Source organism: Ambystoma mexicanum, chromosome 10 (assembly GCF_040938575.1).
Source record: "Ambystoma mexicanum isolate Mex_15411 chromosome 10, UKY_AmexF1_1, whole genome shotgun sequence".
In the NCBI taxonomy this organism is placed as follows: Eukaryota; Metazoa; Chordata; class Amphibia; order Caudata; family Ambystomatidae; genus Ambystoma; species Ambystoma mexicanum.
The window spans coordinates 71392349-71634296 of NC_090932.1; the positions used below are offsets into that span (position 1 = coordinate 71392349).

The 241948-nt window shown below is 47.5% G+C and overlaps 1 protein-coding gene across 1 annotated transcript; it reads right to left on the reverse strand.

The window, feature by feature from the left end:
• Window positions 1-22934: 22934 nt before the first annotated feature.
• Window positions 22935-152807, reverse strand: LOC138491166 (acetylcholine receptor subunit delta-like). Its single transcript, XM_069617541.1, has 12 exons — window positions 152641-152807; window positions 118354-118499; window positions 100523-100567; window positions 98701-98810; window positions 93777-93932; window positions 78795-78910; window positions 72864-73064; window positions 70918-71029; window positions 68310-68424; window positions 57154-57364; window positions 40964-41082; window positions 22935-23234 (listed from the first exon to the last, which is right to left on the reverse strand). Exons 1-12 carry the CDS (start codon window positions 152690-152692, stop codon window positions 23052-23054), a joined length of 1566 nt encoding a protein of 521 aa, XP_069473642.1. The 5' UTR covers window positions 152693-152807; the 3' UTR covers window positions 22935-23051.
• Window positions 152808-241948: the final 89141 nt, after the last annotated feature.

The following is a 241948-nucleotide window of genomic DNA, read 5'->3' on the forward strand; positions in this document are numbered from 1 at the left end:
TGCCGAAAATGGCCATTCCACGATGTCTTTTATTCTGTCCTTTGGCCATTTTGTCCCTTTGCCTTCCCCCAGTTCAAGCAGCAGATGCGGATATTCCTTATTTGGGCATGCAGCCTCCTGCGAAAAGCGCAACTTTCGCAGGCTCCTGCATATCACGTGCTAGTGCCCAGGAAGAGGGTTGGGACTGTGCGGTCACAATCCACACTGCTAGTGCCATTATATTTGGGATGACTGAATGACTGGAACCACTGTGGGCCGTGATTGGCCCACACCTGGCGTGCATGCAAGAGAGCAGATCCTCCATTGCTTATCCCAGATTTGAGCACAAAACAAATCTTGGATAAGAGAAGGGTCTCCGCATCCATTCCAGGTCAATCAACTGAAGTTCTCTCTGACTACAGAAGGAGCCAAGTATCCTGATACACTAAAGCAGACCTGTGGATCCGGCAGAGACATGCTGGAAGGTTGGGCACCCTGTGCCTGCTGTTGTCCCTTCAGACGCCTGCTTTTGTGCTTTTGTATCGATCACAGAAGGCCTGCAAGGGAGCTTCGACCATTTGGAGTAGTGGGAACAACTACTCCCGGCACCTCCTGATTACCCTCCAAAAGAGCCTCATCGGAAGTGTTTCCGGGCCTTCCATTGAACTCACCTGCTCGAACCCGGGGTATCACATAGGAGCATCACCATCCCGAGTTCACACTTGAGACTTGGGGAATCGCTAGCTTGTGGTCCTGAGCCCTCTCCTGCCAAAGTCCTAGCTCCTCTACGTTGCCATTTAGCAGAGTGTGCCACGCCGTGAGCATTTGCGGTCTCTGTGTCACCCTGCCTGCTGTGCCCTGAAACATGCTGCACTGGAACTGTCCTCTTTTCTTCATCATGATCTGAGAAAAGGCTACTGTCTGTCACGGACGATCGTCCTGTCCTGCAGCCACTGAGAGCAGGAACAATGTGCAACTGCAGTGGTTGAACCTACAAGTGGCTGGACTAGACTGACAAAGTTTGGCTCAAACGCTGTCGAGGGTTGGTGAGTACTTGCATCACTGACCAGTGGCCCCCTGGCACAGCCATTGTTCTTTACATACGAGAAGTCCTAAAAAGATACTCACCTTAGCCGGCCTAGCCTGCGCTCCCTAGCTATTCCTGAAAATCGAAAGTCACTCTGCCTGCAAGGGTAGACTCTTCTCGAATAGTGGGAAACTGTTCTTCATCACCTCAAGCCCCTTGCTGGACTGCTACAGCTCCCTGAAGAGGACCCGTTTTAGCTGCCTACGCACGGCCATGCATTTTTAAGGCACTGCTGTACTTTTGAGCAAAAGGCTCCCCAATTCATAGGACTGGACTGCTCAAGTTAGGGATCGATTCTGAGGAAATACCTAATGCTATATTTGGGTTAAGAAACCCTTCTGTTCCATCTGTCCAGGTTGTGGTTGTGTTTTCCCCTTTGCCGCATTAGGCGAAACTTAACTGTATATATGTTAAATAGTGAAAGATGTGTGTGGTAACTGTTTTATATCACTGTGGTTTATTCATGTTTAATTATAAGGCCTATATTAAATGTACATGTATTTTTCATATACATTTGTCTAAGAGTATTCTGTGGAGTTGTACTGTGGGCCTCATTACGAGTTGGGCAGTATCCCAGCTGGTATACTGCCCAACTTTATTTGCATTAGCGCCCACCCGTCAGGCGGTATTACTGCCGGATCATGGGTTGGGTGTTACCTGTTATTCCCCAATTGGGAATTTTCAACTCAATTACCGCGCAGTAATGCGAGCGGCGGTAATTGTGCCAGAAATTGGGATTTTTCCAGCTTGTTTACCCCCAGCTCTGAGCTGGGGATAAACATGCCAAACTCGAGATTGGGTGGACTCTTAAATAATCTGGCAATAACACAGTTACTGCTGCATTTAAGGGCTACTGCCCAACTCGTAATGAGGCCCTGTGTGTGTTCATTGTGGGCTTCTGAACACTCTCACCCCTCCTGAGACTTAGGGCCTGATCACGAGTTGGGGAGTATCCCGGCTAGGATACCGCCCAAATATATCAGGGCATCATCATGAGTTGGGCGGTATCCCGGCTGTAATACTGCCCAATTGTAATAGCGTTAGTGCCAACCAGTCTGTTGTTATTACCGCCAGATCACAGTTTGGGCATTAACAGTAAATCCCCATTCCCCAATGGGTCCACTGGAACCATTGGGGCATTTTCAGTGCAATACTGAGCGCTAATACAGCTGGCGGTAATAGCACCGCAACCAGGGTGCTAAATGGGATTTTCACCTCCAGAAAGAAACTGGAAGTAAAACAGCCAATTTAGCACCCAACTCATGATCAAGCCAGCCCTTAAATGTGGTGGTAATACCATTACCGCGCATTCAAGGGCTACCATTCAACTTGTGATGAGACCCTTCCTGTTAGCTTCCAACCGGTCCAACGGTATTACCGCCGGATCACGGGTTGGGCACTAACTGTGAATCCACATTAAGTCTATTGGACCCAATGGGGAATTTCCAGCACAATTACTGTGCGGTAATACCACCGGCGGTAATTGCAATGCAAATTGGCATTTCTCTGGTGAATTTAACACCAGCTAAAAGCTGGGGGTAAATAAGCCAGACTTGCGATAAGGCCAGCCCTTAAATGAGGCAGTAATACTACTACCACCACATTTAAGGGCTACCACCCAACTTGAGATGAGACCACCTGCTAAACTCCTGTGATTGGTCTTGCTTGTCCTGAAGGTTCCCCTGTTCCACTAAACTGGATTGGCTTCCTAAACTTCTGCCCACCAGGTCAGAGTTTAGAAATCCATCTTAACAATTTGGCATACAGTGGTGGGATAAGATCAGAGGTACCCAGTGTTGCGCACTGGTTAAATACCCAGGTTACATTAACACAAGAAACACAGTGGGCCTCATTACGAGGTTGGAGGTAGCCTTGCCGGTTTTACCAACAAGGCTACCCCCAAACTCGCATCCAGCTCCGGCACCTGTGAAAGGGGAATCACCGGGCTATTCCGACCTCGGCGGACCTGGAAATTTCCCTTGTGCGGGTGCCGGAGCCGGTACTTCCCCATTCCCATTTGAGCCCCCATAGGGCTCAATGGGAATGGGGGGGATGGTAGCAGCGGTACCGTTGCTACCATCATGTTCTGCTCGCGGGTGCTGATACGGCCACCTGGTCAGACCAGGAGGCTGCAAGAGCATTTGCGAGCAGAAGTCCTAGTATGGCGGTATTCCTAGCTAACTGGAGCCATCCCATTGCAAGCCATCTCACCTAATTTCCAACTTCTTGCAGCCATCCCACTACAAGCCAACACACCTCATTCTCAACTCATTGCACCCATTTTATAGCAGGTCAACTCACCCCATTCTCATCCCATTACAGCCATCTAATTGCAAGCCCACTCACCTCATTCCTAGCACATTACCGCCATCACATTGCAAGCCAACAAACCTCCTTTCCAACTCATTGCAGATATCTTATTGCAAGCCATCTCACCTAAAACCACACTCATTGCACCTATCTCATTGCAAGCCGACAACCTCATTCCCAGCTCACTGGAGCCATCTGATTGTATGCCAGCACACCCCATTCCCAATTAATTGAAGCCCTACAATTGCAAGCCAACTCACCTCATTCTCAAATCGTTGGAGCCCTAGCCCTGCAAGGCAATTTGCCTCATTCTCAACTCATTGCAGTCAACTCATTGCACGCCAACTCACTTTACCCTAAACCCATTTCAGCCATCTCATTGAAGGCCAACTCACCTCATTCCCAGCCCTTTACAGCCATGTCATTGCAAGCCAACACATCATATTATCAACCTGTTACAGCCATCTCATTGCATGCTAACTCAGCCCCTTCCCAACTCATTACGGAAACCATCTTGCAAGCAAACAAATCTCATTCCCAACTCACTGCAGCCATCTCATTGCAAGCCAACGTACCCCACACCCAACCATTGTAGCCATGTCATTGCAAGACACCACGCCCCCCCCCGCCCCCTGGACTCACTGCAGCCATCTCATTGCAGGCCAAAGTACCCCACACCCAAACATTGTAGCCATGTCATTGCAAGACACCACGCCCACCCCTCTGACTCATTGGAGCAATCTCATTGAAAGGCAACGTACCCCACGCCCAACTAATTTTAGCCATCTCATTACAACCATTGCAAGCTATCTCACTTCAAACCCAACTAATTGCAGCCATCTCAAAGCAAGCAAACACACCTAATTCCCAATTCATTGCAGTCATCTTATTGCAAGCCAACTCATCTCATTCCCAACTCATTGACGCCTTATCATTGCAAGCCAACTCACCTCATTCCCAACTCATTGACGCCTTATCATTACAAGCCAACTCACCTCATTCCCAACTCATTGACGCCTTATCATTGCAAGCCAACTCACCTCATTCCCAACTAATTGAAGCCTTACCATTGCAAGCCAACTCACCTCATTCCCAACTCATTGACGCCTTATCATTGCAAGCCAACTCACCTCATTCCCAACTCATTGACGCTTTAACATTGCAAGCCAACTCACCTCATTCCCAACTCATTGACGCCTTATCATTGCAAGCCAACTCACTTAATTCCCAACTCATTGACGCCTTATCATTGCAGGCCAACTCACCTCATTCCCAACTCATTGAAGCCTTAGGATTGCAAGTCAGCCCACCCCATTCCCAACTCATTGACGCCTTATCATTGAAAGCTAATTTGCCTAGTTCTCAACTCATTGCAGCCATTTTCTTTCATGCCAATTCACCTAACTCTAAATCCATTAGATACATCCCATTGTAAGCCAACTCACTTTATCCCCAACTGTTTACAACCATTACATTGCAAGTCACCTCGACCTCATGCACAACTCATTCGAACCATCTCATTGCAAGCCATTTGCCTCATTCTCATCTCACTGCAGCCATATCATTGAAAACCAGCTCACCTAACTGTAAACCCATTACATACATCTCATTGTAAGCCAATTCGCCTTATTCTCAACTCATTGCAGCCTTGTCATTGCAAGCCAATTTGACTCATTCTCATCTCATTGCAGCCATCTCATTGCACGGCAACTCACCTCACTCTAAACCCATTACATACATCTCATTGTAAGCCAATTCGCCTTATTCCAAACCGTTTACAGCCATCTCATTGCAAGCCAACTCGCCCATTGCCAACTTATTGCAGCCATCTCATTGCAAGATAAGTCATTGAAAAAGGTTGTTTGCCAATTTCAGTCTTTTCTTTGTCATTTTGTAGTTAGTCTTTTTTTCCTTTTTCTCAGTTTGCACCGGCCCATCTTTTTTTAATTTCAATATGCTGGGAGACCCCTCTTTTCCCCTTGTGGGCATGGGAACTTCTCCTTTTCCTTTGCTTCTATTGTGTTCCTCGCTTTTTCTTTAATTTCTCCCTCCCTTTATGTTCCTTTCCCACTTACTGTTTATCGTTTACTTTTTAAAAAATGTTTACACTATTTTCATGTTTCTTTTCTCCTTTTTTTCTCCATATGTCGGTGTGTTTGCCATTGTAACTAATGAGTGCGTTTTCCGTGCGTCAACCTTGCATTAAGTTGGGTTTTCTTTGAGATGAGGGCCCATCTGTTCCCTTAAGTGAGTCATCTGATGTGACAGGCTTTCCCCTCTTCCTTCTTCCTTTCTGCACTTGCACTTTCTTAATACTCACAAGGCATAGTAGATTTGTCCCTCTCCCCCCTCTGCTCTTAATTATTGTGTTCTAATGTATGTCCCACCCTTGCTGCCTTCCTGCTCTGTGGGTGCTTTGAAACAGTATATTCTTATTGTATAAGCGCCTAACAAGCAAACAATAAATAAATAAATAAATAAATAAATAAATAAACAAACAGGGGTTGTGCCCGAGAGGCTAATCCTGACAACTGAAATGAAGGAAGGGGAAGTGGTGTGCGCGTCAGATTCGGTACCGTGTGTAGTACATTTGCAGGACCAACTGCACAGTTGTACTGGGAATTAGGAACAGTAATTCGGTGCATTGGCTGGCTCACTGCACCCTAGGAACCCACTGTAGTTGTGTCTACTTCTGTGTTACCTTAGAACAAGCCAAGTAATGATACAGAAAAACACAATCACCAGGAATTCTCGGGGTGTCTAGCACGCGCCCCGATGCGCAGGAACGGCTAGAAGAGGGCACTCAAATGTTAGTGATATGAAGAGAAACCGAACTTTCAATTCAAAATGTATATTTTCTATGTGTTTCTCGTTTTGTTCAAAACATGTTGCACACCTCCTCTTTCCAATGGACCAATCAATCTATTTATCCGCCCCCGGCCCCCATCTCCTGTTCATGGCAGACTTGCAAGTATGTAGAAACAGGTTAAACCCTGTACAACGCTAGAACTCAGAAACGTTCTGTGAAAATTGACGTGCATTTCCTGCACGCAAAAGCAAGAGCCTCCTCAAATTACTAGTATGCATTTGGACTAGTTGTGAGGTCAGTGTTTGCACCTTTTGCTGCATTATTTGCTGATATTGCAATAGATTACGGTCTGATGACCCAGGGCTGGGGCACAATGCAATTTCTCAGGCAAGGTACTGGTGCTGTAAAACCGCTACGAATGTGATTGACATAGTATAACAGCTTTATAACAAAACATAGCATATGCATGTGGCCAGGAAATTAGACACACTCGCCCTCATTACGAGTTAGGCGGTAAGTGGTAAAATTGGCGATAACTAAGGTACCACCAATTTTACCACTACACTACATTATGAGTTTTGGTTTTCAGTGAAGGATTTACCTCCAGCAAAACCCTGCAGGTAAATCTTGCCATTAAATGCCGAAAAATTTGCAGAATTGGTGGAATTACTGTGGTGGTAAAAAAAAAACATTGGGCTCAATGGACCCAAAATAAATGGGGAATTACACCCCCACCACCACTTGTAATTAGGTGGAAATTCCACCTGACCAAGAGGCTTTAACGATTCCTCAGGGCTTTTTTTGGGAGGATTTAGCTCAGAATGTAAACCTTACTTGGAACGAGGCCCACTATGTTTTTTAACTCACCCTATCAGGGCTCGCTGGTAAATAGCTACTCTTTTCATGATGTTCAAAGTGGTATAATTTGCATCCTTCTCATGACACATTTCATAGTTAATGAATCACAGCCTTGCATGTTTACAGTGAACATACTTCATATAAAGTACAGAATGAAAACAGTTAATTAGATTAGGATCACCATAAGAATGTGTAGACTTGAGCTCCGCTGGTGCAGGAAGGAAAGAACCAGGAAACAGGCCTTCTATGTCTATGATCCCAGACTCTGGAACCTCCTCCCATCAAAAACTGGCTCAGACCCTCGCTTCTATATTTCAGGATGGGGCTCAAGACGCTCCTCTTCAAGGAATGGCCCCTCCCCAACACCTAGCCTTTAGACCCTCCACTCCCCATCTAACCTGAGACTGGGTGATCTGCTGCCCTTTGCTTCTTCCATGAGTTGCTTGTAAATCTCTTGCTGCCAAATTGCCGGGCCACCCCCTTTACAAGCTCTGTGCTCCCTTTCATCTCTGCTTCCCTCACTGTGTACTTCCCCCTAAAACCTGTAAAGCACTCTGTTGCTTCCGAAGCTATGTTTGCACTCAAAGAATACCTTATTAATAGTGGCAATAATAATAACAGATATGGGGGTCGATTCATGGAGCAAACGTGCGCAGAAAATCCCAGCGCAAGCAGGCGCAAGGTAGCGCAAGCGTGAGAAACGCCGCGCACGCGCACGTGTGCGATTCAAGGAAGACGCTGCGCGTGTTTCCCATTGTCCCTGCGCCCAATCCTGCCATGGCGCACGCAGGCACACACGGCGTGCGCTACGCGCACAGCAAAAGTGCACATAGCGCGGCGCCCACAACCAAAGTGGGCGGAACAGTGGGCGTAACACGCGGAATGGGGAATAACGCATGAAAAAGAAGGCGTAACTGGGGAAGTACTGCAGGTAACTACACGGAACGCCCACACGCACGCCAACAACCCGTATTCATGGATTCGAATACGGGAAACCCGCGCACGGCAAAAGACGCGCACAGGCGTCAACGCGTCCGCCACACGAAGGCAGGCGGAAGCATCCCCACGCACAGTATAAAAGTGCACGCAAACAACAAACACGTATATACAGCTACGATGAATGCCCCATTTGTCGCAGCACTGATCGTGGGACACAGCAGGAGGAGGAGAATAGCCAGGGCACGCATTTTCGCACCACGGACAAGCCTTTTTGGGATGCCTGACGACCAGGTCTACGGCAGGTATAGGTTTCCACCTCGTATCATCCTAGACCTGGTCAGGGAGTGGGAAGATGACCTTACATCCCCCACCCTTTGCCCCCAAGCATTGAGCCCCTTGGAGAAGGTGCTCAATGTCCTGCATTTTTTGGCCACTGTGTCATTTCAGCGGACTACTGCCATAGTGGGGGGGGGGTCTCACAGGCCACGCAGTCACGCTGCCTACACCAGGTACTGGCAATCATGACAGCACGCCCCTCAGTCCGCAGGCACATATACGTGCCCAGAACACCCGCAGAAAGGCAGGCCGTTGTCCTGGATTTTTTCAGGGTGGCACACTTCCCCAAAGTGCTCGGTGCCATAGATTGCACCCATGTGGCCCTACGTCCGTCTAGGGCCTCTGAGCACATCTACCGAAACCGCAAGCACTGGCATTCCATCAATGTACAGGTGGTATGCGATGCAAAGGGAATCATCACCTCTGTATATGCAAACTACCCTGGCTCCACCCATGACAGTTTCATATACAGAATGTCCGCCCTGAGTCGGGCCCTGGAAGCTGGGCAGCATGGCGACACATGGCTCCTAGGTGAGTACAAATGCCCTTGCACATGCATGCATGTCACACACACACACAAATACACAAACCCCAATAATCACAACCATTTACACCTCCCCAGGGGACAGTGCCTACCCTCTGAGCAACCACATGATGACGCCAATCCGGAACCCCACCACACCACCCCAGGTAAGATACAACGCCGCCCATATTGCAACCAGGGCCATAGTGGAGCGCACATTCGGAGTGCTCAAGTCACGTTTCCGCTCCCTTGACCGCTCTGGCGGGCAGCTACTCTATGCACCCGAAGTAGTGTGCAGGATCATTGTGGCAGCATGTGTCCTGCACAATGTTGCAACACGGCAGGGCATACTGGTGGACATTGTGGTGCCCCCACATCCCCAACCACAGGCACAGGCGCTGCCCATGGGAGGGGACAGGGCACGTGGCGAGGAAGCCCGGACCCAGCTTGTGGCCACATTTTTCACCTAAACTCCCACCCCTGCGGAGTGCACACAGGCCTGGTACATACCAGGTGACAATCGATGATGACAAAGAGACAGTCAACTGTCACAACCCTACCACCCTGAGATAGTTGCCATGGAAGTGCCACATTGTCTGCATCCCTAGCTACTTAAACACAAGCTATCCTGTGTGACCAAAAGGCACACATATGACATGACATGATATGGCCTATACACAAGTAGTTCAAGGTGCGATGAGGCAGGGAGGGGGGAACAAGGGAAGACAGACAATGATACTACTAGGCCAGATGTCATTTAGATTGTGCAAGTGCAGGGGTAGGGGGAAGGGAAAAGTGCAATGGGAGGGGGGGAGTGCAGTACAGGGTAAGTAGACTAAAAAACAAATACATAGGCAGCTGGTGGCAACTGCAAAGGTAAGTGCAGACAAGTGCTGGGAAGGGGGGGCTGTAGGGATAGAGAGACAGTCCCGCAGTGCAGGGGTTGCCAGGGAGGCAGTGCAAGTGGAGAGTGGCTGGGCCAGGGACCGAGGTCGGTGAGAGTGGCCCAGTTGCAGATCCAGTGCAGTTCCAGTGAAGAATTTTGCAAGGGAGAGGCAGAGAGAAAGCAAAAGCAAAGAGGAAGGTCTTGAGGTGCTTCCCGAACCGGAGATGGTTCTCCTCAAGTTCCAGTGAGGCAGGAAGGCTGTTCCAGAGGGAGGCCCCTGCTGCGGAGAGAGATCTACCCCCAGCTAGTTGCTTTGAGAAGCGGATGACCCTGACATGCAAGGTGTGAATCACACACACCTGCAAAACAGGCCATGGCCATCACTGTTATGTCACTCAAACCCTCCCAAACCACAACATGACATGGCAAGCAATACCCATACACCAACACAGTAACAATAAGGGACACATTGCCATGTCAAAAATGTACAGTGGCATCAGACAATGATGCCTGACATGGAATCAGATGAAATGACTGACCAACAACCTCCCACCCAAATTAAGTCATTTCCAAATGCATTACAAGAGTTAAAGACGTAACATAACAATGAATGCCTGTCTACATGCACATTGTGCATTGCAAAATCAACACTGCAGCTTCTGTGTGCTGTGTCCAACTCCTGCAACACACTGCTCAGCGCACAGCACAGTGAACAGCCATTGTGTGTGATGCACACCCTGAGCATCACATCTAAGCGACAGACCACATCAAAAAGCAAATTAGGCATGTACAGGATCCATAATTGGTCACAGAACATGTGCTGCAGGGACACAGTGGGCACCAGAAGGCAAACAGTGTACACGTGGATATGCAAGGGTGCTTGTACATGTAGTGCATCAGAGTGCAAGTGTGTGGTTCAGTAAGGACATGCACTCAACATATGCATGTGCAATCAAGTGACCATCAGTGTCCTCTACACATCACATGTGAACATTCACCATGTGTACACCCCAGCATGTCAAACCACAACTATCCCCTCGCACCTGAAAGGTAAACACAACACATGAACAGGCATTGATCAGCAGAACACAACATGTACATAGGATACCACCATTACAATGTCAGGGTTCCCATCACACTGCAGGGCAAGGCAACTATCAACAACCACCCCCCCACCCTCCCTCACAAATGACCATGACCCACTGAACAACAGCACCTGGGTCATGGAGCCTTCAACCCTCAATTCCACCTGGCCACAGGATCACCTTTCCCCTTCGTCACCAGCTCCCACCTTGTGTGTAAAAAGGTGCCTGCACCCTCAGAGTCCACACTCATTTACAAAATCACAAAATCCAAGCCAGAAAAACGAACCAGAACACCCTCCAGTAGATGACTTGACGTAGCAGTACCTCACAAAGGCCAAGTACTACCACAATGATGTAACAACCAAGGTAGCACAGTAAAACAATGTCACAACAGGATGTGAACCATGTGTGTTACATAACATAGAATGATGCACCATGAACAGATGTGTACTGTCACAGGTCCCGTGTACAGGCGCGGGAGTGTCACGAAACAACCACCCCCACCGTGTCCCGGGTGCCTGCAAGGTCAAACTCACACAGGCCCCTGAGACCCTGGCGGGGAAGGAGGGTCAGGTATATGCAGTCGGGACAGGTGTTGGCATACTGGATAACTGGAATAAGTGGCAGGAGAGGGGAGGAGGAATGACACATGAAAGTAGGGAATGCACAGAAAATGTACTACCTGCATGAACACATACACAATCCAAACAAACTTGGACATCATTGTCATGGCCTTCTGTAGTCCAGGCTTAGGAGTGGCACGAACCAACCACCCTCTCTAGGGTTTTGGCGCCTGCAAGTTTGGGGCTTACACAGGCATCCACAACCCCAGCAGGGAAAGAGGGTTAGGGAACGTTGCTTGGATAGGTACGGGAAGCAGGAACACCGGGTAGAGGGTACAGGGTTCAAAATTGGATAGGATTCCGGGTGATTAGGGGAATAAAAAACATACCAAATTGAATTACACATTCATCCATGCATTAGTGCACCCCCCAGCAAGCCTATGCAGAGCAGTTTGAAAGAAAAACAACAAGACACTTAGCTCTGGTTTTGAGTGCTGGCCTCCTGCCTGCGCATTCTCAGGTCCGGTTACAGGAGCACTGCAATACTGCAAAGAGAGCCACAGTCAACAACCTGTACGTGCCAATTACACAAAAACACACCACCAAACATGCCCCATAGCAACAAACTACTCTACAAACAGACAATCTGGTGTAGATGCTTTGTACCCATATATAACATTACCCCTGTGATGGGTCATACACAGTCAATGCAGTAAGTCAGCCGCCGGTGGGTGCGTGGCAAATGGTACACCAATGAGTCACAATTCACACAACATGCAATGTTCCCTGGGTAAGCAGACAGACCCATATAGCAAGGCATGACTTCAGAGCAAGTAGTGTACCACCATGACCGAAACAAAGTTGGCAGTGCATTTATCAAAATGTACATGGAAATGAAATGCACTGCACCCGAGTATGTCCCTTGCTGTATATCCCTGTGAGCTGCCCCTTTCCATGTCTCGGAAGGCTACATGGTTGATACAAGTGCCTCAATGGACCTTGGTGTACCGGAGGGTATGTGCCACTGCCCCTGCAGGTGTCCCAGACAACCTTACAGTCAACAGCCATCAGTCCACCAACACATCTGAGCTGCATTGTGTGCTTCAACACCAATATTCGTCCAAGCTCACCCTCAGTGCTGTGACTAAGCCTGCATGTGCAACTCGCCTGGTGCAAGCTTTGCTGTGTTGTGGCCCCCCTGTGCTGCTCACCTTGCCTGGATTTCCTTGGAAAACGTCAGCAGTTCTAGGATGTAGGTCTGCAATCCCTGTGCCTCTGCTTGTGCACACATGTGCATGTGGGCACCAACAAACGTGTCCAGAATTCCGACGTCCAAGGGTCCATGTCTGCTGGCAAAGGTGCTCTGGAGGCTCATCCCCCTGCAGAAAGGGCATGAAACACATGATTAATGCTTTAAAGTCATCTGTGTGTGTCTCTTCAGGCATCTCATTACTTGACCATGTCAGAGAGTTACATCAGAAATCACACCATCAGTCCGTCTTTCACATCCAAAGTGTGGAACACTATCTACGGCATGAATTGCAACAAGCACGTGTACAGTAAAGATAAGAAACATACTACACAATGCATAGCAATGAATGTACACATTAATCATGAAACACCCCATCTAGCAAAAGCTGAACAGTGGACAATAACACCAAAATCATCCCCACTAGGGGTGTCAACACAAGTCACACAGCACCAGACATGCCACAGATATGACAGTCCAAAGCCCTTGTGTAATAGGTTGTGACACCGAACCATCCTTACAAGCCCATGGATAAGGGAGGCAGGAGTGGCATATGTGAGTCAAGGACCCCAAGCAGCAAACACATACACAAGACAAGCCTGAAGGGCCCAGCTGGAACAGACAGTGGATGCCTTCAAAAGCCACAAAGCACCGAACCGTCACATGAAAGCACAATAGACAAGCAATTTTAAACTATATTAACTAATTACACTAACTATGGAAAACCTACATTACCTAATTAAACTAACTATCAAACAGAAACTTAACTAACTAAACTAAAAGAAAAATCAAAAATGGCCACATACGACCCGGGGCGGAGGGGAGGCACCCAGGAGGGGGGAGGTACAGGGTGCTGCTCAACACCCACATGCGATGATGCTGAGCCAAAAAAAAACCTCCATGGGCTCAACGCCTGCACAGCCCGACCTATGTGGGAGATAGATGGTCGTCCGAGTCTGGCTCATCCTGGAAAGGAGGACGTGGCACAGTAGCCTGGCCACGCCTAGCCGCAGCTTGCCCCTCGTCGGCAGCAAGTCTGCCGGACGGGTGAGCCTGGTTTTGTGTGGCGATGTGACGTAGGTCTGCATGCAGAACCTCACATGATGCACGTGCTTCCTCTTGCAAGGTAGCACGTGTAACACGGAGTTCCTCCTGCAAGGCCTGGCGAGACAACCGCTGCACCTCCCGGCAAGCCTGTAGCTCAGCCGAGATGGTACGGTCAAGCTGTGCAAACCTCTCCTCTGCCCGCTGCCTCTGGGACATCATAAGGACACCCAGAGTGGATTTGAGGGAAGCATACTCCTCCCTCAGGGCATCCATGTGCGCCTCTGTGTGAGCAGCAATTGCTTGACGCAGAGACAACATTTCAGCCTGGCGTGCCCTGTCTGAGGCCGCCATGCCCAGCCTGAGCGAGCGGGCCGTGGACCGTGCCGCCTGCTGCTGGAGAAGCACCTGCCTAGCAGGGGGGAGCACAGATCGGGCCACACGCTCCATGCTCTCAGCGATGTTCTCCATTGCTGCCCCCTGCCGTTCGGAATTGGCAGTCATGTCTTGCTCCCACTCAGTATATTGCGGTTGCGCGCGATGACCGCGTTGCCGGGCTTGACCCCTGCGGGACCCAAGGACCGGGGGTCCTCGCTGTGTTGGCACCGCCCGCGGCTGCACGACTACATGCCCCCGTCGACGTGACGTCCCAGGCACATCAGTGACTGGTGTGGAGGGTGACCCTGCGTCCCGATCCACCACGGGCGGAGGAACCAAGACTGTCTGATCCCTCAGTTCAGGTGTCGCAGACAGAGGAGTGTCCACACCAGAATCACTCACCCCTGACACATGGACTTGATGCTCATCCAACTCAACATGGACGTCAGAGTCGTCATCAAGGCTGGACTCATAGGCAGCCAGAGACAAGATGGACTGTAGCACTTGGGGGTTTTCATGGCCTACCACCCCACGACCCCCACTAGCGCCGGGTTGATGTAGTGGTAACAACCCTGTGTCTGGCATGACAACACCATCCTCCGCCTCCATTGCGTCATCAACTGAAAAATAGAGAGAAAAAAGGTCACTACACATGTCAGAAGCACACAACACACACACACACCGACAGAAAACGCATCAGGCAGACATGTGACACACAACATATAACCTGGCATGCATGCTGGGTCAACTTTGAATTGCTTCTGTGATCAGACCTGTTGAAAGGTGGCAGTTTCCATGGAAGTGGGTCTATGCAGTGCAGAAAATGTGCACGCCACTCACTACCTACATGTACAAGGACTCCATGGTGTGTGCCAGGAAATGTGAAGGCAGTGCAAGGTCAAATTCAGGCATCACGTGCATTGTGCATTCAATGAGTACCATATCTAGAAGCCAAGCACCCCTCCACCCCAGTACCAAAGCAGGGATGCCTAGCATGGTATCAAAAGGCTGACCATACACCTGTGTATTGACAGGCAGTGTTGACTGGCATCAACAGCTTAATGTGATTCAAGTGACAACACTGCAAATGATGATGGGACAGTAAGCAGGACACATGATGAAAACTCTGGATGCCGCACATGTGTGAAGAAGACACAACAACACTTGGACAGAGTCATTGGCCATTGAACAGGCTGAGGCCTGTGAGCCACACAGATTGTCAGACCCTAAGCATGTGTGCAACGCAGTACTGAGCCACAGTTGACATCGGAAGGCTGATGAGATGCCATGCAATGTATGTAACCAAGGACTTGTATTACAGTGATCATCCAGTCAAGGACACATAGGGGCATGCGTGCAATGCACATGGAGCATGAATGGGCACTCATGTCCCTGCGGGACATCTGACCTATGCACAGTACAAGTGAGATACCCTGCATCAAGTACTAAGGCTGTACCACACGGCATATTTCTGGCAGATTCTGCGCTGGAAGTTAGCATCTACACAGGACGCATGAACAAGAAAGTACACATTGTCAAGATTGAAGCAGACCAGTGCAAAGGTGGAACTGGGGTGCAGAGTGGCGGAGGAGGGGCAAGGGAGCATGCCTACATGGAGTCCCCGCATGCAGGCAGAGGAGACATGCATCACGGAAGCATTGCATTACTTACACATCAGAACCATGTACACGTCACATGTAGTGGCAACCATGCACAACACATCCCACAAGTGAAACACACACGTCCTCAACAAACACGCATCAACACTCACTGGACTGGGCATGAAAGTCCAGCATCTCTCCCACTCCTTCGACCAATTCAGGTGGTATGAACTCCGCAACGAGTGCCTCATGCGGAGTGAGCTCTTCCTCCTCTGGTGCAGGCCCACCGCCAGTCACCAGAGTCAAGTTGTAATTAGAGGCACGCTTAGCCTTAGTGCTGCGTTTGATGTCATTCCAACGCTTTTTGCACTCTTGCGCCGTGCGCACCTCATGGCCGAATGAACTGACATGTTCCGCAACATGCTCCCAGTGGGTGTCACGTTGGGCAGCCGTAGTCTGACTATTGGCACCCACTAGCATGTCACGGCTGTGGCCCCGCACGTAGTCCACGAGGAAGTCCAGTTCCTGCTTGCAGAAAGGCTTCTTCCTCGACGTGCAGGAGGTCGTGGCTGTGTGTGGGGTCCCAGCCTGTGCTGCAGGGGCAACCTTCCTCCTCTTGGACTGTTGCGCAGACCCTGGCTGGCTAATGCCGCCCTGACCAGTATGGCCAGTGGGTTCGGTGGATTGAGCCGAGGGAGTGGCAGGTGGAGGGACGACCAAAAGCCTGACTTGTGTCAGTGGCAGCTGGGTGCCCTCTAATGGACCCTGCACAGCAACATCAGCTGTGGCAGGGTCATTGACCGCAACGTTCCTGGTTGGCAGACTCACAACCGGGGTGTTGTTGGGTGCATCTGCCCCTGCACTTGCCAACACCCGGCTGTTCGGGGCAGCAGATGACATGACTGCCCCAGGGACACGTGTCTTGGTCTGAGCAGCCCGGCCTGCCCCTATGGTTTCCCTCCTGGCCTGTTGGAGATCTACCAAGGGCTCCTCAAATGCCAACGCAGCCTGCGCTGGCGGACCCTGAGCCTGGGTGGCGGTGTCCACAGCTGCACCTGCAGCTACCACTACCCTTGGGCCCGTGGCAGTCGATGGAACGGACTGCCGGGTCACACGGGCGCCAGTGCCAGATGCAGAAGCTGCATCCCACGGAACCACAGGGGGTGGTGGCATGACTACACCGACACATGGCACAACATTGTGCTCAAGTGGCGCACCCCTGCCTCTTCCCCCTCTGTGGCCGCCATGGACACCCTGGAGTCCCCCTACTCCCTGGTCACCACGGCCACGTCCCCGACCACGCCCGCCTGGAGGAGTACGCCCAGCTGAGGCTCCCCTCACCTTTGGTGGCCTCCCAACCATGGCACAGATGTAGTAGTGCCGGCACAGATGGAGTGGTGCCAATGGGAGGTGTACACAACAATTGAGCTGGGCAATTGGGGTGAAGGGGGTGGGAAGCAAGATGTTAACAGCCCCCCTGCATCTGCAAGGCTGTATGTGACCCCGGTGATGTAGTGACGGGTCACGCAATGCTCAGGCACCCCAAAACTGCATTAAAACCGTGCACGCCACCCTGGAGCCTACGTGCGTGGATTCAACCTCCCGCAGTACGCGGTGGCATCCAGTAACACGAATAACGCGTACGCGTGGGACACGCAGGCTACTATGACATCGAAAATGGGTGCGATACACAGGGGCACTCGCAGTGGGAATAAGAGCGTGTGCGACTCACCGTCTGACTAGCGCGATGCAGAAAAACACGCGTAGCCAATACCCCCGCCAAAAGAAGAGATACGTCCTTGATAGCTGTGAAGTTGTGATGGTGCGGGAAACAACAGGAAGCAGCAACACACGTCGGTCTCCACGAAAGGCACGTACAGCGAACTGCTGGCCCCGCTCACCTTTAACCCGTGCTGAGGGAAACGCCCGCGCACGTCACGTCACTTACGCGCATGGGCCCTTTCCTCGGATTACACGCGGACGTGCATTTTTTCACGCGCACTGAAATGCCCATGCACGCCTGCGCGCGTCACGTCGCAGGGGCGCTTGCGCTTGAGGGGCCTTCTGTCCAATGAAATTGCGTATGCGTGCAGACGCGCTTACGCGCTAAGGGCCTTTCCTCGAATTACACGCTGACGTGCAGAATTTTCACGTGCCAAATCATTCCGTATCAAGCTGGCCACGCGTAAGCACACAGAAGACCACGCTCCTGCTCAGAAGGCCGAATTACTGCCCCCCAGAGCCCCGAGCATGCTCCCACCTGCCATCTGCTGCTGCCTGACTGCCTGCTGCCCACGTGCCCTGCCATTTGCTGCCTGAACATCAGCCAGGGGTGCTGTTGCTGTGACCACCCCTGCTGGAACCGAAGACTCCCGACTGGGATTCCATCGCTCCACAGCCCAGCCCCACGACCCAGTTGCCCACCCACTCCTGCCTCTGAGGTTGTCATGTCGGGCACTGCAACATCTGGCACCACTGACAACCCCCGGCCAGAGAGGCAGAGGGGCACCAGCTTCAGTGCCAGGGAAGTTGGTGTCCTGGTGGAGCAAGTCCTGGGCCAGTATGATGCCCTCTTCGGAAGTTCCCGCGCCGACAAGGAAGGACGGACTCGGATCTGGACGGACATCGTGACTGCCATAAACGCGGAGGCGGTGGCAGTCCGTGACTTCCAACATGTCAAGAAGCGCTGGGAGGACTTCAGGTCCAGGACCCTGAACAAGGCCCGGCGCCTCTTGAAGGCAGCGGATGCTAAGGGGCGCCGGGGCCACTTGTCGGAAGATCAGATGAGGGTCCTGGAAAGCATATCCCCAGCGCTCCACGTCCAGGTCCTTGAGAGGCAGACCCATCTGGAGTCGAGCGGTAAGTGTACATGCATCCTGATTGTGAGCTGTGCGTGTGGTGATGTTTCAGTAGTGTGCAGGTTGCACATTTGTTTGCATGGGGTCGAGTATGGGTGGGGGTGTACAGGGCCGTGAGGCTAACACATGCGAGGGCTGTAATATGTGAGACATGGATGGTGCTTGTGTGTGTAGGCTTGCATGCCAAATGCAGTTGTGTGGGCACACATGTTTGGATGAATGTGTATGTAAGTAGACATGTTTGTGATGTCACGCATGTATGTTGTTTTCAGCTGCATGTATCAGCACTGTGTACATGTGCATGTGTGTGTATTTGACAAGGGTGCAACAGTGATGCAACATGGATGCATGTGACAGCGGGATGTGGAAGCCTGATTGGCAGATGTGACATGGATGCCCATCTGAACACTGCAACACTTGGCAGAGGTGTACACATGCATGCAAGTGTGGTGGTGTGTGTACATGTGTAGTGCACTCCCTGTGTTGCATGTGATGTCTGGCTCACCATTGCCTGCTCATGCTGTTGTATGTGTATGGATGGTGCTGGCAGTTGCGATATGGCTGTGGTATGGCTCATGTGTGCAAGTTGAAATGACATGTGTGTTGGGGATTGTGATGGCATGTCTGAGGTTTGCCAATGCCACTCATGTACAACTGTCATGTGTGTATGTGTCCATTGTACAGTGCCCTGATGCCTGTGTTTTCTTTCTCCCTGTCTGCAGCGTCAATTGATGAAGAGGGCAGAGAAGGTGCTGTGGAGCACAGCGGCGGGGATCCCACCGCCAGCCGGAGACGCAAGGCCCGGCTTCCCTCCCAGGTTGTGATCTCGTCGGGGAGTGAGGAGTCCGGTGCCGCATCCCAGGCCGCAGCTGCCGGGGGGAGGTCCAAGAGGCGGAGGTTGGAGTTGGACTCCTCGGCAGCAGAAGGGGCAGCTGGGACCCCACAGGGCCCAACGGGGGAAGATGGCACGGAGTCATCCAGGTTGGTGGGGGGTTTGGTGGAGGAGGAGGCCATGCAAGCAACAGAGACGGGGTCTGGAGGTGGGGATTCCACTGGTGCTAGTGGTGCAGTGCAGGACCAGGGACAGGAGGCAGCACAGGCCGCCGCGGAGGTGCCTGTGTGCAATCCTGTCCCTGATCTTGTCCCTGCATCATCTTGCACCAGCAGGGATGCCTACGTCCAGACCCGTTTTCAGGCAGGGGATGAGCTCACGACAACTGGCCTTCCTCTGCCTGCGGACGTGGCTATCCGGGTCCGGGTTGAGCCTGTCCTGACTGGTGTGGCGTTGCGTCAACGGGCCATGCGAGGTGACCTGCAGTCTTTTCATGAGGAGACTGCACGTCATCTCGAATGGCTCGTTGACCGCGTCGGCCTACTGGGACAGGTCACCCAGGCCGGATTCCTCCGTTTGATGGGGCTTGCTACAACCCCCTTCTCAACTTAACCCCCTATGCGCCAGTCATCCTCCGTGCCATCTTCCCATCCATCAGTCACCTGGGTGCCCTGTGGAGCTGCCTCTGACGGTGCGGCCAGGCTGGTGGAGGAGGCATCCCTGCCACAGTCGGGAGTCGGATGTCCAGCAGGGGTGGCCACATCAACGACTGCACCCCAGCCAGCGAAGGATGTGCAGGCAGCAGGAGGCAGTGCACGGGCAGAGGCACAGCAGCAGCAGCAACGTGGTGGGAGCCATGATGGCTCGTGGCCTTCGACATCGGAGGGGCAGGCATCGGCCGGAGGGCAGGAGGACCCAGGACAGAAAGTGTCTTCCGTGTGGCAGCGGTTGGGCCACGCCATAGATGCGGAGCGGCAGCGGGCAGAAGAGGCACGGCTCACAATGGTCAGGGCGGAGAACTCTATGCGGAGGGCCCTGAGGTGGGCCGAGTGCCTCGAGACAATCCGCAGGGGGTTGGAGGTGGACACGTCGACGGCCCTGCGGACCCTCTAGGCCATGGAGGAGGACTGCCTCCGGGACATTGAGCAGGAGTTTGATGATGCCCTGGGCCGGGACATCCAAAAGTGAGCCGTCGGACTAGCCCGCTGCCCTTGTAAATAGTTCTGTCGTTAGTGTTAGGTTTCCTTTGGTTTTGCATTTTCTTTGGACCTTTTAGACAATGGGCCACATTTTTGTATATAGTTTTTTTTTATTAGGTAGTGTTAGTGTTTCATTTCTTCTGTTGGGATCATGGACCCTGGCTTGTTCATCTGTATATAGTTGACTGTTGGATTTCCTTTTTTTTTACAATTTACCCATGGAGCAATGGCTTTCAATTATAATTTTCCATTGGATTTTCTTTTGTGGACTGTGACTTTGGACACCATTCCTTTGGATTATGATTTTTGGTTTTGCATTATTTCATGGACATGCTGTTTTTTATTTTTTTGAATTCCCATTTCTGTTTGTTTATTTTTGATTCAATTTATGTTTCCTTTAATACATATGTTTTGTTCAAACTTCAATGTGTAGTATCATCTCATTGGTTTCATGCATATCATGATATGGGTTTTGAGATTCAATGACACCCATTGGGTGTATGTGAGGGACATATGTTCATTTCCAAACTTGCAATTGGGGTTCTGTCATGTTGTTGCCATTTCTAAGTGGGTGGATGCAATACTTGGGTGGGTGTTTGGCATTAGGAGGCTGACCATAGGGACCTTGGATCTAGATTGTGATGACATGTTGGCTGGGGAACATGAGTTGGGGCCTGGTGGAGGGTGCCCCACAGTGCTGGGGGTGCAGGGGGACATGAGTTGGGGGCCTGCTGGCAGGTGCCCCACAGTGCTGGGGGGTGGGGGTGCAGGGGAACATGAGTTGGGGGCCTGCTGGCAGGTGCCCCACAGTGCTGGGGGGTGGGGGTGCAGGGGAACATGAGTTGTGGGCCTGCTGGCAGGTGCCCCACAGTGCTGGGGGGTGGGGGTGCAGGGGAACATGAGTTGGGGGCCTGGTGGAGGGTGCCACACAGTGCTGGGCGGTGGGGGTGCTGGGGTACATGAGGGGGGGTGCAGGCTAGTCCCCCGTGGTGTGGGCTGCCTGCAGGGGCCGTGGAGGTTGTGGAGCGAACACCTGGGAGGACCCACACGGCCAATTCACGTGTAGTACTCCACGGAACCCCTGAAAAACACGTACCCTGCTGATATCGCGTGTGAAACTTCCCGCGCACCCCAAGATACACGTACCCAGGACATTCGCGTGTGAAACTTCCCGCGCACCCCAGTAATACAGGTACCCTGCTGAATTCACGTGTGTATGTTTCCGCGCACCCCAAAATACATGTGCCCAGGACATTCACGTGTGGAACTTCCAGCGCACCCCTGATATACACGTACCCTGATAGAATCGCGTGTGAAACTTCTCGCGCACCCCTGAAATACACGTACAACGCTCGCACAGGGCCAATCGAGTGTGAAACTTCCCGCGCACCCCAGTAATACAGGTACCCTGCTGAATTCACGTGTGTACGTTTCCGCGCACCCCGAAATACACGTACCTAGGATATTCGCGTGTGGAACTTCCAGCGCACTCCTGATATACACGTACCCTGCTGAATTCACGTGTGTAAGTTTCCGCGCACCCCGAAATACACTTGCCCAGGACATTCGCGTGTGAAACTTCCCGCGCACCCCTGAAATACACGTACCACGCTCGCACAGGGCCAATCGTGTGTGAAACTTCCCGCGCACCCCAGTAATACAGGTACCCTGCTGAATTCACATGTGTAAGTTTCTGCGCACCCCGAAATACACGTACCCAGGACATTCGCGTGTGGAACTTCCCGTGCACCCCTGAAATACACGTACCCTGATGGAATCGCGTGTGAAACTTCCCGCGCACCCCTGATATACACGTAACCTGCTGAATTCATGTGTGAAACTTCCCGCGCACCCCTGATGTACACGTACCCTGATGGAATCGCGTGTGGAACTTCCCGCGCACCCCTGAAATACACGTACACAGCTGAAATAACGTGAAGAACTTCACGCGCACCCCAGTGATACACGTACCCCGCTTGCCGTGCTGGTACAGGGTTAGCGCAGCCCTTTGCGCTGGATTGGGGATTTTGATGGCTTTTCCCTGCGCAAGGGGCGTTCTTGGGGGCGTAACTGGCGCTGCTGCAGGGTCGCTGCGCCACTGTGCACCACGGCTGGTTTTGGTGGCTGGAATCCATGAATACGCTGTGCGCGGAAATGTATTTTGGCGCACGCGGCTGGCGCAGGGATTCGCACGCGCACACTGTGCGCCAGCCGCGTGCGCCACTTGTGCGCTGAATTCTATGAATTACCCCCATGGTGTCATGTAAAGGTAACAACTTAAATGTGTATCATTGTTTCCCTGATTAAAAGGGAATTCACAGTTTAGTTACTTGGTTATTTGAAAAAGAAATGTGATTATAAATAAGAGAAACACAATGGAAATCACATAATACATTACTCAGGTGGGTATTTTTATTTTCTGGACTAAACAGATTATAAAAAAGAAAACTTATTTTGCTCCCTGCGCACATAAATTCCTCCTCTTGGAAACACTCAAACTCAGGCAAGAGACACGCTACAGGTATCTCTTGTTGGACTCTCTGTAGTCGTACGGGTCTCCGGCAAAGGGCAGGGATGGAGGGTAGTTGTGGGTGCCGTCCATGAAGATCCACAAGGTCCCCAATATCATTACTGGGGTCACCAAGAAGAGGCAGAGGCGATCGACGGTCCGTGCCATCCGGTTCCAGTTATCTTTCTCCTGAAAGAAATGTGGAGGTGAGAAAATATGTAGGAGCGAACAGGCTGAAATCTTTGGCTCTAAAGTGGCAAAGAGAAGTTGCAAAATTGGGATATTTACTAATAAGCACATGCCTGGCAGTGAAAAGTACATTATGTTGGTCCACTCATTGCATCACAATCACATAGCTAGTTCTGATGGTCCTCCCATATTTCAAGCAGAAGGCCAGCTCAGACATGGCTCTACCTGGCTTTAACCCTACAATTTGTATGGTGGACTCTTTTGTCGTGGCAATTGCAACTTTGCCATACAATCATTGTATTCTTTCTTATAATGCACACCCCATGCTTCCTTTGCCCCTCTCTTCTCCTTTCCCCCATTGTCACCCCCTTCTTTATATATTATGTTGATCCAAATGTCATGACCAAACAGTCCACTATAAAATTGTAGAGGTGATACCAGTGCAGAGCTTCATGGAAATCCACACAGTTCCCAAAGACTCAGATAATCTTTGCATATGTATTTAAACAGCTGCTTTGCCAGTTCAGCAGAGACACTGCCATTTAAAAAACTATTTGTGTTCATGTCTTGAACATGCATTTTTATACAGAGTATCTCCATATAGTATCTTCTGCCCTGGTGTGAATAGAAGGCAAAACACCGAAAGGTATGATGGCTAAACTAAAAGATGTGTACACTCAAAGGGGTCCTTTGCTTTGCAAAATTATACCGTTCTGTAAAGCAAGGATCCAGTACATAAAGCAGTTGCTGTGAAATCTGTTGAGTGTTTTTATCTGGCAACTGAAAGGTATGTTGCATATCCAGTGACATAATAATTCACATCCAGTACATCACCATAAATGGAACCCAAAGCTGTTCTTCTAAACCAAACCGATGCAGAGAAAGGAATACGCTTATTTCAAATGTGGGGCAGAAGGTTAATTGTGGGGAGAACAAGGGACATGGTGACTGTCTCAAGTTTAAGTGAGAGAGGTTCAAGAAAAACCTGTCATTTATTCATGATTTCTGCCTTTCACTAAATGCCACGAGAAAGGTGCACTTATGGGATACCAATAATGATCTTCTCCCTTAAGAAATAGCACCTCACAAACTGCATGTAGTTGCACACTAATACCAGGAACTTCCATGTGAGCTGATCACAAAGAGTGGGCTTTAAGTGGTTAAAGATCAACAGCAGGACCGACTAAAAGTTAATTCCTTGCCGGTTGTGGAACCGCATATTAGAAATGTGAAAAGGCTCCAATTCAGGTACCAAATATGATTAAACCAGCAAAAGAGCAGAGCCAGTGCTACAAAGACTTTTGTTTCAAAATGACAACACAGACTCATGTCATAGGATGCTGACATCTATTTTGAATGCTGCGCCTATGCAGTTTACCTTCTAAACATCAAGGCAAGCTAAAAGAGAAGATTGCTGTATTCAAAGATTTCTCTAGCATTTTTTTTCCTTCTCTAACCCTTGTCAAATCATTCTACAAATATATAATAATATGATGGAGTTTAAATATCTACAATGCAAATGAGGGGAAATGGCAATGTTTTTCCTTTGTATTGTTTTGAATAGCATTTCTTTTTTATTTCAACTCTATTTTGTGTTGATTTCAAATTGACCAGAGTTTCAAACCAGAGCAAACTAGCTCCCACTTTTGGGAACAAAACACCAAATTCGTGAGATGTGCAGTATTAATGAAGATTAACATCTACTGACTGAAGCATGTCAGTTGTATTGCAGCGCTGCAAATGCAATTTCTTCCATTAATACAGCACCTTTGAACTCCGCCTTACAATTAAGCCAGACATCTGCTGGGACTAGTGAAAGCAGAACAAAAGGGCCTGTCACAAGTGCCCTGATCAATCATTGACTAATGGCTTTGCAGAGAGGCCACTGAAGAGTGCTATCACATAATTAATTGTGCTGAAGCACAAGATCTTGTTTATAGTTTAAATTCATCCATTATTTGCAAATACCTATTACATATAGAAACAAGGTATGCTCGTGACCTTGTAACCCTATGACTTAGAACCATGGGACTGATGCGTTGCTAACATGAGGATCGCCTCTATTTAATCATCATACATTTGTATACATAAATCGAAAATTATTAAAATGATAAAGAGCCATAACTTTATGAGTGAATATGCAAAATAGTTATGCTGTATGTCTAGATCAAAGCATCATCGTATTCCAGGTTTTGTTGGTTTAGAAGGTTGCTACTATTCATTATAGAATTAAAACAATTTAGCCTTTCAGAATATTGAGCCTATTCAGCCCCCACCTTGTTATTTTCAAACACGTAGAAATATGTACGTAAAATAAAGATTAGGGGGTTATATTTTATGGGAGTGTCTGACTTTTGTGCAAGCCAATGGAAAGACCTAACCAATTAAGATGTGCAGCATCATAGATGACTAAGTGTGAGAATATTTTTGACAATAAAAGGGAAAGCATAGAGAGATATTATTATTATATACGTATTCAATGAGACACACCAAGGGCTGCAGAAGGGAGGGTTCCTGGTCTGGCAGTTTGAGTCCTTTTCCCAACGGAACCTGCACAGAAGGAAACCTGCGGCAGTTCTAACTACATTGAAGCAGATCAGCAGGGGCCTTACTGAATGAGAGATTTCCAGTTTGAGATGGCCCAGGCTGATCCCAAAAACGAAAGGCATAATTTCAAAGTGAGTATGATAATTCTCCACAATAAATGATAGCTGCTTTCTATAATCATCTTTCAGATTCATTCCTGAAGGGGGTTGATCTGGAAAGGGTGATACCAAAAATATATTGATTTTGTAAGGGTAAATGAATAGTAAATTATCACTGTATTTAAAATCAAGCGAGATGACATTTAAATGTAAACCAACAGTACATTTCTAAGCTGCGTGTGAAGTGTGATATGAATGACATTTGTATGCAGCTTGCATGCAGTCTTTTGTAAATTATAATCTCATCCCAAAGTTCTGTGCATTCTGAATTAATAATACAACTTCCATACCCCCAAAACCTGTAGAATTCTGATGCAAGTAATTGAAAGCATACTTTAAACTGCACGCACATGCTAGCACCCCACAGCCCCATGTTTACATGGGAAGTAGGAAACATAAAACAGTTCTCCAATAACAGCATTTGTTGCTAATAATGGGGAAAGCAAAGCTCTCTACATCAGTTGAAAACATAACTTTACATGTCACCTGGAAACATTTTGATTCAAAGGAAGTGTTTTTAACTGATAAGCAGTAGACGTGAATTTAGAAGGCCTATTGTTATTGAAAACTTAATATATATAATTGACTTTATAAATGGATGCATGTCTGCGAGAAATAGTGAGGCATGTTCTTTCCATTTTTTGTAGACAAGATGCCTGTGATTGTGTAACATATTTGTGACTTCCCCTGTATAATAGTTGGGAACCAACTTTGCATTGAGTTTATTTCAATAAAATAAAATATTGATTCTTGGATTAGCCTGTTTCTTGCCCCCAGAATTGTATGGTGGAACTGTAGATCAGGTGGTGTTGAATCTGGGATGACCACTTAAGGAAAAGGATCACTATATATCAAAAGTCTCCTGCAACAATATTCAGGGATTGGAGAGCTTGGCCACTCAATGATAAAACCACCACATTAGCCCTCCTCAGCCCTGGAAATCAAACCTATTTGCAAACAAATCAGTAAAAGACCAAATCATCAAGTTGGGCGAGAAGTCAGATAGAAAAAGCATCCCTTTAGGGAAGCAGCATTTTAGTCAAGACTCTTTATGGCAAAGAGCAGTCCTAGTGGATGATAATATGCAATTGTGAAGGTAGTATCCATATAGAGTTATTTAATTGGTTTTAACAATTACAATAAACTTGATTGTGGTATGAATTTTAGTAAGCCACTGCCCGTTTTACAATAATTGTTATTTTGACCTAGGCCACAACATAAATATGTCAGATGATCCAATTTTCTGTCATGTAAGATATAATGGCTGTCTGAACATTTATACATCTGTTGACTCGGCTTGGAGCGATGTTTGATTTCATGGTGGTGCCAAGATTCTGTAAATAATGTATTGATATAGGTTGGAGTGGCAAACTGGATATTAAATTATGCCTCCTATTGTAAACGATTGTATGTATATTGGCCTACGCCAAGTTGCTTAAAACTGTACGCGAATAACTCTCTACGGCAAGGTCTTGACCTTAGAAATTGATGTAGGCCGCCATCTTGAATCAAACCGCCATTTTAGGTTCTCTTGCTGTGTAAAAGTTACTCTGTACATCAAAATGATGGACGATGCCATTCCGAACAGAATCTGGTCGACATAACCTCCGTACAGCTTATGTATAACTTGCCTACAGGCCACTTGTTAGGGTCGTGAACTCAGACCTTGTCCTTCCGTTGACCTGTGTGTAAATGTATTACCTGTATCGACGGAACTGATCTATGCGCATACTGATGTATATATTGGAAGATTGACCTGGCAGAGACCCTAGACCAGTAATACATTCATGGAATGGTTAACCCGCGAAGGGGTTGGACAACAGGCTGGAGAAATGTATAAAAGCCTGAATGTCCCAATGTACAGTCTCTCACTGAATACATCGAACCCCGTTGAAGTTTGTTGTGTTGTACTGAGGGCCGATAGCTATCTGATTTGTCATTTGACTTTGTCATTGCTTGACCTTAAAATAAAGTACTTTGTATGTTCCTTTGTAACCAGTTTTTGGTGTGTTTCCTTTGGGTTTCCCGGCCTCATATTATTTTTTCTCTTTTCACAGTTGGTGCCCGAATAGGGACCCTCAAGATTGATGCCAGACCATTTAAGGTTGACGCATGCTATCTGACCGGGATCGGACGGTGTGATACTACGGGCCCGACTGAACAAGACGCGACACCTCTACAGCGCAGCACGATCCGATCCTTGGACGATAGCCGTGCGGTCTGAGACGGCATCTTGACGAGGGTCCACTTTTGAGGCGGGCAGATTTGCCGAAATCACCAAACACAAGGTAAAATTAGTTAGGTAAGTTCTTTGATAAACCATACGGTCCTCCTTAGGTTTGGTCAGGTGAGTCGTGACCCGACTCTTAATTTAACCCTGACAATTTGAATTTGACGCATTGTATCTGCAGACACAATTATTGACCAGGTAACACCAAGTTTTTGAGAAATGCCTGGGAAATTGTCTAGCTGCTTTAGGGCATTATTCCGCAGCGATCGTCAATCTTTGGAATTTAGCCGCCCTGCACCACAGTAGGGGTCGACGGCGTTTACTATGTATTGTAAACATGGCATTGGAAGTGTAGTATTTAATATTTGGCACAGACAAACCAGACATGCCTCTGAACTTCAGTGGCCAATCAATGGTAGTTTTGAGATCCCTCGTATTGAATACTTAGAGTAGGTCTTATTAAAGAAAAAGGCCAGACCCGCAGCATTTGATGTTCTACAGAATTGGAAAAAAGAAGCGTTGAAGCAGCTTAAGACTAGGGAAAAACATGCATGCCGTCATAAAACGAACGCTGAAAAGGCGTTGTTATATGATCAGGACAAACAGTCTGAGTCAGTTAGGAATATGGATAGGGCTTTCTCACTCGGTATTCAGAAAATCTATCCTTCTAAAGACTTTCATGTTTCTGACGAGTTTCTTGACAAATTGTTAAACGAGCGAAGGCCTGGTGCCTCTGCACCACCTCCGTATGATCCTCTTCCTGTTGCTTTGCCTCTTCCTGCTGTTATTCCTGCTCTCCCTGCTCAACCTGTTGTTCCTATTCTTCTGGCTGTTGTTCCTCCGCCTGCTCTACTACCTCTTCCCATTGCACCAGTAATAACACCTCCATTGAATCTGCCTGCACCTCCACTCCCGAGTGGTTCTGTACCGACTATAGTTGATCGGGGTGCAGGGTCAAAGGTTGTTACTCGTAATACTGTCCCTACAGATAAAAAGCGGGATTTGTTTGCATGGGCTAAGCATTGTATGGAGAGAGATGATCGAGCTAATGTTTTTGCCACACTGTCTAATATGGATAATTTTCCTGAGAAAAATGTTTTTATTGAGGGTTTAGGGATTCATTTATGCGTAATGTTGGGTAAATTAAATAATGTGGATCTCCCACAAGGGCTGAGGGATCTGAATACTTTAGCACTATCAAGAGATACTGTGGAGAAAGTACATGAGCATGTCGAGAGGTTGTTTGAGTATAGGAGAGATTTGGAGAAGTTACGGAATGAGGATGATGAAGAAGAGAGTATGTATGTACAGAAACGATTTCTTCTGTGTCGTAAATGGGCATATGAGGAAGCACAAATTTGTACAAGAAATGCGATTAGATGGATTTCGGATTTATCGATAACTCCGGTTGAGGTATATGACACATACAGTCAATATACGCTAGAAATACAGAAGAAGGTGATTCAGGTAATGGTAGAGTACCTGCAGGATGAATGTGTGAGGAAGAAGGTTAGTTGTCCCACAGGGTTACTGGGTATTTATAAGAGAGCTTTTTCACTTGACACTTCTTCGACTACATTAGCGGTCGACTTAACTCTGTTGCTTAGTAAGCGTTCGGAGTTGCCTATATCTCAGTTGCCTATGAGAGGGGTACCTCCGACATTTGTCCCAAAAGTTGAGATTGCCGCTAATGCTGGAGCAGGCATGGATGCTGTGGACATTCCTGCACATTATGTATTACAGTTTGTTCACGTCCCGTTTTCATGACAGGAAGTGAACATTATTAGGCAATCTATTCCGACATTAAGAAAAATCCAACAGGATTCTATAAAGAGATAGAGACGGTCTTGCAGTCCTCAGTGTTCACCCTAGGCGATATTGACTTGTTATTCCCTGTACTCCTGCCCATAGATTTGTGGAAGCAGGTTAGAACAATAGATGATGCACCTGGGTTGGGAGATACGTGGCCTAATATAACTAGGCTTGACAGGGAAAGGTCAGCTGGTGAGAGACCGACTCAGGTGATACTCACTTTGCCTGATAGAATTATTGCGAAATTAAAAACTATAATTCCCGAAAAAAGAATTATTTGGGACAAGCTTACGGCCTGTGTCCAAGGCAAATCTGAGGGTGCCACCGAGTTCTTTAATCGGTTCGAACAAGTATTCTCGGACTTCAGTGGACAGGATTTAGGCACAGAATCTGGGAAAAGGTTCTTTGTAGACAAATTCGTGCGTGGATTGCTGCCTGACATCCAGTCACAGATTATGTCTTCCAAGAGCGCTTGGCAGGTGAAATCCCAATCAGAAGTACTGCACATGGCTCAGTACTACGAGAACCATGTCAATAATGAAAAATATAGAGTAGAAAAGAGAAAAGGAGACTTAAAGACTAAAGTATTGTTACAACAAATTGTTAGAGGCCCCAGAGGGGGTAGTTCGCAGATTAGAGGTCAGTATGTTCCACAAGGGAATGTGCCCTTGGGTCCTATGAACATTAACCAGTGTGCCTATTGTCGTCAGGGGGGTCATTGGCGTGCACAATGCCCCGTCCTTCGACAGAGGTCAAATAACACATTTGGGAGTGTATGGGTAGACGACCCAGAGGTCACCCCGGGGTAGGGAGCCCTGGTAGAGGTCAGTTTTCGCAGGATCCTCAGCAACCTTTTTCACAGGACAATCAGACTTCGAGTGTGGATACTAGAAACATATTCGATCACCCTTCTGCTGCTTACCTCTCTGAGGAGCTTCCTTCTGATGATATTCTGTTTCGTTAGGATTGCCCGGAGCAGGGTTTGGAACCTACACCTATTCCCGTTAGTCAGAAATGTCCCTACGTTGAAATGGTAGTGGGAAATAGGAAACATCAGTTCTTGATAGACACTGGAGCACAGAAGTGCTCCATTGATCATTCTCGGGTTCCAAACATTCCACTGTCAGGGCAAACCAATGTCTCCGTAGGGTTTTCTGGCACACCAGTCATTTGTCCGGTTTCTTCGCCGGTACCTATTTCTTTGGGTCCCTTTACGGACCATTGTCCATTTCTTTTAACTTCGAATTGTGGAGAGAATTTGTTGGGGTTGAATCTGTTGAAGGAATTAAATGCTGTAATTCATTGTTCATCTGATGGAGTGCGTTTGACGATTTCACCACAGCAGTTTTCTGTTTCACAATTTTTGACTAGACCTTTGCCATCAGAATTCAGTAATGTCCCAGAGTGTTTGTGGGCGGCTGACGACATTGATGTCGGTGTTCTACAGATTGAGCCTGTTAGAATAGTCTTGAAACATGGTATTAAGTTGCCACGTATCCCGCAGTATAAGATCTCGGTTGAAGGTGAGCGAGCTTTGAAGAGCATTGTTTCCGATGTTGTGCATCGTGGGGTGATTGAGGAGATTACAGGAAGTTTGTGCAATAGTCCGATCCTACCCGTGTACAAAAAAGGCGATAATGCTATTCCGTTTTGTTTTATAATTGATTTGCGTGCCATCAATAGAGTTGTCGCTCCACAATTTCCAATTGTGCCTAATGTGATGACGATATTAACTATGATTCCAGCTACGGCTACTTACTTTAGTGTTGTGGACCTGAAGAATGCTTTCTTCAGTATTCCTATTCACAAGGACAGTAGATATTTGTTCGCGTTCACCTTAGGGGGACGCTCGTTCAGATTTACTTGTGCACCTCAAGGTTACACCGAGAGTCCTAGCATTTATAGTAGGGCCTTGAAAGAACAGCTTGATACTCTTGAATTACCCCCTACTTGTACGCTTCTTCAGTACGTTGACGACTTGCTTTTAGCAGCAGATTCTGAGAGCTCTTGCAAAGAGGGCACTGTAAAGAGGGCACTGTATTGTTGCTCATCCATATAGCTAAGCATGGTCACAAAGCTTTGCTTAAAAAGTATCAATATTGTTGACAGAAGATTGACACCTGAAAGAATAAAACACATTTCTGGCATGTCTGTCCTAAGTACACAGAAGGAAGTCAGAGCCTTAATAGGTATGGCTTCTTACTGTAGGTTATGGATCCCAAACTTTTCACTAGTGATAAAACCGATGTTGGCTTTGACAAAAAGGGCATTTCTTCGCCATTGCCATGGAAATCGGAACATCAACAATCATTTGAGCTTCTCAAGACTGCATTATGCTCTGCACCGGTTATGGGTACACCAAATTACAACAAGGCCTTTGTGTTGTTTGTGCATGAATGGGATGGATGTGCTTTGGCTGTATTAACGCAGGAACATGGAGGGAAGAATAGGCCGTGCGGTTACTACTCTTCCGCCCTTGATCCTGTCGCATGCGCTTTGCCAAGATGTGTGCGAGCTGTCGCTGCCCCGTCTGTAAAACAAAGTGAGGGAATGGTCCTAGGCCATACTCTAACCCTGATGGTGCCTCACTCTGTAGATGTTCTATTGAACAAACGCCAAACGCAACACCTCACTTCCGCACGATTGACAAGATATGAATTAATTTTGTTTGCTCCCCACATACAAATTAGGAGGTGTTGTGTTCTTAATCCGTCTGAACTCCTACCTTTCCCGCAAAATACTGTTTGCGGTGATGATGAGTCACATGACTGCCTGTATACTACTGAACAAGAAACGAAGGGCAGAATTGATTTTAAGGACACTCCTTTGGATAATGCGCAAGGGGAGCTATTTTGTGATGGCTTCTGTTTCAAACTTCCGGATGGTACATCCACAGCTGCTTATGTAGTCACTACATTAAGTACGGTTGTAGAGACCAAGCCAATTACACATACCTCCGCGCAGGCCGCAGAGATTATAGCATTAACCCGAGCTTGTGAGCTTTCCGAAGGGCTAACAGTGAATATATATACTGACAGTCAGTATGCTTTTGGGGTGGCTCACAACTTTGGGAGATTTTGGTCAGAGAGAGGGTTTCTAACTTCACATGGGACCAAGATTCAGCATGGCCCCCTGATAGTACAATTGCTCTCGGCGCTCACGCTCCCTAGTCAGTTAGCGATCATGAAATGCGCAGCGCATCGCAAGATCACAGACGATGTAGGAAAAGGGAATGCTTTCGCTGATCAGATAGCCAGACAAACTGCCACAGATCTTTGCACAGAAATGTATGCTCTAAGAGAAATTAGGGATGTCTATGGAATGGACGAGGATATTGGGTCTGTGCGGGATATCCAAGCTGATGCTGCAATGGAAGAATCTAAGAAATGGGCTGAAGTCTTGGGGAAATTAGATGATGACGGGTGTTGGGTGGGCACAGCTGAAGGGAAATGGTTACTTCCTAATGCCTACATAGTCTTGATGGTCACTATGGCACACGGTCCCACAAATGTGTGTGCTCAACAGATTACGAAAATGTTAGAGAAAGTCTGGGTAAATGATAAGATTTCGAAAATTGCTCAGCATTATGTCCAAAATTGCATGATTTGCCTACAGCACAATGTGGGGAAGGGGACGGTAACTCCAAGGGGTAGCTTTGGGCCTCCTTCTGTCCCATTTGAAGTGATTCATTTTGATTTTATTGAGATGAAGCGGTGCAATAGTTTAAAATATGTTCTTGTGGTCATTTGTGCCTTTAGTAAATGGGTTGAGGCTTTCCCTGTCAAAGATGCTACAGCCATGACCACTGCGAAAATTATGATAAAGGAGTACTTCCCGCGGTTTGGGTTGCCAGGAGTCATTTGGTTGGACAATGGTCCACGTTTTGTTGCTGCTGGAATTTTACAGATATGTACGGCACTACATATTGATAAGCGATTTCATTCAGCTAGACATCCTCAAAGTGCCGAGCTGGTAGAGAGACATAACGGTATCCTAAAGAACAAACTCGCTAAGACGTGTGCTGGTACCAAACTAAAATGGCCGGACGCCTTACCGATCGTGTTACTAGCCATGCGCACTACCCCTCAAACTAAGACTGGGCTCTCTCCATTTGAGGTGGTGATGGGGAGGCCTGCCCATATTTGGGGTCTTCCGAAACCTAAAGCACTGAGAAATGTTGAGAATGTATTGCTTTCAGACTACTGTAAACAGTTGACTAAAAATCTGTATTTCATTTTCATCAGGTACGATCAGCTTTACCTGTACGTTACGAGGGCCCAGGACACAACATCCGGCCTGGAAGCTGGGTCCTGGTGAGAGGATACGAGCGGTCCTCTTGCCTCGCGCCTCGCTGGCGGGGACCATTCCAATTCTTGTTGGTCACCCAAACGGCAGTGCGGGTGGCTGGAAAGAAGAACTGGATACATGCGACGCATGTCAAGAAACTTCCTCACCCAACGCCGCACGTTACAGAAGAAACAGAACCCCTCACTAACGCTGCAATCGATGATCCTGAAGCAGCAAATAGCACTGTGAGTGAGTCGGAGAATCTCTCTGAGCCCGTGGGGTTTGGGGAACCGTCCATTTTGTCTCCACACTCTTTGGAAAAGTCATTTCCAGAAACCATTGCTTTGAATTCTGCATCTTCCGTTGCCTCTGATACGTTGCTTCCCTCAGGGAGTGACGTTACCTTATTTCCGGATCAAACAGTACCGGGAACCACCAGATATAATCTTCGGCAGAGAAAATAGACCTACGGCACGGTTCGACTGTGCATTCAAAAGAAGGAAAGAATCATCAAGGGCTTGCTTTTGCCCAAATTTGAGAAAGAGAGTTCTGTCGGCTAGGGTTGGGGAAGGACTAAGAAGCCGGGCGACCGGGGGGTCGCCAGCAACGAACATTGGGGTTTCCATCCGAAGACTACGATGCCTGCCACCGCTACTGCCCGTATTGGACTTGTAAATAAGGGGGTGACCAACTTGAACAATGAACAATGTGCCTGGGCCCCGAAAAAGTATTGCTCTGTTTTGATGATAATAATTGGGGTTTTTATAGTAACTGCTTTAGGATTCTGGTACGTCGAGGAGATTTATCCTCTAGAGCCTCTTTTGCCAACTGAAATTGTACCTATTGTTTTTACTCCTTTTGTACATTTGCATACTCTGTCACCCAGGGACTCTCAGCATAGACAGAAGTATCACAATAATACTATGATGCTGATTATGAATTCGACACATGCCATTTTTAACAAAACCAATTTTTGGGTCTGTTCACATTTACTGCAACATGGGGATAAGGGGCTAGGTTGGTATATTCATCCCTTACCTTTGAAGACTGCTTGCTATGCTTCTCTTAGAGCACTGTTCTTTGGCCGATGGAATGATAGCATCTCGGGGAATTTTGATGGAACTAATTTGAACAATTTTGAAAAACGTGTTCCGACTCCCCTGGGATGCTTGCTTTTCGCAAATAGGAGCAAACTCAACGTTGCTTCAATTAGGCCTTCTGATAGACTATCTCGTCCTTTCCAATCTTTGGTTTCCTTTAAAATGGCTCCGATAGGCAATTAGGATGCCGTGCCTCCTTCTTACTCTGTTAACCATAGCCCCGATTCAGTTTCTTTCTGCATACAGAGGAATGGGACCCGGTCAGTGGGAGATTTTAAAGGCTTTGCCAATGTTGCAAATTTGACTGGGGAAGACAGACCTTTGTATATGGGTGAACCTGTCTATTTCGTTTGCGGTAATGTAGCATTTCCATGGTTGGCCAGGGATTGGCAGGGAACCTGTTATTTAGGGATCCTGTTACCTGGGGTATTCATAGCAAGCACTTTGGAAGTTTCAAAGGCTCGTCCACGGCGGGACGAGAATGGTGATACCCCCCGCACAAGTGATGGGAGATATAGCGAAATCAGTTGTGCCATTTTGGGGGCAGATAGCAAATTCCGAAGACATCAGGAGACTAGCGAGAGTACTGGAGAGAACCATCAACCGGACCACAGATATACTCTATAACATGACATTAGAGCAGAAAGCGATAAGATTAGTAGCACTCCAGAACCGTATGGCATTAGATGTCATTCTGGCTGAACGTGGTGGAGTATATAAATGAGTGGGGTCCGTTTGCTGTGTTTTCATACCAGACTCCTCCCCAACCATTTTTAAAGCAATTCAGAATCTGCACGTCCTTAGCTCAGAAGTGCATGTTCCCGAGGGGAACTGGAATCTTAGTGCTTGGTTTTGGGATTTCTTGCGATCTTGGGGTTGGAAGGTACTTTTGGTTTTGTGGATCATTTTGGGAGTTCTGCTATTCCTTTGTTGTTGTATCCAATGTCTGCCTAGTATATGTTCGATGCTAGGGGGATGTTGTGCTCAGGCGATAGGTACGATAGGACAAAAAGTATATGCCCTGGATAAAACTTCCAAGGAGTATGTGTTAAAAGAGATCTTAGTGAACGACCTGATGGCCATAGATATCTCTGACAGCGATTCAGGATGTATGGACGATGACATATGGAGTTACTTGCAAGGAGATCAGAAGTAGTCTTAGCACTTGGCATAGGCCAAAAGGAGGGTTTGTCAAACTGCATATTAAATTATGCCTCCTATTGTAAACGATTGCATGTATATTGGCCTATGCCAAGTTGCTTAAAACTGTTCGTGAATAACTCTCTACGGCAAGGTCTTGACCTTAGAAATTGATGTAGGCCACCATCTTGAATCAAACCACCATTTTAGGTTCTCTTGCTGTGTAAAAGTCACCCTGTACATCAAAATGGTGGACGATGCCATTCCGATCAGAATCTGGTCAACATGACCTCCATACAGCTAATGTATAACTTGCCTACAGGCAACTTGTTAGGGTCGTGAACTGAGACCTTGTCCTTCCGTTGACCTGTGTGTAAATATATTACCTGTATCAACGGAACTGATCTATGCGCATACTGATGTATATATTGGAAGATTGACCTGGCAGAGACCCTAGACCAGTAATACATTCATGGAATGGTTAACCCGCAAAGGGGTTGGACAACAGGCTGGAGAAATGTATAAAAGCCTGAATGTCCCAATGTACAGTCTCTCACTGAATACATCGAACCCCGTTGAAGTTTGTTGTGTTGTACTGAGGGCTGATAGCTATCCGATATGTCATTGACTTTGTCATTGCTTGACCTTAAAATAAAGTACTTTGTATGTTCCTTTGTAACTGGTGTTTGGTGTGTTTCGTTTGGGTTTCCCGGCCTCATATTATTTTTTCTCTTTTCACAGGAGCTATGTTTGGTCCCATGGTGGTACCAAGATTTTGTAAATAATCTATTGGCATATCTTGGAGTAATGTTTGAGCCCATGGTGGTGCCAAGATTCTGTAAATAATCTATTGTCATAGACTGGAGCTATGTTTGATCCCATGGTGGTGCCAAGATTCTGTAAATAATCTATTGGCATAGCTTGGAGTTATGTTTGATCCCATTGTGGGGGCCAAGATTCTGGAAATAATCTATTGGCATAGCTTGGAGCTATGTTTGATCCCATTGTGGGGGCCAAGATTCTGGAAATAATCTATTTAGCTTGGAGCTATGTTTGATCCCATGGTGGTGCCAAGTTTCTGTAAATAATCTATTGGCATAGCTTTGAGCTATGTTTGAACTGATGGCGGTGCCAAGATTCTGTAAATAATCTATTGGCATAGCTTGGAGCTATGTTTGATCACATGGTGGTGCCAAGATTCTGTAAAAATTCTATTGGCAAAACGTGGACCTATGTTTGGTCGCATGGTGGTGCCAAGATTCCGTAAGTAATCTATTGGCATAGCTTGGAGCTATGTTTGATCCCATGGTGGTGTCAAGATTCTGAAAATAATCTATTGGCATAGTTTGGAGCTATGTTTGATCCCATGGTGGTGCCAGGTTTCTGTAAATAATCTATTGCCATAGCTTGGAGCTATGTTTGATCTGATGGTGGTACCAAGATTCTGTAAATAATCTATTGGCATAGCTTGGAGCTACGTTTGATCCCATGGTGGGGGCCAAGATTCTGGAAATAATCTATTGCCATAGCTTGGAGCTATGTTTGATACCATCGTGGTGCCAAGTTTCTGTAAATAATATATTGGCATAGCTTAGAGCTATGTTTGATCTGATGGTGGTGCCAAGATTCTGTAAATGATCTATTGCCATAGCTTGGTGCTATGTTTGATCACATGGTGGTGCGAAGAGTCTGTAAATAATTTATTGGCATAGCTTGGAGCTAAGTTTAATCCGATGGTGGTGCTAAGATTCTGTAAATAATCTATTGGCATAGCTTGGAGCTATGTTTGATATGATGGCGGTGCCAAGATTCTGTAAATAATCTATTGGCATAGCTTGGAGCTATTTTTATCCCATGGCGGTGCCAAGTTTCTGTAAATAATCTATTGGCATAGCCTGGAGCTATGTTTGATCCCATGGTGGTGCCAAGATTGTTTAAATAATCTATTGGCATAGCTTGGAGCTTTGTTCGATCCGATCGTGGTGCCAGGATTCTGTAAATAATCTATTGGCATAGCTTGGAATTATGTTTCTTGGCAGAGCCAAGATTCTGTAAATAATCTATTAGCATAGCTTGGAGCTATGTTTGATCCCATGGTGGTGCTAGGATTCTGTAAATAATCTATTGGCATAGCTTGGAGCTATGTTTGATCCCGTGGTGGGGGGCAAGATTCTGTAAATAATCTATTTGCATAGCTTGGGGCTAAATTTGATCCCATGTTGGGGGGCAAGATTCTATAAATAATCTATTGGCATAGCTTGGAGTTTTGATTGATCCCATGGTGGTGCAAAGATTCTGTAAATAATCTATTGGCATAGCTTGGTGCTATGTTTGATCCCATGGTGGGGGCCAAGATTCTGGAAATAATCTATTGGCATAGCCCTCAGCTATGTTTGATCCCATGGTGGGAGCCATGTTTCTGGAAATAATCTATTGGCATAGTTTGGAGCTATGTTTGATCCCATGGTGGGGTCCAAGATTCTGGAAATAATCTATTGGCATAGCCCTGTGCTATGTTTGATCCCATGGTGGGGGCCATGTTTCTGGAAATAATCTATTGGCATAGTTTGGAGCTATGTTTGATCTCATGGATTCTGGAAATTGCATTTATATTTGAATCTATAATTCTTTGGAGAAACATACATAACAGCATAATCCGAAAATGGAGATTTACATAATGAATGTTTAGTGCAATCATATTTTACTGATTCTATGTTCTTAGGCAGCCATGTATAGAATAACAATTCACATTTTAAGCAAAATCCAATGTTGTGATGATCGTTTCTGTCACTCTGTCTTATTTGTCCATTTTAATATGAAATATCCATACAGGCGAATGGACACTATTGCAGGGGAACTGGAAAACAGTATTTCATGTTCTGCTTTAGTGTTGTGTGGCATTTTCTGAAACCATTAAATGCAATATACTACAGAAATCATCAGAATTCTGTGTAATATTTGGCAGAATGTCAGGAAGGGGGCATCTCAATGAATGCAGTAATGCTGCCCATGCGCTTAACCACCGTAGTATAGTTATGTGCTATACAGGCCAAAAAGGAGGAGGCTTACCACAATTTACAAGGACATTGAATGTTCTAGAAACATACCATTTCTGTGGAAACTGCACAACTTCTGTTATGTTATGTTAACAACATTTATTGAGCGCACGTACGCTCTTAGGCATCTTGGCGCTAATAGCGTGAACAGCCGATTTTGATGATAACACTGAATTCTAGAATAATGTTGGTTTCAGTAGCCGGCGTAAGACAGGATGGTCAGCAGTCGCCTGTAGAGAAGGGGAAGATCATTCCAGGCTTTAGCGACTGCCACCGAAAAGGTGCAGCCTCCTGTTCGAGCTAGTCTAAACGGAGGGAACGCAGAGAACGGTTGGGTACATAGCGCAGAAATTTTGCTTGCAAATATTCTGCACCAAAACCATAGAAGACCCGGTGCACCATGCACATGGACTTTAAAAGAAATCCAATCTGCGAGGGGTAGCCAGTGCAGTTGCTTAAACAGAGTACTTCTCTCAACTGGAGTGTAATCAAGCAAGGTGCTCTTTTGGTTCTATTAAATGCACCCAGGGGCTGTAAACTAATGCATTAATTAATCTTTTATACAGGGACGTCATTTCGACAAAATGCCTGGGGTAGCGGAAGTCACATCGCACGACCCTTGACCTCTGATGACATCACAGAAAGTGATGTCATTTGACCTAACCCGAAAGTGACATCACAGGAAGCGATGGAACACAACCTTTCAGCCCTTCACAAAACAGAAAGTGGCATCACATAGCATTGTTCCTAAGTACACGACGAAAAATATGGTTACAATATCACTGTAATGTGATATACATTTCATACAAGAATGAATCACCATTGATATCGTTAATATTAGTGTGTATAGGCCCATATTACCAAATGATTGTGAATGCAAACAAGCGTCCAAGGCCAAATGATAATGATGTGTTATTAAATAACACTTTATATAGAACTTGTATGTAACTTTATATAGCACTTACACTTAAGCGCTTTATATTTGTTTACATAGAACAAATATGCATTCAATATCACCCACTCCAGAAAAAAAAGAGCCACAGAAACAAAGAGCCACATGGTGCTGGCCACAGCCCATGAGCTTACATTTAAAAACTAAGAAGATATATCTTTTTTTAGGTGTAGCAAGGGAGACCCCAGCGGTAGCAAGGGGTATCTCAGCGGTTGCAGCTGTGACCCCTGGCGACCCCAGATGACGTCCCTGTTTTTATAACTTGCTGAATACTGGAGACCAGTAGTGCGGGATCAGGATTTGAACCTGGGTCTCTTTGCGTTGTCTTGCACCTGGGCTATCCTCCCAGACTCGCAAGTGTTGCTCCACTAAACGGTTGTGTGTATAATATGTAACTCCCAATCCCTGTCCTTCCATATTCGCACTCTACCTGCGCAACACACACACCTCATTGTAGTCATTTTTGTCTTTCATGTGCTTCACTATAAAATTGGCCCCCTCGATGGCGGGTTTCATCTCCGTGTAGAGCTGGTCCTGGACTTCACCATCAAAGAAGGGATTCAATCCTGCATGAAAAAGGGAAACGAGAGAAAGAACAATAATAATTAGATATGTATGTAGTGCTTTGATCCAAAGAGCTTTACATACATTATCACTATTACCCAATCGAAATTACCACTCATTTTATAGACCTCGGAAGGATTAATGGCTGAGTCAACCTTGTAGGGATTTGAACCTGCGACCTTCAGATCAAGCACAGATCACAGTGACTAGTATTTGACCCACTAAGCCCTCTTAAAGGGTAAGGTTAATTTGTTTAGAGCTTAAGACTAAATTACTTGTCAGAACATTTTTACAGAGCAGGTTGTAAAAGAAATTGCCTCTCATGCTCTGTAAAATTGCTAGTGTAAAAATGTAAGGATAGTGTAGTTGTTTGCAAGGCTGTGTTGACTTAATGCAATGATGGCGTATACATTCACTGGTAGAGGAATGTGACATCAAGTGAGCGCAGAAAATATGACTTAAGTTTCGCAGGCTCTGTTATCCCACTGATGGCTTCAGCTGCCTCCAGCCTTGTTCCCACGACACAGCCAATGCCTAGGGTGATGTGACATCCCTGTTTTGCCAGGACTATCCCGGTATTTGGTGCTCTGTCCCTAGGCCTAGGGTGACCAGATTTAAAAAAAGAAGAAAAAAAACGGGACAGGCCATGGACATAGAAGTAGGACTAAAATAAAACAGTAGTCCTACTTCTATATCCCTGGCCTGTTGCGGAGGGGTGGGAGCGGGATGTGCTCACAGGCACACTCCTCTCATTGGAAGAGAGCGCCGGGGAGCGGAAGGGGGAGGAAATGGGAGCGTGAAAAGCATTCACGCCCCCATTCATGCACAGGAATTTCGAAATCGGGTTCCGGCAAAAACCGGGACTGTAGCCACTCACCCTTATGATACCGGGGTGGAGTTTTTAAAATGAAAAAACTCCCAGGACCCCGAGACAGAGGGCGACTTCTCAGGACTGTCCCGGGAAAACCGGGAGGTCTGGTCACCCTATCTGTCCCCCTTTCTCAAGATTATGTTCCCATTGGAAACTGCAGTGGTCCCGTTTTTTTGTGGTAGGTCTTCATGGCTGGCAGGCAGGAATGCACAATATCGCTCAGAATAAATGCTGCATTTTACAACTTAAGATAGTGTTAGTTTGTGATAAATTAATTATAATATGTGTTCATTTGAACAGTAACACTTACACCTCCTGTTAGGAAAGATTTCGTAATTGTAGGTAACTTTCCTTCCATGTGGCAACCCCTAAACTTTTTGCTGTTGTTTTCACCTTGTTCTTGACTTTGCCAGAGAAGTGCAGCCTTCTGCCGCACTCCTCTGGGCTTTCGCTCCTTTCTTACGGGGAAACTGACATGCCCTTAAGACAGTCAGTACCGGGGAACGCTGTTTCCCGTAGTTTCTTTTATCGTGTTGCGGCTTTAGTGCAACATGACACAAGAGGGCAATGTAAGCTAAGTTACAGCTCTCTTGGGTCTCTAGCCTTCTACAGGCCCTAGATACTCTTTTAGGATGGTATTTGATCGGTGCAAGTCATTCAGGGACTCGAATGGTGGCAGCGATCGTTTTGTTTATTTTGAGCTCCTTTTGGGGTTCTGAGCACGTTTTTCGCACTGAACCCAAAATGGTGGCCTGGCTCCCAAAATGGCCAGACCACGAGGCTCCTTTGTCTTGTCCACTGACCGTCTTGCTCCCTTCACCTTCCCCAGGTCGGGCGACCCGGGGCCTTCCTTATTTGGGCATGTACTTTCCCGCGAAACGTGGTTGCTTTCGCGGGCTTCTACATGTCGTTTGTGTGCCTCCAGGGTGTGGGCTGGGATGTCTGGTCCCAATACACATCCTGGGTGCCAGAGAGTCTAGGGTGGTGTGAATGCCTGGGACCACCGTGGTCCGTGATTGGTCCACGTATGGTGTGTGTGTTGATGAGCGGATCTCCCATTGGCTCCCCTCCGTTTTGGCGCGAAGGGAACCGTGGATAAGAGGGAGCTGGAAACACCACTACCATGTCGATCTCCTGAGTTCTCCCGAACGAAGGAATACAGGAGCCAAGTATCCTGCAACCCAGAGGCTGGACCGAGGAATCGCTGGTGACCCGCTGAAGGAATCCTCCTTTGCACTGCTGTCGTCCTGTGAAACCCTTTCCTCCTTGGATCGAACCAGAAGGCCTGTACTGGTGCTTCGACCTTTGGAATAGCAGGAACAGCTATTCCCGGCGACTTCATCATCTCCTGCCAAGTAAGCCTTCGGAAGTGTCTCTGGGCCATCCAGTTGACTGACCAGCTTACAAGGGAGTCCTGCTCTGTAACTGCCGCCAGGTTGTGTTGTATTTCGAGTCCTTGTCACTCTCCCACGCTTCGTACACTTGGCGTTCCCAAGTCTGAAGGGAGGAGTGTACATTTGGCTTGAATACACACGGCCGCTCCGTTGTCCTGCTGCGGCAACAAAACTGTGCTGGTTTCGTCGATTGGGACGTCTTTTTGCTCTACACGACTACGAGGCGTTCCCTGCACTTCTGAACCTGTCAGCTGCTGAAACTAACGTGGAGAAGCCTGGGTCTGCTTGCTTCGGGGACCGGTGAGTAGTTTAGCTAGGATCTGGTCGCCCTCCTGCAGTATCCCATTGCTTTTCCCTGCTGTGTAAAAACAGCACCCTTTTGGCCGTACTCGCGCTCTGCTTCTGCTCGCTGTGGAGGCTGCGCTTGAGTTGCGGAACCTGTTCTCCTTCTGCTGTGCACTAACCCGAACTGCCTGACTTCCTCCGAAGAGCTTCCCCTTTTGCCCGTTGGCACCGGCGTGGCAGGTACTTTGAGCACAAGGCTCCACTCTTCGCAGGGCTCGGACTTCCATCTAGTTAGGTGCCTCTGAAGGCGAACTGAGTCTAAAGCGTTATCGCACTGCCTGTTTTCCTTTCCTTTCAGGTGGACTACATATTTCGTGCTTTAAACGCTTGCGACTGTGTATTTGTATATATATTGTGTTGATATGGTATGTGTTGGTTTAATATTGTGATATTGTGATTTTCTCGCTACGGTCGTTGTTTTAAAGGCCTTAAAATAAATGTGTTTATATTTTTGATATAACACCTGTTTGGAGTAGTTTGTAAGCGCTCTTGCTTTGTGTGCTCATTGCGGGCTTTCAGTCACCCTCACCCCTCTTGAGACCTAGTCTTGACCGCCGCGATCGCTACCTTGATTGGTCTGGCTTGTCCAGAGGTTACCCTGTTCCAAGTAATTAGGTTGGCCTTCTGAACTTCTGCGCCACCAGGACAGAGTTCGGAAATCCGTCTTAACAAATTGGTGTACAGCGGTGGGATACGACTGAAGGTATCCAGTGTTGCGCTCGAACTAAGGCATTTCAGGTTATTCCAAACAGTACACGTAGTGAATTGTTATAGTATAACTTTAAAAAGGCCATAGTCCTATCAAACAGTATGGAAACAAGTACGTTGTTAACTTTAAATGCTTCCAAATCAGAAACGCTGAAAAAGATGTGTGCGGAGAGAGGTGTTTCCTCTCAAGGCACGAAATTGGAAATTATCCAAAGAATCGTGGCGTGGCAAGAAGCGCAGCTTGACGCTATAACTTCCGAGGACAGTGCAGAAGGTGGTGGGGCTGCTCTCACTGGCAGAACCGACGGTTCTGCCGCCGCACTGTTCCACCGCGACCACGAGGACAGGGAGGACGAGCTGTCTAATGTTTCCTCTGCCAGTGCTGATGGGGAGGCTATGCTTGAATTCAAGAAGCAAGAGCTGCGGTTTAGGCAGCAGGAGCTTGAATTCAGCATAGCCAAACTAAAAATCGAACAGGCAGAAAAACAAAAAGACAGGGATCACCAGTTGGAACTGGCCAAGCTTCAGGTTGCAAATGGATCCAAGGGTCCTGGACATGGGTCTGGGGCCTCCTCTCATCCACGGTTTCCAAAAGATCTGCTCAGTGTGTATGAAGAGAGGAATGACATTATGGACTGGCTGAATGCGTTTGAGTATGCATGCGAGGTCCAGGAAGTTGACAATGCTGATAAGATTGCGTGGTTGCTCAGTAGACTGCCCCATTCTGGCTGTAGTGCCATTATGGAAATGTCGAAGGCTGAGCGGGCTGATTTCGCAATGTTAAAGCAGACTCTCATTTTAAAGTTTGGGAAGACTCCGGCCCAATATTTAAAGCGTTTTCGAGAGTATAAGAAAAAGGAAGGTGGTACTTGGGTATCTTATGTCGCTGAATCCTTGAAAAACTTAACTGGCTGGGTCGAAGGTTATAAGGTTTCTACCTTCGAAGGCATGATAAATCTTGTCATGCTGGAACACATTTTTGCTTCTTCTTCCCCGGAGCTTAAGAAGCTGGCCATTGCAGCAGACTTATGGGTGTCACATCGAGTGTCCCATAAGGACAAAACTCATCCTGGTAAGCAGGAGGAAGGGAAAAAGTCCAAAGATATGGAGGGTGGGGAATCTGCTAAATCTTCTTCCCATAAGGGCCACAAAAAGAAAAACAAGGGTAAGACACAAGAGAACTCACAGGGTAGTGGAGGTTCGCCTCCGAAACAGAACTCTGGTTACAATAAGCCTCCCTACATAAACAGACCCACTGGGGCTTGTTTTTCTTGTGGAGCAACTGACCATGTGAAGGGGGATCCCCGGTGTAAGGTTAGACCTTTGGGGGTCCACTCCGCTAATCTGGCCTTCTCCTCCTACGAGGAAGAAGAGATTACAGGAGCATCCTTCTCCTCAGACTCGTTTCCCAGCGGGATAGAGGCTGAGGTAGTTTTAGTGTCCCTGGGTTCCTGGGAGCCTAAAGTCGCAGAGGCTTATGCTAGGATTCCGGATAATACCAAGCACTACTTTAAAGACAGTGTGCTGATCAATGGAGTGGATACTCCAGCTCTTAGTGATAGTGGGTGCAGTCGAACTGTAGTGGATTCTACCTTGGTAGACTCAGAGGAAGTTGCCAGAGCTACTCTGATGCCCACTAAGTTGGCTGACGGCCCCCTCCGTATGTTTCCCGTGATCCCTGTAAATCTTACTTTAAATGGTACAGCAGTCAGGATTCCAGTGAGCATTCAGAGAAACGTCCCGGGAAAGGTCTTGTTAGGCAATGATCTCAGAGCTTTAGGGCTCGTAGGAGACACTGCCGAAAGACCCTACACACGGTCTCAAGCACGGGCAGCATTGGCCAAGCCCAATACGCCGCCCCAGCCAAAGGGGAAACCCAAGGCGAAAGGAGTCTACAAGTCAAGACGAGGGAAAGAGAATATTCCCCCGAGCTCGCCTACCACTGCGGTGGAGGAAGTTGGTCAATCGCCCGGGCCTGACGAGGAGGTGGCGATGCCTGAAGTATTCGACCCCAACGATCATCCTGAACTAAAAGACTTGTTAGTTGAAGGTGGTCCTGATAGGGACGAATTCAGTAAAGGCCAACGTGAGTGCCCATCTCTGGAAGGCCTAAGGAGACAGGCCTGCTCCCAGCTTGAGGGTGAACCTCCTGGGATGCATAGGATTTACCAGGAAGGTGGACTCCTGTATAGTGAGCCCACAGAGTCTACAGAAGGAGACCATAGGAGGTTGGTGGTTCCCCTTGCTGTTAGGCCCTTCCTCCTGCAGTTGGCGCATGTCGTTCTCCTTGCTGGTCACCTTGGTATGAGGAGGACCAAGCAAAGGTTATCCATGCACTTCTACTGGCCCAAGATGGGGGAGCAAGTAGAAAGTCACTGCAGGAGTTGTGCCGCCTGCCAGTTGTCTGGTAAGGTTGGCGCGACAATCCAAGCTCCGTTGGTACCGCTCCCAGTTGTGGGGGTACCATTTGAAAGGGTAGGGATCGACATGGTTGGTCCCCTTGACCCGCAAACATCCTCAGGCAATAGGTTTATCCTGGTGCTGGTCGACCATGCAACCCGGTATCCTGAGGCCGTCCCATTTACAACTGTAACTGCCAAGCCAGTTGCAGAAGCTTTACTCGGCATGTTTACTAGGGTTGGCTTCCCTAAAGAAGTTGTGCCGGATCATGGCAGCAACTTTATGTCGAAGTATAGGCAGGCTATGTGGAAAGAATGTGGGGTCACCTACGGGTTCTCTTCTGCATACCACCCCCAGACCAATGGTCTGGGGGGGCGTTTCAACAGGACGTTAAAGAGCGTGATTGGGGCTCTGGAGGAGCCTCAGAGAAGAAAATGGGATCTTCTTGTTTCATGCTTACTGTTTGCCTACCGAGAGGTACCACAGGAGGGTGTTGGCTTCAGCCCCTTCGAACTTCTGTTCGGTCATCCCGTACGGGGACCCTTAGCCATCGTCAAAGAGGGATGGGAGATGCCCACTCCCCCTGTTACTACCAACGTAGTTGATTATGTGCTAGGGCTCAGAAAACGGATGGTACTTCTGATGGGCTTGGCTAGTGATAAATTGAAGGCAGGGCAAGCGCTGGTGAAACATTGGTACGACCAGAAAGCTTCCCTCATCAACTTTACACTTGGTCAGCAAGTCCTGATCATGAATCTCATAAGGCCTCGAGCTTTACAGGACAAATGGTCAGGCCCTTGCCCAGTGGTGGAGCCCCTGGGTGAGGTTAACTATTCAGTGGACCTTGGAAGGCCTGGACAGGCTCCAAAAGTGTTTCACGTGAATAGGCTGAAGGCTTTCGTCCCAAGCGGCGAAATCGCAGCACTGCTATTGGCTTCAGACGTTGAGGAAGAGGAGTCTGAACCTCTCCCTGACCTGTTCCCAGGCAGTCCTTCAGATAGCTCTTTTGAGGGTGTCCGAGTGGCCCCTCACCAAAATGGACAAGGCTCAGTGGTTTACCTTGGACATGAAGTAGGTGGAGGGAGGAGACAGCCTCTACTCAGTCAGGTACAAGCAGTACAAGACTGGCCTACCCCCACTACGCAAACCCAAGTGAGAGCCTTTTTAGGACTCACGGGGTATTACCGCAATTTTGTGGCAGACTATGGCACCATAGCTGCTCCTCTGACTGCCCTCACAACTCCGAAGAAACCCAAGAAGGTAACTTGGACCGACGAGTGTGAGAAGGCCTTCAATGGCTTAAAAGACTCCTTGTGCCAGGCCCCTGTGCTTAGGGCCCCTGATTATCAAAGACCTTTTATCGTGCAGACGGATGCCTCTGACACTGGGATAGGAGCTGTACTATCACAAGTAGATGAGAAGGGTAAGGAACACCCTATCGGTTTTATTAGTCGCCAGCTTAAGGACAGAGAGCTCAGATGGTCCACGGTAGAGAAAGAATGTTTCTCTGTTGTGTGGGCCCTAAGGAAGCTGAGGCCCTACCTCTATGGGACCCACTTCACTGTGCAGACTGACCATAAGCCGTTAAAGTGGCTAATGAACATGAAGGGGGAGAATCCAAAGTTGCTTAGGTGGTCCATAAGTCTACAAGGCTTCGACTTCACTATTGAGCATAGGCCAGGTGTCCAACATAGCAATGCTGATGGGTTGTCCAGAATGTTTTACCGACCTGAACAAGAGACTCATCCAGGGGTGGATTAGTTCCCCCTGTCCATAGTCTGGGAGGGGCGAGTGTTAGGAAAGATTTCGTAATTGTAGGTAACTTTCCTTCCATGTGGCAACCCCTAAACTTTTTGCTGTTGTTTTCACCTTGTTCTTGACTTTGCCAGAGAAGTGCAGCCTTCTGCCGCACTCCTCTGGGCTTTCGCTCCTTTCTTACGGGGAAACTGACATGCCCTTAAGACAGTCAGTACCGGGGAACGCTGTTTCCCGTAGTTTCTTTTATCGTGTTGCGGCTTTAGTGCAACATGACACAAGAGGGCACTGTAAGCTAAGTTACAGCTCTCTTGGGTCTCTAGCCTTCTACAGGCCCTAGATACTCTTTTAGGATGGTATTTGATCGGTGCAAGTCATTCAGGGACTCGAATGGTGGCAGCGATCGTTTTGTTTATTTTGAGCTCCTTTTGGCGTTCTGAGCACGTTTTTCGCACTGAACCCAAAATGGTGGCCTGGCTCCCAAAATGGCCAGACCACGAGGCTCCTTTGTCTTGTCCACTGACCGTCTTGCTCCCTTCACCTTCCCCAGGTCGGGCGACCCGGGGCCTTCCTTATTTGGGCATGTACTTTCCCGCGAAACGTGGTTGCTTTCGCGGGCTTCTACATGTCGTTTGTGTGCCTCCAGGGTGTGGGCTGGGATGTCTGGTCCCAATACACATCCTGGGTGCCAGAGAGTCTAGGGTGGTGTGAATGCCTGGGACCACCGTGGTCCGTGATTGGTCCACGTATGGTGTGTGTGTTGATGAGCGGATCTCCCATTGGCTCCCCTCCGTTTTGGCGCGAAGGGAACCGTGGATAAGAGGGAGCTGGAAACACCACTACCATGTCGATCTCCTGAGTTCTCCCGAACGAAGGAATACAGGAGCCAAGTATCCTGCAACCCAGAGGCTGGACCGAGGAATCGCTGGTGACCCGCTGAAGGAATCCTCCTTTGCACTGCTGTCGTCCTGTGAAACCCTTTCCTCCTTGGATCGAACCAGAAGGCCTGTACTGGTGCTTCGACCTTTGGAATAGCAGGAACAGCTATTCCCGGCGACTTCATCATCTCCTGCCAAGTAAGCCTTCGGAAGTGTCTCTGGGCCATCCAGTTGACTGACCAGCTTACAAGGGAGTCCTGCTCTGTAACTGCCGCCAGGTTGTGTTGTATTTCGAGTCCTTGTCACTCTCCCACGCTTCGTACACTTGGCGTTCCCAAGTCTGAAGGGAGGAGTGTACATTTGGCTTGAATACACACGGCCGCTCCGTTGTCCTGCTGCGGCAACAAAACTGTGCTGGTTTCGTCGATTGGGACGTCTTTTTGCTCTACACGACTACGAGGCGTTCCCTGCACTTCTGAACCTGTCAGCTGCTGAAACTAACGTGGAGAAGCCTGGGTCTGCTTGCTTCGGGGACCGGTGAGTAGTTTAGCTAGGATCTGGTCGCCCTCCTGCAGTATCCCATTGCTTTTCCCTGCTGTGTAAAAACAGCACCCTTTTGGCCGTACTCGCGCTCTGCTTCTGCTCGCTGTGGAGGCTGCGCTTGAGTTGCGGAACCTGTTCTCCTTCTGCTGTGCACTAACCCGAACTGCCTGACTTCCTCCGAAGAGCTTCCCCTTTTGCCCGTTGGCACCGGCGTGGCAGGTACTTTGAGCACAAGGCTCCACTCTTCGCAGGGCTCGGACTTCCATCTAGTTAGGTGCCTCTGAAGGCGAACTGAGTCTAAAGCGTTATCGCACTGCCTGTTTTCCTTTCCTTTCAGGTGGACTACATATTTCGTGCTTTAAACGCTTGCGACTGTGTATTTGTATATATAATGTGTTGATATGGTATGTGTTGGTTTAATATTGTGATATTGTGATTTTCTCGCTACGGTCGTTGTTTTAAAGGCCTTAAAATAAATGTGTTTATATTTTTGATATAACACCTGTTTGGAGTAGTTTGTAAGCGCTCTTGCTTTGTGTGCTCATTGCGGGCTTTCAGTCACCCTCACCCCTCTTGAGACCTAGTCTTGACCGCGCGATCGCTACCTTGATTGGTCTGGCTTGTCCAGAGGTTACCCTGTTCCAAGTAATTAGGTTGGCCTTCTGAACTTCTGCGCCACCAGGACAGAGTTCGGAAATCCGTCTTAACACCTCCTTCTTCTCCAAACGCTAGTGAAGTCTAGTGCCTTGACAGACCCTTTTGAAGAGTTAGTCCTACTTTTATGTTGGTTGCTTTGTCCCGGTTTTTTACTTTATAAATCGGGTCACCCTACCAATGCCCCACGCTCAAGCTGCTAGCTTTGTGTGGCGGTAGCCAAAATGTATGTCACGAAGGCCTATTTTCCATCGATTTCATTTTTGACAAGACAGTTTTGGCCTGTTTGTTTTAAATTATTGTGTGACTCAAGAGAGTATACACGTGAAAATGGCGGCGTGTTACTTTCATTTTCTGAATATCCCCCGAGGACAGTCTTTGCTTCTCTTTTGGCAAGATTTTCAGTGTGACTTCTCATCTGGCCCCAAGGATCCCCGTTTTTACAGCTCTCTCTGGCCATCAATGGTAAAGTCTAGGTGCCAGACCCAAGTATTGAAGTCCATGGCAACATTTAGGATTTCCTGTTTTACTGGTGCCAGGACACTGAATAACCAGTACGGTTCCATTCACACCACTTGCGATTGTGTGCATCACAATTATGGGACAACGGTGTAAGAACAAGGATAGCTTGGGACTAAACTACACATTGTAATGTGTATGGCAAGAAGAACCAATGGCTTTCCTGTGTGTGGAGGGGCCTCGACAGCGCAGACCTGGCAAGTGTCACGCACCAGGCGTGACACTAACGCAATAGAACAGTTAGTTTTCATTCCCTCACAATGTTAGATTTGTCACGAGTCGTTATAGTTGTTCACAGCCCAGGATGTAGTGCTCACAGTCTGCAATGCGACAGACAGTCTGCTCAGCGGCCTGCTCTGCAGGGAAGCAAGATGAGTGATGGCCAAGCTTTAAGCCCTGGTAGCTAGGCCAGGGGCAGAACACGATTCATTCTCAGGCCACAAAAGAGGTGTAGGAAGAATTCTGCGATAAGGTGAGGTGACACTGCGGCGCAACACCATTGGGCTCCAGCCCCCCCAAACCCCTGAAATTCGGGCCATTCGTACGGGGCCGTCATGAGCCAGGACAAAAAGCAGGCGAGTGCCTGTCTGCAGAATTACTTTCCTTGTCTTCTGAGATGCTGTCCTTAGGCGTGAGTTCTCAGCCAGCAGGCACTGCAATGGGCATTCCCAAATGAAAGCCCCCCCCCTCCGAGCCCCCCCTACAGATCCAATTAACTAGCAATTCCGTGTCTACTTCCAAGACAAATTAAGCGCCTGGTTAACAAAGGCGCTTTTCAATGGGAATAACTCTTCCTAAATCGGGCCCAAAGATGAGTTTATAGCTATGATGTTCACTAGGCTGACATGCAAAAAAAGGGGGGGGGGTTATGTGTATATCAAATGTTCGGAACATCAGGTATCACAGCTAGCTGGACGCCCACGTCTTAAACCCGGGGACCAGAGTGGGCGCATGCGTACTATGACGAAGTATGAACATAATGTGTAAAATGTGTACGTGGAAGTTTTATGCGTGCTTTTTGTCTGTGCCATATCTTCATTTATTTGTATGTGCATCGGAATCAAAATGGCCTTTTCCGCAATCAACACTCTCTGTCATACAAAGGCGCAGGCATTCACGTCAGCGTGATATTTTTATGCCAGCCCACATGCTTTGCCGGGCGAACGCGCCGTCAGGACGGCAAATGGCGGGTGCCGGTCTTAGTGGGGAGACCCACCCAGCCCAACCAGGGGGATGGAGAGGAAGGAGGAATGGACTACATGGCCCCCACCCACGGGGGGCGGAAGCACATCACAGAGGGGTGACATTGGGGAAGCAGGGCCAGAGAGGGGGGCTATATAAGCCCCTGGGTGCGCCCTCATGGTCCAGCTCCCCCCAGCTCAGAGGCTATGGATAGAGATGGAATGACTAGGGAGGGAGGGGTTTACTCAGCAGGGTCCACTGGACACAGACGGAGGCGGGGAGGTGCTTAAGAAGCCACACCCGGCATAGAATAACCCTGAGGTGTGGTGGAGAAATGGATCACCTTTAAGATAACTCCTGGCTTGATGATTCAATAAAGCTTGCGGCAGCATTTCTGACTTCCACCTTTGAAAACTGGCCCAGCCAGTGGGGCTGGGGAGCGCAGTCCCTTTTGAGGTTTTATTTCAAGCTGGAGCAAAAGTTGCTCATCGATACCATGAACCCGCCAGTGGGATCTTCACAGTGTGGGACTAAGCGCATCCTGCACACACAATGCAAAGGAATCTGTTGCTAGGGAAACAAGGTGGCAGGAGATGCTAACGGCATTGGTTATCACTTGTGTGCTCGCCGAAGCATCCCTGGATGGCACTGAAGACCCTACACGGGTACGCAAGCCTTTTTTCAGATGATTAATTAATCTGTCATAGGGTAGGAGAGCTGGAAGAAGAGGTGGCATTTTAGGTTCAATTCAACCAGGTGCATCGTCATGCATTCAGGGCACAGGCATTCTAGGGTGCAGTCCAGGCTGGGAGCTGAGGTCTCATAGTCACAAGACAGGCTCATGTTTCCGTGGCTAGATTGGATGGCCTCAAAGTGGTGAAAGCAAGTGACAAGATGATGCGGAAGGCAAGAGGCATTCTGGGGGAGCAGAGAAGTGTACACCCAGCAGAACTGTCAGGTTGGCTACTACTAGTCACATGACTACCAAGGCCTCTCCCGGCGTAGTGTGTCTAGTTATTCAGGCCACCAGCAGTGAGTTGAGTCCAGTTCTGGATGGCAGGTGGTCACCAGAAGATACAGGCAGATGGAGACAATCTTGAGATGGGCTATGGAAATGCTACATGGCAATCACCCAACGATAGTTAGTCAAGTACAACAAACAGCTGCCAGGTGACAATGGCACGAGCTCTCAAGAGGTAACCAATCAAATGAGACTACCCTTGTGTCAACATTATAAGGTAGAACATGAAATTGAAACCCTGTATCGTCCGATTATCTCTTGCCCAGCATTAAACAATTTGAGCAGTGCCAGGTTCGTGATGTTTGCACACTCGTCTGATTGGCTTACTAAGGAATGTTTTGGTATCGATTATTATCAGGACGTGAACTACCTTTAATGATTCCATTGATAACGTGTTTAATCCATATTAATTTAGTAAAGTTGAAACAGAATGATTGTGTTTTATCATATTGTGCTAATTTGAAAATTATACAATATAAGTACTGTTAATTTTAGCAGGAATTACTGAAATTATATGAATTGACGTGACTTTTCAAGAATTATGATTACCCCATGCCGCCCTGCAACATGGGTTAGGCCCCATGTATTTGCCCAATGCTGGCCTTTCACATCTGTGTGCTGCTGCCGCCCTGCAACATGGGGCGGGCACCATGTATCTGCTCTTCCCTGGACTTTTGCATCTGTGTGCTGCTGCCGCCATGCAACATGGGGTAGGCACCATGTATTTGCCTATTGCTGGACTTTCGCATCTGTGTGCTGCTGCTGCCCCGCAACATGGGGTGGGCACCATGTATTTGCCAAATGATGGACTTTTGCATCTGTGTGCTGCTGCCACTCTGCAACATGGGGTAGGCACCATGCATCTGCCCTTCCCTGGACTTTCACATCTGTGTGCTGCTGCCGCTCTACAACATGGGGTAGGCACCATGTATTTTCCCAATGCTGGCCTTTCACATCTGTGTGCTGCTGCCGCCCTGCAACCTGGGTAGGCACCATGTATTTGCCCAATGCTGGCCTTTTACATCTGTGTGCTGCTGCCGCCCTGCAACTGGGGTAGGCACCATGTATTTGCCCAATGCTGGCCTTTCACATCTGTGTGCTGGTGCCGCCCTGCAACTTGGGTAGGCACCATGTATTTGGCCAATGGTGGCCTTTCACATCTGTGTGCTGCTGCCGCCCTGCAACTGGGGTAGGCACCATGTATTTGCCCAATGCTGGCATTTCACATCTGTGTGCTGCTGCCGGCCTGCAACTGGGGTAGGCACCATGTATTTGCCTATTGCTGGAATTTCGCATCTGTGTGCTGCTGCCGCCCTGCAACATGGGTTAGGCACCATGTATTGCAAAATGCTGGACTTTCGCGTCTGTGTGCTGCTGCCACCCTGCAACTGGGGTAGGCACCATGTATTTGCCCAATGCTGTACATTCACATCTGTGTGCTGCTGCAGCCCTGCAACATGGGATAGGTACCATGTATTTGCCCAATGCTGGACATTTGCATCTGTGTGCTGCTGCCACTCTGCAACATGGGGTAGGCACCATGTATCTGCCCTTCCCTGGACTTTCATATCTGTGTGCTGCTGCCGCCCTGCAACATGGGGTAGGCACCATGTATTTGCCTATTGCTGGACTTTCGCATCTGTGTGCTGCTGCCGCCCTGCAACATGGGTTAGGCACCATGTATTGCAAAATGCTGGACTTTTGCATCTGTGTGCTGCTGCCGCCCTGCAACATGGGGTAGGCACCATGCATTTGCCCAATGCTGGACATTCACATCTGTGTGCTGCTGCCGCCCTGCAACTGGGGTAGGCACCATGTATTTGCCCAATGCTAGACATTCACATCTGTGTGCTGCTGCAGCCCTGCAACATGGGTTAGGCACCATGTATTGCAAAATGCTGGACTTTTGCATCTGTGTGCTGCTGCCGCCATGCAACATGGGGTAGGCACCATGTATTTGCCTATTGCTGGACTTTCGCATCTGTGTGCTGCTGCAGCCCTGCAACATGGGTTAGGCACCATGTATTGCAAAATGCTGGACTTTTGCATCTGTGTGCTGCTGCCGCCCTGCAACATGGGGTAGGCACCATAAATTTGCCCAATGCTGGACATTTGCATCTGTGTGCTGCTGCCGCCCTGCAACATGGGTTAGGCACCATGTATTGCAAAATGCTGGACTTTCGCATCTGTGTGCTGCTGCCACTCTGCAACATGGGGTAGGCACCATGTATCTGCCCTTCCCTGGACTTTCACATCTGTGTGCTGCTGCCGCTCTGCAACATGGGGTAGGTACCATGTATTTTCCCAATGCTGGACATTTGCATCTGTGTGCTGCTGCCGCCCTGCAACAAGGGGTAAGCACCATGTATTTTGCCTAATGCTGGACTTTTGCATCTGTGTGCTGCTGCTGCCTTGCAACAGGGCGTACGCACCATGTATTTGTCTATTGTTTGACTTTCGCATCTTCTGCTGCTGTCGCTCTGTAACTTGGGGTGGGCACCATGTATTTGCCCACTGATTTGACTTTTGCATCTGTGTGCTGCTGCCGCCATGCAACATGGGGTAGGCACCATGTATTTGCCTATTGCTGGACTTTCGCATCTGTGTGCTGCTGCAGCCCTGCAACATGGGTTAGGCACCATGTATTGCAAAATGCTGGACTTTTGCATCTGTGTGCTGCTGCCGCCCTGCAACATGGGGTAGGCACCATGAATTTGCCCAATGCTGGACATTTGCATCTGTGTGCTGCTGCCACCCTGCAACCATGTATTGCAAAATGCTGGACCTTCGCATCTGTGTGATGCTGCCACTCTGCAACATGGGGTAGGCACCATGTATCTGCCCTTCCCTGGACTTTCACATCTGTGTGTTGCTGCCGCTCTGCAACATGGGGTAGGTACCATGTATTTTCCCAATGCTGGACATTTGCATCTGTGTGCTGCTGCCGCCCTGCAACATGGGGTAGGCACCATGAATTTGCCCAATGCTGGACATTCACATCTGTGTGCTGCTGCAGCCCTGCAACAAGGGGTAAGCACCATGTATTTTGCCTAATGCTGGACTTTTGCATCTGTGTGCTGCTGCTGCCTTGCAACAGGGCGTAGGCACCATGTATTTGTCTATTGTTTGACTTTCGCATCTTCTGCTGCTGTCGCCCTGTAACTTGGGGTGGGCACCATGTATTTGCCCACTGTTTTGACTTTCGCATCTGTGTGCTGCTGCAGCTCTGCAAAATGGGGTCAGGCTCAATGGATGTCATCACCATGGACTTCTGTTTTGCACTTTGCATATGATTTATTACCTCTGCACGTTCCACGATGTTGTAATTCACCTCTTACGCTTCCTTTTCTGTAACTTGAAGCACTGAAACTAATCTCTTACATTTAAGCGCCTAGATACCTCAGGGTTTTGCGCGCTATATAAATAAACAAACAGACAAACAAACATAAACCTCATGCTCTAAAAGGATTTCTAAATCAACACTAGTATGCGTAGGAAGGATTATTTTAAAGATTAAACTATATTGTATCTCAAAATGTTTATTTTTGTTTTATGAAGTTTTAATTTGTAACTTTGCATTTTACAATTTCTTTTGTTTATATATTAGTGTGAAAAGTTTCTCTGTAAACTGTAACACACTTAAAGGAAAAATGTGGCTTGTGGTCTCTGTTACTCTGTGCAAGTATCAAATCTGTGACCAAGGGGTGGAATTCTCCATAGCACCATGCCAAGGTGTTTACATCATATAGTCTAGGCGACAAGGCGGAATTGGAAATTAAATATGTTATAAATTGTGTACTTACTCGCTGGAGTGGCCCTGCTTGCTAGGCCGTGTCGCTCCGACTGCTTCTCAAACATCAGCTCGCTGCGGGATTTCACATTGAAATACTCCTCCGCCTTCGCCATGTAGCCAACAGAACTACTGCGTCTCATCATGGCCCCGCTCCAGGGCTCCATCGTGCTCTCAGCTGGCTGGGACATGTGAAGGATTCGGGGAAGCTTGTACAAGAAGAGCTGGGACCACATGGAGAAAAGGAGGGAGGTTCTCATGAGCTGGTGTGGAACATGCATTCTACTCATCAAACAAGCCTGGAGAAGTGCCTTGAAATGCCAAACAGTAGGTATGGTACCAGTACTAAGAAATTAAAAAATACCATTCTCAACCATGTGTCTTTAAACTTGGTATACCATTGGTCAATGTTGTATGGAAATATGTCTTTGATTTTTCAGCGTGTTAGATATCGGTCGAGATTTCCATTGGAGTTGACAAGTACTGTAAACTCTAGTCACCCTGTGATGCTAGACCAAGGAGCATGGCTGACACCACTGAAAATGAGGTTCTCACTTTTCATCCTAGCTACACCAATGCCTGTCTCAGATGCTCCCTTTCTCTTCAACTGGTTCCCCGCCTCCATGGAAGGGTGTCTCCCAAAGAGCATGTACATGAAATCGCATAGCACAATCGCCAATATCGATTAAGTCACAGTGACTTGTATTAGGCTTATCCTATCACATATCTTCATCTTGATGTGTCATTTCATGGGCCAAAATACTCCTGGTGCACAGCTTAACCACAGAACCCCTCCCCGACACATACCTGCAGTACACTCTGATTACTCAAATAAAACCCAAGCGAGATAGAATCCAGCTTCATTAGTACAAAGCCATATCCACATCTTAAACGCGTGTAAAGCGTAAGGGGGGAAGTCAACTTGACTGTTATCAACATGTAGAACATATGGTCAAATGTGATGCATTCACCTTTGAGAGGTACTAGAACAGGGCCTCTGGGACCCTGGGAGCTACTGCCTGTTCCTTGATAGCATCCCCCATTCATGGGGTGTCCTAAAAGCCCTCTGCTGTAGCTTGGTTCTGGGTGTATCCTGCATGTGTGGGGAGGTGAGTGGAATGCTGTGATGTCATTATGGAAAGTGGTGTGTGTGACCATGTTCTGAAAGTGTCAATTACATCTTGGAGCTGGAAGGTGTGGATGTGCCAGCGTCACTGACCAGGAACCTACTTGGATGTCGCTTATCTGATGTGCACCTAGGGACAACAAACTCAAGATAAGAAGCATGGGTTCAGTATCTTCTTGGCAGAGGAACCCACAACCCCCTGTAACACATCACAGGAAGCGGCCATAGACCCTCGGGTCTCTAGACTATCGCGTGCAATGAGAAAGATGGAATGGGGGGCTGAAGGTGAAAGCCACTCGCGAGCCCAGGTATCGGAGGCTACATAAGCTACGTGGAAATTCTGCAGTGGATAGTGGAAGACCAAAGCGAAAGGTGAGCTCAAGGGAGCGACTGCTATTTTGGAATATTCTAACAGATGAGAGTATTTTTCTGACATCTGAGATGGAGTGATACGATACCTCACTCTTGGTCTTACGTCGAAATGCTCTTTCAGTTCCAAAACATCACAAGGACCAGGACTACAGCGTAGTCTTCAGTCTTGTCACATAAGTCCTCTCTACTTCAATACTACCTCATCTTTGTAGGTCTACTGGCAGTTTGTCTTATAAAGTATGTTTTATTGACATTTGTAATATCTCCGGACAAACAATGTGCCCTTTGCTGTAGTTCCGGCTGCGAATCGCTCGCATTGCAATTACTTATTTGTTGACATGCTGCTCTGCCAAAAAACCAGAAGGAAAAACAGCCCGTAGACCAGTGGCAGCAATCCTGAAATGTACAATGTCCTCCATTGTTCTGAAAAGAGTATGTCAAAGTATTTACAATATCTATTAATTCCTCGTCTGATTCATGACTAGTCTTAAATTGTGTGGTGTTGGAGTCTTATTTTTTTAAGCAGGTCCTGATTCTTTAAGTAGCTGCATTGTGCAAAAAATATGTTTGAAAGCTCTGTGGCAAGATAGGATGGATAGCTCAGGGGTGACGTGCTTGCCTTGGAAGCAAGAAGACACAGAGCAACACCGGTTCAATCCCCGGGTCCGCGCTAAGAAACTTTTGGGTATTAACTGCGTTATAAATAACATCTCATATGGTACACATCTTGCTTGTTAACACCTGACTGCACTCTGCCTGCATTCACAAAAGGTTGTTTTACTTTGGGCAGAGCAATGCAGGATGGTTGTTCAGATATTCAGGACACTGGCTTGTTTTATGATTCCTTTGTGCTTGGGATTTGGATAGCGGCCATCTTTGTGAAGGGCACTGCAAATCTGCGATCTAACACACTCTGAGGGGATGGCAAGAGTACCTTCCACATAGTCCCCGATGACAACACGTGGCAATGTAACACCGCTATTTGTGAACTGTTGGATATTATAAGAAAATTAAAGACATCACGCACCGTAGGTCTGGACTGCACAAGCCACATCTTACTGAATCCAGTGCTATGGGCAAGAGCTCTGTAGAAAGTGTTAATGGTTATTGGCAGAACTGGACGTATGCATTCTTTATGTGAAAGTAGTATAATTTAGCCGGTGCATAAGAAAGGCCTATGGAAGGATCCTGGTAACTACCGACTACTCGCTATATTAGGAATCCCATCTAAGATATGTGCGTGATTTTTGCTTTGTGAGTTGACTCGAGGAGCGATAGTATTTCAGCCATTCCATTCAATCAAGCAGCTTTCCCTAAGGGCTCAAGCACAATAGAGAACCTACTGACGTTGGTTTCTGTGATTGAATACTCTTGGTACGGAAGGATATCTTTACCTGTCTACGTCGCTTTCATAGACTCCTCGGCAGCTTTTGATACCGTGCAAAGAGGTAGGCTATGGCAAAGGTGAATGCGGAAAAAACATACCGAAGGGATTTCAACATATGCTGATTCAGTTGTATGAAGATACGGGTGTTAGAGTACGGCAGGATGGGCAGGACGGGGCTTCTAATTGGATTATGACAAACAAGGGTGCATCCTGGCACCTTGTTTGTTTAACTTGTACCTTGCTGATTTACAAGAAGTTATAGACTCAACTGGAACTTTTTCCGGAGAATTTGGCAGCATGGCTATATACGGGTTGGGCTATGCCAACGATCTTCTACTGCTAGACTACACACCCCAAGGAATACAGAGGACATTAAAGACATTAGATGAATTTTCATAGATACATGGTCTTAAAATCAATATATCAAAATTGAAAATAACAGTCTTTAATCCATTTAAGAAGAGTGAAGGGCTGTAAATGGGCCATTAATGATCAGGAATTTGAGGAGGTAAGAGAGTCTAGATATTCGAGTGTGGTGAATGACAATAGGTTAAAGTGGAAGTACACTGGGGGCTGATCACTAGAAAGGCAACTCAGATTGTTGGCGCTATTAACGCATTTGTCGGGAAACAGGGTGGTCGCTCTGTAAAGTCTGTTGAGAAAGTATGTAAAGTGAAGGTCTTATCCATCATGGTCTTCGGAAGTGAACTATGGGGTTGGAACGATATGAAAAAATGAAATGTATTAGAAGCTAAAATCTTACGAGATCTGTTGAAATTGAAATAGTCCTTGCCAATCGAATACCCCAAACTAGAATTGGCCCCTTATAGCTGGTCTACCATGGTGATGCCAACACAACCTTTATTAGGGAAGAAGCTTCATGGGGCCGAGCAAGGCACAGGGCTGCAACGCATGTGGCCGGCATTTACAGACCAGCAAATGCAGGTCAGTAAGAGTTGTCTGGGTCGAATGAACATCACCATTGGTCGCTGGGAACCTGAGTTGTTATCACACTCCAATGCTAGATTTCAGTCGGTGGATTAACCCCTTAACTGCCAGGCTATTATGCAAGTCTATGCAAAAAGGACGAGCATACTCGTCCTTGGTGGGCTCTGGAAAGTGATGAGAAAGAGCAAAATATAGTTGATTTGGCGGCAAAATCCAACAGTGGCATGTTTCCTGGCTCTTATCTAGAGCGTAGTGGGAGACCAGCTTACATTAATATGCGTACCCACATAGTCATACTATTAAAAGCTATAGGGAAATTCAATGTATCATGATCCAAACATTTGAGATTATTGGTGGGCCATGGAATGCCGAGGCAAGAGAGATTGTGCAGACTTTGTGGCGAGATGACTGTAGATGCAATTCAACATCTTATGATGGAATGTCCGAGTCTCTCTAAATTGAGACATTTCTTAGTAAAGTACGAACGCTATTGGAAATCTTAATGTATGGTTTTTATGGGATTCAAGAAGAGGTGAGCAAAAGTTTGTCCTCTTTTTTTGTTACGGGGGCTGTGGTGGATGAGGAGGTACCTATATAGCAAAAGCAAAACGTCCCACCACTAGCTACCCTGTTTCCAAACTCACAGGTTGCGGTTGGGCAACACCCCACGTTGTTACACAAGGCTATTTATACACCATGGGCCTCATTACGACCCTGGCGGTAAGTAGCCGACATTACCGCCATGGCGTAATGAACGTTTACGCCGTGGACCGATGGCGGAAAGAGCGCCACATTCCGACCCATCGCGCACGAGCATTACGCCATGGTGGTAATGTAAATAACGCCATGGCGGAAAGGGCCCCTACCGGCATCGTAGGCCGCGCAAGGTGCACTACCGCCACCCATCTCAGCGGCCACCGTAATTAGCGGCCACCGTAATCAGCAGTGGCCGCAATTAGCGGTCACCGTAAAAAGCGGAACCGGAAATAGCATCATCGCGGCGGAACGGGAAACAGCACGGCGGCCATCTTTAAAAACACAATCCATTGCCATCCTTCCCAACAACACCAGATCCAACCCTGACACTTGTCCCAACCCATCACCCACCCACTTAACCACCCAAAAATGGCCAAAGTTGTCAAGAAGGCATGCGACCGCCAGCGCCAGGACAGATTCTCCCGGGAGGACCTGAGCATGCTTACGGAGACTCTACAAGACAATGCAGCCGTTGTTTTTTCGCCACAAATGACCAGGCCGGCGATAGCCAAAAAGAAGGCCATATGGGCCCTGGTGGCAGAGCGTGTCAGCGCGGTGGGGACCGTACCCCGCACCCCACAGCAGTGCAGGAAGCGGTGGGATGACCTTAGGCTACGTGTAAGAAGCATCATCTCTGCCAACCGCAACCTTGCCCTGGCTACCGGTGGAGGTTCTGAATCCCCACTGAAACTCCAACCGTGGGAGGAAATATGTGCCAGCACGATAGGCATGGAAGGCATTGAAGGCGTCGGAGGGATGGAAAGAGGAGTACCGACATCAGGCGATGAAGGTAGGTGCCTCAAATCAAGACATGCCATAGTCACTGAAGTCCATTCATGTGTAGCACAATGTTGCCCTAGAGTGTAAATGCAACACATTAGCTGGACACTGCCCACAGCCACATGCGAGCTCCACCCTGTATACATGTAGCATGCACACCCTAACTGCCGGCACCCACATACCTCCATCATCATTCCACACAAAAAGGAGACAACCTGCATGCCCCTGCCTCAAATGTGCGTCATCTACTGACCAAAATCATGTCAATCATTGTCATTCCAATGTCCGCAGACCCATCAATAACGCTCTCCCTCCTTTGCTCCACCACAGGCTCAGAATCACACCCCGAGGACGAGGACACCCCTGTGACAAAAAGAGCCAAGAAGGCCAAGACAACCATTCACGCACCCTCAACTTCAGCTGCAGTGACCCAGACCCCACAGCAAGCACAATCCACTGCCAGCAAACAGGACGGCCCACTGGCAAGCACCCCAGTAGGCAGCAGGCCACCAGCAGCAGCACCACCTGTTCCAACATTGCCTGCCACAGAAGGCACCGGTTCTGCGGCCAGCAGCACCATTGGAGAATCAGCTGCCATTGCAGCATGCTCAGACTCCGACATTGAGGAGCACGACGTCAGACGCCCCACTGACCTTCCATATTCCCCCTGTTTGTCCCATGCCAGCCCCCATGAGGATCCCACAACAGGGGCACACAGAGGAAGAGGAGTGGCCATCTACCCCATGCCCAGTTCTAAGTCCACAGGAGGGGAGCAGCCCCTCCATCACACCACCAGCAATGGGCATGGCCCAGCAGGGGCAACAGTCCCTTGAGGACATCATTCAACGGCAGCAACAGCTGTCCACGCTACTCACCGAGCATGCTGCGGAATGTGTGGGGGCTAGGGCAGCCATCGAACAGGCTACGGAGACCCTAAGGGCCGAAATTGCGCAGAGCACTAACACCCTGAGGGATGCAATGCAGTCCATGTCAAGGGACATTTGTGGCGAACTTGCCGGGGTGCGCCGTGTGCTCTCTGAGCTCTCCCACACCCTACAGGACATGCATGCACGGGTGCAGGCAGGGACATCCTGCGCTGCCAGTTCTGCCCAGAGCAGCCCCGTCCGACGTTCAGGATGGAACCTGCGCTCCACAGGCAGGGGTGCCCCGGGGGCTGGGAGAGGGGGCTTGTAATAGCCTGTGCCCACTGTTACAGGCATCTGTAGACACTCACAGGGGGTGTGTTGGGGTGTGCAGGGGGGAGGGGATGTGTTGGGGTGTGCAGGGGGAGGGGGGAGGGGGTGTTTTGGGGTGTGCAGGGGGGAAGGGGGGGTGTTGGGGTGTGCAGGGGGAGGGGGGAGAGGGGAGGGTGTGTGTCACGACAATTTATGATTAAAATACACTTTTTCCTTTTTCCGAAATGAAATGTGTGGACATTTTCATTGCATATGTGTGCTTTATTGGTGTACAGTCCACAGTGTGCATGTCCCAGAGACACACAGTGCCCCAAGTGCCGTCTCCATGTGATACACACCAGCCGTGTGTGCTAGAAGCATTGGTCGATGATATTTTGACACATTTCACGCCCCTCCTATGCATCGCCTCCTCCATGAGGTGCGGCCCCATCTGCACCCTCCTCATCCTCATCGTCAGGTGGTTGCAGTTCTGCGTCAGGGGGCAGGGGCACATTTCGTCTGACGCACATATTGTGTAGCATGACACATGCCATGACCATCTTTGCCACCTTCTCATGGCGGTACAGGAGTGCCCCACCAGACCTGCTGAGGCATCGGAACCGTGCCTTCAATAGGCCGAATGTCTGCTCAATGACCACATGGGTACGTGTATGTGCACGGTTGAAGTCCTCCTCGTGCTGGTTCTGCGGGTTCCGGACTGGTGTAAGGAGCCACCTCTTCAGGGGATAGCCTGCATCACCTGTATGTAGGCGAGAATGTATGTGTCAGTCATGACGTCTGATCAAGAACATGATGTGCCACCATGGCTTGCATCCAACTGTTACTTTGGACCACTTCTAAATGCACTAATTGATTCACACAATGCAACCAGTATATGCTCATGGCTCTCATGGCCTGTTTTGCATGCCATCAGCCAATGTATGCAGAAGGGTGGAGTGCATTGTGAGTGCCCATCCACTGTGTCCGTTCATGCCGTTTGTTTTGTTGGCCTGGCACGTGTCCTGTGATGTCAATGCGCACATCATTGCAACATTGCTGTGGGCCTCATCATGACCCCAGTGAGCAATGCTGATGTTGATGTTGATAGGGACATGTTGGGGGCCCTGCTGTCTGTGTAATGGTGTGTTGATGTTTCTGTCCGTCATGTGCCTCCTTCGTGGGCATGCATCTTTCAGCCAGGTGGAGTATGCATTGGTACGTCGTTCACCTACCCACTTCACATTTCCATGGTCATGACATTAGACTCACCGAGTAGCCAGGATCTTGGGCCTGCATGTCGCTCCATGTAGCGTGGTATTGTGGAGTTCCTCAGGACCATTGAATCATGGGTTGATCCGGGGAATCTGGCACAACAATGTGTGATGATCTTGTTGGAGTCACAGACCATTTGCACGTTGATTGAGTGGAATTGTTTCTGGTTGCGGTACGGTACCTCCATGGCACGTGGAACCACCAATTCCACATGGGTGCAGTTGATGGCACCAATGCAACGAGGTATGCCGGCTAGTGCATGGAAACCCACTTTGCTGTTTGCAATCTCCTGGGCAGTCCATGGTAATGAGATGTGGTCGTCTGTGTGCTTGAGGAGGGCATCGAGCACTTGGATAAGTGTACGTGAGAATTATGGTTGTGAAATGCCATGCAAGTGCCCCACTGTGTGCTGGTAGGTGCCTGTGGCCAGGAAGTGGAGTACAGACACTACCTTCAGTAGGGGTGGGATGGCGGTTGGACTTTCTATCATGCTGACGATGTTGTTGTGTGTCATGTCTACGATGGCGTTGATGGTGTCCCCGTCCAAACGGTACAGGGTGTGGATCTGCTCAGCAGTGAGGTTGAATGGACTGGCTCTGATGCGTGGGATTGGGGGCTGCCTGCGTGGTGGCACTGGCTGTGCTGGTGGGGCTTGCTGGCCCTGCCTTGCCCTCCTTCTCCTCCTGCGTCTCCTCTGTGCTGCCTGTTGTTGTTGTTGTTGTTGTAGTAGCACTTGCATTGGTATCAGGTCCTCCAGCCCCAACATTGCAAGTCGTATTGGTATCAATGTGGAGTGTAACTGGGTGTGGGAAGGGGTGGGGTGTGCTCTTTTTGTACTTCCTGAGTCTGTATTGCCTCCACCTGTGCTGTTTCTGTGCACCTGTGGCAGCTGGATTCACTTTACATGGCCATTTACGGTTGGTTCGCGATGACGTACTTAGCGCCATGGCGGTAAGGTACTTAACGGGCTGGGTGATGGCGTTAGGTGCATGTCCGCTTGGGTCGGCATTCGCGTACCTTTCCGCCATGGCGCTAAGTACGGTGTGGGAGGTTGCGTGCGCGCGTCCTTGGCGCAGATAGCGGCAGCGTTGACTACGATGCCGCTAATGGCATCGTAGTTAACGGTCAAGGGTCATAATCGGATCTAGCGGAAAATGATGGCGGTAATCATTTACCGCCATTGTTTTTCGCTTACCGCCAGGGTCGTAATGAGGCCCCATATGTATTAGCCAAATGCCAGAAACCATGAAAAAACATATTTTAATTCATATATAACACTATATCACACAATGCTTTTTTAAAAACATATAATAAAATGAAAAAAACATATTCAAAATTAGTTCTCGGTTGCGTTTAAAGAAAAAAGGGCATTGACGCGCCATCTTAAAAATCATTCTATACATGGTTTAAATGAGTCACCTTTGTTTCTAACATCACATTGGTTCCAATGATTGGTTGCATTCCTGTCTAAATCATCAGATGGGGTAATGCCTAGTGTTTCTCTTTTCTTTAAACGCAACCGCGAACTAATTTTGAATATGGTTTTTATTTTATTATATGTTTTTAAAAAAGCATTGCGTGATATAGTGTTATATATGAATTAAAATATGTTTTTTCATGGTTTCTGGATTTTGGCTGATATATGGTGTATAAATAGCCTCGTGTAACAACGTGGGGTGTTGCCCAACCGCAACCTGTGAGTTGGGAAACAGGGTAGCCAGTGGTGGGACGTTTTGCTTTTGCTATATGGTGTTTATGGGAGAAGTTTCTCGAGTGGAGCGATTTCCATTTAATTTACTATATGGTGAAATTGTGTGATTTTATCGTTGAGGTTTTTAATGAACTAATATGAGGAATGGAGGAACACTAGATATGTTGCATTTTAGACACATTTTTTGTCTTCTTATTGCTTGTTTTTCTTTTGATTGTTTGATGTTATGTTTGTATAAAATATTTTATAAGATTACATGTATATGATAATTTTTTTTTAAAAGTCTGCGATTCAATTCCCGGTAAATGTTTATCATTTTAATTGAGTTTCTTATCACTGGAATTGCTCATCGAGAAAAGCATTTACAGCGAGAAGAAAGAGCAACTGCTCCAAATGCTACTCTTATGTGTAGTATGTATTAGCCTTACAACAGGGCCAGGGGCCGTCTGCCCTCCCTGGGATGGTGCCTGGTCCAAATCTGCCCATCAGCCGAACCCTCAGAGAAAAACAGAAATGCAATGCCGCACTTGTCCCTCCAAGCTGATGATAAGAAGGTAACCCTCAGAGAAAAACAGAAATGCAATGCCGCACTGGCATCTCCCAGTTTATGATAAGAAGGTAGCCCTCAGAGAAACAGAAATGCAATGACGCATTGGCCTCTTCCAGCTGATGATAAGAAGGCAACCCTCAGAGAAAAACAGAAATGCAATGCCGCACTGGCCTCTCCCAGCTTATGATAAGAAGGTAGCCCTCAGAGAAACAGAAATGCAATGCCGCATTGGCCTCTTCCAGCTGATGATAAGAAGGCAACCCTCAGAGAAAAACAGAAATGCAATGCCGCACTGGCCTCTCCCAGCTTATGATAAGAAGGTAGCCCTCAGAGAAACAGAAATGCAATGCCGCATTGGCCTCTTCCAGCTGATGATAAGAAGGCAACCCTCAGAGAAAAACAGAAATGCAATGTCGCACTGGCCTCTCCCAGCTTATGATAAGAAGGTAACCCTCAGAGAAACAGAAATGCAATGCCGCATTGGCCTCTTCCAGCTGATGATAAGAAGGTAACCCTTAGAGAAAAACAGAAATGCAATGCTGCACTGGTCCCTCCAAGCTGATGATAAGAAGGTAACCCTCAGAGAAAAACAGAAATGCAATGCCGCACTTGTCTCTCCAAGCTGATGATAAGAAGGTAACCCTCAGAGAAAAACAGAAATGCAATACCGCACTGGCCTCTCCCAGCTTATGATAAGAAGGTAACCCTCAGAGAAACAGAAATGCAATGCCACATTGGCCTCTTCCAGCTGATGATAAGAAGGTAACCCTCAGAGAAAAACAGAAATGAAATGCCGCACTGGCCTCTCCCAGGTTATGATAAGAAGGTAACCCTCAGAGAAAAACAGAAATGCAACGCCACACTGGCATCTCCCAGCTGATGATAAGAAGGTAACTTTCAGAGAAAAACAGAAATGCAATGCCGCACTGGTCTCTCCCAGCTAATGATAAGAAGGTAACCCTCAGAGAAAAACAGAAATGCAATGCCGCACTGGTCTCTCCCAGCTGATGATAAGAAGGGCGGCTGACAAAGAAAGAGTGCGTTTTGGCCTCCATGTCAGGGCTCCTTACCTCTCCTTGATGTCAATCTTACCTCTTTCACCCAGGCTGGCATGGTGTGGGTGCTGGGGGTCCGGAAGTGGAGATTCAACACAATCACACAGCTCACCACAACCACAGTGACCAGGACCATGATGAACAACAAGTACCTGCAATGTCAAGAAGAACTTGTTAGGCCATAGCCAAGACATCCAATATCATATCCACCTTCTGGCGGGATCGAAGAACCGTGCAGAAAAAGGGTGGGCCTGCCGTTCGTGCCTCAGAGATGATTTCTAAGCCTAATAAAAATAAGAGCTACCCCAAAAGAGGCACACTAAAGAAGATGTGCCACAAATCAAACTTACAATACCACCACAGATGAAAAAGACAACTTTCTCCAAGATCGTCCCTAGCTGCAGTGGTTGGTTGGGAGTCAAAGTCCAATGCTTTGATGTTTGAGACTAGACCCTCAAGAAACCAACATTGCCACTACTTAAACAGGGATCTCAAAATAAAAAGTGTATTCTAAGCAAGCTCCAGCAACCAGAGTTTCACTGAAATCCCTTTAAATTATTTATTTTCATTTCATGTTCTACATTTAATGAGCACAAAGCTATCTCCCGGGAGACACAGAACGTGGTACACCAGGACAGGTTACGGGCATTCATTAGCTACAGGGGGTTCAGTCGGCCAAGCAGTTATTACCAGCGTGCCAGGTGGGGTAGCAGGGGAAATGTAACATCTACAGTTCACTGCTGAGAGGTGCAGGGATGATAGAAGGGGAAGGCTGTAAAGGGTGGTCATCCTGAGGAAGACTGGACAGGGTGGGTTCAGTGAGTGAATAAGATGCTCCCCGAAGATGAGGGCCTTGTTTTCGTGTCTGAGTTACATGAGGCTGGGAGCGAGCCTGAAGTTGTCTGATAGGTTGGAAATGCCACAATGTTGGCAGAGAGGCTCACAATGATTGTGCTCTGCTAGCTCTTTCATTTGTTTGCATTTCTTCTGCTTTAGGCAGGTCCTTGCTTCTGGTGATGCTCTTCCCACTAGAGTTGGTGGCTTTTTCCAACACGATCAAGAGATGCTTTTAAAAGATTGGATCATTTTAGAAAACGGTCCATCTAAATCACGAAAACCAGTGTTTGCGTACAAATGGAGTCAAAATCTTACAGACCGTTTGGTACACACAAATCTTACAATATGCACAATAATAATAGCCTCTACTATAACACAGTACTGCTAATTCTCGGGAGGATAGCTCAGGGGCAACATGCTCACCTTGGAAGCAAGACGACACGGAGCATCAGAGGTTCGATCCCCGGTCCGTGCTTAGAAACCTCTGGGTATTAAGCGCCTTATAAATAACCCATCTTATCATATCATATCATTGAAGGGGTCAGTGTGAGGTAGGTGATGGACAGTCAGCTCTGGCATAGGCGGCATTTGGTCTCACGTCTGAAAGAAAAGCTACTGCCCCTACAGACAGATTAGATTGTAACTGTGTGATAAAGAGGATTTTTGAAGTGAAATCCGTGAATTCCTCCTCCTCTTCCCTAAACTTCATTTCAGAGGACTTCACCGTTCAATGCTGGTTACAGAGATATCGCCAAACCGGACAGTACACCAGTGTAAGGGACGTCCTGCATAACTCATGCGCCGTGGGCGTGGATGTCCTGATGTAAGCTGCCACTTTTCACTGCATAACCAAGTGGACTATACCGAAGGGGAGTATTCTATAATTTGTAAGTGATACGCTCTGCCCAAGACAATTGTTTTAACTCATGGTTTTAAAACATAATCCTCAGTTCCTAAAGTTTATAAAAAGGTGGCCTGGCTGTATCAAGTTTGAAATGAGCACATCCCAGTCAACCAACTGGGTTTTTCTATTCTTGCTAGCATTGTCATGGTAAAGACCTATCACCCGATATAGTGAATACTCCCTTTAACAAGTTATTCCCAAGGACTGAACCGCTCAGGGCACCAAATGGTAGTGGATTTTCCCACCAACAGGGTGTCTTAGGTACCTAGGGACATTGGTTACCCCATTTCTAATATTGCTTTGGAGTTGGTTACAGGTATTATTCCGCTCTCCCCTCTTACCCTGCCCCCCTTCCCTCGCTCCTTCCCCCTTTCCCCTATGACCTGAAAGCCATTTTGCTTCACTCCCCCCCCCGATTCCCCTTCCCTTCCCTCTCCCCTCTAACCCTGCCCACCCTTCCTCTCCCTTCTTCCCCCTTCCCCCCCTATGACCTCCACTGATCACTGAAACCACGTAGGGCACTGTTGGTTACTTTATAACTCCCCCTTCCCTCCCACTCCCCTGACCTCAATACAGACTTGGTTACCCCCATTATCTACCCCCTATCCCCTCCCCTACCCCCACTCTCCCCCTCCTTTTAGTAAATTGTTCTACAGATTGTTCTAATGACTTGTTTCATGTTGTAAATATGCTTCTCTCACTATTGTACCTGTTGTTATATTGTAAAGCGCTTTGGCTTAAAGCGCTATATAAACTCAATAAATATAAACATAAACATATTAAGCTGTGACAAACAATGTTAGCAACAGGACCACGGGACTTCTTTGACACCACCAGTGTGAGCATCCGCGCCTGTGCCCCATTTCTGGAGTACATAACCTGCAGACAAGCGTCCGAGACTCACTTGCCGATGAGGGGGATGGCGAGAGAGGTCTCCGGAAGACGCTGGGAGATCAGCAGCAGGAAGACGGCCTGGGCCAGCAGCACCGAGATGGACAGGGTCATCTTCTCCCCACCTGGCGGGATGAAAAGGAAACATTCAACAAAAGGACGCTGGTCTGCTAGTCCCTGAGGTCGGTCTTTATCATTCAATAGACGACTGAGCCACCCCCACCCCTGTATGCCAGTGATGGTGACGCATTGTTATCAGGAGTGAACAAAATGGCTGCCATGTGCACAGACTGGGAACCCATTCCTTAGGCATGAGGCTCAATAGGAGGCGAGGAACAGCTAAAGGTGGGCAAACACTTTAATCCGTGGTATACTCGTGCCTTGCCTCATCACCAGACATACGGCTCGACCCACTCCTGCCTTTGCCACCCTGGAAGGCTCTGGCTAGTTTGAAATGCCCAGTGGGCCAGGATGCCTTTCAGACAGAGTCGGGGCATATAAGAAACAGTATTTCTTATTGCATAAGCGCCAAACAAGCAATCAATAAAATAAATAAAGGAAACGGAATCCCACAGACCTTTACACACGTTTTACCACGCTGGGGAATTGTGCAGTGTTTTTTGCACGTGGAGCTGGGGCAAGGAGCGAAAGCCCCACCCACCTTACCTGGGGAAAAAGATACCATTCACGCCAGCATCTGATTTTGATGCTGACATTAATTAATAGGATTCCTAAGGAATCTGCCAGCTTTTAGCACCTGCTAACAGCTGTCAGATTCCATACACATCCATGCTAATTGCCTCTCGCCTTGTATAAGTGATTCTTTTAAATCAGCAAAATCTGGAAAGAATTTAGATGACACCTGGAATGTGCTACTGGTACATGGTAGTGGTGTATGGGTATATGGGTGTATGGGTATATGGGTGTATGAGTGTATGGGTGCCCGCCCCACCCCACCAAACACATCAGAATGAAGCATCAAGCCTACAGACACTTTATGAACCAATATGGCTGTTCTCATGAAGGTGTCAATCTGCACCTCTGTGAACCAAAAACTAAAATGGGAACCGATATCATACTTTCCCAGCGGCACGTGAAATGGCATTGATACATGTATTCAGTTATGGAACAGAAAAATACACTCCTGAGCACAGAAAGAACTAAACAATCTCCAGAACTATATTTTTAAAGCAACTATCCCCTCACAATGCAAAGAAACAATTTGTGATCTCAGTGGGCCTTCGTGAACATCACAGTGAGGGGATAGAAATTTGTTTTTAAAAAGTGCTGTATTCCGTAATGTCTGCTATTCCTCGCATTGTTGCACCTGACTGCTCTGCGCACAGAGTCACCTGGTCACACTTTGAACTCGGACCCAGGCTCCTGCATGTCCAGTAGCCCTTGCACTGCATCCGGGCTCCCCAGCACTTAAGGGTCTGTATCTGCAACCCTACAGTCCCTTCACTCTGCATGTATGAGCCACCCACTGGCTGCACTTGTAAGTTAACTGCACTCCCCACTTCCCCTCACCCCTGGCACTTCTCCCGTTCCTTCTTCCCTGCAGTTGCACAATCTGAATGACACAGGCCTAGTAAGATCGTTTTTTTGTCTTCCCTTTTGTTTTCCCCTGCTTGTTTTGTTGCGCCCAGAAACACTGATGTACAGGTGTGTTATAAATGCTACATCATATCATATCAAAGCATGTGTCATGAAACCAATTATCGCAATTCGAGAATCCTGATTGGTCCAATGAGGCTTTACATCTTTCCACTAGCACCTATAGCATTCCTCCCTTGAGCAGAAGGGGCGGACACAAGCGAAGGAAAGGCTCTAGTCAGGCCCCAAACCTCTTGCACGCGTCACACGCCTGGTTGGAAGGGCTACCTCCCGTCCAACAGGCCAGCGGTGCGCCATACAGCTGACCCATCCCCTAGTACACATCGCAACCCCATCACTCACTGTCGGCGGGCAGGTAGAAGACGAAGTTGGCCAGGAAAGCGATGAGGACGCAGGGGGTGATGATGTTGATGATGTAGAAGAGGGGCTTGCGTCTGATGATCAAGTAGAAGGTGATGTCCTGGTACTTGTAGCTACTGGGGCTCACACTTCGGTCGATGTTCTTTTTAGCTGGAATATGAGTAATCTCCCACTCTCCATTTTCTGTGGAAAAAGAATGTGAAAAGGGATCATTCTGTGTTTGCGTACTCTGCTCCTAAATGCAGGCTTATTCTGATTGGCCCCGCCCCATCCCGCCAACAGCAGCGACATCACTGGGGAAGGATCCATGGACCCCATCTGATCTGCTACCAGCTAGGGCCCTTACCAATCTCCTTGGTACCCCTGGCACCAGAGGTGTTGCTATCTCTGAAAAAGACTTGGGGCTACGCTAATGTCGGGAGTGTCCAGACTCAGGGCTAGCTAGCCTTTTGGCTGTAGACCTTGAGCTTCCACCTGGGGCTACAACCAAAAGACCTGGGGCTATAGCCCCATGAGCACTACTCCCCTAGCAACGCCTCTGCCTGGCACTGTCTTTGTGACTCCTGGCCTTCTGGTCTTCACACTCAGATGCAAAAGACTCATTTACTGCTTTGTAAAAAACACTGTTGACCTGAAATAAATCACTTTGTTTTCTGCACTCTAAGGGCCTAATTCATGGAACGTTTAGCGTGGTGTAAAGTGACTTTACACTGTCAACAAACACTTGAACCGGGTCTAATTCACAGAGTGGTGCCAAGTGTATTTTTGCAGAGCGAAGTCACTTTGCACTGCAAAAGTACTCTTTGCACCGCACTGAACGGGCCTAATTCACACATTATTTAGGCACATTTGGCGCGATGCAAAGAGTACTTTTGCAGTGCAGGGTGACTTTGCTCTGCAAAAATATACTTTGCACTGCTCTTCGTGAATTAGGCGTGTTTGTTAATATAGCAGACTGGCTTCAAGCAGATCAGCAAAGGGTTTGTTTTGGGAAGGCCGGCGTGGTTACAGTGCACTGATTTCAGACAAGAGGTGTCATGTCGACGTGTTTGTTGGCAGAGCAGAGTCACCTTGCACCGTGCTAAGCGTTCCATGAATTAGGCCCTACGTGTGTTTAGTCTATGCCATCTTTGTGACTGCTTGTACAGCGCGAGTCACTGCTACAGGCAATTCCCGAGGAAGTGTACGCACTGTCCATTTGCAAAAGGAAACTAAACATTTTCCACAATTGCACTTGCCATGGCACCTTCAGAATAATGATTGTGGGTGTGGCTGCAGTTCTTTGTATTCGTTTCCTGTGCATGTGTGTGTGTCCCCGTGAGCCATCTTTTTTTGTGCAGTCTGCTTAAGTGTGATGTTTTGTGTCTTAAGTGTGACACTTCATTATAAACCATGCAAAGCAGTTATTTCTTTGTACATTTGTATATTCAGGAAATTAACTTTTTTGCACCGTATGTGGCAATTACCATGGATGGCTCAGTGAATGAAGTACTTATCGCTAGTCGTCGTGTTCCTCCTGCATCCCATGACAGTAAATCATACTTGTTTTACCGAACAGGTTTCGATAAAGATTTCTTTTATATTTTCAAAAATCTAGGGCAGAATTATTAGTTCATCGGGATGAGGATCTCTGTGGGGCAACGTAGAGCGTGAGTGTGGTTTGTGCCTCACCTGGCTGCTGTATTAAACACAAACAGCTGTGTCTACTCATGAAAGCACACGATGCAATGAACCTTGGTATATTCGTGCAACATTCACAATGGCATGTTAGGAGATGTGATCTACTGGGTTACTTGGAGACAGCTCAATAGGAAGAAGTTCTGGTTTCTCCACTTGACCAATATGTGTGATCCTGGGAAAAATCTCTTTACCTCGCAGGGCCTGATTTTCCCCAACTTCTCAAGCTGAGATCACCAAATTAAGTTTGCACTAAACAAAACCAAAGAAGCTGACTCGTTTATCTAGCATTTCAGGCTTTATCTGGCATGCAAGGACCGCACTTCAGCTTGTGACACAGTAGCATCCATACAATGGCTGTACATGGCGTGTGAGGCCTATCCTGGGATAGGATGCCACTCTAGGGTGCATGAGGTTGAACGTGTATAGCAGTGCCTGGCATGGGAGGCAGTGTTTAGCAGATTATGAAAATATATGTGGCATGGAGGACAGCTAGCTACATGAAGCAGTCCTGGAATAAGAAAGCAGGGCTCCTGGCCTCTGGTGGGTCTGCTGGGTGTGCACACGGCACATCTGGACTGCACCTATTCCCTTTCGGGACAACACCATAGTTAATCTAAGATTGAGAAATACAAGTCTTTTGTTTGTTATTGTACTATTTGTGATTTTAGTAATTCTTGTTTCTTCTGTTGTGATGTCACTTTCTGCGATGTCCCCAGTTCAGGAGGTCATATGGCATCACGTCCTGTGATTTTGTCTGGCTCAAAGGCCATGTGATGCCACTGTTCGTGTTGTCAGTGGGTAGGTGATGTCGCTTCTGCTACCGCTGGCGTTTCGGTGAATTAAAGTCCCCGGAAAGGTTAAGAGCAGAGAGAAGGCAGTGGGAAGTTGGAAGGCTGTGTCACACGTCATGCCAATTTCAGCAAGTGGAGGATGCCATGGCAGACTTTTCCCCCTAAGCGCTGTACCTGTGAGTGTGACACTTGTCTACAGGCACTGACCAGGGGGGGGGGGGTTCTTTCCTTCAAAGTAGTCATTTCATGAAACTCTGTGCTTGGAGGAGTCCTCTAAAAGACACAAGTAAGCATTCAATCCCACTCGCTCCTAGACACCCCTGTGCCACCAAACAAACTCAAACTCACAAGCCTTGCTAGCCTCTTTGAACAGGCCACTGAATCGCCTATGTCATGCATATCCACACGCAGCTTGATAATGACGTCACAGGATGCCCCCATGCAGGGTCCTTGCTCAGGGACTAGTACACTCAATACTAGGCTTCGCAAATGTTGTAAAATAACTCTTAGAAAACCAGTTTTATGCAGTTTCGGGGGTGCTCACTTTGATATGATGTGCGTATGATGGGACCTGAGAGGGCGTGACAGGGAGAATAGCACCCCACATGAACACGGCCCCAATAACCTATGTAGTGAGAAGCTGTGGTGATCTGCTTGGACTGGTGCAGGGGTAATCAACCATTGGCTTTCCAGAGGACTTGGTCTCCAACTCCCATCAACCCCAGTCACTATAGTCAATGGTGAGGGATCATGGGAGCAGTAGTCCAGAACATCTGGAGAGCTGCACGCTGCCTACTCCTGTCGAGAATCGGGTAGTGTGCCTGCAGTGATCACTATGCAGGATGCACAGGAGAGTTCCCTCCCGTCATTTCATCATTGAAGAGCCCTATTCATGGAGATGGGATAATGCTCCATAGATGTGTAGTGGCAAGGGCGTTTCAGGGTTTTTCGAGAAAATCAAAGGAAATCTTGAACAATTGGGCACACGATTTACACATTTCCAAGCTATGAACACTGAAAGTAATCCAGGGTTTGAAAAAAAACAAAAAAAACATCCCAAATCACTTGTCTAAGGTGTGATCAAACAATAGCAAGATTTTCAAAATTCCTAAACAACTTGTACAACTTAATAAGAAGTCGCACTTGATCTTTATAAAGTTTTTTATGTTTAATAATTATTGTGGAAACAGTGGCAATAGGTACTTTTTAAAACCCTCAAATAGTAGGTTGTGGAGACTGCATGGGGCAAATACACACGTTGACACTGGGTCAAAATAAGGTGGGGAACCGGGCAAGGCAAAGTTCCCTGAGATACAAATAGCATTAAACGCCTTACTCGCTAGTCTGCTAATGGCACTCTGTGACATATACTGACTGGCTGTCCTTTGCACGCCTTACTTGCTGGTCTGCTAATCGCACTCTGTGGCATATACTAGCTGGCTGTCCTTTGCACGCCTTCCTTGCTAGTCTGCTAATGGCACTCTGGGGCATATACTGGCTGGCTGTCCTTTACACGCCTTACTTGCTAATCTGCTAAGGGCACTCTGGGGCATACACTAGCTGGCTGTCCTTTGCACACCTTACTTGCTAATCTGCTAATGGCACTCTGGGACATATACTGGCTAGCTATCCTTTGCACGCCTTACTTGTTAGTCTGCTAATGGCACTCAGGGGCATATACTGGCTGGCTGTCCTTTGCGCGCCTTACTTGCTAATCTACTAAAGGCACTCTGGGGCATACAATAGCTGGCTGTCCTTTGCGCGCCTTACTTGCTAGTCTGTTAAGGGCACTCTGGGGAATACACTAGCTGGCTGTCCTTTGCACACCTTACTTGCTAATCTGCTAATGGCACTCTGGGACATATACTGGCTAGCTGTCCTTTGCACGCCTTACTTGCTAGTCTGCTAATGGCACTCAGGGGCATATACTGGCTGGCTGTCCTTTGCGCGCCTTACTTGCTAATCTACTAAAGGCACTCTGGGGCATACAATAGCTGGCTGTCCTTTGCGCGCCTTACTTGCTAGTCTGTTAAGGGCACTCTGGGGAATACATTAGCTGGTTGTCCTTTGCACGCCTTACTTGCTAGTCTGCTAATGGCACTCAGGGGCATATACTGGCTGGCTGTCCTTTGCACGCCTTACTTGCTAGGCTGCTAATGGCACTCTGTGGCATATTCTGGGTGGCTGTCCTTTGCGCGCCTTACTTGCTAGTCTGCTAATGGCACTCTGGGGCATATACTGGCTGGCTGTCCTTTGCACGCCTTACTTGCTAGTCTGCTAATGGCACTCTGGGGCATATACTGGCTGGCTGTCCTTTGCACGCCTTACTTGCTAATCTACTAAAGGCACTCTGGGGCATACACTAGCTGGCTGTCCTTTGCGCGCCTTACTTGCTAGTCTGCTAAGGGCACTCTGGGGAATACATTAGCTGGTTGTCCTTTGCACGCCTTACTTGCTAGTCTGCTAATGGCACTCAGGGGCATATACTGGCTGGCTGTCCTTTGCACGCCTTACTTGCTAGTCTGCTAATGGCACTCAGGGGCATATACTGGCTGGCTGTCCTTTGCGTGCCTTACTTGCTAGTCTGCTAATGGCACTCTGGGGCATATACTGGCTGGCTGTCCTTTGCACGCCTTACTTGCTAGTCTGCTAATGGCACTCTAGGGCATATACTGGCTGGCTGTCCTTTGCACGCCTTACTTGCTAGTCTGCTAATGGCACTCTGGGGCATATACTGGCTGGTTGTCCTTTGCACGCCTTACTTGCTAGTCTGCTAATGGCACTCTGGGGCATATACTGGTTGGCTGTCCTTTGCACGCCTTACTTGCTAGTCTGCTAATGGCACTCTGGGGCATATACTAGCTCGCTGCCCTTTGCATAGAACATGCAAACCTACTTTATCTTCTGTGCACACCTTTTTGTGTAAGTAAATCACAAGTGAAAATTTTTGGTATGCCTTCTAAGTAATTACGTGATATTAAAAAAATGTTCATTAAATTCATCCCATCAGTTGTCTCGGGAGGATACGACACGGAGCAACACAGGTTTGATCCCCGGGTCCGCGCTTAGAAACCTCTGGGTATTAAGCGCGTTATAAATAACCAATTACAGTAATTGATGTTGATATTAAATCTTGAAACATTTGCTATTTAACCATATTATGGAGATAATAAGTTATTTATATAGAACTTTACTTAGAACATATTTACATACAATATCGCCCAATTGAAGTTGGTTCTCATTTTTCGACCTCGGAAGAATGAAAGGCTGAGCTGGCCTTGCTGAGTTTCGAACCTGCAACCTGTAGATCACACACAGATCACAACAGTGAGCGCTCAACTCGCTGAGCCATCTTATCGCAGATTGAGTCATTTATAACGTTGCAACACATTAAATTAAAATGGAGAATGTAAAATATGAAGGGAAGTGACTGTTGTGTTACCAGTGAAGGCCGCGGGATCGATGACTATCCACTCAACCGGATACTCTTTGCCATTTTCCGCATCGACATCTCTCTTCAGCTCCATCGTGATCTCTCTCGCGCTGTACGTTAGTGAACTGCATCAAAACAAGCATGAGACATCCAGGGTACATTTTAGAAGAGAGAAGTATTGGCCACTCTCACATGTTGGTTCCAATTCTATGTCCCCTCGCGCCAGTTGACATCCTTGGACTGATACCGGTTTCTCTAAACTCAACCTTTCTTTGTGTATTAATATCACCAGAGAAATTCATCAGGTCCCATGCCACACAGAACAGTCATAGCTTTGGTGCTAAGAGAATTTGTGTGTAGCTTTCACTCCCGACACGGGGGAGCAGTGGACGTAGTGTGAGCAGGAAACAGGGGACCTAGGTGTATGGACAGAATATGGTGGACCTTGGGGAAGATGGCGAGGATGGCACAGAACGCGGGCTGTCTCTGACAGTTCCTGTCCATCTTCCGTGTATCCTGATTGGACTCCCCCTTTAGCACCCATTGCAGTCAGTGGAACGGGTGAATATTGCTATTAGCTCCCTGCGTTGCCAATCCGGTAAACCGGGCTGCTAAAACCAATGTATTTTTTTTCAATGAACGGACACCTCGCGGCAACCCGTTCATTGAAAGAAAATACTTACACAAGATGGCCGCCATGGAGCTGGAAGACGGTGCTCCAAGGAGAGCCCCACTTCCATTTCCAAAGCGGCCCACCAGGGAGACAGAGCGAAGTGGAGCTGGCAGGTGCCACAGCCGTAGTAACCAGGTAAGTGGGCCAGTGGGTTAGAAGGACAGGATGGGAAGCGAGGGTGGTGCGGGATGGGGAAAGCAGCCGTTAGGTGGCTTGGGACAAGGGCTTGGATCAGGGAATTCAGCCCACGATCCAACTAATCTGATTGGTTGCCTTCCCCTCCACCGGGTGCTAATAGACTTAAGCACTTCTGGAGCATAATTCTATTGCGGTGTGTCTCTCTCTGGTGAGTGATACATTTTTACCCTATCTTCTAATATTCAAAAGTCCAAAAAGTCTGTCCCGTAGAAGCAAAAGACGCAGTTTCATAGTTAGAAGAGAAATGCCCCCCACTAACAGAAAACAGCAAAAGTCCCATAAGAGTCGAGCAAGAAATTGAGAAAAGGGCAAGAAATTAAGTTAATTATCAAGTAACAATAGACTGATTTCCAAAACGAAAAGGTCAAGAAGTTCCCATCCCAGTGGTCCCGGTGCTCTTGCTTCTCTACAGAAGTTCAGCGGCAGAAAAGGTATTTTCATACATCAGGCAAAATATTCTGGCAATCCTACGATACAAACAAGCAGTGGCAAACGCCAGCAGTTTGGGCTTTTATGGAGGCGTGGGAAGGCAGTTGCCAGTCACTGCTATAATGGTACTACCTAGTCATAAAATGGCAACAGCTGGCAGATGGCGTGATTATCTGGCATTATATAGCAGTGCCCAGCAAATGGCTATCTAATAACCAAATGCAAGCGAAAACTGTTGGCTTTGTCAATGCTTGTTCTTAACAGGACTTCAGTTCAAGAACAGATCTACATCAAGTAGCTTAAACCACATATACGTCAGAAAACGTTGTCACATGAATAGTAGATTTAGAGATTAACTCTCAGAAGACCACTTGGAAATAACAATGTCCTTCTAGTGAGATGTTACTGTACCCTGATGACTTGCACTGGCCGGGTGACTTGTGCACACTGCTTTCCCCCAGGACAGGGCTGGACAGCCCTGGAACCACTCACCAGACCAGCTAGATAGAAAGGGGAGGCGAGCAACCAGAAACACCAACATGTTATGCAATCCAACCGAAGCCAGGCTATGCCCTGAGTTCCAAGATAAGAATACTGCAGTACTTGGGAGGGTGGCTGCGTAGCCCTTCTGGGCGATTATAGAACAGGCCAACATATCCTCGCCCACCAACCTTCTATACTGCCCCCACTCTGTTGGCCCCTGTATCAATAAAGTAGAGCTACAGCCCCCTCAGTGCAACCCCCTTCACCTGGCAGACCTGAGCAGGAGCCAATGCACACCTTTCCAGGACTTCCCACAACTCCCTAGTTAACATTTCCTTTACCCGGCAACACACACTTTTTTAAATCTAATATTTGCCACGGCAGTCTGCTCGACTAATTGTTTCAAGTTCTTAAGGGTAACAGACATGATCTATCTAAATACTGCTCATAGCACAGTACCTCTTTGCCTTTAGTTGTGGCATCCTGCCATCACGCCTTAATTGGCCCCAAACCTTGCTCTGCCACAGATGGCTGCCCAGGCTTCCTTTCATGACCCATGTTAGGTAGGGACTGAGTCCTCTAGTGACCTTCTGTTATTTCTCCAAGCGGTGAGGCTGTTGATTTGCAGGGAAAGGTAAGCCTTCTCCTCATTGGTGGTGCATTGGTCAATTACAGGGCCCATGTGGCGCCCATACCGGTTTCCTTGAAGGTGGTGATGGATTATTTCCTCTGTGGCAGTCATGGACGGTGTCTCTTTTGTTAAGTGAGGCCCACCCTGCATGGGTGAGTCCCAGTAAGCGAGTCCCTCGCGAGTCCTCGTCCAGGGTCCAGCGACCTGAGTGGGGACAGAGATGGGCTCCAGCGCACTCTCCCAGCGCTCCTTGGGCGCGCCGGACGCAGAAGCCAGGGACTCTGCATGCCTCTGGAGCCCGGGGTGGGCCGCATGAACCTTAGGGTGAACCTTAGGGTGCTTTGCTGTTCCTGTGCCTCCATGCATACGTGGCCAACGTCTGGATCTTCTGGGCACACCTGGCCTGGCCCATGGATCAGCTGACATGTCCTCTGGTCATGTGGTGGCCAGGTTGCACCAGGCACACAGCTCATGCCGGGCCACTCCTGCCATGCATGGCCCGCTCTTCAAGTTCGTTCAGCCCTCAGGGGATGGAGGGTGCTTGAGGCCGTGCCCACCCCCACCAGAGAGCACCGACGATGACTCCCATTCCTCTCTTCTTTCTCCAGCCATCCTCTCCAACTGTTGTTTTCCAGCATTCTCAAGTTCCTGGAATAAAAATGGCAGGCAAGTCCATACTCTCTGGCAGGGGGGGATCTACCCATTGTCTTCAATCTGAAGACTCCAGACGTTCCCCCACAGTGAGAACACTGTGGTACAGTCTGGTGAGTCCAATGAAAGCACATACCCACTCAACAAAGCAACTTTAACAAATCTTTCATTGTTCCTAGGTGGTTATTTCTAGGACTAGCCTCCTTATTTATTTATTTACTGCTCATTTATAACACACTTAATAGCAGCACGTGGTTTGTAATCGAGGGATCGGGATACAAACCTGTGTTGCACTGCGTACCCTTGCTTCCAAGACCAACACATTTCCCCTGAGCTATCATTCCCCCCTTGATACCGTTAATACAATGATACCTGGAACTATAAGTAACTCCATACCTGACTGGGCCCCATTTGGGCAAGGGGTTAGATTATTTGTTTATAGAGAGCGCTCAAACGGACACCAGGAGGATGAATATTGGTCATGGAGGTCAGGGTGTGGGTGGGTAAATAATTGCGTAATAGCCACAAGCTGTGTGTTCCTCCTCACATGGCATCTCCCTCCCATCTGTACCATGATACCATAGTTTCAGCTGACTGCACCGCCTGGAAGATGCCGGCGAGAAACAACTCACAGAAAGGAATGCATGGATGAAAATAGTGCCCTCTTCCCACACCCGGGCAGAGGTTACCCCAGGATAAGTAGAACTGTAGAGCAGACAGATGTGACAAGGAAAAAGTTACCCATGTACGTGGCCTTCCTGGATTCCCCCCATGTCTTAAAGTGGGGTGAACAGACTAAGGCTATGGAAAGAGGTGAGCGAAGGCAGAACAGTTCTTAATTCCTTGGATCTACTGCAGGAGGTCAACAGCAACTCCACCTACACTGCGTATCTCATTTAAACACTTCAGGTCATTGGAGAAGATGTGGCACAAATCACCAGACCTACAAACGCACTACTAATGTGTGTAGTCCACTCCACCTTGCTGACCAGGAATGAAATTCAATGCAGCACCTTTTTCAAGATCTGCAGTTAGGTTTCAGGGACCAAAAGAGCAAGAGATGAAAGGAGTACCACGAGATTAGCAAATTATTTAAGTGGGTTGTGTAACATGAACGTACAGTATTTTTGTAATATGGACACTCAAACATGTAAATAAAAAATAATAACAGGAAATACATTTGTTCTTTTAATACTCACGAATGCATTAGGAATTGCTGTGCTATGCTGGGGAGGCTAACGGCTTTACATAATGCATTTCGTGAAACACTGTAGAAATCAGTGTGTCTCGTTGCTAAAAACCCGAGCTTAGAGAATGGCTTAGAAGAAAGGGTGAGGTTGTAACAAAATGAGAAATGCAGGATCAAACGTGGAGTGAGCAGGTCCAGTATCGAAATGCGTGAGCTGGGATGCAGAGGAAGTGTTGCTTCTACGTGGACCAGGCCAAGAAGAGAATGTGTGCAGCATGTTGCTGTGGAAAAGCATTTTTGGATTTGGCGAGATATGTTTTAATTTGAAGCAAGGGTTTTTGTCCTTGAATGCTTGAAAGGAAGAGCCCAGCCGACAATATTAGGTGTTAAGCGAGGTCGCAGGATGGGTAAAAAAAAGCCATGCTGGTCCGGTGAACATATGACCTCATTACGAGTATGGCGGTGCAGGAATAAACGGATATGTCCTCATTACGAGTATGGCGGTGCAGGAATAAACGGATATGGTCTCATTACGAGTATGGCGGTGCAGGAATAAACGGATATGGTCTCATTACGAGTATGGCGGTGCAGGAATAAACAGATATGGTCTCATTACGAGTATGGCGGTGCAGGAATTAACAGATATTGTCTCATTACGAGTATGGCGGTGCAGGAATAAACGGATATGTCCTCATTACGAGTATGGCGGTGCAGGAATAAACGGATATGGTCTCATTACGAGTATGGCGGTGCTGGTATTGCAGTGGTTACTCTGTTACCCTTGCATTACAGCCACATTACTGTACCGTCGTGCTACAACTTGTGTGGCAAAGTGGAGGATTTTCCTCCTGCAAAATGCTAGAGGTAAATCCTCCACCTTACCACCAGAAAAACCCAAAATCAACAGAATTACCACGTGTGGTAGTTCCACCCAAAATTCCTATGAAATCATGTGGACTGAAAAAAGGGGGGATTTACACGACCAAACAACACTTGTGATCCTGCGGTAAATCCACAGTACCCAGTGGTGGTAACGATAATTCTATTTGGTGGTATTTCTGCGGATCTACCACTGACATGCGCCAAACTTGTAATGGGGCCCATCCTTATGGAAAGGGTAGCACCGCCTAAGTTACTGTAATAGGGGCCTGCATGCTAACCAAAAAAATGCAAAGAGAAAAAAGGTTACTGTTGACCTTCTGCGTTGCAGCTGTTGCAGCTGTTTCAGATGCATTTTGGACTGGAAAATACTTTTTTTGTGAATGAAAAAAGGGGCCTGCATTTGCGCACAACGAATCGAAGAGGATTTGGCCTATAATCATTTTACCAAATAAAAGGGATAGCTGTGGCATCCCGAGAGAGATCTCACGAACACGGCTTACCTTCACAGACCTGGGAAAGGGGATCATGGGAGTCTCGGGTCTAAAGATTAGGCACGTATTCCTGGCACTCAGGCGTATGGTTGCTGGCGATATTGCGATCCCGCCCGGACGGCCCAAACCAATTCAGAACAGTTCCTAGTTATGTCGCACCTAGAAACACTTGTGCACAGGCGCGTAAAAAATGACCTATCATATCAGGTGTTAGGACCAAATGCTCCACGTGGTGAGAAGAGGAAGTAAAATGAATGCCCTTCTGGGCATTAGGGAACAGCAAGTGGTGAGGATAAACTGGCACAGGTGATCCTGCTTTATTTCTCGCCTGCATCGTATAATATTGACCCCATTATTCTCATGAATCATCGTGCACATCAGTTGGGATTGGCTGGCCCATCCTCGAGCTGGATTCGGTGCTTCCTGATGGATATTGTACAACAGGAACAGGTTCCTGGTTATCAAATGTCCACCAATGACAATACATTTCTTCACAACCATGATTCGATCTCTGGGTCAAGAATGTGGTCAGAGTTTGTTTGGCTCCACTCAAGGCTTCGGTGGTGGGCAACTGCCTTTGTCGTAATGCAGGCGAACCAGAGGTCCGCCTCACAGACTGTGTAGCGTCCCCAGGATCCTGCACTTTCCCTGGCATATGGGCTTGGACCTGCCACCAAACCTGTCGGGGTGGATGCATTTCAGGTGCACTATTCGATCTTTCGATAACACAGTCATGAAAAACACATGTTGAAGTTGAGCCTGAAGGCCAACATCTGCCTCCGAACTCAGCCCTGCTCCTCAGGCCATTCTCATCCTGACTCAGACCCGGTGGCAATACTCAAAGTGCAAAATCCCCTTCCCAGCGTAAATTGCGGGCTAAGAAGTAATGGTAGAAAACCCAGAAAGTAGATCATCTGGGACCTAAGAAGAAGTGATCTCCTACATCTTGGAGACCCGAACAGGATTGGCTACTCTTATGCCTACAGATCAAACTGAAAGCTCTTCCCATCATGTGGAGGTTGTATGGCCTGACCTCCCCGTATCAGTACCATTTCTTCCAACTCAGGCCTCTTTTCTTTGATCACTGTTGAAATATATTTAATGTTATCGTTCATAGCCTGAATCTAGCTAGAGAGCAGCGAGGTGCATCACAGCGTGCGGAGGCCAGTGCTGGGTATGGTGTCTAGTGACAGTAATGGATTACTCTTAGTGCAAGGATGGAAAAATGAGGATTTGGTTTTGTGTGAGATATTGACGGGGTAGACGAGTTTCTAATGTTTTGCAGAACTGGAGGATGGTGAGAGCATTCAGAACCTGCAGCGGGATAAGTTTCCAGAGGGGCGGGGCGTAGCAGGAGAAGGAAGGTTTGCAAATCTTCGCTTTGCGGCTAGTTTTGACTCCAACTTTTCGATGGATTTGCCTTGGCTGGCAGAGGTGTGGAGTTTAGCAACCAGGCATGTTGGTGTTTCGTTCACAGCGAGATCATACAATTACTGCGACAATTTTACTGCGCCAGCCAATCATGTCGATTTCTTTTTTATTTTCGACCCCCTTTTCACTGCATATATATGTGGTGGAATGGGTACAGTAAATAATTAATATGTGAGTCAGTAGGGGTCTGGAAGGGGCCTCCACCCGCATATATACAAAGATACGTTCACAACTACTTTGAAGATGATGCAAGCAGTTTTGCGTGCAGTGAGGAGGGGGGATATGGTTCAATTTGCTGGCACCAGTAATTAGGCAGGCTGCAGCCTTGAGGGGGCCCAGAATTTGATGACATTTCGGTTTTTTTTTTCTGATTAAGTTTTGTTTGTTGTAATTATTATGAAGATTATGTTTCCTTGTTGTTTTATCGAATGGACTTTGAATCTGTTAGTTGGTTAAAGCGTACGCAATAAACAAAGATTATATGTGTGCTCTGAGGCCTGTGGGCATGTGGCGTGTAATAAATATTAAAATAAATAAATATATACTAACTAAATATTAAGAGTGTGGTCAGCCCGCAAGGGAGGGTGTTCGCTCTCGCTTAAGCAAACAGCATTCTTTGTTCAAGTAGAGGCATTTCATATTTCAGTAGAGACTAGAATAGGGTACCGCATATTACAGTAGAGTACACCATATATTTTTGTAGTGAGTCTTTTTTTTAAATAATTGATTTCTTTCTTTCACTATATAGTTTTCTGTATTTTGGAAGCATTCGTTCTGTGGTTTCCAACACTTTATTAAAGAGAATGCCTTTTTCCTGTTAGACATATTTTATTTTTGCCACTTTGTGTTTATTGCAAATTTTTCAATAACAACCAAAACATCCAAGAAAAAGTAAACAACCCCAACTGAGAAACCACCACCCCCCCACCCAGCCCTCCCGCACACCCGCCCCCTCCCCCAACCAATGAGCTACCCAGGAATCAACAAGACATACAATACCAAGAGTGCATAGAAAGAAGAGCCTCAGCACAAGTCCAAATTAGACTTATCCTCCACCGTTTCCCTTCGGTGACGACCCTCCTAATTCCAAGAGGCAGGCCAAGCACGTCCGGATTAACCCCCCCCTCCCTCCGGACAATGCCCACCGACTCAAATCCAACCAAACTTAGAGCATGAATGCTTTACAGTCCTCATGTAGCAGCGAAATTGTCCAATCCTGCAAAAACGAAGACTTATTATCATTGGCAATAGCAGTTAGTTTCTCGTATGTGAAAATATTCAAAAGCTTATTGAACCATTCAGCTTTTGTGGGGGCCTGGGGATTCTTCCATTTCTGAGCTAAAGCCATCCTCCCGGCCCTCAACATCGCCCCAGTCACCCTGGAGCAAGGCATTACTCTCTGGTACGGGAATACCCAGCAAGATCTCCAAAGGGTGTAGGGACGGGCACATTCCCAGTATGTCCTTAATCCAATTTAGGAGCTCCGCCCAATAGACTTGAATCACAGGGCACTCCCACCTCATGTGGAACCTGTTAGACATATTTTGTCTTTTAGTAGTGCTTTGTATTTAATTTGTAATTTTAATTGTTAATTTATAATGCGCTTAATACCTAGAGGTTTTTAGGACCCGGAATCGAACCTCTGCTGCTTCACTCGTCTGGTTTCCAAGGCGAGCACGCTGCCCTTGAGCTATTCTCCCAAGATTAGTCATATCAATCATGGGTGTACCAAATGTTACATGTTCAAGAAGGAGGCAGGTTTTGCCCCAACTTATATGACATAGAGATCTTACCACTGGGGCAGAAATGAAGCAGTCTGATAATTTTGCTGCATGACTTCTTGGAAACAGATTTTGCCTCCAAAAAAGTCCCATCTTTCAAAGCTGCAACACTGAGCATGTTTCTATGCTCCTTGTTTAATAAACAGCAACAAGGGAACATCAGTCTTTGCGCTGCGTTCCTGTCTTGTTTTTATAACAAATTCATTTGTTTCGGGAGGATAGCTCAGTGGCAACGCGCTCGCTTTGGAAGCAAGACGGCACAGAGTAACACAGGTTCAATCCCCGGGTCGGCGCTTAGAAATCTCTGGTATAAAATAAAGCACGTTATCAATCACCAATCATAATCATAGTGAAATGTGGAGAAATGCTAGGCGACACCAATTGCAGCAAAAATGTGTGTTTTCCACACGTATTCTACAAGAAACAACAAAAATGTTGCTAAGTGCACTGGTGCATTTATCTCAGCGCCGGTGCAAACCTGAGCTGATCTGGCCTCAAAAGTAGAAATGCCCGAATCTTGTGGCGTTTCCATACCTACCAACATGGCCAATTCCCTATGTTAGTCCAATTTCAACTGCGGGCAAGGCACACACAAAATGCCATTTTACAGATGTCAATGTCACTGCGGTGGTCCCAACTACTTCAGCTTCAGGTCCTTCTTGTTAGACAATCCTGGCGACGCCTCTGAGTCCCTCAAGTCCCAGAATGCAATGTAAAAACAGGACTGGGGTAGCATCTCCGGGGCATGGTTAGGTGTGAACGCGTGATGTTGGGCTTGTAATTCACTGGCCGTGGCCTACGGTGTGGTTGACAAAGGATTGCGAGGCCCTGGCTGGACTGGAAACCTGTCAGCCAGCCTGTCCAGAGTATGTAAGAAGACCTGGAAAGGATCCAGGAAGGGTGAACTGGAACCGTGTGGCAAAACTAGGTACCTTTGAAGGGCTGCAAGGAGAAACGAGCCAGACCCAAGAAGAGGATGTTGCAATGGTGGCAATTTGGAATATTGATGTTGCAGTCATGAAACCAATATCTCTGATTTAACCCCTTAAGTGCCAAGGGCGAGTATGCTCGTCCTTTTTGCATAGACTTGCATAATAGCCTGCCGTTGCATTGCTGTTTGAATTACTGCAATTGCACTGACCAGGGTTCACTGCAACAAGTTGTTGGAACATAACCACAGAACAGGTGCGAATACCGTGCTGTCCAACAAAACAGTGGAGGTTTTATTTTTAAAGCAAAAAATATAATGCGACCTAGCAGAAATTATACCTTATACCAATTTCTATTGGTCTAAATAATTGTGCGAACTTTTCAAACAAAACTATTTTTTGTTTTGTTTACATCTAGCAAAGATACCAATGTAAAGTTAGTACATAAAATTCATTATTGAGAATATTTGGCTGCCTCTGGAGGCAGGACATGGCTATAATATTAGACAATAGAATTCATGTGTTCTTAATTATTGTTGTAAAGTTTTACTAAAATATTGAAAAGTTGATTTATTCAGCTGAACCAATAAAAAATACAAAAATTATACCTTTATTGGGCTAAATCTTTATTTTTGTCTGCTTGCTCTTAAGACCACATGCGTGTCTTTAAGTGGTAACCCTTGGTGGCAAAGTAGCTGATCCGTGCAATCAAAGGGACGCGGACGAATAGGGGGGTGAAGCGGTCAGGCAGGAAAGGGAGGAGCAGGGCTGGCAATCAGCTGGTAGTCGGGTGAGTGGAATATGTTCATAAAATGGCCAGGTGGGGAACTTGAGGAGCATAAGGGACAAGGACGGGTCAAGGAGAGGGAAAAGCGAGATTGCAGAGTATGTAGACAGGAGGGTCTTCGGGGGCAGGGGCGTTTAGGTGTGGCTCTAGACTGAGCTGGGACTGGAACAAAAGAGGCACATCAAAACTGATTATGGCAGACTTGCCAACCCTACAGATTATGGCAGTACAGGGCATACTACTTTTACGGTCTTCACAAGGCCTGCTCAGTAGTAGTTACAACCGTTGTAATTCAACCTCTTCCTTGAGTGGTCTTTTGAGTGGGTTTAAGATACTGAGCCACAGGAAGAGAACATAAGTCGATACAGGAGTGCATATTACCGGATCCATTCTTGACAGTGGTATCTTTCCTCCTCCTTTGCCTACTTTGATCATTGCAGGGCATGTCCATCTTCTTCCCAGTTCTAGTACATGGTTCTTGTTTCGGTATCCTGTATTATCAAGAAGTTTGCAAATGTGAAAATATATTTCCTGATTGGGAGGTGAGATACAGAGGGGAATTGATGGACCTTTTTGGCGGCTGACTGATTTGCTTCTGGTCAGAAATGTCCTGCCGGAAACTTCTGCATCGGAAGCATCTTCTCTGATCCAAATGTCATGTCATTTCGTCAAAAGTCACATGATGTCCTTCCCTGTGATGTCATCATTATGCTAATTGCTTTTTCTGAAGTTTGAAAAATGCTACCACTTCTTGGTCCAAGATGGAAGGAGACAAGAGAGTCCCACACGGGCCTCTGTGCCTGCAAACACTTGGGTGGACTTGCTCGATAGGCTCCCTGCTGAGAAATTCCTCATTAATAACCCACGACAGATGAATTATTGCAGCAGTCCGGCTGCTGAGGACTAACGTGTTAGGCACCTAGCATACTGGCAGGCGAGGTGGGGCCGGTTACTAAATGAACTGTTGGGGCAAGGGGGATGTTCAAGGTAAAGAAGGCGAATATCATACAGGTGGGCTAGCTGGAGATCCCACTTCTGGGATTTTAGGGATATTATGGCACAATAATGTGGTTAAATAGGGTTGTATTAATACTCTCTGCAGGGCTATTACAAGTGTCTTCCAGCCAGGGGCCCAAAAGGAACGTTATGGAGTTGCCAGCATGGGAACCCCAAGGGTGCGCCACTGATCAGAATTGAGGCAACTCGGAAGTGTACGGAGGTGTCAATACAGGGATTTAAATCGGTATGGGGCGGGGGGGTAGAGGCTCTTCCTACCTTTGGAGGAATTTGACATTGTGTTACTAGGAAATGCATAGGGATAGGCAAGTGACATTGCAGACCCTTTCACCCCTCATGACACTACAGGAAGTGACGTCACAAAGCGACCTTTGACTATGGCTCCTTCACAGAAAGCAAAAATCAAGAACATTTGACCCAGATGAAATCGGAGTAAGTGATATAACAATAACAGTGAAACTAACAAGTACCTTCAAAATCGTACAGAAGCAGATACAAGGACAAAAGTAGATGAATCGAGGGTGCGCAGTAGCAGCTATTTGTGGCCTCCAAATAATGCCACTGCCTTTGGGTAATGTTCCAACAATGACTCTCTGGTTCTTGCTGGATGGTGCCTGGGGAGGCACAAAACCGCGGCCCTGTACCTCTCATTCCATTGGTGCGATCCACTTAGGAGGCAGCTCAGCTGAAAGCTTGGGATCTCATGGCAGAGTTGCAATGATAAGGTTGACAACTCAGACCTGTGACCACCCCTAAAGATGCCCCGTCGGATGTTAAATGTTAAAGGTATTTGTACCGCGCACCGTCACCAACAGAATTGGTCCCCAGGCGCAGTTATATCTAGGTGTGGCCATGCTAACATTCATAATGTTATCTAGGAGTGGCGCAGGCTGGTGTTCACAGTTCTAAGTGTGGCACATGCTAACATTCGGGTTTCATCTAGGTGCGGGTATGCTATCCTTCAATGAAAACCTATCTAGATGCGACGCAGGCTAATGTTCCCATTCTACCCAAGTGTGGACATGCCGACATTCACAATTCTATCCAAGTGTGGACATGCCAGCATTCACAACTCTATCCAGACGCGACGCAGTCCAATGTTCACCACTCCATCCAAGCGTGGACATGCCAGCATTCACAACTCTATCCAGACGTGACGCAGTCCAATGTTCACCATTCCATCCAAGTGTGGACATGCTAATATTTACGATACTATCCAAGTGTGGACATGCTAGCATTCACAACTCTATCCAGACGCAATGTCAACACATATGACCAGCCCTTCTCTGAGCACAAGGCTTCAGTATACATGGGGGCCCTGGGAGTATTGGCAACCAATGAGCCTGGTTTCCAAAACCACCCAATGATTGCAGGGCCTGGTGGCGGGGTTGGCACCAGTGTGAGGGAAACGGTCAGTAAACAGCAGGGCATGAATTCTCCCCTATTGCTGCCATGGAGCAGAGGCTAACTGCGTCCTTCCTGGCAGCTCCGACTGGCCTGCCCAGGGCCGCATGTTATTTTGGGAGTGCAAACTACCCAACCAGGTGGCAGGAGAGCTGCCACTAGCCCTTATTGATCCGCCGAATGATAGAGTGTCACATTTTCAGGGTATTGACTGTCGATATGTATGAGAGAAATGTGCATGCAGTGTCTTTCAGATACACCCGGTATTTACAAAGTACCATTCATGCCATGTGCATGACGTCGGCATGATTGGGCCTGATTCACGTATGCTTATAATGGGGCAAATCAGGAGATGCTTCGTGCACCTCAGATTTGTACCAGCGCCCTCATACCTGGTTCACAAGGGTAGCCTGGGACACCCCTTTCAACCTCACATGTAAGCAAATGGCGTGTCAGCACAATCGACCCTAATAACCACAAAGAGTCAGGAGAATGGGCCTCATTACGAGGTTGGAGGTAGTCATGGCGCTATTAGCACCATGACTACCTCCAATACTGGTACCGTGTCCGGTCCCGTTCAATGGGGACTTACCAGTCTATTCCGACCTTTGCGGGACCGGTAAGTCCCCATTGAAAAAGCCATTCCCCATTCCCATTTCAGCCCCCATAGGGCTCAATGGGAAGGTGCTAATAACGGTACCACAAATTGCGGTACCGTTATTAGCTCTGAAGTCCCTTAACGGTTCCCTTCCATAATGCCTGGTAGAACCAGGCATTAAGGAAGGGACCCGCTAAGGGACCTCGTAGTAGGGCGTTAGGGGATTACCGGCACCGGTGCCCTTACCGGTGCCGGTAATCCCTTACCGCCCACCTCATAATGAGGCCCAATGTCTGGCCCTGAGTGATCTCAATGGGGACACAAGCCACCAAGTGGCCATTGACATAAGGGCATCTAAATATAGCACAGACTATGCACTTTTCTCAGATGCCGGGTGCAGCGGGGGTGTGGGGTGGTTTCGTGAGGGGGGGGCTGTTGAACTGCAGCCCCCTTGCATACCTCTGTCCCGGCACTAATGTATGACAGGCTTCCAACATTCACAGTGGTGGTGTGAGTGCCTTTGACAATGACAAATGCTGAAATAGATAACAGCATGTCTCTCCCTGTTTGAGGGACAGACATGTAAATGGGACCTCAATGGCACGTGCCACTTTTGTCCCACTTTAAAAACAATGCATTACAGGGTCAGAAATGCCCCTGTCATGAATTCTGCATCCCTCTGTCCCTGTTCCAACAGGCACAGAGGAATGGAATTGCTTTCTGAACAGTTTAATGTGCTTCCCATTTGAGAACTTGGAGTGCACCTTAAAATGCGAAGGAGCACACTCTGATTTCCACCATTGCACCGAGGGGTAAAAATGGGCGTTTGAATGTGTGCCTCTAAGGTGCCCTCTTTGAATTATGCCCACCATATACTGGTGCAAGTACAGGGGATGCGCGCGTGCATCCCATCAGATGTGCCCAAACACGTTTTGAGACTCTGACCCTTGGCCTCTAGTAACTGACCTTCCCATCAGCCAATCAGCACAATCCTTCATTCCACATTGCACCCAGCAAACATACACAGCAGCCACGCGAACTGTCTCCTAGCACACACCCACTCAGCACTCTGCACTTGGCAAACCACCCCTCGCCCTGCAACCCCCAGCCGCCATGCTCGCAGTGTGAAAATATTAATGCACGACACAGAATAACAACAGCTGGAATACCCTATAATAGCTTCAGTATCCCTTGGGTGCAGTTTGAAATTTAAAAAAAACTTTTATAAGTAAATTATTTTTAAAAAATTATCGGAGATCCTCTTTTTGGCCTCGATTACCAAAATAACTCTGTGGTCTTCATGGCTCAAATCGTGAGTATGTTTCTCCGTCCAATACCACCTATCCTGCACTATAGTGCTTAGTGGTGCATTTGCTGAACTATAACCCCTGTTTCACCACGAGCCACAGCGCCTCACCTGAACTTCAGTGAGCAGTTCTGCCAATCGAAAGGGAAGTAGTTGACATTGATGGGGCACGTGCTGCGGAAGATGGCGGGCGGGAGCCAGTAGACGTAGCCGGATTCGTAGACCAGCACGTTGCAGTAGTACGCCACCTCAAAGAGACCATCGTTGCTGGGTAACAAAAGAGAACAGTCTTTCCTTGTGAACATATTCCCCGTTTTTAAACACAACTGGTGACATTTCCCAATGTATACTTTTAGATTAGTTGTACTTGTTGTACTTAATACTGCGGTTGGCCTGTGTTTGAGCAACACGAGCTTTGGCATGTGCAGTACAGGAAGTGCGCTAGATTGCTCTGGTCACACAATTTTGGAAAACCAACAAAGTTTAGATCAGAACCCAGGTTTACTAGTTCCGCAGTTGTTAACCATTCAGCCGCATTCATCGTTAATAACCGGGGAGGGACAATGAGCTTGCAGCAAGCAAGCTCATTGGCCCTCGCTGGTTGGTATCAACTGACAGCGCCTTTCTCAGGCCGGTCGCAGACGTGTCCTGGCCTCCATTGAAAGGGAGAAGAGACTATATGTAGTCCCTTCTCCCCATTCCCTGGTGGCCATCTTGTTTGTTTACTTTTTTCTTGTTTTTTGAATGGCCACCATGGAAAAGGAGAAGGGACTATGTGTAGCCTGAGGCCCATAGTTACAGGCCTGAGCAAAGTGAGGGTCTTAATACAGACACTCGGGCATTATCTGAAGCCCCCACCCCGTGAGGGGGTTATTGCTATTAGACCGGGACAATAATATTGTGTTTTTTAAGTTGTGAGTTGTGTTAGGTTTTCACTGGCCGCCATGGAAAGTGTGACGGTACTACGTATAGATCACGAACTTATAGAATTTTTGGAAACAAATTGTATCATTGGCCCAGAAGATGGACTGTTGTAAAGTCCGAAACACTTTGGCAATACACTGAAATCCCCTGATGCTACTTTGGATTGGTGACTTTGAACCAAAGAACTTTATTATATTATGTTATTTTGTTATTAACGCATACAAGAAAAATGGACTTTGCAAATTTATGGGTGAAACAAAAGTCTTACAATTGAGAGTGTACTAAAACAAATCCTTTGAGACAAACCAACTATGTTTTGGACCTTGGTTATGTTTATCAAGAATGTACACCTTGGTTGATTAAAATAACCCGTTTAGGGTCTTCTGATTTTTCAAATGTTGTAAATCATTGTATGAATGAATTGATTGTTACATCTTGTGAACTGAATTAAGTGCATGACACACAACTGGTTGTCATACTAACAATTAACTAGATGTTATACACCTATCTCAAATTCCATTGAACATTTGCACTTCGAAATCCTAATATAAAACCTTATAACAATATGCAAAACTTTGAACAGCAAGCAGTGGGACCGGCATTAGACCCTGCATGCCTGCAACATTAATGATTTTGGGATTGAACTCCACCTGGAGTGCACTAAGGGTTGGCACGTAGCAATACATGCCCTCTTTCCTAGGTACTACGTATAGACCCTTCTCCCCGTTCCATGGTGCGGCCATTCCTTTTGTCTACTTTTTTCTTCATTTTTCAATGGCCACCATGGAAAGGGAGAAGGCATTACATATAGGCCCTTCTCTCTGTTTCATGGCGGCCATTTTCTTTTATTTTTTCAGTTGCTCCTAAAAAAGACAATATTAGTACCACGGTTTTAGGGGCTGCATACTAATACCAATAAGCCCCTCGGTGGGGGGGCATTACCGCTTCAGGTAATGCCTCGAGGCCTGCATTAAGGCCCTTGCCTCAGTCAAGCCTGTAACTATGGGGTCGGGGCATTATCTGAATCAGTAATGTCCACCCCATCTTATTGCTTAATTAATGCTCTTCATATTTTGAAGGTAAAATGAGGGTAACACAGATTCAGGTAATGCAACAGTGAGTGAATTAACTGCAATATTGGTGGCGTAAGGTCTGATTTGTACAGGAATACACTATGGAGAAAGCAAAAGAATGCATGTATGTAGGCATGGTGCATCAAGAAGGAAAACTTAGACGGAACCGAGTGGTGTTTAAAGATGTAAGGCAGGCGCTCTGTTGCCAGTCATTAGCCTCTCCTCCAAATGCACGTTTTCATGACTCCATCAATCTTAAGGGAGGCTGAGTTTCTTTGTTTTTTCAGGCGTGTCTTCATTTCTTTTTCAGGTGTGGCAAGTTAATTAGCTCTGAGGATTCTGGTACTTGTATTTTTCTCACGTGCGTTTGGAGGAGAAGCTAATGACTGGCAACAGAGCGCCTGCATTACCAATTTTAAGCATTGTTCCACGAGTCCCGGGCTCAAAGGCAGCAGCAGCAGGGCCATCATGCCTTACAGTGTAGAGCCACAAACATGCCTTTCCCCACCCCCCATCAAGGGGAAAATTTGTGCTATGGAGGGAGTTGTTTCCAGTCACCTGCCAGTAAAATCAAGTGCGAAAAATACAAGTGCCAGAATCCTCCGAGTCAATTAACTAGCCACACCTGAAAAAGAAATTAAGACAGGCCTGAAACAGCAAAGAAACTCAGCCTCCCTGAAGATTTATGGAGTCATGAAAATGTGCGTTTGGAGGAGAAGCTAATGACTGGTAACAGAGCGCCTGCCTTACCAATTTTTAAACATGGAACCGAGTGGTGTACATGATAAGAGGGATTTGAGCGTGGGCAAGTTGGACCCTGTGGATGATGATGGCTAGTGTTCTAGTTTGGTGGCTGGTGCTCTAGTGTTTCAAGTGCTAGATGAAGAACTTTCTGAACAGTAGCAGTGTTTGACGCCTTATGAATGTCTGGTTGGATGCTGTCTGACAATATAGACCCACCCCAGGAGGAGGCCTGTTTCTCTGGGTTTCTCCTTCCGGCATGTGTTGGTTTGCAGTCACACGATAGTGCGGTTTCTGGTATTGTGTTGACAGCCTGGAAATGGCTAGCTTTCTAGCTAGGTGCTTGACTGCAATGCAGGCTGTCTTTGAGATGATCCAGACGGGTATCCTTAGCGGTGTAGCCGCCTTAGACTGGGAGAAAGATGATCAAACTATTCTTCACCTGCAATTTGGCTTGCAGTAGTATGCTGCATGGCTCTGAGTAAAGCAAGGGTTGAAGTAGATAGGCTTGAGAGGAGTGTGCGCGTCCTGTCCAGGTGCAGCAGTACTAGGGATTGGAAGGCAGTTGTGCAGTAAGGTGGTGATAGGAGGGCTATTTTTTGCATGGGTGATGTGAGTATGTGCGGCCTGACTGCCTTGATAATACCTTCTCCCATCTTCCCTGCACTTCATTTGAGGGATGGTAAAGAATAGGAAATGATCCAAAAACGACACTGCACGCCCACTGGAACCAACTCTGAGGGGCACTTTCAGGAACTAGGCAAAGTTATCAATGGGCCATTAAAGCAATAGAACCTGAGGAGGGGGGCATTACTGGTTAGGTAATGCCCCTCCAAGGATTCTATTGCTATTAGTACTCCGACATGTCATACCAGGGTAATAATAGCAATTTTTCTCAAGTTGTGAAATGGCGTGGAAACCATTTTGAAACTCGAAAAAAAAATCTAATAAAATGGCCGCCATGGATTGAAGAGAAGGGACTACACGTTGCCCTTTCTCTCTGTCCATGGTGGCCATTAAAAAGAGTGAAAAAAAGTAAAGAAAGAAAATGGCCACCATGGAATGTGGCAGATGGACTACATGTAGTCTCTTCTCCCATTTCATCTCGGCCGGGGAAGAAAGGAAACAAACTCTGCGGGACTGAGCACTCCGAATGGAGCACTTCAGGTGAGTCTTTCCCGGCCAGGTAACGACCCAGCGAGGGCCAATCAGATAATTTGTAACAATCGGATTGTCCTTCGTCGGGTACTAATAACTCTTAAAGCCTGGTGGGTTGGAAAGAGCACAACACATGCGACCACTCACAGCTGTTTGCCTTCCCATCAGGGACTTTGGTTGCCTGCTGGACCTAATTCTCACCATCCTACCTAGCAGTTGCCAATTGGATCTTGGTGTAGACTGGATGCGTTGGTTGAGTATGTCAACAAATGCGGCCTTAGTTTTAAATTCTAGGCTCGTCCCCTCCACTCCAAGCGTTGACTCCATCCTGGTTTCAATAAAGAATGTCCTTTCTGCTTCATAAGGACCTGAATATTGACTTGAACATGCAGGGTGTTCTCAGCATTGTCATTTCATGTGATCTTCAGTGTCACCTGGAAAGGAAGTCTCTGACTCGCTGATAATTCTTCAAAATGTAGGAATAGTCCTGGGATGATACTTTCCTGACAGCAGTGTGGGTTGATCTCACTGGGGTGAAATTGAGGGCACTCTCTTTATCTTTCCCCTGCCCTAGATTTGGCTGAACATCTCATATCACACTTGAGTGTGCTTACTGCAGTAGGATGGATTCTTGATGTGCAGGGGGTGCACGCATGTGTGTAGATAAAGGGGTGGATCAGACAGGTGGTGCGGCAAGGTGCAACATGTCATACCCATGAATTCTGAATGAAGGATTAGAGTTCAATTTGCGTCCTCTGCTTTTAGACGCTGTCACAAAATTGGAAGATCAACAGTCAACTGCTACAGTCACCATTTAAGCATGTGCTGTAGACACCTTCCTACTCACTATTCACTCAAACAATCACTCATAATCAAAAGCCACTTGCTGCTGCTCTTCAACATACTCACACACTCACTCACAAGCATTCATCCACTTACCCTCATGCACTCACTCACACACTCAACTCATTTGTGTGAAATCATTCACTTGCCCTCATGCACTCACTTACTCAAACTAACAATCACTCGCTCACTTACTCAACCAACTCTCTGAAACACTCAACTCACGTGTAACCATTCACTTGCACTCACTCATGCACTTACACACTCAGACTCTCGGGGTCGTCCTTTCCTCTTACTTGTTCTCCAGGATGATCTTGGGCTGCCAAACCATGTCGGCGGGGAGACGGATTATATCAATGTTGTAAAACTCGGTCTTGTTCCAGGACAGCCTTGTGTCATACCAGCCCTGGGTGAGACAAAGAGAAACACTTTATCCACATGCTCTCACCAGCCCTGGGAGAGACAAAGACAAAGACTTCACCCACATGTTCTCACCAGCCCTGGGAGAGACAAAGACAAACACTTCATCCATATGCTCTCACCAGAACTTAAGTCAAAGTGGATTTGAGCATGAGCGATATATAATCCAGTATTTGATAGCAGAGAGACAGAAATGTTTGACCGTAGCTTGTCAGACAAGGAGGGAAAGGAGAAGAAGATCTGAGTATCATCAGCAAAGAGATGATAGGATAAGCCGTAGCAGGAGAGTGGGGAGGTAAGGCTGTTCTAAGACACCTGGAAGTGTCTGGTGGTGAGATATGAAGCAAACCAAGCGAGGGCATTATCCCTGATGCCTAGGAAAGATGGTGTTGAGAGAAGGTCAGAATGGTTGATGGTAATGTTTGATGGTATTGAATGAGAGGTCGAGAAGAATAAGGATAGATACATGGTTAGCATAACAAGCAGAAGAGATCTAGTTGCTGACATTGAGTTGAACTAACTCAGTAGAGTGCAAAGGTTGAAAGCCAGACTGAAGAGGATCCAAAAGATTGTGTGTGTCAAGGAACTCAGTGAGTCGGTTTAAAACTACACTAGCTAGGATTTTGCAATAGTGAGGTAGAAGAGGGACAGGACAATGGCTGGTGGGACAGTTGGGATCTAGGCCAGGTTTCTTAAGGATAGGGATGACAGTAGCCGACTAGTAGGATGACGGAAAAGTGGCCCTGTCAAGAGAGGAAATGAAGAGGGATGTAAGATATGGAACATTGGGAGCAATGAGTATCACTATGTCTGAGGATAGAGGGTTGATGGGAGTACATGAAGGGTTAGCCTTGAGGAGAGGCTCAAGAATTTCATCCACGTTAGTGGGGGCAAAGGAAGACAATGTCAGAGAAGAGGAGGTTAAAAGTGGTGGAGAAAAGTGAGCGGATGGGGGATAGAAAGTAATTTACGAGGGTATTTTTAATGTTGGAAATGTTTGAAGCAAAGTAGAGAGCTAGACCGTTTGCAAAAAGAGTAGAGGAGACGGAGGAGGGTTTAGGAGGAGAGAGAATTGAGTTGAGAGATTTTCAGAGGTGCCTAGATTGAGAGGATTGAGATAAAATGAGAAAGAAGGAGATAGAAGTCACGTTTGGCAGACGGAGGAGGGTTTAGGAGGAGAGAGAATTGAGTTGAGAGATTTTCAGAGGTGCCTAGATTGAGAGGATTGAGATAAAATGAGAAAGAAGGAGATAGAAGTCACGTTTGGCGGACGGAGGAGGGTTTAGGAGGAGAGAGAATTGAGTTGAGAGATTTTCAGAGGTGCCTAGATTGAGAGGATTGAGATAAAATGAGAGAGAAGGAGATAGAAGTCACGTTTGGCAGAGTCGAGAGCAGAGGAGGAAACTGTGGCTTCCGGTTTAAATGCTTGGAAAAATTGTCAATAATAGAAAATAGCAATAGCAATGAAATGGGGATGCTGAAATCCTTTTCTGTATAGCTACATGCTCAGGCTTGACCATGAAACCCAGGTGACCGATGACCTCTGCTTCACTCAGTACCATGGACATGCATTGATGTATGTACCATTTGGAATTCGCCAAGAAAAAAAATAAATGTTCCATTGCCCATGAGTGAGTGCCCTTGACAACAACCGACAACCATCTTCTATAGAAATCTAGAATCCCTGCATCAACTTACGTGTTCAATCCACAAGTTGGTCGTGAGGGTCTCATCAGCCTCTTTCTGCAAGGATAAGACACAAAGACATGATATCATCACCACCAACTCTGGAGGTCAGCACACCGTAAGAAGACTTAACACAGCCTTGCATGTATACAAGAAAAGCAAGAAAGAAAAAAACACGACAACCAGTCATCACCTGGTATGCACCAAGAGTACATTTTTTAAGTAATCAAGAAATTGGTGATCCAGAAAAAGAAAAAAATATTTGTTTTGTTGGATTTCACAATACATTGATGTTGGATGGAGTTTCATGGACCCTTCATGTAGGGTTCAGGAAAGTTCCGCCTCATAGGTGTATGGCCTGACTCTGCGTGGGGTACGCTGGGATGAGCAGGCAAGATTCTACTCTCAAAAGTGGAGCAGGTTGGAAAATGGGAACAGGGTATAATGTAGCTGCACGTAATAAGAGAATACATACACTGCACATATATTAAAATATATTCTTTTAATAGCTTTAGAATGAATGAGAATGCATTATGTTACAAGGGAGTAGCTTTTTAGGGTAGAGTTTTTGAGGGCAGTGACTTCTGTAGAAGTCACACAGAGTTCAGCAAAGTACTTCACAGTTCTGCCTATAGTGTTTTGTTTTTTTAACTTTGTTTTGAAACAATGGCAGGTAACAACAGTGTCACTTTCAAATTCACAGGCAGGCCTAGCATCATCATACAGTGGTTTGACATATACAGCGGCACAAAGACTTTTAGTCGCAGGCCCTCCCTCTTTGCACTCTGACCCTATGAGAGAACCCCAATAAGAACACCTCTTGCCATCCTCATCCAGGTACACCGTCTTTGCCAAATACGTCTGGAATTAGCCCAGATATCCTTGGGCCTACAGATTGGAGTCACCAGAGTGATAGAAGTCTCCTCCCTCTCACTAACTTATACCAACTCTCTTAAGCAATGTGAGCAAGTTGGGGAAAACTTAGACTTCCAGGATCCGAGTATACATTTTTTAGCTATTAAACAGACCACATTAAAAGATCATTGGATTACTATAGAGAACCTCCCAATATGAGCTTGGAGATATTTAATCAGGGACATGGTTGGCGGGCTCTCAGTGATATCTACTATAACCCAGCTACCTGGTGCCAAAACTGTGCCATAGAGGGGCCTTCTCAGAACATATGAATGACATTTGTGGTCGAAGTCCTGTATTTCGGACAGGCATCACTACACCAGGGGAGAACTGTGAAATCTTGGCTGGCATATGGTTCAAACGATTGAGGATCTTAATCTGAATCAGCCTGTGTCTAACATTCATTGACACCTCCTTTGTGAACAGAGCGCACCTCCTCCATTGCACATCAGATATGTCAAGTCCCAGGTCGTGCTCCCACTTGGAGTGCACACCCACTGTAGATGGCTGATTCATCTGCATAATGTTGTAAAGTCTAGAAGTCATATGCCTGGTGTCCCGCCCGCCTGCCACTATTGCTTCCATGCAAGAGTGTTACTCTGGCTCTTGTGGAAAGGAAGGCCACTTTTTCTAAATGGCTGCTCTCAAGCAGTAATAGTGCAATATCCTTGTAGGATTGTTCCCCAATTTGGTTGTAAAGTCACGCAGTGATATAAAACTACCCTCTGGAAATAAGTCTCCCAATGACAGTTGTTCTCTCTCATCTCACGAACGCCGCACGTCCTCATCGAAGGTTGGGGCAAAACTGGTAAGGATTTCAATCAGGCGACACACACCTTGGTCTCAGCCTAGGATGTAGCGCTCAATTGATATGCCTTTCTCTTTATTTTATGTGGATTCAGTTTGAGATGGTACACAACTCATATAACACAGCCTCTTTCAAATACCCCAGGTCACAATGGACCAGGAACCAGGCCGGTTGGTGAAAATACAATATTTTATTTATTTTTAAAATTCAAAGAAATCATACAATTTTAATATGGGGCAGCAATCACCAATGGGGTGATAATTACAATAAAAATGAAATCAATGCGCTTGGTTAACCTTCTCCTAGAACATATACAAAGCACACGTGAATAGGAGCGCTTTTGGGATTAGGATAGATAGCACCCAAGTTAAGGTTTCCCTCTGCAATGTTCCCTCAACCCACAAATAATCAAATTCTGAGTGGATAGAAAGAAAGAGTAGGCAGTCAGGGATAAGAGGCAGAATTCAAAATCCGACCTCCCTGCGCAGAATAAGAGGCAAGAACCAACTTTAAATCTTTAGCAAAGGCCTAAAATAACACTTGAATTTTACAAATAATTAATTAATGTGTGGTTAAATTATAATATACATATGTTTTATCACAATAGCATGTATGTTATATCACTGGCAATCACAAGGCAATGGATCAGCAAAAGGCATACAATTCGAAAATGAGTGGAACTTTTAGAGCATGCTGCAGCCAAATGCCACGTTGGAAAACTTGAAATTTTCTCAATTCCCACTTTAAATTACCCAAACTGTTTTTAACAAAAATGGGTGAAATACTCTGATTTGGGCTGGGGGAAAGATATATATCACACGGACAATATAGAGGTGAAAATAGGTCTCTAGCTGGTGAATTGAGAGAGATTTGGCCGGTAGAGTGAGGTTTGTTTTTAGGAAAATAGAGCAGTTAAAAGTGAGAAAATCGGTTTTGAAAGAAAGGAAAATGTTACTTACACTAAATTATCTAGGCTATATTGTTAAGGAGGAGCACAGTAAGCTCCAAGTTTGATTCGCGAGGTGAACCTTGTCACCCCAGGGCTCAACCCCAACAATAAAATACATGAAAATTAGTTTGATCACTCCAAATATAACTAAGGGCTTATAATTTACACCAGACAAAATTCAAAAGAGATGGCGCTAGCACTTTAACATTAAGGGCAGGATACGAGGATAATTCTAACAGTTTCAACGAGTTACCAGGGTATAAATATGACTATTTAGAGAGTGGGATAAGGACAAAGGCAAGACAAGATAGGCTAGGTGTTTCTGTGGGGTGGGCATTATACTCACAGTCCACTTTTTCGTTTTGGGATTTTTGGACAGTCAACAGGGTCTGGTCACCACACGGCGGTGCACCTGGCAAAAGTCAGCTGGGCAAGGTCTGGTCACCGGGTAGTGAACAGCTGGGCAATTCGGGTCACTGGATGGCAGAGGTACTGCTGGATGCAGTTAGTGGGCAAGCAGTAAGTGGGCTGCAAGCCGGTCTGATTTCAGGATGCAAAAGGTACCACAGCTTTCCCCTTTTTAATGAGAGATTAGTGGGTTGATTCCGGATCAATTGCCTTGCTGGGAATAGGATCAGCAATGCTTTGGCCTTGCAGTAGGGTCTGCAATCTGACAGGATGAATGCAGAAATCAGAAACGGAGCAGCAGGAAATTCAGGAACAGTGTGTTTCTAGAGTCCTGTCATGGACTCTTATTTATAATGCATAGTGATATCATAGAAGTATATGGCTGGGCAGGCTTAGCTAAACACACCTCTAAACCACGGAATTAGTCATGGGTGCTAGTCCCCGCCTCGCTCTCAGCTGGTTGGATTTCAAGGGCAGGATGTCAGATTTATGATGTGAGTTTTACAATGTTCAAAACCTCCCTAGTTACTTTAGCTAAATTCCGATTTTGCCACAAATGGTACATTTATACAGTTGAAGTCTCTTAGCAAATTACATAAACAGGTTACATATTCTATGCAGACCATTGCAGTCCAACTCTGCAATCTGTGAGACACTATTTTGTACGTTTAATAATCTTTGGTCATTTTCAGTGTGAAATGTTCAGCCTAACATTCTGGGACTTTACACGTGCGTACATACTATCTTGGGTCCCATTTCTGTTAATTGTTAACATTCCATCATGTGTCCTTTCCCCTTGATTCACATTCTTCTGGTGTTCATGTCCCATACATGCTTTTGACAGCCAAGAGCTCTTATTTGAAAGCCACAAAAATCACAGTTAAACTACTACATTTTTACATTTTTGCAGTCCTGTTGTAAAGATAACAGTCTTCAAAGTTTCTTAATAAAATAGTCTTTTGAAACAAATGGGTATCCTTTGTCCTACACTGGCCCATTTTTTTCTTTTCAGCTACCACCAACTGTCACTTCCTCCAGAGGGAAGATGGGGTTTTTCCAGCTTCATTGAAGGTTTATTGCCCCTTCTCCACTTCGCACATCCGTGTCCTGGAAATTCCATTGTAGAGGGCTCAGCCCAGACTAGATTCTGTCCAACATAGTAATTATCACTGGGGTAGTAGTATCTACTGAGAGGGCCCGTTTTGTTTGTCGTCCTCTCTGCAGAAACCTGTATTGGGCTGATTCCTCCCCCCATGCAGCCACTGAAGTTTGATTTAATTCTATTCATTTTTGCCTTGAATTGGAAGAAACCTGCAGAATAAAACCATCTCATCCATGTATTTTCACAGCACAATCCCCTTTCACATTGTTAGGCAAGAAGAAGTTTTTGTTCAATATAGTACTCTCAAACAAACATTTTTCTTCTTTAGTTTGCAAAGCCCATTTCTACACATGTGGTGCAAGCTGCTCGCACTTTGCTTTCAAGTTCGGTTTTTGACTTTCCATCTGGATTCCCACACTGTTTTGCAGCCATAGTTATTTTATTGTGGGTAGTAGTTTATTTGAACCACCTATGCATTGAAATTGACATAGCCTAGAGCCGGAGCTTCTTTGAATTACTGATCATTGACACTTTGTAACTTGAAAGTGAAGCTTTTTCCGTGCGGCGGGAAATGAAGTGTGTTGTATATGTCTTGCCTGGGTGAGCAGGAATGTTGTGATGTCATGTGGAGTGTTGATGTCTGAGTGCTGGGATGTGTGAGTGAAGGTTCCAGCCCTGGTCAGTTGGTGAACCTCCTGCCTGGGTGATGGGCTGCCAGTGTTTATGTCCTTATGTAACTTTACTAAGAACTGTATAACTGCTTGTGAAGGTATCCTGTGTTGTTCCAATAAACCTAACAAACATACCCTAAGAAGATTGTATGCTGCTTCTTAACAATGGCGACGAGGGTGGGATCTTCCAAAGAATCTGCGCAAGGAAAGCTGGTGAACCTGCTGCGGGGGGTGCAGGAGGACTGAGAAGGACAACACTGCCCCACACCAAGTAAGGCCCATAACCCAGGGCGGGGAAATGGGGATAGAGCGAGCCCCTAAGTGGAAGGATGGCGTGTCCCCAATAAGAAGTCGAGAGCCCCACCATTATAAGGGAAATCTGTCCCGCAACCTGCGCCCATAGACTGTGCAAGAGTTACTTACCCATAATCAGAAGTATGAAGATATGCCATAGAGCCGCGGGCGAGTTGAGCACAGGAGGATGCATTTGAGTGCGCCTATGAATCGAGCGTTGGTTTGGACAATAAGGGTGCTGTCGGAGGACAAGTGAAGTCATGGACTGGAATTGTTGGATGGTGCGTGAGGAGTGTCTGGTTCCTGGTATCTGACGTGGGACAGACATGACAACTACGGTGAAGGAGGAAGGAATACATATTGTCAGTCCCTGCAATGGTGAAGAGGAGACCAGTATACAGCGTTGGACAGATCGGAGTCGGGTGGAGCTTGGCAAGACAGTGATTTTTGTATTCAGGAAAATTAATATGTATCCTTTACCATTTCATTTTCTATTTGTATTGGTAAAATGTGGGTATTATATTTTACAGGAGTCTAGTTCATGAGTTTGGGTTAATGTGCTGCAGTAACTACAAAATGTTTATTCATATTGTGAGGCATTACGGCAATATATCTAAGTTTGTTATTTATCGTGTGCAGTGAATGCTTTGTTGCTTTTACAATAACCCATTTGAGGATTTTGGAGTATGGATGGTTTGGGTAGGATGTGGCTATAGTGTAAAGTCCTTAGCTCCTAATCCTTAGTTTCTAACATTCTTTTGAGGATTTTCAGCTTACGCCCACATGAGTTGGCATGGACTTTTAGTATTTTTAAACATAAGTACCAACAATAGCTGGTTGATGTTGGGTGAGCTAGGGCATGTGAGGAATCTAGTGCTAACTGGTTGAGGACTTGCAGCTTTTAGGTCCTCCAGACGTGACATGGACTTTTTAGTTTAGGTTTTGGAATGGATTTATTGCATCTAATGTTTTTGGAAGTTATATTGTTTAATCTTCATGAAAGGATATATGGTGTTTGAGAAATATGTCAATGCAAATGTGAAGAACAATGCAATGTAATCTGCATTTTGTGTTATATGATGTATGGTTGGGTATGGATGGGAGTGGTGTGAGTGCCTTCTATCCTGGTTGTGGATGGTGTTTTTATACATGTTAGGAGCATAGTTTGGCTGATGGTGAATGTGCCTAGCCGACATGTTTGTTCTACCATATGCTGAGGTGGGTTGTGCATTATTTTAAGTATGGTATGGGTGCGTCTGTGGTAGGGGCATACATGGGTTAACGGTAATGGTTGGATTGTGGTGGTAGCGCCACCACTTCTGTGTGGAAGTGTATGCAATAATTGAGATGCATGGTGAGGCCACGTATATTTGTGCATGGTGGTAGCGCCACCATTACAATGAGGGCGTGACTGTGTTTATATAGTCATGCAGGGTTAATAGCTATTCTGAGTGGTAGTAACTCCATCCAGACAAGGTGCGACTGTGAGTACAGTCCTGCTTGAGTTATAGCTATTATGTTGGGCGGTAGTGCCCCCAGTTCGTTGGGGTGTGACCGTTATTATAGTCACACATGGGTTAAGAGGTACGTGTGCGGGTGGTAGCGCCCCCGGTGTTTGTTGGAGCATGTCTGTTGCTGATGGGCATGAAAGGTCACACATGTACTTCTATCTTGTGGTTGTGTGCCACCAATGTTTTTCTTTTATTGCGCGCAGGCTGTTGTTCCTGGCTGCACTGCTTGCCTATTGAAGACTCGCTCCATCTTTCAGGGTCCAGAGTGTGCCTGTATTTAGTTGTTGGTCTTGGTGTGCCTGGCCAGTGCACTGGGATAAGATGAGAGTCAGAATGTTTGAGCACATGCAGTGTGCCTGCCCTGGTCATACGAGTCTGTGTGGATGGGGTATGTTGGTATGAGTGGAGGTGTGTCCCGTGGTGTTTTGCATGTTGTGGATAAGTGCAAGGAGGGGAGATGTGTTGTGTGTAGTGCTTAGTGTGTGTAGTGTGTTGATGTAAAGGGGGGGAGATGTGTTGTATATTTCTTGCCTGGGTGAGCAGGAATGTTGTGATGTCATGTGGAGTGTTGATGTCTGAGTTTGGAATGTGTGAGTGAAGGTTCCAGCCCTGGTCAGTTGGTGAACCTCTTGCCTGGGTGATGGGCTGCCAGTGTTTTTGTCCTTATGTAACTTTACTAAGAACTGTATAACTGCTTGTGAAGGTATCCTGTGTTGTTCCAATAAACCTAACAAGCTTACCCTAAGAAGATTGTATGCTGCTTCTTAACAAAGTTTCTTTGCTGATTTTTCTCAGATTTGGTTTGACAGAGCCTGTCTTTCAGGGGTCATGCTTGGTTTAGCTGAAGCACAATGGGGATATGAACGGGCATGGCATGGCAGGGCCTTATTACTAACAGTAGTTTGAGGAAGAACATATAAAAATAGCATCAGAACAGCATCATTTTAAGGTAAAATACCCCCTTTTCAATGGGGACTTTCGGCTGGCAGCAAAGCAGCGCTGCTTTTTCACTCCATTTCTTTTGTATATGTAAGAACACACTGGTAAGCTCCCTCAGTGTATGCAGTTTTGAGGCCATGGTGTTCACAGGAGCCAGCGCAGCCATTTTGCTGGTGAATGCAGATGCGCAGCTTGGTGATGTGGGGAAGTACTGCTGAGTGAGTCAAAGTAGCCCACAATACCGGCGATAGATGAATCCGATGAATCCTTCTCTCATACAATATTGTTAGACCCGCCCTATGGAAGACTGTAGACCAGGAGTTCACTGTGGTGCGCACTGGGTCATAGGTACAGGAGTCCACGTATCAGTCACAGAAAATAACTGACTTCAAATTAATAATTGCCGCCCCGTAGTGCTCCAGTGGTAAATGTACCACTGTTGTGGAAGAGGAATACCAATAACTGGCAAATTGTGCTTGAGCAACGAGGTAGTACAGTTCAAAATCAGGTGCAGTTATTCCCCCCTTCTCGTATGGGTCCGTCAGTTTCACCCAACTGATCCAAGCCCCACTCGTTCCCCAGAGAAGGACCATTGCCACAGATCTCAGTGTTTTGAAAAATCCCCTTCCATGCCACAAAACTCTCATTTTTAAGAGTGAAAGGCGATCATACATCGACAAGGGGATGCCAGACCACACCCTCAGTTTCTGTCATAGGTGGAGTACGTGTTCAGCATAATTGTCAACATAGAGTGATTGCAGCATTCTAGCGACCTTAATTCCTAGATATTTAAATTGAGTAGGCACCCAGTTGAACCCTTTAAGTCTGGCATTGGTCTAGTGGCTTCAGTAAGGGGAAACAGCTCCCATTTGGTCCTGTTGATTTCATATCCAGAATATTTAGTGAAATTGTGCACATCTTGCATAATGGGCCCGATATTGAACTTAGGATTTCTAACATACAGTAATGTCTCATCTGCATACAACGAGATCACCTGCGGTGGTCCCACTATGTGAATATTCCTATGGCCATGTTTCACCTCTTTCAAGGCTGATAGTGGCTCTATCACAAGCACAAATAGCAACAGGCAAAGTAGGCAAGCTGCCTCATCCCCCTCCTCAACTGTTTATGCCAAGATATCGTATTATTGGTGTGGACCCTTGCTCTGGGGTGAGTATACAGGAGACGTACAGAGTTGAGAAAATAATGAGTGAAGCTAAAATGGCTTAGGACCGCAAATAGATATTTCCAGTATACCGAATCGAATGCCTTTTCGGCATCGAGTAGGGCTGCCACTGCTTTAGCCCATAGGTTTATTTGCAATATAATACAAAAGAGCCGCCTCAAATGTAATGCGGTAGATTGGGTCAAAATGAATCCCGATTGGTGAGAATGCCCTAGTTTTGTCATGTAGGGCAGGGGTCTGGTTGGGCAGGATTTTGGCAAAGATTTTTTCATCAACATTTATCAAGGATAATGGCCGATATCAGGACACACCATTAGCCGGTGTGTTCAGTTTTAATAGCACAATAATGATAGCTTCCTTCAGTGATGGTGGCAGCTCACCGTCTCCAATGATTCTTCACATAAATGGAGTATCTGCAGCACCAGGGTTTGTTTGTGCCCCTTATAGAATTCAACTCCTAAGCCATCCAATACCAGTTCATTATCAGATGCTAGTGCCGCTATGGCAGCAATAACCTCCTCTGTGTTCTGGGGTAGGTCAAGAGCCAAGCGTACCTCTTCTGGGAGTCGCGGGTGGTCAATGCCATCAAAGTATGTCGTCAAGTTCTCATCTGAGCAAGCATTGGTGTTAATGTATAATAATGATAATGATAATGATGTGTTATTAGCTCTTGAATGTCAGATTAATGTCCTTGTCAGTGGTGAGGACCTCTCCAGCAGATCCCATAAGTCTGGTTATCGCACCTATAGTGTTTTTAGATGAAGTTCTGGGAACACGATCATAAGCCAGTGTTAGCCAATGGAATAAACCTCCCTGAAAAGCTTGCAGATGTAGTTAAAAGGAGTTGTCAGACTTAAGCCAGAGTCAGCACAAGTCAAGGTTGTGCTCAACTTGTGCACAATGCTCTTTTATTGGTTCGATAATATTTTACTGCGGCAAAGCCCAGTGGCATATCTCCAGCTTGCAGTCTAGCTGTGAATAATCTGGCCGTGCAGGCAGCACCACTAAGTCAAGGAGGATGGCACAATGATGGCTTCACTCAACTGAAGGAGGACTGTGGCGCAGGGGGTTGCTGGAGCTACTCTTGCAGCCTTAGTGAAAAAAACAGTGCAGGGGGTTGCCCGGCAGCTATAATGCAGGTAAGACGATGCTTTAACAGTTGAAGGCTGTGGCCATTTTGCTAGGGACCTGCGGGAAACAATACCTTGTTCCCTGACCATAAAATGGCAGCCTTCTAAAAACACAATGGAGCAGCCACCAGCCACTGAGGACAGTCAAGGAACCGAACAGGGCAACCTGCTTGGGGAAGCAGAGCAGTCAGGGAGTACACACAAGTAGCCGAGCAGGGCGACCAGACCAGGGATGCAGACCAGCCAGTGAATACAGGCAAGGAGGCGAGCAGGGCAACCTGCTTGGGGAAGCAGACCAGCTAGTGAACACAGGCAAGGAGCCCAGCAGGGCGACCTGCTTGGGGATGCAGACGAGCCAGTGAATACAGGCAAGGAGGCCAGCAGGGCAAGCAGACCAGCTATTGAATACAGGCAAGGAGCCCAGCAGGGCGACCTGCTTGGGGAAGAAGAGCAGCCAGTGAATACAGGCAAGGAGCCCAGCAGGGTGACCTGCTTGGGGAAGCAGACCATCCAGTGAATACAGGCAAGGAGCCGAGCAGGTCGACGTGCTTGGGGAAGCAGACCAACCAGTCCTTACAGGCAAGGAGCCGAACAGGGTGACCTGTTCGAGGAAACAGACCAGCCAGTGAATACATGCAAGGAATCAAAACGGGTAACCTGTTTGAGGAGCAGATCAGCCAGTGAATGCACACGTCGAGCAGGGTGACCTGCTTGGGGAAGTGGACCAGCCAGTGCATACAGGCAAGGAGCCGAGCAGGGCGACTTGCTTAGGGAAACAGACCAGCCAGTGCTTACAGGCAATGAGCTGAGCAGGGCGACCTGCTTGGTGAAGCAGGCCAGCCAGTGAATACATACAAGCAGCCAAGCTGACCGACCAGCTTGGGGAAGAGGCCAGCAAGAAATTACAGGCAAGGAACCGAGCAGGGCGACCTGCTTGGGGAAGCATACCAGCCTATGAATACATGCAAGGAGCCGAGCAGGGCAAGCTGCTTAGGGAAGCAGACCAGCCAGAGCTTACAGGCAATGAGCCGAACAGAGCGACCTGCTTGGGAAAGCAGACCAGCCAATGAGTATATGCAAAGAGCTGAGCAGGGCGACCTGCTTAGGGAAGCAGACCAGCCAGTGCTTACAGGCAAGCAGCCGAGCAGGGCGACCTGCTTAGGGAAGCAGACCAGCCAGAGCTTACAGGCAAGGAGCTGAACAGTGCGACCTGTTTGGGAAAGCAGACCAGCCAGTGAATATATGCAAAGAGCTGAGCAGGGCGACCTGCTTAGGGAAGCAGACCAGTCAGTGCTTACAGGCAATGAGCCGACCAGGGCGACCTGCTTGGTGAAGCAGGCCAGCCAGTGAATACAGGCAATGAGCCGAGCAGGGCAACCTGCTTGGTGAAGCAGGCCAGCTAGTGAATACATACAAGCAGCCAAGCTGGGCGGCCAGCTTGGGGAAGAGGCCAGCAAGTAAATACAGGCAAGGAACCGAGCAGGGCGACCTGCTTGGGGAAGCAGACCAGCAAGGGAGTACAGGCAAGGAGCTGCACAGGGTGACCTGCTTGGGGAAGCAGACCAGCCAGTGAATACAGACAAGGAGCCGTGCAGGGCAACCTGCTTAGGGAAGCAGACCAGCCAGTGCTTACAGGCAAGGAGCCGAGCAGGGCGACCAGCTTGGGGAAGCAGACCAGCCAGCGAATACAGGCAAGGAACTGAGCAGTATGACCTGCTTGGGGAAGCAGACCAGCCAGTGAATACAGGCAAGGAGCCACGCAGGGTGACATGCTTGGGGAAGCAGACCAGCCAGTGAATAAAGGAGAGGAGCCGAACAGGGTAACCTGTTTGAAAAAAGCAGACCAGCCAGTGAATTCATTCAAGGAGCCGAACAGGGTAACCTGTTTGAGGAAGCAGATCAGCCAGTGAATACAGGAGAGGAGCCGAGCAGGCGACCTGCTTGGGGAAGCAGACCAGCCAGTGCTTACAGGCAAGGAGCCAAACAGGCCGACTTGTTTGAGGAAGCAGACCAGCCAGTGAATACATGCAAGGAGCCGAACAGGGTAACCTGTTTGAAAAAAGCAGACCAGCCAGTGAATTCATTCAAGGAGCCGAACAGGGTAACCTGTTTGAGGAAGCAGATCAGCCAGTGAGCGCACACTTCGAGCAGGGTGACCTGCTTGGGGAAGCAGATCAGCCAGTGAATACAGGAGAGGAGCCGAGCAGGCAACCTGCTTGGGGAAGCAGACCAGCCAGTGCTTACAGGCAAGGAGCCAAACAGGCCGACTTGTTTGAGGAAGCAGACCAGCCAGTGAATACATGCAAGGAGCCGAACAGGGTAACCTGTTTGAGAAAAGCAGACCAGCCAGTGAATTCATTCAAGGAGCCACACATGGTAACCTGCTTGGGGAAGCAGATCAGCCAGTGAATACAGGAGAGGAGCCCAGCAGGCGACCTGCTTGGGGAAGTAGACCAGCCAGTGCTTACAGGCAAGGAGCCAAACAGGCCGACCTGTTTGAGGAAACAGACCAGCAAGTGAATACATGCAAGGAGCCGAACAGGGTAAACTGTTTGAGAAAAGCAGACCAGCCAGTGAATTCATTCAAGGAGCCGAACAGGGTAACCTGTTTGAGGAAGCAGATCAGCCAGTGAGTGCACAGTTTGAACAGGGCGACCTGCTTGGGGAAGCAGATCAGCCAGTGAGTGCACACATCAAGCAGGGTGACCTGCTTGGTGAAGCAGACCAGCCAGTGAATACATGCAAGGAGCCGAGCAGGATGCCCTGCTTGGGGAAGTGGACCAGCCAGTGCTTACAGGCAAGGAGCCGAGCAGGGGGGCCTGCTTGGGGAAATGGACCAGCCAGTGCTTACAGGCAAGGAGCCGAGCAGGGCGACCTGCTTGGGGAAGCAGACCAGCCAGTGCTTACAGGCAAGGAGCCGAGCAGGGCGACCTGCTTGGTGAAGCAGGCAAGCCAGTGAATACATACAAGCAGCCAAGCTGGGCGACCAGCTTGGTGGTGAGGCCAGCAAGAAAATACAGGCAAGGAACCGAGCAGGGAGACCTGCTTGGGGAAGCAGACCAGCCAGTGAATACATGCAAGGAGCCGCGCAGGGCCTCCTGCTTGAGGAAGCAGACCAGCCAGTGAATACATGCAAGGAGCCGAGCAGGGCAAGCTGCTTAGGGAAGCAGACCAGCCAGAGCTTACAGGTAATGAGCCGAACAGAGCGACCTGCTTGGGAAAGCAGACCAGCCAGTGAGTATATGCAAAGAGCTGAGCAGGGCGACCTGTTTAGGGAAGCAGACCAGCCAGTGCTTACACGAATGAGCCGAGCAGGGCGACCTGCTTGGTGAAGCAGGCCAGCCAGTGAATACAGGCAAGGAGCCAAGCAGGGCAACCTGCTTGGTGAAGCAGGCCAGCTAGTGAATAGATACAAGCAGCCAAGCTGGGCGGCCAGCTTGGGGAAGAGGCCAGCAAGTAAATACAGGCAAGGAACCGAGCAGGGCGACCTGCTTGGGGAAGCAGACCAGCAAGGGAGTACACGCAAGTAGCAGAGCAGGGCAACCTGCTTGGGGAAGCAGACCAGCCAGTGAATACAGGCAAGGAGCCGCGCAGGGTGACCTGCTTGGGGAAGCAGACCAGCCAGTGAAAACAGGCAAGGAGCCGTGCAGGGCAACCTGCTTAGGGAATCAAACCAGCCAGTGAATACAAACAAGGAGCCGAGCATGGCGGCCTGCTTGGGGAAGCAGGCCAGCCAATGAATACAGGCAAGGAGCCGAGCAGGGCGACTTGCTTGGTGAAGCAGACCAGCCAGTTAATACATGCAAGGAGCCGAACAGGGCCTCCGGCTTGAAGAAGCAGACCAGCCAGTGAATACATGCAAGGAACCGAGCAGGGCCTCCTGCTTGAGGAAGCAGACCAGCCAGTGAATACATGCAAGGAGCCGAGCAGGGCGACCTGCTTGGGGAAGCATACCAGCCTATGAATACATGCAAGGAGCCGAGCAGGGCAAGCTGCTTAGGGAAGCAGACCAGCCAGAGCTTACAGGCAATGAGCCGAACAGAGCGACCTGCTTGGGAAAGCAGACCAGCCAATGAGTATATGCAAAGAGCTGAGCAGGGCGACCTGCTTAGGGAAGCAGACCAGCCAGTGCTTACAGGCAAGCAGCCGAGCAGGGCGACCTGCTTAGGGAAGCAGACCAGCCAGAGCTTACAGGCAAGGAGCTGAACAGTGCGACCTGTTTGGGAAAGCAGACCAGCCAGTGAATATATGCAAAGAGCTGAGCAGGGCGACCTGCTTAGGGAAGCAGACCAGTCAGTGCTTACAGGCAATGAGCCGACCAGGGCGACCTGCTTGGTGAAGCAGGCCAGCCAGTGAATACAGGCAATGAGCCGAGCAGGGCAACCTGCTTGGTGAAGCAGGCCAGCTAGTGAATACATACAAGCAGCCAAGCTGGGCGGCCAGCTTGGGGAAGAGGCCAGCAAGTAAATACAGGCAAGGAACCGAGCAGGGCGACCTGCTTGGGGAAGCAGACCAGCAAGGGAGTACAGGCAAGGAGCTGCACAGGGTGACCTGCTTGGGGAAGCAGACCAGCCAGTGAATACAGACAAGGAGCCGTGCAGGGCAACCTGCTTAGGGAAGCAGACCAGCCAGTGCTTACAGGCAAGGAGCCGAGCAGGGCGACCAGCTTGGGGAAGCAGACCAGCCAGCGAATACAGGCAAGGAACTGAGCAGTATGACCTGCTTGGGGAAGCAGACCAGCCAGTGAATACAGGCAAGGAGCCACGCAGGGTGACATGCTTGGGGAAGCAGACCAGCCAGTGAATAAAGGAGAGGAGCCGAACAGGGTAACCTGTTTGAAAAAAGCAGACCAGCCAGTGAATTCATTCAAGGAGCCGAACAGGGTAACCTGTTTGAGGAAGCAGATCAGCCAGTGAATACAGGAGAGGAGCCGAGCAGGCGACCTGCTTGGGGAAGCAGACCAGCCAGTGCTTACAGGCAAGGAGCCAAACAGGCCGACTTGTTTGAGGAAGCAGACCAGCCAGTGAATACATGCAAGGAGCCGAACAGGGTAACCTGTTTGAAAAAAGCAGACCAGCCAGTGAATTCATTCAAGGAGCCGAACAGGGTAACCTGTTTGAGGAAGCAGATCAGCCAGTGAGCGCACACTTCGAGCAGGGTGACCTGCTTGGGGAAGCAGATCAGCCAGTGAATACAGGAGAGGAGCCGAGCAGGCAACCTGCTTGGGGAAGCAGACCAGCCAGTGCTTACAGGCAAGGAGCCAAACAGGCCGACTTGTTTGAGGAAGCAGACCAGCCAGTGAATACATGCAAGGAGCCGAACAGGGTAACCTGTTTGAGAAAAGCAGACCAGCCAGTGAATTCATTCAAGGAGCCACACATGGTAACCTGCTTGGGGAAGCAGATCAGCCAGTGAATACAGGAGAGGAGCCCAGCAGGCGACCTGCTTGGGGAAGTAGACCAGCCAGTGCTTACAGGCAAGGAGCCAAACAGGCCGACCTGTTTGAGGAAACAGACCAGCAAGTGAATACATGCAAGGAGCCGAACAGGGTAAACTGTTTGAGAAAAGCAGACCAGCCAGTGAATTCATTCAAGGAGCCGAACAGGGTAACCTGTTTGAGGAAGCAGATCAGCCAGTGAGTGCACAGTTTGAACAGGGCGACCTGCTTGGGGAAGCAGATCAGCCAGTGAGTGCACACATCAAGCAGGGTGACCTGCTTGGTGAAGCAGACCAGCCAGTGAATACATGCAAGGAGCCGAGCAGGATGCCCTGCTTGGGGAAGTGGACCAGCCAGTGCTTACAGGCAAGGAGCCGAGCAGGGGGGCCTGCTTGGGGAAATGGACCAGCCAGTGCTTACAGGCAAGGAGCCGAGCAGGGCGACCTGCTTGGGGAAGCAGACCAGCCAGTGCTTACAGGCAAGGAGCCGAGCAGGGCGACCTGCTTGGTGAAGCAGGCAAGCCAGTGAATACATACAAGCAGCCAAGCTGGGCGACCAGCTTGGTGGTGAGGCCAGCAAGAAAATACAGGCAAGGAACCGAGCAGGGAGACCTGCTTGGGGAAGCAGACCAGCCAGTGAATACATGCAAGGAGCCGCGCAGGGCCTCCTGCTTGAGGAAGCAGACCAGCCAGTGAATACATGCAAGGAGCCGAGCAGGGCAAGCTGCTTAGGGAAGCAGACCAGCCAGAGCTTACAGGTAATGAGCCGAACAGAGCGACCTGCTTGGGAAAGCAGACCAGCCAGTGAGTATATGCAAAGAGCTGAGCAGGGCGACCTGTTTAGGGAAGCAGACCAGCCAGTGCTTACACGAATGAGCCGAGCAGGGCGACCTGCTTGGTGAAGCAGGCCAGCCAGTGAATACAGGCAAGGAGCCAAGCAGGGCAACCTGCTTGGTGAAGCAGGCCAGCTAGTGAATAGATACAAGCAGCCAAGCTGGGCGGCCAGCTTGGGGAAGAGGCCAGCAAGTAAATACAGGCAAGGAACCGAGCAGGGCGACCTGCTTGGGGAAGCAGACCAGCAAGGGAGTACACGCAAGTAGCAGAGCAGGGCAACCTGCTTGGGGAAGCAGACCAGCCAGTGAATACAGGCAAGGAGCCGCGCAGGGTGACCTGCTTGGGGAAGCAGACCAGCCAGTGAAAACAGGCAAGGAGCCGTGCAGGGCAACCTGCTTAGGGAATCAAACCAGCCAGTGAATACAAACAAGGAGCCGAGCATGGCGGCCTGCTTGGGGAAGCAGGCCAGCCAATGAATACAGGCAAGGAGCCGAGCAGGGCGACTTGCTTGGTGAAGCAGACCAGCCAGTTAATACATGCAAGGAGCCGAACAGGGCCTCCGGCTTGAAGAAGCAGACCAGCCAGTGAATACATGCAAGGAACCGAGCAGGGCCTCCTGCTTGAGGAAGCAGACCAGCCAGTGAATACATGCAAGGAGCCGAGCAGGGCGACCTGCTTGGGGAAGCAGAACAGCCAGTGAGTATATGCAAAGGAGCTGAGCAGGGTGACCTGCTTAGCGAAGCAGACCAGCCAGTGTTTCCAGGCAAGGAGCCAAGCAGGGCGACCTGCTTGGAGAAGCAGACCAGCCAGTGAATACAGACAAGGAGCCGAGCAGAGCGACTTGCTTGGTAAAGCAGACCAGCCAGTGCTTACAGACAAGGAGCCGAGCAGGGCAACCTGCTTAGGGAAGCAAACCAGCCAGTGAATACAAGCAAAGAGCCAAGCAGGGCAGCCTGCTTGGGGAAGCAGACCAGCCAGTGAATACAGGCAAGGAGCGGAGCAGGGTGACTTGCTTGGTAAAGCAGACCAGCCAGTTAATACATGCAAGGAGCAGAGCAGGATAACCTGCTTGGGTATGCAGACCAGCCAGTGAATAAATCCAAGGAGCCGAGCAAGGCGACCTGCTTAGGGTAGTAGACCAGCCAGTGCTTACAGGCAAGGAGCCGAGCAGGGTGACCTGCTTGGGGAAGCAGACAAGCCAGTGAATACAAGCAAGGAGCCGAGCAGGGCGACCTGCTTGGCTAAGCAGACCAGCCAGTGCTTACAGGCCAGTGCTTACAGGCAAAGAGTTGAACAGGGCGAGCTGCTTGGGGAAGCAGACCAGCCAGTGAGTATATGCAAGGAACCGAGCAGGGCTGCCTGCTTGCGGAAGCACACCAGAGGGTACCTTTGTAGCACCCTGGCACGTGAGTCTTAAATACTGCCATGGACACTTATCTTGAGTTACATCACATGTGAGGTCCTAGATGGGACATCACAAGGAAAAAGGTGTCGGTGAACCGTGAGGAAAGAAGCGAAAATGAAAGCAGACTCATTGTGAGCCAAATGTTTGCACCTGTTGGCGCTGCCAGAGAGATTGCACTGCTGACTTCAGAATAGGTTGATCAGAGTGAGATTGAGACAGTGATTGTACCTAAGGAGTTCGACAGGAAGCGCTTACCAGAGAGATAAGGTTGGAAAGAGTCAGCGCCAGGTAGACCACGACCGTCTCATCCTTGCTCTTCACGGGCCGGACATCCTTATTGTAGCCTTTCTCCTTGAAGAGATGGTTGATCAGGTCCTCCTCCTGACTCCGGCAGAGAATACCTGGGAAGGAGAAGATCAGCCATGATGAGATGACATGCATGTAACGCACAAGACACGGGAGGCAGAGCATTGCTGCCTCTGCCACAGAGGTGCATTAAGACTTATGGGGCCTGATTCATGGAAGCATTTCATAATGGTGCAATCCCATAGGAAAACGCTCTGTCAATCAGGCTGATGGACTCTCCAGGGTCACGTGACCGCCTCAGAGGGACACCGAGAAAGCTGGACTTTTACCGCAGAGGGACACTCCAAACGCTTGACTATTCTAAGGCAGAATGGCTGCCTGGTAATGACACTGAAAACATTGGACTACTATCACATGCCGGTGTGACTAGCTTGGGTTCCCTGCCTGGAGCTTTGTCTGGTGACCACGTAACTGGCAACTCGGGGAGCCGAGTACCTAGCCAAATCATTTAGAGAAGAATACATTTCTCATAATACCCCTCAGAAACCAAAACAAAACACAGACTGAGAAACAGAATTAGTGATTGGGGAAAGGGAAAACCTGGCAAAATATCTGGTAATGTCACTTAAGTCGGGGAAGACATCAGGAAATCTCATGGCCCAAATATCAAATTTGTATAGGCAAACCACCCTCACATGGACAACATCTCCGACAATGCCTTTTTCGCACAACCGGAAAACCAGGAATGGATCAGGGAAATTAAATTATCCCTTCAAGGAGAGGGAGACCATCGGAAAACCCTTCTAGGACAGGAAGACCCTGGTGAAAACCTAACCATTCCCAGAGCCCCCCACCATCACAACCCACTTGCCTTCCCAATAACAGAGCAGGAGGATATCCTCCACATAAACCGCTGGTTAAGCCTCTCCATGCACACAGAGTTTCATAATGGCCAATGGGGATCGTATGGGTTTAGACCAGCCCCTTTGACCTCATTGTGACCATCAGAAAGTGGTCATTGGGGCCCTGATAAAGCTTGACCTGAGTACTGCAGGTTGGTAGGACCTCCTCAGTGGGACCCTGAGAAAGCTTTACCCGAGTACTGCAGGTTGATGAGACCTCCACAGTGGGACCCTGAGAAAGCTTGTCCTGAGTACTGCAGGTTAATGGGACTTCCTCAGTGGGACCCTGAGAAAGCTTGACCTAAGTACTACAGGTTGATGGAACTTCCTCAGTGGGACCCTGAGAAAGCTTGTCCTGAGTACTGCAGGTTGATGCAACCTCCACAGTGGGACCCTGAGAAAGCTTGTCCTGAGTACTTCAGGTTGATGGGACTTCCTCAGTGGGACCCTGAGAAAGCTTGTCCTGAGTACTGCAGGTTAATGGAACTTCCTCAGTGGGACCCTGAGAAAGGTTGACCTGCGTACTTCAGGTTGATGGGACTTCCTCAATGGGACCCTGAGAAAGCTTGTCCTGAGTACTGCAGGTTGGTGTGACTTCCTCAGTGGGACAGTGAGAAAGATGGAACACTGCAGGGGGACATAGCTACCTGAGACACAGTGACATCCGGACCTATGAAAAAAAACAGAGTCTTAGTAAGGTATGGAGAAAGCTGAAACACTGCGAGGTGAGTGAGGGGATCAATGAGACCCTAACCGAGAAAGCTGGACTTCTGCAGTGCCATCTGACTACCTCAGAGGGGCACAGAGAAGGCTGGAATACTGCGAGGTGATACGACTGCCCCAGTGGGACACTGAGAAAGCTAGACCACTGCGGTGCCATCTGACTACCTCCGAGGGGCACAGAAGAGGCTGGAATACTGCAAGCTGATCCGACTGCGCCAGTGGGACACTGAGAAAGCCAGACCACTGCAGTGCCATCTGAGTACCTCCGAGGGGCATAGAGAAGGCTTGACCACTGCAAGGTAACCTTCCTATTTTTTGAAAAGGACAATTGCAATCAATCAATTTCTACACAGTTTCAACCCATAACAAATGGCTCTGATAATTGATCCGCCGGGAGAATGTATTGATGCTGGTACTGAGCAGTTGTAAGGACAGAGTGGGGGGCTGGCGGGGCAGGGGGAATGTGACAAGGGAAATCAAGTGCACAGCAAAAGGTCCAAAGTAGGGTTAAATAGAAGGAAAAAAATGGGACCCCCTCTCTGTCCCACCTTCCCCCTAAGTAGAGAACAACAGCAAAACATCCCTTTGCCACTGCAGGAGTTGAAAAACGTGCTGATGCACAGTTACAGGGGTGGGGGGCGGATTTGTGCAGTGGGCCACAGAGTAGTATGGAGGGGGTAAACTAGGTGAGGGGGAGTCAGAGGATAACATAGCCCCACTTAAAAGACAGGGCAATTAAAAAAAGATTGAAAAACCAACAGAAGCAAAGTCATTTTAATTCACTAATTTCATCACAACGCTGGAGGAGTAGGAGCCCCTCTCAACACTACGGAAGCAGTGCAATGCCTAGGGGTGAAGCTGGAGCTTCCTCCTACAATGCGGTAGGCCAGTTGGCTTATCCGATCACTTCAGGAAACTGCCTATTAATTGCCGCATAAAGCACTGTTAAATGCCCTCCGTCTCCGCATTGTCGAGGAATTTCAGCTGCCTGCAGCCACAGTTACACGCTTTACAGCGTTCATTCCGTTTGTCTCACAGATCCCATATTGTGGATCTCGTGGACGCCCTCTCCAAGATGGCCGCCCAGCATTTGTAGGCCCTCAGCATCACTTGTCTGGCCCACCCAGGTTGCGGGCTCTCTCCATTGGCCACTCATTTGGGCCAACCACCAACCGGCAGGCGTGAGCCGGCCCACCGCACCAAGGCCCGAACTAAGGCTGCTTTCCTGTCCCAGCCTGTCCAAGCCTTCCCAGCCGTCTGCCAGAACCCCTGCCTGACCGCTGTACCCCTTCAGCCGAGGACTATACATAAGGTACTATGTTCGCCTCCCTTCGTGGGAGCCCTCAGACCCGCTCCGTCCGTTCAAGCAGCCACAGTTAAATTTCATGCACACCTCGCCAATGATTTCCGGTGCACCCAGAAATCCTTGTCTGGTACTTAACCGGTCTGGCGGTCGGTTTGTAACTTTTGCGATTATTACATATGTTCCATCTGCCACTATCATGTACCTACATTATGCCTAGCAAAACCTCGCATCCGCGCCACATGTTGATCGCTCTACCACCTTGTCACGCTGGTCTGTCTAATCTTAGTTCATTTAATTTGTCATATGTTATAATCACGTGCCGCCTATGCTTACCCACCCTGTATAAATAGATATACTGTTGACCTTACATGCATTGTTCATACGTGCCAATCCTCACCCTGCTATCACATGGACCTTTCTTGCATTGAAAAACAATTGGAATCTCTCTCACTAGGCTCTCTGCTGACTGCTTTTACCAGATAGCTAGCTCTACCATAGCGTCTGTCTTACCGGCCCGCCCTCAGTATATATTTGATGCTACTAGGTTTATAGTTGATGTGCACATCTGGGATTAGATTGACTACCTAGTGATGCCAACCCTTTATTAAGCTAACTTGATATCCTGCAAGTAAACTTGGTCACCTCACATATCTGTAGGTTGCGTATAAACTGCTTACTTACTTAATTAATACCCTGTTTAGTCTGGTAAAATGCTGACTGATAAGTGAACCAGCCTATTGCGTGATTTTCCTTTCATTGCATTCATGTTTAGCGTGCCCTTGGATAGAAAGTGATCTAGCCTTCTTGTATTTTGCTCTAGTGACTAGGGTAGACCTGTATCACCCACAACTGCAAACAGCTTTTCCCTCCAGTGACCGGAGCACACCCCCTTCACCCACCTATAAGCCTAGTCTAGCTCTACCTTTGGCCACTACTTAGAAGGTGCATCTAACACGCACAATCTACATCCTTAGCAGTATCACATCATGAGCACCATAGCCTGCAGCCTCTGGACCCTATATATCTACTGCTCACCACCCACCAAACATCGGACACTAGCAGGGTCGTACTGGGGCTATTGTATGTTCGGCCACTGGCCGAACAACCTCGAGGACCTGGGGGCCGCTTTTTCATCAGCCAATCCTGGCCCGGTTTTGTTCAGGTGTTTTTGAAATTATTTTTCATTGTAATGGCTGGCTCAGCTGGCAGCTCGCCTGGCGTGTGCATGCAGTGCCGTGATGGAATACTGGTGGCACTGGCACCCTCACTCAGGTAGCCAGGGACTGGGCTGGCCCTGGGCAGCGTGGCGCCAGCATTCATCAAAGCAAGGAAACAACGTGTGTGTGTGTGTTGCACACATTTAATTTTGCAAATTGCATGCATGCAGCAGCAGCCATCACAGGGGGGGCCACTGCCCGCTGTGCATTGCTCGCCTCTGCCTGCCGCAGGTGGCAGCCTGCAGCCATGTGGCCTGGGGAACCTTGGGGCCGGCCGCATGGCTGGTGCCAGTCAGCCAGGCTGCCATGCTTGGAAGCAGCAGAGAGAGACTCGACCCGAGTCGAGTGCAATAATTAACCCCGGCGCCGGGGCAGACTGCCTGCTGGGCTGGGCTGAGGCCCCGAGGGCTGGCTGGGCTGCCTGCAGCCGCCTGCCCTGCAGGGCTGGCTGTGCTCTGGGCTGGCTGGGCCACCCCCATCATGACCGCACACACCCGAGGTACACAAGTGAACTTCACAGTACTTCACACTCCAGTTGCTTTCAACTTTGCAGGAAGTAACAACAAATTTGTTGCACTTGCACGCAAAGTTGAAAGCAACTTGTGCCTGGGGCTGAGGGCCACAGGGGAAGGGAACCAATAAAAATGCAGCACCCTGCACACAGACATACTCGGCGCCGACAGCCGAGAGGAGGAGTGGTCAATTCCGTGATGTGACAAACATTGAGTCGACATGAGAGGATAATATGGGCCTTGGGTTGGGGCCGGGCATGATTTTCCATAGACAGAAGTCACCCCAGGACAGCCGCACACATGGCGAGGCAGCAGCAGCAGCAGCAGGCAGGTAGTCTTTGTTTGTGCACCGTGCACTGTCTGTGCAGACAGGTATCATGCAGCAGCAGACGAGAGACCGCACTAATAGCGGTAGTGCCCAGCCCGCCGGCCCCCACCACGCCATGTTCTTGCTTCTTGGGCAGCACCGCCGCACTGCAGTCAGCAGCAGCACCACACCTGTCAGCCACCTATGAGCAGCGGCAGCACCTGCTGCTGTGATCTTAATCCAGACTGGACCGGCACCAACAAGCAAGTTTCACCAGTGTGGTTGGTTTTGCATCCCTTGGGGTAAGAGTCAGATGTGAGACGCATGGAGGGATCCATCAAAGTGCTGCCGGGCCCTGGGCCCCCATCTCCAGACTCCAGGTCAACAGAGGTCTCCCCCTCTTGCAAGCTTTCAAGATAGAGGGAATAGTCCCTCCAGGTAGCGGGAGCTCAGGGGTGTAAAGGTACAGGACAACCCTGTATGCCATGTAGTCTGTGGAGTCCCCAAGATTAATTGATCTCACAGGTTGGACCAAGGGCTGTGTATGGGGGACAGGGATGTGGGGGGCGTGGAGAACAAGTGGGAGGGGGGCTGAGCTGCGTAGCAGGAATATCAGGAGTCCCGTCTCGCATTTTCCTTGAAACGCCTCCAGCCCGTCTTTTGATATTGCGCTGCTGATGCTGGCCCGGCCAATTAACTTTTGAAGCGGTGCGTGCCTCCATTAAACTGAATGTGATACAAGGAATATTATTCAGTGGTCCTGTTGACTATTTTCAGGAACAATGACGGACATCAGGCAGTGCCGCAGCCATCAGTGTACTATTGCAGCTGCTGCCTGAATCTGAGTCCTGTGCTTTTCAGAAGGTAACTAAGGCCACTCAGTCCCTTCACATGTCCTTATACAGTGCATACTTACACCATGCCTTCCAATATTCCCTCGTGCCACTGCCTCAGCTGTGCAGATGCTAATGCGCACCAATTGGCTCTTCATCTGCTGTGACTGGTGTTAGGAAAGATTTCACATGTGTGTGTAATTTTCCCTCCATGTGTCAACCCCCAAACATTTTGCTGCTGTTTAGACACCACTGACTGACTTTGCCAGAGAAGCACAGCCTTCAGCTGCACTCCTCTGGGCGTTCGCTCACTTTTATGGGGAAACTGACATGCTCTTAAGACAGTCAGGACTGGGAGACTTTGTTTCCCTTAGTCCTTTTCTCATGTTGCAACGTTTGTGCAACATGTAACAAGTGTGCAATGTATTTTACCATACAGCACACTTGGGTCTATAGTCATTTCCAAAGGCCCTAGATACTCTTGCTGGACTTTTTATGAACTGTGCAGATGTGTCATGGACAGGACTCGTGGCAGCTATTGTTACGCATTATTTTTAACCCTTTCCTGCCATGTTAACTGCGTTAACCGTGTTTGGCACAAATAGGTGGCCTGACTCTAAAATGGCCCTGCCACGAGGTTCTTTGTCCTGTCCTTTGGCCATCTTGCCCCTTCACCTTCCCCAGGTCAAGTCGACCTGGGCCAGTCCTTATTTGGTCATGCATTTTCCCGCGAATCCCAATGCTTTCGCGGGCTTCTGCATGCCTTGTGTGTGCGCCTCCAGGATGTGGGCTGGGATGTCTGGTCCCAATCTACATCCTGTGTGCCATAGAGTCTGGAGTGTCCTGAATGCCTGAGACCACCGTGGTCTGTGATTGGTTCACATATGGTGTGTGTGTTTGTGAGCAGATCTCCCATTGGGTCCTCTCCGTTTTGGCGCAAAGGGAACTTTGGATAAGAGGAGGCTGGAAACACCACTACCAGGTCGATCTCCTGAGTTCTCACTGAACAAAGGATAGGATCCAAGTATCCTGCAATTTACGAAGCTGAGTCGAGGAACCGCTGGTGACCCGCTGGAAGGTTTGGCACCCTGAGCCCGCTGTCGCCCCGTGGGACCTCTCAGGATCTGGTCGTCCTAGAAGGTCTGCGAAGATGCTTCGACCCATTGGAATAGTGGTACCAACTATTCTCGGCACCTTCACCAAAATCTGCAAGCAAGCTTTCTCGGAAGTGTCCCTGGGCCAACCATTGGGCTGACCAGCTTACATGGGTCCTTTGCTCTGTTTCTGCTGTTGTTTTGAGGAGGCCCTCAAAACTTGGTATACTGCTAGCTCTGTGTCCACGGCACCCTCACACTGAATTTCGTACACTTGGTATTCCCAGGTCTGAAGTGAGACGAGTGCGCCCGGACTGGAGTAAACGTGGTTACCGTGTTGCCCTGCTGTGCCAACGTCCTTTGCAAGTCCACTTCATTTGTGACCCTCTTGCCCCTGAAGCCTGCTGCAGTAAAACGGGGGCAATTCATCCACCTGGAGCGGAGAAATCGCCACTGTCCCATTTGGGAATCCACGCTGGATCTCAGGAACTAAAAGGTGCTGAGACATCCTTTTTGCCACATTCGAACCTGCAACCAAATTGGACTAACCTTCTGAAGTTTGGGTGTCCGGGCCTCAGGGACTGGTGAGTAATCTTTACTCCAAACAGTGGCCGCTAGCGCCCATCTTTACACAGAAGTGGCCCCTGGGGGCCCCTCTCCTGTCCACTGTTATTGTGAAATAGCGACTCCATCCCGAACTCTCGAACTGCCTGTGCCTTCAAGTGGCGGGCCTTCTTGAATAGTGGGAACTTATTCTTCATCACCTTATCCAACTTCCTGAGCTGCTGAAGATACCCTGTTTTGACCATTGGAACAACCGCATGCGTTTGCATTACATGTACTATTGAGCACAAGGCTCCCCTCCTCTTAGGGCTTGGACTGCCTCTTAGTTAGGTGAATAACTGATGTTGATTGGGCCTAAAGACTAACTGCACTGCCTGTTTCCTTCCCCTCTAGGTTGTCAACATATGTCGTGCAGTCATCCCTTTAGACCCCCTTGGGCTTGTATATAGATTGTATTGAGTGTGATGTATTGGTTTACTTAGTGTTACTGTGATTCTTTGCTATGGTCTATGTTACAAAGGCAGTAATAAATGTGTCTATATTTTTAATATAACACCTTTCTGGAGTAATTTGTAAGTGTCCTTGCTCTGTGTGCTCATTGAGGTCCTTCAGTCACCCTCACCCTCCTGAGACTTAGTCTTGACCGCCTGCCATAGCTACCCTGATTGGTCTGGCTTGTCCAGAGGTTACCCTGTTCCAAGAAACTAGGTTGGCCCTCTGAACCTCTGCCCCTCCAGGTCAGAGTTCAGAAATCCTTCTTAACAAACTGGTGTACAGCGGTGGGATAGGACTGAAGGTATCCAGTGTTGCACACTAGTGAAGGCATTTCAAGTTATTCCTACCAGGACACATAGTGAATTGTTGTAGTATAACTGAAAAAGGAACTAGTCCTATCAAACAGTATGGCAACAAGTACCTTGTTAACTTTAAATGCTTCTAAATCTTAAACATTGAGAAGGATGTGTGCTGAGAGCGGTGTCTCTGCTCAAGGCACAACAATGGAAATGATCCAAAGAATCATGGACTGGCAAGAAGCTCAGCTTAGTGCCATAGCTCCTGTGGGCAGTACAGAAGGAGGTGGGGCTCCCCCCACTGGCAGAACGGCAGTTCTGTCGCTGCACTTGGTCATGGGACCCATGAGGACTTGGAGGATGTAATGTCTAGTGCTTACTCTGCCAGTAGTGAAGGTGAGGCCAGGCTTGAATTCAAGAAGCAAGAACTGCTGTTTAGACAGAAGGAGCTTGAATTTAACATGACCAAACTGAATATAGACCGGGAAGAAAAACAGAAAGACAGGGATCACCAGTTGGAACTGGCCAAGCTTCAGGTTAACAATGGATCCAAGGGTCCTGGACATGTTTCTGGGGCCTCCTCTCCTCCAAAATTTCCCTTAGGATCTGCTCAGTGTGTATGAGGAAAAGAATGACATTATGGACTGGCTGAATGCATTTCAGTATGCCTGTGAAGTTCAACAAGTTGACAATGCTGATAAAATTGCCTGGTTACTTAGCAGACTGCACCATTCTGGCTATAGTGCCATTATGAAAATGTCAAAAGCTGAGAGAGCAGATTGTGCAATGTTGAAGCAAACTCTCATCTTAAAGTTTGGAAAGAGTCCTGTACAAGATTCAGAGAGTACAAAAAGAAAACAAGTGGTACTTGGGTATTTTATGTAACTGAATCCTTAAAAAACTTGACTAGCTGGGTTGAAGGTTATAAGGTTTCTACCTTTGAAGGTATGATAAGTCTTGTCATGCTTGAGCACATTTTTGCCTCTTCTTCCCCTGAACTTAAGTAGCATTTGGCAGATTCAAAGGTGATAGATCCTAAGAAACTTGCCATAGCAGCAGACATGTGGGTGTCACATAGAGTGTCCCATAAGGACACGACTCATCCTGGTAAGCAGGAGGAGGGGAAAAAGTCCAAAGATAAGGAGGGTGGAGAAACGGATAAAACTTCCTCCCATAAGGGCCACACAAGAATACAGTTTGGGGGTTGACACATGGAGGGAAAATTACATACACATGTGAAATCTTTCCTAACAACTAACAAGTTGTTTTTCCTCGTCCCTATAATGGCCACATTCATTGTGAACGGCCAAGTTGAAATGTCTATCATTATATACAAGTGCACTTCATCAAAAGCCGCAGCGTGTGCCAAATGTCTGTGACAAGGGTTGTAGATCAGGTGTTCAACATTGACAAATGCACACGAGAAGGTTTCTTCTAAGCGGCTGCACAATTGATTCGCAGCTTCACAATACATATGCAACCCATTGCACAATATGGCCTCTCAGCCCTGAATGTTCCATAATGCTTACGTTTTTCACAAAGAGAAGTGCTGTTAAAATAACCTCATAGAAATAAGTGCAAAAATTACCAGCAGGTAAGGACCTGCCACAGCACGGGACCTATTTCGGGGAATGTGTTTTTCTGAGAAGTTTTTTAAGAGCATAGCGTGAGGTAAAAGTCTGTAATGATATTGTTGTCTTTTTTTATTCGTTTCAATATGTATGTGCACAATCCACCGGCTTCCAGTTGGCATGTTGCAGAATCCATCCCCTGCTTCTGTGTGCAGCAACAGGGATTTCTTTTCACCACAAGTCTTATCTGAAGAATATGTCTGACTGCTTAGGCAGAGGGGACACGGTTTCTGGTCTTAACACGTCATCACTCCTGCACCTCAAAGCTGTAGACCCTGTCAAAGAACTGCATGCAAAGTTATGTTATTTTATGAGTTGTGTTGTAGTGTAACAGACACATGAACACTCCATAAGTAGTATTTTCTGTAAAGTCGTGAATTGACGCGATTCACGGATGATGGTTTGAGGGCCAGTTTTTTGAGGCGAGGGGTGGGCCACTTTTTTTGGGTGCCCGGGCCTATTTCTTGTCCCAGTCCGACCCTGGACACTAACCTCCCCACAACCAAGAAGAGAGCTTTACATCACTTAACCTTCATACCTCTAGTTACCCCCACCACTATGGATAGCCCTGACTCTAACCCATCAAGCGGGCTTCCAAGCATCCTGTGCAGTCTACCCGCCAGAAACTCTAGACTCCGAGCGAGACTCACGAGACTCCACGAGCCTCTGACGAGATCCCTACCCGCCATTAACAAAAGAACCAATAGCCAGAAAGTGAACATTACCAACCTTAATATCCGGAGACCTCAAACTGCTCTTACCAAAATTAATTAAACCAACCAAACCCACTGTAGTGGGCCACCCTCTTAAAGGTGGATTAATAAACGCCAGATCCTTGACTGTGCATGCCACGGATATCTGTGATCTGATATTGGGCGATAAGTTGGACTTCCTTGCCATCACAGAGTCCTGGCTGCACGATGCAGCAGGGCCCCTACTGTCACTAGCAATCCCGGATGGTTATACCATACTGAGACAAGACAGAAGTAACATGCGAGGCGGCGGCATTGCCATTATCTCCAAAACTAGCCTAGGTATGAGAACCACACCCGCCTTAGTCTCCAATTCCTGTGACGTGCTCTCAATCAAACTCCCACTTCACAATTCCCAGACACTGACTATTTACCTCATGTACAGACTTGCTGGCCCTATGGGATCATTTGAGGAAGATATTAATAGTCTACTGTCCAATAATCTTAAAATATCTACACAACTTCTCATCTTAGGGGATTTTAATTTGGGTTACAATGACCCACTAGACAAATATGCCATCCCTATGGCCAACACCCTCACTGAACTGGGTCTAACTCAAAAAATTCTAGAACCCACCCACATTAGGGAGAATTCTTGATTGGCGGATTACAACTGCACCGCCAACATCACATCCATCTCCCTGCAACTGTGGACTGACCATTTCCTCGTGTCCTTCGAACTCTCCACTTCTAGACCACTCCCTCCAGTCTCTATCTTGGCCCCGCCATGTCCAACCAGGAATAAAAAGAGTATCACAAAGGATAAAGTTATCCCCGTTATCATACCCACTCTTAACCAACTAGCGGAAAACACCTAGACCTGGAAACGCTTGTTGAAGAGTACAACAAAATCATGTTAACGACACTTGACAACATTGCCCCTTTAAAACTCAGACCGAGTAAACCCAAAACCCATCTCAATAAATGGTTCACCCCTGAATTAAAGGATTTACGACAACTTAAGAGGAGCTGTGAATCCACATGGAGGTTGACCCCCTCAGAAGATCATAAAAAAAACTAATGGAAATCTCCTCCCATTACAAAAAGGAAATCCACCTGGCCAAGCGAAACTCATATAACAAGCGAATATCTAATGCTAATTCGAGCATGAGGGAACTGTTCACCATCCTTAAGGAACTAGAGTCACCTATTCCCATTCCAGACACATGTTCTAAAGATAAAACGTGGTGCACAGATATACAACAAGCACAATCAAACAAAGTAGCCATGCTCCAAAAGAAAATAGCCATAAAGAAAGCCTCACTCAATCAACCACCTCAGGCCAACACCAACCCGCATCCAAAGAAACACGACTCAGCTCTTCAATTCAGGTTGGCCAAAAACTCCATCCTGGAGGTAGAAAAGACATCCTTTCCCTCAAGCCATCCAACTGTCACCGTGACCTTTGCCCAGCCCAACTTATAAAAGACGCTGCTAGAGAGCTCTCCCCTTTTGTATCCAAACTCATGAATGACTAATTCGTATTGGGTACTGTGCCGACCAGAAACAATCCTGGGTACTGGCCCTGCTTAAAAAGCAAACCCTAGACCCATTCATACCTACCAATTACCGCCCCATAACGACAGTCCCATTCCTGCTAAAACATCTTGGACAAGATTGCCTACAACCAAATTCAGAAATTCCTGGCATGACATAAGCTTTTAGGAGCACATCAATCAGGTTTCCGACCCCAACATGGCACCGAGACTGCCCTCATCGATTTGAAGGCACAAATAGATGATCTACGATATAGAGGTAAAACAGCCCTCCTCCTACTACTGGATCTTTCGGCTGCATCAACTTTGTTGACCACAAGTTCCTTTGTAGCCACCTTGACTCAGCTGCACACTTCTCCAAAGAAGCTATAACCTGGATCAAATCTTTCCTCAGTGATAGGACCATGAGGGTGTTCTCCCGGTCAGCAGCGGCAGACCCAATACCCATTCTGTGCGGTGTTCCCCAGGGCTCCTGCATATCCCCTACCCTATACAACATATTTAATAAGCCCTTTTTTGATGATCTGGACCTTCTTGGTATCACCTACACTAATTATGCAGATGATACCCAGATTCTCCTCCCACTTTCAGGGGACTAGAACAAGGATTTGGCCTTGGTAAATAGGGTGTATCTCATCATCCATGGATGGATGGCAATCCACGGTCTATGCCTGAATGATGATAAAACAGAGCTAATCATCCTGGGTACCCACTCCAATCTCAAAACACGAGACCAAGACTACACCTCTTTTGAGATTGATGGCAATATTATCAAGGTAGCCAAGGAGGTGAAGACACGTGGCTTTTATCTGGATGCCACCCTCTCCTTCGATAAACAGGTGAATTCCTTGGCATCAGCTACAGCTTACATATGTAAGCTCATTAGAGCAGGTAAACACTTTCTCCCAGTTGACAATTGCATTATCTTAGCTAGAGCCCTTATTTTGTCTAGGCTCGACTATTGCAATACCTTATAGATCGGTTCTAACAAATCTATCACACACAGAATTCTAATCCTACAAAATAATACCATGAGAGAAGCTCTCGGCATACCTAAAAAATCACATATATCTAAGATAAGGCACCAAAGCAACTGGCTGTCTACCCAAAATAAAATCCTTTTAAAAGTCGCATCCCTCACTTATAAAGCTCTGAATAATGCTGCACCCTCTTATTTTACGGATATATTCCTAAAGAGAAGTTCCTCCAGACCATCAAGAGTCCCTAATGTCAACAGCCTCATCATACCAAGATTCAAGCTGGCCAAGGCCGGGGGCGCCAGCTTCCCTGTCCGAGCGGCACAAGTATGGAACTCACTGCCATATCCTTTACGCATTGAGCAATCTTATCTCAAATTTAGATCCAGCTATATCAATCTGCTGAAGTCTTCCAACAACTAGCTGCTCACTAGCTCATACCAGTTCTTCATACCACCTTGCTTGTACTTACTCCCCATCCTCATTTGTACATTACCCCTCCTGTCTATTTGTGTAACTGCTATTGACTGTATATTATTATCTGTAACCATGTAACTTGAAGCTTCGTATATTCTGCACTGCTGCGCCTGGTTACCTTCGTGTTTGGTGTGCATTATAAGTGAATAAAACAAACAAACAAGCAAACAAACATATAAACTGTTATTGTACCACCCTAAAGCAAAATGAACGATGCTGGATATTTAGACTCTAGAAACAAGATGTAGGCATGGAACCCTTATACAAAACTATGCCTTCCAAGCCTGGAAGAAGTCTTCGACTCTGAATCGTGGCCCATTTTCAGGCCCGCAGCCATCTACTTATACCAACAGGCCCACTCTAAACCATGTGGTCCTGACAGACACCATGGACAACTTGCTTGCACGTATACTTATTGCAACCTTGGATTCTGGGCATTGTGGAGTGCAATGGTACCAAACATGCATGTCAATAAATGAACCCTGTGCTGTCCAATGCATGCACATCATGCAGTGTGTAAATAGGTGTCTTTTGATTTCTTACATTTTTCTGGTTTGACTGCACCATCAAACTAGCATTGGCAAAGCTAACAGTTTTGGATTTTGTGTAGACTTGGGAAAGGCATTTAGCAGTCCCTGCCACAATGATAATCCTGGCTATCACATGATGGCATCAACTGTAAAATGGTGTGAGTACTTGGGCACATGATTGCAGTGTCTGGCAAATGACTATCGAGTACCTAAACACAAGCCAAACGTGGTTACTTTGCCAGTGTTTGATTTTGACAGAATTTTGTCAGGAACAAGTGTGAGGATACACATATTCCTTATAAATCAAGTGTCTGAAGGCACACTTAATAAAGACATTTTCATTATAGCAGGAGTGCATTTATAGCTGCAAATGAGGGTGTGTTTTTGGCCCATGGGTTTCAGAATCCATAATCAGGTGTAGCTGCAAAAGAGGTGGCATTCATAACCAAGGCACATTACCATTACCACCACACATGCAATTGTCACAATCCTACCCAGCCGCCACCCAGCACCGCTACATGCGCGCAGCTTGGAATGCACTTATTTGTCTCTGACCTTGGCTATGAGCTCGGTCTTCCCGTTTCATGCAGCCTCAGCCTGCCTCCCTTGTCTGGTGTCCTGTAGCTTGAGTACTTCTGTGATTTTCCTTAGACCTATAATGTGATGCTATTTTTCCTATAAGTTAGTCGTACGTGGTCCATATATACTCCTGTAGTTCCAGAGGGTTAATTGCCATAAGCATCTGCAAGCATGCTCAGGATCTCTCGTTGCCTTGTGTATAGCGTTACTGCATTTGGCTCATGAAATAAATAATAAAAGCTTTGACATTACGTATATGTATCTGTCCTCTATCTACAGAACTGTGTAACAATGTTCTTTGTGTATGCGAGTGAGTGTTTGTATAAGCTGTGCATGGCTGCAAGTGTTCTTCGTGGCTGACACAGCCACGTCATGGTGTCACTAGTGACGTCAGCACAGTGGCTTCTTGGCACCTAATCCACGCAGTCCATTATGGTGTTTGGATCCATGATCACTGTCGAGTCACCTGTATCTGTGAGGACATGCACTGGATAGGGTTGGAATGGCTGTCAGAGGAAATACCTCTCTGCACATGTGCCAGTCAGTGGTGCACTTGGGGGTTGTCTGTAAAATGAGTGACTTCGGGCATCCTTAACTCTTCGGGCTGTCGTGTTCATGGGGGTGAGGAGGGGCATTCCTGGGACCCTCTCTTCAGTATTACCGCCACTTTCATCAGCACTTTTACTGCACCGGCAAAACTGTAATGAGGCCCTATTTCTTTCAATCCAACAATGCTCTTGGTGTAAAGACACCGTACCCCAGGACTGCCTTCGCTCTCTGTTGCTGCCGACGGCACCGTCTTTTTAAATGAATACACATGAAAGTCTTTACATCATGTTCATCTGCAGATTCAGTCTTAATGTAATTAAGGTTCAAGGTCATGTACACAATCAAAATAACTCACTTTGTGCTCAGTTGATCTACAATGGCAAATATATACAGTTCTAAGTGGTACCATAATTATTATCAGATTTCATTAAAGTGCATCAACTGTTCTCTGGTCAAATGTCACACAAATCAATTATTAAAGGTAACCAACAATAGACATAGGAGGAAAAGCAGTTGGTTGGAACAATTGGCAGAATACTGGCCCTGTTACCTAGAAACAGTTCTGTGTGGAGATCCCCCCACCTGGGCAACCTGTAAAATAAAGATATACTACAAGCCCAGTCTATATATTGTTCAATTCATCTTATTTCCTTCTAAAATGTTTCTATCACCCCAATGTACCTGGAATAGCAGAGTTCCTCGAGGAGGCGTCGATGGATCCTTCTTGAGTGACTCCCTTTAAAGCAGGAGCCACGGATTGTCAATGGGCTTCGAAGAAGGTGAACTTGGCGTCGATGATCCTCGATGAAAAGTTCAATGGCATCAAGGCAGCAGCTTCAGTCCTTGTAGTGCTCGTCAACGACGAGTCGAAGATGTCGATAGTTCGGGACTGCAAAGAGTCTATGAAGAACTTTGGCCCAGCAAGGGCGTCGAGTCGTCCTACGTCTATGCGGTCTTTGGGTGGCGGGAAAGCAACCAGCAAATTCTCCTTGGCGCGTCAACAGCCTCGACTTTCTCAGGCGGGACAAAACGGTTGACGGTGCGGTCGAGAGATTCTTTTGATTCGAATGTCTTAATCAATGGAGCGTTGCGGCTCCATTGACGACGGCACGGTGTCAAGCGGTCCCCGCTTCTGGGCAACGCGGCTTCGATGGGCCTCCAGAGATTATAGCAAACCTGCGACGACGGTGGATGGAATGTCCGGTGCTTCTCTTCATTCTCCTCAGCGATCCCCATCCCCGGTCCGCAGCCTTTTGAGTGTCTGACTTCCAGGGAGCTTCGGCGAAGGTTAGCTGTGTATGATGGTCCCTCGTAGCTCGGGAAGAGGTCTCCTAACCAGGTTCTCTCCGAGATCACTCTCGACGCTACGGCGGCCTTCAGATTGAAGTGAAGGTAACAGCAGTCTACCTTCTTCTTCGGGCTCGGCTTCGAGATCAGGCGTCAGTTGCAACTTCAGCTTCTTAATGAATTCTAGCAGTGAGAGGCCCCACGATATACTAGTGGAGCTCCCATTCGTTCTGCTGGGTAACACTCAGGCAACGAATCACTCAGAAGGGCATTCAGGCAGTCAGGAAGCCAATCAGGCATACAGTACATTCAGGCCATACTCCTCCCTCTCAGACACTCACAACAAGGAATGTGTATTCGGACAGGTACCCAGCCATTCAGCACTACACACTGCATTCATACGAGTTTTGGGGAGGGCTGTCTCAGTCATTGTGTGTCATACCAGAAACCAGACATCTGCAACAAGAAGTGCATATTGGTCACACACGCCATTCACCCAGGTCCCACCCACAGGGTGTACCCACAACATACAGTCACTGAGAAGCCTCCAGCCAGTCTGGTCTGGACTTCCCCATATTACCATATATGGAACTTCCACCCAACAGCCAGTCAGGGGGAAGGGACAGAGTCAGGGCTTCCCAGGTCTTTGGAAAAACAAGGTAACAGGCAATAGAAAGCAAGAGGCCACAGGGGACATCTTGTTTCCTATCAGGAATCAACTGATTCCAATGGCAGGGCCTGGGTATCCCAAAATGGAGGATACCCAGAGCACCTGTCAAATTGAGCATGGAGCTGCCACCAGCCCATACCCTGCTCTGTGGGCCACACACAGGCGCCCAAAAACATACACTAGGGGTACAGGGTTGTACCCTAACACATGGGTGCCAGAAGGGTATCCCATGGGTCTGTACACGAAACCAAAAATAGGAAGGGCTGCACTAGAGTCCCACATGGACTCCTGGGCAGAAAACAATACAGAAATGATATGATATGATATGGTATTTGTAACGCGCCTATACACAGGTGTTTCAAGGCGCGACGAGGCAGGGAGGGAGGGAAACAAGGGGAAGACAGACAAACGATCCTACTAGGCCAGGTGTCATTCAGATCGCGCAAGTGCAGAGGTAAGGGGAAAAGGAGAAAGTGCAGGGGGAGGAGGTGGGGGGAAAGTGCAGTACAAGGTAAGTAGCGTAATAAAAAATAAATAATAAATGATAAATAAAAAGGGCCAGCTGGTGGCAAGTGCGAGGTAAGTGCAGAGCAAGTGCTGGGAAGTGCTGGGAAGGGGGCTGTAGGGATACAGTGACAGTCCCACAGTGCAGGGGGAGCCAGGGAGGCAGTGCAAGTGGAGAGTGGCTGGGCCCTGGACCGAGGTCGCTGAGAGTGGCCCAGATGCAGGTTTAGTGCAGAATTCAGTGGGGAGTTAAGAAGGTTTAGCAGGGGAGAGGGAGAGAGAAGGCAGAAGCGAAGAGGAAGGTTTTGAGGTGCTTCCGGAACCGGAGATGGTTCTCCTCAAGTTTCAGGGAGGCAGGAAGGCTGTTCCAGAGGGAGGCCCCTGCTGCGGAGAGAGATCTACCCCCAGCTCGTTGCTTAGAGAAGCGGCTGACCATGAGGGAGTTTTAGACGGATGAGCGAAGGGCTCGTGAAGGAAGATATTTAGGAAGAGAGAGTTGAAGGTATTTAGGCCCCAGGCCCCAGAAGGCCTTGTGGACAATGCAGAGGGTTTTGAACTTAATCCTCGCAGCCACTGGGAGCCAGTGAAGAGATTTCAGTCCTGGAGAGATACGGTCCCTGGGCTTGAGGCCAAGGACAAGTCTCGCAGTTCTGTTCTGGATAAGTTGCAGAGGGCGGAGAGTGGAGGCAGGCAGATTAAGATAGAGGCTGTTGCAGTAGTCCAACCAGGGCTCGGGAGACAGTGAGCTTCTGGGGGAAGGAGAGGAAGGGAAGAATACCTCTGAGGAGGTGCAGCTGGTAGTGTGACTTCTTAGAGACGTCAGATATATGAGGAGAGAAGGAGAGTGTGGAGTCGAAGATGACCCCGAGGTTTTTAGCCTTGCAGGTAGGGGCCGGAAGGGGGCCAAGGGAGGCCGGCCAGAGAGCTGCAGGGAAGGAGGGAGTGGGTGCGCCGATGAGTAGAATCTCAGTCTTACTGGCGTTAAGGCAGAGGTCATTGGCGGCACACCATTCCTGGATAGCAGACAGACAGTCAGAGATGAGGGAAGGAGAGGAGGAGGCCGAGGGTAGCCTGAAAATGAGCTGGGTATCGTCCGCATAGCACTGGAAGTGGGGGCAGAGAGCGGCGATGCGGTGGGCAAGGAGTGCCAGATACTGGTTGAAAAGCCAGGGAGAGAGGTTGGATCCCTGGGGGACACCACAGGTGGAGAAAAAGATGTCAGAGAGGAAGGAGCCCATTTGGACCTGGGAGGGTCGACCGGAAAGGAAAGAGGTCAGCCATGCCAGAGCCTGACCAGTGATACCCAGGTTATCACGGAGACGGTTGAGCAGGATGGCATGGTTGACAGTGTCAAAGGCAGAGGAGAGATCGAGCAGAATGAGAACACAGGGAGTGTTGGAATCGAGGTTCAGGAGCAGGTCCTCACGGATGTTCAGGAGAGCAGTTTCCGTGCTTCTGGCCGCTCTGAAGCCGGATTGATGGTCATGAAGATTACCAACAGATTCAGCATGGAGGTTAAGCTGGGAGATGGCCAGTTTCTCCAGGAGCTTGCCCAGGAAGGGAGTAATGGAGATTGGGCGATAGTTGGCCGGGCAGGAGGGGTCGGAAGAGGGTTTCTTGAGGAGGGGGTGCACAAGGGAGTGCTTGAGGGGGGATGGGAAGACTCCAGAGGCGAATGAGTGTTTGCAAAAGTCAGCCAGGGCAGGAGCCAGGGAGTCGATGTGGTCCTTGATGGTTTTGGAGGAACAGGGGTGAACCTGTTTGGACGAGGCTTTCATAGATCGGACTTGTCTGGAAACCTCATCAGCAGAAAAAGGTGGAAAAGCAGAGAAGGAGGGCGGAGGGGCGGCTGCAAGAGAGCAAGAGGAAGAGCCGGGAAGAGAGGGAGGGAGGAGAGAGGAGGAGAGCGAGGACAGGATGTCCTGAGTTTTTGAGATGAAGTGCGAGGCCAGTGCAGTGCAGAGGGCCTGGGAGGGGACAGGAGAGGTAGAGACTGCAGCAGGGTTGGCCAGCTCCTTGCAGATTTTAAAGAGTTCGGCCGAGTTGTTAGATGCCTCAGAGATGCGGGCTTGGATAAGGGCTCTCTTCTTGGTGAGAACGGAGAGCCGGTATTGCCTTTGTAGCAGGCGGCAGGCCAGTTTGTCAGAGGATGAACATGAAGCACGCCATTTCCTCTCTGCCACCCTGCACTTGCGTTTTAGGGTGACGAGATCCGAGTCATACCAGGAGTTACATTTGGCTTTGGGCTTCAGGCGGATTCTCATGACGGGGGCAAGGATATCGAGAGTATCAGATATAGAGGAATAGAGCATGGAGAGGGCTGTGTCAGGGTGGGAGTCAGCCGAGGGGGGAGGAGGGGGCGAGAAGGTAGCAGCGAAAGCCTCAACTGACACGCGCTTCATGGGTCGGATGACCGAGAAGGTGGGTGGCAGTGAAGAGGGTGGCTTTGCCTGTGGGGTAGGGAGGGAGAGGTGGGAGGATAGGAGAAAGTGATCGCTCCAGGAGAGAGGAGTGGAGAGAGGGAGGGAGAGGGGAAGGTCAGAAGAGATCAGAGCATCAAGAGTGTGCCCTGCAGAGTGAGTAGGCCCAGACGGGAGAATAGAGAGTGAGAGAGAGTTGTAGAGTTCGCGAAAGAGACCAGTGAGGGGACAGGAGGCATCGAGGTGGATGTTGAAGTCACCGAGAAAGAGGAGTTGGGTGGTTGAGGACAGGAGTGAGGAGGAGAGGTCAGCCCACTCAGAACACAAATGAAAAAGGACTACAGGACAAGGACAGGGAGGCCCTGTCACTCCAATGCATTTCCAGCATCACAACTCTCATAAGCATTCTGCACTCCTTTAACTGTGTTGTAGTCTATGAACTTCAACAAAGAAGTCCATAGAAGTTTATAACCCAGTGTTTCCTCCTGCATTTGGAGCAATCATGCTTGGAATTGTGGCCCTACCATTCTATGCTTGTGCAGCACCTTGTTACACAGACCAAGCATAATTCTCTATGGCTCCCCATGCCATCCTGGGTGGTGCCAGTGAAATAGTGCGCTGGCTGTGGGAGTGCATGGGCCACATGAAGTGAAGTTATAGGTCCCTTTAATGACCCCGCTGCTGCCATAAACCAGCATCCGTCCTGGTTTACTTCAGTGACGCAAAACCTCAAAATGACCCTGTGCCTTTATTATGATCGAAATACTGGTACAAAGACACATTCCTCTTTGTGATGTTTCTTACAGGACACATTTGCACGCCTACTTGTGAGGAACGCCAATGCCTATGTATGCATTTTAATTTTCATGGCACCCTCAGGGACCATGCAAGCTCCCTCTGCACTTCTTTCAACCTTCTTTGCAACATACCTCTCCATAGAGCAGGGGTCTGCAACCTTTGTTTCACTGTATGTTTTGAACTACAACTCCCATTAGCCCCAGTCATCATAGTCAATGATAAGGGATTATGGGACTCATAGTCCAAAGCATCTGTAGAGCTACATGTTGCAGAACCCTGCCATAGGGTAACTCAAAGAGACCCATTCACTCCACACCCATGTTTTATCTTTCTGGGGTGCAAGTATAGGGCAGCCTGCGGTTCCTTTGCTCCAACCCCCATTCCTTGACCTGAGCCTTTGCCTTTGTCACTGCTGTGCCTCCTTGTGAGCCCTTTGTCTTCATTGTCCGCACTTTCTATGACCCTGTCTGCTTCACCACCAATGACTGTCCCTTCGCATCTGTGTCCTAATCACCACCTTCATTTAGTCCTTCCAATGCCACCCCCTGGAGACGAGATCCGGAGCCCTTAGACTCCCTACTTCTTAACTTCCATCCACCTGCCTATGTCTACCCCCCCTTGATGTCACATGGCTTTTACCTCTCACACACAAGCATGGGGGAGCCCTCTGTATCATCATCTGCCCTCTAGCACTAGGCAGAGAATCCTGAGGAACTTTGCTTGATAGGCTTCAGAAATTGGTGAACTTCCGAATTTTGCCACCAAAGTTATTTCGCCATCTTCCTTTTGTAATACCCTTAGTTCTTCTTTTCATTTGCACCATTAAGGAAGTATAATAGGGTGTCACTTTGGTCCATGTACTTCCTGTTAAATGGAAAGATGTTTACACAAAGCAGGATTTATATTTGTCGATATTTGGAAGTGCTAACTTCCTCACTTTATTACCGGGTAGTATGGTGGTGTTAGCAGCTCTTGTTGTTGGCAAGCTCTCAATGTAAAATGGTATTGAGGAGGAGACAGGTCCCCTTCTAGACTTGTTAAACTCAGAGTGAACTGAACAGATGGATCTCTGGAGAAAGTGCAGATCCATCAGACCTAAGCAAATAGGAATGCCAGCAACTGCTGGGCCAGTTTGCAAGTCTGTTCTCACTGACTTTCATCAATGATATTGACACTGGGGACAGTAAGCCATTAATTAGAATTCACTGGATAAAAGTAATGGACACAATCAATAAGGACGCGTCCAAGATGTTAATCCTAGAGGTTATTGAGCCATCCCACAGCCCAATTCTGGTCCTTAAAGCATCCATTAACTGGAAAATGGAAGTCTGCTTTTGTGTAGACTACAAAGGGCTCAATTCTGTCATCAAGGCAGATGTTCACCTTATACCGATATGATGATTGGAAGATTGGGCACTGGCAAGTACTGGCAGGTAGGCCTAACTAACAGAGTGAGGGAGAGTTTTGCATTTTCCACACCAGAAGGGCACTGACACTTTATGGTTGTACTCTTTAGGTTACAAAATGTTGCCCATACCACCTTTCAGAGGATGGTGAATGAGGTCTTGTCAGGCTTAGAAGAATTTTGCATTTTCTATAGAGAGGTTGATGCTGTGTTCAGCCACACTTCGGAAGACCACTTCTCTCACCTGAAACTGTTGCTTCAGGACATGCAGATGTCTGGCTTGACTATCAAGGCTTCTAACTGAAAGATAGTGCAGGGTGCTGTGACTTAGACACCAAATAGGCTGTTGCAAGAAACAGCCCCCCCCAGGCAAATGTGCAAGTACTGAAGGATTGGAACATCCCTTCTGTCCAGACACACGTGAGAGCCCCACTAGTCCCCACTGTATACTAAAGGTCCTTCATCAAGGGATATAGGACCGTTGTCCTTCCCTTGAAATGACATAACATACGAAAGGTTGCCAACAAAGGTCACATAGACTCCGTCCTGACAAACAACTTTTCAGGACTTAAAAGATGGTCTGTGCTGGTCTCCAGTTCTGAAGACCCCATATTGTGGGCAGAAATGCATTATATAGTCAGGTGTTTCTTTCCCGGTGTCCTGGCGGCCATCTCTGCCTCTTCCCTCTCCCTTCCTGAATGTAATCTTAAGTCATCCTGCAAAGAGACCACTAGGTAAGCAGTCTTAGGGCCTGTTTGATTCTTGATAAGTGTCTTTCTTTAATGCGGATCCGTGTTTGGTTTGGTGATGGGTGCCTTTTGGAGGGAGTTGTGTGTATTTTGCAATCGTTTTTTTTGTGTGCTAGTTGTTGGTTTTCTGGGGGATTTATTTGGTGTTTTCCTTTGACTCCCAGTCCCTTTTTTGAGCTGGCCTACTTCTGGAGTGCCCTGCCTTTGTGCTGCAGTCCTTTGTTTGTTTCTGGCTTTTTTCTATCCCCCACCCAACACCTCAGTGATTGGTTCAGGCAGTCAGATGTCTCTTTGCCTCTGTCCTGGCGGCCATTTTTCCCTGCTTGCATCTGCCTTTTTCCCATTCACCTTCATCCATCCTCTGACCATCCCTCCCCAATCCTCCCCTGCCCATCATTTTTATTGTCATTGGTCCATGAATGGAACAGCGACATTTCAGAGGCCCTTTTAGGGCCGCCTTGCATGGGCAGCCCTCCGACGAAGGGCCCCGAGGCAAAGGGCAACTCCAAAAGAAGCAGATCCAGTCCGTGTTTGCCTGTGTTCGCCTGTGAAGCCTGCAGCCATCAACCAACAATGTCTGATAAGGTAAGTGTGGTCTGGGTGCAGAATATAGACATTACTGCGCTCCAGTAAAACACCACCACTCCTATTACCAAACTACCATATACATGTCAGCATCTAACCTAGTGTGTAACTGGTTTTCATTACACTGCTCAAGTTGTAGTTAAATGTTCTTTTTTTTATATTGTTGAACCCATGTAACTTTAAATTCTAGGTACACATTCACCACAGCTTTGTTCTTGAATCTGGGTGCATTTCCTCCCCACTACTGTGTATCGTGCGTGTATGTGTACTTTGAATCTAAGTGCATTTTCTCCACTGCTCTTTCATTACAGTCTATAAAACGGTCAGTTAGATGTCTTGGGAATAATCTATGTACAGCGCTTGATGGATTTGGGGGTAGGAGATTTGTGGCACTTGGATGGTTCGGGGGTGGGAAATGTGTTGAACTTGGATGGTTTTGGGGGATGGCAAATGTGTTGCACTTGGATGGTTTTGGGGGTGGCAAATGGCTTGCACTTAGATGGGACGTCTGCCAACTGCACGGATAATCGCACATACCTACCAATATGCTGACTCTCTCCTCTGCACCAAAAAACAATATAATAAGGCTATCCCCTATGATTTATTTTGGCCTATCTACACACATAATTATACACCACCATGCACACCTCAACAATCTTTAGAGCGCAGCTATTCCCCATGAATGAATCAGCCTAGCTGCACACATAATATCATATACAAGCACCACCTCTGCTAGAATGGAGCTACCAAAGACACTTTGGCCTACCTGCTACTGGTCTCACACAACCTCTACGCTACTCCTAACATTAGAATGCAGCTACCCATCAGAAAATTCAGTCTAGCTGCACACATACTGAGTGCACACACGCACTACTTACCACCCTACTCTCTCCACTGACCTGGACTACATCCCTGAGGAAGTTCAACCAACAGCACGTTGAGATCATACCAATGGTGAAAGGAGCTATACAAATACCCAATAACATAATGTAAGATAACATAACATACAGTCAAACACTTGTGAATTTGAAAATGGAGCAGTATTACTACAACTAAACTCTGACGGTGTTGAACAACCATGGGCATAACTTATCTGTTCCTTGACCGAGTGAGAATACAACAGGATCACAGTTGTCACAGTTGAAAAGGGGGGATTGGGAGTAGTTTGCACAGTACGCCTGTTGAAACCCTGCATTGTTGGACCTGGCACAGCTGTTCTCCAACTCAACACCAGCCCAGAGTCGGAAAGCACCCAGACTCCCAGCTCGGAACCAAAATTCCTGGCTACATGCTGTTCAGCTCCAAAGACAAGAACATAACGTACTGCGAAAAGGCCCTGTTCCCCTGGGCTACCTTTTGAGACCATTATGATTTTTAAGCCCCCCTTTTTACAATGTTCTTCAAGTCATATTCTTTGGAAAGTGACACTGTGCCAATCTTGTTCCTGGACACTCTGCCTGGTCTACCCATAGTTCCCTTTTCACCAAAGCCTGCCAGGGTGGTCTGTCCCAGTGATTTCGGATTAATTTGTTGGCATTTCATTAGTTGAATAAATGTCTATATTTTTATAGAACCTTGATTGGACATGCCTTTATTTTGGAACAGTTGTACTGAAGTTCTTTGGGCTGTCTGTTTCTTCTTGTTGAATGGGATCACTCCTGGTGTTGTAGTAGTGTGGGGCTGAGTAGGTTGAATAGCCACTGCTTATCGCTGTACTCATGCAGAGCAGCATTTTGTCACAGGTGCACCGATGAGTAACGCTAAGCAGGCAGTAACGCTCACTACCAACATGAAAACACAACGAAATTGCATCTGGAAAAACTGGAAAAATGGCATCAGAATCCCAGTCCCGAAAACAGAAACACTGCACATGGGGAAGCAAACAGCCCACAGAGGAGCTTGCACACAAGTGCAGTCCACCAGTTATCACAGGCACAAAAAGCCATCTATCAAAAGCGGCCAGCAGCAGCAGCCAGGGGACCTACAGGCGGTCATGGATTGCAGGGGTGCAACGAAACCTAGATTCTGTGGGGTGGGGGGCTAGCTTCAGAGAGGGTGTGGGGGGCAAATGCATTTGCGTTGGGGGCATCTCACTTCTTTACACATTCTAATGAAACTAATCTAGTCCAGCATCAATATTACAAGCAGTTAACTCTCTTCTTTACTTCTGAAAGCACCCATTTAAGGGCTTCTGTGAGAATGAGAGGCCCCCTTTCCCCTCTCTACCTTTCCAATAACTCCCCTGGCACTCAAGTGCTAACCCCACATCACGATTTCGATTGCCTAAAAATGTATTCATATGAATGCAGGTGCTAACAGTGAAATAACAGCCAGGCCCAGGTGCTGTTAAACATCTGTGTCCTGTTCTGTCTGGCCACGGCTCTCTAGGTCAGCCAGGTCGAATCAACATAGCCCAAAATGTCAGGGGGGGGGTTCGAGGGCGGCTGCCCGGTCAGCTCAATGGTGTTGTGCCACTGATACATTAGATGGGAGGCAGCGGAATGCAAAATGAAGGGAGAACGAGCTGACTGCATTGGCAGTGGAAGCTGCCATGGGGGCATAGCATGTGTCTGCTTCTCAGCTGACTCCCATAACTTGAGATGGCAAGTCACGGGAACCTGGCTGTGTTCCTCAGGTTGGCGCAGAGGTCTCTAGGACGGATCAGCTCCACTCCCCAACGTCACTGTGCATGAGCCTACAGTATTTCTGGTGAGGGAGGGGCCTGCTTAAGGAGAGGCCTAGCTGTACTCAGTGCAAGAAGGGATCCTTCTGCAAGAAATCTCCCAGCCAGCAAAGAGGCGTTTATACCCAGAAAACGGTCAGAAGTGAGTGGCACACGCTCGGTATTGTTAATGAAGTATCCGGCCTCCTGATTGGCTAATGAAGTATCCGGCCTCCTGATTGCCAGATGAATTATACGGTCTACTGATTGGCTCACATGGTGGCTGAGAGCCAGGTACAATCCGAGAATGCTCCAGTATGGCCAAGACTAAGGGCCTTATGATGCGTTTGGCAGTCCAATGACAGCGTTTCAGTAATCTGATTACCACCACTTGTTTCAGAGTAACGGAATCACTGGTACTTTTGCCGCAGTGCAGAATTATAGGTTTGGCCTTGAAGTGCAGGATTTACCTCCAGTCATATGCTGAGCAAAATTCTCCACTTTATGGCCAAAAGTGATCGGATTTACTGTGAGCTGTATTTGCGCTTGCAGTAAAACTGATGAAATCCCCATGGAGACCTGTGGACTCCATAAAATGGGGACTAAGAACACCCTTGCGATCCCACTCGTAATCCTGTGGGTATGTCCAGTTGATGGCAAAGGTAAACGAGTTTGGCAGTAATTCCACCAGAATTACCACCAAACTCGCAATGATGTGCTTTATGTCAGCATAAGGGAGACTTAATTAAACGAATAAAAGGCCTCCTCCACATTCTAGTAGGTGGGTCTTCCTGCTTTACTGGGGATAAGGGTTGTGTTTAGTGCATAGCCCTCTCTCCTTAGAAGCAACCGAAACAATTCTAATCTACTTCAAAGATCACTTCAAGTTTGCGGTATCTCAGCGGGAAATCCACTGAGATACCACCGTTACTGCCACTTGCTCCGGCAGTATTACCGCTGGATTACTATTGGTAGTGGGCAGTGTTAGTCCCCATTCATTGGAGTCCATTGGGCTACATGTGGGATTTTTGGCCGAATGATTGTGGAGGTAATTTCGCAGCAGCTATTCTGTTAAAATTTGGAGGAAAGCTGGCGGATTTACCTCCAGCACATCACTGGAAGTGAATCCTCCAACTTTCCGCCAAAGTTATAGTTGGGCGGTTCAGTAATGCAACGGTATACATAACTTGTAATGAGCCCCAGGTGTCTTCTAAGCAGTCTTTTGGTTTTGGCTTCAATGACTGAGATCCTTGTTGCGTGACAGTCCATCAATGACCTCCACAATCAAGGCTTTGAAACAGTATTTTCTTATTGTATAAGCGCCAAAACAGCAAATAATGAATAAATAAATCAAATAAGCCTCCTCAGGAGTCCCCTCTATGGGCACAAAAAGTAACTTACCCTGCTGTACTCCAAGCTCCCTGTAACCCTGAGCTAAGTAATCTATTGTAACTAGGGCAAGTAACCCTGTTGTAACTTAGACGTATTCATGCAACAAGGCCTCGATGCCCTGCGCTATACAAATATAAATAAATAAAAAGCAGGAGTTCCCGATTCATTTCTCTTCGGACAGGCCTGGAGTGTGGAATAACTTTTTTTGACTGTGGTTAATAATTGAATTTTTTATTAAAGCAACATGGAATAAAGTGGCACTTGGTGCATAACGCAGGGGTCAAGCGCTCGCCTATGACGTGGGGCATAGGGCAGGCCTGCACTTTACAAGTTTGAATAAGGGCGGGACCGACTCTTTCTTTCCGAGGTCGATACATTGAGTACCATTATTCTGGGTAATAATTACAGCTATTATTACAGTGCTTAAAAGCATGTGAAATATGGTACAAAGAGATTTATACAAATCTGATATTATTACTGTAACTTGTGTTAACCATTTATGTGAACTAAAACATCAGCTGCTAAGCTACCTTTCTTGAGTGACCAATCCAAGCTATCTTTCTTGAAAGACTAATCAGTGCTAGTTTGGTGCATTAGTGTTGGCTGAATGAAATGTAAGATTTGCAAAGAGCTGCATTTCTGCTTTCTAGTGTGTTTCGTAAAGTCATATTTAGACTTAAAGTTTCACTACTTTTTTCTGCTGGCGCTTTATACTTCCGGGCAGTTTCAACATGATGGGCCTCATTATGAGTAGGGTGGTAAGGGATACCGGGCACCGGTAAGGAGACCGGTGCCGGTAAACCCTTACCGCCCTACTACGAGTTCTCTTAGTGGGTCCCTCCTTTAACGCCTGGTCTGACCAGGCATTATCGACAGGACCCGTTAAGGGAAATCAGAGCCAATAACGGTACTGCAAATTGCGGTACCGTTATTAGCTACTTCCCCATTCCCATTGAGCCCTATGGGGGCTCAAATGGGAATGGGGAATGTTTTTTTCAATGGGGATTTACCGGTCCTGCAAAGGTCGGACTACACCGGTAAGTCCCCATTGAACGAGACGGGTGCCGGTACTGTTATTGGAGGCAGTCATGGCGCAAATAGCCCCATGACTACCTCCAATCTCGGAATGAGGCCCGATGTTTCGCTAACTGCCAGGCTATTAAGCAAGTCTATGCAAAAAGGACGAGCATACTCATCCTTTGCAAATAAGGGGTTAAGCAAGGCATAATTTGCAAAGCAATGTGTGCCTGTACCCCCAGCGGCGCTGTGCACTGAGCCTGTTGACGAGAGGACCAGCAGAGTTAACGTTTTAATTTTGTTGGTGAAATCGTGTCACTGTTTCACAAAATGTTAAACCATTACATGGCATATTACGTGTGTCAAAATGTTACCAAATGGGGCATTTAAAAAGATGTTAAGCCTTGTAAATTCAACACAACTGAATACCGAGGAAGGGCGACAATTTAACACCGGATTCTCAAATAACACAGGTCTGTTCTGTGAACGAAAACACACCAGAGCCTCGAGAGAAAGTTCCCGCCATTTTATTCTCAGCAGGCAGCTATGGAATGTTTTCCAGTATCCTGTTTAGTTTAGGCTATTAGCGTGTTAGTGCCCACTATATGTCAAAACTATGAGGTAGGACGAAAGCTTGTAGTTGATGTTTGGCTATTTGCCCACCCATCGACTGCCCATGGCCCTGCTACTCCCTACGGCCATTCCCACCCAGTTCCTTCCCCCACCTGCCCAAATACCTCCTCATGGGAACTCTGTGAGCTCTTTTTAATGAAGCCTTCCCATGAAACTTTGCACTCAAAGTGCCTGCCAGTGTTTTTCAAAGCTGTCTTTAGAAAGTTAGGAGCTTAATTGGGGAATTAAATGCTCCACTGGTGTGATGTCTTAACCAGGTCTGCCTTCAGCCACTCGAATTAAAAGCAATATGCATGCCCATCACTGAAGTCCTGTTAAAAACAAGCATTGGTAATGCAAAAAGTTTTGACATGTGTATACATTTTACAGGCACTGCTGTTAGAGGCCCAGGGACTCGCACCATTTTGCAGCTGCCACCGTCAATTGGCAGTTAATACCACTACAGCACTGCCTGGCAAGTGCCTTTCCCATACCTATACAAATGCCCAAACTGTTGGCATTGCCAATGCCTGTTTACGGGTGTCAGTGGTACCGAGGGAAGAGGGGAGCCACAGCACGAGCTAGCGTAGCAAGCAACCTTCCAGAATGGTGACAACTACGAGATAAGTGCTGTATTTTAAAGCGTTTTCTAATCATATAATACTCCAAAATGTGGCACAGTACCCTGAAACAGTTGTATTACACTGCAGAAAAAATGTAACTGGTACCAGTTCAGACGTATTCAACTTTGCATCTGAAACCGTTTTTTTGCAGGGGGCGGTGCCTGAAATTGAATCATGATGGAGATCAGCAAAAAAACAAAAAGGCCAAGAACACTAGGCTCTTTGTCTAGAGGGCTTACCCCACGTGCGATTCCGAACATATGCATCCCCACTGAATGTGTCACACCTTTGCAATGTAAAATTCTGCTTCTCTTAACTGTAGCAACTAGAGCAAATGTGATATGTTGTTTCTTGGGCCACTTATTGTAACCGTCAAGCAAGCCTTCTTAAGTATCCTTGATAGCGCCTCTGTGCCCGTGGGCTACAGTGCACTCTACAAATCCAAAATAAATAAACACTGATACAAAAGTCCCTGTTTCAAAGTAAGTCCTAGGGCTGAGCACCTGACAACCCTGGCAACAACTAGGCACTGTGTTTATGTCACTGGGCTGCCTGCCAGCTATCCTCTGCGGATCACATTTACCTATCGGTCGCCCAGGAAAAGTGCTGCACCTTTTGACTGACAGGCCTCTGGCTGTAGTGTGGCCAGGTACGGAGGTCAGGATGGGCTTTGCAGAAGCATAAAACCATGAGGTATGTGCAGGGCTCAAGTCGGGGGTACACGCGTGTGGACAGAGTCTACTCACTTTTTTCAGAGAGTGGACTCAGTCGCCCCCAGCTAAGATGAGAAACTTTGAATGTCCTCTTTGAATTTATGAATTAAAGCTGACCTCGGGATTGAAACGCAGTTATCTGGTTTGCAGGTCAGACATTTCACCACTGCACTAAATAACCTGATGGAAAATAACGCACAACTAAAGGTGAAATGTCTAATTTCAGTATAGCAAGTTCCAGGGAAAACATTTATATTGGTTCTTGGAGTTTAAAACATGCACACCTTTTATCGGTTTCAAAAACACTATTAAAACAAAAAATATACTCACTTGGTTTTGTGTGTGTGTTGATTTTCTGAAAGGCAAATGCCGATTAATCCTGTGCAATTTGGGTGGTTATGCAAAATCAATTTAATGACATTTGCATATTTCACCTTGATATGCTAATTTCTGGTGATGTCACATCCCATTGCGTTTGTTGATGAGTTCTCCCACTTTAATATCTAGGACTTGACCCCTGGGTATGTGGAAACCTGATAGGCTACTGGCTACATCGTTGAAATGCCTAAACTACTAATGTCATCAAGAGAACGGCATGGGAAACATTCAAGTATTTGGGCCTCATTACGAGGTGGGCGCAAAGGGATACCGGGCACCGGTAAAGACATCGGTGCCCGTAATCGCTTTGCGCCCTATTCCGAGGTCCCTTAGCGGGTCGCTTCCTTAACGCCTGGTTTTACCAGGCGTTATGGACGGGCAGAGCTAATAACGGTACCGCAATTTGCGGTACCGTTATTAGCGCCTTCCCATTGAGCCCTATGGGGGCTCAAATGGGAATGGGGAATGGCTTTTTCAATGGGGACTTACCGGTCCCGCCAAGGTCGGGCTGGACCGGTAAGTCCCCATTGAACGGGACCGGACACGGTCCCGTTATTGGTGGTAGTCATGGCGCTAACAGCACCATGACTACCACCAACCTTGGAATGAGGGCCACTGAGTTCTTTTCCTCGAGCACAAATTCCCTCCAGGTGTATAGTCGGATTTATGTGATTTCTTCGAAAATATTTCACCTACTGGAGATTTTACCGAATCTATTTCACCAAAAAATGAAATTAACGTTTAACTATTTTGACTTTTTTTTGTTTTATGTTTATAATGTGGGGGAGACTCCCTGGAACTCCTCAACCGTTCCCTGCCCCAACTTATACCCGTACCCCACACCCCACCTATTATGCATTACACATAAACCATTTCACCAACCATTTCCTGTGAAATAAATTTGGTGAAATCTCATTAGGTGAAATGGTATTCGATGGTATAGTCAAGGCGTATTTCTTTACATGCTGTGCACAGATAGGACGTTGGCTGGTGTTCGGGAAGAGGAGTTACTGCTGAATGGGCAGAGGGGAAGGGTTAGAGATGAAATGTTGATGTAAAGGGGGATTGCATTGTTTGGGGTTTGGAGCTGGAGTATTTTACGTGAAACATAAATGATGAAGGTTTAGGGTGCAGGTTTTGCGGTGGTGGGTTGAGAGTGGATGGGGTGATGAATTTGGTGAAACAGCTAGAGTTAAAGAGTTGGAAATTCAGGAGTAAAGCATTTGATGTTAGGGGTGAAGAATTGGACATGCTGTGCAGGGATGACGTGTGCTGGTGAAAGGTAGGGGTGAAGGGGTGATGGATTGAGGGTGAATAGTAAGGGATCAGAGGTGAGGGGTGTGGGTGAAGGGCTAGGAGTGAGGCAATTGGGAAATAAGAGCTCGGGTGAAGTGCTACAAACAGGTAAGGGGTGGAAGGGTTAGGGTGAATGAAAAAAGAAAATTGTGTCAGGATAATGGGTTCACACTGAAGAATTGGGGGTAATTTGCGAATGCTAAGGGGTGATAATTTAGGGGTAAGGTGCTAGGGATAACGGGGCTGCAGTTAAGAGGTCTGCAGGGTTAGGAGTAAGAGGTTGGGGGAGGGATATGTGTGAGGATTTAAGGGTCATCAATTAATGGTGTTCAAAGCAATATACAACTATCAATAATTCAACTGTAGGAAGAAAAAAAAACATAGGGAAAATGATCTCACAGAAAATACTTCACTACGGTTTTGGTACTCGAGAATAATGCTGCAGTGGAAAAGTGCCAAAGAAACGTTACACGTGGACACAGCACACGTGGACGTAACAGATTCACTGAAAGGGCATGACACAGCATGAACCGGTAGTGTCGAAGATTTGGGTCTAGGTGACATCGCTAGCTGGCAAACACAGTCTGGGGTAGAAACGTGAATATCGCACAGCCCAGTGCACAACCTCACAACCAACTAGAGTTCCCGGGAGAGAGGTTCATTACACGAAAGTGGCACCTAACGTGTGACACATGCAATCACACAATACACCTGTTTTACCATCCAGGGTGGCAGTGTGGCAAGCCACTAGTGACACCATAAAGACAGCAAAGACTCGGAACCCGGAGGCTTATGGGAGCAACTACAAACAGAACAGATAACACAGAGATCAGCTCAATGGAGAGGGCGATACCAAGTTACTGGGGAAGGGGGGTGCCCACTTTATTTGAATTGATATGTTGGTAGGGGTCTTTTGTGCGTATCTTCTTTGTTCACTACTTGATTATAATTTGTTTCCATACTGCACTGTAACAGTTATTACTGAATGGTACTCATTTCATTGACCTCATACGGATGAAAGTCTGAGCCCAGACTCTTCAGATTCAAACCAGTGACTTTAAAGTTACACGCTTGTTCTGCAGCGGGTGGGTTGGCTGATTAAGGCCCCTTACCACTTGGGAGAGGGTGGGTACTTACCAAGTCAGTGACAGTGCGTGTACTTTAATGATACTTCAATGGCATCCAACTCTATAGCACTCATTTTGCCAAACCCAACAGGTTGAAAGGAGGAGTAGCTCGAGCCCAGGCTCGGATTGGGCTATAGGGCAATGTCCGACACAAAAAGCTCTAAATGCGGGTGTCGGCCAGGTTTTGGGGCCAAAGTGGCCCACTTTTTTGGCCCATGTGGGCCAGTTTGATGAGTTACCTATTAAGCGGCTAGTAGCTTCGACCAGTGTTGCTGAATAAATATCTTTAAAATGCACAATTTAAATCACGTTTTAATCAAAAAACGGCCCCTTGGCTACTATTTAGACAGTTGGTCGCAAAAAGAATGAATTGCCATTTGCACCTGTGAGCCACATTTTCATTGGTGCCAGAGACAATTATGCCCCAGTCCGACCCTGGTCCTGCCCAGATTCGACCATGTGATCTTCAAGGTATATATACCCTTCATATCACCAGGGTGCCCTGCTTTCAGGCTCCTGCTTTGCTTTTAGAAATCATTGGCAACAGCTGTACTACTTTTTCACAAGACCACAGGTGCCCAGAACTGATTAAGCCTTACGTCGCCTATGGTAAGAAGCTAGCTGTTCATTTGTGCAGAGACCTCTGCGGCAGATGCATCAACTCACCAAGCTATCTCCTTGGCTCGGTGGCATGCTGGCAGCGATTGCCCTAGCAGCAGCCAGTGTCAGCACTGTACTCCCGCTCCCGCCCTCTGTACCTGTCAGACAGTAGGCCCAGAGCAGGCAGAGGCCTAGAAGCGCCGTCGCCATGCCGCCAACGCCGCCTCCTCCACGCCGGGAATTCCTGGGACTGGAGCCACGGGTTCTCCGATTAGATTCCTCCCGTATTTCCTTTCCCTCTTCCTTCCGATCGCGTTTTGTCTTGGCAAGTGCAGACAAGCAGGGGGAGCCAGGAGCAGGGCATGCGGACGGGCAGGGGCAGGTGCACGAGGGGGGAGCCCAAGAAACAGCTGGGGGGCCAGGGACACAAATAGAAGCAGCAGCAGCGTGGGGCGAGGGGCTGGAGGTGGCGGCTTCAACTGATCCCAGGCCTGCTATGTGGAGTAGAAAGGACCTGCGCCCCCTCTATGAAGGCCGGCTGTTGAGCTATCAATGTTGAAAAGGGGTCTTACATGTAGCTGGCCCGACTTCACTGCTCAAACATAACCTATGAATGCAGGCACATTCACACTTTGAGTTTTACAGCAGGGAACGGATCATTTAAATAAATAAATAAATAAATAAACACATACATACATAAATAAATAAATAAATACGCAAATAAATAAATAAATAAATAACAGTTAAATGAGTGTCAGAGTCTCCCAATTAGATTCCCTCGACAGCTATGCTTACATTTAAAATAGTTGAATTGCAAGATCTGGAAAATGAGTAGGCGCTGGCGGTATTTGAAAAAGACCTGGGCTCTTGAAACAGGAAGTGTACAAAAACGTTGAAGACTTCTTATTAAGCACCCTGCTGCACATCCAGAAGGTCCCTGCAACTTTTGCCTGCCTCAAACTTACTGATGCAGCTAAATCTTGGAATATGTGATAATAACTTGTCATTTATGTGCCACTTCTTTTTTTTCAATGCATTTGGTTTAAAACAAAAAAAGGTTAATCAAAACCAATTCAAACCTTTACAATCTAAAATCACCCAACCAATTTAAACGGTAGGATTTACGACACTAAAGAGCATAACATTTAAAGATATGGCACTTGTATCCACCGCGCGTTACGTACACTTATCATTGTCCAATTGATATTGGTACTCATTTTATTCATTGCAGAAGGATGCAAGGCTAAGTCAACTGGGATCAGTGGATCACACACAGATCGCAGAAGTGCTTAACCGACTGAGCTAACTTAGCTTCACATAGAACAGGGATCTCCAAATGTATGTTAGCAAGAGCTACTTTCAGTTAATAGCCAATAGGCGGGAGCTACTGGGGTGGTTTTTTCCATGAGTATGAGAATGTGTACCAAGATTTGTTGAGGCTTTATGTAAAAAAGGAACAACACATGCATTGACCATGAAATTACCAACTTCAAGACCTCTTTATTTCATTCTGTTTTGTTAGTAACAGTCTCTTAAAAATTGTGAAGCATATCAGAATGAGGGAAATCAACCGAGACATTCACAGGCCGATTCATGGAATAATTAGCACGGCGCAAGTGGGCAAAAACATGCGAATCGCAGTGGAATTGCGAAAATCGCAGTGCAAGTGCGAAAATCGCACGAAAAGCAGTGCACATAGATTCATGGAAGGGCGTGCGCGAAAAAACCATCTGATGTGCGCTAAAAAAGTGCACGGTGCACGTTGGCGCACAGGCCATCTAACGGCGTGCGCCAGGTCACAGCGAACATAACGTGTGCATGTATTTCGGGGTGCGCGGGAAGTTTCACATGCGAATTGGCTGGGTACGTGGATTCCAGGGGTGCGCGGGAAGTACCACACGCGATTTGGCTGGGTACGTGGATTCCAGGGGTGCGCGGGAAGTTCCACACGCGATTTGGCCGGGTACGTGGATTTCAGGGGTGTGCGGGAAGTTCAACACGCGATTTGGCCGGGTACGTGGATTTCAGGGGTGCGCGCGAAGTTCCACATGCGATCTGGCCGGGTAAGTGGATTTCAGGGGTGCGCGGGAAGTTCAACACGCGATTTGGCTGGGTACGTGGATTTCAGAGGTGCGCGGGAAGTTCCACATGCGATCTGGCCGGGTACGTGGATTTCAGGGGTGCGCGGGAAGTTCAACACGCGATTTGGCTGGGTACGTGGATTTCAGGGGTGCGCGCGAAGTTTCACACGCAATTTGGCTGGTTACGTGGATTTCAGGGGTGCGCGTGAAGTTTCACATGCGATTTGGCTGGTTACGTGGATTCCAGGGGTGCGCGGGAAGTTTCACACGCGATTTGGCTGGGTACGTGTATTTCGGTGTTGCGGGGGAATGCTACACGTGATATGGCCATGTGGGTCCCCCCAGGTGTTCCCTCTACACCCTCCACGGCCCCTGCAGGCAGCCCACACCACAGGGTACTACCCTGCACCCCTGCTCATGTCCCACAGGCAACCCATCCACCATGGCCATGCCCACCAGCCAACCCACATGTCACCTTGCACCACTGATCACCAACACATGTCTCCCACCACCCCCACCCCCCAGCCACCAGGGGCAGCCTCCACCAGGCCCCCACTCATGTCTCCCACCACCCCCACCCCCCAGCCACCAGGGGCAGCCTCCACCAGGCCCCCACTCATGTCTCCCACCACCCCCACCCCCCAGCCACCAGGGGCAGCCTCCACCAGGCCCCCACCCATGTCTCTCACCACCCCCTACCCCCAGCAGTCAGGGGCAGCCTCCACCAGGCCCCCACCCATGTATCCCACCACCCCCTAACCCCCAGCAGTCAGGGGCAGCCTCCACCAGGCCCCCACCCATGTCTCCCACCACCCCCACCCCCCAGCCACCAGGGGCAGCCTCCACCAGGCCCCCACTCATGTCTCCCACCATCTCCACCCCCCAGCCACCAGGGGCAGCCTCCACCAGGCCCCCACTCATGTCTCCCACCACCCCCACCCCCCAGCCACCAGGGGCAGCCTCCACCAGGCCCCCACCCATGTCTCCCACCACCCCCATCCCCCAGCAGTCAGGGGCAGCCTCCACCAGGCCCCCACCCATGTCTCCCAACACCCCATACCCCCCAGCAGTCAGGGGCAGCCTCCACCAGGCCCCCACCCATGTCTCCCACCACCCCCACCCCCCAGCCACCAGGGGCAGCCTCCACCAGGCCCCCACTCATGTCTTCCACCACCCCAACCCCCCAGCCACCAGGGGCACCCTCCACCAAGCCCCCACTCATGTCCCCTATCACCCCCACCCCCACGCAGTGCAGGGGCAGCCTCCACCAGGCCCCCACTCATGTCTCCCACCACCCCCACCCCCCAGCAGTCAGGGGCAGCCTCCACCAAGCCCCCACTCATGTCCCCTATCACCCCCACCCCCCCGAAGTGCAGGGGCAGCCTCCACCAGGCCCCCACTCATGTCTCCCACCACCCCCCCAGCCACAAGGGCAGCCTCCACCAGGCCTCCACTCATGTCTCCCACCACCCCCACCCCCCAGCCACCAGGGGCAGCCTCCACCAACCGCCCACTCATGTCCCCTATCACCCCCACCCCCCCGCAGTGCAGGGGCAGCCTCCACCAGTCCCCCACCCATGTCTCCCACCACCCCACCCCCCAGCCACCAGGGGCAGCCTCCACCAGGCCCCCACTCATGTCTCCCACCACCCCCACCCCCCAGCCACCAGGGGCAGCCTCCACCAAGCCCCCACTCATGTCCCCTATCACCCCCACCCCACCCGCAGTGCAGGGGCAGCCTCCACCAGGCCCCCACCCATGTCTCCCACCACCCCCACCCCCCAGCCACCAGGGGTAGCCTCCACCAGGCCCCCACTCATGTCTCCCACCGCCCCCACCCCCCAGCCACCAGGGGCAGCCTCCACCAAGCCCCCACTCATGTCCCCCATCACCCCCACCCCCCGCAGTGCAGGGGCAGCCTCCACCAGGCCCCCACTCATGTCTCCCACCACCCCCACCCCCCAGCCACCAGGGGCAGCCTCCACCAGGCCCCCACTCATGTCCCCTATTACCCCCACCCCCCCGCAGTGCAGGGACAGCCTCCACCAGGCCCCCACCCATGTCTCCCACCACACCCTACCCCCAGCAGTCAGGGGCAGCCTCCACCAGGCCCCCACCCATGTCTCCCACCACCCCCTACCCCCCAGCAGTCAGGGGCAGCCTCCACCAGGCCCCCACTCATGTCTCCCACCACCCCCACCCCCCAGCCACCAGTGGCAGCCTCCACCAGGCCCCCACCATTGTCTCCCACCACCCCCTACCCCCCAGCAGTCAGGGGCAGCCTCCACCAGACCCCCACTCATGTCTCCCACCACCCCCCACGCCCCAGCCACCAGGGGCAGCCTCCACCAGGCCCCCACCCATGTCTCCCACCACCTCCCACCCCCCAGCAGTCAGAGGCAGCCTCCACCAGGCCCCCACTCATGTCTCCCACTACCCCCCACCCCCAGCCACCAGGGGCACCCTCCACCAGGCCCCCACCCATGTCTCCCACCACCCCCTAGCCCCCAGCAGTCAGGGGCAGCCTCTACCAGGCCCCCACTCATGTCTCCCACCACCCCCACCCCCCAGCCACCAGGGGCAGCCTCCACCAGGCCCCCACCCATGTCTCCCACCACCCCCTAGCCCCCAGCAGTCAGGGGCAGCCTCCACCAGGCCCCCACTCATGTCTCCCACCACCCCCCACCCCCCAGCCACCAGGGGCAGCTTCCACCAAGCCCCCACCCATGTCTCCCACCACCCCCACCCCCCTGCAGTGCAGGGGCAGCCTCCACCAGGCCCCCACTCATGTCTCCCACCACCCCCACCCCCAGCCGTGCAATTCGCCTGGGTACGCGATTGTATGTGTACTTCGGGGTGCGCGTGAACTTCCAAACGCGATTTGCCTGGGTACGTGTATTACTGGGGGTGCGCGTGAACTTCCACACGCAATTTGCCTGGGTACGTGTACTTCGGGGTGCGCGTGAACTTCCACACGCGATTGGGCCTGTGAGAGTGGGTCACATGTATTCCAGGGGTGGGCGGGAATATTTACCCGCGACTGTGCCTGTGAGAGCGTGCTACGTGTATTCCTGGTGTGGGCGGGAAGATTCACACGTTCGCCTACGACGTGCCGAAAAAGGGTCCAAACCTGACACACGTACGCCAGCATGAAGCAGGCGTACGTCGACCAGCGCAGCATAAAAGTGCGCGCAAACCACAAACAAGCTCATACGCCAGGATGAATATACCATTCCTAGCAGCAGTGGCTGTGGGTTACCAAAGGAGGAGGAAGAGGATAGTGAGGGCCCGAATTTTCACTCCCAGAACCAGCCTTTTTGGGATGCCTGATGACCAGATGTATGGGAGGTACAGGTTTCCCCCACACATAATACTGGACCTGGTCAGTGAGTGGGAGGATGACCTCACATCACCCACCCTGTGCTCCCAAGCACTCAGCCCCCTGGAGAAGGTCCTCAATGTACTGCACTTCTTGGACACAGGATCATTTCAGCGGACAAGTGCCATAGTGGGTGGGGTGTTACAGGCCACGCAGTCACGCTGCCTACACCAGGTCTTGAACATCATCACTGCACGCCCATCAGTCCGTAGGCACATATACTTGCCCAGGACACCTGCAGAAAGGCAGGCTGCCACCCTCGATTTCTACGGTGTGGCACAATTTCCAAAAGTGCTAGGTGATATTGACTGCACCCATGTGGCACTACGTCCCCCCAGGGCATCTGAGCACATCTATAGGAACCGCAAGCACTGGCATTCCATCAACGTGCAGATAGTATGTAATGCTAAGGGAATCATCACCTCAGTATATGCCAACTATCCAGGGTCCACCCACGACAGCTTCATTTACCGAATGTCTACCCTAAGCCGGGACCTAGAAGCTGGCCGGCATGGTGATACATGGCTGCTTGGTGAGTATGAATGCCACTGCACATGCATGCATGTCAGATGCAGAGTTATGTCACTACCCCACTAATGATACCCATCACCTCCTCACCAGGGGACAGTGCCTACCCTCTAAGCACCCACATGATGACGCCAATTCGGAACCCCATCACGCCTCCAGAGGTAAGATACAACACAGCCCATATTGCAACCCGGGGCATAGTGGAGCGCACATTCGGAGTGCTCAAGTCCCGCTTTCGCTCCCTTGACCGGTCTGGCGGGCAGCTGTTATATGCGCCCCCAGTAGTGTGCAGGATCATAGTGGCAGCAGGTGTCCTGCACAATGTTGCAACACGCCGGGGCCTGGCTGTGGACATGGTGGTGCCCCCACATCCCCAACCACATGCACGCCCGCTGCGCATGGGAGGGGAGAGGGCACGGGGTGCGGCAGCCCGTACGCAGCTGGTGGCTAATTACTTCACATAGAAATCACACCCCAGTGGAGTGCACACAGGCCTGGCACATACCATCTGATAAGCAATGATGACTCAACCTGACAATTAAGACGAACAAAGGGACTGTCAACTGTCAGAACCATAGCAGCCTGAGATTGTTCATGTGGAAGTGTCACAATGTGTGCATCCCTACCTACACAAACACCACCAATGGAGTGTCATGAAAAGACACTTCCATGCTGCAGAAATAAATACCCACTTGCAAAATACTAAATGAAAACAGTGCCATGTCACCCACCCCCTCCACGGCACGGCCACACACCACACCATGGCATGTCATGCAATGTGAGAGAAAAGAAATGAATCCCCACAACATGCCCCAAGTGTCAGCAGCTACAGTGTCCCTAATGGAAACCTGTCCACACATGAAATGCTCACAGTAATGCAGGACCTACAGCCCACATTACCAAATACTTACCAATAATACCAATCACCTAGACAACCTCCAACCTACCTTAAACATGACATTACAGACTTAAAAATCTGCTAGCCTCACCACCTGATGATGACAGCCCTCCGAACACTTGCAAGTATACAGTGTTAGCGCCACGCAAGAGTGTAGGTGCACTGCTTACAACATGGACTCCAGTTCCAAGGTGGACCGCATTGTGAAGACATGAGGAATGGACCTGCAAATATGGAGGATGAGATGGATGCAGAGGCACATTTCAATACACCACGCAGTGTACAATACAACAACAATATGCACTATGAATGTATACACAGTATTGACTACAGACTGCCCACACAGCTCATGGGAGTCCAATGTCACCATGTACGTCAATGTCACTTGGGCACACCCTTTGCAAGCCCATGGACACGGGAAGCAGGAGGGGTGTGTGTGACAAAAACCCAAGCATCTGAACCAAATCCATGACAAGCCTGCATGTGCCCAGCCACAATGCAGCGTATGCCCACGGGAGCCACACAAGGCAACACACTGTCCCCAAAAAATAAATAAATAAATAAATAAAAATGGCCATTAATGGGCCCGGGGGGGTTGGGGAGGCCACCCAGGAGGTCCGAGGACAGGGTGCACACCAAAACCCACCTGTGTGGATCTTGCGGAAAAAAAACACCTCCATGGGCTCATGGCCCACACGGCTACCCTATTGTGGGAGTATCACTGCTGTCGCTATTCTCACCCTGTGCAGCTGCATCCGGAGGTGGTGGCACTATGGGAGGCAGCCCACGCAAGGCCCTAGTCTGTTCCTCCATGGCTGCAAGCATGCGGGTGTGGTAGGTCTCGTTCTGGAGGATGAGTGTGCGGAGGTCCCCATGCAACAACTCACGGGATGCCCGGACCTCCGCCCTAGTTGCCTGCATCTCAGCTGAGAGCGTACGGGTGAGACGCTCCAGCTGCTGTTCTGTCCTTCGGTTTGTTGAAGCCTCAAGCTCAACAAGAGTCGTCCTGAGGAGAAGGAGTTCCAGCCTCAGGGCTTCCCTGTGGCCCTGGGACTCTATGGAGATGGCTTCCTGCAGAGTCGCCAGTGCCGCCCGCCTGTCCCTGTTGGACGCCAACATGTCCTCCCTGTGTGACTGGCAGATGGAGTCGGTTGCCTGCTGTAGTCGCTCCATCAGCCTTTCGGGGGGGACAATGGAAGTGGCCACCCTATCCATGGCCTGAGCCATCATCTCTGATGATGCTGCCTGTTGGGTTGCCATACCGTAAATGGATGGTTCCCATGCGGTATTGCCAGGTGGCGTACGGCCACCACGTCGGCGGGCACCACACCTGTCTGGGGCAAGGCGAACTGCGCCTTGCTGTGCCGGCATTGCCTGAGGCTGCAGGACTGCATTCCCCCTCTGATCTGCTGGCCCAGGAACAGGATTAGATGTCGCAGAGTGTGACCCTGCATCTGTAACCACCAAAGGCGTACCTGCCAACACTGACATCCCCATTGAGGGTTCTAACCCTGGTGCAGGTGGGTCGGACAGAACAGAATCCCTCCCAGGAACACTCACCTGCGACGGCACGTAGGTCTCATCATCCGAATCAACACCTGAGTACAGTTCGGGGGAGGTGCAGCCAGAGGCACCCCTTGAGAGCATGACCTGCAGCAGTTGTGGGTTCTCACCCACCACCACACCATGTCCCTCACTGGTGGTCGGTCGGCCCTCAGACCCCTCCTGGGTCTGCACCATCTCCACAACCCCAGCAGTATCAGGTGCGTCTTCCCCTGAAAAGACATAAAAGAAAACAAATGGAAACAGGCATTAGCACTATGACACACAATGAGTGCTGAGAGGCTACAGAAACAGTACTTGATTGACACATGTCCCACATGACTAAAACACTCCCAAGCATGCACCGTCACTGCCTGTTATGGGGAGGCAGATGCCACACATTGATGACACCAAGATGGAAGATGAACACATTTGCTGCATGCTGCCTAGCAGTGCCATCACACATTGGCCAGTGATTGGCAGGTCAAATACACATGCCATCACAGAGATGGCATGTACCCTAGCCATGAAGTCAAGAGGGAGAGGAGGTCACCAATTGTTCATTCAGTCCAGTTTGTTCATATGATTGATTATTTTAATTGTAATGGTTCTAATGTTTAACATGCAGCTGCCAGTCAAAAATGGTCCTATAGCACAGGGACATGTCCAAACTAATCATGTCCACAAAACTGAGCCAGTCCACTGTACCATAGCCATGTCAGACTTGTGACAATAGGACTGAGAAATCCCGAGTAAAAGTGGTGGTATGCAAACAATCTGCCTGAATTAACAGAGGTAAATAAGCAACAGTGTAGTGGCAAGATGACACTCCAAGGGCAACTGGAGTGGTGTTGGGCTGGATGTTTAATGTTGGCCGAAGGGATGCTGCTATACCCAAATGCTGGTGGCAAGAATGTTTAGGAAGAGGCACATGGGTGAGCCGAACCACTCAGGCACACACACCCTCCCCTGGCACACAAACAGAAGCCCTCCCACACACAACATGCACATGGATGACACACACATGCATGTGCACTCACCGGACAATGCCTCGTAATCTGCCACTACTCCCACGCCTTGGATCTGTTCCTCCGTGACGTAGGTCCCAGCAACCTGCTCATGTGGAGTGAGTTCTATGTCGTCTGCTGGAGACCCACCTCCAGTCACTAGAGTTGCGGCATGACTTGAGGCCAGCTTATTCTTTGCCCTGCGCTTCAGGTCATTCCAGCGCTTGTAGCAATCATTAGCTGTGCGCCTCACGATTCCAAGGGCACTTATGATGTCCGCAATGGTCTGCCAGTGTGCCTGACGTTGTGCAGGTGTGGTCTTGGATCCTGCAACAATCACCATTTCGCGGTCATGTGCGGACACATACTCTACAAGTGCATTCAGTTCGGCCTCATTGAAGCTGGGCTTCCTTGACGGGCCGGACTGTGTAGCCGTGTCTGGGGCATCAGCCTCTACTGGACGAGCACTCTTCCTCTTCCGCTTGGAAGGTGGTGGGGATCCGGAGTGTCCTGCGCCGCTCTGAACACTAGGGGCAGGAGCGTGGGTTTGCACACTCAGCATGGGAGTTGGTGCAGGCATTATCTCAAGTGTGATGGTGTCAGGGGGAATGTCAGCATGATGGACTTGGACCGACACTGTCCTGGCTGGGTGTGTGAGAGGTGGGGTGGATGGAGCCGCAGCTGCCCCTGCAGCCTCCCCAGCCTGCCTACGCGGGGCAGCAGAGTACCTAGCTGCCCCTGATCAACGTGGCCTGATGAGACCAACGTTCACCGGCGCACGTGGCCTAGACCTGCTGACCTGGAAGTCAGCCATGGAGTCACCCTGTGCCAGGACTGGTTCCACAGTGGGCTGGTCCAACAAGGGCTGAGCATGGATGGTGTCAGCCACGGTACCTCAACCAGGGGGGTTGGGAGGGGGCATGGGTGTCCCTGACTGCTCCTCCACACATGGGGGGCTAGGGGCACCCTGCAAGTCATGGTCACGTCCCCTACCGGATCCACCACGGCCACCACTTGGGGCTCGGCCACCTTTGCCACCCTTACGGCTTGTTCGCCTCCCAGCCATGGCACTGATGTTATTGTGCATATGGGAGTTGATGTGAACTATTGTCCTGGGCAATTGGGGGTCAAAGGGCTTGGGTACCAGATGGTAATCGTACCCTAGTGCTCTAGCAAGGATGTATGTCACCCCTGGGGAAAGATGACGGGTCACGCAACGCACAGGCACCCCAAAAAAGGGAAGTAAGGTGCACGCAACCCCTCCTAGACCACGTGCGTTGAAAAAAAACCCTGCACTACGCTGTGGCACCCAGGAACACAAGAATGAACGTATGCGTGTCACACACAGCCTAGAATGACCTCTGAAGGGGTACGCGACACACGGGGCAAGCACAGATGTTAGATACGTGCGCGACTCACCGTCTGCCAGGAACAAAAGCGTGAAAAATATGTGCGTGTGCGCGTTGGCAACACCCCCGCCAAAAGAAGAATTGTACGCTGTCTGAGGAGACAGGACAACAGTAGTAGGGAAGCTGTTTGAGGAAACAGGCCCAGGAAAAAGAGGAAAAGAGAAAAAACTGTCAGAGGTAACAGGGAGTACGAACTGGAAACGCCGTGAAGTAAATCGCGTGTGAACCGACAAGAAGTACAGATTTCACCCACTCGCTCTCCACGAAAAGCACGTACAAGGAAATGGCGTCCTACACGTACCTTTTATACACACGTCACAGACGCGCATACGCAATGAGGCCATTTCCACCAATTACGCGCTTTGACACTCGGACGTGTATCTCTTCATTTTTACACGCGCCATTCTCTACGGCCATTCGCGTGACATCACAGCTGCGCATGGTGGCCTTTGGGCCAATGAAATCGCAAATGCGAGCACACGTGGTAAAAATGCACGTCCGAGTGTCATCGCGTGTATTCGGAGGGAAGTGAGCGTACACGCGATTGGCCTGGGTACGTGTATTACTGGGGGTGCGCAGGAAGTTCCACACGCGATTGGTGGAAATCCACGTGTGCTCTGTGATCACGTGTAATGAGGGGAACACCCGCGTGCCTCACGTCACAGACGCGCTCACGCGCTAAGGGCCTTTGGTCCAATGAAATCACATATGCGTGCTGACGTGCATACGCACTTAGGGCCTTTCCTCGATTTACACGCAGACGTGCAGGATTTTCACGTGCCAAATCACTCCGTATCAAGCTGGCCACGCGTAAGCACACGGAAGACCACGCTCCTGCCCAGAAGGCCGAACTACACGCTCCCACCTGCCATCTGCTGCTGCCTGACTGCCTGCTGCCCACGTGCCCTGCCATTTGCTGCTTGCACATCAGCCAGGGGTGCTGTTGCTGTGACCACCCCTGCTGGAACCGAAGACTCCCGACTGGGATTACATCGCTCCACAGCCCAGCCCCAGGACCCAGTGGCCCACCCACTCCTGCCTCTGGGGTTGTCATGTCGGGGCAAACACCATCTGAGACCACTGACAACCCCCGGCCAGAGAGGCAGAGGGGCACCAGCTTCAGTGCCACCGAAGTTGGTGTCCTGTTGGAGCAAGTCCTGGGGCAGTATGATGCCCTCTTTGGAAGTTCCCGCGCCGACAAGGAAGGACGGACTCGGATCTGGACTGACATCGTGACTGCCATCAACGCGGAGGGGGTGGCAGTCCGCGACTTCCAACATGTCAAGAAGCGCTGGGAGGACTTCAGGTCCAGGACCCTGAACAAGGCCCGGCGCCTCTTGAAGGCAGCGGATGCCAAGGGGCGCCGGGGCCACTTGTCGGAAGAACAGATGAGGGTCCTGGAACGCATATCCCCAGCGCTCCATGTCCAGGTCCTTGAGAGGCTGACCCATCTGGAGTCGAGCGGTAAGTGTACATGCATCCTGATTGTGAGCTGTGCGTGTGGTGATTTTTCAGTAGTGTGCAGGTTGCACATCTGTTTGTATGGGGTTGAGTATGGGTGGGGGTGTACAGGGCCGTGGGGCTAACACATGCTATGGCTCATGTGTGCGAGTTGAAATGACATGTGTGTTGGGGATTGTGATGCCATGTCTGAGGTTTGCCAATGCCACTCATGTACAACTGTCATGTGTTTATGTGTCCATTGTACAGTGTCCTGATGCCTGTGTTTTATTTCTCCCTGTCTGCAGCGTCAACTGATGAAGAGGGCGGAGAAGGTGCTGTGGAGCACAGCGGCGGGGATCCCACCGCCAGCCGGAGACGCAAGGCCCGGCTCCCCTCCCATGTGGTCATCTCGTCGAGGTCGAGGAGTGAGGAGTCCGGTGCCGCGTCCCAGGCCGCAGCTGCCGGGGGGAGGTCCAAGAGGCGGAGGTCGGAGTTGGACTCCTCGGCAGCAGAAGGGGCAGCTGGGACCCCACAGGGCCCAACGGGGGAAGATGGCACGGAGTCATCCAGGTTGGTGGGGGGTTTGGTGGAGGAGGAGGCCGTGCAAGCAACAGAGACGGGGTCTGGAGGTGGGGATCCCACTGGTGCTAGTGGTGCAGTGCAGGACCAGGGACAGGAGGCAGCACAGGCCACCGCAGAGGTGCCTGTGTGCAATCCTGTCCCTGATCCTGTCCCTGCATCATCTTGCACCAGCAGGGATGCCTACGTTCAGAACCGTTTTCAGGCAGGGGATGAGCTCACGACAACTGGCCTTCCTCTGCCTGCGGACGTGGCTATCCGGGTCCGGGTTGAGCCTGTTCTGAGTGGTGTGGCGTTGCGTCAACGGGGCATGCGAGGTGACCTGCAGTCTTTTCATGAGGAGACTGCACGTCATCTCGAATGGCTCGTTGACCACGTCAGCCTGCTGGGACAGGTCACCCAGGCCGGATTCCTCAGTATGATGGGGCTTGCTACGACCCCCTCCTCAACTGAACCCCCTATGCACCAGTCGTCCTCCGTGCCATCTTCCCGCCCATCAGTCACCTGGGTGCCCTGTGGAGCTGCCTCTGACGGTGCGGCCAGGCTGGTGGAGGAGGCATCCCTGCCACAGTCGGGAGTCGGACGTCCAGCAGGGGTGGCCACGTCAACGACTGCACCCCAGCCGGCGGAGGATGTGCAGGCAGCAGGAGGCAGTGCACGGGCAGAGGCACAGCAGCAGCAGAAACGTGGTGGGAGCCATGAAGGCTCGGGGCCTTCAACATCGGAGGGGCAGGCATCGGCAGGAGGGCAGGAGGACCCAGGACAGAGAGTGTCTTCCGTGTGGTAGCAGTTGGGCCACGCCATAGATGCGGAGCGGCAGCGGGCGGAAGAGGCACGGCTCACAATGGTCAGGGCGGAGAACTCCATGCGGAGGGCCCTGAGGCGGGCCGAGTGCCTCGAGGCAATCCGCAGGGGTTTGGAGGTGGACACGTCGACGGCCCTGCGGACCCTCGGGGCCATGGAGGAGGACCGCCTCCGGGACATTGAGCAGGAGTTCAATGATGCCCTGGCCCGGGACATCCACAAGTGAGCCGTCGAACTAGCCCGCTGCCCTTGTACATAGTTAAGTAGGTAGTGTTAGGTTTAATTTTTTTTAGGATTTATTTTGGACCTTTCGGACATTGGCCACATTTTTGTATATAGTTTATTTTATTAGTCAGTGTAGTTAGATAGGTTTCCTTTCTGTTGTTGGGATAATGGACCCTGGCTTGTTCGTATGTACATACTTCACTGTTGGATTGTATTTTTCTTTCGCATTTTCACCATGGAGCAATGGCTTTCTATTTTTTTTCCCATTGGATTTTGATTTCTGGACAGTGACTTTGGACACCATTACTTAGGATTTTTATTTATGGTTTTGTTTTGTTTCACGGACATGCTTCTTTTCATTTTTGTACATTCACATTTCTGTTTCTTTATTTTTGATTCTAATTATTTTTCCTTCAATACATATTTTTTTATCACACTTCAATGTGTAGTATCATCTCATTGGTTTAATGCATATCATGATATGGCTTTTGAGATTCACTGACACCCATTGGGTGTATGTGAGGGAAATGTGTTTGTTTCAGAACTTGCAATTGGTGTTCTGTCATGTAATTGCCAATTATGAGTGGGTGGATGCAATACTCGGGTGGGTGTTTTGCATTTGTAGGCTGACCATAGGGACCAGGGATCTAGATTGGACATGAGTGGGGGCCTGCTGGCAGGTGCCCCACAGTGCTGGGGGGTGGGGGTGCAGGGGTACATGAGTTGGAGATGGTGGGGGCCTGCTGGCAGGTGCCCCACAGTGCTGGGGGGTGGGGGTGCAGGGTTACATGAGTTGGATATGAGTGGGGGCCTGCTGGCAGGTGCCCAACAGTGCTGGGGGGGTGGGGGTGCAGGGGTACATGAGTTGGACATGAGTGGGGGCCTGCTGGCAGGTGCCCCACAGTGCTGGGGGGTGGGGGTGCAGGGGTACATGAGTTGGACATGGTGGGGGCCTGCTGGCAGGTGCCCCACAGTGCTGGGGGGTGGGGGTGCAGGGGTACATGATTTGGACATGAGTGGGGGCCTGCTGGCAGGTGCCCCACAGTGCTGGGGGGTGGGGGTGCAGGGGGACATGGGTGGGGGCTTGGTGGAGGCTGTCCCTGGTGGCTGGGGGTGGGGGTGGTGGGAGACATGAGTGGGGGCTTGGTGGAGGCTGCCCCTGACTGCGGGGGGGTGGGGGTGGTGGGAGACATGAGTGGGGGCCTGGTGGAGGCTGCCCCTGCACTGCGGGGGGTGGGGGTGATAGGGGACATGAGTGGGGGCCTGGTGGAGGCTGCCCCTGGTGGCTGGGGGGTGGGGGCGGTGGGAGACATGAGTGGGGGCATGGTGGAGGGTGCCCATGGTGGCTGGGGGGTGGGGGTGATAGGGGACATGAGTGGGGGCTTGGTGGAGGCTGCCCCTGGTGGCTGGGGGGGTGGAGGTGGTGGGAGACATGAGTGGGGGCCTTGTGGAGGGTGCCCCTGGTGGCTGGGGGGTGGGGGTGCAGGGGTACATGGGTGGGGGCCTGGTGGAGGCTGCCCCTGGTGGCTGGGGGGTGGGGGTGGTGGGAGACATGAGTGGGGGCCTGGTGGAGGCTGCCCCTGGTGGCTGGGGGGTGGGGGTGGTGGTAGACATGGGTGGGGGCCTGGTGGAGGCTGCCCCTGCACTGCGGGGGGGGGGGTGGGGGTGATAGGGGACATGAGTTGGGGCTTGGTGGAGGCTGCCCCTGACTGCTGGGGGGTGGGGGTGGTGGGAGACATGAGTGGGGCTTGGTGGAGGCTGCCCCTGACTGCGGGGGTGGTGGGGGTGGTGGGAGACATGAGTGGGGGCCTAGTGGAGGCTGCCCCTGCACTGCGGGGGGGTGATGGGGGACATGAGTGGGGGCCTGGTGGAGGCTGCCCCTGGTGGCTGGGGGGTGGGGGTGGTGGGAGACATGAGTGGGGGCCTGGTGGAGGGTGCCCCTGGTGGCTGGGGGGTGGGGGTGGTGGGAGACATGAGTGGGGGCCTGGTGGAGGCTGCCCCTGGTGGCTGGGGGGTGGGGGTAGACATGGGTGGGGGCCTGGTGGAGGCTGCCCCTGCACTGTGGGGGGGGGGTGGGGGTGATAGGGGACATGAGTGGGGGCTTGGTGGAGGCTGCCCCTGACTGCTGGGGCGTGGGGGTGGTGGGAGACACGAGTGGGGGCTTGGTGGAGGCTGCCCCTGACTGCGGGGGGGTGGGGGTGGTGGGAGACATGAGTGGGGGCCTGGTGGAGGCTGCCCCTGCACTGCGGGGGGTGGGGGTGATAGGGGACATGAGTGGGGGCCTGGTGGAGGCTGCCCCTGGTGGCTGGGGGGTGGGGGTGGTGGGAGACATGAGTGGGGGCCTGGTGGAGGGTGCCCCTGGTGGCTGGGGGGTGGGGGTGCAGGGGTACATGAGTTGGACATGGTGGGTGGTGGGAGACATGGGTGGGGGCCTGGTGGAGGCTGACCCTGCACTGCGCGGGGGTGGGGGTGATAGGGGACATGAGTGGGGGCCTGGTGGGAGACATGAGTGGGGGCTTGGTGGAGGCTGCCCCTGACTGCAGGGGGGTGGGGGTGGTAGGGGACATGAGTGGGGGCTTGGTGGGAGACATGAGTGGGGGCCTGGTGGAGGGTGCCCCTTGTGGCTCGGGGGTGGGGGTGGTGGGAGACATGAGTGGGGGCCTGGTGGAGGCTGCCCCTGGTGGCTGGGGGGTAGGAGTGGTGGGAGACATGAGTGGGGGCCTGGTGGAGGGTGCCCCTGGGGGGTGGGGGTGGTGGGAGACATGAGTGGGGGCCTGGTGGAGGCTGCCCCTGGTGGCTGGGGGGTGGGGTGGTGGTAGACATGGGTGGGGGCCTGGTGGAGGCTGCCCCTGCACTGCGGGGGATGTGGGGGTGATAGGGGTGGTGGTAGACATGGGTGGGGGCCTGGTGGAGGCTGCCCCTGCACTGCGGGGGATGTGGGGGTGATAGGGGACATGAGTGGGGGCTTGCTGGAGGCTGCCCCTGACTGCTGGGGGGTGGGGGTGGTGGGAGACATGAGTGGGGGCCTGGTGGAGGGTGCCCCTGGTGGCTGGGGGGTGGGGGTGGTGGGAGACATGAGTGGGGGCCTGGTGGAGGCTGCCCCTGGTGGCTGGGGGGTGGGGGTGGTGGGAGACATGAGTGGGGGCCTGGTGGAGGCTGCCCCTGGTGGCTGGGGGGTGGGGTGTAGCCCATGGTGGATGGACTGCCTGCGGGACATGGGCAGGGGTGCAGGGTAGTCCCCCGTGGTGTGGGCTGCCTGCAGGGGCCGTGGAGGTTGTGGAGCGTACACCTGGGAGGACCCACACGGCCAATTCACGTGTACTCCCCAGAACCCCTGAAATACACGTACCCTGCTGTAATCGCGTGTGGAACTTCCCGCGCACTCCTGCAATACACGTACCCTGCTGAAATCGCGTGTGGAACTTCCCGCGCACCCCTGCAATACACGTACCCTGATGGAATCGCGTGTGGAACTTCCTGCGCACCCCTGGAATACACGTACCCTGCTCGCACGGGGCCAATCGCGTGTGGAACTTCCCGCGCACCCCTGAAATACACATACCCTGATGGAATCGCGTGTGGAACTTCCCGCGCACCCCTGGAATACACGTACCCTGCTCGCACGGGGCCAATCGCGTGTGGAACTTCCCGTGCACCCCTGAGATACACGTACCCAGCTGAATTTGCGTGTGATACTTCCCGCGCACCCCTGATGCACACGTACACAGGACAATCGCGAACCACTGAAATAAACGGTCCCCGCTTGGCGTTTGCTGTTTGCCAGCCCTGTGAACTGGTCCAGGGTTGGCGCAGCCCTTTGCGATTATTTGGGGATTTTGAGGGCTTTTACTTGCGCGAGGGCGTTCTTGGGGGCGTAACTGGCGCTGCTGCAGGGTCGCTGCGCCACGCTGCGCCACGGCTGGTTTTGGATGCGAAAATCTATGAATACGCTGTGCGCGGAAATCGGTTTTAGCGCACGCGGCTGGCGCAGACATTCGCACAGGCATGCTGTGCGCCAGTCGCGTGCGCCACTTTTGTGCGATTTTCTATGAATTACCCTGTCAGTGTGAAGGCTGACACGGCATGCAAGTCACTAGCGCTCAGTAATCTGGGGCCAGATTACAGAAAGTTTGCGCCAATGCAAGGGCAAAATTGAACGGTATTAGCACTAGGGCAACGTTTGCCCTATTTTTAAATACACTGGGACACATTAGAAAACTATTGCACCATGACAAGTGCAGTTAGACAAATTAAAAGCACCAGTGCAAAAATTGCCCTAGTGCAAAAAAGATACATTTGTAATGCATTTTTTCCTCAGGGTAAAGTTTGCCCTAGTGCTAATACCATTCCGTATCAGCACTAGGGCAAACTTTGCCCTAGTTCAAAAATGCAGTAGAAATGCATCTTTTTTGTACTTGCACCGGTGCAAAGTTTCTGTAATCTGGCCCCTGGTCTGCATGAAACAGCAACAGCACTCGATGCTGTCAGACGGTACGAAAGTTTTGATTGTGGGAAGGTCATGTCTGAAAATAACAGATTCGCAGAGATAGGCAATCACATTGGCTGGTAGTGCTGATACCCTCCTTGCACCTAACTTCACGCCTTATATGGCAGACAAATTTAGGACAGTTTTTAAAATACGCCCCTATCTAAGCGAGGACAATTGCACCACAGTAGCAAGAGCCACCATATTGTCCAGGTAGATTACTGCAATGCCCTGCTACTAGGAGCAAACAAAAGGCTCATTGCAAAATGTCAAAAAATAGAAAACAGGGCTGTGAGAATCATCAAAGGAAAAAGGAAAACAGGACACATCAGTGTAGATATGAGAAATCTACTCTGGTTTACTATGGAAGATAGAATACATTTCAAAACCCTGACGCTAGCCCACAGGTGCATCCCTGGGAAAGCCCCAGCGTACCTCAAGAAGAAACTGGTTGCATATGTAACAAGATGGGCACTCAGGTCTGAAGCCCAGGGCAACCTTGTAACCACCAGTTTCAGGAAAACCAACGGACACGGCAAAACATTTCACACCAAAGCTGCGACCTTATGGAATAACCTCCCACCACAAATAAGACTGGAGCCCTCATACATTACCTTCGAAAGAAATTCAAGATCCACTTGTTTAGATAACTGCCTTAATCTAAGCCTAAACCCACCTGAAAATCTGTAGATTCATGTTTCCTGTGACTTGTTTGTATAATGTGTCTCTGCGTGTACATGTGGCGCCCTGATGCTATGGGCTCTGGCGCGGTAGAAATAAATAAATAAATACATAAATGATAAAAAATCTCTTACAACAGACTGAGCTAGTCTGAGCCGCAGGAGTCACTGCACCCTTCACAATTGCACCATTTGTAAAAGCAAAACACAAAGCTTCAAGTGGACACCAGGTATTATAAACCCCAGTCACACCTGGTTAAATTCGATAATCATACTAAAGAATGGGGACCGAAGCAGAGAGCATCTGTGTGGGGAATACAAGTAGACCAGACTATCTGCCCGTATTGAGAATAACAACCAAAACAAATACGATATATACATGTATATGGACGAGAAAGAATTAAATTCTCAGCCTATTCAACACAGATTAATCATTTTATTGTACTAAAAAAATCCATCAACGGAATATTAAAAGGTCAATTAAATATGCACAATTACAACTTATATTGATACTGGGACAATTCAGAAAGGAGTGACACAAAAAAACGGGTTCTCTTTAGTAAACAGTAACCCAGAAAACTGACACTAACACATAGTAAGTGACTCTCACACCAGACAAAACTACTGTCAACTAAATAAACAATCAAAAAATATGAACTAATTACACCTCTACGAGTGGACAAAATAAATGAAAATAATACAAAAAATATTTACAAGAAAAACAACATTCTTCAAATACACCAATTTCCAACTATTAAAAAAAAGGCAAAACAGCAAAAATACAAAAACAATTCAAAATAGAAAAGCTGTTCAATGTAATAGCTACCTAACTAGTATTATCTAGCTGGTAAAGCTTCTTAGGATGGCAGGCAGCTTCCTTTGGGAAAATGATTTTCATAACTTGTGTGTATTATAGCAAAATGCCCAATGTTTCTCTTGTTTCCCACTGTAACCCGCGCACCGTAGATTAAGGGGGTAATTCATGGATTATTTGCGCCGAAAAAAACGGGATTTGTGAGCCAGTCTGCTGCAAATCCACATTTGTTAAACCGGGATTTGCGGCAGAATAGCGCACAAATCCTGTTTTTTTCGGCGCAAATAATCCATGAATTAACCCCTAAAGATGCACATTTTCTTTTTTACGCTGTAAGAAAATGGTCCATCTTTTGCCTTTTGCTGGTTGTGTGTCTGCATCTGCACCCAGGAGTTCAGCAAGGGTAGTTTCATTGTTTCTTTTGGGGCTGTATCTGCAAAAACAATCTGAGGAGTATTTCAATCAATGGGTAATACAGATTTCTTAAAAATTCACCTTATGCCATGTTCTGCTTTGTCAAAAAATTAAAACCACTGCAAGTTTATCATATCCCGAATTCATGCACATTGCTCACATGCCAAGTCACAGAATTCAGCCTTGGAAAAGGGAGCCAGAGCCTACTTTGCTGAATACTCTTAAAAGCTTCTATGTCGGGGGGGGGGGGGTGCTGTTGAGCAGCCCGAAAATGGCTGCATAACTATTCGGCTCTGTGATCCACTGGCGACAATCCGGCTACAACGGCGGCACTGCTGGCCATCGGCAGATGAGGAGACAACCACCTGATGGTTCAGCTGTGAAGCATACTTGAGCCGAATTTCTGAAGCATAGGGCGAGTCAGTGCAGAGGGAGGACCCTTTGTTTGGGAGGTGCGGCCCATGCCCGCCATCTCCCTCAGACCACGGCCGGTAGCGGGAATGCGACCTGAGACTGCGCACGCCTGGCTGCACAGATTGCCACCACTGATCCCGGTCCCCTGCTGCTGCTGATCACCTGGAAGGAGTCGAGCTGACAATCACAGTGATCCGGCGCGGCGGATCATCCCTTGCAGCGTGGCCGTGGGCTGTCCGTGCCTGCCCTTCAGACTCGCTGCTGTGACCTGGCAGCACGTGGGGAAGGGGATCGGTGTGGAGGTACCAGCGCCGTGCTCGCGGTCCCCGCGCAATCTACATCTTTGACTGGCGCTGGCCCCTAGGTCTCGCCAGGTCCTTGGATCCCTGGGTCACGGCGGACACCCATCCAGATTCGGAGGGCTGCCATCCGCCCCGCTGGGCCGCGTCGCTTGAGGAGCACAACAGAATCAGCAGGTGAGCCGGCGGGGGGCGGCTCACATTTAACTTCCCTTCTAACTTGTGGACTGGGCCGCGCTGCGGTGCTGGAACTTGGCTGAGAGACCCTGGGCCCTAACACTTCCCAAGCAAGCTGCTACCGTCCTGGAACAACGAACGCTGTGCCTTACTTGTCTCCCAGCCTCCTGTTCTTTGCTGATCCCCCGCCTGTGCTAACTGTTGGGCCCACGGGCGGGCGCCGACGGCGGGGGGCTGCTCTGCTGGTACTTGCTCACCTGCCCACAACTATTCCTACTCTGGTAGTTTGTGTAGGGGTTGCAGACCCCCATCTGGATGGGCGCAGCCCCCTGCCCCACCCAGGCTGTCAACCTGCACCCCGTGCCAACTGGGCCAGCAAACCAGCAGCCAAGAGCCCTTTAAGCTGAATCTACCTTCTTGGTACCAACCCTCCCCTGCAACAAGTGAATGTGGGAAACCCTGGGAAATAGCGGATGAAGAACGCAGGGAGCCCAGGAACTCTGGTGATTGTGCCTACACCCCGGCCCTGGAGAAAGCAGGCTATCTCAGCAGGGACACGTCGTGATTGTACTCCTGCAGGCTAGAATCACCCCTCCTGGTCCCCAAGATGCCCGCTCTGGACATACCATTTCCACTAAGCACCACCTACTGTTGGGACGCCGATCCCGACACAAGCATGGATCGTCGGGTCCCATACCTGTCATCACTGCCCACAACACCCGAACCTCCCAGCTGCTGCTGCTGGGGCCCAACAAGTTAACCAAGGGTGCACCTGCTACTAACACCTGCACGGCCCGGATTTGCTCTCACAACGCCAATGGTGGTTCTGGGGCAGACCTAACATTGCATACTCACTGCTGTGCTTCTGATCACCCACAGGCCTGAGTCTACATCAAGAATTTAACATCGAAACCATGCCCGACACACTGTCTCCCGCTCTGTTCTGTTAGACCAGAAAAGCAATCCCATAGTCGAATAATATGTATAATATGTTGGCCAGAAGCCAATCGCATCATGTGACAAGCATCGCAATACAAGAATCATTAATGTATCTGAAGGGCGTCCATTTTGTCAAAATGCTTTGCAAATATATTCTAAGCTTTAGACACACACACAGTGCGAGGCTACGGCTTGAACGCCGAAATACTAACACAGAGAGGAATGTCAAACTGTGTACATTGTTTTTCTCTCTCACTAAGTCCTTGAAGTCGAGCAGAAGCCGCATCTAGTCAGTAGTCCAGGTGCCGGTTTGTCTTGCAAGCGCTGTTGTAAAAGGCAAGTAAACATGAATTATATTCTCCTAACAGTGCTCCTTCGCGGAGAGTGGTATTTTCTGCTTCAGAACTATCTGACCCTTAGCTCATGAGTCAAAACACACAGATTACGTAGTAAGGAATGTTTCTCTCCTAAGAACATGATATCCTTGCCGAGCCAGAGCTCCATGTTCCTCATAACAGAAAGCTGTCTCTGCTGCCTTTGCTAAAATAACTATGTTTAGGCTGAATGAAGACTTGTCATAACGTGTCATAATTGTCATAATTGTCAATCACTGAACCCTAGCCTGTATGACATGTATGTGGGTGGGTCGAATTGCCTTAAAGGATACGACTAATGTATTTATATGGTTGCTTGAATGCTGCTCGCTCTCTCGCATCTCACAGTGTTTGGGAACACACTTCGTGAGGCATTGAGACCCAGTCGGCCGACTGAGAAACATTTGTAATAAACAGACTTGTTTGGAAAACGAACCTCGCGTGTGACGTGTCATTATCGTATATGATTATTGTGCCTTAGTTTCCATATGGGGCCTTTATGGCCTAGCAAATATGGCACCTAAATAGGGACCCTCCTACTAATGCTCCATCGTATACGTTGAAGTTGAAGGAAGGCAAAAAACGAGTCGAAGATGAAGCCGTCGGACCGGGATCGGAAGGTGTTCGGGGCGCCCCTGTAGAAGTGATGAGAGACTCCTCCGCAGATCTGTACAGAGCCGAACCCCGTTCGACGAGCAGCGCCCAGAGAGCATCAAGCCGAGGGTCCTGGAAGGAGGCAGATTGAGCCAGACACGCAGTCACGACGATTCTTGGTTGCGTCTGTATACGGGCGAATTGCGTCCTGAGTGATGAATTGGTTGATAAGGTGAGTCGTGCCCCGATTCTTAAACGTCCTGATATTGGTAGAGAGTTGCACTTGCAAGTTCAAATGCCCAGGGTAAGAAAAGGGTAAGAATTAACCATGCCTGGGATATTTTTTTCCTGTTTAGTGAGTTTTTTCACTGCGGTAGACAATCTTTGGAAACTGGCCAGGTCATGCCACCCGAAGGGTCGCCGCCACATCGAATGTATATCAAGTATGGTATAGGGGCAATATGGTTTAATGCGATTTGGCATAGGCAGACCAAACTTGTATCAGACCTTCAGTGGCCTAATAATGGGAGCTTTGAATTAGCATGTATAGAACACCTAGAATCCGTATTGCTACGCAAAAAGGCCCGACCCACAGCGTTCAACGTTGTAAGAGACTGGAGGAAGGAAGCTAATCTCTGTTTGAGAAGTAGGGAGAAACATGCGCGCAGACATTAAGCAAATGTAGAGAAAGCGCTAGAGCATGATCAGCAGACAGTAGCCATTAGGAACATGGACAGGGCTTTCCAATTAGATGTACAGAAAGTATATCCCCAGCAAGATTTGCATACATCAGATGAACTAATAAACAAAATGTTAAATGAGCGGAGAAATGAACATCAAAGTACTGACCCAGTTGCACCTCCTCCTTATGTACCTCCCATTCCCGTTATTCCATCTGCACCTGCAGTAAGCAGTTCCACTCTTACTAGGCCTTACCCTTCTCTAATCACTTTTAAAATGGCTCCGGTAGGAAACAACGATGCTGTGCCTCCCTCCTATACTATTAATCATAGTCCACGTTCTGTCCCATTTTGTTTACGAAAAAAGGGTTCCTACCCTGTGATCACTAGATCATTGCGCTCTGGCCCCGCGCCCTAAACCTGGGGACTTCCCGAGGCCTATAATTGCTAAACTGCTCAGCTACAGGGATAGGGACCATATACTCTGCCTTGCGCAGGAGAAGGGAGAACTCAGATTGGGATCGCAAATCATCAGAATTTTCCCCGACTTCTCTGTGGGGGTGCAACAAGAGAGACGCCAATTCATCGGTGTGAAGAAGATGCTTCGGGAACGGAACATCCCCTATGCAATACTGTTTCCAGCATGCCTCAAGTTTACTTTCAGAGATAAGCTCTACTTTTTCACTATACCGGAGGAAGCTGTGAAATTTATTGAAGCACATGTTCCACTGAATAACCCAGCTGAAGATCTAATGGACAATGAGTGAGTAGGTGGTCAATGTCTCCTTCGCACCCCACCTTTGCGCCCTCACTCCGCTTCTCTCCTTCATCTGCATTAAGAGCAGATCGTGCTCGACTGTCGGGGGGCGGGGTGGGCGCCAGGAGGCGGGCTGGAGCCTGTAGCACTACATTCTACCAGAAAGCTCAACCGTTATGATAATCCACATACTGCTGACTCCCATACCAATATGTCTCACTCATAATGTATCATAATGCTTGTATAGATCAATGGATGTAAGTCTGATATAATGGTTCTGCATTTAAGCTTGCCATTCTTCTTCTCATGAATGAGTAAATGGAATGACCCGTAAGGTGCTAATCCAGCGCATGCAGCAATGTGTGGCGACATGCCACAGATCCTGTAAAGCTGGTTGCACGGCAGTAGCGTACCCCACTGCAGCTGCAATGGTTGTTATAGAGTTTCTGTTGAGCGAGAGGCCCTTTTGGGCCCTTGCTTCGGGGGGCCAAAGTTGGGGACGGCCCGCCCCTACCTGCACTAAAAGGGAGGGGAGTCGCCCTGCTCGGTTTTGGGGGGTGGTGGGAATGGGGGAGAAGTGTTGGGGGAACTTATTTTGAAAATGACAGAGGTGACACAACACTACAACATACCTGGTAGACAATTTGGTGACCTACTTGACACAGCACTAGACACACAGAGGCGCAAAAGTCGGGATCCCCCATGAGATGGTGGTATGGCGATGCACTTAATGTCATGGAATGTCCGCGGAATAGGCAACTTCACGAAGGCCTGCAAGATCACAGCATATGCCCAGAGACATGGGGTAAAAATATTCATGCTGCAAGAGACACATGACCGAGGTCGTTTTGCATCCAGCCTAGCTCCATCCTAGGGACCACACAGGTTCTATTCAACATATTCTACGCAGGCTAGAGGAGTCCTGACATTGATCCATAAAATGGTCAGATTCACAATAAAAAAGAGTTACATTGACCCGGAGGGCAGATATGTCATCCTACTCTGTACAATTGCCAATGGTGAATACTTGCTTGTGAACACGTATGGCCCAAACGTGGATTCCCACGAATTCTTTGATGCCATTGCCGCCATACTCATGGGGTACATTGGGGTGCATATTGTGTGTGGGGGGGATATGAATGTGATATTGGAAACTTGCTTAGATAGAACTGGAACTGCCCGTAGGACATTGTCTCATGCTGCCCAGAGATTACACATGCTCATGGCAGAGCTGGGCACAAGGGACGTCTGGCGCGCTCTCAAGCCCCAGGCGCGAGAATACACGTACTACTCATCGGTACATGATAGCTCCTCCAGGATAGACCTATTTCTCATTTCGGGTGAATTAATCGGTAGGGTGGAAGACGCCCAGATACTCACCCGCACACTGTCTGACCACGCCCCGATAACACTATCCATTGTGTTGGGGACATCCCCACCTCCTCGCACCACTTGGCGCTTCAAGTCAGAGGCCCTGCAGGATGTGGTCTTTAGGGCTAAGTTCCTTTCTGATATAGAGAACATCTTTGCTTCTAATAGGCAGCAGGGCACGACCATGGGCGTGCGCTGGGAAGCCTTCAAAGTGTACATAAGGGGCATGTCTATCTCCAAGGAGGCGGGAATACTAAAAGTAATAAGGAACGACCTACACAAGTCTGAGACTAGACTCAAACAACTGGAATGGGAGTGTGCAACGGTGGCTCCCCTGCTAAATTAGCGCAGATAAGGGAAGAACTTGGGGTCTTTGACTCACATGCCATGCGCAAGATACACTATTTCACCCGCCCACGGGTGGCTAAGAAATATGGGGAGGGTGAAAGGCCAGGAAGAACGCTGGCTAGATTGGTACATGCCGAGGGGGGCCATACCCAGATTGAGAGTATTAAGGATACACAAGGTGTCTGACATTGGATGGACCAGAAGATACTAGAAGTATTTACAGAGTTCTACACTCAATTGTACACCCCACCCCAGGTACATGACATCAGAGACATATGTCACCTCCTTGGTCAAATCCCCATGACATGCATATCTCAAGCAACCCGGGACCAACTAGACACCCCGATCACATTGGATGAAATAGTGAAGGCCATCACAGACCTGCCAAAGGGCAAGGCCCCTGGGCCTGATGGTCTTACTTCGGAATTCTATCAGGAGCATATGGCGCTTCTGGCTCCCAGACTGCTTGAGGTTTGGACGGCATCACTCTGGGAATCTATTCTTCCCCCTTCAATGCAGGAGGCAACCATAACTGTTCCCCTAAAGCCTGGTAAACCCAGTGACGAATGTGGACCCTACAGACCACTGTCGCTAATGAACCTAGATACGAACATATTTACCAAAATTATAGCGAACATGTTCTTGCCGATTATGGCGTACCTGGTTCATGAGGACCAGAGTGGCTTTGTCCCAGGGTGCTCGACTGCACTTAACATCAGGCATCTCTTCAATGCAATGTCTAGGATTGAACAGAATACAGAGGCTGTGGCTCTCACACTAGACGCCCAAAAGGCCTTCGATATGGTCTCATGGCGATACATGTGGGAGGTCCTGGGGGGAATGGAGTGGGTCCCAACACGATAGGATACATCAAGCTGTTGTACACATGCCCTGTGGCTAGGGTCCTTGCCAATTCCCTGGCATATTCACCCTTCACACTACTCAGGGGCACCCAGCAGGGTTGCCCCTTCTCCCTGATTCATTTCACGCTGGTCATTCAACCAATGGCTGATTACATTAGAGCGTGATATGCCTGCAAAGGTATACGGTTAAAGGACGCCCCCACTCTATACGGATGATGTACTGCTTTATGTCAGGTACCCCGCCACCCACTTAGACCCCATCTTGCGAGATGTGACGCGAATAGGCACATTCTCTGGCTTCACGATAAACTACTCCAGATCGGAGATATTTCCTCTCACAAGCACAATGCAACAGCCCATGTGTGAGTACCCTCTGCACTGGTGCCTGGGGGGAATCAAATATTTGGGGGTCCAGGTCTCCTTATCCAAATCGATGCTGGTGGTTGAGAACTATACCGCAACTGCACAATACACTGAATCTAAAATAATAATATGGCGGTCTCTTCCACTCTCACTAGCTGGGAAGTTATCATTGGTTAAGATGGTCATGGTCCATAAACTGCTCTATATTTTTACGAACGTACCGGTCTGGCTAGGGAAACAATTCTTCAACAGGCTACACAAATTGTGTGCACAGTTCCTGTGGCATGCTGGTGCGGTCCATAAAAAGTGGATACACATGACTTTGACTTACGAAAGGGGTGGCTTCACTGCCCCCAACCTAGCATTATACAGGATACCGGCACAAGCTCAATATGCCACATACTGGTACCCGAGAGCACCTGCCTCACCCCATCTTAAATTAGAGAGACTTGCAGCTGCTGAGGTGAATGTCATGACTCTGATTCTCCATCAGAACTATGAAGTGGACACCCCCTCTGACCCAGTTGTGACCACCTTATTTGCATGGAACCGGCTACTGAACCCAACTGCAGACCCACACCCTTATTACAAATGGCCGGGGATTCCCTGGGTTCGAGCCCACGCACGATAAACTCCTGACCCAGCGCTGGCTAGCGCTGGGCTACCAGACTCTGTCAGATCAGTACCTCGGAAGGGAAATTCATTACTCCACAAACGTGGCACCCTGAACATACTAGGTCTGCATTGGATTTGCTGCAATACTACAGACTCCGGGCGGCTGCTCGGACCATGTGGTCACCCTACCCACATGAACCCCCTGAATCACCTGAAATAAGCTATACAGCTAACTCAGGTGGCACCCGTGGAGTGGTCTCCACCTTGTAAAGAATGTTGCTAGCAAAATCCGCAGACCAACTCTCCACTGCACGTGACGACTGGGCAGAAGATCTCGGGACCGAGATTTCAGATAACACATGAAAGAAACTGTGCCTCCACACCTGCTGAGTTTCCCTCAATTTCAGGTTCTGCTGTATGCAGTACAAGCTACTGAACAGGTTATACCATACCCCATACAAGATTGCCAGATTCACTTGCAGCCGCACACAGACCTGCGCAAGGTGCCACACTGAAGGGGCTGACCATATGCACATGTTCTGGTCCTGTGCCGAATTTAGCGGATTCTGGGGTGAGGTCCTACGAGCCCTTTCTGATATTGTGGACGACACGGTTGAACCAGACCCATTGGCAGTGTTGTTTGGAGTGTGCGGGAGAAATAGCACCAAAATAAGTCAACATTTCCCAATGTCAGTTGTATGGTGGCTAAGAAATGTGTGTTACAATGTTGGAAACGTCCCTCTCCCCCTACCTTTGATATGTGGCTGAAGGCACTCACCTGGACTCAGACTTGTGAGGAGGAATACATTAACTCTCTTCCTGTACACTCTCGTCCCAATAATGCATGGGCTGCATTCTGTGCCTACCTCACCGGGCTGTCTGAGGGTAATTCAGGACCACTGTCACCGGGAGTCCCGCAGGAGTAAACTGTGCAACAGAAACACCATGTAAGACAGTCCTTGTCACGCTGTCCTCTCATTCTGTCCCCTTTTTGCAAACATCTAGGTCAGACAATAGGACAGGCAACACTCACAATACACCAGTTTCCCCAGTCAGGTTTCCACTCCATGTCCCTCACACTGGAAGGTTGTCACGTGAGTGGGTTTACCCCAAGGGGCACACATGCAGACTCAGGGGTTCTCCTTTCCTTCATTGGCGTCTGCCATGGCATCTGCAAGAAGGAGCTCGCAGACGCCGGCTACAGGACGCTGCTCGCAGAAAGTCCAGTCCGCGATCATGGAGACCACGCTCACGTGTCACGTCCGCGGGTCACGTGACGCGTCGCGGATCAGGTGACGCTGAAACTTCCGCTATTTAAGCACTGAACTTCCGCATGTCTGCGCTTCACAGCTGTTCTTTGGAGGACTCTGTTCAGCGTTTGGATACCTTGTGTTTTCACAGCTTCTTGACTCTTGGATTGTTTTTTGGATTTGTTTTTGCTCACGTCTTTGGCTCTGTTTGCTGGATCATCTTGAACTCGGAACGCTTTTGGACTGTCTTGGATTACCCTGTGTAAGAGGATTCAATTCAGCACTACAGCCAAGTTAACGCCTAGTCTAGAATACTGAATGAAAACCCTTATTGATATATCTTTAGGTCCAGTTCATGCGTCCTGGATGACTACCCTTGTATAACACCCCTCTCTTGGAATCCCCCTGACCCTACTGAGCCAAGAAGTAGTTCTGTTTTGCAAGTTTAAAAGGTTTATTTGATAAATTAAAATATATATATCACACTTTATAATAAATTAATAATTGAATATCACACTTAATCTGATATGGTAAATATTAACAACGGAGAATCTGGCACTAGCACACTTCTTATAATCACTAATGAGTTGATATGAAATGGATAAGGTAGCACACTGGTAAATAGGAACAAAAGTATAATGTGGTAGAGGATGCTTTATGTAGCTCAGGTGGATGCAATATTCAATGAATGCAGTACAGAAAATACGCAATATGATTCAACCAGACAATGTAATCACTTTTCTCGGGCTATTCCCTCCCCCCCTCTTTATGCAATGCAAGGAAATGGAAGGAAAACACACAGTCCTCAGAAATGCAATCAACTGTAATTCAGTTCAATCCCAGCAAGCTTACAGAAAACAGATAGGAGTTTTGAAAACACAGGCAATGCTTGGATATGTGCTGGCAATGAATGAGAAATATGCTAAATTTGCTTTTAATTCCCTTATAGAGGTTCAGGGTGAGTGGTATCTAGTTAATATTAGTCCAGGCTCACACTAGCAATGATGCAGGGATAGTTAGCAGGTTAAACGAATTTCTGGCCAATGGAAAGCAAACAGCAGCAGTTTTTACATGTGAAGAAATTGCAAATCGCGGTAAAATTCGCGGATGCGCCGAGCGCTATTACAAAGGAACCGCAAGGACTATCTCTACCGTTTTGGGGTCCTAGAAAAGCCTGGGATCTCAGCTTCCAAATGAAAGTTATTGCAAGTCTCTAGCCCAAACGGTTGCGGAGATATGAGTAATTTAGTAAAGGTCGTTTTTGGTTTTGTAAATTTTAAACGCACACTTTTTCAAAATGACAAGTGACAAATTTTTGCAGCTAGAATGACAGGTGACAGCTAGGAGGCAGTTCTACTTAGGTTAAATAGATTGAATTAGATGAATTTAAACTAAGAGATGTGTTCTGAGTTTTGCTAAGTACTCACAAGAGATTTTGAACAGGAAAGCGACTTGTTCACGGACTTCAGTCTGGTCAGGTCTTTCCGGGTTCTGCTCACAGCGCCTGGCCTCTGGAACTGCTCACAGGGGTCTGGTCTCTGCTAGGCACCGGTTCTTTGGGTCTCTCTGCTCTGGATAGATTGAAGTCTCTAGTTTTGGATAGATTGAAGTCTCCAGTTTGGCTCTCTGGAGGTTTGATGAATTTGAAGTCTGGATCTCTGGATGTTGTATGGTCCGGCAGAGTGCGTTGCAGCAAATGGAATTGAAGGTCCTATCTGTCCTGTCTGTCTGCTTTTATGTGTTTAGAATGTGGGTGTGTTCTAGCATCACTGACCCTACCTCTCTCTCAGCTTCTAATTGGTCAAACTTCCATTTCTTACTTGATTGGGGGAATGAAATGAAGTGTCATCAGGATGAGGTCTGTTTATGATACAGAGAACCCACCCCTGTCAACTTTACACACAATCTATATCTGACCTAAAAACATATTTGCACAGGTACACATTTGTTTAAAATTACATATACATGGTGTGGCTGAATTTAGCCATGTCTATGTCCAAATCTGCTCATTCTCGGAGCTTGCATTCAAAGAGTGTACATAATTGACTTTTTAACTGCTTTTCCAATTTCCGACATGGACCCAACTTTACATACATGTGTGCAGGGGGTAGTGACATTAACTGATGAAGTTTCAGATTTTTAACATGCACACATTTAGAGTAATATCCACTTTTCCGCTAAAACCCCCCTGAACATACCACCGGTTCCTACCACGTCTTAAACTGTGGGCAGAAAAATCACAAGAATTATGGTATCATTTATAAAATTTTCACATGTCCGCTCTATGAATTATCCCCCTTTTTATAAAACCATATCCTTGCTGCAGGGGTGTGTCTTTTCAGGTCACATGGTACAGAAACCAGTCTTTCCAGTTTCTGCCAAGCCAGCTTGCTTCTCACAGGCAGTGCTCCTCCCAGCTTCTCCAGGAGGAAGCCACTTTTTACGACGTCTGTAATAAAAAACCTTTGCCTGAGTGGAGAGGGCTTTGTTCACTCTCTGGCAGATCACAGGAAATTCAATTATCAGATAGATGGCATATCCTTAGCCTGGGCAGCAAAAGGAAGGTTGGCCTGGGAACACAGTGGTGACTCAAGTTTCACTGCTGATGGGTAGTTGCTAGGCAAAATCAAGTTCCTTAAGCCAGACCTTCAGCTAACTTTTTGTTGCTTTTAAAATAACTTGTAATTTTACACATGCAGCTAGAATGCTGATTCTAAGCGCAAAACTATGACATTTCAACAGTTACAAAGGCATGTGACACCAAACATAGGTCACTCATTTAATTTAACATTTTCGATTTTGGTGGTTTTAAATCCAGTTGTAGTTAGGCTTAAGCTGCTGACTCCATAGCATTTTTGTTATAAGCATTGTTTTTGGGCTCTTCATTTCCCAGATTTTGTAGGCACACAAAACTCCATTCTGCCAAATGTCTGCTGGTGTTCAGTGAATATTTTGCACATGTTGCAAGGTTTGAAATAGGCATTTTGCTTGCCTTCAGAAAAACACACAGAGTGGTTTTAAAACGCCGGCTTTTGGATAGTGGTGAGTACTGGTACTGCACCCATTTTTGGGATTTAAGAAATGAATTCCCCACAATTCTAGGTTGCATTTGGCAATCAGCATTGCCATTCCCAATGGTTTCAGACTACTGTGTGGGTAGTCCAATGGTGGTTTTAAAGCGCTTTGAAGCTAACCGGCGCTACTGTTTTTCCTTTGGCAACCCATTTCCCTCATGGCAACCCGGCCTTTCATTCTCGCACTGGTGGGTGGCAAGTGAGGCAACCATTTTGGTGGGCGCACAAACTGCGCAGCTTTCCTGGATTTCAGCGCACATGTGGGTTTTCCGCCATCTTGAATTTTCTAAGCCCACAGCACCAAATGTTGTAGCAGGGTAGCTTAAACGTGGGTCAGGACACCCAACAAGTCCCCCCCACGCGACTGCACTTTGAATTTGAGTCGATGGGGAGTCGCGTGCACAAGGGTTTTGACCCATGCACCGGTCTGTCCGCATAATCTTCTTCCTCTTCTGTCGATGACACAGTTCAGCGTTTTCTTCTCCATCCGGTACTGATCGATCGGTTCTCCTCGCCGGTCCTGATGGGAAGATTGGGCGGTACCCCGGGCCCGTTGCGTCTCTGCTCCCGGTCTCCGGATCGTTCTTCTTGGTCATCCTTCATGGTTTCATCTCTCCTAGGATGATAAAGCAAAAGCGGCAATATCTACTCATAGACGTTTTTCCACCACTGTTGAGGTAGTGGGGCAGCATATGCATTTTATCATAACGAAACATTACATTCTTATTTTGAGAAAAAAAAAACAGTATAACTAAGAGACAGTTTCATGCAAATCACAATATTTTAGAGACTAGATGTGGTATGTTTTATGGTTGGAACTGAATTAGTCTGAGACAGTGCCTGCTAGGATTCCAGAGGATTCCTCCAGTTGTTGCAGAGTGTGCCTGGGATGGCAACATTTCAACTGGTTTATGTGGACCCACTTGTCTTCCCCCTCTGCCGAACCGCCTTTGGGGATGCGGATCTTGTAGGCCACAGGGGAGATCTTATCGACGATCTCAAAGGGTCCCTTCCATGTAGGCAAAAATGTGCGCTGCTTGGCCTGGTTCCTTTGGAAGTTGTATAGATAGACCCGGTCTCCCACCTGATATTCCTTCCTGGAAGTTTTCAGGTCATAATGGGTCTTCATGCTATCAGCCGATCTTTCTAGATTCCGCTGAGCATAAGCAAAAGCATGTTGAAGGTGTTTCCTTAAATTCTCTACATACTCATGAGTAGTGGAGGCATTTATCAGTGTCTGCTCTTGGGTCCTGTAGAGCAAATGCTGCGGAAGCACCATCTTGCGCCCAGTCATCAACTCAAATGGTGACATTTTGGTTGCAGATGAAGGGGTAGATCTGATAGCCATTAGGACCAGAGGTAATCGGATATCCCAACTTGGCCCAGAATCTGCCACAAACTTCTTTAATATGCTCACAATTGTCCGGTTATATCTCTCTACTGCCCCAGAAGAAGCTGGTCTATAAGCAATATGCAGCTTTCTCTTGACCCCCAGTATCTCCCACATCTTTGTCATTACTTCACTGGTGAAGTGGCTACCTCTGTCTGACTCAATCCTTTGAGGTAGACCAAAACGGGAAAAGATGTGGTTAATCATCAAGGCAGCTGCAGTTTCTGCCTTGCAGTTTGGGGCTGGGAGACATTCCACCCACTTGGTAAACAAGCATGTCACAGTCAACATGTACTTATTCCCCCTAGCCGAGCGAATCACAGGGCCTACAAAGTCGATTTGTAAATCTGACCATGGCAGTGTCATTCCCCTCTTTTGTAAAGGCGCCCGGTGTGTGAGGGATGATGGCTGAAATTGTGCACACACAAGGCAACCCTTCAGGTACTGGTCGAGGTCCTGCCCCATGTGTGGCCAGTACGCAACCTCTCTTAAGATTTCCAATGTTGTGTGAAACCCCCTATGACCGGCGGTGGCCGCATCATGGGCGTGACTTAACATCAGGCTTCGGACTGAGGTAGGAACCACCCACTGATCGTGGCCAGCTTTGGATTTCCTTACCAGCAAACCGTCTTGGATCCGGAACATTTTTGGACATTTCATCAACACTCTTAGGTCCTCTTTCCCAATGTAATCGGTATCCGTCAGGGGAAAGTTCTCAGGGTCCTCAAGGTGCTGGTAAAATTTACCAATTATTGGATCCCCCTTCTGAGCGGTAATCAAATCAGCATCAGGGGTCTCCTTACTCCATTGTGCAATTGAAAGGTCGTTGTTAGCATTTGTCTGGGACCTAGTGATAGCAGTGACCTGGATTTCCCCCAACAGGGACTCAATCTCAATTAGATCCCCTTGGATGGCCCCGGTTTTGGCCAGCTGATCAGCTAAGTCATTTCCAGTTTTGTCTGGTCCCTCTACTTTGGAATGACCCTTGATCTTCTTCCAATAGATGGTCATCCCATTCGAGGTGACCAGATCATCAATGTTTTGGATCAACTTCCCATGTTTCAAGGGTTTGTTGTTAGCACATAACATGCCTCTGGTTTTCCAATTAACCAGGTGCTCCACGAACCCGTTCCGTACATAATCCGAATCTGTGATTATGACCAGTTCGTGGAGTTGATGTTGGACAGCAGTGAGGATGGCCTGATGCACAGCCATCAATTCTGCCACCTGACTACTTCGGGGACCAATTTTGAATCCGGCGGAGGGTTCTGGGGACTCATTCACCCATGCATTCCCTACGCCGGCCACTAGTTCTTTCTCCCCGTTGTTGTCAACATGGTAAGAGCATCCATCCACATAGACAGTGGGCATTCCCTCACACTTGTCTTCTTCAAAGACTTTGTGGGGGGAATTAAGGTATGCCTCCATGTTGTCCTTTATTTTTAGACTTTCGTCCTCGAGACAGTTTTCTCTGGCACAATCATGCAAGTCAGCCAGACCTTGCGCGAGGGGACTCTTCTTGTTTTGGCCATATCTGACCTCCACAGGAAAGCCTTGCATTGACAGAATCCAGGAAGTAATTCGGGAATTACTCACATTTCCGGCCCGGATTCTGTCACTTTGGAGATATTGCAGAGGCTGGTGTGGAGTCTCCACTATGATGTGTTCCCCCTGGATAGACGGGCGGTAATTCTTCAATGCCCACACCGTTGCCAGGAGTGCCTTCTCACAATCGTTGAATTTTTCCTCCACAGAGGATAAAGTTTTGCTCGCATAGGAGATTACTTTATTGATCTTGTCATGCTTTTGATATAATACTGCCGTCAAGCACGTATTAGAGAACCCCGTCTCCAGGAAGAACTCCTTGTTTCTGACAGGGTAAGCTAGGCAAGGTGCTTGTGAGAGGCTTCTTTTGAGTTGTTTTACTGCCTCGGCTTGTTCTGGACCCCATTCCCACTTGACCCCCCCTTCAGGAGATGAATCAGGGGTCTGGTGATCTCTGCATAGCCCTCAATGAACTTTCTGCTGTAATTAGTCAGTCCAAGGAGGCTCCTTAGTTCCCGCAGAGTTGTGGGGTCTTTCAGTTTCTGAAGTGCTTCCACTTTCTTTTCCTGGGGACAGAGGCCCTGAGGAGTAATCTCATGCCCCAAGAAATTAACACGGGTTCTACACCACTGTGCTTTCTGAAAGGAAAGTTTTGCTCCGGCGGCCCTCAACTGTGTCAGAACATAACGGATCTCTGCTATGTGTTCCTCCACAGATGAACTTTTGATGAGGACATCATCTACATAAGCCAAGTTACCCCTTGCACCCAAGTCAGGCATGGCCTTGTGTAGAAAAATGTTGAATTCATTGCCGGAGTTGAGGTATCCGAAGGGAGTCCGGGTCCAGGTGTACTGCTGGCCCCCAAAGGTAAAAGCCAGCTTGTATTGGTCCTCCTTACTGACAGGCACAGTCCAGTATCCATTGGTCAGGTCTATTGCAGTGAATACCTGTGACCCCTGGATCTGGGCCAGCCCTTGGTCAATGTAGGGCAGAGGCCATCGGGAAGTATGGACCCGTTTGTTGAGCTCCCTGAGGTCGGCACAGAGTCTCCACTGGCCGTTTGGCTTCAATATTCCCAGCACCGGATTATTGAAAGTGCTGTGGACGGGACGGATTATTCCCCGGGACTCAAGGTTCTTAATTATTTCAGTAAGGGACTCCATTGATGCGAGAGGCAAGCGATATTGCTTCACAAACACTGGAGTCATGCCAGGGTCCGTGGGGATTGTTGTGGTGTGGATGTCGGTGCGACCACAGTCATATGAGTCTACCGCAAAGAGATCTTGGAAATCCAAGAAAACTTGTTTCAACTTTTGCTTTTGTTCCAGAGTCACACAGGCATCAGCTAGGTTGACTCTCTCTTCCACCATCTGCCTGAAGCCTGGAAAGACTTCTGGTTTGGCTATCTCCGCGGCCTCCTCCAGCTGGGTGGAGAAGTCCCTGGTCAGAGTGCTGATTTGGACCGGAGGCTTCAGGTGGGAAAGGCAGCCCTCATGGACCTGGAAAATCACCTCATCCCTCCTGAAGTCACAGGTCACATCTTCCTTACCATAGGGGCAGGAAGTGTACACCAGGAAGTTCCCCCCATGCCGGGTAAAAATCCTGTCTGGTGTTGCGTTGTCATCACTGTCACTGTCAAAACAGTCCTTGGGGATGGGTCCTAACAGTTCATTTACAAGATCAATGGAGAAATGTCGGTCATCAACCGCCATTCCAATAATGGTGCCTGCGGCTAGAGTAATACTCTTTAAGTCGCTGTTATCCACCTCTATTGGAATGGTGTCCTGTTCTATGTTGACTAATGGAGTTGGGTTTACCCCCAACCCTTGCTGTTGGAGAGAAGCATTTAGATGTATGTAAGCATCAGGGTTTTTCAACTCTTGTCCCCTTTTAACTTTCACTTCCAGGGAGAATTGTCGGGTCCTTTCTGGGATGGTGACTTCCTCTTTAACCTGAATTTCAACTGCATAAGGTAGCAATTGAGCTGACCTAAATGCTTTTTCTGGATCATCAAAGCCCATGGGATTATCCGCTAATCGGGACCAAGCTTTGAAGTTTATTAGGTCCAAACTAATGGCGAAGCGATTGAGAATGTCACTGCCTAAGTAAAAGGCGGCAGGGACGTCTCGCACGACCCAACAATTATGGACTATGCTCTTGTTGCCAATGGAGATTTTGAGCATACACCTGCTTGGCAGGAGATGTTTGGAATTAGGTACTTCCAGGTCCATTTCCCATTTGTCTATCAGTTTGAAGGTGGGAATGGCTGGTTCTTTTGGGAGTTGGCGAAACATGGCTTCGCTGATGAAGCTCTTACCGTTGTTCACACACACTCGAGCGAGAACAGAGTCCTTCCCATCATTTAACTGAACAGGGATGAACAACTGCTCTCCAATTTGCTGAATATCAGCCAGGCTTTGAGCTGATTTCACATCTTTCTGGACTATAGGAGTGGGAGTTTCTGATTGTGGATTAGTATAGAATTTCAGAGTGTTTCCTTCCAGCGTGGAATACCACTTTAGACTGGAAGGAAGGTTGATTTTCAGAAAAAGAGAGGACCCCCCATCACCAGTCTGTTGTCCTACTGCTATTACTGTCACGTCTGGAATCTGGTTGTTCTGGAAGTGAAATTCTACTTGGTCAGATTTTTGTTCAACCATGTGGCAGGTGCCGTTTAAACTAACATGGTTGACACTCTGTTTTAATTTTATTGGTCGGCTAGTCTGGGTCCAGAGGACCTTGTTTACGCAATCTATTAGGGGTGACAACCTCCTCAGGAGGTCATCCCCTAGTAAACAAGGGGTGTCCTCTGGGGTCACAACTATGACCGGGTGTTTCAACTTATGTCGCCCAATTTTAACGTCCAAATCTGCGGTCCCCTCAACGGGAATTTCCTTCCCGTCAAAGTTCTGCAGTTGTCCAGGAAGAGAGGTGAGAGGAATTTGGTAATTCTCTCCCCTTCCTGCATTCAGTTCGTCAAAGGCCCTTCTGGACAGAAGGGTAGCTTGAGATCCAGTGTCCACCAGTGCTGAGATTGTACCCTGCCCCTGTACTTGTACCGGGGCATAATATCTTCCCTCCTTCTCCTCAAGGGGGCACAGATAATGTACATTTTTGGACAACTGGTGGGCTAATTTTCTGGTTTTGGACATCGCTAGCGAGGAGATTTGGGCAGAATTCTGTGGAGAGTCTTGGGAATCTGAAAGAAAAAATTTGCAACTGGAGATCAGAGCCATTGTGGGTTCCCCTGGCTCCGTTTCTGGGCCGCCCCCCCTTTTTTGGAGGCAGTCGCCAGGATGGGTTTGAACCAGGGGATTTTCTTGCTGTTGGTTCTGGGATGAGATGGTGGGCGGCGGTAGCTCAGTCTCCACATCTCCCCAGTCTGGATTTGCATCCCTAGGGACCCATTTTTCTTTGGGAGGAGTTCCCCCCTCTCTGAAGGAGAAGATCCTTTTCCCAGGATCCTCTGAGGATCCCTCTCCCTCAAATTGGAAGATCTGTACCTCCTCCTCAAACTGAGTCTGTTTGGGTCTTTTGTTTCTCCTACCCCCCCTCTGCTCCTTAGGAGGCAGACTTTCAGGGGCAAGAGATTTTGTTTCCGGTTCCTGGGTTTCCAGGGGCTGTTTACAAGTGAGGAAGGAAGCTTCCTCCAAGGCTTTACACCCCCCTTCCCTTTGTGCCTCCTCCCTGGGAACCGGTGATTTATCGGGGTGCTGCCCCCGTCATTGTTCTGGAGCACCAGGTCCAGAGTTGGGTGCGTTCTGCGCCGGCATGCTGATCTGAGGGTTCTGCTGTGCCCTCAGTATATGACCCATATCCCGCGCCATGTTTTGAACCTGGCGCTCTAACTGGGAAACCCGCTCAGGCTGATACGGGGCCCTGTTTTCTCCCCTGGGCTGATCCCGGGAAGGGTAGCTGTCCCTCCTCTGGTAGTACCCCTGGTTGGGAAGATTTTGGTACCCCTCCACCCTTGGCCTCCCCTCTCCCGGATTCAGTGGTCTGGGCTCAGGGAATTGAGGAAAGAAGGATGGATGATTTTGGGGTTGGAAGTCGGGTGGATATCTGGGGAAAAAGTTCTGCCCAGGGTTTGGTAAATTTCTGCCCTCCTGTGGGAAGTTTGGAGGGAAGTTCCCTGGGTTAGGTGCTTGGCTGGATCCCCCCCCTTGGGCTGGAGGAGTCCACACATAACCCAGAATGGGTCTGTTACCTTTGTAGCGAGGACTTACATAGTCAGGAGAGCGAGGGACCCCATTTGTGGGGCTGCCTCCCTGGCTCCCTGTCTGTGACTGGCCCGAGGACCTTCTGGGCCTAGCATTATTAGGTGCAGGTAGGTTTTTAGGCCCCCCCATCTCCAAATCCAAAACGGGGGTGACCTTTACCTCTGCCACCTTGGCAGCAGCAGGGGTGCTGTTGGCTTTGGGGTTTTTCTGGGCATTGCTTTTATTTTCTATGGGCTTCTGCACCTCATAGATCCGGGTAGCCTGTTCAATGACCCAGTCTAAAGATCTTTTCTCATGAAAATCTCTCACGAGCTGGGTCATTATATATTTGGGCAAGGCATGGAAAAATGTATTGACAAACTCTCTACTATCTGTGCGCACCCTTCTGGTGGTTTGCGCAAAAGCACGCTTTAACTCCTGCACAAATTCTCGTGGGGCCTGATCCTCCCCACATTGCAAATTGTAGGCTGCCTTGCGAGCCTCTTGAGGATTTCTGTGAACAGAAAAATGTTTCAGGATGGCCGCCTTATAGGTGGACCATCTTAAATGATTTTGGTCCTCCAGCCCCGCAAAGAAACTGGAGTATTCCGGGGAGAAGGTCCACTTTACATATTGAATGCAGCTTTGGCTGTCCTTCAAATGGAAAGTCTCCATCATTTGTTCAAACAACTCTAAGTGCTCCCAAACAGAATACTTAGCGTTCTTATGGTAAGGCGTGATGACGCTCCTGATCGCCTTAATCTGCTTTAAGGGGTCCTTGAGCAAGGCCCTTTTTGCCTTATTGGCCTTTTTGGTTCGGGTAACCCTTGTCCATTCTTCGTCGGACTCAGAGGCACTGCTCCCAGAGGTTCCCGTCTGTTCTTCCAGGTTTTCCCGGATTCTGCGAGCCTGGGAATGGCTGGCAGAATGTGGGGACCTGGTCTCCTGTGTCCTGCGCAGTTCAGAGGAGTCTTCAGATTCCTCCTTGCTGTCAGGATTTGATGGGTACCCCCTCCACTGACCTAACTGGGCAGAGGTTTTCAGGATGCCCTTAATGGGCCTACTCTCCTGGGGTTCCCCATTGAACTGTACTGTACTTGGGTGCCCATACCCGGATGCCCACCCCTCCATTCCTGAGTGGTTCTGGCCTATGAGCCCCATACTCTTAGCTGGATAGTAATCTGCCATCCCTGTGGCCCTGTGCTCATGTGCGCCAGGGAACATGGGGGTGGCAGAGTCCAGGGACTGAGAGGTATGAGGGCCTCTGGTACTAGGGCTCCTGAGGTTATGCTCCGGAGTTTCCCTTTCCCAGCGAACCTCATCTCTATCCGCCCCTGCTCCCTGTTGCAATGCAAGAGCCTGCATTTGTGCCTTCAGTTCTTCAGTTAAGGCCTTACTGGACTCTATCAGTCTCTCCTGCATCGCTACCTGTTGTTGGAGCCTATCATTGTGTTGACAGAGGGCCTCATTTTCCCTCTGTGCTTCCTGGTTGGTCCTGGAGAACTGGGCCAGTCTTTGCTGCAGGAGGGTTACCTCCTGAGCTGTGTCCCTATTGGCCTGCTCCTTTCTTGCTAGAGCATCCTCCACCCTCCTGGTGTGCTCTAACAAGTTCTGGTGTTCTTTTTGGAGATCACCCAGTCCCTGGTGGGCCAGGTGATTTTCTTCCATTTTTCTTTTTAAATGGCAGACTTCCTGGCCTAAGGCATCTCTTTCCTGACTAAGAGCCTGCATTTGTGCCGCCAGGTCGTCCCTCTGCCTTTGAAGGGCACCAGCTTTCTGGTGTTCTTCATCAAACTCTGCCTGGGTATCCAGGTCTTTCAAAATCAGCTTGTTGCTCTCTGCCTTCACTCTATCTAGATGACTTTGCAGGGTGGCTACCTGCTCCGTGCATGCCCTGTTAAAGTCTAATTGTTGCTCCAGCTTTTTCTGGCTCTGCAGTAAGGAGTCCAAACTGTCTTGGTGCTCCTTCTGTAGGGCCAGAAATCTGGTATCCTGTTCTGACTTTTCCTTTTGCAGCACATCCATATCCTCCTTTATTTTAGTGATGTACCGTCTGCTGTCATTTTCTGACTCCTGGCTCCTCTGCAGCCTCTGCTCAGAAGAGTCCAGATCAGATTGGGCCTTCTGTAATGCCATCTGTTGCCTATTTGCCAGATTTTGGCTTTCCGCACATCTATCCTGCATGTCTCCAACGTATAGGTACAGGTATGCTGCTATCCTGGCAATCTTATTGTGTTCCTCTTTGGCTTTAGGAGCCATATATAGTTCACTCAGGGCCACATGTAAGGGACCCTGATCTCTATATATATCTGACCCTGTTTCAGTGACCTGTTGTGTGATGGCCTGCAACCACACATCCTGGCCCTGTTCGGTCCATTCACCTCTCACAAATAGCTTATGCAAGAGGTGCTCTCTGGCTATTTTCATGTCTACTAAGGTCGTCATTCTAGAGATTGGTCTCTGTCCTGACTTACAGAAGTTTGTATTTTATTTTTGCAGAACAGAACTTTTCTTGGAGTGTCCCTTTTGAGGAATGCTTCACAGCGTAATGCAGCGTGGTGATCCGACTGGATGTATGTATCCCGTCAGTTAGCACACTGTATTAATCTGCACAAATGGTAAATCTAACCCAACGTCTCGGCTCGAGCCCCCACTTTGTAAGAGGATTCAATTCAGCACTACAGCCAAGTTAACGCCTAGTCTAGAATACTGAATGAAAACCCTTATTGATATATCTTTAGGTCCAGTTCATGCGTCCTGGATGACTACCCTTGTATAACACCCCTCTCTTGGAATCCCCCTGACCCCACTGAGCCAAGAAGTAGTTCTGTTTTGCAAGTTTAAAAGGTTTATTTGATAAATTAAAATATATATATCACACTTTATAATAAATTAATAATTGAATATCACACTTAATCTGATATGGTAAATATTAACAACGGAGAATCTGGCACTAGCACACTTCTTATAATCACTAATGAGTTGATATGAAATGGATAAGGTAGCACACTGGTAAATAGGAACAAAAGTATAATGTGGTAGAGGATGCTTTATGTAGCTCAGGTGGATGCAATATTCAATGAATGCAGTACAGAAAATACGCAATATGATTCAACCAGACAATGTAATCACTTTTCTCGGGCTATTCCCTCCCCCCCTCTTTATGCAATGCAAGGAAATGGAAGGAAAACACACAGTCCTCAGAAATGCAATCAACTGTAATTCAGTTCAATCCCAGCAAGCTTACAGAAAACAGATAGGAGTTTTGAAAACACAGGCAATGCTTGGATATGTGCTGGCAATGAATGAGAAATATGCTAAATTTGCTTTTAATTCCCTTATAGAGGTTCAGGGTGAGTGGTATCTAGTTAATATTAGTCCAGGCTCACACTAGCAATGATGCAGGGATAGTTAGCAGGTTAAACGAATTTCTGGCCAATGGAAAGCAAACAGCAGCAGTTTTTACATGTGAAGAAATTGCAAATCGCGGTAAAATTCGCGGATGCGCCGAGCGCTATTACAAAGGAACCGCAAGGACTATCTCTACCGTTTTGGGGTCCTAGAAAAGCCTGGGATCTCAGCTTCCAAATGAAAGTTATTGCAAGTCTCTAGCCCAAACGGTTGCGGAGATATGAGTAATTTAGTAAAGGTCGTTTTTGGTTTTGTAAATTTTAAACGCACACTTTTTCAAAATGACAAGTGACAAATTTTTGCAGCTAGAATGACAGGTGACAGCTAGGAGGCAGTTCTACTTAGGTTAAATAGATTGAATTAGATGAATTTAAACTAAGAGATGTGTTCTGAGTTTTGCTAAGTACTCACAAGAGATTTTGAACAGGAAAGCGACTTGTTCACGGACTTCAGTCTGGTCAGGTCTTTCCGGGTTCTGCTCACAGCGCCTGGCCTCTGGAACTGCTCACAGGGGTCTGGTCTCTGCTAGGCACCGGTTCTTTGGGTCTCTCTGCTCTGGATAGATTGAAGTCTCTAGTTTTGGATAGATTGAAGTCTCCAGTTTGGCTCTCTGGAGGTTTGATGAATTTGAAGTCTGGATCTCTGGATGTTGTATGGTCCGGCAGAGTGCGTTGCAGCAAATGGAATTGAAGGTCCTATCTGTCCTGTCTGTCTGCTTTTATGTGTTTAGAATGTGGGTGTGTTCTAGCATCACTGACCCTACCTCTCTCTCAGCTTCTAATTGGTCAAACTTCCATTTCTTACTTGATTGGGGGAATGAAATGAAGTGTCATCAGGATGAGGTCTGTTTATGATACAGAGAACCCACCCCTGTCAACTTTACACACAATCTATATCTGACCTAAAAACATATTTGCACAGGTACACATTTGTTTAAAATTACATATACATGGTGTGGCTGAATTTAGCCATGTCTATGTCCAAATCTGCTCATTCTCGGAGCTTGCATTCAAAGAGTGTACATAATTGACTTTTTAACTGCTTTTCCAATTTCCGACATGGACCCAACTTTACATACATGTGTGCAGGGGGTAGTGACATTAACTGATGAAGTTTCAGATTTTTAACATGCACACATTTAGAGTAATATCCACTTTTCCGCTAAAACCCCCCTGAACATACCACCGGTTCCTACCACGTCTTAAACTGTGGGCAGAAAAATCACAAGAATTATGGTATCATTTATAAAATTTTCACATGTCCGCTCTATGAATTATCCCCCTTTTTATAAAACCATATCCTTGCTGCAGGGGTGTGTCTTTTCAGGTCACATGGTACAGAAACCAGTCTTTCCAGTTTCTGCCAAGCCAGCTTGCTTCTCACAGGCAGTGCTCCTCCCAGCTTCTCCAGGAGGAAGCCACTTTTTACGACGTCTGTAATAAAAAACCTTTGCCTGAGTGGAGAGGGCTTTGTTCACTCTCTGGCAGATCACAGGAAATTCAATTATCAGATAGATGGCATATCCTTAGCCTGGGCAGCAAAAGGAAGGTTGGCCTGGGAACACAGTGGTGACTCAAGTTTCACTGCTGATGGGTAGTTGCTAGGCAAAATCAAGTTCCTTAAGCCAGACCTTCAGCTAACTTTTTGTTGCTTTTAAAATAACTTGTAATTTTACACATGCAGCTAGAATGCTGATTCTAAGCGCAAAACTATGACATTTCAACAGTTACAAAGGCATGTGACACCAAACATAGGTCACTCATTTAATTTAACATTTTCGATTTTGGTGGTTTTAAATCCAGTTGTAGTTAGGCTTAAGCTGCTGACTCCATAGCATTTTTGTTATAAGCATTGTTTTTGGGCTCTTCATTTCCCAGATTTTGTAGGCACACAAAACTCCATTCTGCCAAATGTCTGCTGGTGTTCAGTGAATATTTTGCACATGTTGCAAGGTTTGAAATAGGCATTTTGCTTGCCTTCAGAAAAACACACAGAGTGGTTTTAAAACGCCGGCTTTTGGATAGTGGTGAGTACTGGTACTGCACCCATTTTTGGGATTTAAGAAATGAATTCCCCACAATTCTAGGTTGCATTTGGCAATCAGCATTGCCATTCCCAATGGTTTCAGACTACTGTGTGGGTAGTCCAATGGTGGTTTTAAAGCGCTTTGAAGCTAACCGGCGCTACTGTTTTTCCTTTGGCAACCCATTTCCCTCATGGCAACCCGGCCTTTCATTCTCGCACTGGTGGGTGGCAAGTGAGGCAACCATTTTGGTGGGCGCACAAACTGCGCAGCTTTCCTGGATTTCAGCGCACATGTGGGTTTTCCGCCATCTTGAATTTTCTAAGCCCACAGCACCAAATGTTGTAGCAGGGTAGCTTAAACGTGGGTCAGGACACCCAACACCTGAATTGGACTTGGCATTGGTCTCTTCATTGTTTCACGTTATCAAGTACTTTGTATTTTGGTCTTTTGCTTCATCAAGCTACAGGAGGGTAGTTGGGTTTTACCCAGTTTACAGTTATTTTCCCTACTGTCCTCGGGGAAACCAGCTCACGTGCCCATCCACGGAATTACCAATTATCTCAGGTTCTGGGCTTCCTCACCCATCAGATTAGGTAAGCCATATTTCTTTATTCTGCCTGTTTGCTTGTACTGTGCTCAGTTGATTGCTAATAAAGATTTTCTTTACAGCTGCCTTGGGTTTCAACATTTCCTGTGGATCCGAGCTGCAAGAACTACCCACCTGTGGCCTCAATGAACGCATAGGGAGTAATCTTGTATTCTCTCTCTGTGGTACTTGGGGACGGAGGTTTCAATACTCTTCACGACAATCAAGAAACCTGACAGACTGTGAAGCCATTCTTTGTCGTGCAGAGTATGCAGGGTGCCGCGGATGACCCCATGACAGCTATGATTCAAGCGATCACAGTACTAAGAGCGGATATGGCTGCAGCCCCCACAGCCCGTCACCAACGTTTAGATGCTATTCAGAGTACCCGGAACCCATTACTTGCAGATGCAGAGTTCGGGGACGCAGCATCACCTGCCCCAGTCCCCCAGGCCCCGGCCCCAACTACTCCTGCTCCCGTGATTCTACCCACTCCTTTTCCATTGGCTGCACCTGAAAGATTCCAGGGGGATCCCACCAAGTACCGCACATTTATAAATCAGTGTAAGCTACACTTCCTGTGTCGACCTACCTCCTTCCCTGATCCTACTTCTAAGGCCGCCTTTTTGTTATCACATTTATCTGGAACAGCTGCTGCCTGGGCCAACCCACTTCTTGAGAACAATAACCCAGCCTTATACGATTTTGACCTCCTGGTCACAGAAATGTCCCGTGTCTTTGACACCCGTCACAAAGCTCAGTCCAGGGATCTGGAACTATTAGAATTACATCAAGGCAGGGGAACACTCATTGAATATATCACAAAATTCAACCAAATGTCAGCCGAGACTTCATGGCCTGAGAGCAAGAGGGCCGTAGTATTCTACAAAGGTCTGAACAAGACTATGAAGGACGCTTTATCAGTAGTTCCTTCCTTGCCCACAGCGTTCCCCGATTTAGTAGATCTGGCTCTCCAGGTTGATGCCAGGTGCTCAGAACAGAAAGCTGAAGCTGGGTTTTCTGGTTCTATCCCTTCTACAGGTTCCTCTCATTCTGAGTCCGTTCCTGAACCTATGCAAGTGGGAGGTCTACGTAGTCCTTTAACTTCCATGGAAAGGGAGCACAGGAGGGTGGACAATGCTTGCTATTATTGTGGGTTAATTGGTCACTTTGTGAAAGAATGTCCACGTCGCCCAAAGGCTAAAGCTCAGGGTTTTCGGGCAGCTCGACCATAGACCCGGGGGTGGGTTTGAGCGCTATGATCAGGTACCTACGTTTGGCACCATCAGACGCGTAATGGTACATGCATTGTTACAACCCAGTATTGAGGTCTCACATTCAGTAACTGTCATCATCGATTCTGGTGCCACTGGCAATTATATCGATATCAATTTGGCCCACACACTTAATCTCCCTCTTATCGCCAAGACCCGACCAGAACCAGTACAGACCATAGATGGGAGTACATTAGTCTCTGGCCCAGTTAAACAACAGACACCACCTCTTACTTTGGTCATACAAACTAATCACAAAGAAACCATTAGTTTTGACTTGATCTCCATGCCTCAATATGGCCTTATCTTAGGCATCCCTTGGTTGCGTCTGCATAACCCTTTGATCAATTGGAAGACAGGTTCTGTGTTCTTTGAGTCAGAGGTTTGCCAGGAGTTTTGCCTTACTACATCCTCTACTGGGAGCACTCCAGCCCAATCTCTCAGTACTGTTTCACAACTCACTTTGGAACCTTCTCCTGTTACGTTGGCAGACACGCACATTGTTGGTTTCGTAGCTGAAGCAATACCAGAGCCTTATCGAGACTACCTGGATGTCTTTGATAAAGGATCATCAGAAATCCTTCCACCTCATAGGTTGTACGATTGCCCTATTGAATTAGTACCAGATTCTGTAGTCCCCAAGGGTCGTATATATTCGCTATCTCCTACTGAGGAACAAGCCTTGAAAACTTACATTCAAGAATCCTTACGTAAGGGTCACATACGTCCATCATCATCTACAGCAGCCAGCCCTATCTTCTTTGTCCCAAAGAAGGAGGGAGACCTTCGCCCATGTGTTGATTACCGACGTCTAAATGCCATCACTAAAAAGGACAGGTATCCTATTCCTCTCATCACGCCCCTATTAGATCGTCTCCCGCATGCTTCAATATACACGAAGTTGGATCTCAGAGGCGCGTATAATGTAGTACGTGTGAGAAAGGGTGATGAGTGGAAAACGGCTTTTTGTACTCGTTACGGATTATATGAATATCTGTTCATGCCTTTCGGCCTCTGTAATGCGCCTGCTACATTCCAGCGCTTCATGAATGACATTTTTAGTGATATTTTGGATGTATTTATGGTGGTCTACCTGGATGACATTCTCATTTTTTCACGGTCTCAAGAGGAACACGTAAGACACGTAAGGGAGGTACTAAAACGCTTACGCATGTTCTCCCTTTTTGCAAAACCCGAAAAATGTCAATTCCACACTGACAACATTGAATTTTTAGGGTTTCACATCACTCCTGATGGTCTCACTATGAACCATGCCAAAGTCAAAGTGGTTTTGGAGTGGCCGACCCCCACCAACCTTAAAGCATTACAGTCTTTTTGGGGTTTTGCTAACTACTATAGAAGATTCATTTCTGGGTTTTCTTCCATAGCATCACCTCTTACACTTTTGACCAGTTCTTTAGTTCCATTTAATTGGTCCAACGATCAACAACTTGCATTTGATACCCTAAAAGCTGCATTTACCACTGCTCCTGTCCTCCAACACCCTGACAGTGATCTCCCTTTTATAGCTGAGGCGGACGCGCCCTCGTTCGCCTTAGGGGAAATACTGTCTCAAGAATGTATATAAACTGGACGCTTGCATCCAGTCGCCTTTCATTCCTGGAAGTTTACACCCACAGAGTGTCACTATACAGTGACCGAAAAAGAACTTCTGGCTGTCAAAGAGGCTTTCCAAGTATGGCGTCACCATCTCCTTGGTGCAAAACATCGGGTGACGGTATTCTCGGATCATCAGAATTTACGTGATTTAGCTTCTTTGAAATTCTCGAATAGCAGACTTGTTAGGTGGCATCTGTTTTTTGCCGCTTACGATTTCCAGATCACGCATCATCCTGGTAACGTTCATGGTAAGGCTGATGCTTTGTCTCCCTCTCCTGGGGGGGTTTCATTGCCAGTTTGTCCTGAGTCTCTGTTAGATAAGAAACATGTGATATGCCTCTGTACTCCTTCTCTGACTCTGCTGAATATGGTCCGTAAGTGGGTTTCCACACACCCATCCTTACTTTCAGATTGGGATTTGGTAATACAAGACAGTTTGCCTTTCTTCCAGAACAAGTTGTTTCTACCTACCACTGATATTCGTAATCTGGCTCTTGAATGGTCCCATGATCTCCATGTTCATGCACATCCTGGGCAGTGAAGAACACCTTCGCTTCTACAACGTTGGTGTTGGTGGCCTTCCATGAGAAGGGATGTGGAATGCTATGTTAACACCTGCTCTGTTTGTGCCCAATCCAAACACAGGAAAGGACGACCGTTGGGTCTCCTGCAGCCTCTTCCCATACCCCCGAGGCACTGGCATACCGTGACGATGGATTTCGTGACAGACCTTCCCCGGGTTCAAGGTTTTGATTCCATCTGGGTTGTGGTAGACTCGTTCACCAAAATGGCACGATTTATTCCATGCTCGGGCATTCCCTCTGCTCCTGTTCTGGCAGGATTGTTTTTCAAGTCCATTGTATGCCTTTTTGGTTTACCATCAGTGTTGGTATCCGACAGGGGTTCTCAGTTCACTTCTCGTTTTTGGCGCGCCTTGACTAGATTAGTGGGGATCGATTCACGTTACTCTTCGGCCTACCATCCGGAGACAGATGGACAGACTGAAAGGGTTAATCAAACCATGCAGCAGTATCTGCGTTGCCTGATTCTCCAGCATCAACAATCCTGGTTTCGCATCTTGCATATGGCTGAATTCGCCTATAATAACGCGGTGCACTCCTCCACTGGTTTCTCTCCCTTCTATGTCTTGTATGGCCAGCACCCTAAAATCCTGCCCATCCCGGATTTCTCGCTTTCTGGTAATCCGGCTGCCTTTTCTTGCATCAGAGACGTCTCGGCTGTCCACGCGCAGACCTTGCTGCACCTCAAAGAAGCCCAGGATTCCATGAAGACAGCAGCAGAACGGAAACGTTCTGTGGCTCCTTCGTTTGCTGTGGGGGATAGAGTTTGGCTTTCTTCTCGTCATCTACATCTGCAGGGTTGCCACAAGTTGTTGCCCCGCTTCGTTGGTCCTTTTGTAGTTTCCCGAGTGATCAACCCCGTGGCCTATCGCCTTCGAGTCCCGGTTTCATGGCGGCTTCACCCCGTCTTTCATGTCTCTCTTCTCAAACCTTGCCCTGGTCCTACCCGTCTTCGTTCCCCTGGTGCTCCAGTTTCCCCTTCCTCCCAGGATGTTTTTGAAGTGTCTGCCATTCTGGGTTCTCGTTTCTTCAAAAAGGGTTTGCAGTACCTGGTGGATTGGAAGGGTTATGGCCCGGAGGAGCGTTCATGGATTCCTGCGGGTGATGTACATGCTCCTCGTTTTGTTTCCGCTTTCCATAGGGACAATCCGTTGTGCCCACAGGGTCGTGGGCCTTTGGGGGGGGCTCTGTCATGCTGTCCTCTCATTCTGTCCCCTTTTCGCAAACATCTAGGTCAGACAATAGGACAGGCAACACTCACAATACACCAGTTTCCCCAGGCAGGTTTCCACTCCATGTCCCTCACACTGGAAGGTTGTCATGTAAGCGGGTTTACCCCAAGCACCACACATGCAGACTCAGGGGTTCTCTGTTCCTTCATTGGCGTCTGCCATGGCGTCTGCAAGAAGGAGCTCGCAGACACCGGCTACAGGACGCTGCACGCAGAAAGTCCAGTCCGCGATCATGGAGACCACGCTCACGTGTCACGTCCGCGGGTCACGTGACGCGTCGCGGATCAGGTGACGCTGAAACTTCCGCTATTTAAGCACTGAACTTCTGCATGTCTGCGCTTCACAGCTGTTCTTTGGAGGACTCTGTTCAGCGTTTGGATACCTTGTGTTTTCACAGCTTCTTGACTCTTGGATTGTTTTTTGGATTTGTTTTTGCTCACGTCTTTGGCTCTGTTTGCTGGATCATCTTGAACTCGGAACGCTTTTGGACTGTCTTGGATTACCCTGAATTGGACTTGGCATTGGTCTCTTCATTGTTTCACGTTATCAAGTACTTTGGATTTTGGTCTTTTGCTTCATCAAGCTACAGGAGGGTAGTTGGGTTTTACCCAGCTTACAGTTCTTTTCCCTACTGTCATTGGGGAAACCAGCTCACGTGCCCATCCACGGAATTACCAACTATCTCAGGTTCTGGGCTTCCTCACCCATCAGATTAGGTAAGCCATATTTCTTTATTCTGCCTGTTTGCTTGTACTGTGCTCAGTTGATTGCTAATAAAGATTTTCTTTACAGCTGCCTTGGGTTCCAACATTTCCCGTGGATTTGAGCTGCAAGAACTACCCACCTGTGGCCTCAATGATCGCATAGGGAGTAATCTTGTATTCTCTCTCTGTGGTACTTGGGGACGGAGGTTTCAATACTCTTCACGACAATCAAGAAACCTGACAGTCCTATACTCAATGCATTTTAGAATGTTTGAATTTGTCAAATTGCCAATGTGCAATGAAAACAGTTTCCACCTAAATGTATGCTATATTCTCACTGTATGTGAGTGATGTAAACCTCCACCTTTGAATACAAGTTTTTTTTTTTTAAAAAGACGTCTATGCCAAAATAATTGCAGAGATTACAAAAATGAAAATTAGGAAACCATGTTTTCAAGTTAGATCCCAAAAAGTGTAAATCACAGAGTCACAATAACATTCAGTTTTATAGCAATAACATGAAAAGTTCCCAAATCATATAACAACTCAACCAGACAATATATGAATTGTTATGTTAACATTTTGAGAAAAGAGACAATGGTTGTAGCTAGAGGTGACTTATTTATAATGGATGATGACCTACAACCCATCTGCCCTTTATGAATGAGGCAGTATCACAGAGAGCAGCTCACAGGATCGATGCCTACCCCTGCAGGAATTATGCAAATCATTCTGTTGCATGACCAATGGGCTATGCCTGGCTTGCACACACAGCTCTCTCAGACATATCATATTCAGGGCTCCAGCATCACGAAAATGGTTTAAAATGACAATTATGACATGTTATTTGCAATGGCATCAGCATGTGTTTTACATTGGCAGTGCCAACACATCCCCCATACTGTTGGTGACCAGTCATCTATTGAAATGTAACATGTGTGAGTATTACTTGTAAGTTCAATGGTGTTTCGCCCAATTTGTAGCAAAAACAGTGCTCATAAATTGCAATATTTCAACGCCTTAGCAAAAGGCTGAAAATCCACTGGCAGAATTTGACCATATGCATATACGTTCCTCACCCTACTAGTTGTTCTCCTATCCCCTCAATGTTCACTCCATGTATTCACCACCCTGCTTTCTACAGTGCTCTGTTACTTAGTCTGAAGATTAAAGCTACAGTAATCCTATACATTTCTAAATATATACATACAAACCACTGCTCACTTTTCTCCCCTAATTACTTCATCCATACTCTTGTTTTGCAAAACATAGGTGAAAACAGAACTTGCAAATCATGTTTTGAAGTCCTGGCATTGATAATACATGCCATTTTACATCCTTTTTAGGTTTATGAATGTAAGTGGACAAGCACCAGAATACTGTGCAGCTTTTCGTTTTCCACATTTACTTAAATGTAAAATTGCCGTTAGCGCTTGAATTCCTGTATTGGGACATGCATAGTGGTGGCTCCTCATATGGCAGCTAATTCCTTCTTAACCTTTAATACAATTGGAGACCACTGCCTTAAAAAAAAGAAGTCAGTATCTTCAAATGAAAACAGATCCTGCAATTACTAGCCTGCAAAGTAATGCTGGCCAAAATAAATGTAAAGCAACACAGCGAGACTGAAATAATCAGAGCCCCAGCTTTGTTTCACATGGCATGCAGATTCATGCATCCGTTCCCTTTCTAGTCAGCCATCAGTTTCACTGCTTGGTGACAATGGACACAAAACACATGTCACATCTACATTTTTATTGATAGTGAACCCCCTTGTTGGGGCACTGCCCTGAGCGCTTCAATCCCAGATGGAGCCACCCTCTCACCATGCACACAGTGTTTGACTGTTTGCTTTGCAGGAAGATGAAAGGAAGGGGCAGGGAGACCCAGTGACCTCAGACACCAAAATAAACACACAGTGCTCATTGCGGTGTGTGATGTGAGGAGCTAATGGGAAGTGTAAGGGAGGCATGGTATCAAACAGTGAAGACAGACACAAGCGATCACAGTTCAAGGGTGTTTATTGAACTTCAATGGGTTGGTTAAATGCCTATCTTAACCTAAATCTTAGGATGGGAGCAAGCTATGATCATCAAATAATAATAACGTAGTCCTAGTCGAGTCTCTGTCAAAATAAAAGGGCCTATACTGTTAAACCCATTGCCAATCATTACGTCTAAATGTAAAATGGTGTGGGACAATAATCTATACAGAAAAGAAAAGTGTTCAAGAAATAATATGTTAGGATAGTTGAGCAGTTGGCTTCCCTTTTCCACGTTTTCAGCACGGGGCAAGGTGGCATGTTCGAGCTTCGCAAACACCTGGCTTCTCTGTTATGAGGATACAGTTCAAAGCATAAGTATCAGGGCCTTCTGCCAAAGCCTCTTTCCCAATAACAGTCTCTTACCAGCTCTGAAATCCCTTCATTGGCTTCCAGTGGACGCAAGGATCAAATTTAAAACCCTCTGCATTGTCCACGAGGCTTTCTGGGGACTGGGTCCAAAATACCTTCAACTATCCCTCTGCAAATACCTCCTCTCTTGAGCCCTTCGCTCCTCTTCTTCTAATTCCCTCAGGGTCAGCAGTTTTTCAAAGAAACGAGCTGGGGGTAGATCTCTATCTTCAGCTGGGGTCTCCCTTTGGAACAGCCTTCCCGCCACCTTGAAACTTGAGGAGAACCATCTCCAGTTCTGGAAACAGCTCAAGACCTTCCTCTTCGCTTCTGCCTTTGCCCCTCTTCTCCCCTGCTGATCTACTTTCTCTCTCGGCACCGTGCACCTGGCCAGCCTCTGTTTTCCGGGCCCATGTACTGGCTCACCCTGCCTCCCTTCTGCACTGCTTCCGGGCCACCCCTTGCAGAGGGGTCTGTATCTGTACCCATACAGCCCCCCCACCCACTTTTCTTCTTCTGCACTTATCAGATACACCCTATCTGACTAACCTAGCACTTTACCACTTGCTGGCTGCACTACCACTGTTTATCACCTTTATTTATTTATATATTTATATATTTATTTATTTTTACTTATTACTATTTATTCTGTTCTCTCCTCTGCTCCGCACTTTCCACATGTCCCCCCTTCCATGCACTTTCCCCCTTTTCCCTTTCCCATGCACTTGCACGCTCTTAATGTCACTGGGCCTAGTAAGATTGTTGTTTTTGTTTCTCCCTTGTTCCCCTCCCTTTGCCCGGTCGTGCTCTGAAACACTTGTGTATGAGCGCGATATAAATAAAACATCGTTTCATTTCATTTAGCACAGGGGGCCTGTTGTAACAAACAAGCACCAAAGTTCCTATCTTATTAGGATTTTTACATGTACAATTTCTTGCTTCCAGGTTTCACCATGGATCTCCCTTGTTCGGGCTTCGATCCCTTTATACCACAATGTTCACAATTGGTCTCCATCGTTTGGGCTCAGACCATGTCATCTTATTTCTACGTTTTACCCTGGATATCAAAAATCAAAGACTTTTGAATGTGCAATGGGTTTTGCTTAAAGCATCACAGGACCACTTTGATTCACTTCACACAATATTTTTGCCAATCGTCTACTTTCATTTCTGCCACTTCCTGGCTGCATACCATACAGAGACCTTCGATTGAGCACCCTCGTGGTTCCCGACCACTCTATCACTGGTATTGTATCTTTCTCCTTAAATGTTCAAACATTCATCAGTAATGAGGCTTTCCTCGTGTCTTTCATCACACGCGTTTCAATCTTCGTTCTTGCGCTCTTTAGACAATGTTCCTGCTTGCAACCTTGACTTCAACACAGACCGGTCTTGCATCGGTCTCCCCAACTCACCGGCTGTGTTGATCTCTCTGGCACTGCTTTTGATCTTGGAGTCAAGGACAGTACCCTGGTGGCTGCTGTTCCTCCCCGACTCGGTCAGCTGTGCAGGAGGGCTCCGGGTATCTCTGACACACAATACAGGATTCTTCAGTTTGGTTTCCTGGCCTTAAGGTTTCTAATCTGAAGGGTTCTGGTAAGCAACTGCCTCTCACCGAAAAGGTCAAGGTTATCTCCCTCCTTGTGCACCCATCTTAGTTTGCCGTCTTTCTTCCTTCGTTCAGCTGCCGTTGGCAAAGTATTGTTCCTTCGTGTGCTTTGTCTCGCTCAGAGTGTGCTCTCGTGCTCCGCCTTTTATCCATGTGGGGAACTTTAATGGAAGTCAGGTGTGAATGATTACCAGTAATTGTCTTACCTTGCGTGACCAAATATGAAATCATATGCTAGGTTATTTATAACACGCGTAATACCCAGAGGTTTCTAAGCGTGGACCCAGGGATCGAACCTGTGTTGCTCTGTGTCGTCTTGCTTCCAAGATGAGCATGTTGCAGCTGAGCTATCCTCACGAGACAGTAGTGGAACATGTCAGGTACAATGCTCGGGTGTGAGTATGTTTTCTCACCCTAGAGCGGGCTGTCTGTGTGAAAGTGTTTGTGTAGGGAAAGGGGGGTGGAGTAGAGTTTCTAAATATCCTATCGAGTAGGATGGTGTAGAGGTGTTACAGGGAGGGGGATAACACATCACGCCATCAGGTGTCACACTCCCACTCCCTGAAGATCCCTCACCCAGGTGATCCTCCCACAATGGTCCACCGGCAGGGTTTGGATCCAAAGGAGATGGCCGTGCCCTGGCCACCTGAGAGAGAGACCCCTGGGGAATAGCGGGGAGAAACCTTTTGGTTTCTCACAGAAGCCTCTGTCGAGCTACCACTACCTTGCGACCTACTGGTTGGAGACCCTGGATATAGACTCTAATAACTTACTAGATAGCTCATGAGTCCATTTTAGATCTATGAGAGGCACCAAATCCTCACTAGTATCCATTTGAAATGCCCATAAAATCATATTAATCAACTCAGCACTCATACTCCTTGACATCTCAATGGCCTTTGATACTGTTAGCAACAATTCACTAGTTAGAAAGCTTGTAGAAACCAGGCTCCATAACACAACTCTACAATGGATGAGGTCATTCCTAACGGAAAGAATTGAAATCACTTGGCGCTCGGCTCTCTTCAAACCCACTAACTGTTACCTGGGGAGTTCCACAGGGGTCAAGCCTTTCACCACTTGCCTCCAACATCTATAGGACCCCTCTAACAAGAGATCATGAAATCATATGGGCTCACCTATTGCAACTATACATATGACACGCATATCATATACAAAATGACCAACAAAGGAAACTCCAGCACCACTGTATACACCTGCCTCACACAAATAAGCAAATGTGTGTGTAGGGTTATGTTTGTTGCGGTAGAAGATTGTTTTGTAGGGTGTCAGCATATATTTTTTATTTTGTGGTAAAATTTTCATCTTGTGATTTTTTAAATTTTGTTTTTTGTCCCTCAGGCCCTACTGCATGTTGGGTGCAGAGTACGGTGTGTGTGAGGTTGCCCATGTGTGAATGCACGTGTTGGTGTGGGTGTTGGACTATCTTGAGCGTTGCATTATATATTTACATTTTATGGTATATTTTTACCTTCATGGTATATTTTTATTTCACGTTATCTCTCCAATCCTACTATGTGAGTGAGTGTGGAGGAGGGTGTTTTATATGGTCTATGGATGAGTGTGTGTGTGAGGTGATGATGTTGGGTGTAGATGGTTATCATGTGTGTCTTATTTTTCATTTTGTGGTACATGTTTAATTGCATGGTATATTTTTAATTTCATGCAGACCCCCAGACCTTACTGTGTCTTGGGTGAAGTAGATTATCTTGTGTGCTTTGCAGTATATTTTTAATTTGAGGATATATTTTTCATTTTGTTTTGTCTGCTCAGTGCTACCATGGATTAATGGACATATCCATGAAAAACGTTTCTAATAAAATGAATATTTTGAGTTTAACTGATCCAATATTGAATTTTACTAGATGGACACATTGAGATGTGCAATTGATGATGAGCAAGATAAAGGAGGACCGTTTGAGTCAAAGGCCATAACACTTGATTTAGGAAAACGGTGAAACAGAGGAGGAGAAGGAGGAGGTCAATGCTACAGTGACAGAGGCCGAAGGCAAAAGAAAAATATTACTCGTCTTTCTGTAGCTTGTATCTGCTTAGAATTACATGCTTTGCATAGGCCATGGTTGGTGCAGAGTATTACATATTGGGCCTCATTACGACCCGGGCGGTAAGGGATTACCGGTACCGGTAAGGGCACTGGTGCCGGTAATCCCTTACCGCCCTATTCCGAGGTCCCTTTGTGGGTCCTCCCTTAAAACGATAGGGCTTGTAACTCACTTATCCTTCTTATAGATGTAATAGCAATAAGGAAAGCTACCTTGTGTGTAAGTTCTTTAAGTGGGGCCATGTAAATGGAATCAAAGGGTGGTCCCATGAGCCGCGAGAGAACTGTGTTTAGGTCCTACCCTAGAGGAGGGTGAGACACTAGTGGGTGTAAGCATTTTACACCTTCCATGAAGGCTTTAACTACTTGAATTCTCCACTATCATGTTTTGTGTTGTGATGTGGGGTAGGCTGCAATGGCTTCTGAGTGCATTCTAAGTGAATTGTAAATGAGGTCTGAGTCCAGTAAGTGCAGAGTAGCACATACGTATCAGAGCAATCTATGGGATTGATCTTGTTTCTTTTACACCAGAATACAAATCTCTTCAATTTCTTTGTGTTGTTTTTGTTTATTATTTTTTTAATTTTTAAATTTTGTTTTTATGAAAGGTTAGACAATAAGTAAATCTCTTTTACAGACAAGACGGTACACAACACATTGGGATCACACAAATTAATATTATACAACCCTCTTAACAAAATGTACCTTCAATTTGAAATTTGGTTCAACAAGTAGTTCAAGTAAGAACTATTTCAAGCAAAAATGAAAACAAAAGAAATATTCATCCTAAAACCTTGAATTCGTAAAAGGCGGGTATACCAACCCAGATGACAATAATCAAAAACTCTCTCACATTTATTGAAGTAACTGTGTCTGATGTTTTTTTTTCACTTCTTTAATGCTATCAGTACATCGATGTAGATGACGGAACTCTATGACCTCAGGAGCCAGGTTGCTAAGTTGGTTGTCTGGGGTTTTGGGTGAATTACTTGTTTGTTCTTTTGTGTTAATAAGTCTTGGAATGGGAGAAGTTTGATCAGTGGATGTGGCAAATCAACTTCGGGGGCACTAGTGGTCCAGGGATGAATATCGGTTTCTAAACCATCAATCAGCCCTACACCTCTAGTACTCCAGATGGGATCCGAACAGATTGGAAACACAATGCAAATTATAAGCCTTCTTGTCCAATTTTGGTAACATGGATGGAACGGCAGGTTTATCTCTGCAAGGTCATGAAACGTTGGTTAGTTGCAACGGAGCAAAAATACAATTATTACCCAATGATAAAAGGGACTGTCCATTCAAGGTTTTATAAAAATATCGACTTTATTATTATTCAACAGACAGTTCTAGCACACTACAAAATACAAACCACCCTGTAAAGGAATGCAGAGGACAGACAGTTTCAAGAAGGAAAAAGGATGCACTCTGGATACTGTCAGGAGGGTAGTCGGTAAAGTAATTAATTGCAATAGTTCAAGGATGCTTGGTTTCAGCACAAAGGGAGCAATGGGTCATAAAATGCGACTACGGGCCTTCAGAGAAGGACCAGGGGGACAGAACCACAATGTACCTTGTGCTTGTAGAAGTTCTTGCTCCTCTCAGGATTGAGACTATTTCAGGGCACTTTGCAGCGCCTGCGACAGAGTTCAATGTAGGAGACAGCTGCGGGTATCAGGTGGCAGGCAGTTCAGCGAGCGAGGCTGAATGGACGGCTGCAGGCTGGCCTACATGGTGGCTCAGGGTCATGAATGGTTGTCTCATTGCCCTGTTGGCAGGTCTGAAGCACTGGTTGAGGTGTCTCAGATGATGTTAGCGACTGCGCCGTAAAAACAGTCAGCGGCGCAGTCAGTTGCAGCTTGAGTGGCTCGACTTGTTTGAAAATGTCCTTTAAAACGGATGCTAATTGATGCTTTTTGATGCAACTATCCTAGCCTCTTCACTGGGCTTGTGTCATCCTTTAAGGCGGATGGCCCAAAGCCGAGGAGAGTGTTGCAGTCAATAGCCATGTTATTGGCTTGGTTCCGAGACTCTCTGTCACTTCCCACCTAGGATGCTTGCTTTCAGAGCCTAGCAGGGCACGTTGTGTGCTGGCTGGGTACTGGTTCTGGAGCTCCTGGAGAGTCCTCTGGATTCAGTATTTCCCTCTGTTTCCTGGAAGATTTTTAGGGGTGGGATCTTGCTTTCCTCTTCGGAAATCCTCGCCTTCCTTCACTGGTGGAAACTGCAAGACAGACTGTACCTTCAGACAGGGTCCAAATAAGCCCTTCTTGTTACTCCTTGTGGAGCTTTCAGATGATCTTCCAAAAAAGGGGCTTGACCCTCTTTTAAAGCCAAATAGGTCACAGTGACTGGTGTAGGCTAAGCCTAACTTAATAAACCAATCCTGGATCACCATCAACAATCTCTGGTATGCATGAGGTCTTAAACAGAGTGCTTTGCAACAGAAAAGGTAAAGGGGTGAAAACATGTAATACTAAGTCCCACCCATCTTCCTGTCTGTTGTGGATCAAAGAGTCTCTCTGGTTAATTGAGTGCTCTTTCTGATTAAAGCACAGGTCTCCTTGAAGCTGTGGCGAGACCAGACTTTTGGTCATTGCCAAACCACATACTCATACCTTCTGAATGGCGTCTACTGTAAATACATAGTTCCAGACATGACAGGCCACTGCCCTTGATACTGAGAAACAGAAGCTGGCTTCAGGTTGACACAGTGCATATAAAAGGTTTTTGGGGTTTTCCTGTCTTTTGTTCTCCTCTGCAGCTAGGCCCTTTGTCGGCCTGCGTGAAGTATATTCTTTTAGTATGCTAATTATGTTAATTGCTACCACTATTCTTCAGTGCTTACTCAAAAGGACAGTGAGGATCCATGATTTGATAGTTAATTAGGCTGGCCATGGCAAGAGGAAGGTTTTGCCTTCCAGCTTTCCTCTTCTGAGATGCCTTGATGTACTCTTGGCTGTTATATTCCAACTAAATATGATAGGGGGGATGGCGTCTGTCAGCTTTGTCCACCCAGAGTGCACAGGTCTATCTGTATGTGGGTCTATAAGTATATAGTGCGGTGAGCATAGGAAAATGTGTGCAGACTAGCCCCACACATTTTCCAGAGTTTGATCTACCATCATTACATTTCATTTAAAATTTCAAAAAAGCCCAGGCAATCGCACACCCACCCTGCTGATGGTCGAATTCCTCACACGGGACACAGAGACATGTGCATTAGGTGAGAGTAACATGGCTGTCTTACCCACATTAGTGCAGTGAGTATCATTGTAAAGCACTATTGGTGCATTTTGTGAATTATCTTTTGGATGAGTGGCATTGGGGGAAAACATATGCAAATATCCCAGACCAGCTCATCCATAGTGCGTTGCTTAGGGAGTCCAATTGTGGGAGCTTGGATGGGTATTTGTGGCATTTTCTGTTTTCTTTTGTTGCAAATAGGTCTATTGTTGGATGACCCCATGCCTGAAAGATCTGTTTGAGTGTATTGGTGTTGAGTTCCCACTCACGTTCGTCTATCAGGATCCTGCCGAGCGTGTCTGCCAGGCAGTTGTGAACCCCTGGAACATGTTGTGCTTGGATGCATATATACCTCTGTATACACCTGTGCCAAATATTTTGTGCCAGAGTGGACAGTTGTTTTGTGTGAGTTCTACCCTGTTTGTTGATATAAAACATTGCGGTTGTGTTTTCTGTCTGTATGAGGATATTCTTTACCTCCAGGACATTTTGAAAGCACAATCTGTATTGCCAGAAATTCCAACCACTTCATGTGGTATGTTTTCGGTTTTGTTGACCACTTCCGCTGTGCTGTGAGGTGCAGGCAATGTGCTCCCCATCCTGCTAGTGACGCATCTGTTATTGTGATATGTGGTAGTGGCAAAATGAATGGTCTTCCGATATTTATTTTGCTTACTGACTACCACAGAAGGCTTCTGTTTACAGTATGCGAGACTACCGTCCCATTGGCCTGTCTTTTGTGACCATTATTCTGCCAGCCACTGCTGCATTAATAGCATTCTGAGGTGTGCCTGGGCTATTATAAATATGTTAGCATTTTACCTGCTTTGAACAGGGGAATGAGTGATTGTAAAGCCTGTATGCTTTCTGGTGTAGGGTCTGCTGTTGCCTTTTGCGTGTTTAGGACTGTCCCTAGAAATACCTATTCCTTGCTTGGGGTAAGGCTTGACTTCTTTTCATTGATAGAAAAGCATAGGTTGTGCAGCAGGTTCACAGTGTGTTGTGTGTGTGCAAGACTCTCCTGTGCATTCCTTTCTGTTATTAACTCATCATCCAGGTAAGGATACACTGGAATTTCCTTGTGACGTAGCTCTTTTGCGATCACTGCTGGCACCTTGGTGAATACCCGAGGTGCCAATGCAATTCCAAAAGGAAGAACTTTGAATTGGTCATGTTTGTTTAATATCTTTAATCTTCGATACTTTCAATGACCTTGGAACATTGAAATATGAAAGTATGCATCTTTCAAATTAAATGTCACGTAAACCCCTTCTTTAGGAGAGGTATGACCTCCTGAAGGGTTGTCATCCTGGATTTTTGTGGCTTTACGTATTTGTTTGCGGGTCTTAAGTCTAGCACTGGCCTCACAGTCAGGTCCTTTTTGGGGACTAGGAATGAAGTCCCGGGAGGATAGCTCAAGGGCAACATGCTTGCCTTGGAAGCAAGATGACGCGGAGCAACAGAAGTTCGATCACTGGGTCTGCCCTTAGAAACCTCTGGGTATTAAACGGAGTAGATTCACATGTTTACCTGGCTTCCTTGTACTTTATCTATCACCCCCTTTACGATGAATGCCTGGATTTAATCTTGTAGGACTTTTATGTGTTTCTTAGGTATAGTTCTTTTGGGTTGATGATTGCACAGCTTTTTTATTAGCTTGATGCAATAACCCTCCCCTATTGTGCCCAATACTCACTTGTCTTGGCTTATCTCCTCCCATGTGTGGATATATGATTGTGTGTGACCTCCTACTGGAGTTTCATGGGAGGGACCCACTACTGGGTAGTCACTTTAGGGTGGGGGTCACCCTCTAGAGGCTTGCCCTTTGCCACACCCTCGTCTTCTGCAGCGATGTTGCACAATATAGTGTCCACTCTTTCCCTGAGTGTATGTGCCTTGGTAACTCAGCATACCTTGCTGTGTATTGGATGTTCCTTTGTATGGGAGTCTGATTGGCCTTGAAAGGTCTGCTTGCCTTTGAAGCAACCCCTTTGTTGAAAAGGTCTACCTGATATTTAACCTTGGCACTTCAATATCTCATCTTGGGCGTCATCCACTGCTGGGCCAAAAAGACAGTTGTCCTCTAGTGCTTTGTCCATCCGCTTGGCTTGCATCTCAGGTTTGCAACCAGAGCCTCTGAACGATGCATGCCTCTTTATGATGCTGGACCCTGCCACTATTCTTCCTGCCATGTCTGTGGCATCTAGGGTGTTTTGATGACTGCATTGGTCGAGTTTTTCTATGATCTTTAGAATGGCTGTTCTTGTGGGTTCCGCAACCTGGCTAGTGAGTTGCTCTATCTTATCCCATTGGACTCTGTTGTATCTCACCATGAGTGTGTTAGCGGTTCTGACCTCATGGGCTGCTGATGTGGTGATCCTTCTCCCAAAAGAGGACAGTTTCTTATTCCCCTTATTGGGGGGTATTCACTGTTAGATAGGGGTGCACCACCCCTCTCCCTGTCTGTGGTCACCACTACGGAGTCAACCCTTTGATGGCCCCTTATGTTTAGGGGGCTGCCAGGTGCTGGTCTATACTTCTTCACAATCCTTGGGTTCACTGGCTTAGTCTGCATTGGATTGGATAGGATGGGGGGATCCTTCTAAGTAGGTTATTTAGTAAGGGTATGGATTGCGAGACTGACCTTCTCTCCCTGAGGATGTCCTCAATGAAGTCTGTCTCCTCCTGGGCTTCCTCTGTCTGTATATTGAATAGTGTTGCTGCTCTCTTTAGGAGGTCTGCATACAAGACGTGGTCCTCTGTGGGAAAGGATGAGAATGAAGGTTCTACCTGCTCTAGGGATGAAGAATAAAGTCTTCTAGGCCTAACTCTATTTCTCAATCTATTCTACCTCTGAATAAATGTCCTCTTCTAACACCTCCTCTTCCTCTTCCTCTTCCTGGAGTTGTTCAGGTTTGGGGGGCATTGTCCTTTGTTTTTTGGGACTGTTCCCCTGGCCCTGATCACCCTTTCCCTTTTTTGGGGATCTGTCACACAATTCCAGGAAGGATTCCATCCTTCCCATCAGAAAATTGAAACATTCCTCTGTCCAAGGGTTTCCTTGTGGGGTAGACGGATGTGGGTCTAGCAGGATATCTTCCTCTTCAACTGTTTTACAAATATATATATATATATATATATATATATATATATATATATATATATATATATATATATATATATATATATATATATATATATATATATAGAGGGTTCCTGCTCCTTACCCTACAATAACCTTCTCAATAAGCATATTCTATTTTTTAACCACTCAAGCAAAATCCATGCATTGCAGCTTTCAGCACCTGTTCACACCAAGCAGTAAACATGTACAATGCTGTGTGTTCTAAATGTTTCTTTTAGGAGCAATTTGATGGAAGTTACAAAATTCATATGTGAATTTATAGCAGTACTGTGTGTAGTTTATTTTCATAAAAGAAAGGAAAAGCAAACACATTAGATTTGTAGACGATTTATAAGTTCCCCTTGGTGTGTGCCAGTGTGATATGTTGGCAGTACATGCATACTTGCCAACATCACCCATTCCAATCTCTAGGTGCATATCAAGCATTCATTTATTTCTTTGCATTCTGTCACTTATAATTCCACTTTTCCCATTATAAAACTCAGACTACAAGTTCCAGAATGCAAAGAAAGTAAAAGACTGGACTGGAAGATTTGAAAGTGTGACATTTCTATCGAATTAGAAATATAACATGCTGTGCATTTAAAAATGTTTCTTTTTAGAAGCTTTTCACTGACAGTTAAACAATGCATATGTGCATTCATAGCAGAACTGTGTGTAACTTTTTTTCTAAAAGAAAGAAAAAGCAGATACAAAATATTTGTAGAACATTTGTAAGTCACACTTAGTGTGTGGAAGTTTAATATATTGGCAGTACAGGCATACTTGCTAACATAACCCATTCCAATCTGTAGGTGCTAATCCAGTCTTTGTTTTGTCTGTGCAATCTGGGACTTGTAGTCCAAGTTTTATAATGGAAAACGTGGAACTGGAAATACCACAACACAAAAAGAAAAACTAGGACTACACAAGCACCCACAGATTGAAATGGATCATGTTGGCAAGTATGCATGTACTGCAAACATATTAAATGTACACACACCAAGTGCTAAAAATCTTTTCCATCTGCGTTGATTTTCTTTTGCAAAAAAGTTGCACATTGGGCTCCTATAAATGTACATATGCATTTCTTAAATACCCCTAAAAATATTTTATTTAAAACCGTCAGCTTTTTCCATTTTTCATTCAATATAAATGTCATACTTTCCAACCTCACTCGTTACATCCCTAACACTACCACCATTCTCCATCTCCTCACACGTATCTTTGTAGGGCCAAAGTATCTATATACAACACTCCAACTTACATATAAAGTACTCTTCTTCCCCAACCTCTGCTACAAAACACCAAACACTGCTGCAACAACAATCTATCATTGCATTACCCCTAGGGCACAGTTTCCCTATTTTTTAAAAACATTGCAACACAATACAAATATATTACACCACAATCAAAGAACGTCTTTTATTAAAACCAGCAAATAACCTAGATATGCACTTTTTCCTCACACCCATGTTTGCCCTGTTCCTTCCAAGGTCCGAAACACAACTATTTACACTTCATACACTCCAATTCTTCTAATAACATAGTTAACACACTTTAGTACATCACCCATGACAAACTTCAGTCTTTTTACCAAGAACTCCTCCTACCTTCATAAATAAACACCTGGCTTACTAAAAGTACTTCACCATTAACACATATACCCACTAACTTTCTTTTGCAATTGCAGGAAAGAATAACATTGCCACAAAACAGCTGCCGAAAAAGCAATACCTTCACATCCTATAAAGTACATTAATGTACCATGCATATTTCTGTCATTGTCACAATATACGTCCACTATATATTATCCCAGACGATTCTTTTTCGAATCAACATTTATTTCACTCTACCTCATTACATTGCACCATTCACCTCACTAACCCAAGCCCATCACACCCCTATAGACTCTTACTCTTCCAACCTTCCCGACCACACCTATTCAGGGACGTCATTTGGGAGTCACCTTTGGTCGCACCTGCGACCCCTGAGATCTCCCTTGCTAGCCATGTGGTCTCCCTTGTTACCCCTAAAAAAGAGACATATATCTTTTTCTTTTTTTTACATTGAGGCTCCTGGGCTGTGGGCAGTGCCATGTGGTTCTTTGTTTCTGGAGTGGGTGGAATTCTGTTAAGGCCTCTTATAAAAACAGGGGGTACCGCAAGTGTAACACTTTGAGCAGTGACCCTAAAAAAGAAAGTATAAGAATAACACATAATTTGTCTTTTTGGAATTCTATACAATAATTGCTAGACTCATTAAAGGGGTGAAAGGTTGTGCTCTATCACTTTCCATGATGTCATTTTGCGGTGGGGCCAAATGACCCCACTTGCTCTGATGTCATCAGATGTCAACGATCATGTGAGGTCATTTCCGCTACCCCTGGCATTTTGGTAAAATAACGTCCCTGCACCTATTATGCCACTTCACAATCAAACAGCACTCTACTAATCTGTACAATCACACACATGCACCATACATGCATATACATTGCACAACCTTTTCACCCAAACTTTCATTTTTCCCAACAGACACAACACAATGCCTACTAAAAACCAACTCTGTAGAAAAGGAAGAAACAATAGAGCTGATAAGAATAAAAGCTAGCTATATAGTCATCCACCTCTAAAACAATTTATAGAAAACATTTTTAAAAAAAGAGCTAGTAACCTCACTCAACAAAACTAAACCAACCACGACTATAAAAGGTAAGGTCCCTCTTGCAAAATCTAAAAGTAAATAAAATGCACAAAGCAAAGCAGACCTACTAATGAACCTAACACTGTATCTACCAGTGTTGACATAGCCACTTGTGCAGTCGGACCCCAGCCGGCCCATAGAGCTGGGGGTTTCCCAACAATACTTTAAGATGATCAGCAGCACCTGTGAGATGGATGGGGATGCAGATTAATACTCTCGCACCAAATCAATAATGACAACTTGATAGCTTGGCAAAGGGAGTCCGTTTAATGACAAGTACAAAAAACAGGGAGTTCATGAATATCAGCAATCGTTCGATCTTCTTTCTAGCTTCAACAACTCCAATTAATTTCAGAAAAAACATAGTATTTATAACAAAAACTAGTCATCACTGACGTGTATCTCTCAAAACTTAGCATAAAATTCTATTGGTTCTAGGAAGGTAACTTTAATATAGGCACTATATCTGTAAATGGTAACAAGGAGTGGGGATTGGATAAACACTGTCAAGTGGGGCATCTAAGCCCTTCCTTCAAAATGGCAATCGTAAACGTCACTAAAAGTATGACGTCTCATTGGTTCTATTAACTATAGGACCCTTAGATTACTTGGTCCACTGAGATTGGGTTGGCATCGACCCCACTCATACTTTTCCACTTGCTTAGCAGCGTGCAGAATAGCCGGCCAGGTGCAGGGAGTTCGTCTGCACCCCCAGCTTCCCTCCAATTATTGCTACAATCAATCATCACCTCAGTGGTCATGTGTCAATTATTTCTTTGTCGTTGGCCTCAAGACTGCTTCTTGGTCTGGAAAAGTTAAGGCGTCTGTGCAAGGCACAGGTCCATGCATAGGTCTGAAAGTTTCATCCCTTCTTGCTCCTCTGGTCATGTGATTTTGACACTGTGTAATCGTTTTATTCTTCATGCAATTTCATGTATTTGATTTAATTCTGTCTGCCATCTGCGGCTTATATTGACCTTTCTGAACAGGATACTCTGTTCTTCTTTTCATAAATTGTATCCACTGTTGGTCTATTTCAGCCGATACAACCTTATAAAGTGCTCCTTTTGAAGCAGATATGTATAGCTGTCGCTTGCCCCAATCTATTTTACTACTAAGCATAAGCAAGCCTCTCGATGTATTGCTTCTTGCGGTTCCTTGTATATGTACACGTTTAAACTAACTGAATATCTTCATCGTGCATGTGGCATAATTTCTGACATCTTGACATCAATTATTTCACTCTAGGCTCAGGATGTCACTTATCCATTGTGTTTCATCTCTTCTCATCATTCACAGGTCGTAATATCTTCTATATGTGAGTCAGTTTGGGTTCATGTGACGTCACCATTCGTCTTCCTTTAATATCTTTTTAGCTTCTTCTGGTATTGCATTCTGACACTCGTCATTCTGTCTCATTTGTCGATATGGCTTTCTCAATGGGTACCTTACTGACCAGGTTTTCTTAGATGTCGGTACTTCAACATGTGCTGTTCTTCTGATAGGTACTGGACAGAGCCCAACTGCATCTCTCTGCTGGTTTATTTGTTCATCATACGTCACATATTTTGGGTGAACGTTCCTGGTACTTCAAAATGGGTGGTTGGAGCGTGAATCAAGCTTGGCACCTCCTCTACGCCCCCCCCCCCCCCCCTCTGGGTGATTCATTAACCACTTTCACTTCTTCCTTTGTATCCACCTTTACTTCATCCTCTGGATCCACACATAGAGGTTTGAAGAAATATATCTTTGGGGTCCATATCTTTATGACTCCCTTCAAGCTTCCTGCTGTTCTTATGTGTTCATCTTTGTTCCAAGTCAGTTAGTTAGTTGACATTGTCCACTTGGACTACAATAGATCCATTTTCCACATAATTTCTATGTTTCCTTGCGATATCAAAACGCTATTCCATCTGGTGCCTAAATGCTGGTTTTTACAAAGTCTCTTATTTCTTCATCAGTCAAGTCCTTGGGTTTCCATCCTGGTTCGACATCAATCATGATCTCATGACTGAGAGATTATTATCTTGATAACACAGAATCCGAGCAATATCATCATTAGCAGGGCTCCTAGGAATTTGAATTCATCTGCCATCCACTGTGGAACCCATGAAAATAGTGATCCAAACCAGCTGTCATCATCCACTTCATCAGTTTCATCAATCATTTGATTCTGCAGTTTCGTCAGCATACCTATGGCCTCTGTTAAGGTTCCATATTTGTCATTGTGAGATGGTATAAATGTGCAACATGATTCTCCAATTTTGGCACAAACACCTCCATCCATAGCTGTGATCATGTCAAGGATTTATCTGTTCTGGAGAGTCATCAGTCAAATTGCCCTTAACTCTTCCTTGATTGCATTGAATCCTTTTATTGTCGTGTTGATGGTCTGCAGTAACTCCCATCTGGTTTTCTGCAACCATTTAGTATTTGCTCCCACCTGGACTCTTGGCATCAGAATTGTCGTGAACACTGATGGGGTCAAGCTGAACAGCCTGTGTTCAAACGGGATTGCATGAAAAGGTTCTTCTTATTTGGCAGAAAAGTAATCCTCTCTCTTCATTCTGCTCATAATCTCCACAGATCTCTTTTCCTCAGGTGAGCATCTGCTTTCCGGAAACTGTCAATATTCAGATCACTTTCTGGAATCACCAGTGCTGGAACATGGACATTCAACAGTGTGCATATAGTTCCCCAGTTGTTCGGCAGCCTGATATATGTTTTGGATCCACAAGCCAAATAATGATCCATGATCACTGCAGTACCATGTACCACTCCTGGAGCATCAAAAATTCGTCCACAGTTCTGGTTCTCTCCCATTTTTCTTGTGCCATTATTCCTGAAGCAGAATTTTGGGCTCTCCAATGGTACTATCTGTAAAGGTCCTCTTCTGTCCTCGACCCATGTCAATAGCTTTGCAAGTCTTGGCCATAGTGGCTTGCATCCAATTCGTGCTATGTCAATGGTAGGCTGGTAACAACCGATAACCATACATGCTCTGCAGATCACTACTCCTTTCTCCCATCCATCTGGTGAAAGCACTTTTCCCCAGATTTGCATTTGGACTCTGTTCTTCTAACTCCAAGCTGCTTCTGGAGTTTTTCCTTGAACGTTCAGTTTTTGGTTTGTCTCTCTTCTGATCTTTGCTCCTTTAACTCCAGGCTTCTCATATCTGATCATCACAATGTTCTTTGTTTTTCCATTGTTTATTGTCTTTATGTCCTGGACATAATCGTCTTCATTTGGATCCACTGCTTCAGTTGCCCATTTGTCATGAACCACCGAATACGTCTATTCTGGACTTCATGGTCCATGATGCACTGTGGTCTGAACTCTGTGATCCTTCCCACATGGCTGTCAGTTTTGAAACGCTGCATACCAGCCCTTGCGCGTTACGTTCAACTTCCTACTAAACAGCCATGCCCCGTGGCTCTGCGCGTCTCAACGCTACTGTTTGGAGTAGTTAGACGTGTGTTGTCGGAGTCCGCTCCATGCTCTCTTTCAAAACCTTGTTCCCATCTTCCTATTTCTAGTTTCCGTTCGTTCCCTTTCCTTTCCTTACCTACTCCGCGGTTCATTCCTGGATCTTTTCTGGGTTCGGTCCTACGACGCTTCCGAACCTCCGAGCCTGGACACTGTTTCCTTCCTGGTTTCCTGTCCTGGATGCTGAACGCTACCCAGCGAAGGACACTCCTAAAACTCACGCTGAAATCCAAAGACCCGCGCACAGGCCTGTAAAAATCTCAGACAGTACGAAAGAAGGAAGCCACTTCCAAGAAGGTCGCAAGTAAAGAGAACCAGGTGAGAAGGGGAGAAACTTGTGACAGATTGAGACGCCTCAAACCTGATACAAAGGCAGAAATGGAAGCCGCAGTTCAAGACCTCATGCAAGGAATGCAAGAATTAACCACTGAAGTCCAGAACCTCAAGGCTGAGAATGCGGCATTAAAGCAGTTAGTCTTATCTCGTCACTCTGCAGCCAAAGAAAGTGTCTTGTTGGGAGGAGTAGTGGACAAATACGATGGCTGATCAAAAACCCTCTGTGCCTTCCTTGATTCCTGTTTAGTACATTTTACCTTCAAACCATATTATTTTTCCACCCCAAGAGCAAAGGTGGGATTCATGATATCTCATCTCACTGGCAATGCCTTAACCTGGGCAACTCCCTTAGTCAATGCGGGTGATGCTCTCTTGGATGATTATGATGGCTTTGTGGAAGCCCTTAAGGCCATGTTTGATCGCCCAGAACTCGTTTACAGTGCACAAGAAAGATTGCTTGAATTCCAACAAGGAACTCAGGATATACTCACATTTGTGACTCGCTTGAAACAGCTAGTAAAAGAAGCCGATTGGTCCCAAGAAGCCAGCTTCACCCTCTTTGGAAGAGGTTTGAATGAAGAGATAAAGGATGAATTAGCTAGGGTAGCTCACCCAAACTCCTTCCAAGCTCTCATGGACCTCTCCCTACAGATTGATTTCCGGATCCAGGAAAGAAAGGCAGAGAAAAAGAAGTCTAAGTCAACATCCCCAAAGGCAGCCACAGGTTACCCCTGCCAAAAAGAAACAAGTGTATCACAAGCCTCAGATCCAGAACCCATGCAACTAGGCGCCTTTTGAGGACCAATTTCTCCCCAAGAAAGGATCCGTCCGATTAATACAGGATTGTTCATGTACTGTGCCTCTGATAAACGCCTTGTAAGAGAGTGTCCTATAGCGCCACCTCGGCGTTTGGGAAATGCCAGCTCCCAATCCCAAGTGGAGCACAGTTTCAGGAGAAAGATGTCTGCTCCTCATCTATTCCTTCCTTGAAATCTCCAGGACAAAACAATCTTGTGATTCTACAGACATTTCTGTCACCTTCCAAAGAAGAATCCTACCCCATCCTGGCCTTAGTGGACTGCAGAGCCATGGGCATTTTCATAGATCATGATTCGGCTGTTAGCCATCACATTCCCAGGGAAACAAAAGAGATAGTGCAACCCGTTGAGACCATTGATGGCAGACCCTTGACATCTGGACCCATAACTCATCAAACCAAGGAGATACTACTTTCGATAAACAACCATCAAGAAATGATTAGATTTGACATCATAAAATCTGCCCACTACCCCATGGTTTTAGGCATGCCTTGGCTACAGAAACACAATCCATACATCAATTGGGCAGCAGGGTCCTTGTTTCTCAGTTCAGAACATTGTATGTCCCATTGTTTATCTCTTGCCACATTGCAAAGTCCTTCAGCGGACTTCCAGGAGCCCATGCAACCAGTCGTAACTGTATCCAACATTATCCAGATTCCCCAGGCATACTAAGCTTACTCAGATGTGTTTTCAACAGCCATTGTTCAAGCTCTTCCACCTCACAGACCCGAGGATTGTGCCATTAATACAGACTCAGCTGTGGTAATTCCCTTTGGGAGAATGTTCATTTTGTCTGAAACTGAAAAGAAAGCCCTTCGAGAATATCTGGACACCAATTTGACAAACAGTACTATCCGACCTTCCAAGTCTCAAGCCGGTGCTTCTCTCTTCTTTGTTCCTAAAAAAGACACTAAGGAACTTCGACCTTGCCTGGATTACCGTGGTCTTAACCAATGCACACTCAAGGACCGCTTTCCATTACCACTTATTTCAGACATTCTGGAGGCAGTGAGAGTTGCTGTCATTTTCACTAAACTCGATCTCAGGGGTGCTTACCACCTCATTCGCATAAGAGAAGGCGATGAGTGGAAAACTGCCTTCAGGACTCCCTTTGGCCACTTTGAGCATCTGGTGATGCCCTTTGGTCTCGCCAATGCCCCTGCAGTGTTTCAACGTTTCATGGATCGGGTATATTCTGATATGTTGTTCCTTTTTGTCATAGTCTATCTCGACGATATACTAATTTACTCCAAATAACCTTAGGCCCATCAAGAACATGTACAAGCAGTTTTACAATGCCTACGTGAACACAAGCTCCTGGCCAAGCCTGAAAAATGCCTTTTCCATGTATCAACCGTTCATTATCTTGGCTTTGTGCTTAGTTCCAAAGGTATCGGAATGGATCCATCCAAGGTTGATTCTATCCTGTCTTTGCTCGCTCCCACTTCAGTAAAACAGATCCAATCCTTCCTGGGACTTGCTAATTTTTACAGTAAATTCATACCCACGTTTTCTGACATAGTACATCTCATTGTAACTCTCTTAAAGAAAGACACTCCATTCCACTGGTCTGCAACTCAAGAGAAGGCCTTTCAACAACTGAAACTGGAATTCACTCGTGCTCCAATCCTAGCTCAACCTGATATAGATCAACCCTTCTTGGTAGAGACAGATGCATCCGACTATGCCATTGGAGCAGTGTTAAAACAAGAACTTGGGGACAAGATGGAGCATCGTATTGCATACCTATCCCGCACCTTGACTCCCAGTGAGACTCATTATTCTGCCCTGGAGAAGGAACTGTTAGCTATTCGACAAGCATTCACCGACTGGCGTCATCTTCTTTTGGGTGCCAAACACCCGGTACAAGTTCGCACGGATCACCGAAACGTACAAATCCTACAGTCCATGGAATGCAGAAATAGCCGTCAGGCCCGTTGGGCCTTCTTTTTTGCCCAATATCAATTTCAAATCAACCACCTTCCTGGAACACATAACATCATAGCTGATGCCTTGTCCAGACATCCTGATTATGAACCCCTTGAAGCTCGGACCTTTCCCAAGATGTTTCCTAACACTGTGTTTGTAGCTCAAGCAATTACTCTCCTGGAGGATATTCGTGCTAAGACACCTTATTCCGAACTCTTGAAGGAAAATAAAGGAGGCAATCTAAGGAACCTCATGATGAAGGACAGATATCTCTTCAAGGAAACACAGCTGGCTATTCCCACACAAGAGCTGAGACATAAGATCACAAATCTATGCCATGATACCCTCCATTCAGGACACAGAGGGATCACCAACACCCTCCGTCTTATACAAAGGCAGTTTTGGTAGCCAAGGATGAAAGACGACGTAAGAACCTATGTCCAATCCTGTGCAGTGTGCAATCAGAATAAATATGATAACAGAAGACCAGCAGGTCTCTTACACCAACCAGCAATGCCAACACGACCTTGGGAAATCATCGCCACAGATTTTATTGTGGAATTACCCCATTCCAGAGGATACATGACCATAATGGTTACCATCGATTTGTTTACACATATGGCTCACTTTACACCCTTGTTCAAGCTACCATCCTCATCTGAACTGGCTGGGATTTTCCTGGAACATATATTCAGGCTTCATGGGCTACCTTCCACAATCATCTCTGACAGAGGGCCCCAATACATATCCCAGATTTGGAAACAACTATGTCAAATATTGGGAATCCAGCACGCGTTGTCCTTGGGGTATCATCCACAGACCAATGGAGCAACTGAACGAGTCAACCAGACCCTAGAACAGTACCTTCGTTGCTTCGCCACCAAAGTCCAGGATGATTGGTCACTCTTGATTCCTGTAGCTGAATTTGCTTACAACAATTCAGATCATTCAGCTATCAAGACCAGTTCATTCTTTTGTAGTCAAGGGTTTCACCCTTCAGTTCTACCATCCGTTCTTCCACATCCTACTCCAGTTCCTGCGGTCGATTCCTGGATTGAAACACTGATAAACGTAGACAAGGACGCCAAGGAACATCTGGAAAAGGCCAGAAAAGATGTCAAACAATATGCAGACACCAAAAGGAGGCCTAGCCCTTCTTATACAGTGGGAGATAGGGTTTTGCTGTCTTCAAAACTCCTTCCTCAGCATCTGCAACCAAATAAACTGGCTCCCAGATATTATGGACCCTTCTCCATAAAGGAAGTTATTAATCCAGTGGCCTTTCGACTCCAACTCCCAGAGTCGTGGAAAGGGATTCATCCAGTCTTCCACACTTCCATGTTAAAACCATTTGTACAATCCACTTGAACTGCTCGAAAACCTACTCCAGTAATTGCCAATAATCAACTTGAATTCGAGGTCTCCAGGATATGTGATTCCAGGTACAGACGAGGTCAACTCAAGTATCTGGTCGAATGGAAATCATATCCTCCCAGTGAGCGCACCTGAGAACCTGTCTCAAACATGAATGCCCCCCAATTGATACAAAGATATCATTGTATCCACCCAGGCAAACCCGGAGGTGCAGGGTTTAGGAGGAGGCATACTGTCATGAACCGCCGAATACGTCCATTCTGGACTTCATGGTCCATGATGCACCGTGGTCTGAACTCCGTGATCCTTCCAACATGGCCGTCAGTTTCAAAACGCTGCATACCAGCCCTTGTGCGTTACGTTCAACTTCCTACTAAACAGCCACGCCCTGTAGCTCTGCGCGTTTCAACGCTACTGCTTCGAGTAGTTAGACATGTTTTGTCGGAGTCTGCTCCGTGCTCTCTTTCGAATCCTTGTTCCTATGTTCCTATTTCTAGTTTCCGTTCATTCCTTTTCCTTTCCTTACATACTCTGCAGTTCATTCCTGGATCTTTTCTGTGCTCGGTCCTACGACGCTTCCGAACCTCCGAGCCTGGACACTGTTTCCTTCCTGGTATCCTGTCCTGGATGCTGAATGCTACCCAGCGAAGGACACTCCTAAAACTCACGCTGGAATCTGAAGACCCGCGCACGGGCATGTATAAATCTCAGACAGTACGAAAGAAGGAAGCCACTTCCAAGAAGGTCACAAGTAAAGAGAAACAGGTGAGAAGCGGAGAAACTTTTGACACCATTTCAGTGAAGCATCACTTCCCATGAACTGGCCTCTGGTCTTGCACATTGCTGTGGGTGATAGACAGTGTGCCGTCTGCACATCTATTTTAACAGCTACAAAGATCTTTGACTTCCCCATGCTGTAAGGTAGAAGTGCACAAACAAAGCATTCGTCCTTGGAATTTTATCTTCCATCGTCTTTCATATGTTGGTACCAGATGTTATTCCCAAGTGTGCGGTGCTGTCCAGGTAGTCATTTAGTTCGTTATTGTCTTCTTGTGTGCTTCTTCTGATCCTCAAAGTTTTCATGTAGTTTGCTATCATCACACCCTTAATAGCATCCATGTAGCTTCTTCTCACTGGAGGATTCTCAGGTACTTCCCTCCATGGCCCAGGCATTTTTATCTGTACCATTGGAGTAGGAGAAAGTTTGGTAATTCTTTCCTTGTCCTCTTGTCTTTCCCTGGCTCTGGCTATAAATGGCCATATTGATTCTGCTATCATCTCTGCACGTGATAGTTTTGCTGGACTTGTAGTTGCCCCTTTCATTGCTGGATTTGGCTGCCTATCAATGCTATCTCTGTTGGTTTATTCTCCAACTCCGTTTGTCTCTTTAAAAGATCAGCTTTTTCAATTTGTCCTTTCACTTCACTTGTAGTAGAAATTCTCATCGTTGGTTGTCCAACCTTCTCCCATTCTTTGGATTGTGGTTCTGCAGTTATTGACACTAGACCTGGTGTATGTGCACCCATCGTTTGCGTGTGTGTGTCTTTCATTAATTTGTTCTCATGTTTGCTCTGACAACCCTGTCTCTGGCTTTTCAACTTGCTTGTTACCAAATGTGTGTGTGTGTCATTGCTAATAACATCCATTTCAAGTTCACTCACTCCTCTGTCAGACCTTCTAGGGACTGGAATGACAATGTAAGGTCTGGGTGCCTTCGTGGGTGTCATGCGTACATCGTTAGGTGGGTGCACAGGAATCGGAACACTATGTGCACCAATATAAAATGCAGTTTGAATTGTCATTGAAAGTAAAACAATGGTGAATACAATGCATAGGTATATGATTCCTCTATAGGTTAACCTACAACACTTAGTTCCAGGAAAATGCGTGTGTCTCCCCTCCTGAGGGATGAAAACATTGCTACTTTGGTTGCCCATCTTGATCATTTAAGGAAAGAAAACTAACTCTTTAATACATTCTAGGTGATATTGTCTCTGGATTCTGCTGTCTCTGCTTGTAGGTTGCAGGTACTGGAACGATTGGCCTCCTTTGCCTGAATAATAGATTGTCTCTTGTCCCTGGGAACAGTTCTCTTTTCTGTATATGAAAATGTCAAAACAAGGTCATGAGTACAGCAAGTCTCTAGTTAGCGTGTTCAAAACAACCAAGCTCCCAGTCAATGCCTCTTATCTGTTTCACCCCGGAAGACATGTTGTGTCCTTGTCAGCATAAACAGGAGTGAAGTTTCTGGCAAAGCTTTCTCGATCTGTACCTCAGTGCAAAGTCTTACAATCTTTTCCGGAAATTCTGATGATGATTAGAGAGTTCAACCTGCATTACAATACCATGCAGGAGCATGATCATCTGTGTAGAGTTCGCTGGGTCTCTGATGAAAGTGAGGACGTCAACACCGGCAAGCATCCCCACAAGCTCTGGAAAGTCCTCAATCAGGTGGAAAAACACATTGCTTGCTAGTCTGCTATCTTCTGATGACAGGGACATTTGTCTTGTCCTCCCTGTAAAAAGGAACTGCTCGGTAATCACGATTAGCAGCTTCTGTGATGTCGATGAGCCTGAAGAGCAACTTGAATTATGATTCCTTTCAGGATTATACTCAAACGTTCTGTGTTTGCTGGATCTCGAAGAAATGTCAAGACATCAGTGTGTCTCCCAACAAGATCTGGACAGTCTTCAATTAAGCAAAAGAATAGCACGCTGACAAGCCTATTCACTTCTTCTTCTGCTGGGGGCTTGTCCTCGCTGTATTCCTGAAGCAAAAGAAACGGCTCGGCAATCACAATGAGCAGCCTCCTTATTGTCTTTTCATTTTCAGGATCTTGGAGAAATTCGGTGATGTTAGTGAGCCTTCCCACTAACGACGGGTATGACCTTAATACTAACTCGAAATATATTAAAATGTCCTTAGTGATGTCACTGCTGTGGGGCACCATAAGTGAGTCCAAATAAGGCTCCTGTATGAAAAGAGTCTGGATGCTGTATTTTCTTCCATTTTGTGTGTCATCGATCAAAATTTGGCATATCCTTACATCAAGGCTTCATTGTGCCTCAGTCCAAAGTTCAACATCAATAAACTATGTTGTGGATTATACGTGCAATTTTTCTTCTTCACCCAGCAACTAGGATGCACAGAGTGTCCGTGTTTATGTCCTTATCCCCTTATTTTGCTCAGAGGAAATGTCCAAATTGAAGCCACAACTTTGTACAAAAGTTCTTTGCCTTTGCTTTGTTGGTCATGCATTCTTCTTCCTCGTTATTGCTCTCATCTGCACATGCTGTGGTTCTTCCCTGTTGTCTGTAGTCTCTATGCATTGGGGTGTGGGCAGAGGGCCTTCTCTGTTGTATGGCTTGATATCACCCAGGAAGATCCAAGCTCTTTTTCCTTGTAGCTTGGCTGCAGAGGGAGTGATGTCCTCCACTCTAAACGGTCCGTTGAACCTTGGCTCGTCCCTCTTTTGTGTGGTTTCTCACCAGGACCATGTCCCCAGGGAACAGTTGTGGTAGAAGTAAATCTTGAATTTGGTCTGTTGAAGTATCTCCTTCTGTGTTCTGTGCTGCCCTGCACCCTTTTTGTCGTCGCTGCAGCTGTCCTGAAATTACAGTAAGACAAGATGTCATGTAATTCAAGTAATTTTGTATTTCTGATCCTAAAACTTTCCCTGTCGGCTGAGCATCACATCTAGCTCTATCTCGGGGTGTCAATGGCGTATGCATCCTTCTGCCTGTCGCAATTTCATGCGGCGTAAGATGGTGGTCGGAACCATGCTGGTTTCTGAGTGCATACAGTGGAAGTGGAAGGCAGTGCAGCCATGCCTTCTTTAGAGTAAGCTTCAACTTGGCTATCCGTTCCTTTAACAAGCCGTTGAGCTTCTCGCATATTCCATTACCTTGTGGATGATATGCCGAAGAAAACTTGTGCTTTATACCAAGCAGCAAGCTAATCTGTTCAAATACTGCATTAAGAAAGTGGGGACCATTATCTGACCTCATTACCTGACACACGCCCAATCTGGGATATACCTCCCTCACTAGAGATTTGTCTGCACAGGTAGAGTCTGGGTGTGTACATGGACCTGCTTCCATCCATTTTAAGAATGGACACACCACAACAATTAGGTACGTGTACCCGTTACATACTTGAATCATATCGACATAATCGATGCGCAAGTGCTGAAAAGGTCCATTGGGCCTTGGGATGACACCTCTAATTACTCATAGTGTTTGCCCAGCCGTGAACTGTTGGGAGATTATACAGTTCACCATAAAAAATGCAACATGCTCTGCTAAATTCGGTATAAACCAGTCTTCAGCAATCGTTGCTGCTAGATTCTCTTTTGCCATATGCGCTGGATAATGCAACAGTTTCAATGCTATTTTCAATAGGGCTATAGGCATTACTGGTTTACCAGTGCTACCTTGGCACCACATGCTCTCGGAGGGGTTTAAAGAACACCCTTGCTGCTTCCAAAGATTTTTTTTCTTCCTGTGATGCCTCCCCTTGCAGTTCCATTAACTGGGTTTGCCCCATGTTACTATAACCTTCAGGTTCACTTCGTGCAACAATCATTCTCTCATGCACATCAGTTATTTCCACATGCATTATTATTTCGTCCTTGGTCGCCACACGCTTGGCTTCCATGTCTGCTGCATGATTTCCATGTGAGATAAAATCTGTCCCTTTTGTGTGGGCGACACATTTCACGACCGCTATGCCCACTGGGAGCTGTAGTGCCTTAATGAGCCTATCCAATAAGGCTGCGTGCTGCACTGGCGTGCCGTCTGCTCGGAGGTAGCCCCTCCTTTTTCAGCGTGCTAGGCCTGTGTGCAGTGTTGATGTCACATAGGCGGAGTCACTGTACACCGTTACTTCCTGGTCTGCGTGATTCTCAATAGTGAGGATCAACGCCAATAATTCTGCAGCTTGCGATGAATATCTAGATGGTAATTGTGCACTAATGAGTGCTTGAAATTCTCCATTTGCCGTGTGCTTCATCACAGCAGTGCCTGTATATCTTTGCCCATTATTTTTGTTGATTCTCGAAGAACCATCAACGAAGACAATTTCTCCTTCTGCCAATGCATTTCTTTCACTTTGGGAATGTCCTCAAAGGATTCTACAAAGTTCGCGCTGTCATGGATTGGCTCTCCGTCAGTGACTGGCTCTGCTATAAAAATAGCTGGGTTCACTATCTTACATCGAATTATCTTAATTGATGAATTTGCCCTGTCATCCCACACGTCCAACATATTGGCAGTAATCTGATTATTTGCCCATTTGACATGTCCTGATTGCCGCTTTGCATGTTTTGAAAACCTCCCTGATTACTCTGGAAATCTCCCTAATTACTCTACCATCCTCTTCCTCGAAAGCCTCTCTGCCTTGGGTAGAACCCGTTATTGCCTTGATCACCCTGCCCTTGATTATTGACCTGCTGCATGTTTGATCTGTCTGTGCTAGTTATCATTGCCCCTCAATGGCATATTTTCACAATTCTTTCTACACTACTTTTGCCTCTTCTACTTTTCGTGCAGCCTCTTTTTTCATGATTTTTCTCTTGCAGCAGCCTGCAATAGTGCGCTATGGTCAACTGTAAGTCAGACCGCGGTTTGGCCTCAATTCCTACCAATTTTTTGGTTTGATCTGCTTCTGTACCTGATCTGGCAGCAATCGTAATGCTGTCCATACAGTGGTTCTGCAATTGTTAAATGGCGCTCCATCATGCGCAGTATTAACTGTAGTCATGCCAGGGTAACCTGCACGTGTCCACACATCGTCAGCTCTATCACCAAGTATGGCGATTAAAAGACCCTTAATATCCCCTCTAGCTAACGTGTTCCCTCCCGTCATTTTTTATAACTTATGTATCTATTGTCCGGCTCCCGATGTTAACATTGGAAGCTTATTTTTCAAATGTTCTCTATCCATGTGTGGTCAAGGTATATACTGTGGCCTTATTCCTCCTTTTTCGAGCAGCAGGAATTGTATCACTTGGCACTCCTTTTCTTCTCTCATCATTTTCCTATCCACTGCAGGAGTAATATTCCTGCATCGCCATCTACCTGGCAAGGTCCTTAGTCTGCTCACCTAGGGTAGTGGAGACACCCCCCTCTGACCGTAAAATACTCCTTTGTGTCGGTGTGATTGTGTGGCTGACTCTGATGCCTCAGGTGCAGATTCACTAGAATCTGACCATCCTATTCCTTTTCCTCCAGAGAAGCATTTTTGCGTCTTCTCTCATCTTCTTTTTCCTCATATTCCTCTCTTTCTGTGTCTGATATTGTCTGTGCCCAACTTGTGCAACTCCTTTCAACTTCCTCGTTCCTATTTAGCATCAACCTATCTAGGTACAGCTCTCTCTTTCTGCTACTTCGAGAGGCGTCCTCAGTGTCGTACAATTGAGTGCTCTCCAGACGCTCGTCATCTCTTTTCCCTTGGGGTACTTGTTCTAGCCCCATTTCATCATATATTCTATCGATCGTCTCTCCAATGCTTTTGGTGTCAAAGTCATCTTCCATATTTGCCCTAGACGTGCCTGGTACTGAAACATACTCAGGAAATAATTTTTCTATGTCTTCCCAGACTACTACTGGATCGGGTTTTTTAACCTCTCTCTCCAGATATTCAAGATACTGTGCTCTCTGTCTTCACTTGCATTCTATGTCATCATCGAACTCTCTACGCTTCCTCACTTCCTCTCTGACCCAATCTTCTTCCTGTTTCTTCACAGCTCTACGTTCATTTGCCCTTTGTATTTCCTCATCCCTTCATCTCTTTATTCTCTTTTCCTGTATTTTTTGTTCTTATTCTTCTATTCTCCTTTTTTCCTGCCTTCCTGATCATTAGCTGCTCTTGGCTTATGATCGCGTTTCCTTTCTTGCTCTTCACAATACTACTGCTCTAGTCTCTGTCTATCTTTTTTCCTGATTCTTTCGTCTTTCAATCCCTTTTCCTTTTCCTTCTCTTTCCTTTTTGAATCACCTGGCTCTCCCTTTTGCCTCATCTCCTCAATGCCTTTACCATCGAGTTTCAATAAAATCTGACCACCCATCCATTCGTTCTGTGTGAATGCCATCTCATCAGTTCTGTCCTCATCTCCTTTCCATCTCTTTTCCTCTTTATTTGTATCTAGAGATGTACTTGCTTGTGCCTGGTATCCTTTTTCCTTTTCGCGTCTCTCCTTGTCCCTCAGGGCGTTGAAGGTGATATCTCTGTCTCTATCCTTCTCTGGGTTTTCGTAACTACTTTGCGTAGGTGACTCATATGCCGGGTTGCTATATCCTGTGGCTGCTTTAAGCTCCCTCAATGGGTATAATCCTTGGTCTTTGCTGGCTTCGCTTTTCGTTTCTGACAGGGCAGTGGCACAGAAGGCATTTCACCCCCCTCTGTGCATATGTTAAGTATCCAATCTAACGGTGGCTCCTCCTCCTTTTGCTCTTGGTACATATTTCAAAGCTATAAACTAGCTAGGCTTTTGTCTAACTTTTTGCCAGTGTACGTGGCGTGTAAATATGTCATGTGTTGCAGAACTGTTTTAGATAGCGATCCGCCCTGGAGCCATGGCATAAACATTTTGTGGGCGGTTCCTTTAACCCATTCTGGACTGTACTTTTTCAGCTTAGGTGCATGTTTTGGCAACTGTTTGCACAACTGTTTGCACAAGTGTACTAACAGTGTAATGTCTTCCATGGTTAACTTTGTTCATCTTCTCCTCATGTAACACTTTGTTATGCTTTACGTTTCTCAAACAAAATCAACAATATGAGCGAGCGCCGTTTTTCCACAAACATTTTTCTTTTTGTCTTTTCAAACAACAACCATCAGTTCATGTCATACAACATTCTGGCTATACAATCGCACAATTTTCATGCTATTTCCCCCCAAAAAGTTCTTACCTCGTGACGTCAAAGAGAAAAAAACACAAGACAGACACGACAGACTAGACAGACTCCGGCCGGCTACATAAATCTTATGCCCCTATCACTATTCCGACATGGAATGTAAGCCCATTTCTTTCAGATAGCTTTATCGATTCTGGTCGTCTACGTCGTCCTAAGAAATTCAGGACTTTAAATGCAGGTTTCTTCTAGCACTATATTAAAGTGTACGTATCTGGGCATATGCTCTAGCTCGGGTATCCTCCCGGTATCCTCTCTCTAGCTCGGGTATCCTCCTGGTCTCTTTCTCTATTGCTCAGGTATCCTCCCGGTATCTTTCTCTCTTGCTCAGCCACCCTCGAGTCAATATTTCTTTTCCCTTATATATACATTATACTCTTACTCTGATGTTATTTTTGTCCCACCTCTCTCTGTTACCTTCCCTTACTTGTTCTAAGGCATGCAATTTTTTGCCAAAGTATTTAGTCTTTTTTCATTCACCGTTCACATTTTTTTCCTCTCTGGATGCTTGGGATCACCGCCTTCGTTACTGCCTATCCTTGCTGTTTGCTAAATCAGCTGCTCGTAGAAGTGGGACGGGTTTGTGGGGGAAAGCAGAGGTTCCTTCAGACCTCAACCTGCAGGGTTTTCACTTAGACTATCCACTATCTACGGGGAGCCTCTCGGTCTACTTAGTCAGATGGCAAAGGACTTGTGATATTGCCGAGGACCTAGAGTTACTAATGTTGATGACAACTGGGTGTCTTATCTAATCGATAATCGATACCATCTTCTGCAAGTGTGCAGTAGGACCCCAGCTGGCCCATAGAGCTGGGGGTTTCTCAACAGCACTTTAAGATGGGTAGCAGCACCCTGGAGATGGTTGGGGATTCAGATTAATTCTCTCGCATCAAATCAATAATGACAACTCGATAGTTTGGCGAAGGGAGCCTGTTTAATGACAAGTACAAAAAACGGGGAGTTCATGAATTTCAGCAATTGCTCGATCTTCCTTCTCGCTTCAACAACTCCAATTAATTTCAGAAAAAATTAGTATCTATAACAAAAACTCGTCATCACTGACTTGTATCTCTCAAAACTTAGCATGCAATTCTATTGGTTCTAGGAAGGTAACTTTAATATAGGTACTATATCTGTATATGGTAACGTGGAGTGGGGATGGGATAAACACTGTCAGGTAGGGCATCTAAGCCCTACCTTCAAAATGGCTACTGTAAATGTCACTAGAAGAACAACGTCTCATTGGTTCTATTAACTATAGGAGCCTTAGATTACTTGGTCCACTATGATTGGGTTGGCATCGACCTCACTCATACTTTTCCACTTGCTTAGCAGTGTGCAGAATAGCCGGCCAGGTGCAGGGAGTCGTCTGCACCCCCAGCTTCCCTCCAATTATTGCTACAATCAATCATCACCTCAGTGGTCATCTGTCAATTATTTCTTTGTTGTTGGCCTCGAGACTGCTTCTTGGTTTGGAAAAGTTAAGGCATCTGTGCATGGCACAGGTCCATGCGTAGGTCTGAAAGTTTCATCCCTTCTTGCTTGTTTGGTCACGTGATTTCAACACTTTGAAATCGTCTTATTCTTTATGCAATTTCATGTATTTGATTTAATTCTGCCTGCCATCTGTGGCTTATCTTGACCTTACTGAACAGGATACTCTATTTCTTTTCATACATTGTATTCACTGTTGGTCTATTTCAGCCGATACGACCTTGGCTTCTTGGCACGATTTGCCTTAGTCTGAGTTTCTCTCCGTCTTTAATTCTTGATTTGTGGACTGCAAGCTTTTCTCTTGAGACCTTTAGTAACCTTTGGTTGATTCTGCTCTTGTGCAAAGTGTAAGTATACTTATATAAAGTGCTCCTTTTGAGGTAGATATGTATAGCTGGCGCTTGCCACAATCTGTTTTACAACTAAGCATAAGCAAGCATCACAATTTATTGCTTCTTGCGGTTCCTTGCATATGAACACGTTTAAACTAACTGAATATCTTCATTGTCCATGTGGCATCATTTCTGACATCTTGACATCAATTATTTCACTCTAGGCTCAGGATGCCACTTATCCATGGTGTTTCGTCTCTTCTCATCATTCACAGGTCGTCATATCTTCTATATGTGAGTCAGTCTGGCTTCTTGTGACGTCACCATTCGTCTTCCTTTAATATCCTTTTAGCTTCTTCAGGTATTGCATTCTGACACTCGTCATTCTCTCTCATTTGTCGATATGGCTTTCTCAATGGGTACCTTACTGTCCAGGCTTTCTTAGATGTTGGTACTTGAACAGGTGCTGGTCTTCTGATAGGTACTGGAAAGAGCCCAATTGCGGCTCCCTGCTGGTTTATTTGTTCATCATACGTTACATATTTCAGCGTGAACGTGCCTGGTACATCAAAATGGGCGGTTGGAGTGTGAATCAAGCTTGGCACCTTCTCTACACACTGTAAAGCAATCCCCCCAAAAAAGTTACAAAATATTTCCACCATAGTGTTCTTCACAATCTTATAACAAAAGCTGAAAAGTCACAATCTATGCTTAAAAACAATGGCAGGAGACTTATCCTTGAAGCTCTAATTGACAGCTCATTTCTACTAAAGAGATAATTGTTTATATTGATTGTAAACAGAATGAAACCACTTACTAAATTAATTAATACATTATAAAAAGTACTTCTAAACATGCGCAATGTCCATATAGATACCTTTTGAAATTTCTGTGAAGGTGAATGGATTCACACAAGCAGCACAGAACCATATTTCAATGAAGAGGCTTATAAACAAAAATAATTGCCATAAACAGTGATGGCCAAGGGCATGAAAAGGTAGGCAACACTATTATGGCAAAAGAAACCCTTATAGAAAAAACATCTCCAACAAACTTTCAACCACATGTTCCTTTCGCCCAAACAAACCGTCCAGTGTACAAATCGACAAGCAGCTCAATGTGTAAAATACACCAACAATCCTTTTAATCTTTACGACAATTCCTAAATCACTATGTAAAACTAACAGACAAAAGTAAAATGAAAACTTTACAAAACAACAAAGTCAACGCTGACATTCCTTGCATCATAGAATACAACAGGCTACGTGAACTGTGCACCCCATCTAGATATGTACCCTGTACCTCAAAAAAGAAAACCTGTAAAAAGAAAACTAATACAAACAGAACCTGCAACAGGTCTCCCAACAATACTGCTAAAGAAACAGCAACCAACTGCTTCTCCATCAAATAATACAACCACAAAACTGTCTACTACAAACTCAACTGCACGTCCATCAGAAGAGAAAGAGACCAATATCTCTTCTCCAAAAAAAATCTGCAGGCCCATCAAACGATGCAGAGGCACAATCTCTGGTCCATTTAAATTAGGCAACACAACTGGAGTACATTGCTATGCAAATGTAACAATCAATCTTTTCTTCCGATTGCCATCAATTGTTCACAACATTTACTTAAATAGCTCAGACCAGTTGTGTTTGCAAATGTTCGTTCTTCATAGAAATGCCACAAATAATCCTCCCAGCACCTACAGTGTGTCAGGTATAAGGCAAGAATTGGTCTACTGTGCATGAATGGTAAAATTTACCATAAATATACAAGAAGATCCTCAAGAATTCCTAATGTACTTACTACAAATACTGGAAACAAAAAACATCCCTATAAATAAAATCTTCCAGATTTCATACACATGGAAACATACATGCACTCTCTGCAACCATGTTTCAAAAGATCACATCCCTAGCAAACTATTTGTTTATGTATCCATACCAAATTGTGAATCCATTCCATTTCACCAGCACCTGCAGAATGCAAATCATGTCATATTATGCACTATTTGCAATTCAGACAATTGTTCCTGCATACAAATAAACTCACATAGCAAATATGTCAGGCTAATGCTTCTAAGGTACAATGCAGGTGGTACCAAAAATAACTGTAAGCTCACTAGTTTTACACACGGCTAAGTATCCCTTGGCAAAAAAACATTCACAACAGTAGGCATAATATACTCTTCCACAACCACTTGAGGGCACTATACTGCGTATGGCAAAAAAATAAGTGGTTGGTATGAATGTAACAACACCTCTGTTACTCGGAAACATAGGTTACCAGCAAACCTAACAAATGCCTACTTAATAGTCCTTCAACCCAAATGTACCCATTAAACTCTAGCACAATCAACAGTAAGAATACACCAACAGGTATCTAACTATATCCATAATACTACAATAAAACTTTCAAAAGTCAATTTAGTTAGAATATGCCAACAGGTATCTAACTACTTTAAACATTTCCTTAATGACAACTTACTTCAAACAAACATTCTATCACACTTACACTCATATAATTGTAATAGGTTTTTTAAATCCTATATGTATTTTTTTCCCAATGACCCAATGATTATTTAATGTCAATACAACACCAGTGTATCTCACTTTAATGTAGTACCAACGATAGTATGCAGAATGTACTGTTCATGAGGGTCAAAAAAAGTAAATGTATATGTACAATTGTATGCCATTAAAGCTCATAAACTATCCTGCTTAATAAATTGTACTGTTTTCTTTCCACAGAATACGAACCAGAGATTCCAGCTTCATTACTGTATGCAACTAAGTACCCATACCAAGTATAAACAAATTAATATTCCATAAGAACTATCCTCAATTGTACTACGATCATAAATACCATATACAGTTCAATTACATAATTCCACCATATTACAAACACTTTATACTCCCACAAAACTACCTATAATTACTATACACATATTTTTCATGTACCTTTTTACAAGCAAATACAAGGAACAGCAATGGGGGCCACGTTATCCCCCAGTATAGCCAACCTGTATGTGGAGGCATTTGAAAAAAGTATCATCTATATAGAAAGTAACCCATTTAAAGATAAAATCCAAATATGGAGACGATATATAGGTGATGTGCTCTTGATATGGAAAAGAAATGCACAAACAATGATAGAATTCTTCTCATGGATACATTTACAAAATCAACATCTGAAGTTTACCTGTAGCCATAGTAAAGTAGAAATTAACTACCTTGACATTACACTAAAGACAGATACAATGGCCGGAACACTTTATGTAAAACCATATAGAAAGCCAACTGATCGGAATTCGATTCTAGATTACCAAAGCTTCCACCCAGTCCACATTCGAGATAACTTGCCTTTTGGCCAATTTTTAAGGCTCAAGTGAAACAGCACTAATAGAGAAGACTACAGAGAAGGAGCGAGAAAATTGAGAAGAAATCTACATAGTCGAGAATATCCGGGAAATCTAACAAAGAAAGCAATGAAGAGGGCAGATAACAACAACCGGGAGGCCATCCTTGAATACCAACAAAGACCCACAAGAAATAAAAAAAAAGGTGGTACAGTGTTTGCAAACACATACAGTAAGTTATCGAATAGAATTCGAAAGATCATTTAGCGCAATTGGAAGATTTTAGAAAAAATCAGTATTCCAATAGAGAAACCCTTGATTGCGTTCCGTAGGAGCAAAACCATCAAAGTTCAGGTGATGAGAAACAACATCACAAAACAAAAGGAAAAGCAATTAACACTGACTGAAAAATGGGGTTTAAAAGCCCCATTAGGTCATTTCCCATGTGGAAATTGCACATGTTGCCAACAGACTAGAAAAACATCAGAAATAGATATAGGGCTGGAAACAAAATGGAAACAAGGTAGTCTGACAAACTGTTACTCACCATTTGTAGTATATTGCATCTGGTGCCCGTGTAAGAAGCTCTATGTGGGAAAAACAGAAAGAAAAGTAAAACTAAGGATAACAGAACACAAGAGCTGCATTAAGAATCGTGTCCATACGGCACGACTAGTAGGACACTTTGTAGAGAGAATACATAGAACAGAGGAACTGACATGGTCAGTCATTTTCAAATTGAAACGAAGTAATGACATCAATATGGACCGTAAGAGACTCCTCGAAAAAGAAAAATAATTTATCTTCCTTACAAAAAGTGTGGAAACAGGCCTAAACGAGAGGTCTGACTAATTTGGAAATCATCAGAATATGCATATGACACATCAATTGCCATGGAAATCTAAAGCTACAGTTTTTGAGTTCAGGGAACTTGAGACATACATGATGGAAGTTTACAGCCAATGATGTGAAGACGGAAGAAGAATTTAAACAAAGAGGAAGATGTGCTCCACCGATACGGTTTCCCATACAGAAGTACCAACAGGACAATGTGACAGTGAGGACGCAGCGCACGCCACAGAGAAGAGGACGTACTGGAATCCAAAGAAAAGTATGCCGGAGCGGAAATTCTCAACTGCTGGACCGCGTACCGCAGGAAGAGGATGTGAACTAGCAGTTAAGCTATTGAAGGTAAGACAACTATACCACTCGACCCAAAGAAGTCAAAAATTAAGGATGGCTGTTAGTGTACAATAATGGGAGAGATACCTCTAAATAGTTCTAAATAAAACTCTTATGTTTCGCCATCACAGGGAATTGAAAACCGAGCCGCAGACACATCCTACTCAGCCACTAATAAGCCATCTTAGTAATGCCAAAACCTAAATTGTTGGAGGGGAACAGAGTAACTACTCAAAAGCAACAGAAGTGAATGCTGTGGGAAAGGATACATGCATAACAAGGTAATAGAAAATATTAAGGAAACAGGACATAGCTTTTCAGTTTATGAATATAACACTAGAATCGTAAATGATACTCTGTTTTCTTTAATTTAATACTCAGGCAATGGAAGAAGTTATAAATGCTTAGGAAAGCCTCAGATTACTAGGAATACAACCCTGCAGTGCAAGACCTGACAGACACATGAGCAGGAAGATTACTCCACTTAAACATTCAACAGGTAACCATGAGGTTCCTCTATCTTAGAACTAACAATTTAGGAACAAAAAGAAATAATTTATCTGTAAGATGAAGAGGTTTTTTATGTGACAGATGTACTAGTATCATGCCGTGACAGGGTTTGCAAACAAGGTTATGAGGGATACATTAGTGAAAAAGATATTTAAAAGATGTAGGAATTGAACTTCATTGAAAGATTGGTGAATAATAGAGCCATCGTTATACCTTGTTTTTTTCACAGAATACCATCCATAAGTTGACCTAGAGCTATAATCAAAAGGGACAAGAAAGGAAACCTATAGACCAGACGAACACTAAGAATAAGAAGCAATTTGGAAACAGAATTTTTTTTTACCTAGTGTGTCTTTCTCCCACTGAAGAATTTCCTATAAATTAGTGTGATAGTTGTTATGAGGAATGAAACATGTCGGGTATGTTTGTCTGAGGAATGAAAGAATGGATGAATGAAAGGCCATCTATGCAAATTAATAAGGAGACTACCAGTCGGTACCACATAGCAGTTATGACCGAAAGAAAATATCTTACCGTGTGATCAAAATCAACAGCACATTAGACTTAAAATGAATTGCTTCTGAATGTTGTGCCA

What these genes read in the sequence shown, in the direction of transcription:
- LOC138491166 (XM_069617541.1), bottom strand. Translation starts at nt 152,692, where the DNA reads ATGGCGACGGCGCTTCTAGGCCTCTGCCTGCTCTGGGCCTACTGTCTG. An exon ending in TTTCCAACCTTATCTCTCTG is followed by an intron (nt 100,568 to 118,353) that starts GTAAGCGCTTCC and finishes TTATCCTTGCAG; the next exon opens with AAAGAGGCTGATGAGACCCT. An exon ending in GCCATCCCCCTCATCGGCAA is followed by an intron (nt 68,425 to 70,917) that starts GTGAGTCTCGGA and finishes TTGACATTGCAG; the next exon opens with GTACTTGTTGTTCATCATGG.